This window comes from Perognathus longimembris, chromosome 8 (assembly GCF_023159225.1).
Source record: "Perognathus longimembris pacificus isolate PPM17 chromosome 8, ASM2315922v1, whole genome shotgun sequence".
NCBI classification, from domain to species: domain Eukaryota; kingdom Metazoa; phylum Chordata; class Mammalia; order Rodentia; family Heteromyidae; genus Perognathus; species Perognathus longimembris.
In genome coordinates, this window is record NC_063168.1 from 63,113,959 (window position 1) to 63,342,779 (window position 228,821).

The 228,821-nt window shown below is 42.5% G+C and overlaps 8 protein-coding genes and 1 long non-coding RNA gene across 21 annotated transcripts; 5 read left to right on the plus strand and 4 right to left on the minus strand.

Moving 5' to 3' along the window:
* Positions 1 to 1,994: 1,994 nt before the first annotated feature.
* On the plus strand, positions 1,995 to 122,842 carry Itsn2 (intersectin 2). Of its 5 annotated transcripts, XM_048353326.1 has the most exons (41): positions 1,995 to 2,135; positions 4,771 to 4,850; positions 21,764 to 21,828; positions 27,333 to 27,425; positions 29,649 to 29,712; positions 32,228 to 32,391; positions 33,835 to 34,038; positions 34,142 to 34,238; positions 35,047 to 35,186; positions 43,368 to 43,431; positions 44,716 to 44,853; positions 45,930 to 46,015; positions 46,986 to 47,248; positions 48,839 to 48,988; positions 50,069 to 50,209; positions 52,212 to 52,299; positions 57,421 to 57,560; positions 58,607 to 58,687; positions 70,842 to 70,978; positions 74,199 to 74,335; positions 75,825 to 75,922; positions 81,113 to 81,288; positions 81,553 to 81,697; positions 84,243 to 84,448; positions 87,854 to 87,918; positions 89,751 to 89,917; positions 91,922 to 91,967; positions 92,050 to 92,171; positions 94,172 to 94,268; positions 95,428 to 95,619; positions 107,819 to 107,940; positions 110,180 to 110,286; positions 111,110 to 111,293; positions 115,126 to 115,224; positions 116,996 to 117,163; positions 117,445 to 117,660; positions 118,153 to 118,274; positions 119,191 to 119,273; positions 120,232 to 120,315; positions 121,061 to 121,234; positions 121,949 to 122,842. In XM_048353326.1, exons 3-41 carry the CDS (start codon positions 21,798 to 21,800, stop codon positions 122,104 to 122,106), a joined length of 5,049 nt encoding a protein of 1,682 aa, XP_048209283.1. In that variant the 5' UTR covers positions 1,995 to 2,135; positions 4,771 to 4,850; positions 21,764 to 21,797; the 3' UTR covers positions 122,107 to 122,842. The 5 variants fall into 5 exon arrangements, with proteins under 5 accessions (XP_048209283.1, XP_048209279.1, XP_048209281.1 ...); XM_048353322.1 differs by lacking the exon at positions 58,607 to 58,687; XM_048353323.1 differs by lacking the exons at positions 1,995 to 2,135; positions 58,607 to 58,687 and adding an exon at positions 2,595 to 2,611.
* On the minus strand, positions 24,715 to 25,141 carry LOC125356684. Its single transcript, XR_007211948.1, has 2 exons — positions 25,010 to 25,141; positions 24,715 to 24,791 (listed from the first exon to the last, which is right to left on the minus strand). It is a non-coding gene; the product is annotated as an uncharacterized LOC125356684 (long non-coding RNA).
* Positions 122,843 to 126,787: 3,945 nt separating the features above from the next.
* Fam228a (family with sequence similarity 228 member A) lies at positions 126,788 to 138,176 on the minus strand. Its single transcript, XM_048352229.1, has 7 exons — positions 138,150 to 138,176; positions 137,498 to 137,601; positions 134,682 to 134,750; positions 133,031 to 133,219; positions 130,440 to 130,528; positions 130,180 to 130,323; positions 126,788 to 127,201 (listed from the first exon to the last, which is right to left on the minus strand). Exons 2-7 carry the CDS (start codon positions 137,588 to 137,590, stop codon positions 127,003 to 127,005), a joined length of 783 nt encoding a protein of 260 aa, XP_048208186.1. The 5' UTR covers positions 137,591 to 137,601; positions 138,150 to 138,176; the 3' UTR covers positions 126,788 to 127,002.
* Positions 138,177 to 140,603: 2,427 nt separating this feature from the next.
* Positions 140,604 to 156,843, minus strand: Fam228b (family with sequence similarity 228 member B). 2 transcript variants are annotated; one of them, XM_048353329.1, is made up of 8 exons: positions 156,634 to 156,843; positions 148,824 to 149,015; positions 148,221 to 148,301; positions 146,915 to 147,002; positions 146,664 to 146,820; positions 144,192 to 144,299; positions 143,150 to 143,270; positions 140,604 to 140,859 (listed from the first exon to the last, which is right to left on the minus strand). In XM_048353329.1, exons 1-8 carry the CDS (start codon positions 156,730 to 156,732, stop codon positions 140,830 to 140,832), a joined length of 876 nt encoding a protein of 291 aa, XP_048209286.1. In that variant the 5' UTR covers positions 156,733 to 156,843; the 3' UTR covers positions 140,604 to 140,829. The 2 variants fall into 2 exon arrangements, with proteins under 2 accessions (XP_048209286.1, XP_048209285.1); XM_048353328.1 differs by having other exon boundaries at positions 143,113 to 143,270.
* A 761-nt stretch (positions 156,844 to 157,604) lies between these two features.
* Positions 157,605 to 168,976, plus strand: Pfn4 (profilin family member 4). 3 transcript variants are annotated; one of them, XR_007211950.1, is made up of 6 exons: positions 159,398 to 159,561; positions 161,039 to 161,176; positions 163,172 to 163,277; positions 166,551 to 166,631; positions 167,468 to 168,520; positions 168,733 to 168,976. XR_007211950.1 is itself a non-coding variant. In XM_048353335.1 (5 exons), exons 2-5 carry the CDS (start codon positions 159,445 to 159,447, stop codon positions 166,577 to 166,579), a joined length of 390 nt encoding a protein of 129 aa, XP_048209292.1. In that variant the 5' UTR covers positions 157,605 to 157,855; positions 159,433 to 159,444; the 3' UTR covers positions 166,580 to 166,939. The 3 variants fall into 3 exon arrangements, 2 of the variants coding, with proteins under 2 accessions (XP_048209292.1, XP_048209293.1); XM_048353335.1 differs by lacking the exons at positions 167,468 to 168,520; positions 168,733 to 168,976 and adding an exon at positions 157,605 to 157,855 and having other exon boundaries at positions 159,433 to 159,561; positions 166,551 to 166,939; XM_048353336.1 differs by lacking the exons at positions 167,468 to 168,520; positions 168,733 to 168,976 and adding an exon at positions 158,028 to 158,244 and having other exon boundaries at positions 159,435 to 159,561; positions 166,551 to 166,939.
* Fkbp1b (FKBP prolyl isomerase 1B) lies at positions 162,541 to 215,684 on the minus strand. 4 transcript variants are annotated; one of them, XM_048353334.1, is made up of 4 exons: positions 215,551 to 215,684; positions 211,617 to 211,664; positions 208,026 to 208,138; positions 162,541 to 162,831 (listed from the first exon to the last, which is right to left on the minus strand). In XM_048353334.1, exons 1-4 carry the CDS (start codon positions 215,585 to 215,587, stop codon positions 162,763 to 162,765), a joined length of 267 nt encoding a protein of 88 aa, XP_048209291.1. In that variant the 5' UTR covers positions 215,588 to 215,684; the 3' UTR covers positions 162,541 to 162,762. The 4 variants fall into 4 exon arrangements, with proteins under 4 accessions (XP_048209291.1, XP_048209287.1, XP_048209289.1 ...); XM_048353330.1 differs by lacking the exon at positions 162,541 to 162,831 and adding an exon at positions 194,315 to 194,648; XM_048353332.1 differs by lacking the exons at positions 162,541 to 162,831; positions 215,551 to 215,684 and adding exons at positions 194,315 to 194,648; positions 211,882 to 212,027.
* Positions 183,110 to 193,056, plus strand: Tp53i3 (tumor protein p53 inducible protein 3). 2 transcript variants are annotated; one of them, XR_007211949.1, is made up of 5 exons: positions 183,110 to 183,308; positions 184,321 to 184,588; positions 190,421 to 190,633; positions 191,066 to 191,357; positions 191,574 to 191,893. XR_007211949.1 is itself a non-coding variant. In XM_048353327.1 (5 exons), the coding sequence occupies exons 1-5, from the start codon at positions 183,171 to 183,173 to the stop codon at positions 192,925 to 192,927; spliced, it is 999 nt and encodes a 332-aa protein (XP_048209284.1). In that variant the 5' UTR covers positions 183,115 to 183,170; the 3' UTR covers positions 192,928 to 193,056. The 2 variants fall into 2 exon arrangements, 1 of the variants encoding a protein (XP_048209284.1); XM_048353327.1 differs by lacking the exon at positions 191,574 to 191,893 and adding an exon at positions 192,745 to 193,056 and having other exon boundaries at positions 183,115 to 183,308; positions 191,066 to 191,262.
* Sf3b6 (splicing factor 3b subunit 6) lies at positions 193,743 to 201,383 on the plus strand. The gene is made up of 4 exons (XM_048353337.1): positions 193,743 to 193,916; positions 197,846 to 197,964; positions 200,841 to 200,979; positions 201,115 to 201,383. Exons 1-4 carry the CDS (start codon positions 193,887 to 193,889, stop codon positions 201,202 to 201,204), a joined length of 378 nt encoding a protein of 125 aa, XP_048209294.1. The 5' UTR covers positions 193,743 to 193,886; the 3' UTR covers positions 201,205 to 201,383.
* A 1,657-nt stretch (positions 215,685 to 217,341) lies between the features above and the next one.
* On the plus strand, positions 217,342 to 225,623 carry LOC125356691 (WD repeat and coiled coil containing). 2 transcript variants are annotated; one of them, XM_048353338.1, is made up of 4 exons: positions 217,343 to 217,434; positions 218,904 to 220,869; positions 222,014 to 222,128; positions 223,526 to 225,623. In XM_048353338.1, the coding sequence occupies exons 2-4, from the start codon at positions 218,998 to 219,000 to the stop codon at positions 223,714 to 223,716; spliced, it is 2,178 nt and encodes a 725-aa protein (XP_048209295.1). In that variant the 5' UTR covers positions 217,343 to 217,434; positions 218,904 to 218,997; the 3' UTR covers positions 223,717 to 225,623. The 2 variants fall into 2 exon arrangements, with proteins under 2 accessions (XP_048209296.1, XP_048209295.1); XM_048353339.1 differs by lacking the exon at positions 222,014 to 222,128 and having other exon boundaries at positions 217,342 to 217,434; positions 223,526 to 223,714.
* Positions 225,624 to 228,821: the final 3,198 nt, after the last annotated feature.

The window sequence follows — 228,821 nt, forward strand, 5'->3', positions numbered from 1 at the left end:
AGCCCTGGGTTCGATTCCCCAGCACCACATATATAGAAAATGGCCAGAAGTGGCACTGTGGCTCAAGTGGCAGAGTGCTAGCCTTGAGCAACAGGAAGCTAGGGACAGTGCTCAGGCCCTGAGTTCAAGGCCCAAGACTGGCAAAAAAAAAAGAATTGCCTACTGACTAGTGCCTAGCTAGTCAGAGACCTAGACTGATACCAAGAAGTCAGGAGCCTCTGTATCACTGAAGCTTGTCTGTCAGGTCTTGGTCAAGTCCTAATCAAAGAGTTAGGAAAAACATCTGAGTGTGAGAGCTGGTAAAGCCTGTTTATCACCAATGATGTTTACAAAATTCCTCAAAGAGTTAGATGGAGACATGGCAGTCATCCTTTTCAAATCAGCCTTCAAGTCTGTCCCAGCAAGTAAGAAAAGTAAGGAAGACACAGGATCGTTTGATCTACACAGAGTTCTGTTCCAATGGAAGTCAAATGGATGAGTTCTGCATTTCAGATCAGCCCCCACGATGCTTCAAAAATCCAACAGAAATAGGGCTTAGATTCCCATTTGGGGGAACCATTGATTCCTTAATGACTCTAATTAAAAGAAAATCTTTTCAGGTGACTGGGAATGTGGCTTAGTGGCAGACTGCTTACCTAGCATGTATGAAGCCCTGGGTTTGACTCCTCAGTACCACGGAAACAGAAAAGCTGGAAATGGCGCTGTGTCTCAAGTGGTAGAGCCTTGAGCAAAAAGAACCTCAGGGGCAGTGCCCAGACACTGAGTTCAAGCCCTAGGACTGACAAAAAGAAAGGAAGGAAGGAAGGGAGGGAGGGAGGGAGGGAGAGAAGGAAAGAAAGGAGAGAGGGAGAGGGAGGGAAGGAAGGAAGGAGGGGGGAAGAAGGAAGGAGGGGGGAAGAAGGAAGGAAGGAGAGAGGGGAAGGGGGAAGGAAGGAAGGAAGACCTTTTCATTAAGGAATACTGTGTACACAGCAAACCCTGGATATGTAGCATTGACTTGAATGAATTTCAGTGTGCTCCCCCCCCCACGATACTGGGGGCTGGAAGTGGGGTGGGAGAAATTTTGAGTTTGCGTTTCACCTGCCGGGTGTGGAAGGTAGAAGAGTTTGGGAGAGTCTTTCTTGTTCAATGGCAGTATATGGGAGGGGGGTGCTCTTCTGTACGAAAAGGAGGTGAAGGCTACTCCTCCCGGGCCCTATTTGTGTGAAGGATGAGGACCGAAGGACTCTTGGGTGTGGTTCAAGTTCTTGGGGGGGGGGGGGGCGGTGTTCCTGAGAAGTGTTCACAAGCAAAGCTGGGTGCAACTTCACTTCCCACTCCCGGATTCCCAGGGAGTTCCTGTTCCCCACTTCAGTGAAGACAATCTTCAGTGAGTCAGAAGGGGAGAGGGGAGCAAGAGGAAGCGGGGGGGGGGGGGGGGGGAGAGGGAGAAGGGAGGGAAGGGAGAGAGGACAGCGAGGGAAGGGAGAGAAGGGGAGACAGGGGAGAGGGGAGAGGGGAGAGGAGCCCGCGCGCAGCCCCGCCGGGGTGTGCGGGGAGCCCCGGGCCCCTTCCGACGCCCTGGGGTCCGCAGTGGCGGGAGACGTACCCCCAGCCTCGGCATGTCACCTCGGGGAGGAGGAGCCAGGTGGGCCGTCGCCGCTCGGGGAAGGGCTGCCGTCAGGTCCGGAGCTGCGGGTCTCGGGGAGGCGGAACTCTTGGGCCCAGCCCCGCGGTCCCGGGGCGCCGGGGTGGGGGGGCTCCGGGGGGCGAGGCGACAGCGCCGGGCCGTTCCGGGCTCTCGCGGGGTGGTGGGTGGAGAGTCGGTGCCCCGGCTGCCAGGCGAGCGGGTAGGCGGGCGGGCCGTCCCCGGCCCGGCCCGCCGCCGCCGCCGCCGCCGCCTCCCCGCCCCCCGGCTTCCTGCGGAGGCCGCGGCCGCCATGTTGTTGTGGGGCTGAGGCGGCGCTGGCAGAGCCGGGCGGCCGTGACAGGCTGCGCAACAGGTTCGCTGCGGGCGGCCTGACGACCACACGGGGCGGCGGCGCGGCGGCGGCCGAGGAGGTCATCCGGGTTCCCGCCCGGGCAAGCCCGCGCCGCCCGTGCTGAGGAGCGCCGAGCGGCGCCGTGACGTGCGGGAGGCGCGGCGGGGCCGCCAGGTGGGTGAAGCCGCCCGGCAGGGCTGCGGCGGGGGGCGCGGGGCAGGTGCCGGCGGCGCCCCCGGGCTTTGCGGGCCCGGGGTGGCGGGGACGGGTTCTGGTGGGGTGGGGGGGGGGGGAAAGAAGCCCCGGGCGGCCCCCCGCGCTAGGCCTGCGCCGGACGGAAACCTGCGGCCCCCGGGTTCCTGTCCCCGCGGCGGGGCCGGGGCGGACGCCGGGCCGGGGCGGCGGCGGCTGTGGGGTGGGGTGGGGTGGGAAGCCGGCCGCTTCCTCCCTGCGGCCTCCTGGGGGCCGGGGCCGGCGAGCGGGGTGGGGTACCCCGCGGCTTTGGCGGGGGTGGGGGTGGAGTGACGGCCCGGAGGGAGAGCCCTCGGGGACACCCTCACGCTTCCGCGGGGACCCATTTTATTTCGGTGGAGTTGGTTTTCCCGTAGTGGATCGCGGTTGGTGCAGAAGGTCGGGCGAGCCGCATCCCGGTGCGTCAAAAGTAGCCCGGGAGTCACGGGAGGGCAGTGGGCGGATGCCGGGCGGCCGCCGCTCGCCAGCTGCCCAACTTGGGGGAACGAAAAAAAAAAAAAGGTGAAAATACGCCTTGCAACGCGGTTGACTCCGCGGACGCCGGAGTCAAGTGGATTGGTTTATATGGGTTTATTTAAACAAATAACCTGCGAGTACAGTGGGTAAACTGAGGCCGGAACTGCAGCTGGACCTCATTCTGTAGAGAGGGGCCCCGCAGAGAGGTCTGTTGGTCGTGTGTCGTGTTGCCCAGTGATTACTGACGACTGCGCCTCATTTATAAGAAACTTGTGCTCCATAAGGAATTGTGGATAGCTTTTGAGAGAGCCAACCGCTTTTATGATAGGAATTAAGGTTAGCCCCAAATTATTGCTTGACTACATGCTGGTGTTTTCTTGCTTACTCAGAGATAGGCAAGGTGTGACTTGAAATGTTGTATTGTTAGTCAGCTTAATTTGGGTAGCCTAGACTGTAGGTTAAGCTTCTTAAGCCTTCCAGAGAAATTAATTGCCTCTCTGCCCCCCTCTATCCCCCCCCCCCCGTTTACTGTGTTGTGAATCTGATGAAACCCTAAAAGCATTATTTATTTATTTATTTACTTACTTACTTTTAAAGATAGGGTTCCAGGAAGGTCTAGAACTTGGCATTTTAAGCTTCCTAGGTGCTGGAATTATAGGGTGCCGGGATTACAAGTGTATACCACCACACCCAGTGCAAAAGCTTGCATTTTTTTTTTTTTGCCTTTTAATGCATTCGTAAGTATTCCCTTTTTTCACCTTTCTAATAAAAGCTAAATTGGTTTAACTTTACTGAAATATTGAGTAAAGAGATTCAGTAGTTAGGTTAATACATCCCAGGGTTCAAATCTGATTTCTCCGGAATGCAAGTAAATATGTTTGGCACATCTTGGGGATGGGCTTTATTTTATTTTTAATAGTACTTTCACAAAAAGGGAATAGTGTACACTCAAACTCAGCAGCTTTCAATTTTTAAAATTTTCTTCATTTTCCTTTTTCTAGTAATATATAGATTAGTTATTTTACAGTAATAATTAGTAATAATCCCTTTTTAAAAAGTGGGAAATTTAGCCTGGTGTCAGTGGCTCATGCCTGTAGTCCTGTCTGCTCAGGGGGCTGAGATCTGAGGATTGCTGTTTAAAGCCAGACCTGGCAGGAAAGCCTGTGAGACTCTTATCTCCAGTTAATCACCAGAAGGCCAGAAGGGGAAATGTGGCTCAAGCTCAAGTGGTAGATTCGTAGCCTTGGTCATCTTTTAGTAAGACAAAAAGAATTTTTGTCCATTTCATTAACTTAAACTTTCTTTAGTATTACTACATTGATAGCATAGCTGTCTTTATTATAGAGTTTTTGCTAGTATTAGGACCTATACTAAGTGGTTTTTTGGTTGGTTGTTTTTTGCCAATCCTCGTACTTGAACTCGGCCTGGGCACTGTCTCTGAGCTTCTTTTGCTTAAATCTAGCACTTTACCACTTGAGCCACAGCGCCACTTCTGTTTTTTTCTGTTTATGTGGTACTGAGGAATCAAATCTAGGTCTTTATGCATCCCAGGCAAGCACTATACCACTAATCCACATTCCCAGCCCTACTAGGTGTTTTATAATAATTACTTAAAGCCTGCTCAAAGCAAACCCTAGGAGTAATTATTTTCTTTACATCAAACAAGTGAAATGTGAACTTGGCCTAAACTGACTAATCTAGGTTTCTGAGCTAGTAAGCATGAGACCTAGGTTTCGGCACTTCCCCTGATTTTGCATATGCCATCTTGGTTCAAAGAGGGAAAAGTTATATGGGCATTATTTTTTTTTTTTTTGTGGCCAGTCCTGGGCCTTGAACTCAGGGCCTGAGCACTGTCCCTGGCTTCCTTTTGCTCAAGGCTAGCACTCTGCCACTTGAGCCACAGCGCCACTTCTGGCCGTTTTCTATATACGTGGTGCTGGGGAATCGAACCCAGGGCTTCATGTATAAGAGGCAAGCGCTCTTGCCACTAGGCCATATTCCCAGCCCCATATGGGCATTACTTTTGAACTGTGTGAATGAAAGTACATATTTACATACTGATAAGTAACTACTTTTTTGTTTGTTTGCTTTAAGTCCCTAGTGTTAGGGATTGAACCTGGGGCATTGTGTACACCAGGGTTGGACAAACCAGATCTATCAATTGCAGCTCTATGAAGGACTGCTAAGTCTGAAGTTTACAGGTCTTTCCCAGAGGACAAAGGAAAGCTCTACCACTGAGCTGAATGAACCACTAGCCCTTGGTGTTTTGAGACAGGATTTTGCCATGTAGCCTGGGCTGGCCTTGAACTTATGATCATCCTGTTTGTTCTCATCAAGTGCTGAGATTTAAAGTGTGTATCACCACATCCTATACAGCATTTTTAAAAAGGTAACTTTTTCTTGGTAGTAGTAGGGTCTGAACTCGGGGTTTTACAGTTGCTAGGAAGGCACTGTGCTACTTGAGCCATACCCCCAGCTCTGCAGCATTTTTATATACTATATTTATTTAGCTGTAAATCCTGTAAAGTTCTAGAAATTACTCAAAATAACTACATCACAAAATGTATAACATAGTTGTTACCATTGAAAAGTCTAGTTTTTTTTTGGTTTTCACATTCTTAAAAAAAATAGACTTTCCCTGTAGAAAAATCTGTGGAAAAAAACATCTCTGAAGAAAGACTGATAAAGGGAAGACCTGGGTAGTCATAGAGGAGGTGAGATTGATTGGAATAGGTCATACACACAGAGACATGTAACAGTCAAATTTCTCCTCTGTATAACTAACGTAAGCTATTTTTTTTAAAGGAAGGCTTTTTTGCATGTGCTAATATTTAAAGACAAGGTGAAGTGGGATTACTTCTGCACTTACATAAGTCTAAAGCTGAAGATACATCAGAAATACTGTATTTCTATTTGATTCAACTTTTGTGTTTGTACTCCAGGCTAAGAAGCACAAAGACCAATGCTACAATTCTCTTGAGTAAAGTGTGTACCTAGTGTTTTTGAGAAAGAGGAACTGAACTGCTCTTAAGGATATAAATGCAAAGAGGAAGTAGAAGAGAAAGGGAGGAACTGAGCAGAAAAAGGACAGTGAGTAGATCATGAAATAATCTGTCTTCAGGACTAAAGCAACATACTTTGTTGCCAAATTTGAGATATACAGAATTGAGATATACAGATACTAAAGAGATCCAGAGTCTGGACAGTAAATAACTTATTTACTGTGGACCTGCTTAGCAATGATTATGGTAGACATTTAGAGGTCTTGTACCAGATGGCAGACCCTTTAACCAACTGTGTTACATTTCCTAGATCCATTTCTTTGTGAATTCCTATTCATCTGACAAAAAGTCTATGTAGCTTGATAACTATTACATGTATTTTTATAACTATACTGAATAAGCATACAGGTATTCAGGCCTCCTACCCCCAGCTCCAGCACTGTATAGCTGCATGACTTTGTGCAAGTTTTATTCTCTGTGTTTTTTAAATCTGGGAATAATAATAACAATATCCATCTCATAGTGCTCTATGTAACATAAAGTGCTTAACAGAGTTTTGCTTAGTGTATGTGTCCAATAAATGTTACCTGTTATTACATCTTGTTTCAATGAGATCAAATTTAGCTTTCCTTTCAGTCTGCATTTTATGTAGTCACTGGGAAAGAAGTTTGCCTTTTTTTCTTTTATTTTTGTCTTTAATTTTGAATTTTACCATCAAAATAGTCCACGTAAGAAGTCTGGAAGATGCCATAGAAGAACTGATCTACAGTCCTATCTTCCAAAAGAGGATTTGTCCTTTTAGTCTCTATAGTTTCTACTGCTTGGGATGATCTCTTCAAGTCTTTGAATACAGATGCTTAAGTTACTAGTAGTTTTCACTGTGAAGAGCACTTGACTAGGGAGAGGTGGATGTTGGGAAAGAATAGTGTCAACTGCAGAAGTCCAAATAGAGAAGGCCCTAACCAGGTTGGCACTGGCTAGTAGGAGGACATTGGTAATCTCTGCTTTACCATTTTGTTTTAACTAAAGCTAACTGGCATATTGGACAACCAATTCAACACCCTACCATGCTTCTCAATCTTCTATCTAATGTGCCTTTGTGGCACTTGTCCAATGACTGCTTAAACATAAAGCTTGACTAGAGTAATTTAATAAATCTCAGTTTATGTAACATCTGGCAGCATTACTTTTTGGTAAGCATGAAATACTTTTAGGGATTATAGCCACTACAGAAGTTAATGAAATTTACTGAGAATGACATGGATGGACTGGAAATGCAAATGCATTCCTCCTGTAAACCAGTCTTAATAAGTCTTTAAAACCTAAGTGGCAGAAGAGAAGCAAACTATCACTAGAATAATTTTAGGGTTTTCTCTGTAAAAGTTTCTCTCCCTTCTTGTGCTGGGACTTGAACTCTGGGCCTGGGCACTGTCCTTGAGCTCTTGCACAAAGCTAGTACCCTGCCACTTTGAGCCACAGCTCCACTTCACTTCCGGTTTTCTCATAGTTAATTGGAGATAAGAGCCTCCTGGAGTGGGCGCTGGTGGCTCATGCTTGTAATCCTAGCTACTCAGAAGGCTGAGATCTGAGGATTGAGGTTCAAAGCCTGCTCAGGCAGGAAAGTCCATGAGACTTTTTTTTTTTAATTATATTTTTTATTTTTTGGTTTATTTTTTCCCAGTCCTGGGGCTTAGACTCAGGGCCTGAGCACTGTCCCTGGCTTCTTTTTGCTCAAGGTTAACACTTTGCCACTTGAGCCACAGCACTACTTCTGGCTGTTTTCTATGTATGTGGTGCTGGGGAATCGAACCCAGGGCTTCATGTATACGAGGTGAGCACTTTACCACTAGGCCATATCCCCAGCCCCTCCATGAGACTCTTATCTCCAATTAACCACCAGAAAAAATAGAAGTGGAACTAGAGTGATAGAGTATTAGCCTTGAGTTAAAGAGCTCAGGGATAGTTCCAGGCCTCAAGTTCAAGTCCCACAATTGACCGAAAAAATAAAAAGTCTCATGGACTTTTCCTGTCTAGGCTGGCAGGAAACTCAGCCTACTGGGTAACTAGGATTACAGGCAGGAGCCACCATTAGCCCAGCTACTTCTGGCTCTTGATGGCTAATTGGAGATAAAAGTCTCAGATTTTCCTGCTGAGGCTGTCTTCAAACCATGATTTTCAGGTCTCAACCTCCAGAGTATCTAGGATTACAAACAAGCCCGAGCCACTGGATAGCTTGAGATTTGTCTTTCTGTGTTGGAATGTTTCTAACCTGTATTATGTTTTCTTTGCTCTCTGTTTGGCCTCTCTTATCTGATCTTTACTCCAGTATTTCTGACTTGGAAGTTTTGTCTCTTTCTTTGTCAAGCATCCTGGTTCCTACATTCAGGATTCCAGAGAGCTTAATAATTTGGATGATTGAGAGGAAAAGAGTGACTTGGATTAGATATGGCTAGTCCCAACCCTTTTCTTAATACTGCTGTCTGGTTCCTAGCTTTGTAGTCCTTATATTAGAGCATAGTGAAATTCCCAACTTTCAATACTAACATTGTATGTTAATGGTTTTACTCTCCGATCAAAAGACATACTAGCTCAGTGCCAGTGGCTCATACCTATAATCCTGGCTACTCAGGAGGCTGAAATCTAAGGATCATAGTTTGAAGCCAGCTTAGTCAGGAAAGTCCTTGAGACTCTCATCTACTAAATACAAAAATGGGGGCGTGGCTTAGTGGTAGAGTGCTTGCGTAGCATGCATGAAGCTCTGGGTTCAATTCCTCCATACTACATAAACAGAAAAAGCCGGAAGTGGCGCTATGGCTCAAGTGGTAGAGTGCTAGCTTTGAGCAAAAGCTCAGAAACAAGGCCCACGCCCTGAGTTCAAGCCCCAGGACTGACAAAAATTTTAAAAAAAAATTTTATAAAAAGATATGAACATAGTCTAACTTTTATCCTGTGTTTATAACCATTACCTTACTTTGCTACTCTAACACTAAAATAATTTATAAGTTTTGTTCAAATTTTGCTATAGTTAACGTCTTTGTAGCTGTATTTGTGTTTACCTCAGTCTAAAGTTTCTGTACTTAAAATTGAAAAAATAACATTGAAAATGATCTTTGAAAGTCAGTGAAGGAAGAAATGTAGAAGTCTAGAGACAGAGGTGGTCATTTCCCATTCTGGTAAGAGTGAGTTGTTTACAATGATTTTGAGGATTATTAACCTTGCCTCTGGGAAAGCCTGAGTAATAAATCCTCGTGTGTGTGTGTGTGTGTGTGTGTATGTGTGTGTGTGTGTATCTTAAATTCCTGGGATCAAGTGATCCTCCTGCTTTAGCCTCCTAAATAGCTGGCATTACAAGTATACCACCTTGCCTGGGTGACCCCAGTATATATATATATATATATTTTTTTTTTTTTTATTGTATCCAGAATGTTTGAATCTAGAATGTTTCTTCTGGATTCTGTGTTGCTGTAACTCAAAATGGTAGTGTGCTAGCCGTAAGCAAAAGAGCTCAGGGATAACACCCATGCCGCAAGTTCAAGCCACAAACTGACAAAAAAAAAAAGTGTGGCTATTTATCACATGTGATGTGATTTTTTTTTTGCCCCCTCCATTTATTTACCTTTTAATTATGTTTTCAAAGAAATTTAAAATATTTATATAGAGGAATATATTTATTCTTTCCCTTTCCTTTGTGTTTTCTTGTAGAGCTTCATAATTAAAAAAAAAGCCTTGTTTCAAGGAAGCAGTATTTTACTTGAAAGTGAAGTAGTTATCTGAATTCTTTTCCCAGTGTACTTTTTATTTGAGCCAGGGAATAGTTTTGCTTTACTATTTGCTCCTGAGACAAGTAATGTAGTTGGCTCTCCTTCCAGTGGTTGAGGCTGAGTCACATACTATTCTTAGGTGTGCTTTTTCTCTGTGTGGGTGAATTGTCTTGTTCAGAATTATTGACTGACTCTTCTATCATTGGTTTAATTTAAAGCCTGACTTAAATGTTATTTATTTATTTATTTATTTTGCCAGTCCTGATGCTTGAACTCACGGCCTGAGCACTGTCCCTGGCTTCTTTTTGCTCAAGACTAGCACTCTGCCACTTGAGCCATAGCACCACTTCTGGCTGTTTTCTATATATGTGGTGCTGGGGAATCGAACCACGGGCTTCATTCATGTACAGGAGGCAAGTGCTCTTGCCATTAGGCCATATTCCCAGCCCTGGGATAAACTTTGGTAGAAGTCCAAGCTTATCATTTGTGAACATTTGTAGAAGTCCAAGCTTATTATTTATTAAATACTTACACTAAAAAAAACCAACTAAGTTTTAGATAAAGAATTAGGAACTAAATTTGTATAGAGAAATTACCTTCTTTGACGCTTTCAGGTCCCAGTGTGCTTTGTATATTTAGGACTATTATTCCTAGACAGTATTTTTTTCAAATGTTGGTTTAAATGGGGAAAACATCATCATCATCATCATCGTCATCATCATCATTAATATTGTTGGTACTGGGCCTTAAACTTGAGGCCTGGGAACTTTTTTGCTCAAGGCTGGCATTCTACCATTTGAGCCACACTGCACTTCTGGCATTTTGGTGGTTAATTGGAAATAAGAGTCTCATAGACTTTGCTGTCTGGGCTGGGTTTGTACTGTTATCCTCAGATCTTAGTCTCCTGAGTAGCTAGGATTGCAGGGGTGAGCCATGGGTGCTTAATGTCAAACATTCTTATTATTAATTGATACAACTGTAATTTAGCTCAGCAAAATAAAGTTAAATAACTAGTTGAAAATAATTTTATTAGTTGTAATGACCATCATTTATGTGAATCTTTCACAGTGCCCCATGTGTTGCAGACATGACATACAAACCTTAAAATGACCTAGCATTTAGGTATGGTTATTCACAATAATAGATTAGGAAGTTGAAGCTATGTAATGTGTAAGTACATTGATCTGAGAAGCAATTACACCAGGATTCAAAGACAGGTTGAGTGATCTGTTTTCAAGGTAAATGTATCAGCCCTTTTGTCCTCCATGCAATTGAAAGCATGCTAAGCTCTCTTACAGGGTTTATGCTTAAAAAGTATTTTAGTAAGCCAGGCGCTGGAGGCTTATACCTATAATCCTAGCTATTTAGGAGCCTGAGATCTGAAGATTGAGGTTCAAAGCCAGCACAGGGAAGGAAATCCAGTGGACTCTTTTTTTTTTTTTTTTGCCAGTCCTGGGGCTCCACAGCGCCACTTCTGTCCGTTTTTTGTATATGTGGTGCTGGGGAATTGAATCCAGGGCTTCATGTATACGAGGTAAGCACTCTTTGCCACTAGGTCATATCCCCAACCCCATCCAGTGGACTCTTAACTCCAGTAAACGACCTGAAAACCAAAAACAGAGCTGTGGCTCAAAATGGTATAGTACTAGCCTTGAACAGAAAAGCTCAGGGAGAGTGCCCAAGCCCTGAGTTCAAGCCCCATGGCAATATATACATACATAATACATAAATAGTGTCTAACATAAGGCTGAGTACTGAGCACTAGGAGACCTTCACAGGAGCTTATAGTGTGAATAGAAGTGGGCTGGCATGAAAACAAAATTTACACTACTGGGTGGTATGTAGTGTGTGTGTGTGTGAGAGAGAGAGAGAGAGTGTGTGTGTGTGTGTGTGTGATGGGTCTTGAACTCACAGTACTGTCCCTGTGTTGTTTTTTTGCTGAAGGCTAGCACTCTACCACTTTGAGTCACAGCATCACTTCCAGTTTTCTGGTGATTAATTGGAGATAAGAGTCTGGCTTTGAATGGAAATCCTCAGATCTCAGCCTTCTGAGTAGCTAGGATTACAGGCGTGAGCCACCAGCGCCCAGCAGTATATGGTTTAATGAGGTAAGTATTAGGTGAAATAGAAAGTGGTAAAGGAAGCTTTCATAAATGGAAATATCCTATAGGTACAGAGGAGAGGAACCATGGGAATAAGATGGAGCTGATGTAGAGGGGAACTATTTCAGCTCTTTAAAGATAGGTAGAAAATAGACTCTTAAAGTACGTTGTATGAAATGTAATGGATATTAGATAGTTTGGAATAAATCAACAGCTTTGTTGAGATTAATTCACTTACCAATTCACTTACCATAAAATTGACCTTTCTAAAGTTTTTAATTCAGTGTTTGGTTAGCCTACATATTCACAGAGTTGTGCAGCCATTACAACTACCTAATTTTAGAACATTTTCTTCATACTAAAAAGAACACCATGTAGCTGTTATTCTGGACTTTCCCTAACATCTGTAGCTGTACACAGCCACTAATCTACTTTGTCTCCATGTATCTGCCATCTAAGACATTTCATATAGATAGAGTTATAGGATATGTGGTCTTCTTTCTTAGCATTCAGATTTTAAGATTTATCCATGTTGTAAATGTGCTCCGTTTTAATGGTGATTACTTTTTGTTTGCTTTGGTGGTACTGGGATTTGAAAGCTAGGCTGGTGCTGTGCTACTGAGCCATGCCTCTCTTCCTGTTTTTCACTTATTATTACAGTAGGGGCTTGCTTCCCACCTGGGCATAGGTGACCCCACCTACTTCAGGCACACATCACATCACATCACATCACATCACATCACATCACATCACATCACGTCACATCACATCTAACTTCTATTCATGTAGCTATAATCTCCTGAGTTTTCTTTCCCAAGTTGGCCTGGAACCATGATCCTTCCAGTCTCAGCCTCCTATAAAGTTTAGGATGACAGGCATGTGCCCAGCAGTGGCTTGAGAAGTCGTCTTGTGAACTTTACTGCTTGGGCTAGCCTTGAACTGCAGTCTTAACAATCTCAGTCTCTCAAGTAGCTAGAAGTAGCTAGAATTACAGGCATGAGCCACCCTCTCTCTGTTGCAAGTAGTATTCTCTTGGATCGATACACTACATTTTATTTATCCATCCATTGGTTGGCATATGTATGTTTTTCCCCTACTCTTTAAAAAGCTATTGTGGGGATGGGGATATGGCCTAGTGGCAAGAGCACTTGCCTCGTATACATGAAGCCCTGGGTTTGATTCCCCAGCACCACATATACAGAAAATGGCTAGAAGTGGCACTGTGACTCAAGTGGCAGAGTGCTAGCCTTGAGCAAAAAGAAGCCAGGGACAGTGCTCAGGCCCTGAGTCCAAGGCCCAGGACTGGCAAAAAAAAAAAAAAAAAAAAAGCTATTGTGAGTAATCTTGCCATGAACCCATGTACAGGCTTTTTGTTGGATGTGTTTGTTTCCATTTCTCTTGGGGTCATTCTTAGAGGTGGAATTGCTAATTTACATTTAAGCTATGTTTAACATTTTGAGGACCTTCCAAATTCTTTTCCAAAGCAGTTGATGCATTTTATATTCCCACTAGCAAAATGTGAAGGTTCTACTTTAGAAGATTATACTGTTGCTGAGGCACTGCACAGATTCACAGGGGAAAATTATTGGATTAGATTGCTGGTTCTCCAGTATGGTCCAAGACATATATAATAGGTCAGGAAGCTTTTCCTGATGAATGATAAATAAAAAATTTAATTAATGTTCTCTGTTCTCAGGGGTCACATTCTTTTCTGTTGCCCTCTAGTAAATAGCTCACTGTGAGCTAGTAATACTTACTTATTTGTTTGTTTTGTTTTGTTTTTGTTGCTAATCCTGGGACTTGGACTCAGGGCCTGAGCACTGTCCCTGGCTTCTTTTTGCTCAAGGCTAGCACTCTACCTCTTGAGCCATAGCGCCACTTCCGGCTTTTTTCTATATATGTGGTGATGAGGAATGGAACCCAGGGCTTCATGTATACGAGGCGAGCACTTTACCACTAGGCCAAATTCCCACGGCCAAGTTATACTTTTTAAGTTATAAAGAATTATTGAAATTCAATGTTCATGAGCTTAAATTAGACCTTATTGAGGTCTCTAGTTGTTGTTTTTTTAAAGTCATCATCTATATAATGCTTGGACAGCGGAAAAACTTCTATTATGTTTACTCATAGTCATGTGTGCATGCAATATGAGCCAGTTCTAATGTGTGAGCTCAGGGCCTGGGCACAATCTCTAAGCTTTTTTACTCAAGGCTGGCACTCTGCCCCGCCCCCCCCCCCCCCCCCCGCCATAGCTCTACTTCTAGCTTTTTGATAGTAACTGGAGATAAGTCTTACAGACTGCCCTGCCCAAGCTGGTGCTATTCTCAGATCTCAGTCTTCTAGGTATTTAGGATTATAGGCATGAGCTACTAGTGCCTAGCTAAGTCAGAAGTCTTTTTAGTTGCTTCTATTCTTGGATTAATATAATTGTAGAATTGATATTACACTTAAATTTTTTTGTTGGCTGTTTTGCTCTTGTGTGATTGTTGCATTGCTGTAATTCAGATGATGCTTTTCTGTTAGAAAATGGGAGCAGGTGAGATAGGTTCTTGTGAATGTTGTATCCAGGCTGGCTTCAAACCATAGTCCTCCTAATCTCTGCCTTCTGAATAGCCAGAATTACAGGCATGAACCACCAGTGTCCAGCTGTTGTTGTTGTTGCCATTTTAAAAATTGATAAATAGGGCTGGGGATATAGCCTAGTGGCAAGAGTGCCTGCCTCGGATACACGAGGCCCTAGGTTCAATTCCCCAGCACCACATATACAGAAAACGGCCAGAAGCGGCGCTGTGGCTCAAGTGGCAGAGTGCTAGCCTTGAGCGGGAAGAAGCCAGGGACAGTGCTCAGGCCCTGAGTCCAAGGCCCAGGACTGGCCAAAAAAAAAAAAAAAAAAATTGATAAATAAATTTTGAACAGTTTTAAGTTTACAGAAAAACTGGATAGAACAGAGTTCCCATATGTTTTTCTCCTACCCCTCTAATAAGTTTTGCTATTATAAGCATATTACATTAGTAGGTTACACTCACAAATTATGAACCAACATTAATATGTTATTATTGACCAATGTCTGTGTTTTATTCTGTTTTCTTTCTTTCTTTTTTTTTTTTTTTTTTTTTACCAAATGTCCCTTTTCTGTCTTGGCTTACTGTCCCGAGACTTCCTTTGTATGTATTGACTTTAACAGTTTTGTATTATAGATGTGTCCTGTTGGAATTTGGTGTTTTGTCATGATTGGATTGAGTTAATGGAATTGGGGAGGAAAAATCACAGTGGTAAAGTGCCATTTTCATTTGGTCACATAAGGGTATATACCAGCTATGCTTTATGACTTTGGTCACCTGGCTGAAATGGCATTTGTTGAAGTTTCCTCTTTAAAGGTGTTCCCCTTCTCTCCTGCCCATTCTGCCTTTCCTTCTTTATGGACTTTGATAGCGTCTTAGTGGCCAGAACAATGAGAAGGGTAGACATTACTAGACACTGCAGGTGCTGGTGGTGATGAAGACTGGAGAAAAAAGTTTGGCTCCCATAATTGTTTTTCTACTTCAAACGAATGAGCCAGGTGCCGGTGGCTCATGCTAGCTCATTCCTAGTTACTCAGGAGGCTGAGATATGAGGATCACAATTAGAAGCCAGCCCTGTTAGGAAAGTCTGTGAGACCTTTATCTCTAGTTAACCATCTGAAAGCAAGAAGTAGATCTGTGATTCATGGCAGGGTGCCAGCCTTGAGCTAAAAAGCTAAGGGACAGTGCCCAGGCCCTGAGTTAAAGCCCTGATATTGGAAACACACACACACACACACACACACACACACACACACACACACACACACACACACAAACACACAATCCGGGTAGGTCAAATACCTACATTTAACGAACTCTAAATGATATAGATATTAGAACAATAAATAGGCCTAGCTGTGATTTGAGACTTAGTATGAGACAGTTTTGGTTTCTTTTTGTTTTTAGTATGACAGGAGACTGGGCTATAATTGTGGCTCAGTGGTAGATTACCTAGTAGTTAGTGGTAGATTATCTAATTAATAGTCATGCAGCCTTGAGTTCAAACTCAAGTAAGCACCAAAAAATAGTACAATTCAATATTTAGTAATCATTAAGATGGACATATTTTGGCATAAAAATAAGGACATTTGTATAATAAAATGTACCCTAGAAAGGAAATGCAATGAAGTGGATAAAAAGCATTGATAAGCTGTGCATAATTGTATGCCCTGGTAGTCCACGCTACTTTGGAGGAGACTAAAGTAGGAAGCTCATTGACACCAGAAGTTCAAGGTTTACTCAGGCAACACAGTGATATACAACCTACCCTACCCCAAAACATTTATAATGTATATTATAATATCCACAGATAGAAGATGATTGTTTACCAGTACATTATTTATTATTGTAATTGATAGGATATAATCTATGGAAAGGCTCTAGTCATGTTTTTGACAACATTGGGTGTTGTTTTTTTTCAGAGCTGAGACCAAACTCAGGGTCTTGTACTTGCCAGGCAAATGCTCTTCTAAATCCCTAATCCTGACACTGGATTTTTTTATTTATTTTAATTTTTTTTGGTGGTGTTACTGGAATTTGAACTCAAGGTCTCATGCTTGCTCACCAGGTGTTTTACTGCTGAGCTATAACTCTCTTTATTTTGAGATAAGCTATTTTATTCTTCTTGCCATAGCTTGTATGATCTGCATGTACCGTTACACTCAGCTTCTTTCATTGAGAAGGAATCTTAGGAACTTTCTGCACAGGCTGGCCTAGATCTCCTGATTTTAGCTTCCCTCGTAGCTGGGATTATTGGGGCATGCCACTTTGCCTAGCTATTTGTTGAGAGAGGCCTTGTGAACATTTTTCTGGGCTGATTTAGAACTGCTATTCTTCTCATCACAGGCTCCTGAGTAGCTAGGATTGTAGCCATGTGCCACTGTGCCCAGCTAACATTGAACATTTTAAGGAACTGTGATTGGAAATAGTAGTTAAAGGAAACACTTAATTGCTCTGCTTTTGTATGTATTATTTACTGTATCCTACAATACTTTTCTTCACACTCATTTAATGAGTGTTTCTATGCATAGGGCATAAGCTAATTTGAATGTACAGGTCTGATTGATTCATGGGTACTGATTTACATGTGGCTTTCTTTTTAGCTTGAAAAGAAGAGACATTTGTGCACAGGTACTTGAGAGCCCAGGTGATCAAATATTGTCTTGGCCCTGCCTTTGGATTTTTATCTAAGTCTAATGAAGAGAAGGAAATAAAAGGTTGTAAAAACAAAACCTGTGTTTTCTCAGCTCCTTTTTGTTCCTGGTTCTAAATTTATGATTCTCTTCATTCATCCCTGCTACCATGTGTGAACTTTATTTCTTGAGCTAGAAACATCTGTCCCATAGCCTAACTATTCCCGAGGGTGTCTAATCCTCCTTAAATTAGGTAATCTCCCTTCCCACTCCACTTTTGGAAATTAACTTTTTCAGTTTTCCTTTAAAAATAGTTTTGTTCTCCCATCTAAAAAGTAAGGCTTTATGATAAGCCTTCCTTTTCTTAAGAACTCTCCCCCTTCCAACCTTCCCTGCTCTTCCTCAAACTACATAAATCACGAGTCACCTATACTTTACTTCTCCCTTACTGCCTAATCCACTTCAGTTTGACTTTTGCAGTCACCACTCAATGACAAATTGCCAAAACTAATAGCTTAGTTTGTGTGACATTTGGCCATGATAACTTCTTGAAACTTTTAACTCTTTGTCCTGATTTTTCTGTTTCTATTCTTCTCTTGTTTTTAATATAATAAACCTACTTTATTACACATGGTTTTGACCTAGGAAGGTAAAAAATAAGTAGATAACTAAATAGAAAACAAATAATTTTTTAATTCCTATGCAAAGCTTAGTTGATGCAAAGAAGTCCTCAAATCAGTCCTGTATTTCTATTAGTTGTGTTGAAATAGTTGCATGACCTGTTTTATTTTCCTGATCTTAATTTTGTGAAAATCTGCCTCTTCCAAAGCAAATGGTAGGCAAAGAATAATATGATAGTTAATGAATGTGTTTTTAAATGCAGGGATGATGTGAAAAATCTAGATTTGTTGATAGATAGGCGGCATGGGCATTGGGTGGTATTATGAGAAGAATGAATCCAGCAGCTGCAGTGCAGTGCTGAATTCTGTGCAGCCTCAGCGTGTGTGGTTTGCCTCAGCAGTGGTTCTCCTTAGAACCATAGACATGTGAACACCAAGGGTCTACTGTACATTCTTTCCCAGGATAATGCCATTCACTGGCATAGTTACAACTCTTCCCAATCTCTGATGACTACCAAATCTGGGTCTCTAATGCAAAGGCAGTTCTTACTGTTTCTTGGCCATCTCTGCCTGGATGTCTTTGTAAGGCTGTCAGGATAGATATGTTCATAATTGAGCATTCTCTTGTTTACCTTCCCTAAAATCTACATCCATATTTTCTTAGAGCTTCTGTTTTAGTTAATGTTACTTCTCTAGTGGTGACAGTCCTTTATGTTGTTGCCTAACTCATTCAAAAAGTACTATCAGATAAAATTATAAAAAGAAGATGAGGGCTGGGAATATGGCCTAGTGGCAAGAGTACTTGCCTCGTATACCTGAAGCCCTGGGTTCGATTCCCCAGCACCATGTATATAGAAAATGGCCAGAAGTGGCGCTGTGGCTCAAGTGGCAGAGTGCTAGCCTTGAGCAAAAAGAAGCCAGGGACAGTGCTCAGGCCCTGAGTTCAAGGCCCAGGACTGGCAAAAAAAAAAAGAAGAAGAAGAAGAAGAAACAGCAGCAGCAGCAGCTTAGGGGCAGTGCCCAGGACTCAATGACTAGTTTAAAAAAAAAAAAAAAGGGATGAGTGACTCATATCTGTAATCCTAGCTACTCAGGAGGTTGAGATTGAGGATTGCATTTCAAAGCCAGCCTGGGCAGGAAAGTCCATGATTCTTTTATCTCCAGTTAACCACCAGAAAACTGGAAGTGGTACTGTGGCTCAAAGTTGTAGAGCAGTAGCCTTCAGTGAAAGAGCTCAGGGACAGCACCCAGGCCCAGAGTTCAAGCCCCATGACCAGCAAAAAGAAAGAAAAAAAGAGAAATTGTAAGAAGAAACCTCAGTATGTGAAATAGAAAAGCCGAGTTGTCTTCGTTATAATTGGTATATCTTCCTAACCTGTATCCATCCTCTGCATCACCCATTTTATCTCCTTGGAAATTCGAGAACTCCAGGGTGCACCGTTGGAAGATTGATGAGCTGCTTTTTCTTTCTTTCTTTTTTTTTTTTTGTGGTACTGGGGTTTGTATTCAGTGCTTCGTGCTTGCTTATCTGGCTCATGCTCTACCACTTGGGCCCTATCTCCAGCATTGTTTTTTTTTTTTTTTGGCCAGTCCTGGGCCTTGGACTCAGGGCCTGAGCACTGTCCCTGGCTTCTTCCCGCTCAAGGCTAGCACTCTGCCACTTGAGCCACAGCACCGCTTCTGGCCGTTTTCTGTATATGTGGTGCTGAGGAATCGAACCTAGGACCTCGTGTATCCGAGGCAGGCACTCTTGCCACTAGGCTATATCCCCAGCCCTCCAGCATTGTTTTTTGCTGGCATTTTGGAGGTAGAGTTTAGAGAGCTCAGGCTAGGGTCAAACCAAAATCCATCATATCTCAGGAGCCTCCTAAGTAACTGGGATTGTAGCTGTGAGCCACCATTCCTGACTAAAGATTGATGGGCTTCTTAAAAACTTACGGTTAAGTGAATAATTTTGAAATCACTTTGATAATCAGTGTCTTTATAGACTAAGTATTTTCAACCAGTTCTTCTCTAAGGCTCAAAAACTTCCTTTATAACAATGCCTTATCTATATACCTTTACAGTGTTGTAAAGGCTAGAAGGCAGGAGAATAAAATTGGTAGTGTCACTATTCAAAGCCTTAGTGAAGATTTACTATCCATGTTGCTAATTCCTAGCTATCCTTATGTAGATGGGTGTGTCAGACATTTGATGTCTGATGCCATTAAACATTCTTATCACAATTAGCTTCTTTTGCTTACCCACACAGTTATGTGGTAAAATATAATAGATAAAGCCTATGATGTCTCACCCTTGCAAATTAGCCTACTTGGTTGGGAAGCTAAGAATGGAAGGATTGTGGCTCCAGGCCAGTCTGGGCAAAAAAGTTCACAAAACACCTTCTCAACTCAAAACAGTGAGGCTGCCTGTAATCCTAAACTATGTGGGAGGCTGAGACTGGGAGGAGGATGGTTTCAGGCCAGCCAAGACAGAAAAGTCTGAGAGACTCCATTTCAACAGAGGGAAGCTGATCATGGTGGGGTGTACCTATCATCTCAGCAACTATTAAATTCTAAAATAAGTAGGTCAAAACACACATGTGCTTGGGCAACAAATTACTCATTAAAAATGTCTGGAGAAGTCACTCAGCAATAGCACAAAGTCCTGAGCTCAAACCCTAGTACTACCAAAAGAAGATGTAATAGATGAAGAATGATGTAATGTGAACAAAATGTGATATAATATGAAGAAATAATGATGTAATTTGAAATAAATAATATGTAACAACAAATGATATAATGAGGAAGGAGCTGTCCTTATAAATGTGTTTACCAATTTTCTGTTGCTAAATAAATATGAGATACAGTCATATTTCTAAGCCATTAAAACTGAGGTTTAGATCCTTGAGCACACTGAATTCACTGTGATAATAGCACTAAGATAATAACCTCCATGGGAGCTAGTCAAGTAGTTATTCTAGTGACAACCTCTACAACAATGTTGTTATCATATCCCTTCTTGTCTGTGTTTTGTCAACTGGTCTGTACAAATGCTTTTTTTTTGTTTGTTTGTTGTTGTTACTGGGGATCGAACTTTGCCACTGAGCTACATCCCAGCCCCAGTACAAATACTTTTGTTCTTAAAAATACTATTATTTAAATGATTTGGATAAATAGATGAGCTATTGAATGGTCTTTAAATATAATACTGTCTTTCTGCAATATTATGATCCATGGTTTTGGTTAGTAAGTATGTTAGTACAAATTTGTGAGGCTTCTATTCTTTTTTTTTTTTTTGCCAGTCGTGGGCCTTGGACTCAGGGCCTGAGCACTGTCCCTGGCTTCTTCTTGCTCAAGGCTAGCACTCTGCCACTTGAGCCACAGCGCCACTTCTGGCCGTTTTCTGTATATGTGGTGCTGGGGAATCGAACCCAGGGCCTCTTATATACAAGGCAAGCACTCTTGCCACTAGGCCATATCCCCAGCCCAAGGCTTCTATTCTTCCTGACTGAACCTAACCTCAAGATTTTTAGAAAAATATTAAATTTTGAAAAAAATTCTTTTGCTCATCCTGAGCCTTGAACTCAGGGTACTGTCTCTGGGCTTTTTTACTCAAGGCTAGCACTCTACCACTTGAGCCACAGCTTCACTTCTGGCTATTTTGGGTGCTTAATTGGAGATAAGAGTCTCATGGACTTTACTGTTTTGGCTGGCTTTGGAACCCAACCCTCAGATGTCAGCCTCCTGATTAGCTAGAATTACAAGTGTGAGCCACCAGTGCCTGGCTGAATTTTGGGTCTATTCACAATCAAATAATAAATTCAGGTTTCAAAAAATTGCTGCTCTTGCTATTCCTAGATTATGCAAGCTGTTGAATACACACTATGTCGGGTCATACACTGGATTATGATTAGTACTTTAAAAAATACTTGAAAAAGCATTTTATGAGTGAGGAATCTGAGACTTGCAAAGGTTTAGATAACTCTTCCATTTTTATAGCTATGAAAGTACGTGAGTGGATATGAATGAACCTCAATCCTTCAGATATAGCCCCCTGAGGTGCTAGAATTGCAGACATGAAACACAAGCATCTAGTTTTCAGATAAATTTTTACCTAGGTATAACAACATTTCCTTTGATTTCTATAAGAATGAGTTTGGGCCATGAGTTTCTTTGCTCAGTTATTTGCTGTGAAATGTGTGATTGTTTCTTTTAATTAGTTGGGCGGTTAAGGCAAACACTATTACAGAACAACGTCTCCTCCCTTTCCCCAAAAGTAAATTTTGCCTGTGCAGCAGAAGCTCTGCATTGTTTTCTGTTTGAAGTGTGAGTTGTTGAAAGGGACAGACATTCCTACTCCTGAGCTAAGGGCACTAAGATAAGCTGTCATATGTACTTGTTATATTATTAATGACACCATATTTTTATGTTACAGATGGCTGAGAGCTAGCAAGGAAAATACAGGACCATGATGGCTCAGTTTCCCACAGCTATGAATGGTAAGCAGCAGGATAAGAAAGATAAGATTAGATAAGAAAGATTTTTTTTTTTCCTATAATGGAGGTTCATCCTGTTTTTGTAGATACTTTTCCTTAACCTTATAAATGCAAAACTTACATATTTTTGTTGAAAATACTGAGAATGTATTTCAGAATACTGCATGTATATCTCTTGTTAAAATATTATGCAGTGAATCCCTCATCTTGATGTAAGTAGGCTATGCAATATCATCTGAAATATGTCTTTGGCATTAGAAGGTAAGAATAACATACAGGTATGTTATGTTGTATGAATATGACCTAAAAGGCATAGTGCTATTAGGTGAATATTAAAGATGCTGGTAGCATAGGACAATTGCAAACAGGTAAGCCAATGCAGTTCACTTAATAGTACACAAAGAAAGATGAACTTTTCTCTTTAAAGAGAACTAAACATGTCTACTTATATGCTTGTATAAACTGAAATATTTTAAAAGAGAATATTTAGGTAATTTATATAATGAAAAGTTTTCAAAGCCTTTTTTCTAATCCTACTTATAATTCTTTCCTCAAATACAAATTAACTACCCTTTTATGTCTGAAGTCACTCTGCATATCACATAGAGTTGAGAAAATTTTTAAATCACTGAAGAAATATAGAGTTTTAAATTTTGTGGTACATTTCATTAGCTAATTTTCAGTAAATATAGGATATAGGGAATAAAGTCAGCAATTCTTTAACATTTTAGTTGAAATGGTAACATCAAAGAACAGTTTTCTTGGGCTGGGAATATGGCCTAGTGGCAAAGAGTGCTCACCTCATATACATAAAGCCCTGGGTTCAATTCCCTAGCACTACATATATAGAAAATAATGTGGCTCAAATGGCAGAGTGCTAGCTTTGAGCAAAAAGAAGCCAGGGACAGTGCTCAGGCCCTGGGTCCAAGGCCCAGGACTGCCACAAAACAAAACAAAAAACAGTTTTCTTTTGTGCCAGTACTAGAGCTTGAACTCAGGGCTTCACATTCTCCCTCAATTTTTTTACTGATTAAAAAAAAGCTTAAAATAGGCATATTGTGGCCCAAACATGTACTTAAGCAGGAAGCTACACCCTCTCTCAAAAAAGAACTAGAGGAAGTAGAGCTATGGCTCAAGTGGGAGAGGAAGGGGAAGAATGACAAAAGGAGTGATATTGATCAAGATTCACTGTACTTATAGACTGACCTGTTCACCTGTTTATTTGTTTTGTTTTTGTTGCCAGTCTTGGGGTGTGGACTCAGGGCCTGAGCACTGTCCCTGGCTTCTTTTTGCTCAAGGCTAGCACTCTACCACTTGAGCCACAGCGCCACTTCCGGTTTTTTCTATATATGTGGTGCTGAGGAATCGAACCCAAGGCTTCATATATAAGAGGCGAACACTTTACCACTAGGCCATATTCCCAGCCCTGACCTGTTCAATTGTAACCTCTTTATACAACTAAAAATAATAAAGAAAAAATTTTAAAGAATTGGGTCAAGGTTATGATATGACTACTGTGTCATACTCTATCACTACAGTTTGAATTTTACAAAAAACTAGCACTTAGTCAATAACTTATTTTTGATTATTTTTTATTGTTATTAAGGAGTTATTACAAGGTCAGGTAATGAGTATAGTGCTTCTTAGCCAATGTCATCTCTTCCTTTGCAGTATTTTTTTTTAAATTCCTGAAGACAAGCAATATACTGGAAATATAAGCAGCTACCAACAAATGACATAAGTAGTTTTCAGTTGATCATAAGATTGTTTTAGATATGAATCCATATGATTTTTTTTTTTCTGATCATGGGGTTGGAACTCAGGGCCTGGCACTGTCCCTGAGCTCTTTTGCTCAAGATTCACACTGTACGGCTTTGAGCCATAGTACCACTTCTCTGGTTCTCTGGTGGTTAATTGGAGATAAGAATCTCACAGACTTTCTTTCCCAGGCTTGCTTTGAACTGCTGTCCACAAGTCTCAGCCTCCTGAGTAGCTAGGATTACAGCAATGAGCCGCCAGTGCCCAGCTAGATATGAATGCATATTATTGAAAAAACAAGTATTAAAAAGAAGAAAAGAAAGCACTGGAGGCATGGCTCACTTTCAAAGTGTCTGACTAGCAAGCTTGAGGCTCTGACATTAAGCCCCAGTATTGCAAACCTGCAGGAAAAAGAAAAAATAAAAGTTCTTTCATAGTTTAGCTAAATGGACCAAAAAACTTTTTGGTCCATTTAGAGCTAATTTTTGTATATGGTACATCAGGTTCTTTTTCTTTTTTATATGGCATCTAATTCTTTTAGCACTGTTGGTTGAAAAGGCTTTCCTTTTCCTCATTGAATTTTTTGGCATTATTGAAAACCAACAACGTATTTGTTGGTCTATTTCTTTTTAATTATCATCAAAGCAGATAATTTAAGATTTACTTAAGCCTAAGTAGATTTTAACAATACTTACCACCTTAGGCAATTACTTCATATCTCTGCCTTTCCTTTCTCCTCTGAACAATAATGATGATAGTTGTTTCATAAAGTTCTTGCATGACTTAGTTGAAGCAGTACATATAAAGTTCCTGGAAATCGTAAAATTGATTAAATGTTATCTATTGTTATTTTGCCAGTCTAATAGATAAGTGATAATATTTGGTGTTATTTTAATTTTTGTATACTACATATTACATGCTATCTTTACAAGGACCCTTTGGAGTTAGATTACAGAATTTATAACTAAAGTACAGAAAACAGGATATTTTATCCATATATATTGGGAGATTTGTATAGCACACAGAGTTAATGTGGAGTCAGGTGACCCAGGTTTTAATCTCAACCCTTCCACTTATTACTTGTGTGAACTTGGATGAGTAACTTTACCCCCATTGGTTTTAGTTTTTTTAATCCATAAATCTGGGACAATAATAGTGCCTTTATAGAGTGGTGGTAAGAGGTTAATGTTTTAGGTCATATAAAGTACCTGGGGGCTGGGGATATGGCCTAGTGGCAAGAGCGCTTGCCTCGTATACGTGAGGCCCTGGGTTCAATTCCCCAGCACCACATATACAGAAAACGGCCAGAAGTGGCGCTGTGGCTCAAGCGGCAGAGTGCTAGCCTTGAGCAAAAGAAGCCAGGGACAGTGCTCAGACCCTGAGTCCAAGCCCCAGGACTGGCCAAAAAAAAAAGCATATAAAGTACCTGCCAGATTCAGACCTCAGTAAAAGTGAACTATTTTCATCTTATTTTTGGCTGGCCATGGGGGCTTGAACTCAGTGTCTGGGTCGTGTCCCTGAGCCCTTTTGCTCAAGGCTAGCACTCTATCACTTTGAGCTACACCACTTCTGGTTTTCTGGTTCTTAATTGGAGATAAGAGTCTTCAGGGACTTTCCTGCCTGGGCTGGCTTTGAACTGGGATCCTTAGATCTCAGCCTCCTGAGTAGCTAAGATTACAGTCGCGAGCCACCAGCACCTAGCTACTCTTATCCTTGTTATCCTTTGTCATTTTTCCAAAGCTATAAAGTTCTAACTCAATTATATAACTATACTACTTGGTTAGTCACAAGAATCCTGACAAGTTTATTTTTTAATAATGTGATAAATCAAGTAGAGTTTTACTACATCTGTGGTATATACTTAGAAAGTGTGTAGGTTTAGCTATTTTGGGTCCTTAGATCTTCAGTACATCTGTTTCTTTATTTGTAACTCTACTTTTAAAGCTTCTCTTTATCTGGGTGCCAGTGTCTCATGTCTGTAATCCTAGTTACTCAGGAGGCTGAGATTTGAAGCCAGACTGGGCAGAAAAGTCTGTGAGACTCTTATTTCCAATTAACCATCAAGAAATCAGCTGTGAAGGGGTGGCTCAAGTGGTAAAGAACCAGTCTTGAGCAAAAAAGCTAAAGGACAACTTCTAGGCCCTGAATTCAAGCCTCACTTAGCACATTAAAAATAAAAAACAATTTCAAAAAGACCTCAGAGATAGTATAACTGTATGTGAACAATAGACAATTTAAAAATTGCGAAGGATCATCATCATCGTATTTCCTCAAGTCCTCATCCTGTCTTTCTTCTTCTTTTTTTTTTCTTTCTTGTTTCTTCTTTTTTAATCCAGACATCTGGTCAGCCATCTTTGGCCAATCCTGGGGCTTGGACTCAGGGCCTGAGCACTGTCCCTGGCTTCTTTTTGCTTAAGGCTAGCACTCTACCATTTGAGCCACAGCGCCACTTGTGGCCGTTTTTTACATATGTGGTGCTGGGGAATTGAACCTAGGGCTTCATGTATACAAGGCAAGCACTCTTGTCACTAGGCCATATTCCCAGCCCCAGCCATCACTTTTAAGTGTTTGCCCTGTGCTGATACTCAACTTGTTCTAAGTATAGAAAGGCAAACACACAAAGCCCTTGTCCTGCAGGGCTGATAATCTGGTAGAGCAAATGTTCAGAAAACAATTACAGCATCTTCTTAAGTGCTCTCTGAACAAGCATGAAGAAGTCTCTTGAGAGTCTGGCAAGGGAAGCAATTACTACGATCCAGAGGTATGAGGACCTCCTGGGAAAGGTGACATATATCTACCTGAGACCTTGAAGAATAAAGTTTTGAAATGGAATGCTGGGTAAAGAAGCTCTGTGGTTGATAATTTTCCTAGCACGTACAAGACCAAAGATTTGATCCCTAGCACTAGAAAATAAAATTACCTTTTCTGGTTAATTCCAGCCTACCCTTAACTTTTCATTTTCTCACGTTCATATGGATATGGTAGCTAGCTAACAGTTCATAAGTGCACCTAGAACATCTATTCCTTCCTTGACTTTTCATACCATGATGTTTCTGTGTGAGTGGAGTGCTTTTACACTGCCTTTTTTTTTTTTTTTTTTGCCATTTTTGGGGCTTGAACTCAAGGCCTGGGCACTGTCTCTGAGCTTCTTTTGTTCAAGGCTAGCCACAGCACCACTTCTGGCTTTCTCTGTTTATGCGGTACTGAGGAATCAAACCCAGGGCTTCATGCATGCAAGGCAAGCACTCTACCACTGAGCCAAATTACCAGCCTTACATTGCCTTTGTATGTGACAAAACTTAAGCTACAGTTCAAGGCTCACCACAGTTTTAATCTTTCCTGTAGTCATTCCCAATGCTTCTAACAGGATTAGTATAGCTTACATGTATATTTCTGTTTAGGATTCTTTCATAGATGTACTCTGTAAGTGGTGGTAGTTGTTTTCTAAGTGTGAATTATATGAAGGTGGAAATAATATTTTACTCGTCTTTTTATTGCCAGTATTTATATAACTTGTTCCAGTGAGTGGTATATAGTTTTTATACAGTAGATGTTAATTGAGTGAATGAATGAAAAGCTGTAGTGCTATGCTATATATACTTGATAGAGCTCTACTTTTTGTGTCACTCAGACATTAAATACTATCACTACATGCACATTTATGATTCATATTTGCATTTGAGAATTGATCCTATCATACACACACTATTTTGAGCAGGTTATAATTTCTTTTCTTTTTATGTTTTAAGGAGGGCCAAACATGTGGGCCATTACTTCTGAAGAACGCACTAAGCATGACAAACAGTTTGATAATCTCAAGCCTTCAGGAGGTTTCATAACAGGTTTGTGTTTATAATTAGCTATATATTCTGTTGTAATCAGATTTGTATTATTGCACAATAAAATTGGTTATCAGACAGTTCTAGAATTTAAAAACTTTTTTCTAGAATAAATTTGTTGTTTTAGAGTTTGGATCTTTTCTTGAATCCTAAATCATAGTCAGGAGTTTATGGTTATTAGCTAGTTTTATACTGAATACTATGATTATAAGTTTCTTATTTATTTCTTACAGCAGATCCATTTCCTAGAAAATGATCTCAATTTTTCTCCTGGAATCTCTTTTTTTTTTTCTTTTCAAATTTTTATTATCAAACTGATGTACAGAGAGGTTACAGTTTCATACGTTAGGCATTGGATACATTTCTTGTACTGTTTGTTACCTTGTCCCTCATACCCCCCTCCCTCCTCCCCCTTTCCCCTTTCCCCCCTCTCCTGGAATCTCTTTTCTATCTTTTGAGGTTAATGTTAGCCTTTGTCTTGCAGAAAGACCACTAGAACCAAAATTTGGGTGTCTTCCAATTTTTTTTTTTCTAGAAATGAAACTTTTATTTTGGTGCAAAGCATCTGATGCTTTATCTATAGTAAGTCACAATAATAGTAACTATATTTTTGTTTGAATATGTACTGTATTTCAGATGCTATGATAGCATTCTTTTTTATTATTTATTTATTTATTTTAATGTTTTGTTTTGTTTTGTTTTGGTTTGGTTTTTTTTGCCAGTCATGGGCCTTGGACTCAGGGCCTGAGCACTGTCCCTGGCTTCCTTTTGCTCGAGGCTAGCACTCTGCCACTTGAGTCACAGCGCCACTTCTGGCCATTTTCTGTATATGTGGTGCTGGGGAATCGAACTCAGGGCTTCAAGTATACAAGGCAAGCGCTCTTGCCACTAGGCCATATCCCCAGCCCCAAGCATTGTCTTATTTGGCTTCACAATAAGCCCTGTAAGGTAGCTGCTATTGCTGTCTGTATTTACAGATAGTAAAATTGAGGCTTACAGATGTTATGGAACTTGTTCAAGGTTATAAAGATGGTTAATATTGATAACTTTCATCATGAATTTTAAATCTATCCTCTTAACCACTGTAGTTTAATGTTATTTGTACTCCTACTTTAAGAACTACCTTACTAACAGTACATCTAGCCGCACAAGCATAGACATGTTCCTATTAATGTCTTTTGTTGTCTCAGTATTCCAAGGATGATGCAGAGTGCCAAGAAAGATAATTGCATGCTCTAGTTGTGTTATAGGAGAGAAACACTGATCTTAAGGAGCCTACTATTTTGTAGCAAACAATAAAGCAAAATTATTCTTTGTTCTACTGGAAAATATTATCGTATTTTTTACACTTATTCACTTAAAAAGTCTATTCTGAAAAGGAACACAGGAATAGAGGAATTAGGGTTTTACATTCTTGGTAGACACAGCAGGACACATATAGCAGCCTGAAAAAAACCAGAGGAGGACTCTATCCTAACATTTGATAGGTTGGTTGGTTGGTTGGTTTGGTTTATTTTGTGTTGGTTTTTGTTTTTGTTTTTTTGGCCAGTCCTGGGCCTTGGACTCAGGGCCTGAGCACTGTCCCTGGCTTCTTTTTGCTCAAGGCTAGCACTCTGCCACTTGAGCCACAGCGCCCCTTGAACCCAGGGCTTTATGTACACGAGGCAAGCACTTTTGCCACTAGGCCATATTCCCAGACCCGGTTTGTTTATTTTGTGCGAGTACTCTGACTGGAACTTACTCTCTACCAGTTAAGCCATGCCTCTAATCTGGCATTTGTAATGGAGTCTTAAAGACTTTTCTGCCCTTGCTGGTTTCAAACTGTGATCCTCTGGTCTTGCGCTCTTGAGTAGCCAGGATTACAAGTCTGAGTCACTGGCACCTGGCCATTTGGAACTTACTACATGGAGTCTGTCTAGGAAATAGTGTTTTTAACTATGAGTTTTATTAATGGAATATTATCAAGTAAGACTCCTAGTTATGAAAGATCTAAGATGAACAGTCTAATTTTTTATCACTGATTAATACATAGCATCAGTTATAACTTACATTGTCCTAAGACATATACATCTTATTGAAGTACCATAAATAATTTTATATGTATAGTTATACTTTAATTAGAATTAAAATTATAAGCCAAAAACATATGCCTATTATTATTCAGAGGCATTGGGGTAATTTTATTTACTAATGTACAGCTTGTGTTTTTGTTTTTGTTATCTTCAGGTGATCAAGCACGTACTTTTTTCTTACAATCAGGTCTACCGGCTCCTGTTTTAGCAGAAATATGGTAAAATGTTTTTGTTTTTTTAAATAGACCTATTTAGATATCTAATGGCCTATTGGTGTTGTCATTCATAATAGTGTTAACATGAAACAATTTTTATTTGTACTCTATTGTTAAAGTTAAGAATATTTCTGCAACTTTTTGGAAAACAAAATGAGCAAATGATTAACAATTATTAGGGTTTTGTTCTGTAGAACAATTAGTTTCATTAGAATTTCTTTTTATTTTTTTCTCCATATTTTTATTAGCACTAATTCATTGTACCAAGGGAGTTTCATTTTGATGTATCCATATGTGTATATAATGCATCTTTTCAAGCTAGTCTCAATAAGCTTAATTATTCCGTTTTCACACATGTACCTAAAGTATTTGTACCATTTCTATGCTCCTTCACCTTCTCTGTTCACCTTTCCTAGTAGGAGCCACACTCCAGCAGAACCTGTTTTATATTTTACATTCCTGTCATTCTTTTGTGTGTGTGTGTTTTGTGCCAGTCTTGGAGTTTGAACTTGGCCTGGGTGCTGTCCCTGAACTTTTGTGTTTATGGCTAATGCTCTACCACCTGAGCCACAGCTCCACTTCTGACTTTTTAGTGGTTAATCGGAGATAAGAGTTTTATGGCTACCCAGGCTGGCTTCGAAATGCTATCCTTAGATCTCAGCCTTCCAAGTAGCTAGGATTAACAGCATGAGCCACTGGTGCCTGGCTGTGTCATTCATTTAAAAATTATGTTAATTGTTCAAAGAGATTTCACCATGATTTCATACATGCATATACAGTATTTTAATCAGAGAGACCCCTCACCTGCCCTCACTCCTCCTCCTCACTATTATTGAGCAGCTTTCAGTGAGTTTCATTTTGCTATTTTCAATTACAAATGCAATGTATTTTGGTATTTAGTTTCTAAGATTTCAAAGGAAAGAACATTTTTTCCTTTCCTGCATTATCATTAAGAAGTAACTCTATAACTTGTCAGAATGTCAAAATCTAATTTCTGTTATATTGTAGTAGCTTTGTTTATTTCATCATATATAAACTCCCAGCTAGCCCTCCTACTAAAAAAAGAAAAAGATTCTCTATAATACATGTAATGTGTCTATTGCAGAGCATGGGGATGTATGGGGTTTGAATTCAGGGCCTAGGCACTGCCCTTGACCTTTTTTACTTAAGGCCAGTGCTCTACCACTTTACCCACAGATCCTTTGGTGGTTAATTGGAACTAAGACGATCACAGTTCAATGCCAGCCTAAGCAGGAGAGTCTGTAAGACTCTTTTTTTTTTTTTTTTTGGCCAGTCCTGGGGCTTGGACTCAGGGCCTGAGCACTGTCCCTGGCTTCTTTTTGCTCAAGGCTAGCACTCTGCCACTTGAGCCACAGCGCCACTTCTGGCCGTTTTCTGTATATGTGGTGCTGGGGAATTGAACCCAGGGCCTCATGTATACGAGGCAAGCACTCTTGCCACTAGGCCATATCCCCAGCCCCTCTTTCTTTCTTTCTTTTTTTTTTTTTTTGCCAGTCCTGGGCCTTGGACTCGGGGCCTGAGCACTGTCCCTGGTTTTTGCTCAAGGCTACCATTCTGCCACTTGAGCCACAGTACCACTTCTGGCCATTTTCTACATATGAACCCAGGGCTTCATGTGTATGAGGCAAGCACGCTTGCGACTAGGCCATATTCCCAGCCCTGTAAGACTCTTATCTTCAACAAACTACACACACACACACACACACACACACACACACACACACACACACACGCGCGCGCGCATGCGCGCACGCAAGAAGTAGAGCTGTGGCTCAAGCCCCAAGAGCAAAAAGAAGCTCAGAGACAGCACCTAGGCCCTGAGTTCAAGTCCCAGGACTGGGGAAAAAAAATCTCATGCCTGGTTACAGTTTTCTTTTTTGAAATATGTAACAACCCTTATCCCATATTTTTTCTCTGTAGAATATTCTTCTTCAAAGCATACACTCAATATCAGACACATAGCATATATTCAATAAATAGCTGAACAAAAATTATTGGACTAAATTTAGAATTAAAATTCTTGAATGATTTCTTTTTAGCTATACTAAGAGAATTCCATCCATTGGTCTCCAGATTCTATATAGATAGTTTTTGCTTAGAGGCTATTTCTGGTCAATCATCTCTCATTCTTTTTTTTTTTTTTTTTTTGCCAGCCCTGAGGGTTGGTTTCAGGGCCTGAGCACTGTCCCTGGTTTCTCTTTGCTCAAGGCAAACACTCTACTACTTGAGCCACAACGCCACTTCCAGATTTTTCTGTTTATGTAGTACTGAGAAATCAAACCCAGGTCTTTATCCATGCAAGGCAAGCACTCTACCGCTAAGCCACATTCCCAGCCAATATTCTGGTCAATATCTCTTAATGTGCTGGTTTTAAGCTTTTTGTTATTCATATTTATATATATTTAGTTTAGTGATGAGATCTACATGTAGAATGCTATGTTCTTATTGAATAATACTGGTTCTCTTCACCACCTGGCATACCTCATGCTTCTTTTAGGGCCTTATCAGATCTGAACAAAGATGGGAAAATGGACCAGCAAGAGTTCTCCATAGCTATGAAGCTCATCAAACTAAAACTTCAAGGCCAACAGTTGCCTGTGGTTCTCCCTCCCATTATGAAACAACCCCCTATGTTCTCTCCATTAATTTCTGCTCGGTTTGGTATGTACTTAATAATTTAATAACCTGTATAGGATAGTTGAGCTTGCGTAGTAGACATAATACTTGGGGATCAGAAAAGGATTTGCTAACACAAAGTGATAATCTTCAAACACAAGTTAATTTTAATGTCTAAGACAAGAAATATTAAATTCAGAATCCTAGCCAAGATGTATATTTGTCCCAATTTTCTAGCAACATTTTGGTTTATATCTTTTGTTCTGGCACTTGATCTAATCAGTATCCCCTTTTACGTATTTCCCAGGTGGGTAGTAAATTATATGTCCTCCCTCCCATTTTAGGGTACAGCTAATCCTAAATACTATTCTTTTTTTTTTTTTTTTTGACCAGTCCTGGGGCTTGGACTCAGGGCCTGAGAACTGTCCCTGGCTTCTTTTTGCTCAAGGCTAACACTCTGCCACCTGAGCCACAGCGCCCCTTCTGGCCGTTTTCCATATATGTGGTGCTGGGGAATTGAACTGAGAGCTTCATGAGTAGGAGGCAAGCACTCTTGCCACTAGGCCATATTCCCAGCCCCCTAAATACTATTCTTAATTTTTTTTCTCTGATCTCATGGAAATAGAAAGGAGAATTGTGGTTACCAGAAGCTAGATTACAAGTGTGAGCTACTGGCACCTGGCTAAAGCATTCTACTTTTGAAGAAAGTAATATTTAATTGGAGATAGTAACTTAGTTTTAGACACTATGGAAAAAGGGACTCTTTAACTGATTAGTAGCTATTTTCTTAGTTTATACAGGGCAGAGTAGTAATGTTAAAAGCAGTAGTGCCCAACACTTCTGGGCACCAGTGGCTGATGCCTGTAATCCTAACTACTTAGGAGACTGAGATCTGAAGATCAAGGTCTGAGGCCAACCTGGGCAGGAAAGTCCATCAGACTCTAATCTCCAGTTAACCACCAAAAAAATCAAAAGTGGCTCTGTGGCTCAAAGTGGTAGAGCACTAGGAAAAAAGCTCAGTGACAGTGCCCAGGCCAGGCCCTGAGTTCAAGCCCCATGACTGACCCCCCCCCCCCAAAAAAAAGCAGCAGTTTATTGTGTCCACTTCTGCTTCAAGCTACTTTAGTACATATTTTAGAGTAATTTTTCTTTCTTTTTTTTTTTGGCCAGTCCTGGGCCTTGGACTCAGGGCCTGAGCACTGTCCCTGGCTTCTTCCCGCTCAAGGCTAGCACTCTGCCACTTGAGCCACAGCGCCGCTTCTGGCCGTTTTCTGTATATGTGGTGCTGGGGAATCGAACCTAGGGCCTCGTGTATCCGAGGCAGGCACTCTTGCCACTAGGCTATATCCCCAGCCCTATTTTAGAATAATTTTCTTACGGTTATTTCTGTAAATATAATGACTGCTTACTATATTGTAACATGCTTTTTATCATGTGTTTTATAGTTTATTTTCTCACACTGAAAAATGTGTTTTCTTTTATCTTCAGGGATGGGAAGCATGCCCAATCTGTCCATTCCACAGTCACTGCCTCCAGTTGCCCCTATAACACCCCTGTCTTCTGCAACTTCAGGGACCAGTCTTCCTCCCTTAATGATGCCTGCTCCCCTAGTGCCTTCTGTTAGTACTTCATCACTACCAAATGGAACCGCCAGTCTTATTCAGCCTTTATCCATTCCCTATTCTTCTTCAAGTAAGTGTTGAATCATGTGAAGAAACTGTTGTATTTGTGTTCAAGTAGATATAGATTTTCTTCTTTGGGTTTAATGTGACTTTTTCCTTTTTTTTTTTTTTAGCATTGCCTCATGCATCATCCTATAGTCTGATGATGGGCGGATTTGGTGGTGCTAGTATACAGAAGGCCCAGTCTCTGATTGACTTAGGATCTAGTAGGTATGACTCCTTAACACTTGTAACTTTTTATGCTTTAAATAACAAATATTTATTTAATAAGTTCTCAACTTATCTAAATTTTATATTGCAGTGGCCAAATGTAAGTACTTAACTCACATAATCTATTTTTTTATTTTTAGAAGTATTAAATGCCATTTTTACTTTTGAAAAAATATTTTATATAAACTAAAAAATATTCTCCTACATTTTAGTCAACTTTTTGCCCCAAATTATGTAGTTTTCTTTTAAAACCAGAAACAAAGTATATGTGTACACAGGTATTTATTTCTCAAAATATCTGAATCATTGTGCATTATTCATTTCTTTCTTAAGTAAATACTGATGATTTAGGGTATCTTTTCTTTAATAAGTTTCAGAAAGCATATAATCATTATTCATCATCTCATAGAAATCATCATGTTCTTCATTTGCAGTGTTAACCTTGACTCAGCACAGCATTTGTATCAGAGCTTAAACACTCACTAATTTGGGTGTTTATATTTTCTTTAACCTTTCTGAGTCATAGTTTACCCATCTAAAATATGAGGATAGTAATATCTTTTAAGTTTGTTTGGAAGATTCAAAGAGATATTTGTAAGCCTTGCCATATTATGTCTTCTTGATATATTGTGTTCTATCCTTTATATGGTATTTGCGTTACTAAGAATGATTGCTAGAATTTAAATTTTTGAAAAGTGTCAAATGAAAAATCATTTACTGTCATTTTATATAAGACGGTTCTTAGTGTCTTTTATAAGGTTTAAGTACATTCACTTAGTAAAAAATTCTTAAATATGTTTTGTTATAGCTCAACTTCTTCAACTGCTTCACTCACAGGGAACTCGCCCAAGACTGGAACCTCAGAATGGGCAGTTCCTCAGCCTTCAAGATTGAAATATCGGCAAAAATTTAATAGTCTTGACAAAAGCATGAGTGGGTACCTCTCAGGTAAGCAGCAAACAGTGTTCAACAGTGTGGAGAGTTAGTCTTTTATATGTTGACTTTCTTTGAAGAACTGTTATTTGAACTTGTCCTTTGCAGCCTATCTAAGTTTTTAACGTTCAAGGAATTTAGAAGGCATTTGATAGGTTGTATAAGAATTCAAAGATGGATTCAATTTGCTTGCTTTCTTTAAAGGTTATCTGTGTGTGTGTGTGTGTGTGTGTGTGTGTGTGTGTGTGTGTGTGTGTGTGTGTCAGTATTTGGGTTTGAACTTCAAGCCTCACATTTTCATTCAGCTTTTTTTGCTCGCAGCTGAGATGAACTTCTCTGAACTCATGTTTTTATTTTCTTTTTTCATCTTAACAAAAGTAGATTGAAAAGACATGTTGAAAATGTTTCTATCCTAAATGCCTATCAACAGGAGAATAGATAAGTGAACTGTGACCTATTTGTATAACAGAATGCTTTACAGCAGTAAAAAACAATGAACTGTATATACAACAAATTCTCATAGGTAGTTTAAAAGTGATCAGTATAGAAGAGAAAGTGATAACTCCGAGAATATAGAAGAAACGATTTCACAGATGATATGATGTTTGAGCTTGATTTTAGAGGAGAAATAGACTAGTTAAAAATAGAGGGATAGCATTAAAGCAAAGGAAATAGGATATCCTAAGAATTGGTAAGAATCTATGTGTTCAAGTGAACTTTTCTTAGTAGAGTACTCTCCTGGCTCTTGGAGGCCTTTTGTATTATTCAGACTTTGCCTGCACTCAGTCCTCCAGCATCTGTTTTTTTTTTTGTTTGTTTGTTTGTTTGCCAGTCTTGGGCCTTGAACTCAAGCCCTGAGCACTGTCCCTGGCTTCTCTTTGATCAAGGCTAGCACTCTGCCACTTGAGCCACAGCGCCACTTCTGGCCATTTTCTATATATGTGGTGCTGGGGAATTGAACCCTGGGCTTCAAATATACAAGGCAAGCACTTTTGCCACTAGGCCATATTCCCAGCCTCCAGCATCTGTTTTTAACCACTTATATTTCCCTCCCTCCTGTCTGTCCTAGTGTCTAATGCTAAGTGTTATTCTTAAATTATTTTTGTCCAAGAGCTAAAACATTTTGAATTTTTTTTCCAGTTCTGAAATAGCCTTCTATTTTTCATGATTAGAAGAATCTTCCTTTTAATGCAGGGACCTCCTCAAATCTCACTTTGTATGTGAAATCTAAAGAGTAATCAGTTGAGTGAAGCAATAAGCTATTTGTAGTGTTTTTCTTTATATAATTTCTATTAAGTGGTCAGATTAAAAAAATAGAATGATGTCAGGCACCAGTGACTCACATCTATAATCTTAGCTACTTAGTAGGCTGAGATCTGAGAATCATGGTTCAAAGCCAGTCCGGGCAGGAAAGTCCATAGACTCTTATCTACAGTCAACTACCAAAAAGCTGGAAGTGGAGCCAGTGCTAAATGGTAGAGCACTAGCCTTGAGCAGAAAAAGCTGAAGGACAGCACACAGTTAAGTGCCAGCCCCAATGTGCATGTGCACATGCCCATGCCTGTGTGAACACACACACACACACACACACACACACACACACACACACACACACACACACACACACACACACACACACACACACACACACACACACACACACACACACAGAACCAGGCACCAGTAGTTCACAGCTATAATCCTAGCTACTCAGGAGGCTGAGATCTGAGGATTGCATTTTAAACCAGTCCAGTCAGACAAATCCAAGAGACTCTTATCTCCAAATAACCAGGAAACAAACAAAACTGGAGGCTGTAGCTCAAATGGTAGAGCACAGTCACAAATGAAAAAGGCAAGCAAGAGCTTAATACCCCACATTCAAGCCTCAGTACCAGCACAAAGAAAGAAAAAAAAATAATGTGAGAAAGCTTTGAAAGTTGTAAAATACAAACATCATTGGAGCTTTGCTTAGCAAGTCTTCTAACTTGTTAGCTGTGTTTTTTTCTGGCTTAGTGGCAAGCAGCTGTTGCAGGGGAAGGCAGTACGTACTCTTTTGTGTGCAGAGTTGTGAGATAGGCCCGAACCAAGGCTAAACCCAGAGTAGAGGCTGGCTCTTCAGATTCTCATGGCCAGTCACCTAGAGGTGAAGATTGGGTACCCACTTAGCCAACAAGAAGAGCATCCTTAGAGAAGCTGCATGACTTTTATCCATGGCCCAGTAATCCCGAGGAGTGAGTGCGCCTCTGAAGCTCACAGGGATTTTCTGACCTGGAGTATATATGCTTGGGTAATCTATGGGTCTGTTTCCTGGTATGACATTCCAGTTCAGGAAATGTATTTCAAAAACATCTTTTATTCCTAAAGGAGAGAAAAATTGAGCAACTTACTATGCATAGTAAGCACTCAATATAAGTTATTATTGCCAAATGCTATCACATAAATGCCCCCTGAACTTTAAATAGTGGAGAACTAGATTCTAACTTGATTCATTCTTTTAGCACATACTTATTTTTTTTATATATATATATTTTTTATTATTCATTGAACATAAATTTTTTTTACAAGGTGTTGTGCAAAAAGGGTACAGTTACATAGTAGGGCAGTGTGTACATTTCTTGTGATATCTTACAATCTGTTTTTCCATCCCTTGTCTAGGTCAGGTAGACCCATATGCAATATACAATGTATCAAGCACATATACAGTGTTCACAGACTTGGTCTCTACTGTCTCTCCGTCTCCCTTTGTTAACAGTCATATATCAGGGAGATCATGCCCCTTTGTTTTCTGTGTTCTAGGCTTGTCTCACTCAACATTATTTGTTTGAGTTCTGACCATTTCCCTGCGAATAACAATATTTCACCATTCCTAATCGCTATGTAGTATTCCATTGTGTATAAGTACCATATTTTTTGGATCCATTCATCTGTGGAGGGGCATCTGGGTTGTTTCCATATTTTGGCTATTGTGAATTGTGCCGCGATAAACATGGAAGTACAAATGTCTTTTTGATATCTTGGGTTTTGCTGTTTAGGATAGATGCCTAGGAGTGGTATGGCTGGGTCATAGGGTAGGTCTATATTGAGCTTTTTGAGAAACCTCCATACTGTTCTCCAAAGTGGTTGTACTAATTTGCACTCCCACCAACAATGGAGAAGGGTTCCTCTTTCCCCACAGCCCCTCCAGCATTTGTTGTTTCCTGAGTTCAGAGTATAGGCCATTCTAACTGGGGTGAGGTGGTATCTCAGGGTTGTTTTTATTTGCATTTCCTTTACTAGCAGGGATGTTGAGCATTTCCTCATGTGTTTCTTTGCCATTTTTATATCTTCTCTTGTGAAGTCTCTCTTTAGCTCTTTTGCCCATTTCCTAATAGGTTTATTGGGCTTGGAGGGGCTTAGTTTTTTGAGTTCTCTGTAGATGACAGATATCAGGCCTTTGTCTGTTGCTGTGCTGGTAAATATCCTTTCCCATATCGTTGGCTGTCTTTCTATTTTGGTGGCTATGACCTTAGCTGTGAGAAACTTTTTAATTTGTAGTAGTCCCATTTGTTGAGTCTTTCCCCTATTTGTTGTGCCCCTGGGACTCTATTCAGGAAGTTCCTTCCTGTGCCTATAAGTTCTAGTGTCTTTCTTACTCTGTCCTTCAGTAGATTCAAGGATTCAGGTCTGATATTGAGGTCCTTGATCCATTTTGAGTTGATCTTGGTGCATGGTGATAGGCTTGGGTCTACTTTGAGTTTTCTGCATATGGCTGCCCAGTTCTCCCAGCACCAGTAGTTGAAGAGGCTATGTTTATTCCATTGTATGTCTTTAGCTCCTTTGTCGAATATCAGTTGGCTGTAAGAGTGCGGTTTTATTTCTGAGTCTTCAATTCTAATCCACTGGTCTTCCGATCTGTTTTTATACCAATACCATGCTGTTTTTGTTATGATGGCCATGTAGTAGAGCTTGAAGTCTGGTATGGTGATACCTCCTGCACTATTTTTTTTGCCTAGAATTGCTTTGGCTATTCTAGGTTTTTTGCTGTTCCATATGAATTTATGGATTGGTTTCTCTATTTCAGTGAAGAATGTGGCTGGGATTTTGATAGGTATTGCATTGAATTTGTATAACAATTTGGGCAATATGGCCATTTTCACTATATTGATTCTGCCTACCCATGAGCATGGGAGGTCTTTCCATCTCCTTGTGTCTTTGATTTCCCTTATTAGATTTTTGTAGTTTTCATTGAATAGGTCCATCACGTCCTTGGTTAAGTTGATCCCTAGGTACTTTATTCTTTTTTTGGCTACTGTAAATGGAATTGTTTCCATAATTTCCTTTTCTGTTTGTCTATTGCTGGTGTACAGAAAAGCTGCTGACTTTTGTGGATTGGTTTTGTATCCTGCTACTTTGCCAAATTGGTTTATTAGGTGTAGGAGTTTGGGTACTGAGTTTTTTGGGTCCTTCAGATATAAGATCATGTCGTCTGCGAATAGGGATAACTTGATTTCTTCCTTGCCGATGTGGATCCCTTTGATGTCCTCCTCTTGCCTTATTGCTATGGCTAGGGATTCCAGGACTATGTTGAACAGAAGTGGGGAGAGTGGGCATCCTTGTCTTGTTCCTGAGTTTAGGGGGAATGATTTAAGTTTCTCTCCATTTAATATGATATTAGCAGTTGGTCTGTTGTATATGGCTTTTATTGTTTTGAGGAATGTTCCATCTATTCCTGTTCTCTCCAAAGCTTTTAATAGGTATGGATGTTGTATTTTGTCAAAGGCTTTTTGGGCATCGACTGAGATAACAATGTAATTCTTAATTTTAGATCTGTTTATGTGGTGAATTACGTTGATTGATTAACGGATGTTGAACCATCCTTGTGACTGAGGGATGAAGCCTACTTGGTCATGATGTATGATTTTCTTGATCAGTTTCTGGATCCTGTTAGCTAATATTTTATTGAGGAGCTTTGCATCTGTGTTCATTAGTGATATTGGTCTGTAGTTCTCTTTTTTTGTTGGGTCTTTGCCTGGTTTGGGAATGAGTATGATATTAGCTTCGTAGAATGAGTTTGGGATTTCTCCCTCTGTTTGTATTTCACGGAAGAGTTTGAGGAGTATTGGTATTAGCTCCTCACTAAAGGTTTTGTAGAATTCGTTGGTGAATCCATCTGGGCCTGGGCTTTTCTTAGTAGGGAGGTTCTTGATTACCTCCTGTATCTCAACGTAAGTTATTGGTTTATTTAGTTGATTTATTTCTTCTTGGTTCAGTTTGGGCAGTTTGTACTTCTGTAAGAATTGATCCATTTCTGTAAAATTATTGCTTTTTGCTGAGTAGAGGTTTTGGAAATAGCTCCTTATGATTGTTTGAATATAGTGTGTACTTGTTGTAATTTTTCCAGTGGAGTCCCTGATTTTACGTTTATGAGTCTCTTCTCTTCTTTTTTTTGTGAGTCTTGCAAGGGGTCTGTCAATTTTGTTTATTTTCTCAAAGAACCAGCTTTTAGTCTTATTTATTTGTTGAATGTTCTTTCTATTTTCAATCAGATTTATCTCTTTAATCTTTGTGATCTCTCCCCTCCTAGTCGTTTTAGATTCTGTCATTTCTTGTTTCTCCAGTTGTTTTCATCATGAGGGTATTCACCTGCGCTGCTTCCATTCTTTTAATGTGGGTGCTGAGTGCAATGATCTTGCCCCTCAGTACTGCCTTAGCTGTGTCCCATAGGTTTCTTTGTGATGTGTTTTCTATGTCATTGTGGCTTATGAATTCGTTGATTTCATCATTAATTTGGTCTGTGGCCCAAGTGTTGGATAGCAGCATGGGGTTTAGCCTCCAAGAGTGTGTATAGTGTCTGTGGTTTGCTTTGTTGTTGAGGGTTACCTTTAATCCACTGTGATCAGATATAATACATGGGATGACGTCAATACTTTTGTATTTGCTGAGGTTCTTTGTGTGGGCTATGACGTGGTCTATTTTGGAATATGATCCATGGGCTGCTGAAAAGAAGGTGTATTGGGTCTCTGTAGGGTGAAAGGTTCTATATAGGTCTGTTAGATCCATTTGGGAAATGGTGTTATTTAGGTCCTCAGCTCCCTTACTAATCCTCTGAGTGTTGGATCTGCCTCTTGGAGAGAGAGGAGTATTAAAGTCACCCACTATGATTGTGTTTGTGTCTATCTTGCTCTGTAATTCTGTGAGAATTTGCTTGACATATGTCGGGCCTCTTGTTCGGTGAGTATACATTTATCACCGTGATGTCTTGATTCTGGATTTTTCCTTGTATTAATATGTAGTGTCCTTCTTTGTCTTTTTGAGTGGACTTTAAAGAGAGGTCCAGCTTGTCTGAGATCAGAATGGCTACACCTGCCGTTTTGGTGGGTGCATTTGCTTGGTAGATCTTGCTCCATCCTTTCATTCGAAGCCTGTTTTTGTCCCTTGCTGTAAGGTGGGTCTCTTGTAGACAGCAGATGTCAACTTTTTGTTTGCGAATCCATTCTGCCAGTCTGCTCCTCTTTTTTTTTTTTTTGGCCAGTCCTGGGCCTTGGACTCAGGGCCTGAGCACTGTCCCTGGCTTCTTCCCGCTCAAGGCTAGCATTCTGCCACTTGAGCCACAGCGCCGCTTCTGGCCGTTTTCTGTATATGTGGTGCTGGGGAATCGAACCTAGGGCCTCGTGTATCCGAGGCAGGCACTCTTGCCACTAGGCTATATCCCCAGCCCCCAGTCTGCTCCTCTTAATCGGGGAGTTTAAGCCATTTATATTTAAAGAGACCAAGGATAAGGGTGTTTTTTCTCCTTCCATTTTCTTGGTGGGCTGTTTTTTCCTCTTTTTTTTTCTTCTTGTCTTTAGTGAGCTGGTCTTTCTGCTGGACTTTGGCTATTGAAGTTTCTTTCTGATTCTGTCTGTGTGTCTTTTACGATCTCTGTTGGATGGGGTTCCCCTCTTAATATTCGCTGTAGGGCTGGTTTTTTAGCACATATTTATTTTAAGTATGCATTTGTTAGGTATCAGGTATCCGTTTGTGAATTAAGCAAATTTTTTTATCTCGTTAGAACTTAGTGTAATTGTGGAAACAGACAATAAAAACAAGCATACAAAAAGATAGTAGAAGTTATAGTACATGATATAAAAGAAACCAGAAGTATATTAGATAATACAGTGGACACAGAAAACCTTTCTGAGAAAGTCACATTAATTTGAGACTTATAGGATAAGGAAGACCAGCCAGGTAGTGGCATAGAATTAAGGCTTGCTGTTGGATGTGAGTGTACAGAAAGAGGAGAATCAAAAAAGACATTTAGATTTCTAGCTTGAACCATTAGGTGGACAGCAATGCCATTTGTTCAGAAGGAAAAACTGTGGGGAAATAATTTGAGGTAAACATTAGAAAAAGAGATATGAATGGAAACAGAAGTATTTGGTTTGAGATGTCTCTGAAATACATAAATAGGGTTGGTTTTTTTTTCAGCCAGTCCTGGGCCTTGGACTCAGGGCCTGAGCACTGTCCCTGGCTTCCTTTTGCTCAAGGCTAGCACTCTGCCACTTGAGCCACAGCGCCACTTCTGGCCGTTTTCTGTATATGTGGTGCTGGGGAATCGAACCCAGGGCCTCATGTATACGAGGCAAGCTCTCTTGCCACTAGGCCATATCCCAGCCCCCATAATAGGTTTTTGATTAAAGGTAGAAGTATAAAATTAGAGGAGAGGTTTGTTCTACAGAAGTACATTTGAGGATAACCAAGCAATAGGTGCTATGGAAAGCTACAAATGGATAGGAATCCAGGGAACACATGGTGTCCAGGATAGTCCTTGGAGGAATGGCAGGATTTGCACATTCTTTAGAGAAAAGTAGAATGGAGACAGAGGAATAGTCAGGAAAGAAAATCTGAGAATGAGCTAAGGAAGTCCTGTTAGAGTACAAGAAGGCTGAGAGCTTCTCATACTCTGCTTGGTGATCTCTTTCTTCACCTCAGCCACTTGTATGTATTGATACCTTGATGAAGGAAACTACAGGGGACACTTACTAATTCTAGATTTTAAGCTTCTTGCAAGAAAAACTGGTTTGATTACTATTGAATACTCAGTGCCTCTGGGCATATGGTAAATATTAATGTCAAAAGTTCCCAAGAAGCAGCAATATTATTTATAAGTATAGTTGTTTGGGTTTGAATGACTTTAAAGAGGCTAAATAATTTTTTCTTCATGATTTTTCCATTCAGGTTTTCAAGCTAGAAATGCCCTTCTTCAGTCAAATCTTTCTCAAACTCAGCTAGCTACTATTTGGTGAGTTTGTCCATTAATAGCATTTTTAACTATACTTACTCTATTATAACAATTTTATCTAGGAGATTATTTCTACAAAAAAAGAGAAATATAATTGCTTCCATAAAATTTTGTTGAAAGTTATCCATAAAAGTGACCGACCATTTGAGGGCTGAGCATATGGCTTAGTGGTAGAGTGCTTGCCTAGCTTACATGAAGCCCCGGGTTCAATTCCTCAGTACCACATAAACAGAGAAAAGCTGGAAGTGGTGCTGTGGCTCAAGTACTATCCTTGAGCAAAGGAAGCTCAGAGACAGTGCTCAGGCCCTGAGTTCAAGCCCCAGGACTGGCAAAAAAAAAAAAAAAGTTGCCATTCGAAATTTAGTATTCGCTTTGAAACCAAATATAATTATGCAAAATATCCTTCTTGAGAACTTATCATTTAATTATTCTATATGTAAAACTCTCCTTCTTTTTGTTCTATGTACTAGTACCAGGGCTTGAACTCCTGGTTTCCTGCTGTCAGTTGGCTTTTAGGCTCATAGCTGATGCTCTACCATATGGAATCTCAGCTCCAGTCCAACATTTTGTTAGGAATTGGAGATGGGGTCTTACAAACTTTTCTGCCTGGGCAGTCTTCAAACCTCCATCTTCTAGGTCTCAACCTCTGGAGTAGCTAGGATTACAGGAGTGAACCACCAGTCTAGCTAAAACTATAGTTTATAAAATGATTTCTGTGGGAAATCAGGGAATATCATTTCTAGTATGTATGTAAATGTGTTTTGAGTGATGCCTTGAACACGAAATAAGACAAGCCACCTTCGCACATAATGGCTATTTCCTATTCTTTTTCATAATTTCTGTCCTCTTTTTTGGATTATGAAAATGAAGGGTAAAAATGAAGTCACTTTATTGTATGTATTCACATTTCACTAAGTTTTATTTTCGTGATTATTCCTTGGAAAATAAAAAAATTATACTCTTCAGCCAGGTGCTGATAGCTACTCAGGAGGCTGAAATCTGAGGCTCAAAGTTTGAAGCCAGCTTAGGCAGGAAAGTCTGTGGGACTCTTATCTACAGTTAATCAGCAAAAAGCCAGAAGTGATGTGGCTCAAGTAGTACAGTGATAGACTTGAGCAAAAGAGCTCAGGGACAATGCCTAGGCCCTGAGTACAAGTCCTAGGACCAGCACCAAAAAAAATAAAAAAATTTAAAAAAATGTACACACATACTCTTCAAACCTCATGAAGTATTTCATTACAAATAGACTTTCTGAGTTGTAAATTTTTTTTACATTTTCTTTAGGACCCTAGCTGACATTGATGGTGATGGACAACTAAAAGCTGAAGAGTTTATCTTAGCTATGCATCTCACTGATATGGCCAAAGCTGGGCAGCCATTACCACTGACGTTACCTCCTGAGCTTGTCCCTCCATCTTTCAGGTGAGTGTCTTTGGAGGCAAAGAGATGTTGTTTAATCACTTACCAGGTATGATTTTACTTTGGATTTACTGGGCCTCTGCTCCAGTCTTAAAGGAGAGCAAAATATTTGCACTGATATTTGATGTTAATAGTCAACGAATTACAGATGTATACATGGGGAGTAGATGTATTTTCACACTATGTTACATAGATAAGGAACTGAAAATTAAAGAGATTAAGAGAAGGGCTGGAGACATGCCTCAAGTGGTAGAGCACCTACCTGATGACTCACTTCCTCCCCTCAAAAAAGAGTTTAAGAAAAACTTGCTCAAGAATAGCAATTAGTTGAAATGTAATTTGATCCACAGTTACTGTTTTCAATATCTTTAATACGTTATAAATAATCATTTAATCATTCATAGTTTTATTTTCTTTGTAGTACTAGGGTTTTAACTCAGGACCTGAAATTTGCTAGGCAAGCACTTTACCATTTGAGTCCTACCCTCAGCCCTTTTTTTTATTTATCAGCTAAGATTTTATTTACCAACTAGATATTTATCAGCTAGGGTCTTGTGGTTTTGCCCAGGGTTTGCCTTGGATCTTGATGTGTACCTACTATGTAGCTGAGATTATAGATGTGTACCACTATATCTAATTTATTTGTTGAGATAGGATCTACCTAACTTTTTGTTCCTGCTGGCTGCAAACTATAGTCCTCTCAAGCTTGCCTTTAAAAGTAGGTAGAATTATAAGCAGGTGCCACTATGCCCTGTCTATTGATCTGTATTTTTGTTGTTGTTGTTTCGGTCAGGAGACTTGAACTCTGAGCTTAGGCACTGTCCCTGAGCTCTTCAGCTCAAGGCTAGTGCTCTACCACTTGAGCCACAGCACCACTTCTGGTTTTCTAGTGGTTAATTGGAGATAAGAGTCTCACAGACTTTCTTGCCCAGGCTGGTTTTGAACTGTGATCTTCAGACCTCAGCCTCATGTGTAGCTAGGATATAGGCGTGAGTCATGGCTCCTGGCTTTGGTCTGTATTTTTAAGTCTGACAATCCTTAGACTGTATGGCACTAAATTTGTATGTTGCTTTTCTTAGAGGAGGGAAGCAAGTTGATTCCATTAATGGAACTCTGCCTTCATATCAGAAAATGCAAGAAGAAGAACCTCAGAAGAAATTACCAGGTATTATTCAGTATCTAAGTTGTATACATATAGGCAGTTCTTTTAAATTATTCATTTGAGACAAATGAATATTTAAAATGTTTATATCCTTAAAATTTTCATAGGGTATATGAAAAAACTATTTTATGGAATTTTTTAAACTTGTTTTAGTACTGGGCCTTTTTACATACTAAGCAAGGATTCTACCACTGAGCTACATCCCCAGCCTAATGGGATGAATTTTTAATGTTGATAAAATTAAGATAGTAAAAATGAAAAGAGTATGAAGGAAGAAGAGATAATTTATGAACTTGGAAAGAAGCACCCAAGTTAGAATGTTTCTCCCACTTTAGGGAGATATATTAGAACAAGTTTGTGATGAAATCTTTAGATTTTTTAAAAATAAAACTTTGAAATATTGAAAGAGTACAGGCACATACATTTTATTTTTTGCCAGTCCTGGGGTTTAAACTCAGGGCCTAGGTGCTATACCTGATCATCTTTATGCTCAAAGCTAGTGCTCTACCACTTGAGCCACAGAACCACTTCTGGCTTCTTTCTGTGATTAACTGGAGGTAAGAGCCTCATAGACTTTCCTGCCCAATCTGGCTTTGAACCATGATCCACTGATCTCAGACTGCGGTATAACTCGATTACATATGTGAGCCACTGGTACCTAGAACATGTAACTTTTAAATTATTGAAAAGTTAATGACGTACGTCAAGTAAACCAAATATATACCCATATAGCTATGGTTATCCTTGCAGAAAACATTGAATAGCATTCAATTGTACATAGAATGGTATTTACATAGAAATTTGTTTTCTTACATATTTTTAGAAAAAAGTACATATTTTTCTATTTACATTTATCTATATTATTCCTATTTACATTTGAGTGAAAGCACTCATAATGACCAGGCATGTGTTGATCTAGATTCAGTTAGTTGGCTTTTACTATGTGAGAGAACTTACAGTGTACTTTATATAGTTACTTTTGAGGACAAGAGGAAAGCCAACTATGAGCGAGGGAATATGGAACTGGAAAAACGACGCCAAGTCTTGATGGAGCAACAGCAGAGGGAGGCAGAACGTAAAGCCCAGAAAGAAAAGGAAGAATGGGAGCGAAAACAGAGAGAATTACAAGAACAAGAATGGAAGAAACAACTTGAATTAGAAAAACGCTTGGAGAAACAGAGGGAACTGGAGAGACAACGAGAGGAAGAAAGGAGAAAAGAGATAGAAAGACGAGAGGTATTTTTAACTTAGCTCTTGAGAAAATCATTAATTTCATAAGTGAATAAATTTCAATTAGTAAAACCAGGCTGATGGGCTGGAAATACAGCTTAGTGGTAGAGTGCTTGCCTAGCATGCATGAAGTCCTGGGTTCAAGTCATCAGTACCACAAGAACAGAAAAAACTGGAAGTGGTGCTGTCTCAAGTGGTAGAGCACTAGCTTTGAACAAAAGAAGCTCAGGGACCAGTACCCAAGCCCTGAATTCAGCCCCAAGACTAAAAAAAAAAAGAAAACTTATTTTAAAAATTTTAGTTTGCTTTTTTCTCTGCATCAGCTTATTTATCCTGTACAACTCTGAATCTCTTCCTGTGAGGAGGGAAAGAGAATCCTTGCATATAAGAGATTTTTCTGGGCTGGTAAGTTGGGAGAGAGAGCAGATGATACCTCAGTCAAAGGAGGGTTGCCTGCCCAGCTGAGTTGAGTAAGGAGTCAGGCTGAGCAGGTTATTACATGAACACATGATTAGAATTCAGATTAAGAATATCAAAAATTGGAGGGAGATAGATGGGAGTGAAGATCTAGAGAAAAAAATCAAGATGGTGGCCTGTATAAGTCCTCAGGAGAGTGTTCAATGGGGTCCCTAGGAGCTCTATATGTGTCTTAAAGGGCCAAGGGTAGAGCACAGTAAGTTATTATGCACTGAAAAACTATAATTATATTTTTTCTTCTGTAATACCAGAATAGATGTTTAATTATTTCTCTTAACATTTGTATTTATCCTTTAGTTTCTTAAAAGAAAAAATGCAATCCTGATATTTGGTATATACTATCTGGAAAATGAACTGTGCAACTTGCAGACAGGGATGGGAGGGGGAACCCAGGGAAAGTGAAGGAAGGGGTGACGTCCAAAAGAAGCTGTACACCTTACCTGAATTGTCAAATGGTAGCCTTTAATAGTAAGGTACAATACCTTAACAGTAAAATTATATTTAAAAAAACAAAAATTTTAAATCAAGGAAAAGAAAAGAGAAAAAATGAATATAACACAAGAATGATTCTTGGAAACAGAGTGTTGGTGCTGGGCATTGGTGGCTCAGGCCTGTAATCCTAGCTATTCAGGAGGCTGAGATCTGAGGATCGCGGTTCAAAGCCAGCCCAGACAGAAAAGTTTGTGAGACTCTTTCTCTCCAATTAACCACCAGAAAACCAGAAGTGGTGCTGTGGCTCAGGTGGTAGAGGCTCAAGGCCTTGAGCTGAAGAGCTCAGGGACAGTGGCCAGGCCCAGAGTTCAAACCCCACAAGACCCACAAAAATAAAATAAATAGAAAACTGGTAGTGGAGCTGTGGCTCAAAGTGGTAGAATGTTAGATTTAAGCAAAAGAGCTCAGGGACAGCACCTAGGCCCTGAGTTCAAGCCCCACAACCAACAACAACAAAACAAAATGTATTGGATAAAGTCACTTTTATGAAGTCTTTAGGTCATAAAGCTAGATTTTCCCACTTGATGCACTGTGGCTTACTAAATACTAGAAGCTATCAACCTATCAGTTTTTATTTTTAATAATTCAAGAGTTTGAACTAAAAACGAGCTAATGCATTATTTTCAGGCAGCAAAACAAGAACTTGAGCGACAACGTCGGTTAGAATGGGAAAGAATTCGTCGGCAGGAGCTTCTCAATCAAAAGAATAGAGAACAAGAAGAAATTGTCAGGTTAAACTCTAAGAAGAAGAGTCTTCATCTTGAGTTGGAAGCATTGGTATGGCTAAAATTTAAGTGGGATTTATCCAGTGATGTTGAAAAATGTAATTGTTTTTTAAATGTATCTCATGAATGAATTATATTTTTAAAAAGAGTACAGAAGGGGGCTGGGGATATGGCCTAGTGGCAAGAGTGCTTGCCTCGTATACATGAGGCCCTGGGTTCAATTCCCCAGCACCACATATACAGAAAATGGCCAGATGGGACGCTGTGGCTCAAGTGTTAGCCTTGAGCAAAAAGAAGCCAGGGACAGTGCTCAGGCCCTGAGTCCAGGTCCCAGGACTGGCCAAAAAAAAAAGAGTACAGAAGGCAAAATTTATAATAAATACCTTCTCATTTTTTTAAAGTTTGTTGTTTTATTGTGATTTATCCAAGATTTGATTGGATAAAAAGATTCTACTGCTAAAAACAAAAATGATTTTAAATTGTTCACTGGCATAATGTCTTAAAATTTCTTCTAGTTCTGCAGAACTATAGTTCTTAAGTTCTTAGCAAATACTATTCATTTCACTGGTAGATTTTATATATTCGATTTCAGGAATTCAGGATCTTAAAAGACTTTGAAATGCAAAGTAAGAAAATAAAGTCTAGAAGTCTAGACTTTTACAGTCCTTGGATCCTATAAGCATGACCTTGATAGTATAGTAGGATTTTATAGAAATGCATGTTTACCTGTGTGGTAGTAATACTATAAATATATGGCCAAGTGCTGAAGTCAGAAAGAAAACTTCAGTGTGTTATATTTGTGTTGTCTCATCTTAACATATCACTTCCTACACTGTGAAGATGTTTACTGCTGATAGTTTTCTTGAATTTATAGACAATTCTTAAATATTTTCTACTTTAGCTTTAGACAATTTATTTGAAATTGAGGGAAATTGAGTCTGAATGATAAATGAAATTAAAATTTTAACAAACTAAAATGTGTGTGGCTCAAGTGATAGAGTACCTTCCTATCAAGTGTGGAGTCATAAATTCAGTTTCTAGTACTACAAAAATTTATAAATATTTTTCTCCTGATAGGAATATTTCCTGTTAGCACTTTATGTTACTATATCTTTATATAATTGTTCTATAGAATGGCAAACACCATCAGATCTCAGGCAGACTTCAAGATGTCCGAATCAGAAAGCAAACACAAAAGACAGAGCTGGACGTTCTAGATAAGCAGTGTGACCTGGAAATTATGGAAATCAAGCAACTTCAACAGGAGCTTCAGGTAAGTCCTCTGCTCCCAAATTGTCCTTAAACACACATCATAACCAGCACTTCTTTCTGGTAGATTACTTGTGCTTTGGGGATCATATACCTTTGAGATTCTGACAGACATAACTATCCATAGCCTGTATGTAATACTGGAAAGTCCTAGGCCTCCTAAAATTGCTAGGCATGTAGTTAAGTTCTGCTTAACGTTCATACATAAATTGATTTTGATCACTTGGAGTTTGAACTCTTGAATAAAAATATGTATTTGTTTTAGTCCATTCCTGCTTCTGTCACACAGTATCTTAGGCCATGTAATTTATAAGCAACAGAAAATTTTTGCTTACAGTTCTGGAGGCATAGGGATTTGAAGGTCAAGGCACTAACAAATTCATTGTCTGATGAGGATTTGCTCTCTGCTATGGAAGTGGCATCTTCTTCCTGTACCCCTACATGGTAGAAAGGGCAAAACAGTTGATTTCATTCTCTGTCTCTGTCTCGCTCTTTCTCTTTTGAACTTGAACTCAAGGCCTGGGCACTGTCTGTGAACCTCTTTGTACTCAAGACTAGCACTCTACCACTTGAAGCACAGCATTACTTCCTGCTTTTTCTGAGTCTCTTTCCTGCTCAGGGTGTCTTTGAACTATGATCCTCAGATCTCAGCCTCCTGAGTAGTTAGCATTTACAGGTGTGAGCCACCAGTGCCTGATTTCATTCTCTTTCATAAATATTTTTTTGTGTGTGTGGTATTAGGTTTGAACTCAGGGCTTTATGATTGCTAAATAGGAACTCTACCACTTGACCCATGTGTCCAACTTTTAGAAGAACACTAATCTCATTCTTTAGTGAATAATCCTCATGATTTAATTGCCACCTGAAGTCTTACTTCTTAATACTATAGGATATATAACCTAGCCCATAGGAATTCTTGAGAGACTCTCAACAAAATTCCATAGCATGCATTACCAATATCGCTATTGGAGCAAAATGAAAAACCATTTAAAAAAGCAATATGACTATTGATACTCATTTTAGGAAGTTTCCAGAATTGTGATGAGAGAATGTTGAATATGTCCCTTAAAAATATGGTGAATCTGTTTTTTCCTTTAGGAATAGAGTCTGGTCAATTATTCTTGTTTGTAGAATCATCATTCTAGAAGTGTTCTGTATATTTGGAGTCCTCTTACCCAATTCCTGTTACTGTATGGACTGGTAATCAATCTTTTCCTTTTGTCCTAGCAGATATAAACGAAAGCCAAAAACGTTTTCTTCATGATTTAAACCTGATTGCCTATTTCTCCCTAAATTCTTTGTGTGTGTGTGTGTGTGTGAGAGAGAGAGAGAGAGAGAGAGAGAGAGAGAGAGAGAGAGAGAGAGAGAGAGACAGACAGACAGGCAGACACACACACACACACACACACACACACACACAGAAAGAGAGAGAGCTAGTCCTGGGGTTTGAACTCAGGGCCTGGGCACTGTCCCTGAGCTTTTTTGCCCAAGACTAGTGCTCTGTCACTTGAGCCTCAGCTCACCTTCCAGTGTTTTGGTTAATTCTCATGGACTTTCCTGCTGGGGCTAACTTCAAACCACAATCTTCAGATCTCAGCATCCAGAGTAGCTAGGATTATAGGCATAAGCCACCACTACTTGTTTTTTTGTCACTTTTTCATACATGTTTGCCTTCTGAATTGTCATTATCTGCTTAGACTCCCCTTCCCCTTTGTCCACTATCATCCATTGGAATGTGAAAAATTATGGGCATGTAGACATTCCTCATTGATGAAGATTTTCCTTTGTGCCTTTAATTTTCATCTAGTTACTCATAAATTGATAATAAATATTTTCTTTTAAAATCTACATAATTCCATTCTACTTTATTCATAACTTAAAAGCATTTACAACTACATGTTATTTGTATATTAAGTTTCAAAGGTGATTAAATCATATTTTAAAGTTTTCAAAACATTCTTGGATATTACAGAGTTTTAATCAGGTTCTGCTTTTGCTTTTATAAGGAATATCAAAATAAGCTTATCTGTCTGGTACCTGAGAAGCAACTACTAAATGAAAGAATTAAAAATATGCAGCTTAACAATACACCAGGTAAGATCCTTACATTTATGTTTTCTCCTTTTATTATTTTCTCTATGACTATGTCAAGTCATATTCTACTAGGTTTTAAAAGGAGCATTCTATTCAAAATAATATTTTTGCATATAAATTAAAAATTTCAGAAAACCTTGAAAGATACAGTTAAAGCACTTTAGTAGTAAAAAGCAAATGAAAGAATTGTGTTCTGAATATCTAGAACTACGTTGATAATATTTTGATTTCTATTCAAATATCAATGGAATAAAATGTTAGACCATAATTAATATGTACATTTAGCTCTGACATAAAATTACTTGTGTATTTTGTGAAAATTCTGACTTACTATAAAGAACCATTTGGAGAAGACTTTTCTATGAGACTGAGCCTGGGATTCTAAGGTAAATAGCATATAGCAATGATTATGTCTAAGCAGATTGTGTTTCTTGCCTAATTTTTTTTTTTTTGTCAATCATGGGGCTTGAACTCAGCACCTGGTCCTTTTCTCCTAAGTTCTTTTGCTCTTTTCTAGTTTGTTCTTTTGTTCTACCATTTTGAGTCATAGATCCATTTCCAGTTTTCTGGTGGTTAACTGAAGAATCTCACAGACTTTTCTGCCCAGGCTGGCTTTGAGCCATGATCTTCAGATCTCAGCCTCTCGAGTAGCTAGGATTATGGGTGTGAGCCACCAGTGCCCGGCTAAACCTTTTATCTAACTCTTGATTCATGCAAAGAATTTTACCACTTTGGCCTGCTGACACCTGTGAGACAAATATTATAAGACTGTTTATGGGAATGTAGTATTTTTATTGGCTCAGGTCTCTATTGTTTAAGTAAACGATAAAGCAAAGAAACCAGACAGATGAGAAGCTCACATACCACACCACTTTATTGATAAAGCTGATAATGAGCAGTGGTGTATCTGTGAGTAGTATAGCTATACCTATAAAATTATAAATTTATGTTTTCTGTGGGCAGGTAAACTTCTAAAAAGCAGAGGCTGATCAAAGTCGGATGAACAAATGCAATCATAATATTCAGTATGTGCTATGTGGAAAAGGAAGTGTACAACTTGGGGGAAGGGACAAGAGGGGGAAGGGACAAGAGGGGAAAACTGGGGGAAAGTAAAGAAAGAGATGACACTGTCCAAAAAAGAAACGTACTCATTACCTGACTTAGGAAATTGTAACTCCTCTGTACAACACCTTAATAATAACAATAAAATTATATTTTAAAAATTAAAAATAAAATTTGGCAAGAACCCAGATCTGTAGCAAGTGACTGAACAGAACAACAGTTTGGCTCTTTCTTTCAGACGCTTTTACTTATCTCACTGCCGTTGCTTTTTCTTTTTCTTTTTTGGATCAGTTGTGGGGCTTGAACTCTGGACCTAGGCGCTGTCCCTGAGCTCTTCAGCTCAAGGCTAGTGCTCTACCACTTGAGCCACAGCATTACTTCTGGTTTTCTAGTGGTTAATTGGAGATAAGAGTCTCACAGACTTTCCTGCCCGGACTAGCTTTGAACTGTAATCCTCAGATCTTCCTCCTGAGTAGCTAGGATTACAAGTGTGAGCCACTGGCACCTGGCCTAATTTTTTTTTTTTTTTTGCCCGTCCTGGGCCTTGAACTCAGGGCCTGAGCACTGTCCCTGGCTTCTTTTTGCTCAAGGCTAGCACTGCCATTTGAGCCACAGCTCCACTTCTGGCTGTTTTCTGTATATGTGGTGCTGGGGAATCGAACCCAGGGCTTCATGTATATGAGGCAAGCGCTCTTGCCACTAGGCCATATTCCCAGCTCTGCCTGGCCTAATTTTACTTTTGCTTGCTTTTTGAAATCACAAAATGTGTTTGGAAAAGAAGACAAAAGTTTGTCTTGAACTCCTTCATGCTCTTGATCAAAGAGGATGGTTTTTGAGGGCACTGGAGGTCAGCTTAGATTTGACCAAGGGCTGAAGAAGTGTCCTATAAAATGATAGGATACATACAGCAGCTGCTTGTCTAGCACCATGATTTTACTTGAGACACTGTCATGTAGAATGTAAGGGTGGGAGGGTATCCCATTTCAGTTTTAAGTATATCTATTTTGAGGGGGAAAAAAATCTCAGCAAGATAATTCACCTGGAGGAGCCAGGTATGGCAGCATATACTTATATTACTGACACTCAGTGGATAGAAGCAGAAGGATCTTCAGTTCAAAGCTATCCTGGGTTACAAAGCAACACCCTGTCTCAAAATAACAAACAGAAACCCCTGGAAGTAATGACTTCTCTTATCATGAAAAACATGAACAGTAAGAAAATTGGAAAAACATACAAGAAATTGGGTCCTACATTTGGTTCTATGAATCAAAAATTAAAATAGCCTAATTAAAAAATATGAGCAAAGGATGAAATCTTTTTTTTTTTTTTTTTGGCCAGTCCTGGGGCTTGAATTCAGGGCCGGAGCACTGTCCCTGGCTTCTTTTTGCTTAACGCTAGCACTCTACCACTTGAGCCACAGCGCCACCTCTGGCTTTTTTTATATATGTGGTGCTGAGGAATCGAACCCAGGGCTTCATGTATAGGAGGCAAGCACTCTACTACTAGGTCATATTCCCAGCCCCAGGATGAAATCTTTTAATTTAAAACTATGGCTGATAAACATCAGTAGATATTTATTCAACCTCACTTAGTTAGCAAGAAAATATAAATTAAAATAATTTAATTTCTTTTTTGCCAGCTAAAAAAAATTAAAAAGATTGACAATACCCATTGTAATGTCAGCATACAGTACTTACATATTAAGTTCTACTGGTATCTTAAACTGATACAACTTTTTGGAAGGTTAGTTTCTGTGAAAACATCATACTCACATGCACAACATTAACAGAATGAAAGCTAAAATATACAATCATTGCAGTAGACACAGAATAAGCATTTGACAGAACTCAGTATTCCTCTCATAATAGAACTCTCTTAACAAAATAGGTATAGAAAGAAAAGCACATAGCTAACATCATAATCAATATGGATAACAGAAAGCTTTTCATCTAAGATCCAATACAAGGCAAGAATACCCATTCTTGCCATGCCTATTGAATATAACTCTTAAAAGCACCAGCACAAGCAATCAGACAAGAAAAAGTTAAGGGGCTGGGGATATGGCCTAGTGGCAAGAGTGCTTACCTGGTATATACATGAAGCCCTGGTTTCAATTCCCCAGCACCACATATACAGAAAACGGCCAGAAGTGGCGCTGTGGCTCAAGTGGCAGAGTGCTAGCCTTGAGCAAAAAGAAGCCAGGGACAGTGAGTCCAAGCTCCAGGACTGGCAAAAAATAAAAAAGTTAAGGCATCCAAACCCTGTGTATGCAGAGGCATGATTCTATAGATATGAAACACTGAAGACTCCACACAAAAAAAAACTGCTAGAACTAATAAATGAGTTGAATAAAGTCACAGGATACAAAATGAACATCCAAAAATCAGTAGCATGAATGAAACAATCCTGTTTATGGTAGAATAAAAATATACTTAGAAATAAATTTAACCAGAGATGAAAGATCGGTACACTGAAAATAATATAGCATTCATAAAAGCAATTGAAAAAGGTAAATAGATGGAAAATATTCTGTGTTCATGAATAGAATTAATACTGTTAAATAATAATACTGAGCTTGGGCTATAAGCTCAGTTAGAAAGCTCTTGCCTGGTATGCATTAAGCCCTGAGTCAGTTCCACCCCTAGTTCAGCAACAAAATTTAAAAAAAGCTATACTGCTCCTCAAATAAAAACAAATACTGTGTGATCTTACATGTGGAATCTAAAATAATTGAACTTGGAAAACAGTAGTTTGGTGATTACCAGGGATCAGAGAGTAAGGGAATATGTAGTCAAAAGGTACACACTTAGAGTTAAAGATAAATAAGCTCAGGAGCCTTAATGGGCAGCCTAGTAACTTTATAGTGATGTATACTTGAAATTTTCTAATCAAGATTTTGGATACTCTTTCCACAAAAAGAAAGGGTAAGTATATGAGGTGATAAATAATTTGCTTCACTGGAACAGTCATTTCACTATCAAAGAATCATGTCATACATCTTACATATAGAGAATAATTTGTTATGCTTGTAGCAAGGTTTGAATTCAGTTACTCTACCACTTGAGCCATACCTCCAGTCCAACTTTTAGCTAGTTATTTTGGAGGTGGAATCTGGTGAGCTCATCTGCCTAAGCTTGTTCCAGCATATGTCCTCTAGAGTTTCCTGAATAGCTAGCATTACAGGTGTGTGCCACCAGTTCCCAGCAACAATAACTTCTTTAAAATTAAATGTTTTTATCCTTTTGTTATAGAACTTTTTTTTTCCGGCTGTGGGGTTTGAACTTGGGGCCTGGGCACTGTCCCTGAGCCTCCTTGTGCTCAAGGTTAGCTCTCTACCACTTGAGCAACAGCGCCACTTCTGGCTTTTGAGTGTTAATTGAAGATGAGTCTCACAGGGACTTTTCTGCCCATTTACTGTGGGCTGGACTTTATACTAAGGCTTTATATTTATCACTGTATTTAATAAGATAGTATAATATTCGTTGTATGAAGACTAAATTGGTAAAGTGCTTTATCTAACATGCAGTTTTGTTTCAGATTCTGACTCTTTTTTTGGGGGGGGGCATTCCTGGGGCTTAGGACTGAGCATTGTCCCTGGTTTCTTCTTCTTCCTCTTCTTTTTTTTTTTGAGGTTCTTAATTTTTTTTCCTTTATTGTCAAAGTGCCTGGCTTCTTTTTGCTCAAGGCTAGCACTCCACCTCTTGAGTCACAGCACCACTTTGGCTTTTTCTGTTTATGTGGTGTTGAGGAATTGAACCCAGGGCTTCATGCATGCTAGGCAAGCACTCTACTACTAAGCCACATTCCCAGCCCCAGATTCTGGCTCTTTAGAGCACAGAATTGGTACTTATAAGCATTACCTCTGAGGACCTTCCCAAGATATGAACTAGAAAGAAGAAATGACCATTACATTTTTCTCCTCTATTCCTCTACATATGTGTGTATGGTCTGTTGTTTTCTCTAGTTATCCCAATTTGACCAGACAAGAAATGACATATGGTAATGAATGATAGAGGAACTTCTAGTAAATGTAAACAGTCTGATATTTTTGCATTTCAGATTTAGGTATCAGTTTACTTCATAAAAAATCATCAGAAAAGGAAGAATTATGCCAAAGACTTAAAGAACAACTAGATGCTCTTGAAAAAGAAACTTCATCTAAGCTCTCAGAAATGGATTCATTTAACAGTCAGCTGAAGGTATGTATTTATCTTCTATTATATTCATTTCTAAATAGCTACCTTCTTGCCTCTCTTATTTTAATTAAATAGAATGAAGAAAGCTGTTTTATGTTTGACTTTTTAACTTTTTTTGGCTTGTAACTTATTTTTAAGTTTTAACTATACTAGAATTTCAATATTATTTTTTAATTTTTTATAAAACACTGTCAACCTTGTGTCATGTAACTAAACATACCATTGCTCACAGGCTTTTTTTTTTGAAGATTAGTCTTATTTTAATTGACATTTATATGATTTAAGAACAATGTCCTTTATCAGTATTATCAAACTAATGTCAGCCAACATGATCTCAGCCAACATACTAAAATATGGAAAATTTTAAATACTTCTGGTGATAGAAGTTCTTTTAATATTCTAAATAACTTTTTGTTTCTGTTACAATGTAATGCTAATTAACCTTTATGAAAGGATACAATAATCATTGAAATCCAAAGCAGGATGTGACACTACACTTTACATGAAAAGTGAAGTTCAAACTTCATTGTTTGCTGCACTGGCAGAGCAAATGCCTGAAGCATGCCACATACTTATCATTGTGTGCAATCTGAGTTGTATACTGAAGCAGAATCTATGAATACACATAATAAGACCAGATTAATGACAAGTAATTCAAATTTGAAAATAGTCTTTTATACTTCTGCTCACTGTACATAAATTTTCATAGCATAAGCTGTTACGTAGCATTTCTGAAAGAAAAGTATTTCTTCAAGTGGTTCTAATCTTACTATCTTATTTAGAATAACATTGATGCTAGCTATGGAACAGATAACATAATAAAGGACTAGGATGACTTCTGTTAAGGACAAGACATTGAAGGGAATAATGTTAATATACCTTATACCCTAATATGCCTTATACAAGCATATTTCCTGTAGAGAATTTAAAGTAAGCAAAATCATTTGTTATCAATGATCAAACAAGCCAGCCAAGTTATCATCCTTAACATTATTTTTTTAAAAATCTGTACATAGTTTAACTGGCTTTTTATCTGCCTTATCTTGCAGTGTGGGAATATGGATGACTCTGTTCTCCAGTGCCTTTTGTCTCTGCTAAGCTGTCTCAACCACCTCTTCCTCTTACTTAAGGTTATTTTCTAATGTCTAGCTTCTTTTTTGAGTTACTTTATGGTTTTCTTTTTTAAACTAGACTATTCTTTGCCTTTATCTGATATTTTTGTTTGAAATAACAAATATAATAAAGATCTTTTTTTCTTTCTGCTTGTTCTAATATTCTTCTGCTGTCTAATTGCCTGTTTGAGTCTAATGCTAGAAATAGGAAGGTTGCCTTTCTCAGGAGTAGCCCAGTTGGTTCCCTTACATCATCCCTCTGAATTGGGTTAACTAATGGGATGATTACAAATGTATTTCAAGGGAAAACTGAAGCAATGTGAAATTAAATCATTTATCCCTAACTCTGAAAACCATTGCTTAAAGTTACATTTTCTAAAATCTAAGACAAAGTTATATCATATAAGTACCAGGCTGCATCCTAATTCTACCATAAGGAAAAGTTGAACCAGTAATACAGCAGTAGTTTTAATTAGATCTGTTTGCCAGGTCTCACCTTTAGACATATGTGCACTTCAGGTAAAAACATTTAAATTATTTGGGTAAACCATTTTGCACTGTCATGTATAACACCATATTTAAAGTACTCACATATAAGGAAGGTACTATGTATTAACCACTTGCTCACCCTAGTAGATTTTGACTATGCATTCTACTCATTACTAAAATGGATGACAATGGGCAGCTGCATACATATTCCATAGTAAAGATAGGAATATTATGATTTGTTATTTAAGCAAAAGTAGGCAGATTAAAAAGATGGAAGTAACATAGTTCCCATAGATAAGCCTTTATGATTATAGTATATCTGACCAGATTATGTAGTCTTAGAGCTTCTGATACAAAATACACAGAAACTTACCCAAATTTTTGCATCTGTGAAATGAATTTCAGTGATGAGTTGTAGACTCTACTCATCATTTAGGTTGATTATTACAGTTAGCATTTGGTTTTCTACAGGCCAGCAGACTATTCTTTTATTTTACTTTCTTCCCTCTGCTTTCTGCCTTCTAGTCTTTTATGCTTATTGATTCTTGCATCAAAAACAGTGTAGGAAAGTAAAAGGGTATGAATTATGACTATCAGTAATTAGGAGACTTGACCTTGCCACAAAAAGCAAGAAAAGAGGACTTCTGTAGTAGAGTGAACAGTTATCATAGTATCGAAAAATATTAACTTTTGTCAACAAGAAGTCTTTTGAAGACCTTTGTGCCATTCAATTGAGTAGTAAGAAGTTTATCAAGAATGAATGTGGGGGGCTGGGGATATAGCCTAGTGGCAAGAGTGCCTGCCTCGGATACACGAGGCCCTAGGTTCGATTCCCCAGCACCACATATACAGAAAACGGCCAGAAGCAGCGCTGTGGCTCAAGTGGCAGAGTGCTAGCCTTGAGCGGAAAGAAGCCAGGGACAGTGCTCAGGCCCTGAGTCCAAGGCCCAGGACTGGCCAAAAAAAAAAAAAAAAGAATGAATGTGGGTGGGCTGGGGATATAGCCTAGTGGCAAGAGTGCCTGCCTCGGATACACGAGGCCCTAGGTTCGATTCCCCAGCACCACATATACAGAAAACGGCCAGAAGCGGCGCTGTGGCTCAAGTGGCAGAGTGCTAGCCTTGAGCGGGAAGAAGCCAGGGACAGTGCTCAGGCCCTGAGTCCAAGGCCCAGGACTGGCAAAAAAAAAAAAAAAAAAGAATGAATGTGGATCTGGGAAGGGTTAAATGAGTATGAATGGGAAGAAAGAATGAGCTCAAAGGAAAAATTTTTTTGAGTGAGTATTAAGATAATCTTGAAGGAGACAGTAAAGAGGAAAGGAGAAAAGGGAGAAGACAAGGAGATTGGATATAAAAATGGTGTTCATTGACCACACAGTTCTTGGGGAAGCAGAACCCAGAGCTTAGGTTAAAGGATTAAATGGAAAAAATAAAAGAATACTTGTAACATGGGGGAAATGGATGCATTTAAATCTGTTAGTAGAAAGTAAGAAGTAAACTGCTATAGGACTTAAAATTGTAAATATACTGTTGGAAAGGACCTTCCTGAACAGGTTACAACAGAGAAGAACTTACCCCGAGACAGAGGAGGGGTGCAGAAACAAGAAGTCTTACTGATTTTTAAATGTAAACATTAGGGAGTTCTAGGAGTTAATGAATTAATGGAGCAAAATTTTTAGCTAGTAATGAGAAGAATGGGTGAAATATTAGGTGGTTTCAAGAGAGAGAAGTAGGTGTTACGTGGACATCTTGGTGGAGGTTGTGGGGATGCATGCATGGTAAAGGAAATCAGTAACTGTTGAGCAGTGTTGGATGCTTATTTGAAGTTAGAGGTCATGAGTTTAAATTGAAGACTGTGTGCCTAATTATATGATTTTGTTTCCCCAGTAATGGTTAGCTGTTTAGATATAAGCACACAAAAGGCTGATGAATTAGGTTGATGAGTTCATTCAGATTCAGAGCCAAGTGGGAAGAATAAAGAAATTACAGATTTAACATAAAAACTATGATAAAAATGAAGTTAATATTTACTAGACATGAAAGAATGTGAGGAGAAGAAGTGATGACAAAGAAAGAGAAGGGCCAACAGAATGGAAATCTCAGTGAGAAAGAAAACTTAAAATGGCTGTGCCAGCTATAAGAAAAGCTTCAGGGCTGTTTTAGGGTTTTGTTGTTGTTGTCGTCGTCAATTATCTATAAAGATGTCACAGGAAATAGTGAATATGAAGAGAATTAGAGAATAATGAAGATGAAGAAATAAGGATCAATACCCTGGTAGTTAATAAATGTCAATGAAAAGGGAAAAAGAATGGTATTGCTGGGCAGTATAAGCCACAGAAAAATAGAGACTGTAATAGTGAGGGGAAATTATACTCTGGAAATGCCAATGAAGACCAGGGAAAATACTGTAATTGTATTTGTATTTGTAATTGTAATTGATATAAATATAGTGTAGAATGATAAACTGAGAGAAAACTAGAAAAGCAGAGCCCTTAAGGATATGGCCTAGTGGCAAGAGTGCTTGCCTCGTATACATGAAGCCCTGGGTTCGATTCCCCAGCACCACATATATAGAAAACGGCCAGAAGTGGCACTGTGGCTCAAGTGGTAGAGTGCTAGCCTTGAGCAAAAAGAAGCCAGGGACAGTGCTCAAGCCCCGAGTCCAAGCCCAGGACTGGCAAAAAAGAAAGGATGAGGAGATAAGACAATTTCCATTTAGAGAAGATATGTGGATATGTAGTTCCTGATGAGTAACAGGAGGTTCCAGGAGTGTGGAGGAATTTAAGGAGATGAGTGAAGGATCGGGTCAGATCAAGGAATAAACAGAAGGGATAAACAGAGATAAGAATTTAGGTGATAGATGTGGGCAGTTGAATCTCAGTATGGGTCTTTGCTGTAGTTACTGAGCCTCCCTTCTAATTGTCAGTTATGTTTCTACCCTTCTTTCAAGTAGCTGCACTGTTTTCTAATGTGCTATAGAGTTTTGAGGATAATTTATGCAAGTGTTTGGTTTCCATGTTTACAATTTTTACAGCTTTCTTATTAATATTTTAAATGGAAATGTCAATAAAATGTCAAAAAAAAAAGAATTTAGGTGATAGAGAATGATGAGAAAAGCTAGAATGAAGAGCTAGGTGAGACAGAACTGGTCCTGATGTTTTGAATTAGATCAGGAGTTTCCTTTTAATGCTGTTGTTCAGAGGCACAATAGTACATCTGATATGATTACTCCGTTAGACTAATTATGGTGGTGATAATAGTAAAATATTTTAAATTAGTTCTTAAGAAATTATCTTTTTTTTTTTTTTTTTTTTTTTTGGCCAGTCCTGGGGCTTGGACTCAGGGCCTGAGCACTGTCCCTGGCTTCTTTTTTTTTTTTTTTTTTTTTGGCCAGTCCTGGGCCTTGGACTCAGGGCCTGAGCACTGTCCCTGGCTTCTTCCCGCTCAAGGCTAGCACTCTGCCACTTGAGCCACAGCGCCGCTTCTGGCCGTTTTTCTGTATATGTGGTGCTGGGGAATCGAACCTAGGGCCTCGTGTATCCGAGGCAGGCACTCTTGCCACTAGGCTATATCCCCAGCCGAGGCAGGCACTCTTGCCACTAGGCTATATCCCCAGCCCTCTGGCTTCTTTTTGCTCAAGGCTAGCACTCTGCCGCTTGAGCCACAGCGCCACTTCTGGCCGTTTTCTGTATATGTGGTGCTGGGGAATCGAACCCAGGGCCTCATGTATATGAGGCAGGCACTCTTGCCACTAGGCCATATCCCCAGCCCCAAGAAATTATCTTTTATTAGACCCTATATTACACATATACAGAATTGGTGATCATTTTTACTCTTTTTTAGTTAAGTCATCTCAGGATAAATAGCAAAGCCAATAAGTTCAAAGTTAAGACATTGAACAGGCTATAATTCACTAAGAATATTTATATATTATTCAGTCATTTGCAGTGAAGTGCAATGAAAAGTATTGCCACTTGCCAGTTGTGTAACTACTTGTCATTTACCTCTCTAGTGCAACTATTTGTCACTGCTTTTTTCATTTAATAAGATGAAGCTGACAGTATATGCTTTCTTCTTTGCACAGTGTTATGATTAAATCAAAGTGTGTATATACATATATGCACACACAAAACTGTTTTGTGAACTCCTATGTACTTTTGAAATTTTTTCTGTCATTAGCAAAGGAGTTGTCTAGAGTCTTTGAAATACCTTTGGTGAATTAGAAAGAAAATCACTATGAACATGAGCAAAAACTGAGGGAGTGCTTTTCTGGAAAGGTAAAGCAGAGTCTGTCCATAGCTGTGGCTTCCTCCAGGGCATTAGGTCTTATCTTGTGCTTCCAAGGATTAGAGATAAGCTATTTGCAGATTCACCTCCTGGTGACTAGGTGAGATTTTTTTTTCTTTTATAATCCTTTTAATACTTATTTATTTTTATTTGCATACATTAGTTGCACAAGGAAGTTGGACACGTTCCACTCATATCCCAATCAACCTCATTCCTCTCTCCTCTACTTCAACCCCCATATTAAAACAATATCAGCAGGTTTTATTTTTTTTCCTTTTTTATTTTCTTTTTTATTGTCAAAGTGATGTACACAGAGGTTACAGTTTCATGCGTTAGGCATTGGATACATTTCTTGTACTGTTTGTTACCTCCTCCCTCATTCCCCCCTCTCCCTTCCCCTTTCCCTCTCCACCCATGAGTTGTTCAGTTGGTTTACACCAAACAGTTTTCAGCAGGTTTTAATTGTTTTGTTTTCATACATGCAAATTACCTACATTGACCACATTCATCCTCATTCACCTTCTTAGTTAGCACTCTTCCAGCTGTGCCCCCCATTTTCCTTTACTTACAGGTCATTCATTTTTTTCTTTCAATATATATTAATTTTGTACCAAGGGGTTTCACTGTGGAATATAGTAAAAATATAATAGATTTACTCGGAAAGACCCTTCACACAAAATGAGACTAGTGTATGCAGATAATAATTTGACTAACTCATTTGGAGATGAAGATAATTAGTCCTTTGGATTGTAAGTAAAAATCTTACATGACTATATTCTAGGACCTAGAGAAATGTTTCACAAACTCATAAGGAATTAAGGAAGTATTCTTTTCCTTTAGGAGATTCATTTTAGGTCTACCTTTGGAACTTCTTTTCTCCAGAGTGAGGCGCAGTAGTAGGAAGTATGGAAGGCATGGGATAGAAATACTGATTTTAAAAGCAAAACTTTTTTTTTTTTTTTTTTTTTTTGCCAGTCCTGGGGCTTGGACTCAGGGCCTGAGAACTGTCCCTGGCTTCTTTTTGCTCAAGGCTAATACTCTGCCACTTGAGCCACAGTGCCACTTTTGTCCATTTTCTGTATATGTGGTGCTGGGGAATTGAACCCAGGGCTTCACGTATACGAGACAAGAACGCTTGCCACTAGGCCATATCCCCAGCCCTAAAGCAAAACTTCTTAACCACATTTATATTATAGACTCTTCAGCAAATTGGTGAAGTCTATAGACTCCTCCTTAAACGAAAATGTATGTTAAATGTGCAAAATGAAACCAGGCACCTGTAATCCTAGCTACTCAAGAGGGTGAGATCTGAGGATCTTGGTTTGAAGCCCACCTGGACAGAAAAGTATATCTCCAATATACTACTCTGAAAAATCCAAAGTGGTGCTATAGCTCAAGTGGTAGAGTGCTAGCCTTGAGCACAAAAAGGCTCAGGGACAGTGCTTAGGCTGAGTTCAAGCACCAGGACTCACCGCGCGCCCCCCCCCCCCCCAATGAAATATATTGGGTATTTTTGTAATTATGAGTTATAAAATATTTTTAAACAATTTGGAGTATATTTGCTTATGTGCTTCTGCTAATTAAAATGATTAATTAAATAACAAGATCTAGTGGCATATCATTTTAAGTCTTGATGTATGTCATATATATGATATATATCAAGTTACATGATATACACGAAAACATCCGTGATTTCTATTGGTGAAAAAAGTCACAAGTACAGGTATTAAATATATTGTGACTTACTGTTTATATTTGACATTGAAGGAAATGGTGTAATTCAGATAAAAGTTAGTGAAATAAAGGTTAATTTTGTCCCTATCCAAGTACCTGAACCTCTGAATTGTACAAAAAAGATTAAGAATCTTGGAAGGTCTTGTGGGCCTCAGGATAAGAACTGCTGCTCTGTAATAAAACCAAGATAATTAGACTTGCTGATTTTTGTCTGCTTTCTCTATCAGTTATAGAGAGAGGTGTGATAAAATCTTCCATTTTAGTTATGGATTTGTCTGTTTTAATTGTGTTAGCTTTTCTTACTTAGAGATTTTGAGGATCTGTTACAGTATACTTATAATGTGGCCTCCTAGTAGACAAACCCCTTTATCATTACACTGTGCTCCTCTAGAAGTACTTCTTGTCTTAAAGATTAATTTTTCTGCCTGGCACAATTACTCAAGACTATAATCCTAGCACTTAGGAAGGCTAAGGCTTGAGGTCCTAGAAGGACTTCAAGTTCAAGGCCATCCTGAGTTAGTGAGTTTGAATTGGACTATATAAGACCCTGTCTCAAAAAGAGAAAGGCGCGCACACACACACACACACACACACACACACACACTCACTCACTCACAGGGACACACAACTTTTTCTGACATTCTGACATTAGTTTACACTAGCTTTTTATTGATTAGATTTAGCATTGGTATATGTTTTTCTGCCTAACATAACTTGTTTGCATCTTGATACTTAAATTGTGTCTTTAATACTCAGTCTGTATTTTAATTGGAGTAATTGGTCTGTTTAATATAATTTGGACTTTATCATCTTTCTCTTTGTCATCTGTTTACCTATGTTGTATTCTTTTTTTTTCTCCTTATACTCTTTTTGATCAAGAGTTTTTCTTCCTCTTATTATATGTCTTATTTTACATTTTTTGTGAATATATATATATTTTTATTTATTTATTTTTATTTATTTTTATTTTTGGCCATTCCTGGGGCTTGGACTCAAGGCCTGAGCACTGTCCCTGGCTTCCTTTTGCTCAAGGCTAGCACTCTACCACTTGAGCCACAGTGTCACTTCTGGCCATTTTCTATATATGTGGTGCTGGGGAATTGAACCCAGGGCTTCATGTATACGAGGCAAGCACTCTTGCCACTAGGCCATATCCCCAGCCCCTTTTGTGGATATTTTAATTTGCATGTTTAATTTATTTACATATACTGTACGTTACAAATTTGTCTACATCTCAGGATTCTTTAACTCCATTATCATCACGTGTGTTCCACATTTGTGTTAGCTGTGTTACTTCTTTGCTTCTGTGCCGGTCATAGAGCTTGAACTCTGAGGCTGGATGCTATCCCTGAACTTCTGTGCTTAAGGCTAGCATTCTGCTATGTAAGCCACAGCTCCACTTCCAGCTTTTCTGGGTGGAGCGGGAGTGGTTGGGGGGGAGGGGGTTAGTTAATTGGCCATAAGAGTCTTATAGGCTTTTCGGCCCAGCCTGGTTTTGAACCACAATCCTCAGATCTCAGCCTCCTGAGTTGCTAGGATCTGTGCGTACACTACCAGGACCCAGCTGTGTTATATATTTTAAACTGCCATTTTTGTCACTGCTTTATACTGCCCATGTTCATTGAGATGTACTTACGTAGCTTTCTGTTCATTCTTGTTCCTTCTTCTGTCTGTGCTTCATCTGGGTGTATTTATCTTCTGCCAGAAGAATATGCTTTAGTGTTTAGTGTGCTTCAAATTTTAATCTGAATAGACCATTCTTTATTTATTTTACTCCTCCCATAAACACTTACTAAATATTTACAAAAGTCCAGAAGACTTTATTTCCTATTAACCGAAAAAAACTTACTCTGATGGACAGGCAATCATATAGTCAGGAAAGGTTGCCTATGATAGAAGGGATGCACAGATCTTGGGAGCCTGGGGCAATGGGCATCTCACTAATTCTGGCAGTTGAGGAATGAGACTAGTTAAGGAATACTTAGAATGCTATCTTCATGGGTCATTTAGAAGGCTAAGCTTACAACCATATTAAGATTGGACATTTATTTGGTTGCTCTCCATTACCAGCTAATACCTATTGCATGAACATATATATATATATATATATCACATATATATCTTAATTTTATCCTCACTGCAACTATGTAAGATATGTGCATATTAAGAAACTGTAAAGAAAACTTTCCTAAGATAATTATAGCTAGTCAGAGCCTGATTTGAACTGCCATGGTTTTATTCCAGACCCATGCTCCTTAACACCAAAGCAACCTGTTGCATAGATCATAGTCAATACATTCTTTTGCTTTTCCATAGAAAAATGCAACAATATAAAACTGTAGAAGCTGATGCTAGCCTTGAGCGGGAAGAAGCCAGGGACAGTGCTCAGGCCCTGAGTCCAAGGCCCACGACTGGCCAAAAAAAAAACTGTAGAAGCTGAGAGCTGAGTAAAATTTTCTATGAACATAGCATCGTATTAATATTGATTCAGGTTGCAAGTATTTTGTTCAGATATGTTTAGACAGACACCAAACAATGCTTAGCTCAGATCTGCCATCTTAACTAAACTTAGAAGAGTTAAACTTCAAATTGTTTGTTTGCATTGATTTTGGTTTGGAAGTGTTCTGTTGTGTGGGAATGGATACCAAACCCTTTTTTTCCCTCCTTTTTTACTACAACATTCTGCTCAAATACTTATATCTCACTTTTTGCCTCAGTTTCTTTTGCTTAAACTTGTTTTTTTTTCTTTCTGCATTTTTCCTTCAAGATTCTGTAAGATTTGTAGTGAAAGAAATCCAGTACAAAATAGTTAAACTTATGAGTAGTTATTGGAGGAATACTAGAACAATCTGCTGAATGGGCAGAAGAATTGTCAACACCGAGCTGTGAAGTTTCCGTGTGTGCTCCCTCTCCACCTCTGTGATCTTTACTTCTCTGTTTTTTTACTTTATTTACTGTTTATCTCTGTTTAATGAGTCCTGAGAAAGGTTTGTTTCTCCAGAGGTTATTCCATGTATCTTAATCCCAAGAAAATTCTGACCCAGTTTGGATTACATTCATGTCTTTTAGACCAATCACACTGAACAAGGAGGTGGGGTGCTATGAATTGTCCAAGAGTAAATAAATACCTCCCCTGGGTAAGAATGGGAGGACCACTAAATTTTAACAAACCTCAGACCACATAGAATGGTAGAGGATCAGTTAAAAGTGAACTACAAACAGATAATCACAAGTTTTCTGCTAAAGCACTTAGCTTTAACCTATGTTTGGGTACCTAGTTGTACTTTTGAGATTGTGAACTATCTGATGACAAATATAATAGATGGGAATCAGGCAGCTCTTTGTATTGAATCCCCTTTGGTTAGGCACTTGGCACACAATTTTATGTTCAGTAAGTAATTGCTTGCTTCAATTCCTTTTTAGAGTGCTTTTCAAACTTTAAGTCATTATAGGCAGCTATTTATCTTTTCCATTTTTAGTTTTGGACAAAATGGTTTAATAAATGCTTCTATTTTTAGTTAGGATTTTTTTTTCTCAAATTTTTATTATCAAACTGATGTACAGAGAGGTTACAGTATCATACGTTGGGCATTGGATACATTTCTTGTACTGTTTGTTGCCTTGTCCCTCATGCATGCCCCCCTCCCTCCCCCCCTTTCCCTCCCCCCCAGGTGTTCAGTTCACTTACACCAAACAGTTTTGCAAGTATTGCTTTTGTAGTTATTTCTCTTTTTTTTACCCTGTGTCTCTCAAATTTGGTATTCCCTTTGAATTTCCTACTTCCAATACCAGTAAACACGGTTTCCAATATACTCAGATAAGATTACAGAGATAGTGTAGGTACAACCATAGGAAGGTGATACAAGAACATCATCAATAATAGAAGCTACAGATACACATAGGACGTTGAAAGTAGTTACAACTGTGATATATCACTTGTTTCCATAACATGGGGTTCATTTCACTTAGCATCATCTTAGGTGTTCCTAAGGGTATAGCTATTGGGCCTTGTGATGCTCTGCTATGGCTTGCCTAAACCTGTACTAATTATTCCCAATAAGGGAGGCCATAGAGTCCATGTTTCTTTGGGTCTGGCTCACTTCACTTAGTATAACTTTTTCCAAGTCCTTCCATTTCCTTACAAATGGAACAATGTCATTCTTTCTGATAGAGGCATAAAATTCCATTGTGTATATGTACCACATTTTCCTGATCCATTCATCTATGGAGGGGCATCTGGGTTGGTTCCAGATTCTCGCTATGACAGATTGTGCTGCGATGATTAGTTAGGATTTTATTGAATAAAAATTACTGACAACTTGGTTAAACTATACAGGCTTATGCTGGTAATCCTAACTACTTGGGAAACTGAGATTGGGAGAATCAAAGTTTGAGGCCACCTGGGCAGAAAAGTTTGTGAACAAAAAGCTGGGCACAGGGGCCATACTTGTTTCCTAGGTGAATCTCAGCCCAGGCCCACAAAGAAGACCTGGGAAGGAAATAAGACCTCATCTCAAGAATAACTGGTGCAAAAAGGGGCTGGAAGTATGGCGCAGCAGTAGACCAGCTTCCTAATAATCTCAAGACCCTGAAGTCAAATCCCAGTACTACCAAGAAAATTCCTTTTTATATGTTATTAAATGAATTGCTTCCTTTTTTTTTTAACTGAAAACTATACTTCAGAAAAAAAGTTTGTTAGAAGATTTTGTGTTCCTTAGAAATGAACTGTTGTAAGTCATTTTAATATTTGCCCAGTAAATACATGGCTCAGGTACTTCCTGTGTTCAAGATTGTTTTATCATCTAGGTATTTTGTAAATTTTATCTTATTTTATTTTTTGTTGGTCATGAGGCTTGAGACTTAGGGCCTGGGCACTGTCCCTGAGGTTTTTCACTCAAGGCTAGCACTCTACCACTTTGAGTTATAGCACCACTTCCAGTTTTCTGGTGGTTAATTAGATAAGAGTCTCATGTCTTTCCTGCCATGGCTGGCATTGACCCATGATGTTCAGATCTCAGCATCCTAAGTAACTATGATTACAGTCATGAGCCACTTGTGCCAGACTCATCTAGACTTTTTTTTATTTTTCAGTTGTAAGGCTTGAACTCTGGGCCTGGGCACTGTCCCTGAGCTCTTCAGCTCAAGGCTAGCACCCTACCACTTTGAGCCACAGTGCCACTTCTGGTTTTCTGGTGGCTAATTGGAGATAAGAGTTTCGTAGACTTTCCTACATGGGCTGGCTTTGAGCCATAATCCTCAGATCTCAGCCTCCTCAATAGCTAGGATTATAGACAGGAACCACTGACACCCAGCTTTCATCAAGATTTTTTTTTTTTTTTTCCAGTCCTGGGGCTTGGACTCAGGGCCTGAGCACTGTCCCTGGCTTCTTTTTGCTCAAAGCTAGCACTCTGCCACTTGAGCCACAGCACCACTTCTGGCCATTTTCTGTATATGTGGTGCTGGGGAATCGAACCCAGGGCCTCATGTATATGAGGCAGGCACTCTTGCCACTAGGCCATATCCCCAGCCCCTCATCAAGATATTTTTTAAACTTTAATATTTAATTTAACTTTAGGATTTTGTCTCTTAATGTAAGTGACATATTAAATAAATTAAAATATTTAAATCATTTGAGTATTGACGTATTTCTGTTTTGTCCTTAGGAACTAAGGGAAAGCTATAATACACAACAGTTAGCTCTTGAACAACTTCATAAAATCAAACAGGACAAGTTGAAGGAAGTTGAAAAGAAAAGAGTAGAACTACTACAGAAAAAGAAAGTAGAAGATGAAGCTACAAGGTAATATAATTCATAATTTTTTATCCTTTATTGCTATTAGAATTCTGAAATTTTGCACATTGCTTTGGTTTTACTATGAAAACTTAAGGGGAATAAAAGGATTATTTGAAGATGTTAATCATATTCCAAACTTTACTAATTAAAGCTTCTTCTTAGGGACCAAATTTTCAGTGACCAGTTTTATGGCTCTTAGCTGAAAAGTATGGACTTTCAGACCTGGATTAGAATTCTTGGTCTGTCACTTACTACTTGGATAACTTTGATGTAAGGCACTCTATTTCGCCTTTCTGAGGCTCAATTTTTTCATCTGAAAAAGGAAACTGATTGTATTCCTTATAGGGAATTGTATAATAATAAACAAATATAATTGAAGTGTCAAGTATAATGTTTTACACGTAATCACTTGTTAGTTTTATATAGGTTTTCCTAGAAAATGTGTTAACATTTCTTCAAAGCTTCTTCAAAGATAAAAGCCTAATGCTTAACTTTATAGAAAAAAATCCAGTTTCAAATTCCATATTGATGTTCTTCTCTTTATGCCACTAAAATAGATCAATTCTTCTATTTATAGCAAGGAGAGGTAAGATAGTTATGATATTAGAAGCCTAAAACCAAAGTTTGAGACTTTGCATGATTTTTTTTCCTAATGCATTGTTTCTGCCAAGTTCTCTAGTATCTAAAATTATTATCATTAGCACTGGAGGCATAGCGCAAGTGGTAGAGTGCCAGCTATGAGCAAAAAAGTTGAGAGCTGAAGGCCCCAGTACTGGCATACACACACACACACACACAACTATTAGTACAGTTAGTTAACAACAATAAGCCAACATTCCTTTGCCTTGCTTAATAATTATGTGACATCTGTGAAAGAGTTAATAATAACTGAGGAGACATGAAAGACATCAGTTAGCCTCTTTTTTTTTTATTTTAAACTTTTTGAAGTTCTAAGGGTTTGAGCTTAAGACCTTATGCCTTCTAGACTAACTCAGTACTGCTGATTCACACCTCCAGCCCTGTTTTCCAGGGCTATTTTTCAGGAGTCTTGCAGACTTTTTTTTAGCCAGGCTGGGCGGCAACCAAGATCTTCCTGCTCTTAGCTTTTCACGTAATTTAGGATGGCAGACATGCAATACTGTGCCCAGCTATGAGTTGAGAAGGTGGTCTTATGGATTTTTCTATCTGGGTAGCTCACAAGTAGAATTACAGGAATGAGCCACTAGCTCCTGACTTGGTCTCTGTTTGTAACAACTTCAAAATAGCCAGTTCTTTTGTTAGTGGATTTATTTATTTAGGCCAGTCCTGGGGCTTGGACTCAGGGCCTGAGCATTGTGCCTGGCTTCTTTTTGCTCAAGGCAGCACTCTGCCACTTGAGCCATAGCACTACTTCGGGCTTTTTTTCTGTGTATGTGGTGCTGAGGAATCAAACTCAGGGCTTCATGCATGCTAGGCAAGCACTCTTGCCAGTAGGCCATATTAGTGGATTTAAACTCAAGTCCTTGCTCTTGCTAGGGAAGTTCTCTGCCACTTGAGTTATATCCTCAGCCCTTCTTGCTTTAGTTATTTTTGGAATAGAGGCTCAAGTTTTTACGTGGTCTGGCCTGGATTTTGTTCCTATTATCTCTGTTTCCTGCATATCTTAGAGTATAGACACCGTGCCCAACCTATTGGCTGAGTTTGAAGAGGGTAGAATCTCACTTTGTGCACATATGGCCTTGAACTATGATCCTCCTCATCTCTGCTTCCCAAGTAGCGGGGAGTACAGACACAACCACCATGTTCAGCCCCCACCATACCTTTACTGACTGACTGCTATGGACTGCGACTCAAGTTGACTTTGGATTATTTCTTGCTCTTGTATTTTTCATAATTCTAGTAGAGGATCCAGGCAATTTACAAATTACTTTAGTACTATTACTCTAAGATCTACTTTTATGGTCTCCTAAGTAGAAATAATAGACTAGTGTAGATGTAAGACAGTAGAATTCTTCATTTGCTCTTAATTTGAGGCATTTAACGTTTCACCAAGGAACTACAGTGATTATATAGACACCATTCAAACTTTCTATTGACATAAAGCTTTTCATTTTGCTCACAATTCCTCTCAAGCCAACAGATCACATTAGTAATACACATTTTCTTTTTTTTTTTTGGCCAGTCCTGGGCCTTGGACTCAGGGCCTGAGCACTGTCCCTGGCTTTCTTTTTTTTTTGCTCAAGGCTAGCACTCTGCCACTTGAGCCACAGCGCCACTTCTGGCCGTTTTCTGTATACGTGGTGCTGGGGAATCGAACCTAGAGCTTCATGTATGGGAGGCAAGCTCTCTTGCCACTAGGCCATATCCCCAGCCCCACATTTTCATTTTATCCTTTGTCTTTACATACAATCTTACTCTGGTGGAGGGAAGAAATCTGAGAACAGACATACATGTAGGATCTTAACAGATCAGAGTTGAATGTTAGTACTATACCTTGATTTGCTTGGCCATTTTCCCAGGCACCTTCCCTTTAAAGGAGGAAAGATTTCTTTTGGTTCATGGTATTAGGAGGTTCAATCCATCGTTGCTGGGCCCTGGGTGAGTGGGCCAAATTTCATGGCTATAGCAGTGTGTTTCTGGAGGAGGCCCTCAGCAACCTACTTTCTCCAACTTGATCCTGCTTCACAAAGTTTTCCATCATTTTTCAAACTAGTGCCACCAGCTGGGGACCAAGCATTCAACTTCAAACCTTAACAATGACCTACAAAGTAGAAATGCTTTATTATCAAAGCGAATGCAAAGGCTTTTTAAGATGATAATATAAAAGTTAACTAGCTTTTCCCAAAGCATTTCCTATTTCATAGCTATGAATTAATTGCCTAAATAGGAATGAGGTTGGATAAGGGGACTAAAAACTGGAAGGGAGAGTCTTTTATAAAGAGTGTAGAAGGGAAAGAGTTTTAGATTTGCTTGCTGAACTTTATATCCACTTGCCTCTCTTCTCTTCTCCTTGGATTTGGAGATGGCTGACTGGAGGTATCATGCTTTCTAGATCACTTATTAGTCCAGGGCTCCTCTTGATTGACTGACTTCCCTTTCATTCATGAACAGTGCAGTTTCTCTCCCCACCCCGAACTCTCTTTGCTAGTTTTCCAGCTAATAAAAGCCAAGATCTTCTATTATGTTTTCATCCTGTATATAAACAATTTTTAGAACACTATAAAAAGTCTTTTTCTTTTATTTAAAGAAAAGCTAAGCAAGGAAAAGAAAACTTATGGCGAGAAAATCTTAGAAAAGAGGAAGAAGAAAAGCAAAAGCGACTTCAGGAAGAAAAAACACAAGAAAAACTTCAAGAAGAGGAACGAAAAGCTGAGGAGAAACCAAGTAAGGATAGATTTGTTCCCCCCCCCCCCCCAAGGCAGCATTACAAAGCCGATAAGTAAACAGATCTGATAGGAAGAAAAAAAAAAAAAGCAGAAAATAAGAAATATAAAGATCTTAGAATTTGAGAAAAGCATTTCAAGGTGGAAAAGAAGTTTATAGACAAATTAAAACAGACTGAGGGTAGAAATCTTAACACAGAGAGAGTTATCACTGACTTAACAAAAAAATCCTGACATAATTTTCAAGTCTTTGCACATTGAAATATTCTCATCAGATGTACCTTTAGATAGACCTGAGTCCATTTCTAAATTTTTTTTTTTTTTTTTTTTTGCCAGTCCTGGGGACTGGACTCTGGGCCTGAGCACTGTCCCTGGCTTCTTTTTGCTCAAGGCCAGCACTCTGCCACAGTGCCACTTCTGGCCATTTTTCTGTATATGTGGTGCTGGGGAATCGAACCCAGGGCCTCACGTATATGAGGCAGGCACTCTTGCCACTAGGCCATATCCCCAGCCCCTCTAAAATATTTTAATAATACAATCTGTTGATAATGGGCTGGGGATATGGCCTAGTGGCAAGAGTGCTTGCCTCGTATACGTGAGGCCCTGGGTTCGGTTCCCCAGCACCACATATACAGAAAAATGGCCAGAAGTGGCGCTGTGGCTCAAGTGGCAGAGTGCTAGCCTTGAGCAAAAAGAAGCCAGGGACAGTGCTCAGGCCCTGAGTCCAAGGCCCAGGACTGGCAAAAAAAAAAAAAAAAAAACCCAATCTGCTGATAATGATACAGTATATTCACTATAGTGATACAATATGTTCAATTTTTTACAAGTAAAAGCATTTATCCAAAAATAAAGTAAAATATTTTAAATTTTATCATCTAATAAGTTTGTGAACTCTTTTTTCTTTAGAACAATAATGATAAACCTATAGCTCTTTCAGCTAATCACTGATCTTTTCATTTGAGCTCTACATGATGGTGCTATTTTTTTCTATTATATTCTGACATCCACAAATCAAACTACATTTCTCTTTGCATTTAATCTTCTTCTACTCTGTACCACTCCTTCCCTTAGATCCTTATGCTTGCCTCAGCCTATGAGTTATTTCTCAGTGTACAACCTCCTACTGTACTTAAGATGTTCACCTTAAGTTCATCTTTCTTTTCTTTATATTATATGACTAGCCAAAGTATTTAAATCTTAACAAGTCTGTATCAGATGGGTTTCATTCTATTTGACACTCTATTTCTGTCTTTTAGATTGTTTGTGTGTGTGTGTGTGTGTGTGTGTGTGTGTGTGCGCACGCGTGCGCGCGCTCCTGCTCATGCTCGTTCATGCTCATGCTGGTACTGGTACTTGAACTCAGAGCCTCACACTTTTATTTGTTTTTTTTCACCCAAGGCAAGCACTCTTACTTTTTACTTTAATAGCTTTTATTAAGCCAAAGCACATAAAAGAGAAGTAGAAAGTTATGATAATTTTGTTCTCTTTAGGTGAGACGGCTAAGGTTTTGGTGAATTATAGAGCATTATACCCCTTTGAAGCAAGAAGCCATGATGAGATGAGTTTTAATTCTGGGGATATAATTCAGGTAAGAACTTATGTATTATTTTTTCCTATGAGTAAGCTGAATATAACACATTGTATTTTATAATATTGATTATAATTTTACACTGTTATTTTTAAAAATATTTTTAAATATCTCCTTTGACCCTTGCAACATATCCCAGAGCTGCCTAAGTTGTTATTATCCCTCCCACATTCTAAGGAATGATATAGAAAACTACACCAATTATGATAGCCAGTCTCTCACTGGTAGATGGGGATGCAGATGTTTGTTGATTTCCAAGTCCAGTGTTCTTTCCTCTCTGCATATTGTTTTGAATTGTTTTTTTAAAAAAGTATTAATTTTCATGTCATGGAAAGAGCATAATAAAAGTAGGACTGGCCAGAGAAGATGCACTAGACTTAAGAGAAAAAACTGGCAACATAGAGCAAAGACGAGTGGCCCATGATCTGAAAACCCTGGCTAAGTGAACATAGCCTTCTAGATAGAGTCACGTTTGCGAACTTTAGGACAAATAAACAAAAAGACACTAATGAGATTTAATTATTTGTATTATTTATTTTAAACTAATTATTATAAGCATCCTTGTTCAAGAAAGATATGTGAATGATGAATGATAGACACATGCAGTTACTACAAAAACTACACATTTCAAGTCTTTGAGACAGATATCAAATCACAGGATCCCTTCCTCTTGCTTGATCCTGGATATCTTTGTTAGTAATAAAACATTAGAATAGATACAATTCTAAGGACTTAGATTAAACTATAGCAAATGGCAATGAATAGGAGAGAAACTTACTAATCCTCCCTTAGAAAAAGTTGAAATAAGCAAATAAAAACACACACTTAATTTGAAGTTTTTTGTGTTTCTTTTTTTGGTCAGCCGTGGAGCTTGAACTCTGGGCCTAGGCACTGTCCCTGAGCTTTTCAGCTCAAGTCTAGTGTTCTACCACTTGAGCCACAGCACCATTTCCTGAATTTTGAAAAGGTACTATGAAACAGAAAGATCTGACCTGATTTTCTTTCTTTCTGTTTTTTTTTTTTTGTGCTTTTTTGTGGGTTTTTTGTTGTTGTTGTTGTTGTTGTGTTTTTTTTTTGCCAGTCCTGGGACCTGAACTCAGGGCCTGGGCACTGTCCCTGAACTTCTTTTTGCTCAAGGCTAGCACTCTACCACCTGAGCCACAGTGCCACCACTGGCTTTTTCTGTATATGTGGTACTGAGGAATCAAACCCAGGGCTTCCTGCATGCTAGGCAAGCACTCTACCACTAAGCTGCATTCCCAGCCCCTGGCCTGTTTTTCTAAACAAAGGCCCAGACAGGTAAATAGGGGCTGGGAATATGGCCTAGTGGCAAGAGCACTTGCCTCTTATACATGAAGCCCTAGGTTCGATTCCTCAGTACTACCTATATAGAAAAGGCCAGAAGTGTCGCTGTGGCTCAAGCGGCAGAGTGCTAGCCTTGAGCAAAAAGAAGCCAGGGACCGTGCTCAGGCCCTGAATCCAAGCTCCAGAACTGGCAGAAAACAAACAAACAAAAAAAAACACAAGTAAATAAAAGCTAAGCACCAGTGGCTCATGCCTGTAATCCTAGCTACTCAGGAAGCTAAGGTCTGAGGATTGTAGTTCGAAACCAATGTCAGCAACAAAGTCTGTGAGACTCCCATCTCCAGTTAACCACAAAAATGCTGGAAGTGGAACTGTGACTCAGGTGGTGTAGAGTGCTCACTTTGAGCACAAAAATTCAAAGACAGTATCTGGACCCTGAGTTCAAGTCCCAGGATGGGCATACACATGTACAAAAATCAAACTAGTAAATAAATAATAACATTTCATGGGGTTGGTTATTTTCAGGCAACTGTTTAAAAAGTTGAAGGGATTAGTTTCTGCAGCCCTAACCAGATATGCTCCTGATACAAAAGGTTTTTTTATATGCTCACAATCCATATAAAATGGATAAATAAGAGCAAATACAGGAAATGACGTTGGTCAAGTTAGTGTAATACAACAGACTGAGAGCAAGCTTGAGAGTCTGCAGATTGGGATTTTAGTCTCTATGATATGTGAATTATAGCTCAATAAGTCATTATGTTAAATGAAAAAATTGCTTGACACCATTGGCTCTTGCTTGGAATCCTAGCTATTTAGGAAACTGAAATCTGAGGATCACAGCTCAAAGCCATCCCAGGTCCAGAAAGTCCATGAGACTCTTTTTGTTTTGTTTTGTTTTTGTTGCCAGTCCTGGGGCGTGGCCTCAGGGCCTTAGCACTGTCCCTGGCTTCTTTTTGCTCAAGGTTAGCACTCTGCCACTTGAGCCACAGCGCCACTTAGGGCTTTTTCTATATATGTGGTGCTGAGGAATTGAACCCAGGGCTTCATGTATACGAGGCAAGCACTATATCACTAGGCCATATTCCCAGTCCTCCATGAGACTCCAGTTAACCACCAGAAAACCAGAAGTAGTGCTGCAGCTTAAAGTAGTTTGAACAGAAGAGCTCAGGGACAATGCCCAGGCCCTGAGTTCAAGCCCCATGACTGACCAAAAAAATTTAAAAATAATTAATTAAACATGCACCAACCATGTAATCTAGCCATTCCACTTTTAGAGATACTTAGCCAACAAAGCATATGTCTGTGAAGACAGATGTTTGTAGCAGCTTTTATTTAGTCATTGTTGCTGTTTTTTTAATAGAAGTTTTATTTGTAATAAATAGCTAAAATCTGGAGACAATTTAAATGTCCATCAACAGGTGACATGATGAGCAAATTATAGAATACACCTACAAAATAAATACTCCAGGGCTGGGATGTAGCTCAGTGGCAAATACTTCCCTCACAAGCTCAACATCCTGGGTTTAGTCCCCAGGACCAAAAAAGAAAAGACAGACAGACAGACAGATAGTTTTAAAAAACAAATAATTACTCAGCAGTGAAAACGAATAATTTATCCTTACTACACATGTGTATATCTCAAAATAACTATGTTGAGTAAAAAAAAAGACAAAAATGATACATATTGCATGATTTTATTCACATGAAATTCTAGAAAATGCAAACTAGTCTTTAGTGACATTAAGTAGGCGGGAAATGTGGTGAGGGACTGGCGGAGTGTTTAATGGAGCAAGAGGAAACTGGTGGAGATGAGGAGTGATGGCTGTGTCCATTATTGTGGTTATAGTGATTTTTCACAAGTTTATAAATGTGTCAAAACATCAGACTTAGCATCTTCAACATAAAAATTGAGGTGGTTTATACCTCAAAGGCTGTTCTTAAAAGTCTTGATTACCTGATACACCATTGTTGGATCTGTGTTTTAGGCAGGTAAAGTGAATGTAGCAAAGAGACATAATTGATTTATTTATTCATTGAAATAAGCAGATATATACTGTGGTAGATAGAATCAATAAAAAGACTGACAGGTGGAACAGATGTAAGTACAACAATAATACCATAGGGTAATACTGACTGTGCCAGTATAACTCTGGCCTGGCTGTGAGTGTTAATAGAATCTTGAAAGTGAGCAAATATTACAGTAATCTTAGATATGAATTGAAGAAACATGAAGTAGATAATGAGAGTGAGAAAAATTCAAAGCGGTTTTTAGTGACAAAGTCAGCTGTTTGACTATAGAGGCATAATAATTAAGTCATTGATGGTACGAATAGTAGAAAGTATTTAGAAGGATTGGATGGAAGAAGATCTGTCTTGGACTTGAGTTAGAGGTTCCCATAGAAAATTCAGTTGAAGATATATTGGAAGGAGTTGCAGGTTTAATAGTGGATTTCTTCCCAAAGAGCTTTAAGATTCATTATTGCATACAGGACTGATCAAACTGTAGGAGTTAGCTGGCTTATTCAGGAAGTGTGTATAGCGTAAGGCAAGAAAGCCAGCAGTAAATGAAACCTGAGGCCATCATTGTTTAAGGAACAAAAACTAGGAAGAAGAGCAAGAGACACTGAGGTTAGAGGCTTACACACTGCAAGAAGGAAATATTTGGAAAAAGAAATGAAACTAGTAAATCATGTGATGTTTTACAAGTTGAAAGTTGTATTTAGAGGTTTTCTAGCTCTGTTCAAGAAAATTCTGTAATAAAAGCACAAAAACTAATAAAAAGAAAACAAACAAGTAATGATTAACTATAGGAAAATAAAAATGGAAACAAATGTGATGAGCAGAATATTATATAACGCAGGTGGAAAATATTTATATATTCCTAATAGCCTAAACATGAAATATAATTAACAAAAAATTTTGATATAGAAACATTGGTAAAACGTAATGTAGCAATAAATAAATCTTTTCCACAATCCAAAGCCAATAGTGTCAAAAACTGAATAAAAAAAAGCCAAGAAATAACACTATAACATTTATGTCATTTAGAGATATAGGTGATAGTATAGAAGAAGACACTAACAGGGCTGGGAATGTGGCTTGTGGTAGAGTAGCATGCATGAAGCCCTGGGTTTGATTACTCAGTACCACATAAACAGAAAAAGCCAGAAGTGGTGCTGTGGTTCAAGTGGTAGAGTGCTAGCCTTGAGCAAAAAGAAGCCAGAGACAGTGCTCAGTCCTTGAGTCCAAGCCCCAGGACTGGCAAAACAAACAAACAAAAAAAACAAAACAAAAAAAAAGAGGGGCTAGGGATATGGCCTAGTGGCAAGAGTGCTTGCCTTATATACATGAAGCCCTGGGTTCGATTTCCCAGCACCACATATATAGAAAATGGCCGGAAGTGGCACTGTGGCTCAAGAGGTAGAGTGCTAGCCTTGAGCAAAAAGAAGCCAGTGGGGCTGGGGATATAGCCTAGTGGCAAGAGTGCCTGCCTCGGATACACGAGGCCCTAGGTTCGATTCCCCAGCACCACATATACAGAAAACGGCCAGAAGCGGCGCTGTGGCTCAAGAGGCAGAGTGCTAGCCTTGAGCGGGAAGAAGCCAGGGACAGTGCTCAGGCCCTGAGTCCAAGGCCCAGGACTGGCCAAAAAAAAAAAGAAGCCAGGGACAGTGCTTAGTCCCTGAGTTCAAGGCCCAGGAATGGCAAAAAAAAAAAAAAAGAAAAAAAGAAATAGCATCCTAGTAATCTGTGGGAAATGCCTTATTTAGTTAAATTGACTGAATTCCAAAACCAAAAATATAATACATTGGTCTTCATCTCTTTCCATTGTAAATGTATCGATTTTGAAGCACAGTTATTTAACCTTTCTTTTTTCCATAGGTTGATGAAAAAACTGTAGGGGAACCTGGTTGGTTTTATGGTAGTTTTCAAGGAAATTTTGGTTGGTTTCCATGCAACTATGTGGAAAAAATGCCATCAAGTGAAAAAGCTCTGTCTCCTAAGAAGGCCTTACTTCCTCCTACAGTATCTTTATCTACTACCTCAACTTCTTCTGAGTAAGTACTGAGCTAGCAGCAGACTTTGTATATCTCTGCCAGTGTATAAATGCTAGTGCATACTTAGGTCAAGCTGGAATATTATTAATATGGGCCGGACTCTCCCAAGAGCATCCTTGATTCTAAATTTAATACTGAAACTTAGTAAATGAAAACATAGGCCACTTATATGTTTATGAATTTATTCCCACTTCAGAATATATATTAGTACTTTATTAGGTTCTAATTATTAAGTATACTTACATTACAATGTTATATTTGCAGACCGCTTTCTTCAAATCAACCAGTATCTGTGGCTGATTATCAAAATGTATCTATTGCAAACCTAACTGTTAATACATCATGGCAGAAAAAGTCAGCTTTTACTCGTACTGTGTCCCCTGGGTCTGTATCACCTATTCATGGACAGGTAGGTTGCCTCTAATTTTTGTGTGCTTTATTCTTTGAGTTTGCTCCTGATTCATATGGCTTGAATGAAGATTTCATATAAAGGCCTCATTCACTTATTTAACCAGAGCTTGTAGAATCCAATTTCTGGGGTTTTTTTTCCTACATAGGATGTGAAGTTGAATGATTAATATTAGATTCTCAATTCAGTATCAAGTGAAAGAGATTTGAACTTGAAGGTTTTTAATTTTTTTCCCTTAAATAAGTCACTTGAAGACTTATGGTACTTTGTTATGTATGTGAACCTCTAATTCAGGGTACCCATTGTAAATATTGTTACATTCATATTATTAAAAAGAAATCGCAAAAGTCAGGTACCAGTAGCTCGTGCCTGTAATGGTCGCTCCTCGGGAGGTTGAGGTCTGAGGATTGTGGCTTGAAGCTAGACTGGAAGGAAAGCCTTTGAGACTTTTAGCTCCAATTAACCACTAAAAAGCCAGAAGGCGAACTATGGCTCAGTGGCAGAATGCATGCCTTAAGCAAAAGAGCTCAGGGACAGCACTCACACCCTGAGGTCAAATATATATATATATATATATATATATATATATATATATATATATATATATATATATTCATACACACACGCACGCACACGCATAAAGCCAAGCACCATTAACTCACACCTGTAATCCTAGCTACTTAGGAGGCTTAGATCAGTTCAGAGGCAACCCAGGCAGAAAAGTCCAGTTAACCACCAAAAAGCTGGAAGTGGCTCCAGTGGTAGAATGATAGCCTTGAGTGAAAAACTAAGGACAGCACCTAGACCCCGAGTTCAAGCCTTGATACTGGCACACGCGCGCGCACACACACACACACACACACACACACACGCATAAAGTAGATAGCCAGTTGATTATAGAGAGTGAAGAGATTGGAGTAAAGATAATTCTTCAGGGCGGGGCATGTGGCTTAGCAGTAGAGTGTTTGCCTAGCATGCATGAAGCCCTGGGTTCAATTCCTTAGCACCACATAAACAGAAAAAGCCAGAAGTGGCACTGTGGCTTAATTGGTAGTGTGCTAGCCTTGAGCAGAAAGAAGTCAGGGACAGTGTTCAGGCCCTGGGTTCAAGCCCCAGGCCCAACAAAAACAAATAATAATAATTCTTCAGAATCATTAGCTATGTAACAAAGAATTATGATTGTCTTTAGTAGGCAGTTCAGGTGGGGTGGGTTTTGGTGGGTTCAAACATGATTAATTACATTTAAGACAGGCTAATAAAAACAACCTGGGGGAAACATCCGTACGAGTATGTCTGGAATTCAGGAGAGAAAGTTACATTGAAGATAGGGATTTGAAGTCAGGCACTGGTGACTCACACCCGTAATCCTGACTACTCAAGAGGCTGAGATTTGAGGATTGCAGTTTGAAGCCAGCTAGCCAGGTCAGAAAAGTCCCCTGAGACTCTTATCTCCAAAAAACCAGAAGTGGCACTATGGCTCAAGTAGTAGAGCACTATCCCAAGCCCTGAGTTCAAGCCCCAGAGCCAGAAAAAAAAAAAAATGGGGATGTGAGAACTCTTGAGGCATAAGTACGATTATCTAGGCATGAGCTGTGCTTCAGGACTATAGGGGTTTTAATTTTGTGATATCATCATTGTTCAGACATCAACATTATACAGGAGAACCTTTTTGCTTGATCAGTAGTGTGACAGCATAGGACCTAAATTAGAAGGGTGCCACTGGAAAGCAAGTTTAGATGATTCTTCTTTTGAAGAAATTTAGGCAGGGCTGGGAATATGGCCTAGTGGTAAAGTGCTCGCCTTGTATACATGAAGCCCTGGGTTCGATTCCTCAGCATCACATATATAGAAAAGGCCAGAAGTGGTGCTGTGGCTCAAGTGGTAGAGTACTAACCTTGAGCAAAAAGAAGCCAGGGACAGTGCTCAGGCCTTGAGTTCAAGCCCCAGGACTGGTGGGAAAAAAAAAAAAAGGAAATTTAGGCAGAACAAAGTTGAGAAGTGATGAGAAAGAAGACATTCAAGCAGGACTTAATGTTACAAGACATTTTTAGAAAATGAGAGTGTATAATAGTACTACTTAAGGTTTAAGCAAAGAGTTTAACTTCATTAAAAGAACAAAAATAAGAGACTAAAAGCCAAGTGAGACTTGCATGACCACATCTGTTGCAGGTCAGGTAACTGAATCAAGTACAGTTGGATAGATAGCATTAGAAGCTGGAGGAGAGAAAAGATTGGCAGTAACTCTTTCCCATTTCATTTCTTGTATGGTATATATTTGGTGGATCTATGAATACTTCACGAAGTGTTCACTGACTACCTTCTGTACCAGTGATGATGTATGCCCTTAGAATGACGGTGTTCAAGAAGGCTACTTTCATGGTTGTGAGTCACATAGACTTTTAAGTCAATTAGTAGATTAAAGTTACCTCACGACCACACAAACTGGTCTACTGTTTGCACAGTAAGTATGTTTGTTATGTGTTAGGAAACAGGAATCGTGAGTATTATTGTCTGTTTTTAAATTTTGGTGGCCTCTTATTCACAGGGACAGGCTGTAGAAAACCTGAAAGCACAGGCCCTTTGTTCCTGGACTGCAAAGAAAGATAACCATTTGAACTTCTCCAAACATGACATTATTACTGTCTTGGAGCAGCAAGAAAATTGGTGGTTTGGAGAGGTAAACGGAGGAAGAGGATGGTTTCCAAAATCTTATGTCAAGATCATTCCTGGAAGTGAAGTAAAGCGGGAAGAGTAAGTATCTCTGTGTATTTACATGATGTTTCCATCAGTAACCCAGCCCACAGGATGAGTAGCTGGAGTCTGAATACAGACATAGGACTAGAAATGTGATTTCTAGCCGAGAAAAAAGCTTATGACAGATGTATGTTTTTAGCTTTAGAATCTCTTTGATTAGTTATTTCAGATTCATAGTCTTCAAAGTACTATACTTAAATTTTTATGTACTATAGTACTATATTTTCTATTTAAGTATTTTTAATTTTTAAAATTTCAATTTAAATATTTTCAATATTTAATTTTTTTGTGGTACTAGGGGTTGAATTTAGGGCCTCATACATGCTAGACAAATTCTCTACCACTTGAGCCTTGCTCCCAGTTCCTTTGTTTTTTGTATTTTGTTTTGGAGATAGGGGCTCACTAACTTTGCCCAAGCTACCGTAGAGCTCATGATCCTCCTACCTGTCTCCTAAGTACTACTGTGGTTTGAACTCAGAGCCTCATGCTTGCTTAGCAGATGATTTACCACTTGAGCAATGACCCCCAACCTTTTTGTCTCCTTAGTTTCAGCTGGTGCTCCTGTTTTTTTTGTCCAGGATGAGCCAGGGACCATAATTCTCTTATATGTGGTCTCCCGTATTAATGTGACCACAAAGTCTACCCACAATCCTTCTGATCTCTGCCTCCCAAGTAGCTGTGATGATAGGTGTGAACCATCGTGCCTAGACTGTAATGCTTTACTGAAGTTCTCCTCATTGCAAATTGGACCATTCCCGTATCTGAGCCTCTACGTTTCCTTGGACATAACTTCTCTGTTGCTCATAGCATATGACAGTATAGTTATCGACTTGTGTTACCCATATTCCTTACTAGGTCATAAGCTCCATGGAAATGAGACCCATGTCTTTGTTGTTACATGTTTTTCATCTCTCTGATGATATGTGCATGTGTATATGTATGTACTGGAACTTGAACTCGAACTCATCAATTTTTGCCCACAACTGGTGTTCTACCACTTGAGCCCCACTTCCAGTTCCTGAAACTTAGTTTAATCTTTTTTGTGTCTGAGGGAATAATGAGCCTTGAATTCAGGGCCTGGAAACTGTCCCTGAGCTTTTTTTGTTCAAGGCTCTCACTCTGCTGCTTAAGCCAGAGCTACACTCTGGCTTTTTGGTGGTTAATTAGAGAGAAAAGTCTCATGGACTTACCTGCCTGGACTGGTGTCAAACCCCAATCCCCAGATCTCAGCCTTCCGAGTAGCGAGGATTATAGTCATGAGCCACCAGTGCCCAGCCCCAGTATATTAATGCATCTTAATATCAAATCATATTAGGTTAATGAATGAGGAGAGAACAAATGAATAAACAGATGAAAAAAGCCAAAAATTTAACAGGTTGAGATATCTGGCCTTATTTTCCAGTTTGCAGGGAAGTCAAGTTGTCAAATGTATTTACTACAAGGAGATAAGTACTCTAAAGTAGCTATGGGTAACTGTCTTTTGTGTTTAACATGAAAGTTGATCTAAATAGAAAAGCAGTCCAGGACTGGGAATATGGCCTAGTGGCAAGAGTGTTTGCCTCGTATACGTGAAACCCTGGGTTCAATTCCCCAGCACCACATATATAGGAAACAGCCAGAAGTGGCGCTGTGGCTCAAGTGGCAGAGTGCTAGCCTTGAGCAAAAAGAAGCCAGGGACAGTGCTCAGGCCCTGAGTCCAAGGCCCAGGACTGGCCAAAAAGAGAAAAGCAGTCTTAACACAATGCAAAGTGCTGCTCTTGGAAATCAGAAAGCTCTAGTTTTAGTTCTATTTTTGTCATTCTGTATGGAGCAACCTGTTTTGGTCTTGAGAGTTTCTAATTGATTGAATGAAAATGTTAAACTTAAGAATCTTTGCAGTACTGAGTTTCTATTTATCAATGTTTAGTACAAATGCAGAAACTTACTTTTCAGACTGACATGGAAATTAGAAAAGAATAAAAATTAAAGCCGAGCATCGGTGTGTAACCCTAGCTACTCAGGAGGCTGAGATCTGAGGATCGTGGTTCGAAGCCAGCAGGAAGAAAAGTCTGTGAGACTCTTATCTCCAGGAAACTTCTAAAATGCTGGAAGTAGCACTGTGGCTCAAGTGGTATTCACCTTGAACAAAAGAAGCTCAAGGACAGTGCCTAGGCCCTGAGTTCAAGCTCCAGGACCAGCCAAAAAAAAAAAAAGAAAAAGAATAAAAGTTACAATGATATGTAGCTGACATCTGTGTGTGCTAGGCCCTTTCAAGATACTATCTTATTTATTATTCATAAATGTTATAGAGAAGAAAACTGTAGCAAGAAGAGATCAAATTTAAGTGTTTTAGAGGATATTTATCCTAACTTTCCATTCTGTTACCAGTGCTGAGATAAGTTAATGTTATTGGAAAGCCTGCAGTACAACCAGGCATAGTGGCACATGCTTGTGGTCTCAGCTGCTCAGGGGCTCAGGCAGAAAGATCCCTTGAGCTCACAAGTTTAAGAATAGCCTGGACAACATAATGAGACTTATCTCAAAACAAAACAACAAAAATGTAAAGCAAAGCCAAGTAATAAAGAATTCAGCACTAAACAAGACAATTCCATTCACTCTGGCCATGAAGTTTCTAAGTTCTACCTCATATAGACTTGCAAACTGCCTCATTCTATGATTTCCTCATGGGTCCTTGAAAACCCTGGTACATCCCACAGGTGACTAGTTCTATTTTTTTTTTTTTTTTTTTTTGCCAGTCCTGGGGCTTGAACTCAGGGTATGGGCACTGTCCCTGAACTTCTTTTGCTCAAGGCTAGGAAAAGAACCACCGCACCACTTCCGGCCTTTTCTGTTTATGTGGTACTGAGGAATCAAACCCAGGGCTTCATGCATGCTAGGCAAGAACTCTACCACGAAGCCACATCCCCAGCTAACTCTTCCAGAGTTTTGAAGACAGCTTCCTGGATTAACAAAGCTAATGTTACGCCTGTTCTGAGATAAATTTTAAAATATGATGTGCTCTAAACAAATAATAAAATTTGCCAATGCTGTCCTTATTTTCCCCTAAACCAAGCCAAGGCCTGAAGGTACTTTAGCAAGACTTCCATTTACTCATGTTCAGATGTCTTTTAAATTTCTTCATAAAGGCAAAATATCTCACATTTGATGATCTATTAAGTTATATTGACACTAATTTACTTTAAAATATAGCAACTTATAATTAGACCTTCAGAAGGATTTTGTGTATGTGAAAGCATTCATAGTAAGTAAACTGATTCAGCATTTAAATTTTAAGAAAATCCTAAAAGAATGCACAACTAAAATCTTTTGTATTTCTCAAATACCTTCTTTTGTTGTTGTTTTGCTTGTTTTTGCCCTTTTTTTCTATCATTGTTATCTTTCATTTGTGTGTTTATTTGGCAGATCAGAAGCATTATATGCAGCTGTAAATAAGAAGCCTACCTCTGCAGCCTACCCAGCTGGAGAAGGTAAGCTTTAGCAATTGGTAAATTAGATAAGATTTAGTTTATTGACTTCACATGTAGTCATTCTCCCTGCTTCTGAGTCACAGAGTTTGTGAGGTTAGGAAATCCTGTCCCTGTCTATTTCATATGACTATGAAAGATACAGAAAAAATATGGCTGGAGTACTGGCATTTTTAGAAATGAAAATTCAGCATACATGGCTAAGTAAGATTATAATTTAAACATTTTTAAATTTACACATATTCAGGAAGAAAGGAAATTTCAGTATACTTAGTTATTTGTAAATGTATTTAATTGTAATGTGGCACATGAAGGTACTCTTTATCACAAATATTTCAAAGAATTGTGAGGTTCTGCTTTTGGTTTTGTTCTGGTATTGGGTCTTTAACTCAGGGCCTTTTAGTCTTGCTAAGCATTTTGCTCATGCTAGCGTACCACTCAAGCCACGCCTCCAGTTGAGCTTTTTTTTTTTTTGGCTGATTAGTTGGGCTTTTCTGCTGTAGCTGGCTTTGAGCTGCAGTCCTCAGATCTCAGTCCCCTGAGTAGGTAGGATAACAGGTGTGAGCCTGAATTGTGTTTTTGTTCTACAGCCTGTTGGGCTGTGTGGTTGATGAATGGTTTTGATTTTGTTACTGTGATTTTTTTCTTTTTGGTCAGTCCTGGGCCTTGCACTCAGGGACTGAGCACTGTCCCTGGCTTCTTCCCGCTCAAGGCTTAGCACTCTGCCACTTGAGCCACAGTGCCCCTTCTGGCCATTTTCCATATACGTGGTGCTGGGGAATCGAACCTAGGGCTTCATGTATGGGAGGCAAGCTCTCTTGCCACTAGGCCATATCCCCAGCCCCTTTAAAACAATGAGCTTTTTTTTTTTTTTTTTTTTTTTTTTTTGCTAGTCCTGGGGCTTGGACTCAGGGCTTGAGCACTGTCCCTGGCTTCTTTTTGCTCAAGGCTAGCACTCTGCCACTTGAGCCACAGCGCCCCTTCTGACCATTTTCTGTATATGTGGTGCTGGGGAATTGAACCCAGAGCCTCATGTATTTGAGGCAAGCACTCTTGCCACTAGGCTATATCCCCAGCCCCTATGATTTTTTTTTTAAAGGCTTATACAAATATATATATATATATTTTTTTTTTCCACACACACACATTGAAGCCATTCATCAACAACCTGCAGCTGGTTATTGTGGTGGAACTTGGCTCCTGTTGCTGTGTGCTAGAGACTGGACATTTCCATGATTGTGTATTTAAAAGATTTGAAAAAGTAATTTAGCTGATTAAAGTGTATTTTACATAACAGATTTTTTTAGTGTATATATTTTTACTGTCTACTAGATGACAATGTCATTGAGCCTCAATTTTGTTATTTGTAAAGATACTGATATCTCTGTAGTTGGGGGGTCATATTTTGTGGTTTAAAAATGGTAACCAAAAAGGTAGAAAAACAATTTTTAAAAAAACTTCAAAAGCTTTGTTAAATAACCTTTTTTTTTTTTGGCAGTCCTGGGGCTTGGACTCAGGGCCTGAGCACTGTCCCTGGCTTCTTTTTGCTCAAGGCTAGCACTCTGCCACTTGAGCCACAGTGCCACTTCTGGCCGTTTTCTATATATGTGGTGCTGGGGAATCGAACCCAGGGCTTCATGTATAGGAGGCAAGCACTCTAGCCACTAGGCCATATCCCCAGCCCCCTAAATAACCATTTTCTAAGCAATTTAATAGTTTGCTTCTATTTTGTTTTCCTAGGTACTAGGTCATATACTGTAAACATATCTTAGTGATTAATGTAATTTCTGTTTTATACCTGGTGTTTTTTTTTTTTTTTGCTTTATTCTCTACAGAATATATTGCACTTTATGCATATTCAAGTGCAGAGCCAGGAGATTTGACTTTCACTGAAGGTGAAGAAATATTGGTGACCCAGAAAGATGGAGAGTGGTGGACAGGAAGTATTGGAAATAGAACTGGAATTTTTCCATCAAACTATGTCAAACTAAAAGATCAAGAGGTAGAGTTATTTTCTACTAAAATCACCCCATTGTTGTGACAAGGATTCATACTTAAAACAGATTGCTTTTATTATTTTAATCAGGCTGTTTCCATTACAAGGAAACCTCTCAAAATAGCTCCATTAGTACAGGTTTTATTATAGGGTTCCCGTGAGACTGGTATGGTGTAGAAGTTCCCAAGCATTTTACTTTTTTTTGGCCAGTCAGGCCCTGGGCACTGTCCCTGAGTATTTTTGCTCAAGGCTAGAACTTTACCACTATGAGCCACAGCTCCACTTCCGGTGTTAATTGGAGATCAGAGTCTCATGTGCTTGCCTGCCTATGCTGGCTTCAAACCACAATCAGGTCTCAGCCATCTAGGATAACAGATGTGAGTCACCAGTGCCCCACTGCATTTTAAATATTTGAAGTTACTGTTCTCCCCCCCCCCCCCCGCCGCCCAAAAGAATGGTTTTGTTTTTGTAAGTATAAGGGTTATATCTAGTGTTATTTATCATATTAGAAACTAAAATAAATTACTTAAGTGTATTACTTCAGCAAAAAATAACAATCTATTATGTGGTATATAACTTGATAAGTTCAGGGGGGGAGGGGAGGGTTGCACTAGGGCTTGAAATCAGGGCCTCAAACTCTTGCTTGGCGTTTGGACTCAATGGTCATTCTCTACCACTTGACCCACAGCTCCACTTCAGCTTTATTGCTGGTTAATTGGAGATAAGAGTCTCACAAACTTTTCTGTCAAGGCTCAGGGAGCACATCCAGGTGCTGAGTTCAAGCCCAAGGACTGGGATGCGTTTGTGCACACGTGTGTGTGCATGCACACACACACATAGACACACAATGTTGTTTCATGAATATAGTTTAGCTAACAATTTAATGACCGAAATACTTTTTATCTTGAGACAGTCATCACACTTTTGTATAAAGCAGAAATGTTAGAGGCTCATATCTATTGAGTAAAACATAATTTTTAAAAGATGTTTACTCAGGGGGCTGGGGATATAGCCTAGTGGCAAGAGTGCCTGCCTCAGATACACGAGGCCCTAGGTTCGATTCCCCAGCACCACATATACAGAAAACGGCCAGAAGCAGCGCTGTGGCTCAAGTGGCAGAGTGCTAGCCTTGAGCGGGAAGAAGCCAGGGACAGTGCTCAGGCCCTGAGTCCAAGGCCCAGGACTGGCCAAAAAAAAAAAAGATGTTTACTCAGGAATGAAAATCAGATTACGCTTTTTTTTTTTTTTTTTTTTTTTTTTTTTTTGCCAGTCCTGGCCCTTGGACTCAGGGACTGAGCACTGTCCCTGGCTTCTTTTTGCTCAAGGCTAGCACTCTACCACTTGAGCCACAGCACCACTTCTGGCCATTTTCTATATATGTGGTGCTAGGGAATGGAACCCAGGGCTTTATGTATATGAAGCAAGCACTCTTGCCACTAGGCCATAATCCCAGCCCAAATTTCTACTCTTTGATCAAGAACATTCTTAAGTGAAACCAGCTTTGTTTTACTGTGAGCACCTGGCAACGACAAATACTGTCACTATTGATAATAACAGAAGCCATAGTTGGCTACGCATGGTATGAATTTTTTGTTCTTAAATTACGATCAATCAACTTTGGAAGAAATAAAGCAAGAATCCCCCGCCCCCCCCAGCCAGGAGCTATAGTGAGTCAGGATCTCTTAAGGTAACAGGATCAAAACTCTCATATGCCTTCACACATCAGGACCTGTGTAATGGATGTAGTGGGCATCAGTGTTAACTCCATTAAGGAATAGGTATATTTGGCCCGGAAAGATTCAGAAAATGAGCTCTCTTTGTGGAGTGAGTAGATAGCAGCATCAACTTCTTGTTGACTAGATCTCCTTGAGAGTGCTAGCTTCTTCACTCATTTGGTCTTTGTTTAAAGAAAGAATTTTGAAGAATAGAATTATTTCATTTCTAGTAAGCTTTGTACATTTACATCTGGAATTTTGGAGATGATAAAAGCAATTTATCTTTTCCTTGTAGAATGTTGGGAATGCTAGCAAATCTGGAACATCAAACAAAAAACCTGGTATGTATAATAGTGACCTTGAAAAATTGCTAAAATGTTTGACATAGACTTGAATTCATTGTTCTGCTTCTCTTCTTTTCAGAGATTGCTCAAGTAACTTCAGCATATGTTGCTTCGGGTGCTGAACAACTTAGTCTTGCACCAGGGCAATTAATATTAATCCTAAAGAAAAATGCAAGTGGTTGGTGGCAAGGAGAGTTACAGGTAATGTTCTTTTACACATAGTAATGCATGCTCATGGAAACATCACGTGGAGCACCAGTGATTCAGGCCTATAATCCTAGCTACTCAGAAAGCTGAGATTTAGAGGATCATGGTTGAAAGCCAACCTGGGCAGAAATCTGAGACTATATCTCTAAAATAATAAGCAAAAAGCCAGCCTAGTAGCCTGGCTAATGTAGTAGAGCACTAGCTAAGTAAGCAAGCTGAGCAAGCCACCAGCAGTAATAATAATGATAATAATACCAATCAAAAATTGATCATGCATAGTTAATACCACTCAGAGGTAATCAATATATTATGTTCCCCTTTAATAATTTGTCTGTACACTTTAGCACAGTGTGTCAACACTGAAGATAATAACTTAAAAAGTAATTTTCTCTAAAAGCCTAATTGTTTTTCAGTAATGCATCCCTTATTAAACCATAGATCACCTTCAGAAAGGAAAACATAGCAGCACCGTGCCAGGGACTGCCTTAGGTGATGGTGTACTGGCTAGGAGAAAAACTTCACCCAAGCCATGTATTGAGAAAATACTTGGGTTTTTGTTCAACAAACAGTGCAAACATAGAGGGCCCTAGTTTTTTACCTTTAATGTTAAAAAAGTTGTTGAATATATTTTGATAGAAAAATATGCATTCTTTCACTTGTAAAGTTCCTCACTAGTTGAAACTGAAAAGCATTTCAGGATTTAAAGATGATAAGAAAAATTGTAATTCTTTTTATTGATACATAATATAAAAGACAAATGTAGCTTTATTCTGAGAAATTGGAGTCAGGATTCCTAAAGAACAGATGGAGTTTAAATTCTTTTTTTTTTTTTTTTTTTTTTTTTGGCCAGTCCTGGGCTTTGGACTCAGGGCCTGAGCACTGTCCCTGGCTTCTTCCTGCTCAAGGCTAGCACTCTGCCACTTGAGCCACAGCGCCGCTTCTGGCCGTTTTCTGTATATGTGGTGCTGGGGAATCGAACCTAGGGCCTCGTGTATCCGAGGCAGGCACTCTTGCCACTAGGCTATATCCCCAGCCCGGAGTTTAAATTCTTTATGTTCCCAAATAACCCCCTAAATTTACATCTTCTGATTTACTTTGGAACCAACTAAATGGGACTTACAACTCCTTACACATTCTATTTCTATTATCCTGATTAATTATTAACAAAACTTGGAGGGATATTTGCGGTGAACTAAACCACTTAAGGCTTAACTTGGAGGTGTTAGGAGAAATCCAGAAAGATCTTTCTGTAGTATAAATATTTGTGTGGAATACTGAGGGAACTCTGAACCTGAAAGATGAAAGACTTCTAGATTAGACTTCCGCAGATGGCATTTTCTGCAGCGCATTGAGATGCAGATTGAAGCAGGTCCTTCAGTAGTTTACTGTTGACCTGGAAAGCCAATTTTAACTAATTTTAACCATCCCATAGCTGTCCCCACTTCTAAAACCAGTTGCAGGTTTGGTGGTCCTCAAACCAGTCTCAAATTTGATAATTCACTAGAAGGACACATGGAGCTCCCCAAAAGCTGTTACACTCACAGTTTACTTCTACAAGGGACACAGCCAAGGGAAGAACTACAAGGGACTGAGTACAAGAGGCTCCGCAAAGGGAATTCCTGGCTGTCTGCTCCCAGTAGAGTCATGGACTGTCTTGGCAATCATTTGTGATAATACACAGAGCACATTGCTAGGAAGCTTTGCTGGAGCTTTGTTATCTGGAGGTTTTATTGGGATTCCATGGTTGATTCGTGGTTGATGGTTCATATCACTGTACTCAGTTTCAGGCCCTATGCAATCTAAGACACTATGAATCAGGTCAGTGAAAGGATTTAGAGATTATATCCCAGTAACTAGGTATAAAGGTGAGACCTATGTTTGGGCAAGATTAATTTTTCTTATATAATTAAGAGTTTTATACTTTTAAGTTATATCTCAATGATTCTTTCCACTCTCATCTTTTGAATTGTGTATTCTTTTTGCTCATTTTATAGGCCAGAGGAAAAAAGCGGCAGAAGGGATGGTTTCCTGCCAGCCATGTTAAACTTTTGGGTCCGAGTAGTGAAAGAACCACACCTGCCTTCCATGCTGGTATGAAAATGATTGACTTTTATTTTACTTTTGAAAGAACTTTGTTAAAATGTAGTAACTTCTTAGATTAGCTAACTCTTGAAGGTATGAAATATTTCTTACCTAACTACTCTTGAAAGGTATGAAATATTCGTTCTTTCCTTCTGCTTAAAAATAACATACCAGCAAGGCGTGGGGGCACAGCCTATTATCCTCACTACTTGGGATATGGAGATACAGGGATCATTGTTTGAGACCATTCTGGACAAAAAAGAAGTTTGAGAGACTTCATCTCTACCAATAACAGCTCAGTGGTGCAAACCTATCATCCTACTATATGCATGCATCCCAGACCAGCCTGTGTTTTATAGCAATACCTCACCTCAAAACTAACAAGTGTCAAAGGAATTGGAGGCATGACTCAAGTGATAGAGTACCTCCCCAGTAAATGCAAAGCCCTCAGTTTAGTTGCCAGCCCTGCTAAAAGAAAACATGTAGTTTGCCTGTCAGTACTAGAGCTTGAACTCAGGGCTTGAGCACTGTCCTTTTGCTTTTTCATTAAAGGCTGGCACTCTGCCACTTGAGTCACATTTCCAGTCATGGCTTTTTGGTGGTTAACTGGAGATAAGAGTCTCACAGACTTTCCTACCCAGGCTGGGCTTTGACGTAGGGTCCCCAGATCTTAGTTACCTACATATAGGATTATAGACATGAGCCACCTGACTTGTGCCTAGTTTTAACTTGAATTTTTTTTTGTGTGTACTGGTCCAGGGGCTTGAACTCAGGGCCTGAGTTCTGTCCCTGAGCCTCTTTTATGCTTGAGGCTAGCACTCTAGCACTTGAGCCACTGTACCCCTTCTGGCTTTTTTCTGGGTAATTTATTGGCAGTAAGAGTTGCAAGGACTCTTCTGCCCAGGCTGACTTTGAACCACTATCCTCAGATCTCAGCCTCTTGCATAGCTAAGATTACCTACCTGAGCCACTGGCACCCAACTGACTTGGATTTTTAACTGGAGTTCATTAATTCTTATTTTTATAAGACAGAATGGGGGAAGGAGGATTTGAGAGAGCAGCTCAAGGAAAAACTTTGCCTAATTTTAGTATTTAATAGCAATTTAAATCCTTGGGATATCACTAATCCTTATATGAATAATTAATTTGCTTGTTATTCTTTTTCTAGTATGTCAGGTGATCGCTATGTATGACTATGTAGCAAATAATGAGGATGAGCTCAATTTCTCCAAGGGACAACTTATTAATGTTATGAGCAAAGATGATCCTGACTGGTGGCAAGGAGAAATCAATGGGGTGACTGGTCTCTTCCCTTCAAACTATGTTAAGATGACAACAGACTCAGATCCAAGTCAACAGTGTGAGTAATACTTAATTATCTCTCCTCTGGTGTGAAAACTTTAATATGCAATACAGTATCACTGTGCTGAATCAGATCTTGAACTCAGCACTCATAATAAATATAGATTAATGATTCAAGTAAGGAAATGTTCTCAAAGTCAAAGTTGGGCTGCAGAAGCATACTTTTTTTGTACTTCAGATTTTAGCATTTATCTGGGGGGGAAACGGTGAAATTTCTGAGTTCTTTGGTTTGCTACAACTTCCCTTTACCACTATTCTCTTTCAGCAGCCATTGTTCCTTTACAGCCCAATGAAGACTAGCTAGTCCTATAATTGCCCTATTGATCTAGTCACAATTATCCTTTCAGTTTGTAAATACTATCAATTCTGCAGCCTTTTATTTATTTCCCATGTGTACATGTCATCCAGGTTGGAAAAAATTAAGTAACTTAAACTGTGAAACTTTCAGTATGTGATTTCCCCCCACCCCCAATACTGGGGCTTGAACTCAGGGCCTGGGCGCTGTCCCTGAGCCTCTTTGCACTCAAGGCTAGTTGGGCTACAGCACCACTTTGAGCTTTTTCTGGGTAGTTTATTGGAAATAAGAATCACATGGACTTTTCTGCCCAGGCTGGCTTTGAACTGCAGTCCTCAGATCTCAGCCTCCTGAGTGGCTAGGATTGCAATCATGAACCACTAGTGGCTGATTAAGTGATTCTTTAGATAGCTCCTTTATGCCACAGTTTCCAAGAACATGGTCCAAATCTCAAAGTATGAAATTTGGTATTATATTAGGGGGTTGTCTCATGGTAGTTACCTAGCATTTTTTATAGTTTACAAGAAATACAGCATTGATAATAAATGAATAAATTAAAACTGCCAAAACATAAATACAGTAATGATAGCAATAATAATAATTAGGGAATGGACAGGATTCAAAAATAATTCTTTAGCTTCTTGGAGTAGATATTACTTTTTCCTCTCTTTTGATTTTTAGATTTATTAACAAAAAATTTTAGGATTTGTGGGTTTGGGTTTTTTTTTTTTTTTGGTCAGTCCTGGGGCTTGGACTCAGGGCCTAAACACTGTCCCTGGCTTCTTTGTGCTTAAGGCTAGCACTCTACCACTTGAGCTATAGCACCACTTCCGGCTTTTTCTGTTTATGTGGTGCTGAGAAATCAAACCCAGTGCTTAGTGCACGCTAGGCAAACACGCTACCGCTAAGCCACATTCCCAGCCCAGGATTTGTATTTTTATCACTGGTGAAATTATTGAAAACATTTATCTTTTCCTTTTTTGGGGGGTGGGGTGGGAATTGTCAGTCCTGGGGCCTGAACTCAAGGCCCGGGCACTGTCCCTGAGCTTTTTTATTCAAGGCTAACACTCTTTCACTTGAGCCACAACATCACTTTCAGCTTTTGGGGAGGTAGTTAATTCGAGATAAGAGTCTCAGGAACTTTCCTGCCTGGGCTGGCTTTGAACCACAGTCCCCAGATCTCGGCCTCATAAGTAGCTAGGATTATAGGTGTGTGCAAGTGCAGGGTTTTTTTTATGGTATGAACATTCTCAAATGTGTCTGAGAGTTTCAGGAGAAGTGGCAAAGAAAATTATAACAGCTTGATTCTCTAGTGAATGGCCATTTTTAAGCTCTACTGATGTTTTTGCAGTTTGACTAATTAGGAGTCAGTTTAATCTGATTAATAAAAATTACCCGTGACACCTTTCTGGGAGCTGTAAGATGAAGGTATTTCTGATTCAGAGCTACTGTGTCTGAGGATTTTTAGCTAGTGGTCCCTGGCATCATTCCAGTCCTCAGAACATTTGGCAGTGATCACCATCTAGGAAAGGAACCCTCCAGGAAGTCGGTGGAGAATTTTTTATTCTTTAACTGAATAGTAGGTGGCAAATAAGTGCTAAATTATTCAGAAAGTAGATTGATATGAATTAATTATCCCAGCACATTCACTATGCAGATTACTTTTGACAAGCCAATTTGGGCAGTGTGCATTGTGCATGTGTATTCCAGAACTCAGGAGGTTGAGGCAAGAAGCCAGCCTAAGCTAGAGAACAATTTTGTCCCTCCCCCATATGCATTTTTTTTTTTTTTACCAGAGAATACTTGGTCTACTATTCTTACATAGATAGGACTGGCATCTACCTGTAGATGAGAGCTACCAAACTCAAATGTTAATTTAATTAATTGGTTGAAAATGAAATAATCATTTGTGGCTGATAGCTACTGTATCAGATAGCCCATCTCTAAAAGACAACCAGTTTTGAGTTGTCCCTGAAATAAGTCAATTACAGTATTCAAACATAGAACTAACAAGAAAAGGAAAAGTTGTTCTTCAGCATTGATGACTTACATAGTAATTTATTTTTATTAATTTTTGTGCCATTCTTGGGTCTTGAACTCAGTGCCTGGGCACTGTCCCTGAGCTTCTTTTGCTCAAGGCTTGAGCCTTGAGCCACAGTTCCACTTCCAGCTTTTTCTGTTTATGTGGTGCTGAGGAATTGAACCCATGGCTTCATGCATGCTAGGCAAGCACTCTACCACTAAGCCACATTCCCAGTCCTACATAGTAATTTTAAAGAAACAAAATCCATGTGTTTCACATTTGATTTTCTAGATTTTGGACTTATAAAAATGTTTTTTAAATTTTCATTTTCTAATTATTCTTTGAGTATCCACCATATATTTACAGGCATTGATTGGGAAGACAAACATGAAAACTTGCCTTCTCTAAAATAGTTTCAGAGTTTAGTGATGAGGAGACAAAGAAATACAATTGCTCTAATGAGTATTCACACAAGTGTATTAGGAAAAGATCTCCTAAATCTTCTATAGGGAAGGAAGGCCTGTTGACATGGAGGGTTTTGTATTTGAGCTGAGACCTAAATGACAAGTAGGTGTAGTTTGTTGGAAAGTTTGTAGTTCGTTGGGGGTAGGAGAAGTTAAGATTTCTTTTCCTGGTTATTTCCATATTGAGAGCTAGAAAAATAGAATGGTCAAGAAGCTGTCTCAAATAGGAATACTTTCAAAGTTTTCAGCAACTTACCTAGTACCTTTTTTTGGCTAATGTTGGGATTTTTAGTCTGATTGTATCTGAAAACTGAGTACTTTCTTATTTTGCCTAAATGAATGAACAAAGGGTCATCATCCGTCTTGTAAGAAAAGAGCTCTCAAAGCTGTAATTCTCTGAGCAATTCTCAAGTAGATTCCTTTGAAAAAGTGTATTATTCCTAGAAAACTGAAGAATACTGTTTGTGTTAGCTTGAAATAGCTGTTTATTAGAAACTGAGGAGCCCTAATCACATTTTCAAAAATAAGGAATTTAGTTAAATTATATTGGCAGCTTTGAAATTCATTCACCTTAAGTTTATATAAGCCTATGCTTTTCATGGGCTATGATTTTGAAAATGCTTAATCCTTATACTTGAGATCTTTAACCTCCCTAGGAACATAGAAAGAAATCATCTGCTATAGTCAGTATGAGGCACTGAGAGCAGGTTAAATTATAGATTACTGTTTGAGTCTTTGCCTTTATAAATATTCTTTTCATTTTATTATATATAACTAAACATTTTAAGGCTGATAATCTTAGTAGGTCAAGTTTATTTAGTTGATGTTGCATGTTATTATTAGTCAAATTTTTTCTCACCACCTAATTTCCTTATGTTCATTTTATTCCTCATTTTTCTTTTTTTAGGACCCAATGTTGTCTTCCAGTTGTGAAAGCACCCCAGAGACCCACTATCCAAGTTTGACTCTAGCGTGGAGGCAGGGCAGGCAGCCCTGATCAAATATCTCCTGCACAATTCATTACTTCCTTCGAATGTTAGAGCCACTTGTGATTATTTCTTTGTGTTTCTAATTTATCGTTAAAATTTATTTGTAACAAGTTCAAGGATAGTGGGTCTTTGTGTGGCTTTCCCTGCTGTTCACTCTGGCATCTTTTAGCAGTTTTCTTCTTTTTTTAATTTGGTAATTTTAGGTTATTAGCATGCATATTCAGTTTGCCCTTACATGGTGGGAGTTCAAACACACAAAGACCCACTATTTACACAAACTGTTCTCTTCTGGTTTGGAATGGGCTGCCATGCTTTTCTAATGTTACTGCAACATGTATATTCAGATACGTTTGCTTATGTTCTGCTATTACATTTGATTGAATTCTAACCACAGCAAGCTCTTAATTGATTCAACCTGATTTGTCCTCAAGTGTACACTATGCTGTTACTTTCTAATATGCCACTATAAGTACCAAAATTTAGATTTGTTTAAAGGCCAAGGATTGGAAATAGCCTCTTCTGTGTAATCTGAGTGGGAGCAGTAACTCAGGGGTGCTTTTCTTCTCCCACAGAAGAAAGCACCTGGAGGGAGCATGTACCTGGAGCATATGTGGGATACATTTAGTTTGTTTCAGCTGCCCAGCAACAAGCACTTCTTTGCTGCTTCCTCTAGGGTCTTCAAATGCCTTGGGCTACAGATAACAGCATCATGTGCTCCAGCATATATCTCTTACTTCTTTACTGATTACCTTAAAGTGAACTATTTTTTTTAGGGATGAAAAGTTCCCATCATATACTGTGAGATATAAAACCTTTCCTGGTTTAAACAAAACATTTGTATCTATGATATATGTTAAAGTCAGAATTCATTTTACTGATTGTAGTCAGAGGACTACATGTCCCAGGACATAAAAGGCCACTGTTGGCATTTTTACTGGATTTAGTAAAAATCATAAAGAATCGTTGAAGAGTTTGAAGACCCTGAAGCCACCCACAGGCTCTAGTGAAAGGCTCATAGTGAGGAGTGAGGTGTGAGAGTGGGCATTCCTCTGCATCCACAATGGTTCTTCGCGACTAAAGGCTGATCTTCCACTCACACTTGTCTAATGTATATCCATATTGGCTATGCTAGCACAGTGTTTCACTTATTTTCCTTTAAAGGAAAACATTTTTTAAATAACACATTATTATAAACTTACTGTTTGTGAGAGCACTTAGTTGAAACAAAAAGGAATTTTAGTAGACAATATTAAACTATATTTGCAATCAATGAGAAGTTTATGCAATTTTAAATGTTTACAAACTGCAGTGCAATCTACTGTTTGTGAATGTCTTTAAGTATTATCAGGGTAAGTGTACATAAATTCACAGTTTCATTTCTTCACAGAGTTCTTTAGGAAAAATGAAATATGTTCTTATACCTCTCAGTTTAAGTTAGAGGCAAATTTTGTGCAATATTTATGTTGATGTGCCTATCTATTCTGAATGATTTCAGTCATTTATTGCCTAAATCTTAACTTTACAACATTTGAGAAAGAACCATCAGTTTAGTTACAGCTTTACAAAGTTCAGATGTCTTTGTCCCAAAATACTTGACATTCTTGAGTATAGGGAGATATGTATGTTTGCTCCCTGGGGAGGGATCTCTGGTTATTACACCACCTCCGTTCTTAGCATTGGCCATCATGGTGATATTTTACAAATATGACATGAACAGGAAAGCAAGAATACCATTTTAGGGGTAGAATGACATCTTTGCCTGCAGTCACTAAAAGAGACAGTACAAAGACTAAGTCCTTTCCCCCAAACTGATTTTTCCATATTATATGGATCACTTGGTTTTGCCTTTCTTCCTTTTAGCTTTATGCTTGTTCACCTTTAGTTGAATTCAATATAAGGATAGTCACTTCAAATACTGAGATTAGAAATCATACCACCTTTAATTAGCCACATTGTTTTTTGCATAGCATTTTTCCTTAGGGCTTATCTATATATAAGGATAAGTTATTTCAAAAGTTTTTGTAGCTCAAATCACTTCACTTTTATAATGATGATAATAATTATTAAGAATGACATTCAGGTTGAACATAATATGTTCATCAAGTACCTATAGATTAAGTCACATACTGGCCCAATATTTAAGCTGAATGTCAATCTGAAAAATAAACTTTACTGTGTTATCTGAAATACCACTCTTTGCATAGGAATTTTGTCATATATCTTGAGAGAAAGGAAACTATAACATACAATAATTTAATCCTTTGAAGTGCATGAATCCTCATTCAGCCATGAATTTGTTCTCTTCCTGGTTCATTGTAGGGCAGCTTTCAACTTGCTTAGATGAAAAGAATTTATTAGAAGTATGGAATTTTAAGTGGGAGTACAGGAGAGGATGAAAAGACTGTAGTATATGATACAATTCTTCAAGCATGTGATTGAATTTGTTGGGTTTTCCAGCAATGAAAAACAATCAGTTGTAAAACCAAAGCTGCTTTTTAGAAAATTTGAAAATTGAAGTCAATTCTATCCCATAGTTTCTCTACAATTCTGAGTCCTTTCAAAATCTTACACATATTTTAAAAATATGGCATCATTTTAGTGTTAAATACAACATGAATACTGGTAGTTCAAAAGAAAGAAACTAAGGAAAGGAAAAGTAAAGAGAGAAATGCCAACCCTAGTTGCCAAGAATCCTTGTAAATAGAATCTATAATGGAAATACTGAGAGACCTTTGCCTAAAGTGGCATTACTGGATGCTGCTGTAATGCTACTGTAATGTAATAAATTATTAAATTGTCGCAAAGTGCTGTTTTTGCCTTAAGTTTTTATTTTGTGTGTCTTGAAAAGTATAGTATTAAAGGTATTGAGATTGTGCAAATGCTGAGCACGCTTGGCATGAGATAATCTGTTCTTATTTTTACAAAATTGTAATATAACTATGCAAGTGTGTTTATTAAAAGGACACAAACTACCTTACTTGTATTGTGTATTTCTTTGAAGCATCCTTTAAAACTTATTTTTGCTGTTTCATATTTAGGTGCGATCCACTGTCTTTGGAACTTCTCTTTTTTCTTTATGTGGTCTCTGGGTACAGGCGAGCTAATAAGAAATGTTAAGTGGCAAAATCTGAGATCATTTGATACAACATAATCATGTACTTTGAAAGCAGAAGAACTCTTAATTTCAATATGCTGTTGCTCACAAAGGTAAAGGGAAATATAATCTAAGATAATAACATTACTTATAGCTTTATTTACAACTTATTTCTAAAAGGATTAGAAGGAATTTACAAGTAAATAATTTACTGCAGATGTACAGTAAGGTTTTTAGTACAAAATAAGCATTTATTTGTAACATTTGGCATCAAAGTTGGTGACAAGAAAAATCTGGTCAAAACCTAACCTATTTATGCCTAGCATAAAAGTTACCTAGCAAACATGTATTGAGGATGTACATGAGGCCACTGAATACTAAGTCCTGGGCATACCAAAACAAGTATAAGGGCTTCTGGCATTGGGTAGTATGAATCTTGGTGCAGGCATCAGGACATAAGCAGACAGGTGTATTTTTTAATAGCATTTAAACACAGCAATGCATACTTAACTAGACACCAAGGGAAAGCACAGGAGGTACCTAGATGGAGAACCAGCTATAGACAGAGGAAGGAACAGAGACAAAACAGCATGGGAAGTGTACGGACAAATTAGGAGGATTAAGCCTAGGGCCAATGTGAATAAGTGGGCAGAGAAAAGCAGAGGCTGGGAAGTTAGACTGAGGCTGGACCTTGGAGAGCCTGGAGCCCCTGGTCCCCTGTGCTGCTGTTAGGACTTCATTCTGCTATCCCTGGGAACCATTGAACATCTTATTGGCTAGCACAAACTGCTCAATACAAATACCTGAGTCACAAATACAGACTCATGTGTAATTTAAAATTTTCTAGCAGTTACATCTTTAAAAAGTAAAAAGAAACAGGTAGAATTAATCTCAATTAATTGTATTTTTGCTTAACTCAGTATATCAAATATTCCAGCCAGACATTGATAGCTCACACCTATAATCCTAGTACTCAGGTGGTTTAAGATCTGAGAATCACAGTTTGAAGCTTGCCTGGGCAGGAAAGCCCTTGAGACTCTTATCTCTAACAGCAAAGCCAGAATTGGAGCTGTGAGCTCAAGTAGAGTGCTAGCCTTGAGTGAAAAAGCTTAGGGCCAGCTCCCAGGCCCCGAATTCAAATACTTCCCCCACGAAAATGATAGATACATAGATTCCTTCACTTGCTCTTCCAGCCCTTTTTCTATTGGTTATTTTGTATGTGTGTGCTGATACTAGAATTTGAATTCAGGGCATTCTCAGTCACATTTCTGGTCATGGCTGGTGCTGAACACTTGAGCCCTCCATTTGTGTGGTCTAGACTTTTTTTTTTTTTTTTTGCCAGTCCTAGGCCGTGAACTCAGGGCCTGAGCACTGTCCCTGGCTTCTTTTTTGCTCAAGGTTAGCACTCTGCCACTTGAGCCACAGCGCCACTTCTGGCCATTTTCTGTATATGTGGTGCTGAGGAATCGAACCCAGGGCCTCATGTATACGAGGCAAGCACTCTTGCCACTAGGCCATATCTCCAGCCCTGGTCTAGACTTTTTTGCCTGGCTGGCCTCACTATGCTTCTTAGATCTTTGTAGCTAGGATTATAGGTATGAGCGACTGGTGCCCTGCTGTATCCATTATTTTTGCCAGTTCTGGGGCTTGAACTCAGCCTAGATGCTGTCCCTGAGCTTCTTTTGCTCAAGATTAGCATTCTACCACTTCAGTCACAGTGCCACTTCCAGCTTTTTTGGTAATGTTGGAAATAAAAGAGTCTCACAGGGCTGGGAATATGGCCTAGTGGCAAGAGTGCTTGCCTCCTACACATGAAGCTCTCGGTTCAATTCCCCAGCACCACATATATGGAAAATGGCCAGAAGGGGCGCTGTGGCTCAAGTGGCAGAGTGCTAGCCTTGAGCAAAAAGAAGCAAGGGACAGTTCTCAGGCCCTGAGTCCAAGGCCCAGGACTGGCAAAAAAAAAAAAAAAACCACCATAAAAGAGTCTCACAGACTTTATTGCCTGGGTTGGCTTTGAACCGTGATCCTCAGATCTCAGCTCTCTGAGTACCTAACATCACAGGCTTGAGCCCCCACCCATAGCTTCATGTACTAGTAATGCAATATTACACACTGTATTTTTGAAATAGGTCTTCCAGACCCAGTGTGATTTATGCCTGCAGCACACCAGTATTTGGACCAAGGTGCCTAGTAGCTACAGACATGCTTTCTAGGGACAGAATGGGCAGAAGGGGTTCTAATCAGGAAGCTCCGAGTCTTCCGTTTATCATATTTTACCTCTCCCTTTCCTGAAAAAGGATTCAATAGTCATGTCAGTGTTCGCAAGTCTGGGTTCAGCAGCTTGAGTGTACCTTTAGAGCAGAGCTGCTCAGCGCCTGATGGGCTCTGTGTGCATTGTGGTACTATACATTGTGCGGCAGTTTCTAATTCATGGGGCCTGACTCCGCAGGAAGTCCATGTCCCATTTGGTATTTGCTGGTTTGGAGGGAGCAGGGAGCCCCACCACAAGCAGACAGGGAGACTCAGGAGACACCAAGAAGAGAGGAGTTGGAGGCTGAGGAGGAGAGGCTCCTGGCTCCACAGAGGCAGCATGCCTGCTGCTTGCATTGTGGGAGAGGGGAGGCATCCTTGAAGTCAGCAGTGCTGAGAGCCTTGTTTCTTTCCTGAACCGCTGTTCCGACAGAGCTGTGGAACTGAAGGCAGGTGCCCAGAGTTAATGTTTAGTGACGGGTGGGTCATGGGTGGAGACTTCTTAGAAGGATGGACTGAGATAAAAGAGATGCTGAGGAAGGGGTGGGTTGGAAGAAGGGTGCTTTTACTCAGTGGCATAGGAGGGGCACTTAATCTGTGGCCTAAGAAAGAAGCTGGGAAAACTGAAGGTAGCAGTATGAAGGAAGAAGAGCCTGGGAGAGAGAACCAGGCCAGGATGCTGGCTGCAGAAGAAAAGGGATTCCATGCCTTAGAGGAAGGAAGTGTGGGACAAACCGGCAGGAAGCACAGGGTGCTGTCCCTTGATATCTCCCCTGACATTGTAGCTAAGAACACCTGATGTGAGGGCAAGAGTGGAGGAAAGTGAACAGAAAATAGATGCTTAAGGGCTACTGTAAAGAAATGCAAAGGAGTCATTGAGGCATGGTGATCAAGTATGTGGCATGTACGTTCCAGCAAAGTCCTAGGGCTTTTCTTACTGTTCCAAGTGCTTATTCCAGTTATAGTCCAGTGTTTGTGTCTTCTGAGATAAACCATTGTTTCCAGTGTTGATATATCTGTCCTCATGGTCTACAGTGTATTGGACACTAATGTTATCCAAACAGACTCAGTCATTATGCATACTTTAATGACTTTTAGAACAGGTGTAACAAGCACATTTAACTTCAAACGTAAGAGAATTTATAGAAAAATATGACATGGATAATAGTGATGGAATGTGGATGTGTGAAAAATTCCTGAATGCAGAGTTCACCATCCATGGCTCACACTCTAATCCTAGCTTCTTAGGAGGCTGAGATCTGAGGATTGCAGTTCAGTGCCAGCCCAGGCAGAAATATTCATAAGACTCTTATCTCCAATTAATCAGCAAAAGCTGGAAGTGGTGGTGTGGCTCAAGTGGTAGAACACAAGACCAGGAATTTAAGCCCCAGTATTAGCACATGCGTGTGTGCGCGCGTGTGCACACACACACACACTTCTAAATACAGAGCCGAATGGCTGAAGTTTGTAAGACATTCAGTAAAAGGTGGGCTAACCCTAGAATGGGTTCTCATTGCTTCTGTCAGTCACCCAGCCATAGCCAGGGCCACCAATGACATCACAGGCAGCACCTAGCCCTCCATCTGTCCTCTGTGAGTGCCCCGGTAGCCTTCCCAATCCATCACATTTGCCATTTTGAACTTCTCTCTAGCACCACACATTACCTACTGAAATCAGTTTTTTAACCTAATGTCCATATGTTTAGAAAGTAGAAAAGCTGTCTTTAGTAAAACTAACAATATATTATCAAAATTCAAAGAAAACCAGGAAAAGAAATTGACTTTAAAAATCAATCTAGGGCTGGAGGTGTTGCTTAGTTTGTAGAGCACTTACCTAGCATATGTGAGGTCCTGGGTCACAGTACCACACCACACGTGTACATGTGGGCACACACATGCACACACACAGTGTGATCCTTGTGTTCTTCATCTGTCACAAAATTCCCAAGGCTCTGCTCTAAGTAGATCTCCTGCTCCCCTTGCAGAACACAGCCGCAAGGGACTATCTACACTTCCTAAGCATCTAACTAGTTAACCAGTGGTCCCTTTATTAGTTAGTTGGCCATTGGAACTCCTACAACCAATTGAAACTCAGTGTGATACAAAATTCTGTGTTGGTTTGACCTGTCAGATGCCAGCCCAACCCCTTGGCTTTCCACAGATTTCATTTGGCAGTAGCTGCTGTGTTTGCGTTTTGTCTGAGGAACTTCCTGAGGTGGTGCCTTGTGTCCATCCCTACACACAGGCAGGCCCTCGGGACTTGAGCGATTCTGCAGTATGTCATATCACAGCCTGGCTTCTAGTTCAGCTCTCATGTGCCTGTAAGTTGGTTCAAAGTGAATGCAGTGTGTCTTCATGACTTCCCTTCAGGTCGTTTGTGACCTGGGCTTTTTTGTTCCAGCAGGTTAACACTGTGGTCTTGCTAGAAATCTGCAAGTCCTGGAAACTTCTGTGGGGTTTTTTGCGGGGGGAAGTGGGGAGTGGGTTTGGGTGGGGTTTTTTTCTTTCTTTCTTTTTTCTTTCCTTTGAGAAGTCTGAAAGCATGTTTCTCTACATCTTTTCAAAACATAACTGAAATTAAGAAATACATTTGGCATCCCCAAATACAGGTAATACTAAAACAACAACCAAGTCCTTACCAGAGCTGTGCGCATGTCAGAGTCCACTTAGTTACTTCTTTTTTGAATGGGCCTGATTGATGATGAACCAGGGTGACTCAAGATCTGCAGTTGGAAAATGCTCGTCTCAAGCATTTGATTCATTTAATCATTTCAATAATCTCAAAAATGCCTTGGAGGGTGAAATTCTAACCTGCTCAAGGCCATTTTTTTTTTAATCCTTCATTCTCTCACTGTTACTCAGAAATCAGGAGCACGCCGAAATGTCACAGACCTTGCTAACTTGCTGCCTGGCCCACTGAGTGGCATCACAATGCCAGCTCTCCGCATTTGTGTGGCGCTCTTTTAAAGCAAGGATGTTCTTTCAAAGCAGCATTTGTCAACCCAGCCCATCTGCTGAGAAACGTCTTTCCACAAAGACAAGTGCAGAAGTATTTTATGCTCTCTGCTGTCTTTCCGCAGGGTGTGCTGATCTCCAAGCCCTGGACACAATGCAGCCAGCAGAGAGGAAGAGACAGGGCTACATTCATGAGCTGATCCAGACCGAAGAGCGGTACATGGACGATCTGCAGCTCGTGATCGAGGTGAGGGGCTGTCACTGACCGGCTCTGCAGCTGTTTTCTTCAGGTGCCAGCGCCACACTGCTCCCCCTTGGCAGCAAAGGGAGGCAACACTCTGGCTTGGGGGATTGAACCCTGGGCTTCCAGCACAATAGGCATGCATTTTACCACTGAGCAAGACACCCAGCTGAACATGGAGTTCGAGCCAACCATGACAGGGGCTCTCACAGGCTCAGAATGCTGCTCTGCCCACTGGGTGGAAAAGCACGGAGGAAGGTGTCTTCCTCAGCTGAGCCCATTCAGAGTAAAGAGACAAACAAAGCTTAGGAATGCCTTATCTGGATGCAGTAGAGTTCCTCAAGGAAAGACAAAGGCACAGAGTGGACATACAAGCCCCAAAGCCCACTTCGCTTCAGATTTTTGTTTTACCCCTACTGAGATTCAGAGCCTCATGCTCTTGTTTAACTTTTTCCACTCAAAGCTGATGCTTTTACCCCTTGAGCCATACCTCCATTTCCAACATTTTACTAGTTACTTGTAGATGAGAGTCTCACAGACTTTCCTGTCCAGGTTGGCTTCAAATCATGATCTTCAGATCTCAGCCTCCCTTGTAGCTGGAATTAAAGACATGTGCCACTCGTGCCTGACCTTGACTTCAGACTTTTACCGAACTGTATTTACATGGCAGTTTGAAACCTGCTCAACTTTGCAAGGTAATGGTGAAGCCAGGGAAGTGCTCGCCTACTATTTCCATCCCTTTGGAAAAACAAACCTGAACAAGTATAGAATTGTGCTCAAGTACAGAAAATAGATGAAAGAAGAGATTTCTGTTCTCAGGAAGTTCCCAGTCCTTCTGGAGACAGAGTAAGGTTCAATAGGAGCTGGAGCCCAAAGGAGGGACCAGCCTCTAGCAGGAAGGGCTCTCCCAGCTCTGCAGACAAGAAAGAGTCCACTCTGCCAGGAGGAGGAAGCAGAAGTGGAAGACATGTACAGAGCATCGGGAGTGTAGATCTCCGGTGGGGATGGAGTGTCAGGGGCCTGAGGGCCCTTGGTGAGGTTGGCTGGGTTCACATCTCACCCGCTATGAGCCTTGTAAGAACTTTGTTTTGTGTCTTATCAGACAAGGCAGTGAGGAGCCTTTGAGAAGTTTTGGTTTAGTTGCTGTTTTTTTGTTCTTTATGTGATATTGGAATGGAGCTCTGGACCTCACAGTTATGAATTGCTCCACAACTTGAGCCACATCTCCCACCCCACAGAAAGTCTTAGTATGAAGCAAATATCACTGGTATTTTTTAATGATCACATATAAGCAGAGTTGTTACACATGGTAACTACTTTCTTAATGTTTTTTAAGCCAGTTCCTGGTGATAGATCATTTGTGGAAACTTGGACTTAAAAAAAGAGCCAAATCTCTTAGCTACTCAGCAGGCTGAGATCTGAGGATTTCAAACCCAGCCCATGAGGGCCTTATATCCAATTAATCTATCAAAAAAGCTGGGAAGCAGAACTGTGGCTCAAGTGGTAGCATGCCAATCTTGCATGAGAAAGCTAAGGGATAGTGAGTGCCCAGGCCCTGAGTTCAAGCCCTGGTACCGGCACCAAAAAAAGGAATAAATAGAGTTGGGTTTTAGTTTTAGCTTTTTAAATTCTAGCTTTATGACCTTAAGCAAACTATTCTATGAGTCTTTATTTCTTCATGGGTCAATTGGAACTAATACCTGAGTCTCTGCCACTCTGTTGTATTTGAAGTCAAGCCTGCATGTGTGCACGTGCAACCCCACACAGAGACACAGTGTTGTTCTGCCTCAGCCAGCCACCCTCTGCAGTGCACATCTGCCTGGGCTGGTGTGGAGGCAGCCAGAGCCGTCACTGTTTCCTCACTGAACTTCTCCCATCGGAGAACACTGAAGCACTCAGCCTGACGACAACCCAGCTCAGCTCTGCAAGCTCTTGTGTGCAGGTGCTTTGTGCGCTACGTCTGGCTGGCCTTCATAACAAGTCTGGGAGGTAGCTAGGAGATCTTTGCTCATTGAGAAAATGATGGTCTCAGTCTTTAGAACCAGCCTTAACAGGAAATAGCAAATAGCCATTTGCCCAAATAGCAAACAGCAGGGAAATGATGCAGTTGAAAATGTGAATGTGATAAGTATGCTTATTAGAAATATCACAGTCTTGCTAGTTATATGAAGATGTTGTCGGCATTAGAGCACACACAGGCTGTATATCTATGCTTGAGCTAATTTCTTCCATGTTTTGAACTTAGGTTTTTCAGAAACGAATGGTGGAGTCGGGCTTTCTCACTGAGGGAGAGATGGCCTTGATTTTTGTGAACTGGAAGGAGCTCATCATGTCCAACACGAAGCTGCTAAAGTGAGTTGTGGCCGACACCGATGGCTGTAGCTACTCCGATGTCCTGTGCAGTCCCCGCAGGGGCTCCACAGCAAAGGAACTTCCCACTATTTTCTGCTCTCTTTAATTCCGTCAAAGCCTATATTTATGGGCTTTATATTCTGTAATCTTATAAAATGTCTGGTAATTGTAAAATACATAATTATTGAGGAAAAGTAAAGAAATGGGACACAGAAAATGCGTGAAAGGGAGAAATCACTGAACAGAGCATGGATTCGTGTGTGATTCCGAGGCATGCGCCTTGCTGGCTCTGATAGGAGGGGAGCAGGAAACACAGGAGGCGCTACAGCTCACAGGCAGATGTCACTGCCCAGTTTGTAGCCTGCTAAGTCCTCATGTGCACTTCCAGTCCTGGGGGGCCTTTTTGTCCTTTATACCCCTGAGGACCAAGTCCCAGAGCCAGATGTGCAGTCCCAGCCCTGCCTGGAGTGCAGCCCTCCACACCCTCCCCTCAGGACTCTATTGCCCCCACCCGTTAACCATAGAGAATTGCATTCTGGGTTCAACTGAGAACAAGTTAATCTTTCAGAAGAAATTTGCTAAGAAACGAAGGTGAAACCAAAACCATTCTGAAGAACCCAGAAGCACCCAAGTCTATAGACGTCATTTTCTTCTTATTGGCCAGCAGAGCTTTAGGCCCACCTTGCTTCCTCTTCCTTTTCCTCGCATTGTCAATTTCTTCAGTAATGTATTGGGTGTCATTGCCTTTGGCAGGCTCGGGCATTCATCCATTCCTTATCAGGGGCATTCCCTGAGAAACAGAGCAAGAGTATATTGTTTGCAGGGCTTTGCGGGTACGGAAGAAGACTGGGGGTGAAAAGATGCCTGTGCAGATGATTGGGGACATCCTGGCGGCCGAGCTGTCCCACATGCAGGCCTACATCCGGTTCTGCAGCTGCCAGCTTAATGGGGCATCTCTGTTACAGCAGAAGACCGATGAAGACACAGACTTCAAGGACTTTTTAAAGGTAACTTCATTCTGAGCCCCACAGGCATCTCTGCCAGGTTTGCAGGCATGCTGGCCCCTTCTGAGGCCGAGGACAGCATCATACACTTTCCACAAGAAACTTAAGCAGAGAAGGGGTTGCTATTGGCTTCCAAAGGAAGCACAAACATGGCTGACAGTTCTCTGCTAGCTGTGGATTTCTTTTCAGGTATACATGACTTTTCTTGATACGGAATCATGATTTTACCCATTGAATAACAGAGTGGTGCTTGAGTTGTTGTTTTTTTTTAAGTAAACTTACTTATCAGCTACTTTATTTTTCCAGAGATATATTCAGAATGTCACTGTCTTAACTCTCACTTTATTTAGTAGCTATCTTATTCAAGACAAAACATGAAGTAGCTTACTTAAAATGTATAAAATACACCAACGTAAAATTAAATTTAAAAATGAACAAACTGAAACAAAAGGAATAAAAGCTGATAGCTAGAAATAGGATAATGTATAAAAGGCTAAACTGTGATTCCGCATGTATAGGAAACATGTGCAGAGATGTCATTGAAGATCCCAGAAGCCAATGGGAAGAGGAAATTGAACACCTTTGTGCAACTATTTTAAGATAATTTTTTAAAAAGGAAGAGAAAATAATCAGTTCCATGATGCCAGACAAAAATTAAACACAAAAAGTAAAGCCGGAACTATAAAATGCAATCACAAATCCCCAACTTCCTTAAGGTGACAGAGCACTGATCTTCAAACAGCTGGCTTTTATAATAGAACGTCTCATTTTGAAGCCACATGTGGCGGCCCACATCTGTAATTCAAAGAAGCAGAGAAAGAATGGTCCTGAATTTAAGGCTGGCCTGGTCAACATAAAGAGGCCCTGCCAAAAAATAAATAAAGCTGGGGTATAGCTCAGTGGTAGGATACTTGCCTAGCAAGCACAAGATCCTAGGTCTACCCTCCCCACCACTGCAGGGGAGGAAAAGGCAAGGTCTAACAGTAAACGGTATCCCAAAGTGTTTCTTTTTAAATCTGAGAAAATATAAAAGTAAAAGCATGAAAATGCCTGCTTTAACAACAAATGCCAGAGGGGGTGCGGGGAAAGAGGAACCCTTCTCCATTGTTGGTGGGAGTGCAAATTAGTACAACCACTTTGGAGAATAGTATGGAGGTTTCTCAAAAAGCTCAATATAGACCTACCCTATGACCCAGCCATACCACTCCTAGGCATCTATCCTAAACAGCAGGCCCCAAGATATCAAAAAGACATTTGCACTTCCATGTTTATCGCTGCACAATTCACAGTAGCCAAAATATGGAATCAGCCCAGATGCCCCTCCACAGATGAATGGATCAAAAAATATGGTACCTATACACAATGGAATACTACATAGCGACTAGGAATGGTGAAATATTGTTATTTGCAGGGAAATGGTCAGAACTTGAACAAATAATGTTGAGCGAGACAAGCCTAGAACACAGAAGACAAAGGGGCATGATCTCCCTGATATATGACTGTTAAGATGGGGTGACAGAGAGACAGTAGAGACCAGGTCTGTGAAACCAAAAACTGCTTGTCAAATGGTATTTCCCACAGGATTGGGTCAGCAACCCAACATTATGTAACTAAAACCAAACAACTACTCAACATATAAAGGTCAAAAATAGACCTCTCAGTGAATCACAATAGCTCAAAAGCTATGTATGTACGTTCATATAAGACTACTGTCGACATATTGTCTAATGTCAACATTGCATTTAAAGACCTAGGCGAATTTTCTTGGGCGTGGCCACGTGGCTACTGTATATGTTCTTGATACATTGTATATTGTATATATGTCTACCTGACCTAGGGAAGGGAAAGAAAAACAGGGTGTAAGATATCACAAGAGGGGCTGGGGATATAGCCTAGTGGCAAGAGTGCCTGCCTCGGATACACGAGGCCCTAGGTTCGATTCCCCAGCACCACATATACAGAAAATGGCCAGAAGCGGCGCTGTGGCTCAAGTGGCAGAGTGCTAGCCTTGAGCGGGAAGAAGCCAGGGACAGTGCTCAGGCCCTGAGTCCAAGGCCCAGGACTGGCCAAAAAAAAAAAAAAAAAAAAAAAGAAGAAAAAAAGATATCACAAGAAATGTACACACTCCCCTACTATGTAACTGTACCCTTTTTGCACAACACATTGTCAAAAAAATTTTGTTTAATTAATAAATAAATTACAAAAAAAGAAAAAAATTTTAAAAAAAGAAAGAAAATGCCTGCAAAATATGTAATGTAGATCTATCCAGAAACAAGAGGAGAAGCAATTTCCATATGCGATAAAGGGGAAGATGAGAGGGTAAGTGATAGCAAAAGTAGTTTCTGTGACTGAAAATGACAGGCCAGCCCCTGGGGGGCAGAGCCCTGTGAATTTCAGCTTAAGGCAGTGGCTGGGCGTTCCGGCCCGCACCTGCCATCCACAGGAGTGTGAGGCAGCACCAGCAGGAAGATCACAGCCCACGCTGGCCAGTAATGAAGTGAGACCCTACCTCAGAAATAACCAAAGCAAGCCAGGCACTGGTGGCTCACCTGTAATCCCAGCTACTCAGGAGGCTGAGATCTGAGGGTTGCAGTTCAAAGCAGGCCTGGGCAGGAAAGTCTGTGAGACTTCCATCTCCATTTACAAAAGGGAGGGGAGGAGAAAGGGAGGAAGGAAGGAAGGGAGGGAGGGAGGGAGGGAGGGAGGGAGGGAGGGAGGGAGGGAGGGAGGGAGGGAGGGAGGGAGGGAGGGAGGGAGGGAGGGAGGGAGGGAGGGAGGGAGGGAGGGAGGGAGGGAGGGAGGGAGGGAGGGAGGGAGGGAGGGAGGGAGGGAGGGAGGGAGGGAGGGAGGGAGGGAGGGAGGGAGGGAGGGAGGGAGGGAGGGAGGGAGGGAGGGAGGGAGGGAGGGAGGGAGGGAGGGAGGGAGGGAGGGAGGGAGGGAGGGAGGGAGGGAGGGAGGGAGGGAGGGAGGGAGGGAGGGAGGGAGGGAGGGAGGGAGGGAGGGGAGATGTGTGGGGCCAGGAATATGGCTTAGTGGTAGAGTGTTTGCCTTCATGCATGAAGCCCTGGCTTCTATTCCTCAGCTCCACATAAACAAGAAAAGCCAGAAGTGGCGCTGTGGCTCAAGTGGCAGAGTGCTAACCTTGAGCAAAAAGAAGCCAGGGACAGTGCTCAGGCCCCGAGTCCAAGCTCCAGGACTGGCAAAAAAAAAAAAAAAAAATGGAGGTGTGGCTTAAATGGTAGAGCACTAGCCTTAAGCAAAAAATAATAATAAAGCAGCTCAGGGACAGTGCCCAGTTCCTGAGTTCAAGCCCCAGGACCAGCACACAAAAAAAATATTGGAATAGCCAAAACAGTAGGGGCTGACACCTTTAATCCTAGATACTCAGGAAGCTGATATCTGGAAGTTTGAAGCCAGCCTGGGCAGAGAAGTCTCAGAGACTCTATGTCCAATTAACCAGCAAAAAGCTAGGCTGGTAGTATGGCTTAAGTGGTGGAACACTAGTTGTGAGTAAGCAAGCAGAGCAAACAAAGACCTGAGTTCAAATCTTGATACTGGCAAGGAACAAAACAAAACAACAGTACAAAAAGAGGACTAAGTGGTAAGTGGGCTGGAAGGGCAGCCAGGAGAAAGATTCTAGAAGCAAGATGGGAAAAAGCTGAGAAGCATCACAAGGCTTGGCTGAGAGATTCTTGCTGTTACCCCGATACATTTCAGATTGTGAGTTATTGAAGTCGAGATGGATAAGGCTGTCACTGGCCGGACTCGGGGCCAGTGGTTCCTCTGTGCTCACCAATGCTGCCATTCCCTCACAAGGCTCGCGATTGTCTTGCAGAAGCTGGCATGCGACCCACGGTGCAAAGGAATGCCCCTTTCCAGCTTCCTGCTGAAGCCCATGCAGAGGATCACCCGCTACCCTCTGCTCATCAGGAGTGTGAGTACCCGCTGCAATGACTTCTCCCTCCCTCTGGGGGAGCCACCCTGTTCCCCGGTCCTCACTGGAGGAAGGCTCTGCAGGGGGGCGGCCGGGCTCACAAGAGCTGCGCCCTTTCTGCTCAAGGCTAGTGCTCTACCACTTTGAGCCACTCTCTTTGTTTCTTTCAGTGATAATGGACCTTAAACTCAAGGCTTTTGTACCTGTTAGACAGGTGTATTTTTTTTTGGCTGGTCGTGGGACTTGAACTCAGGGCCTAAGCACTGTCCCTGAGCTTTTTCCACTCACAGGCTGTACTATGCACCCCAGCTCCACTTCCAGTTTTCTGGTGGTTAATTGGAGATAAGAGTCTTCTGGTCTTTCCTGCCTATGGTGGCTTCAAACTGCAATCCTCAGGTCTCGGCCTCCTGAGTAGCTAGGATTACAGGTGTGAGCCTTGGGTGCCTGCTAAGTGTGTTCTTGAGCTGTGCCCCCAGCCCTTTTTTGCTTTAGTTAAGATGACTGTCCTCCTAGCTACACTTGCTCATTTTTTATCTGGATGACCTCAAACCAAGATTCTCCTAGTCTCTCCCTCCTAAATAAGGGATTACAGACATGAGCCACCGTGTCCAGCCTACCTTTCTTTTTGACATAGACAGAGTAGATATTTTGAGGCATTGTACCTTCTAAGGAGAAGGCAGGTTTTTTCCCCACAAATAATTGTTGACCTGATTTACAGAGGAAAATAGGTATAATATAAGATTATTGCGTTAGGCTGGGTGTGGTGGCATACACCTCTCATCCCATCTACTGGGGAGGGAGAGGTGGGAGGATTGTGGTCTGAGGTCTAGGCAAAAGCTTAAGATCTTATCTGAAAAACAAACTAAAAGCAAAAGGACTGAGGCATGGATCAAGAGGTAAAGCTTTTGCCTAACAAACATAAAACCTAGAGTTCTAGTGCTGTCTTTTATTGACTGCTCTTTGACTTTTGGTCTATTGGCTGAGAGAACTCAGCACAGAGCAAGTCGTGGGTGTGGACATCACATTAACCCATCAATACAGATTTCCAGCTCCTTGCCTGAAAGATTGTCTACCAGGATTCTGAGACACACACGACACTCCACAAAGCCTGGTCAGCGCTCGTAAATGAACACTGATATTCCTACAATGAAATACACCAATGATTACTGAACGTACAGCACATAAATACATCTAGCTCTTCATTCGGGTCAGGTTTGGCGGGCTCTCAGGCTTTCTTGCATGTTGTACTTGTAAACAAACAACTGTGGACCTGACCAACTGGCGTCCAGACAGCCATCGCCTGGAGATGGGCTGCTCGTTCCTGGAGGACCGCACACACCACTGTGCATGGGCCCATTTGTGGCATGAGTATCCTTCAGGACCCTCAAGCTGGTGACATGATCTTACTGTTATGTTTCTGTGCAGGGAGTCACTGATTTTGTCAGATTTCTCAAAAGGACCAGTGACCCCAAAGTGTTCTAAATAATTGCTGTTCCAGAAGTTAACACGTTTGTCAAAATGGCCGCCAGTCTGTAAGAGTGAATGTCAGGCAGTAACAGAGTCATCCTTACCCAGTTCCCTAGGTACCACCTAGTTACTTGTTCCTGCCTTCCACTTCCTCCACCAAGGACTGTGGGAGTTGAGGCTCTTGAGGGCACGCCTCTCTGTGGCGTGCATCCCACCTGTGTGGGCCCCCGCGGGGAGGCTGCGTGGTGAGGGACTGGGTGGTGGGAGGGGCAGGACACGCTGCGTGATGCTGCCTACTTTGCAGATCCTGGAGAATACCTCACCCAGCCACGTGGACTTCCCCTCCCTCAAGCTGGCCCTGGAGCGGGCTGAGGAGCTGTGCTCACAAGTGAACGAGGGAGTTCGGGAGAAGGAGAATTCAGACCGGCTGGAGTGGATCCAGGCCCACGTCCAGTGCGAAGGTCTCGCAGAGGTGAGGCGGCGTGCCCAGCCCGGGTGGGGGTGGTCCGCAGCTCACCGGAGCCCGCACACTCTGCATCCGCCCCTACCTCTCCTAACTGTCATTTAAACGGTTCTCAGTGCTTTGGTTTCAAGTGGCAGAATCAATATTCTGTGGGTAGAGGTATAGATCTGAATATTGCAGCCACCTTCCTACCTAGAAAGTTCCCCACAGTACCCTCAGGCCCGGGGAACTGCAACTGTTGGGATGGCTTGTGCTGAGACTCATAAGATGGCATTTGCTTCCTCTCCAAGCAACTTATTTTCAACTCCCTCACCAACTGCCTGGGGCCCCGGAAGCTTCTGCACAGTGGCAAGTTGTACAAAACCAAGAGCAATAAGGAGCTGCACGGGTTCCTCTTCAACGACTTCCTGCTCCTCACCTACATGGTCAAGCAGTTCGCGGTTTCCTCTGGCTCAGACAAACTCTTCAGTGCCAAGTCCAATGCTCAGTTCAAAATGTATAAAACGGTGAGTGCCGCACGGCCAGCCCCGCACACGGCCTCCCGGGGGCCCGTCCCTGAGCCCCTGCCTCCCCCGGAGCCTGCCCGGCCCGGGCCTCCACCTGCTCAGGCGACTCACTCGCCACTTCCCAAGGAGGAGGCCCGGTGCCCAGGCCCCTCCGCCCACGGCCGGGGATCAGCAGGACGCAGCTTTGGCAAGCGCACACTCAGCCTGAGCCTGACGTGGGCCAGGCGTCACTGTGCACACAACACCCCGCCTTGCCAGCTGAGGACACCGAGCTCCTGCCCCCAGTCATTAGCACCTAATGCACCCTGATATTTACCTTGACTGGGGAAAATGGAGGTCATTTCTATCTTTCTGGGTAAAAGACCTAGACAGACACTAGACCCTTTCCTAGTTCTGCACAGGGCTCTTCAGAGCAAACCGTACCGTCTCAGACATAGGTGAGCGGCGTTGCTGCCCCGCTCACAGTCTGTGTTTTGGCCCTGTTTCTTTCAGCCCATTTTCCTGAATGAAGTATTGGTGAAACTGCCCACAGACCCTTCCAGCGATGAGCCCATCTTCCACATCTCCCACATTGACCGGGTCTACACCCTCCGGACAGACAACATTAATGAGAGGTCAGTCCTGGCCCCGTGTGGCCTCTCCCTCTGCTGTGAACCCCTCTGCCTGCGCCTCCCAGCTGCACCCCTGGCTCCCATCCTCAGTGGGACCTGGTGTCCCTGTGCTTCATCGCACAACCGCCTCTTAGCCCGTTTCCTGCTCGCAGCCCCTCCTCAGTCTGCTCCTTCCCACCTTCCACATGGGCAGTGCAGCACCTCAGTTCCACTGAAATCCCGTCGGCAGCCGCCCTCGGGCAGAGGTCCAGGGCCTTCCTGGGCTGCCCAGCTTTAATCCCTCCCTAAAGCCCTTAGGCCTGCTCCCTTCCACACTGCTGCCTGCCACCTGCCACCAGCCGCGCTTCCCTCTAGGAGAGCTCCCTTTGGGGATTCGCTTGGTGACAGGTGCCTCCAATGGCAAGGCCAGGGGACACTGCTGCTCCCATGCACATGGTTCTCTGGGTACCAGCCCGTGGTGCTGACTTGTCACTGAGGTGCCTAAAGCAGTCAGGAACTGTCTGGAAATTCTCAGCGCGGTGTTCTCATCTTGCGCTTGAATTAAGAAACTCGCTAAAGCCAAGGTTAGCCAGAGAAGGCAGCAGGCCTGGAGCAGTGGCTGTGCACTGTGGGTGTGGGGGAAGGCCCGTGGCAGGCTCGTGTGCCGCGGGTGTGGGGGAAGGCCCGTGGCAGGCTCGTGTGCCGCGGGTGTGGGGGAAGGCCCGTGGCAGGCTCGTGCGCCGTGGGTGTGGGGGGAAGGCCCGTGGCAGGCTTGTGTGCCGTGGGTGTGGGGGAAGGCCCGTGGCAGGCTCGTGCGCCGCGGGTGTGGGGGAAGGCCCGTGGCAGGCTCGTGCGCCGCGGGTGTGGGGGAAGGCCCGTGGCAGGCTCGTGCGCCGCGGGTGTGGGGGAAGGCCCATGGCACGCTTGGCTTCTCCCGCAGGACAGCCTGGGTCCAGAAGATCAAGGCGGCCTCAGAGCAGTACATCGACACTGAGAAGAAGAAGCGAGAGAAGGCTTACCAAGGTACCCCGTGCGGCCCTGCGCTCCTGCAGGTTGGAGCGGGCGGCTGGGGGGCTGTGAGCAGGGTAGGGTGTGGCCCCAGCCAGGGACACAAGATGCTACTACCCCTGCAGTAAGACCTGTGACAGCCTGCCGTGAGCCCGGCGCCGGCCCCTCTGTGGCGGCCCGCCACACAGCGGGCACCCGGGGCCAGCACAAGGCCTGCTCCACGCTGCACTGCTGCCTGTTCACCCCCGAGCTCACCCCTGCTCAGGAGGCTGAGATCTGAAAACCACAGTTCAAAGTCAGCCTGGACAGAAAAGTTCATGAAACTCTTATCTCCAATTAACTAACAGGAAACCCGAAGTGGTGCTGTGGCTCAAAGTGGTAGAGAGCTAGCCTTGAGCTGAAGCGCTCAGGGACCGTGCCCAGGCCCCCAGTTCAAGCCCCACTCATTTTATACAGTTATGCCATTTATGAAGCATTTTAAGGTTAAAACAAGGATGAATTAAATAGTCCATGTGCTACACTGGCTCCTGTCAGGTGGGGGAGACAGCCATTACATAGAATTTCATACCCAGCAGGCTATAGGGTGCTCCTGAGTCGAGGCTATGGATACACCATGGAGGGAAGGACTCTGGGAAATGGCTGAGGTTGACCTGGATCTTGAAGGATGAGTAGGATGCCAATGGGAAGAGATAGCTGGCAGGTGACACGGCCTGGGAAGAGGCACAGAGGAGCCCGGTGCTGCGTTATTGGATCCAGGGCAGAGGCAGCTGAGGCTCAGTTAGTATTCTGTGAGCACAGGAGTGTAGCCAGTGATAGAGCGTGTTCTTACCAGCCCAAGGCCTTGGGTTCTATTTCTAGCATCCAAAAAAGAAAAAGTATCAAGAAAGCTAGAGTGAGAGGGTCTTACAGCTAGCATCTTCACTGTGCTGTCTGCATTCTCAGAGGAGAAATTAATGCGACTCATCTTTTGTAGCCCGCTCTCAGAAGACTTCAGGTATTGGGCGTCTTATGGTGCATGTTGTTGAAGCGACAGAATTAAAGGCCTGTAAACCAAATGGTAAGTGCTTCTTTCCTTCAGTGATGTGGCATTGCCCTGCTCTTTACTGGGTAACCTGTAGAACACTGACTGATAGGATGCTATTGGTTTAGGTGTTTAAATATTTGCTTGCTATGCATTCATTTGTTTATGGCAGTACTGGCCTCCAGCCCTAGAAGGTTTTTGTTAAAAAGCAGTGTTTCCAGTGCCGTTAAGATGGTCATATGTACAACAGAGGCTTATGCCTGTAATCCTAGCTACTCGGGAGGCTGAAATCTGAGGATCTTAGTTTGAAGCCAGCCCAAGCAGACAAACCCAAGAGATGCGTATTTCTAATTATCCAGTAAAAAGCCAGAAGAGGAGGTATGGCTCAAGTGGTAAAGCACCAGCCTTGATTGAAAAAGCCAAGCAAGTTTAAGCCCTAGTACCCAGCACAAAACCAAACAAAAACGGCGATAGATTATTTCTTGGACCTGCCATCTTGAGTGCTTCTGTATGGGAAAACACAAGTGCACTGCAAGGCACTTGTCGCTCGTGCCAGCAGCTCCCGTGTTAGAGCTTGCAGTCACTCCCAGGCGTGTGATGCCATCAGTATTGGGAATACAAGTCACATGGCCAGACCATGAGCCAGGTGTGGTTCTCCAGGCTGTGGCTCCTGCTGCTGTGGTGAAGAGAAGCAGCTTCACTGTTCCTGCTTCAGCTCCAAGATGGCCCGGTAGCCACTCCCCTGGCCATGTACCTATGTGTATGGCTTGTTTCTGTGTAGGAAAGAGCAATCCATACTGTGAGATCAGCATGGGCTCCCAGAGCTACACCACCAGAACCCTCCAGGACACGCTGAATCCCAAGTGGAACTTTAACTGCCAGTTCTTCATTAAGGATCTTTACCAAGATGTGCTGTGTCTCACTATGTTTGACAGAGACCAGTTTTCTCCAGATGGTAAGTGTCACTTAGCGAGGAGGGCTCGGGTATTTCCAGTTTTCTGGAATCTAGAGTGTGGCTCCAAAGTGCTCAGCTGTGTATAAATGCCTCACCTACGGGAAATGACCCAGACCTGTGTCAGCTCACTTTGCCAGCCAGGGAGTGTCCTTCCTCGGGATGCTGGAGACCTTCGACTCCAGTGAATATCTACACACATGAGTGAACACTGGTTACACTTGATGCCTACAACATTCTCTGACCAGAGAGACTCGAATTCCGAGAGGCAGCTGCTCTCAGGCATTCTTGTCATTATATCTGTATCTACTGACAGCATCAGACATCTATATGACAAAAGTTATTTGTTTTGTGTTTGAAAGTTTTATGAGTCCTGTTTGGGGTACTTTTTAAATAGTTTTATAAAGCATACAGAGTTTTCAGCACTGGTGACTCATACCTATAATCCTAACTACACAGGAGGCTGAGATCTGAGGATTTCAGTTTGAAGCTAGCCCAGGCTGGAAAGTCTGTGAAACTCTTATCTCCAGTTATTATCAAAACGGCCAGAAGTGGTGCTGTGGCTTCAGTGGTAGAGTACTGGCCTTGAGCAAAAAAAGCTCAGTGTGCACAAACCCTAAGTTCAAGCCTCAGGACTGGCATGCGCGGGCGCACGCACACGCACACATACACACACAAAGAATAAAGACGTTCAACCCTCACATGATCTATTCACAGATTTCCTGGGTCGGACTGAAGTTCCAGTGGCCAAAATTCGAACAGAACAGGAAAGCAAAGGCCCTACGACCCGCCGGCTGCTGCTGCATGAGGTCCCCACGGGAGAGGTGTGGGTCCGCTTTGACCTGCAGCTATTTGAACAGAAAACTCTCCTGTAGTGAACTGGTGAGGACAGCACCAGGCAGTCTGCCCGCCAGACCGGGGCTGGACAGTTAATTTCCTGGGGCTGAGGAGCATCACGCGGCGTCCTCCATCACAAAGCCACATGCCAGGGCCCGGATTTCACTGCATACTAAATCGCTAGCAATCTATGCAAACATGATCTTTCCTATGAATGAACCCACAGCGCAGTGCCTTGTACTAGTGTTAACATGCTCAGCTGTGTTAGATGCCAGCGTTTCCATTGTCAGGGCTCTAAAAGTATTATGTGGAAATGAGGCATCACACCTCCAGATGTTACCACTTGGTGAATGTGTCCCCTGTGGAATGGTTTGGTGCCACCAAACTGTTCCATACCACGTGACCTCTGCTAGGTCATAGTACTCAGGAGGTAAAGGGTTGGGATGAAATGCTGCGGCCTCAGCTTGCGAAGCCTGATACTGAAATAACGTCTACTTGTGCACTGAATAAGACAGAAACTTGATCATTTTATTTCTGATTAGATTTTATTATTCTCTGCTATGACAATAGAGTTTGAAATAGAGGGGGGAAAGCTTGATGTACTTTCAATACTGTGAACTCTAATAATGTGGAAAATATTTTTCAACTTTAATTTTCTGAAGTATAAATTATTTATGTAAATCTCATTTCTTGTTTCATAGGACATGCATCTTTAAGCTTTATCATTGCCAATATGTACAGAAAGAGAATAAAAATATAAGTTTATGAATGTAACTTTTTAGTTTAAGTCTTATTTCTTCTTTTTGGGGGGGCGGGGGGGTTGCAAGTCCTGGGGCTTGGACTCAGGGCCTGAGCACTGTCCTTGGCTTCTTTTTGCTCAAGGCTAGCACTCTGCCACTTGAGCCACAGCGCCACTTCTGGTCTTTTCTATATATGTGGTGCTGGGGAATTGAACCCAGGGCTTCATGTATAGGAGGCAAGCACTCTTGCCACTAGGCCATATTCCCAGCCCCAACTTTTTAGTTTTTAAAGCTTTGACTGATTCACTTTCTGTAGAGAAGCTCTTTTTTTTTTTTTGTCATTTGTGGGGCTTGAACTCAGAGCCTAGTTGCTGTCCCTGAGCTTCTTTGTGCTCAAGGCTAGCACTCTACCACTTACGCCACAGCACCATTTCCAGTTTTTGAGTGGTTAGTTGGAGATAAGAATCTTATGAGGAGTTTTCTGCCCGAATTGGCTTTGAACCGCAATCCTCAGATCTGTCTCCTGAATAGCTAGTATTACAGGCATGAGACACTGGCACTTGGCAAGAAAAGTTCTTGAAAGGCAATTTCAGGAGTAACTTCAGAGGTGCATAGTACTCATAAATTGCCATGTTGAGTCAAAACCCTTTTGTACAATTACTTAAAGATAATTTAGCCAGGCATTAGTAGGTAACACCTGTAATCCTAGATGCTCAGAGGCTACGATCTGAAGATTGAGGCTTGAAGCCCCACCGGGAAAACAAATCCTCAAGACTTACCTCCAAATAAACAACAAACACTTGAAGAGGAGGTATGACTCAACTGGTGGAGTACTAGCCTTAAACAAAAAGAAACAAGCAAGATCACAAGGCCTTGAGTTCAAGCCTCAGCCCCGGGGCTGGGAATATGGCTTAGTGGTAAAGTGCGCACCTCGTATACATGTAGCCCTGGGTTCGATTCCTCAGCACCACACGACAATACTGAAAAGCCAAAAAAAAAAAAAATCAAAAGTTTCTTATGATGGAATCAAATTTCCTTTCTTAATACAGTGGGAGACATTTTTTTTAAAGATGAAGTAGTGCCAGGAGAACAGGCCGCAGCCTGATTCCCCGGTGCTTACTCTGAGCCTTCGATGTGTGAAGTATCTACGTTCTGGGACTCTATCACTGGAGCTAAAGTGGGTGTTACCTGTGGGAGCTACGCCTGCCCCTTTTGAGTCTTGCTGTCCTGGGGAGCGTTCCTCAGGGTAACACACAGACATGGGTGAGGACTGTCCCTCTAACCCCGCCAGCTCCATCTTTCCTGTGGTCACCTCCGCGGCAGAGCCACATCCACATCTGCCCAAGCCAAAGTGGCTCCTCAAGTTTGAAACATGCAGTTCATTCTGATTGTTGATAGGAGTATACTGTGTATGTTCAATCTCTAGATGGATGAGTCAAACTGGAAAAGATCTGTCCTTTGGAGGGGTCACCTGAGCTCCAGGAGCCCTGATTTCTAAGGGGACAGCTCTTCTTTCTCCAGGCAGCTGGAGGAACCAGAAGGATTGTACATCGCAAGCACCGGAGGCTCCACCATAACCCCCCTTTCTGTTTAAACAATCACTGGGCAAAGAAAGGCTGGAAAATATAATTCATGACATTCAATTTCTTTTAAGTCCATCATTCTAGAAATTGGTCCTTGCCACTGATTGGTCAAAACAGAGGTTAAATAATTAAGAAACATCAGGGGGCTGGGAATGTGGCTTAGCAGTAGAGCACTTGCCTAGCATGCATGAAGCCCTGGGTTCAATTCCTCAGCACCACGTAGACAGAAAGAGGCAGAAGTGGCGCTGTGACTCAAGAGGTAGAGTGCTTGCCTTGAGCAAAAAGAAGCCAGGGACAGTGCTCAGGCCCTGAGTTCAAGCCCCAGGACTGGCAAAAAAAAATATTAAGAAACATTCATTAGTGTAGGAGAAACCAAAACAAATGGACATTTCAATGGCTCTCAGGAAAGTTTGGTGAGCCAGGCACAGCCTTGCTGTGCGACGCAAACTCTCAGCCATCCCTCTGGTATTGGGACGCATGCTTTGTTGTTTCTAGAGATAGGTGGGAGCTGATATCAGAGTGAGTATCCTCCTCCTCCTCCTCCTCCTCCTCCTCCTCCTCCTCCTCCTCCTCCCCCCTCCCCCCTCCTCCTCCTTCTCCTCCTCCTCCCTCCCCCCTCCTCCTCCTCCTCCTCCCCCCTCCTCCTCCCCCCTCCCCCCTCCTCCTCCTCCTCCTTCTCCTCCTCCCTCCCCCCTCCTCCTCCTCCTCCTCCTCCCTCCCCCCCCCCTCCTCCTCCTCCTCCTCCTCCCTCCCCCCCCTCCTCCTCCTCCTCCTCCTCCTTTCATTCTCACTAGGATGAATGTAGTGCTGTGTCTCCATCTTTGGACAAAGCGATGATTCTTTAGTCCAAATTAGAATCCAAGAGCCTACAGGATCTGAGTCAGATAACTTTAATGGCTACAGAAGATACATGATGTCTGCAACACAGCAGAAATGAATGCAAGCCTCACCCTCAGAGGGTGTAGCGGGGAAGAGGTAACCTAAGATGCCATACATCCTACACCCATTGGGAAGGCAGCCCTCACACAGCTCCTCCTGGAGCTCACGGGGGCGGGGCTGCTGTGGCAGAGGACAGGGCGCCACCTGTACATGGGACCCACAGTCGGAGCATGCCTGAGTGTCTGCCCTGGGAGCAGGGCCCTGGCTGGACTGGGAATAGAAGGACACCGGCACTTTGGGGCTAGGCACTGGGCTGGTGGATTGGCCTCAGGCCAGCCACTGAGACCCTCTGAGCATCACATACTGGGAGGTAACAATGCTACCTTGCTATTAAATATCTCAGTGAATACCTAGTTCATGACCAGAAGCAGTAAGTGCTATCGTTTGACTATTTCTTGCAATGTCTTTCTACTTATGGAAAGAAAAGCCAAGTTCTCAGTCTTTTAATACGTACACTGCACTGTGAAGACAAGGAAACTCTTATCACTGGTTGCCTGGCCTGACCATCTTCTGCAGAGAATCCAGATGCTTCCCCAGGACCTCTGCGGTCATCACTCTTCTTTCCACGAGCGGTGTGTCCCACCTGTGCTGACCATCTCCTGGCGCCCAGGAGCGAGGCCTCTGCTGTCTGTTCATGGAAACCTGTCACATGACAGAAGGGTGGCCTGAGGAAGCGCACAGGGACCCCTCTGGCCCTGGCCCACACCCAGCCCACAGACCCAGGCTGGTGCACCCTCTCCAACAGGTTGCCACTCCCCTTGCCTTGCTTCTCACACTCTGCCTTGGGTCTGAAGCTCTCACAGGGGGTTCTCAGGGGAGTCCAGATCTTTTTCCTTTCATTCATTCATTCACTTATTTATCTACGGGTCCTGGGCTTGAACTCAGGACCTGGGCTCCATCCCTGAGCCTCTCTGTACTCAACGCTTGCACTCTACCACTTGAGCCACAGCACCACTTCTCACTTTTTCTGTTTATGTGGTACAGAGCCCTGGAATCAAACCCAGGGCTTCATGCATATTAGGCAAGTGCTCTACCACTAAGCCACATTCCCAGCCCCTGGAGTCCAGATCTTGGACTCCATCTACCTTTTTATGATACGGCAGAGATGACTAGCTGTCTACAAGGTGCTTCCCTGCACTAAGTATATATCAGCCAGCTTCTTTTCCCAGCAACTTTGGACCCAGCCATGGACCGGGACCTAGCCACTCAGCACCAGAGGGGGAAACACAGGCTACCACCAGTACTGGCCACCTATGCCATCAGCAACCGAAAGTAAGGTCCAGGACCTCCCATGCGTTACATTTCTGTATCTTTTCCGATGAGGCCTTCCTGCCCAAAGAGCATCCACTCCCGGGCTTTGAGCACTGTCCCTGAGCTTTGTTTGCTCAAAGCTAGCAGTCTCCCACTTGAGCTACAGCACCACTTCCAGCTTTTTCTGTTTGTGTGGTGCTGAGGAATCGAACCCAGGGCTTCATGCATGCTAGGCAAGCACTCTACCGCTAAGCCACCTTCTGAGCCCCAGCCAGCCCCTTCTGCACCTCCTTTACTCTCCCATGCCCAGACGCTGCTTCCTCTGCCCAGGGAGCCCCTCTGTGAGGGGGGCTTTGTCAGAGCCTCTGCTTCGTCATCAGTACTTGCCCACTGGGTGTGGAAAACTTGGGCTTCCCAGCTCTCAGCTCACCAGATACTTCTTTTCAGCCTCTCCGTACTGCCTGAGCGTGGAGGAATAGTACTGCCTTTCAAAAGCATTCTGACTCAAGTCAGTCTTGTCTTCAACCTCTCCGTACTGCCTGAGCGTGGAGGAATAGTACTGCCTTTCAAAAGCATTCTGACTCAAGTCAGTCGTCTTGTCTTCAGACACGTTTTCAGCACTGTGAAATAAAACTATCTCAGGTCAACACAAAAATCGGAAAATTATCTTACTGAACTCAACACTGTATAAACAGGAAAGGACTGATTAGATATCACTGGTAGTTCTGCTATAGTTTATCTCCTCAATGTCCATAAGTAAAAGCTGGGTCCCTCAGGTGGTGGTCTTGGGAAGCGATGAGACCCAGAGTGGGTGGTCCTCGGGTCACAGCATGCCCTTGAAGGGACTCTTGAGACCCTGATCTCTTCATTTCTCTGTTTCTTTTTTAAGTTTAAAAAAAAAACACTATTGAAGCAAAATGAAGATTTTCTTTTTCAGCAGTCCTGGGGCTTGAACTCAGGGTCTGAGCACTGTCCCTGGCTTCTTTTTGCTCAAAGTTAGCACTCTGCCACTTGAGCCACAGCGCCACTTCCCGCTTTTTCAGTTGATGTGGTACTGAGGAATTGGACCCAGGGCTTCGTGCATGCTAGGCAAGCACTCTAACACTAAGCCACAGTCCCAGCCCCAAAATAAAGATATTTTAAAGCAAAAACTGAGATTCTCCATGAATGGGCACATATGGAAATTAAAAACAGTACTTATTTGTTTACTGTTTGCTACATGCTGACACACTTATGAATGAAACAAATAGGCCTACAAGTTGTTCCAGAAGAGAACAAAAAAAGGAGAATGAGGGGGTTCAAGGAGGAGAAGACAAATGTGATAAAATGTTGGTGGTTGATAAATGCCAATTCTTCTAACATAGATCTACATATTCCATGTAATCCCAATAAATCTCCATGTACTTGGGAATTTTTTTGTGTGTGCATATATATATATATACATATATACATACACTCATATATATATATGTGGAACTTGAATTAATTCTATAGTTTATAAAAGGATTTGTTCTATAAGGTATCAAAGCTGATTTTAAAAGTATACTAAATATAATAGACCAGAATAGAGAATTCAGAAATTAAATAAATATGTGTGTATACTTCTGTTACACCAAATTAAGGCTACAGTATAGAAAATGATGTTATTTTTAATAAATGATACTGAAGAAATGAGTATCATGAAGAATTACATTGGATTACATAAACAATAGATATATAAAAATAATTTCAATTAGATTGAAGCCTAAAAGTGAAAAGCAAAATTGTCAAGTTTTTAGGGGAATTGATTTGAAATAATGTATGAAAAGTATTCATTATAACAAGGAAAAGAAGTAAACCTAATTATATCAATGTTTAAAACATCTATTCATGTGGTGGGCATAATGGTGCATGCCTATAGTCTCATCAGGAGACCGAGACAAGAGCAGAAGACCAGCCTGGATGATAAATAATACAGAAAGATCTTGTTTCAAAATAGTAAAAACAATAAATACATTTTTAAAGGCACCATTAGGAAGGGTAAAAATATAAATCCACAAAATATGAAATGATACAAGAATTAGAACTAAAAAGGAGTCTATATGGAAAATATAAAAAGAATGCTTTATAACAGAAAAAATGGCAAAGGTCTCGAACAGGTAGTGTTCAAGTGAGAAAAACCAATAGGCAATAAAGGCATGAAAGGCACTCAGAGGCTGGAGGCATGGTTCAAATGATAGAACTTGGCCCAGCAAACACAAGACCCTTAGTTCAAATGCCAGTGCCATCAGAAGAAGAAAGGAGCTGGGCACCAGTGGCTCACGCCTGTAATCTGAACTACTCAGTACTCAGGAGGCTGAGATCTGAGGGTCACAGTTCAAAGCCAGACAGGGCAGGAAAAGTCCATGAGACCCTTACCTCCAATAAACTACTTTTTTTGAAGAAAAAAAAAAGACAAAAGTAGAGGTGTGGTTCAAGTGGTAGAGCACTAGCTTTGAGCAAAAGGAGCTCAGGGACTGTGCCCAACCCTGAGTTCATGCCTCAGGGAAGGGAGGGAGGGAAGGAGGGAGGGAGGGAGGAGGGAGGGAGAAAATAACTCCCTATTGGTAATCAGGACAATAATTTTAGCCATGAGCTTTACTCAAATCAGAAAATGCAACCATGTCCAGAGTCAGGGAGAATGTGAAAAATGTGAACGGTATTTCCCATCCATGCTACGGGGCATAAGTTGAAATAGCTTCTTAACAGTTTTAACAATATCTTATGACTCAGAAAAGTTCACTCTTAAATATACACCCTAAGAAATGTGGATTGTGGGAATCAAAATACTTGCATTGGACTGTTTATAATAACCCAAACACGGCAACAACTCAAACAGCCACCAATAGTGGAATATTAAATAGTAGTATCATCAAACCACACAAAGTACTATCCTACACAGGCTAGCAATGAGCAAGGTGCTGGTGGCTTACATCTGTAATCCTAGCTACTCAAGAGGCTGAGCTCTGAGGATCACAGTTCAAAGACAGCCTGGGCAGAAATGTCCATGAGACTGTTATCTCCAATTAACCAGGAAAATGCTGAAAGTAGAGATATGGCTCAAAGTGGTAGAGTGCCAGTCTTGAGTGAAAAAACCTAGCAGGCATAGGAAGCCCTAAATTCAAGCCCTGGTACAGACAAATTTCACAGTATGTAAATATCTTGTCCAAAAATCAGTCACAAAAGAGCAAATGCTTAAACACTTCATTTACATGAAAGTCAAAACTAGGTAAGATTTATGTAGCTGTAACTCCTCTGTATATCACCTTTATAACAACAATTTTAAAAAGAAAAACAACTAGGTGAGATGAATGATACTGTTTAAGGCAATAATCGCAAGGAAGTGAAGGGAAAGCAAGGAGGTGAAGGCGACTTTGGAGCAGGAGAAGGTCATGAATAGTCATGTCACAGGACTGGCTTGACAGTTGTTAAGGTGCCTATGTTTATACTGCTCCCTACATATACTGCGCAAGTCTCTAAACCACTAAAAGGAAGTGTGACTGGTTACAAGTTCTACCTTAGGAAAACACTAACCCATGAGTGAAACAAGTATTGGTATAGCAATTTAGCTACTCTATACCTGTACATTTCACCACTTCTGTTCTTCATGGGTCTTCCAGAAGCTTTTGCCCACGCTACTGGGACCACGCTGCGTGGAGTGAAAAGGATCTGAGACAATTCCTTCTCTGTTTCTTTACGTTGTTTGAGGGCGGAGCATCTTTTTCCTATCGGAAAATGAACATTTTAAATCAGCACTCATAAAGACAAGTCCAGTTGCTCTGGGGCAAGTCATTTGACACTTAGCAGAGTCTAAAAACGGAGCCCATGGGTGGTGAAGCACCTGTCCCTTGTTGGACATGAAGTCTCTCCTTGTCATCCAGCTCTTGCTGCCTTTGAACCTGAGCATCCTCCAATGAAGGGGTTGTAATCTACAAGAAAACAAAGACTATTTCAGGCTTCAAGTGCAGTTTGTATTAAACTGTTTAAATCTGCCAGGCACTCGTGACTCATGCCTGTAATCCTAGCTACTCAGGAAGCTGAGACCTGAGGATCCAAGTTCAGAGCCATCCTGGACAGAAAAGTCCACCAGTCTCTTATCTCCAATTAACTAGCACAAAGCCAGAAGTGGAGGTATGGCTCAGCCTTGAGCAAAAAAGTCCAAGGCCCTAAGTTCAATCCAAGTATAGGCACAATAAATGAATGAATGAATCAATCAATCAATCAATAGCTTAAATCTGTCCTAAACATTCAAATGTGGCCTTTCTGTATACCAAAGCTCGTAAAGGAGTAAGCTTCAGGAATCCCATCAGCCACAGAGCAGTGGAAAAGCAGCCACGCCTGCCTCCGTGCACACACCACTGAGTATAAACAGCAGGGCAGAGGAGACCCACCCATACAGGAAAGACAGGCTTCTGGTTCGAGTTCCACAGAATCATTCTATGCATCAGTATTTGCTGGGCCACGAAGTGCTACACTCAGGCTCATCCTGTCCTCATTCTAGAACAGGCAAGTTACTCACAATGACAGCTCAACTGTGAGTGGAGCCAGTTCAGTATTTTAGAGACAGAGGCAATGCTTCTAGCCTAACCTCAGAGGAAGGAGCGCGCTGGGGCCACACACTGCTCCTTTAGGGCTAGGAGACAAGCCGGGCAGGGGAACATGAGTTTGTCAAGGAGCAGGACTATAGAGAGGCCATTTTACAGATTTGGTGTCTATACCAGGGTTTGAACTCAGGGCCTTAAACCTACCTTGCTTTTTCACTTACAGCTAAGCTCTTGAATCATGCTTCCAACTCCGGCCTTTTAGCTGGTTAATTGAAGAGTCTCCCACCTTTGTCTGTTCAGGCTGGCTTTAAACCATGATTCTCAGGCATCAGCCTTCTGAGTAGCTAGGATTACAGGTATGAGCCTATTTGCTTAGTGAAATACCTTTATTTTATTTTATTTTATTGCCAGTCCTGGGGCTTGAACTCTGGGCACTGTCCCTGGCTTCCTTTTTGCTCAAAGCTCTACCACTTGAGCCACAGCACCACTTCTGGCTTTTTCTGTATGTGGTGCTGAGGAATCGAACCCACGGCTTCATACATGCAAGGCGAGTGCTCTATTGCTAAGCCACATTCCCAGCCCAAAAGGCCATTTTTTTAAGTGTGTTTTGTTTTTTTCCTCTCCTTCCACACAGGGACTATCTTCTGCTCCTTTACTTTTCCACAGCATTTAAATATTATATACTTAGATTCAAAAACATTTACCAGGGGCTGGGAATATGGCCTAGTGGCAAGAGTGCTTGCCTTGTATACATGAAGCCCTGGGTTTGATTCCTCAGCACCACATATATAGAAAACGGCCAGAAGTGGCGCTGTGGCTCAGGTGGCAGAGTGCTAGCCTTGAGCGGAAAGAAGCCATGGACAGTGCTCAGGTCCTGAGTCCAAACCCCAGAACTGGCAAAAAAACAAAACAAAACAAAAAAAAAAACCATTTACCAGCTTGAGCTCTGCCCCTTAGGGTGCTTAGGAATTAGTATTTAATAGTACCTATTCAGAAATTTTGCTCAAAAATATGCCTAAATGTTCCAGCCAAACTGCTCTAGAAAATAGGAGAGCGAGGGTAGGGTACCAAAATACAAAACATCAAAGATCCTGAGTCTGTAGTATACATCTTTGAATTTGGTACTACAATTGTGGGCTTAAATTACCTAACATCAAAGGTTAAAATAAAAACATTTGCAAAATAAGACTGCAAAATATTGTTGTTTGATGAAGCCAAACTGAAGGACAAAACTGTTGGCCCTGCTGAGCACCAGTGACCCACACCTAAAATTCTAGCTCCTCAGGAGAGGTATACAGTCTGAGGATTGTACTTTGAAGCCAGCCTGGGCAGTAAAGTCTGTGAAATTCTTATCACCAATTAACCATCAAAAAGCTGGAAGTAGAGCTATATCTCAAATAGTAATGCATTAACCTTTGACACAAAAGCTCAGGGACAGTGCTCAGACCCTGAGTTCAAGCCCTGGGACTGGCATACACACACACACACACACACACACACACACACACACACACACACACACACTTGATCCCTGTACCTATAGATTGGCTGACATGACAACCATGTCTCCCATTCTTCCTTGACCAATTCCTACCACAGAAATTAGAAAGCCACACAGCTTCTTTTCCTGCTCCTGCTTAGAGCAAGGACTCACCATATGACCTAGTCCTGGCCAATGAGACCTATGGGAAAGGAAGTTCCCTAAAGAAGAGAGAGCCTTAGCACTATTCCAACCCTTTCTTCCTGCCTTGAGTTCAGACCTAATACCTAGAGCTGTAAACACCTTCAGGTAAAAGTGAGAATCATAAGTAGAACTGAAAATATTAGAAATAGTAAGAGAACAGAAAAACAAACTGACATACTTTATTGAAAAATACAACTCAGTACCGTTTTGTTGGCGTGCTTTAAGAAATATCCATATTTCTCTTGTTTTTTCTCTGATTTTTTGCATGAAAGTACTTTTTTCACTACTGTCTGCTGAAGAGGCTCTGCAACTTGTTTGACCCATTTCTTATGTGATAACTCCTTTTTTCTTTCCTTAATAAAATCCACATGCTGAAAATATATATCCATTTTCTAATGAAGTGATAGGAAAAGAAAAAAATGATTAAGAAAACTTTCTACCTATTGTTACTTGCATAATAAGGGGTAAAAACTTGTTCCCACTTCTAAGCTCTCAGCCATATTCAAGTTGTGAAGTCCTAGAACAAGATACTGGAGTACAGAATACACCTTAGGAAAAGAACCTAAAAGCACCAAACAAGAAGTCATGAAAGTTTATGTATACTGTACCTTCCTATTAAACTCATAAGTCAGGTTAAGCCTTTCCTAATTCACCAAACTCTTGCTTCTTCTTAGGGATTTCAAAGCATTGAAATCTAGCCTTCATCAGCAAAGATGGCAACTTGATTTGACACCTCTCTCTGACTTAAAAGGTTAATCTCACCTAGGACTTTGATGTTCAAGTGAGAATATACGTGCACTTACTTCAGACATTGCAAATCACAATGCAAATGTCAAAGCATTCATATAACACCAAATTCTGATCACTCTCATTGAAATTAACTACCACTAAGTATCTTAATTTCACAGGTCATATTAGTCCAATTGTCCTTAAATGCTAACTCACTTCTAGTGGTTACACATAGCCCCACTACAGGGTGGAGACATAGGAGGAAGGGGCAAGTTTTAATAGAAAAGAATTTTCTCTTTAGTATCAAGACAAAGAGGATGAGCAGTTATAACAACCTCTCAGATCCCTTAAGGACAGATCCAAGCAAGACTTAGGATCTCCTACTGATCTTGTAAGGAGGTGACACAATCTCAGATCTGGTATAGCATGAGCAACTGAGAGGAGTGTCATGTTCCTGCAAAATCGGCCTCTGTAACATAGTGTTTTGATTTGACTATCCAATGTCCCCTCAATGCCTATGTGTTTGTGTCCCCAGGTGATGGAGTTATTGGGAGATGGAAATTTTAGGAAGTTTGGTTGTTGAAAGCATGCCTGCCCTTTAAAGACATGTTGGAAGCCAAGCCCCTCCCTCTCCCTCTCCTTTTGCTTCCTGGCTGCCAGGAGGTAAGCAGCTTTACTCCACCACACATTTCCTGCTATACTGTCCTCCCTCACTACAGGCCCAAAGCAACCAGACCAGTGACCATGGACTAAAACCAAAGACAACGGGGCTGGGGATATAGCCTAGTGGCAAGAGTGCCTGCCTCAGATACACGAGGCCCTAGGTTCGATTCCCCAGCACCACATATACAGAAAACGGCCAGAAGCGGCGCTGTGGCTCAAGTGGCGGAGTGCTAGCCTTGAGCGGGAAGAAGCCAGGGACAGTGCTCAGGCCCTGAGTCCAAGGCCCAGGACTGGCAAAAAAAAAACACAAAGACAAACCTTCCTGCTCTGAAGCTGTTTATCTTACAAGTCCGTCCCAGCCACACAATGCTGACCAGCACACCTGGTCAATATCAACCCTCTACATGCTTCTCTACATGCTTCCTGCTCCCCCAGAACACAAGTATCACACACAGCTCTTACCTTCACAACATAATCTTCTCGAAATAGTATTGCATGCACAGCTCCATCAATGTCTTCCCTAGCTAATACCTATTACAGAAATGAGTATTAGTATATTCATTCTGCAGAAACAAACCAAAATGACCAAATCCCAGTGTAATATACCAATAGCATTGGTGCAAATCTAGTTAATGCCTGTATGTCAAAGCATAGATTATGACTTTTGTTTTGTGCCAGGACTGAGGCTTGAAATCAGGGCTTCATGCTCTTGCTTGAACTTTTTCACTCAAGGCTGCATCCCTACAACTTGAGTCATATCTCCACTTCTGAATTTTTGTTGATTGGTTGGAGATAGCTTTTTCAGATTTGGCTGTTAAGGCTGGCTTTGAACCTGGTTTCTCAGATCTCAGCCTCCTGAGTAGCTAGGATTACAGAAACTTGAGACTTGTATGGAAAAATTCAAAACCCATCCTCCAGGAACCAATCACCCAGGTTCAACAATTAGCAACTCATTCTCATTTCATCTAACTCCCTACTTTTCTGTCCTCCACCAAGACTAGTTTGAAACAAATCCTTGACATTATATCATTAAACCATATTTTGTTAAGTTTACAACTAATGGGATCCCATATGAATTAAATATTTGGTAGGTATATTTTAAAGGGCCCTTTTGAAGTTTTCTGCCCTCTGTAGGTTTCTTCCTAAATCAAAACCAACTAAAGTTCAATTTAACACAAAGTGATCAATCTCAGACCTAGCTAATGACATCTCTTAGCCATTTAGAGGAACTGTCTCATACCTAAAGGCTTGTTGTCTTCCATTATGAATCTGAGGGAAATTGATTCACTAAATCCTCCCTGTAGCATTTTTTCAGTTGGATCACTATCAACTGATTTCTAGATTTTATTCTTTTTATTTTTTTTGGCCAGTCCTGGGCCTTGGACTCAGGGCCTGAGCACCTTCCCTGGCTTCTTCCCGCTCAAGGCTAGCACTCTGCCACCTGAGCCACAGCGCCCCTTCTGGCCGTTTTCCATATATGTGGTGCTGGGGAGCTTCATGTGTAGGAGGCAAGCACTCTTGCCACTAGGCCATATTCCCAGCCCCTAGATTTTATTCTTAAATGACTAAAGAAGAAGAAATACAAAATTAATGAAAAATTATTCTCTGGAATCATGTATGACAGCATATGTCTGTAATCTCAGCTTCTCAGAAAGCAGAGGTAGAAGATCCCTAGTTAAAGCCAAACAGGGCAAAGTTAGTGGCAAACTCTATCCCTAAAACAAACTAAAAGCAAAAGATTAGAAGTTGGTTCAAGTGGTAAAGCACAAACTTCCAAGTGCAATCCCTAGGACTACCCACCCCCCAACCAAAGGAAAAACAGTATCTGGGAGGAATATGCTATTCCTAAAACAATTATCTCTAGTGAAAAATTCAGGTTCTTAGAATTTTATTATTTACTCTGACCCTTTTTTTTCTATTCTAGCACAATGAATGTATCAAAACTAACCAAACTCCAAACTCAAATACTAGATCTGTTAGTAAATCTCAAAACTGAGTTGCATTTTTACCCATAACTTAAGAGCTTCACACAAAAATCTAAAATGATATTCAAATAGCTACTTGAGTCTTTAAAATATAAACTGAATTTCATGCTTATTTTAAGATGACAACTGCAAAAGTAACCACCAAACATGTTTCCTTGATATTATGCTATAAATGTAGACCCAATCACTATTTATTTGAAGGAGTAAAAATTTACATGCTGACAGTTTACTTGGAAGGTCACTTTTTTTTCAATCATCCTATTAGATAGATAGATAGATATAATGTGTGTAATATGTATATGTACATATACATATATAGTATTGGCCATGTTTCAAGTTTTCTAACAAGCTTTTGTTGTTTTATATACATATATGGGATATGTTAATGATTTTTAGTGATACTTCTGAAATGTACAACTATCTGTTCATACAACAAATATAAAAGTTGTCTCACTATCCTTACTCCCACTCACAGCAAAAAAAGTAAAGTAAGCCCTGTGTCATAGCATAGAGGCCAGGCTGAGCTACATAGTGAGACCCTGTCTCAAAAATAAAAGGGGGTGGAAGGAGACACTTCTATTAACTTCAAAACAATAAAACTTTTTTTTTTTTTTTTTTTGCCAGTCCTGGGGCTTGGACTCAGGGCCTGAGCACTGTTCCTGGCTTCTTGCTCAAGGCTAACACTCTACCACTTGAGCCACAGCGCCACTTCTGGCCATTTTCTGTATATGTGTTGCTGGGGAATTGAACCCAGGGCCTCATGTACACGAGGCAAGCACTCTTGCCACTAGGCCATATCCCCAGCCCACAATAGAACTTTTTATTTCTGTGCTGGTCCTGGGGCTTGAACAGGGGGCTTGTGGGCTATCCCTGACTTGTGTTGTAACACTTGAGCCACTGCTCTGCTTCGGGGTCTTTTGGTAGTTAATTAGAGATAGGAGTCTCACTGACTATCTTCCCCAGGCTGGTTTTGAAGCCTGGTCCTCCAATCTCAGCCTCCTGAGCAGCTAGGATTACAAGCATGAGCCACCAGTCCCAGCCAAATAACACTTTTTTGTGCGCCCATCAACACCAGCCCCTGAAGTTTGAGGAACTGCCCCTCGCTTACAGATTGTCCTGCGCATCCATGCCCTATCCCTCGGGTTAGCCACAGATAACACCCGCCAAGTTTGATGGGGACCATTCCCATCCAACACGAGGTCAGACAGGCGTGTTTCAGCTCTGGGAATACACGCGTGATGGAGGCTAGGCAGATCCCACAGCAGAACGGTGTCCCCAGGAGTCCCTCGTTACCTCCATTGAAGAAAGCAACTCAGGCTCTGGCCAGTCTTTTAACTTTTCCGGACTGAAATGTTCCATACAGTTGGAAGCTCTGCTGGCGGCCATAGATAGAAGCCCTGAGGAGGAGAAGGGGACTTTAGGGGGCCCTGGAGAAGCCAGGCCTGGCGCTCGCAGCTCACTTTGGGTCCTCAACTCCTTTCTGGACTCGGAGGTCCCCACGGCCCCCACTCACCTACCCAACCGTAGGGTCGGGGTGTCACCCCCTGCCGCCTCCCCTCAAGGGGTGGAGGGTGGGGGAAAGAGGCCCAGCTGGTTAGCTGGGCCCGCTCAGGTGGGGGTTGAGGTGTACGAAATGCTGCCTCGAGCCCTCACCCCCCACCCCCACCCCGCAGGCTGTGACCCCAAGGGCTGAGAGGTGAGCTCATCACCAAATGGAAACCCTGCCCAGTCGAGGTGGAACGAATGGTACACCCCTACACCCCCACACAACTAACACAAGCCAACAATAACAAGCCATCCAAGGCCAGCCCTCCCCACGCCGCCCCTCCCCCCTGAGTGGGGAGGCCAGGGACCCTCGGACTCCCCCACTCCTCTGCCAACACCACCCCTCCACGGAGCCTCTGGGCCTGTTGGTCTTACTTTTGTATTTGAAGGCACACTTGACCGTGCGTTGGCAACGCTGAGGGCTGCGGCGGAAGCCATGTGTTTTAGGGATGGCTGGACTCCCTCTGACGGTGCCTGGCTCCTGGAGGTCTCCCCCCTCTCTCTTTTCTGATGGAAAGAAACTCGGCAGATGATAAAAGCACCGGAGGACAACGAGGGAGAGGTAAAACAGTGACTGAGTGCGATGTCGAAGAGTTATTAAACATGTAAGGTGTAGTAACGGTGTGTGTTGGTTTTGCAGAGGAGGTGTATTCTGAAATATTCTTGGATAAAATCATTTATCGGAGAGTTCATTCAGAGAAGTGGGGGCTGGGTGGGATTCTGGATTAAACAGGACTGCCATCTGAGACAGAATAGGTGGTGGAAAGCAAGCCTGGGACACAGGAGCCGGGATTCAGAGAGAAAGATTGCATCCATGAGAACAGCTTGATTAAAAACACACAGGCACTACCTTCCACTCCTCACTCAGTTGCCACATGTAGTAAAAATAAATAAACAGTACAAGTAATGTACCCATGGCCTAACACAGGAAACTGTAACCCCTCTGTACATCACTTTGACAATAAATAATTATTATTTTAAAAAATTGAGGGCTGGGGATATAGCCTAGTGGCAAGAGTGCCTGCCTCGGATACACGAGGCCCTAGGTTCGATTCCCCAGCACCACATATACAGAAAACGGCCAGAAGCGGCACCGCTGTGGCTCAAGTGGCGGAGTGCTAGCCTTGAGCAAAAAGAAGCCAGGGACAGTGCTCAGGCCCTGAGTCCAAGGCCCAGGACTGGCCAAAAAAAAAAAAAAAAAAAAAAAGATAAAAAATTGAGATTCCACCTTACACCACTTAGAAAGTTAGAATGGCCACTTTCAAGAAAACTAAGAATAACAGATGTGGGCGGGGATGTGGCCAAAGGAGAATGCTACTATACTGTTGGTGGGAATGCAAGCTTGCAGTCTGGAGGTTCCTCAAAAGACTAAACACAGAGCTCCCTTATAATTCAGCAATCCCACTTCTGGGTATTCACCCAAGTGACCACAAAAAAGTCCATATTAAAGTTATCAGCACAACCATGTTCATTGCAGTATTATTTACCAGAGCTGAAATATGGAACCAACCTAGATGCCTCTCAGTAGATGAATGGATCAAGATATGGTAAATATGCACAATGGTGTTCTATGTGTCATTAGACATTGCCCCATTCATTGTTTTTTGTTGTTGTTGTTGTTGTTTTTTGGCCAGTCCTGGGGCTTGGACTCAGGGCCTGAGCACTGTCCCTGGCTTCTTTTTGCTCAAGGCTAGCACTCTGCCACTTGAGCCACAGCACCACTTCTGGCCATTTTCTATATATGTGGTGCTGGGGAATTGAACCCAGGGCCTCATGTATACAAGACAAGCACGCTTGCCACTAGGCCATATCCCCAGCCTATGCCCCATTCATAAGTAAATGGAAAGACCTGGAAAAATATATTAAGTGAAGTAAACCAAACCCAAAGAAAAGTAACTGTAGCACCCCCACACACACCCCGCTCATCACTTTTTCAATAAAGATAAAATTAATTTTAAAGAAAAAATAAATAAATGAATAAATGGTCACTCCCTCCAACCTTAAATGTGTATTGTCCAAATGGTGACTATGCTTTGGAAACTGAGAGTATCCCAAAGAAAAACACCCATCCTGGCAACAAAATGGTAAACATGAGTCCTTTGATCACCAAAGTGTTTGCAAAGGGGAAAAAATTATAAGGAAGGATGCTTATCTTGAAAGGAACATCTGGAGAAAAACATCATTTGTTAAAGAGATGCTCAAGGAGAACAAACATCTACCACTAGCACAGTGACCCAAACTTCGTAAACTGACCAGACTTAGTATCTCTGGCTTCAGCTGATAATGTCAACACAGTGTAACAGCAAGAATAATGAACACATACCAAGTGTCCAGAATAAAGAACGTTTATCCTAAAATAAATACTTTAAAGGCAGGCACTGGTAGCTCATGCCTGTAATCCTAGCTAGTCAGGAGGTTGAGATATGAGTATTGCAGTTCAAAGCCAGTCTGGGCAGGAGAGTACATGAAACTTTTATCTCCAATTAAGTACTAAAAAGCTAGAAATGGATCTGTGTTTCATGTAGTAGAGCACTAGCCTTGAACAAAAAAACTTAAGGACAGACCCCTGACACTGAGTTCAAGTCCCAGAACTGGCACCAAAACATATACATTTTTAATTTTTTTTCTAAAGACTCTTAAAAGCAGAGTATAGAAATACATGCCAGAAGGTTGAGGTAAAAGGATCAAAATTTGGGACTAGCCTTGACTAAGAAGAGGTAGGGAAAGTTGGAGAGGATGAGAATGATGAGGAGATGGAGCCAAAAATCCCTGAGAATATGTGAATGTGGATTTTAAGGGTGCCTAAAAAGGAACATTTTAAACTTAGGGACAAAGTAAATTGAGTCAAGCACTCAACAAAGATTGCTATTATTTTTTATTGAGCCTTTTAGCAACATTTTTTTAATTTGGGAGGAAAATATATTTACAACAACTGTCGATTCATGGCTGGCATTTCTCAATTGTTTCAGGCACTGAATTAAAATTTTTCATTGCAGATAAGGACAGAACCTTTTTCTGGGTCCTGGCAGGTAACTTTGTTATGAAGAAACCTTCACTGAACCCCCTTCACAGATGAAGAATCAGGATGAGTGTTCCTTGATTGCTACTGCCTTTTGAAGGTAACAAAAGAGAAACGTTGACAGTGAGATGAGAATGGACAGTTTGCAAAAACAGACTTAGTGCCCCAGCTAAGCTGAGCTGATCCTTCTGATTTCTGGTCCTGTCAGACCTGAGTGATTCACCTCACAGGGTCATATCTGAATCTTCTACCTCAGCCTTTCCTCCCTCTGGATTCAGAAACATCTTGTTTCAGGGTCATAACCTTGTTATGTCTAGAGATCAATAATGTGTGGTATGATCTGTCGGACCACCTATGATCTTGCTTTCTTGTGTCCATAATCTTGGAGTATTAATTTATGTCAAGGTTGATTATGACTTAGGAAATTTTTACTTTCAAATCTCTTAAGTCTCTATTTTCCACCTCTGTACCAGCTAATGTCTTTCTCACTTTGCTGAGGAAGTGAATGATCCTCCTTCAAAAAACTGACAAACTAGCTTCCCATATCCATACACTCTGCCTTCCCTCCTACAAGGGGTAGGTTGTTCTGCCCTCCATTTGAGCCATGAACCCCATGGACCTGTTCTTCATCTACTGAAAGACTGCACTTGCCACTATTTCCTTTCTCCAGTACTATCGCATTTCTCTCTGTTCATGCATTTCCATGAGGAAACATCCAAGTGCTATCTAGCATCTAATAAAAATGCTCTAGTGTCCCTACTGTCCCCAGATACCACTCCTTTATAACAAAATTCCACAAAAAGGATATTTATTCCCATTGTCTTCACATCCTCATCCTTCAACCCCTCCTCTTTTATTTATTTATTTTTGTTTTTGTTTTTTTGTTTTGCCAGTCCTGGGGCTTGGACTCAGGACCTGAGCACTGTCCCTGGCTTCTTTTCGCTCAGGCTAGCACTCTGCCACTTGAGCCACAGCGCCACTTCTGGCCATTTTCTATATATGTGGTGCTGAGAAATCGAACCCAGGGCTTCATGTATATGAGGCAAGCACTCTTGCCACTAGGCCATATTCCCAGTCCCTATTTATTTATTTTTTTGGCCAGTCCTGGGCCTTGAACTCAGGGCCTGAGCACTGTCCCTGGCTTCTTTTTGCTCAAGGCTAGCACCCTGCCACTTGAGCCACAGTGCCACTTCTGGCCGTTTTCTACATATGTAGTGCTGAGGAACTGAACCCAGGGCTTCATGTATACGAGGTGAGCACTCTTGCCACTAGGCCATATTCCCAGCCCCACTCATCCTCTTTTGAATCCACCCTAATCAGGCTTTCTTTCCAATGATTCTACAGTAGCCTCTCTGATTAAAAAAAATCATATATTATTTGTAAATCTTCCTAAATACAGAGAGTAATTCCCAGTCCCTATTTGACTTGCCCTCTCAGCAGCACGGTGACTTGGTTGATTGTGCCCTCTTCTTTGAAACCTTCTTCACTGGTCTTCTGCAATGCTATATGCTCCTACTTCCCTACCAGCCACTCATTCCTTTCATACACCTTTGCTCAATCTGACTCCTTATGCCAGCTTCTAAAGCTTGGGAGTTCCTCAGAAATAGTCCTCAGTTCTCTTCTCCTTTGACTTTCTTTTTTTTGGCCAGTCCTGGGCCTTGGACTCAGGGCCTGAGCCACCATCCCTGGCTTCTTCCCGCTCAAGGCTAGCACTCTGCCACCTGAGCCACAGCGCCCCTTCTGGCCGTTTTCCATATATGTGGTGCTGGGGAATCGAACCGAGAGCTTCATGTGTAGGAGGCAAGCGCTCTTGCCACTAGGCCATATTCCCAGCCCTCCTTTGACTTTCACTCCCAGGTGGTCTCATGATTTCAAACAGCATCTGAGATCGACTCATATACACCTGTCTACCTCATTTTCTCCCCTATCTTCTAGGCTGAATCTACTTGCCTACTTCACAGCTCCTCTGGGAAGTTGAATGAAACGTAAATGTAACTACATGTAGCTGCACGTTACTTATCTTAGTGTCTTAACTTAGATAACAGAAGCTATGTTACAAGGGGGGTTGAAGACCACTATTAAGAACTTTCAAAAGGGGAATCAAACCATTTTTATTCTAAAAAAAACATTCATCAAGGGGCTGGGAGTGTGGTTTAGTGGTAGAGTGCTTGCCTAGCATACATGAAGCCCTGGGTTTGATTCCTTAGCACCACATAAACAGAAAAAGCCAGAAGTGGCAGTGTGTCTCAAGTGGTAGAGTGTTAGCCTTGAACAAGAAGAAGCCAGGGACAGTGCTCAGGCCCTGAGTTCAAGCCCCAGAACTGGAAAAAAAAGATCTAGCGGCCTTGCATATTACAAAGTGGGACTTCCCCAGCTCTCACCCACTCCTGGCGGGGGCTCAAGGAAGGAAAGTGCCTTTCACAGTTAGTCTCTTCGCAACTTGCATTCTTTCCTTCATGATAACAGAGAGGTTCTTTTTCCAGAGAGGTTGGCTCTTCCTTTCTATAGGGAAGAATCAGAAAAGAATGAATTCTCATAACTTTTCAACTGTAGCACTTAATTTTTTTCAATTAAATTTGAAGTTAATAAGTTCTATATGGATTTATATATTTTATGAGGGGAAAAACCAAATAGAATTACTCACTCTGGTATTAATCAAAGAGCTGAATGAATGAGGCCCTCAGAGTTTCCAGTTTACCATCCCTGGGACAGTCTAGAGAGTAGGGTGGTCAAACACAAGACAAACTTGTATTTTCTACTCCTGCTGCCACCACTGGGGTAGTTCCATCATTGATGGCAGGGAATCCAATCTTCCTCCTTTTTCCAGAGAAAGCTTATAGATGTGAGCTTCTAGTGGCCCTAGGGACTTGAACAAAGCCCTATCCTCCTTCCTATCACACTCTGCTACAGAGGTATTTAAAAACAAAATCCTTTCTTCAATACTAGGATTAATTAGACATTAGGATTAAGATGTTAATCATTCCAAAAATCTTACCCAAACTTCTCCAATCAACCAGCAAAAAGCTGGAAGTGGAGTTATAGGTCAATTAATAGAATTCCAGCCTTGAAACAAACAAACAAACAAAAAGCTAATGGCAGTACCCAAACTGTGTTCAGGCTGAGTTCAACCCCCAGTACCGATACTCTCCCCCCCCACACACAATCTAATCTTTTAACTTTAGTACAAGTGTCAGTCACCCTCAGTCATTTTTGTGCTTGTTATTCCTAAGCAATTTGTTTCTTAAAATCAGAAAAGCCTGAATAAAGTTGTCACCTCACTGAGACACAGTGGCAGGAACTGCCAGTCAGTCAAGCCACCATGGAGAGGTCTTAGCATTGACCCCAACAATTTGGACAGCAGGGGCAGCAACAGAGCCAATCATCTTAAATGAAAGTTGAGCAGTTTGGGGTTAACAGGCTTACATGTAAATAATTTCCTGTTCTTCCTCCTGAGGTTCCAGAAGATAAGAAGCTCTTGCCACAGGCTTCACATCAAAACTGCTCTCATTAAAATTCCTTTTCACTTTTAGCCTTTAACCAGAAAACATATGTGAGAATATATGAAAATACTACTACTTTGAATTTATGCAAAACTTATTGTTATACACTGACAATCAGCAAAATGCTGCACTATAGGTGTACAGTGTGACACTGTAGGTAGAGTACCAGCCTTGAGCAAGAAACCCAAATGAGTGTGAGGCCCTGAGTTCAAGGCCTAATACTGGCACAAAAAAGAAAAGAAAAAACTAAAGTTTTAATATTTAACACAGCAAAGGTTCTTAAGTTATCTTTGTGATAGGACTAATCAAAATAAAGTTTCTATAGAGATAAAACAAGTTAGTACATGCTAAAAAGCTTATAACAGTGTCTAGTAAATAGTAACTAAATGAATAATTATTGTTATTCTAGATTAGTAATTAGAATAGGAATTTAGTCTTTTCTTAAGAAAGGGACAGATGAGAATATTTAAAAGTAACAAAAGAAAAGGTGTGTCTATTTCTGGAGAAAAATAGCCTATACTACTCTTCTACCTAAAATGTCTGGCATGCAATAAAAAAGTATAAGACATTAAAAAAAAAAAACCTCACATGAAATAACTCATGGTCAAGTAATATGCTCTACCACTTAAGCCACAGCGCCACTTAGTTCCATAACTTGGAGTTATGTGTTCATATGTACTAGCTATTGAACTATTGTGATCTTCTGCTAGGACTATCCTAGACATGTACTAATTATTACCAATGAGGGAAACCATAGAGTCTATGTTTCTTTTTGGGGGCGGGGGGGGGCATAATTTATTTTTTTTCCTTAGCACTCATACAAGGGGGAAATGGTTTAATATGTGGATTAGCAGTCAACTATTGTTATTTTGAAGCAGCTGGTTTTCAGGATGTTTATGCTGATGCTGCCGTGTCGAATCTATGTTTCTTTGAGCCTGGCTCACTTCACTTAGTATGCTTTTTTCCAAGTCTTTCCATTTCCTTATGAGTGAGGCAATGTCATTCTTCCTGATGGAAGCATAGAATTCCATTGTGTATATATGTACCACATTTTCTTGGTCCATTCATCTACTGAGGGGCATCTGAGTTGGTTCCATATTTTAATGATGGTAAATGGAGAGACAAAGTGTAAAAGATGAACCAATGCAACAGCAATACTTATAAGATAATATGCTGTAAACCAACTGTACTATAACTCAGGGGGGAGGGGAGGGAATTAATGAGGGGGGGAAGGTGGGAGAAAAATGGAGGAGGAGGTAACAAGTTTGATAAGAAATGTACTCACTGGGCTGAGAATATGGCCTAGTGGTAAAGTGCTTGCCTCGTATACATGAAGCCCTGGGTTCGATTCCTCAGCACCACATATATAGAAAAAAGCCAGAAGTGGTGCTGTGGCTCAAAAGGTAGAGTGCTACCCTTGAGCAAAAAGAAGCCAGGGACAGTGCTCAGGCCCTGAGTCCACGCCCCAGGACTGGCAACAAAAACAAAACAAATAAACAAAGAAATGTACTCACTGCCTTACATACGAAACTTTAACCCTTCTGTACATCACTTTGACAATAAATAAATTAATTTTTTAAATATTTAAAGTGAAAATGTTATAGACTTTCCCAAGGTAATGAATATTATTTATAATATACATTTTAGAAAATCTTCAAAATAAGGAAAGACATAAAATCACAGAGACAGAAATCTCAGCCATGCCAGGAGGCACCAATGGCTCATTCCTGTAATCCTAGCTATTCAGGATGCTGAGTCCTGGAGGATCGAGGCTCAAAGCCAGCCAGGGCAGAAAAACCTAAGAGCTGGGCATTGGTGGCTCATACCTGTAATCCTAGCTATTGAGGAGACCGAGATCTGAGGATCACAGTTCGAAGCCAGCCCCAGCAGGGCTTAAGTGGTAGAACATCATTGGGGTACAAGGAAGCTGAGCAAGAGCATGAGCAAAAATCCTTAGTTCAGGGTGGGGATATGGCCTAGTGGCAAGAGTGCTTGACTTGTATACATGAAGCCCTGGGTTCGATTCCCCAGCACCACATATATAGAAAATGGCCAGAAGTGGCGCTGTGGCTCAAGTGGCAGAGTGCTAGCCTTGAGCAAAAAGAAGCCAGGGACAGTGCTCAGGCCCTGAGTCCAAAGCCTAGTACTGGAAAAAAAAAAAAATCCTTAGTTCACACCCTGGTATATACACATGTATACACACAAACTCAAGGAACCCTAAGATGGAAAGAAAATTAATAAACATAGGCACATCAGAGTCTAGCTAATGGAAAGACAGAAAAAAAATCTTGACAGTAGCTAAGAAAAAAAGAAAATTCAGAGAATCAAAAGTAATGGGTATGGTAGAATTTTCAAAGTCCAAAAGGTTCATCATTCCTATTTTGCTCATCATTACCTGCTCCTTTTACAAAATTCACTTTCTATGTATATGGTAGGCACTTTAAGCCATTTGTTTGGAGTCATAAACTCTCTTGAATTAGAAATACTTGGCAATCTGGAATACAGTTGAGTCTTTTCAATCTCTTTAAATTCTTTCATTGTATATATTTTGCCTGCAGAAAAATTAGTAATCTAAATTAGCACACTTAAATGAAACTGCCATTCCTCTTGGGCTATGAAATCACGTAATAATTGGAAACTAAATACCAGTTTCACACTGAAAAAGAGTCCTTTTTTCATCATCATTATTATACTGTGCTTTTTTCAAAGGGTCACGGAATGGTCGCATGATAACCTGCAAGAGAAGTACTTATATGAGGACTGGGTTGCAGATTTGAGAATTAAACATTCTGAATCTTTCCTAAGCAGCTCTTATGTGCTCTTGAAGAACCAAGATCATCTACACAGTATGTATCTATTATATGTGTGTGTGCGTGTGTGTGTATATTTGACATATATATCACATTAAAAAGAGATGAAAGCACTCTAACCAAAAAGGTAGAGTTAGCTCTTGTTTCAGTGTGGGATTCTTCTTCACAATTTCTCTTGCTCACCTTTTCTATCATGTAAGGATATACAGGAGGTACTATGTATTTGAGGACCCTCATCAGACAGCAAATCTACTGACATCTTGAGCTTATACTTCCCAGTCTCCAGAACAATAAGCAATATTGTGTGTGTGTGTGTGTGTGTGTGCATGCACGCATGCACACGCATGCACATGTATATGCTGCCTAGGTTGTGTTAAAAAATTATGGGATGGTAAGGTATAGTAGAAGATCATAGACACATTAATGATGTGCTATTTAGAGCTGGTGACTGACAACCATTCTGTGTTTCACTGGCCTCGCCTGTGAAGAACTACCTTATACAGCAGCAATGGAGATAAAATACATGAAAAAGAAAACATGCTTATCTTATCATGTGCAAAGAAAAGTCCTAATGTTTGCTCAAGCACTCTGCTATTATTAATAGAAAATCATGTAAAGTTTTAGGTTTAATATTTACACTTATTAACAGAGAAGTAACCTGTTGAAGTATAGAGGAAGCACATTAGAAAATAAACTGATATAATCTCATTCTTTTAAAATAAAAATGTGTGTAAATATATACATTTATACACACACATACATATGTGCCTAGGAAGATATATAATATATAGGATATAGAAAATGTTACTGAGGCAGTTCTGGGGAACAGAATTATATGTGGCTTTTAATTTGGAAAATCAATCTTTAATCATTTATATATAATAAAATATATTAATTTGTAACAAATTTAAAAGCCTATGAAAACTTTAAACATTTCCTATCATTGAACAATATTTTCAAATTTTACAAAGATTTAATTTGCTTTGGGAATTTTGCTCCTTCCTAAGATATAAAGATTGAGAAGTAGTCTTAAAACATTTTTGCATTTATATTACTCAGTCAGTAAGGGGTAATTCTATACTAAGGATGTTCAAAACAATGAGAAACACATTATCAAAGCTAAAATATATAGCCTAGCCTACCTTAAAAAAATTGGGATCCTTTTTACTCATATAAAAAGGATCATACTCTTTAGGATCATAATGTTCTATAAATGCACTTCCCTGAAAGAAAGAAATAAGATCACATGTAAGAAAGAAATGTACAATTAATTTTAAGCATGATCAGATTCAAAGTCACACAATTCCATTCATGTAGAACACCTGCATAACAAACATGAAGCCCTGAGTTCAAACTCCAGTACTGCCCAAAGAGAGAGACAGAGTCTCTCTGAAGAATATAGATTGTACATACACAAAGGAGGAGTGGCTGGGAATATGGCCTTGTGGTTAAGTGCTTGCCTCTTATACATGAAACCCTGGGTTCAATTCCTTAGCACCACATATATAGAAAAAGGGCGGAAGTGGTGCTGTGGCTCAAGAGGGAGAGTACCAGCTTTGAGCAAAAAGAAGCCAGGGACAGTGCTCAGGCCCTGAGTCCACGCCCCAGGACTGGCAACAAAAACGGAACAAATAAACAAAACCCAAAGGAGGAGAGAGGAGGCTGTTTGGATGATTAAACAGCAAGTGAACAAACAACTATAATTTTTAAACCAACTGGAAAAAGTATCAAAGAGCTTTTCCTACCTTTTTATTTACATATTTCAAAAAACTATCTATTTCCTGTTGTCTCCTTTTTTTACTCTTCTTATATGAACAAACTTTTTCTATAATTTTCTTCTGTAGAGGATCTGCCACTTGCTCAACCCATTTTTTATATAACATCTCTTTTTTTCTTCTATTTAAGAAGTCATAATGATGTAAACACTTATCTAAGTCCTAGAAAAGTTTAAAAAGACAAATGAAACATCTTGAAATTATCTTGTTCTAAAATTTCCTAAAACTTAAGCTTCGTAAGTTTACATTGTAACTCATAAAAAAAAACCCACAAAACAATTTGTTAACTAGATCATTTATTTAGCTTCCACTATTTGACAAAGAATATGTTAGAAACAGGTAATTTATAGATAACATGCCGATTTTTCCTGGGGAGATAGGCTTAAAAACAAACTTACAATACAATATAGCAATATTGTATATATTGTAACTGAAGACAAAGGAGAGGGGAAAAAAAGCCATTGTCTAGTAACTTAAAAGATTCTGATGGGGTGGGAATGTGGCTTAGTGGTAGAGTGCTTGCCTAGCATGCAAGAAGCCCTGGGTTCCATTCCTTAGTACCACAAAAACAGAAAAAGGCGGAAGTGGAGCTCTGGCTCAAGTGGTAGAGTGCTAGCCTTGAGCAAAAAAAGAAGCTTGGGGACAGAGCCCAGCCCCTGAGTGAGAGAGAGAGAGAGAGAGAGAGAGAGAGAGAGAGGAGAAGAGAGGAGAGAGAGAAAGATTCTGAGATTGGTAGTTCTCAAAAAATTAAAGAGAATTACTATGTAATTAAACTGTTTAGATATATACCTAAAAGAATTAAAAACAGGGACAGAAATTGCTATTTGTGCATTAGGGTGTTCATTGGCACACTTACAATAACCATAAGGTAGTAACAATCCATGTGTCCAAAAATAAATAAATTAACAAAATGCATGTGCAATGGAATATTACTCAGTCATAAAAAAGAATAAAGTAGCTGGGCAACATTGGTTCACACTTGTAATCTTAGTTATACACAAGACTGAGATCTGAAGACCAAAGCTCAAGGCCAGACTGGGCAGGACAATCCAGAAGGCTCTTATCTACAATAAACCAACAAAAAGCCAAAAGTGGATCTGTGGCTTAGTAATAGAGCAGCAGCCTTAAGTAATAAAAACCCAAAGGACAGAAACTTGGTTCAGAGTTCAAGCCTCGTACCAGCACAAAGAAAAAAAGAGAAGAGGAGAAGAGAAAAATAAAAGAAATGAATAGAGAAGGGAGGGAGGAAGGAAGGCAGGAAAGAAGGAAAGAAAAAGGAAGGAAGGAAGGAAGGAAGGAAGGAAGAAAGGAAGGAAGGAAAGAGTTCTTATATATGCTGGAACATGGACAAGTTTTGAAAATACTATGGCAAAGTGAAATAAGCCAGGCAAAAAGATAAATATTGTAGGGTTCTGCATGTTCAGAATATGATCTATCTAAACCCATCAAAATTCATAGAAAATAGATCACAGGTTACTAGGGGCTTCCAAGAGAGAAAGAAAAGGAAATACTGCTTAATGAATCCAAAGTTTCAGTTTGGGGTGACACAAACATTTTGGAAATAGTGGGGCTGGCTGCACAACACTGCAAATGTAATGAGTAACATTGAATGTGACTCTTAAAATGGCTAATTTTATATTGTACAGCTTTTTCCCATAATGGACAAAAAGTTGTGTGTTTTGTCAGTCACGGGGCTTGAACTATGGGCCTGGGCAACTGTCCCTGAGCTTTTTAGCTCAAAGATAGCACTCTACCACTTTGAGCCACAGTGCCACTTCCATTCTTCTGGTGGTTAACTTACAGACTTTCCTGCCCAGGCTGCCTTTGGACCGAAATTCTCAGATCTCAGCCTTCTGAATAGCTAGGATTACAGATGTGAGCCACAGGTACCTGGCTCAAAATGGTTTTTTTTAATGACTTTTAAAAAAATTTGTGGGCTGTGTATCAGAAAGAATGGCATTGCCCCATTCGCAAGAAAATGGAAGGACTTGGAAAAAATTATACTAAGTGAAGTGAGCCAGACCCAAAGAAACATGGACTCTATGGTCTCCCTCACAGGTAATAATTAGCACAGGTTTAGGCTAGTCACAGCAGAGGATCACAAGAGCTTAATAGCTATGCCCCTATGAATGCATAAGATAATGCTAAGTGAAATGAACTCCATGCAATGGAAACAAGTGTTATATCACTGTTGTAATTACTTTCAATATGCCATGTGAAACCGTAGCTTCTATTGTTGATGATCCTCTTGGATCCCCTTCCTGTAGTTGTACCCGCACTATCACTGTATCTTATCTGAGTACACTGGAAACCGTATATACTGGTATTAGAACTAAGAAAGTGAAAGGGAATAGCAGAATCAAGAGACAAAGGATAAAAAGACAAATGACTCCAAAAGCAATACTTGCAAAACCATTTGGTGTAAACCAACTGAACAACTCATGGAGGGAGAGGGAAGGGGGGAATGAGGGAGGAGGTAACAAACAGTACAAGAAATGTACCCAAGGCCTAACGTATGAAACTGTAACCTCTCTGTACATCACTTTGACAATAAATAAGAAAAAAAGTTTATGGACTTGGAATGTGGCTTAGCGGTAGAGTTGTATGCGTAGCATGCATAAAGCTTGGGGTTCGATTCCTCAGCCCACATAAACAGAAAAACACAGAAGTGGCGCTGTGGCTCAAGTGGCAGAGTGCTAGCCTTGAGCAAAAATGAGGCCAGGGACAGTGCTCAGGCCCTGAGTTCAAGCCCCAGGATTGGCAAAAGGAAAAAAATACATAAAGTGAGAAATTCGTAGGCTGAAAAAGGACTCGTGGGAAGAAAAAGGACAACAGAAAATTGGGGGACAATAACATTCTTGTGAGAGAGAGAAGAAAAAGAGAGATCTCTTTGTGCTAATAAGCATTTTTTTATTTGTGTCTATAATTTTTCTAGGGTGCACTACACTGAAAATGAAAAAAATGAAAAAAAATTAATGAAGATGCACTCTGTAGCCATTCTATATAATAATTATAATATACTATATAATATATAATATTGATCAAGTAGCTACATTAGTATCTTCTTTAGCTAAGATCTAAAAGAACATAATTAAATTCTGAAAGTAAAAATCCTGAAAACATTCAATTATTAGTATTATCTGGACTTATTATGTTTTATGTGACAGATATAACCCTGTTAAATTCTCTATACATTTGATTTTTCTACTTCAAAACATATCACCAAGTACTTTTTTTAAGAGTATTTTCATCTTTGTGCTTTTGGTTACAGCTCATTCTAAGGCAAATATTGCTTAGTTCACAGACATTTTGAGTTCCAGAACAAGCTTACCCAGAGTCATGTGGCCATTACAATCCATTGTGAAGATCCATTTTTCACATCTGATAAAACATTTTGGGGGCTGGGGATATAGCCTAGTGGCAAGAGTGCCTGCCTCGGATACATGAGGCCCTAGGTTCGATTCCCCAGCACCACATATACAGAAAACGGCCAGAAGCGGCGCTGTGGCTCAAGTGGCAGAGTGCTAGCCTTGAGCGGGAAGAAGCCAGGGACAGTGCTCAGGCCCTGAGTCCAAGGCCCAGGACTGGCCAAAAAAAAAAAAAAAAAACATTTTGCCTTTATGAGTTAAAATAGACAAAAGCAGGTCTCTATCTGAAGCTTTTCAACTAGGTAGATCAAACTGGTTTTCCAATATTAATGTGTGTGTGTGTGTGTGTGTGTGTGTGTGTGTGTGTGTGTGTGTACACTAAGGCTTTAACTTAGTGTTATCCCTTAAGTTTTTTGCTCAAAGCTGATGCTCTACTACTTGAGCAACAACTCTACTCCCAGCTCTTTAATGGTTAATTAAAAGTAAGAGTCTCAGCCCGGTGCCTGTAATCCTACTTTCTAAGAAGGCTGACACCTGAGGATCTATCTTCAAAGCCAGTATGAGCAGGAAAGTCCTTGAGACTCTTATCTCCAATTAGCTACAAAAATAGCTAGAAGTGGAGCTGTAGCTCCACTTGATCAAAGAATCTCAGGACAGCCCAGGCCCTGAGTTCAAGGCCCAAGACTGGCACCCTCCCACCAAAAAAAAAATTGAAACAACCTTTTTTTAGACAATAGGGACATAAATATAATAGACACAATTTCATTTATCATTAGTGCAAAGTGTAGAACTATCACCTTTTTATTAATTAATTAATTATTTACTTATATTCCTTAAAACTTTTTGTGATTCTGGGAATCAAACCCAACCACCACTGAGCTATATCCCCATCCCTCAAATAAATATTAGATATGAAAATTTTTATCTACAAGCCATATTTTCAGATGTTTAACCAATACAATCTTTAGGAAACAGTTCATACCAATTTGTCTCGTTTTCATAACAAATACTGCACAATTAAATATTTGCCATAAAAATATGCTTTCTAGTATAAAATTACCTTTGAAATCTTCTCATAAGGGCTGGGAATATGGCCTAGTGGCAAGAGTGCTTGCCTCGTATACATGAAGCCCAGGGTTCGATTCCCCAGCACCACATATACAGAAAATGGCCAGAAGTGGCGCTGTGGCTCAAGTGGCAGAGTGCTAGCCTTGAGCAAAAAGAAGCCAGGGGCTGTGCTCAGGCCCTGAGTCCAAGGCCCAGGACTGGCAAAAAAAAAAAAAAAGTAAGAAAGAAATCTTCTCATAATTACATAAAAATGAAGCATTCTCAAGGATATGAACAGAGCTCAGTCGTATAGCACATGATTAGCACATCCAAGTCTATGGGTTCAATCCCAGAACCATAAAAATTAAAACTTAAGAAAAATATTCTCAAATTAACTGTCTTGGTTTTGTTTGTTTGGTTGTTGTTTGTTTTTGTTTCTGCCAGTCCTGGGGCTTGAATCAGGGCCTGAGCACTGTGTCTTGAGCTTCTGTTTTGCCCTAGACTAGCACTCTACCACTTGAGCCACAGCACCACTTCTGGCTTTTTCTGTGTATGTGGTGCTGAGGAATCGAACCCAGGGCTTCATGCATGCTAGGCAAGCACTCTACCACTAAGCCACATTCCCAGCCCCTCAAATTAACTGTCAATGGAAGTAGCTGTCCACTTCTACTATCCTTATTTCAGAACAGATGAGTAAAATCTCATAATCTATGAACTATCCTTCCACCATTAACACCCATGGAAGTTAAAGCTCATGAAAGTTAAACATCAGTTAGAAGCCTGAACTTCCGAGCTGAATTACCACTTACACTCAAATGTATCTCAACTCAAAATCCATTTCCTTTTTATGCGTATAGCAGGGTCTCACTACATAGTTCAGGCTTCCCTTAAACTCGTGATCCTCTTGTGGCCACTTGTCCTCAAAATTCATGTTCTCTCCTCTTTATAATCAGAGTTCCTTTTCCTAAGAAAGCCTGTTGTCCTCAACTAAAGTGAATGCAAGACTAAAGTGGGGAGATCAGGTCTAGCAGGCGCCATCTCGGCCACATGGTAGATGGTAAAATGTGATAGGGTATCCCTGAATCTTTAGAATAGGACTGCACCCCCAAACGTGGGAATGAGTTCCTTGTGGTTTCCGATTTAAAATTACACTACCCCTGCTCAAGGCTATGTTTTGGCTTTTATTCCCAAGTAAAGGTCATGCTGCCCTTGCTCAACGTTATGTTTTGCTTCTGTACTTTTTGCTTGGCTTGCACTAGCAGGAAAGAACCCTTAGGGATTTTCCACCCCTGAGAAAAATAATGAGGTGAGTTTTTGGTATATAAGGAGCTCTAAAAATAACTCAGGACTGCATTTGGGGACTCGCTGACCCAGTGTAGCTGCCATCTGGCTAATAAAGACTTTCTATTGGCTGTACTCTGTGTCCATATGATCTCTCCTGATGCCTTACCCCATAGGCAACTAAAATGTGAAAAACCATAATCTGAAGGACATTGGAAAATGACCAAAGACTGAGAGGAACTAGAGGGCAGTAATCATTGTAAAAAGAGAAAAGAACTGGTTGAACTTGCCTACCTGCCTTCCCTCTCTCCCTTCCTTCCTCCTCCTTCTTCCTCACTCTTTTATTCTCTCTCTCCCTCTTTCTCTCTCTCTCTTTCACCTTTCAACTTTTGCTCAACAATAGGTCGGGCTCAAAGAGGCAATTAAAACAAACTCAAATAGAAACATGCTGTCTTTCTTGCTCAGGACCTAGAAGACAGAGTTCAAAGCAACCATTGTAGACAAGAAGTGAAGGGGAAAAATATAATGAAAAAAGAAAATCAGAACAAATGCCAATACTGCAAATGAACTCTAGCCAAATCTTTGGCACACACTTGAACTGTCTATGCATAAGAGAGACTTCATGAATCCTACTTAAAGCTAAAAAGGACTAAACAGTAACTTTATGTGCTGTCATCTAAAGGAAAGCCAAACCTCAATGTTGTTGTTGTTGTTATTTTTTTGGTTTTTTTTTTGGCCAGTCCTGGGCCTTGGACTCAGGGCCTGAGCACTGTCCCTGGCTTCCTTTTGCTCAAGGCTAGCACTCTGCCACTTGAGCCACAGCGCCACTTCTGGCCGTTTTCTGTATATGTGGTGCTGGAGAATTGAAGCCAGGGCCTCAAGTATACGAGGCAAGCTCTCTTGCCACTAGGCCATATCCCCAGCCCAAACCTCAATGTTCTTGAGAATATAACAGAACCCAAGTTCTAAAATGAGGAAAGGAGGAAGGGAGAAAAGGAGAGAGAGGAAGGAAGGAAGGAAGGAAGGAAGGAAGGAAGGAAGGAAGGAAGGAAGGAAGGAAGGAAGGAAGGAAGGAAGGAAGGAAGGAAGGAAAAGAAAGGCAGGAAGAAAGGGAGGGAGGGAGGGAGGGAGGAAGGAAGGAACAGGAAAGGAGGGAGGGAGGCAAGGGAAACCATAATGACAGTAAAGTGGCTCCACTAAGTGAGGGTAGTTAATTCCCAGGAGCATGAGGAGGAATCTTTGGAAGTGTCATGTATATTCATTATCTTAATTTGTGGAGATTTCAAAACTCATAAAATTGTACCCTTTATATACATTGATGCTGGGCACCAGTGTGGCTCATGCCTGTAATCCTAGCTACTTAGGAGGCTGAGATGATCTGAAGGTCACAGTTCCAAGCCAGCCCAGGCAGGAAAGGCCGTGAGATTCTCATCTCTAATAAACTACTCAGAAAAGGCGGTAATTGGCACTGAGGTGAAAGTGGTAGGTAGAGTGCTAGCCCTGAGCATAAGAAGCTCAGGGACAGTGCCTAGCCCTGAGTTCAAGTCCCACAGCTGGCAAAGTGTGTGTGTGCGCGCGCGCGCACATTTGTTGTATATCAACTATACCTTAATAAAGCAAGTTAGAAAAAAGAGGGCTGGGGATATAGCCTAGTGGCAAGAGTGCCTGCCTCGGATACACGAGGCCCTAGGTTCGATTCCCCAGCACCACATATACAGAAAACGGCCAGAAGCGGCGCTGTGGCTCAAGTGGCGGAGTGCTAGCCTTGAGCGGGAAGAAGCCAGGGACAGTGCTCAGGCCCTGAGTCCAAGGCCCAGGACTGGCCAAAAAAAAAAGAAATGCAGCTTATCAAAATTTGAGTAATAGAGCTTCAAGGGAATCTTAGTTTTGTTACTTCCAAAAAAAATACACATAAGTGATGTATAATTCCATCTTAAGAAGCCAGAAAATGTAAAAAGCAAATACAAAATAGTAAAGTAAAAGGATATTAGAGACTGAAACAGATTTAAATAGACCACAAGCCACTTTTCATTGCAAATAGCCAAGTAAGAAACTCAAAATGTCATACAACTAATCAATTATACCTTCATTAAGTCAAGTGGCTCAGGTTCCAGCCATCCTTTTGAGCTCCTGAGCTTGGGAAGAGTACCACATGCATGATCACTATTGTCTGTATTTTTCATTGTGATCACAAGCAACAGAGCCCCTAGAAAAACTAAAAAGTAGTCTATTTAGTAATGAAAATTCATGGCCATCTTATCTTGCCTTCCATTTACTAATAAATACTCATAACCACGGGTCGAAATGTGAGCGCTAGCAGTAAACTCGATTTCCTAACAGGAGGTATCTCAGGGCGTGTGTGGGGGGGGGGGAGATCCCCTGTTGTCTTCAGAGCCTGCTCCTCCAGGCAGGCCTGCTTCTCTCTCTAAAGGAACCCCCAAAACCCCTGCCCACAAGGCAGTGCGGTCATCAGCCCAGCCATTTGCAGCACGTTCCTCACTAGTCGCCAAGAACCGGGAGCTGCAACTTCCAGGCCACTGAGGCACAGCCTGAGCTCTTAAGGAAGGAAGGGCATAGCTTTGGGCAAGAATTCTAAGACTTCACGCTCTGAGAGATCCAAATCCGGCATGGGAAGGAGAGGCTGCCGGGAGGCTCTGCGCTCCGCTCCGGGTACGCGGACCAGCAGCACCCACTCCCTCACCGCGGACCAGGCCTCCCGCGAGCGGCCTCGGCCACCACCCGTGGGCCTCTGGCGCCAACCCACACGTGCGCCCTGGGCCGGTCGGGGGCGGCCGGCCACGACTGGTCACGTGAGGTCCCCTCCGCGGCCCCACGCGAGGTCAGCAGCCTGAGACCACAGCGGTCGCGCTGCTATGGCGAGGGAGCACGCGCAAGCCCGAGGCCTCTCCCTCCCGCGCGCGTCACTACAGACGCGAACGTTCCCGCCCAGCGTCTCCGGAACGCCGCCTCGCTCGCCTCTGGCTGCACACGGCGACGTGCGCGTGCGCAGTTCCTTGTATCTCCGTGGACAGGTGGCTGTCATAGCCAATCCGGTGGCTGCGCCGCGTGCGTCGGGGGCGGGGCCTCGAGGACCTGACGTTGGGTCTCAGGTTCGTGTCCCCGGCTCACAGGACTTTAGGGTGACGCCGTTGCCCGGATCGCGCTTCCGCTACGGGGACCTGAGTGTGAGCCCAACCACTGGACGCGAGGAGGGGGAACGGGGCGGCCGCCCTCTGTATCCCTGCGGTGGGCGAGCTTCTGTGGCGGTCGTCCTGAAAAGGACGAGCGACCAGTGTGGCGGGGCTCGTGCAGGAAACGTTGGCGGAGTTCCCTGAGAGGGTGGTTATGACTGCTGGGGTGTTGGACCGTGTCTGTCCGTGCGTTTTTAGCTGGGTGGTTCAATTTCCAAGCTGGTTTGGGTGTTGCTGGGTTTTTTTTTTTCTTGTGGGTGGTGGTGGTTGGTTGTGTGTTTTTGTTTTCCATGTGGAGTCTTGGGAACTTTTCTCCCCAGGCTGGCTTCGAACTGTCATCTTCCACATCTCAGCCTCCTGAGTAGCTATGATGACATACCTGAAACACTGGTGACTGGCTTTGTCACCGGATGGAGGTGAGGTCTAGTGAAGCTTCCCTTTAAATAAAGGCACTTCTCACTTAGGGGCCTTGACTTGTATCGCAGAATAAGAATTTCTGGACAAGTCACATCGGTAAGAAAACTTGGCAGAGCTTTATTGAGTAAATAAACAAGCAGGCAAGCAGACAGAGAAAGAACAGACACAGAAGGGCAGGAGGTGCTCTCATGGACAGATAAACATGCAGAGAGAGAGGTAGACCAAGAGATACAAGGAGACACAGAGAGAGACACCCAGCTCCTTGTGTTGTTGGGAGTATTTTTAGGGTAAAGGCAAGGGGTCTGGCTGGTGTTATTCTCTGAGTTTCCAGGTAAGATTGTATCCTGTGAGATAGTTGTTAATCCTTCAGGAAGGAAGACATCCTGTTTCTCCTGCCTGTACCAGGCCTCAGTTTCCTTAAGTTATCCTCCTTCATTTCCCCTAAAATGACTTTGTTCCCTTAATCTTAAGGGATGTATATGAAGGAATAGCGCCTATATATGCTGTTACCTGATTATACCTCATTCTCCCCTAGTGTATCTGGCTTCAGCGTGGTCTGTTTTTAAATCCCAAATAGTTTTTATACAAACAATTACATAGCCAGAAAATTGTGAGGGCTGTGATTTTGCAAACTCGGCTTCCTAATCCACTGTGAACTGGGATCTTCCAGTGATTCTATTTTCCTCTTTGAGTGTTGGTGGACACTGAGTGATGAGCCACACGCTCTGCAGTATTCAAATTGTCCCAAGTGTCAGGGATGTTTGTGTTCTCAAAGCATTTTCAAAGCTAATGGGAACCTGGCACAGGTGACTCATGACTGCTGGGTAAGGATTGCTGTTTGAAGCCAGCTTGGGCAGGAAAGTCCAATAAACTACCAAGGGGCTGGGAATATGGCCTAGTGGCAAGAGTGCTTGCCTCGTATACATGAGGCCCTGGGTTCGATTCCTCAGCACCACATATACAGAAAATGGCCAGAAGTGGCACTGTGGCTCAAGTGGCAGGGTGCTAGCCTTGAGCAAAAAAGAAGCCAGGGACAGTGCTCAGGCCCTGAGTTCATGGCCCAGGACTGGCCAAAAAATAAAAAATAAAACTACCAAAAAATGCTGGGAGTGGAGCTGTGGCTCAAGTGCTTGAATGCCAGCCTTGAGCAAAAGAAGTTCAGGGGCAGTGCCTAGGTCCTGGGTCAAACTCCTGGTCCAACACACACACACACACACACACACAGAAAAAAAGCTGGGGGGCAGGGGATGGCTTCAGCTGTACTTCCTGTTTCAGAGCTGAGGAAACATGAGCCACTTGCAGAATTTACTGTTAGATACCCTCCTGGGAACCAAGCATGTGGACAGTGCAGCACTCATCAAACTCCAGGAGAGGACCCTATGTGTTGCATCACCAGGATTTACCGTAAGGAAAAAAAAAATAAGATGGGTACTAAGACTTTTTTCAAGTGGTAATGGGTTTCGATTCAGTCATAAGTGACTTTTTTTTTAAAGTTGTACAAAGGAGTTTCAGTTCAGTTCAAGTCATAATTATAATGCATCTTGATCAGTCACCTACCCTTTCCATTCTTCTTCCTTATCTATTGCAAAGGAACCTGTGACTTTTTATGGTGCCAGTCCTGGTGCTTGAACTCAGGGCCCAGGGTGCTGCCCCTGTGCTTTTGTACTCAAGGCTAGTGTTCTACCACTTTGAGTCATAGCACCACTTCTGGTTTTCTGGTGATTAATAAGAGTCTCACAAATTTTCCTGCCTGGGCTGGCTTGGAACAATGATCCTCGGATCTCAGCCTCCTGAGTAGGATTACAGGCATGAGCCACTGGCACCCGGATCAATCCATTTCTTCCCTAACACAAAGTAGGTGGATAAGGACCAGGGTCACTGTTCTGTACATGCCCCTGCACTCTGCCTACGTGACCCTTGCCACCTGGGCATCCCTGGCATGGTGCCTTTGCACAAAGCCAAGTGTATCTTCAACCTTGCTGAGGAAGATCAGTGGTCTCCCAACAACTATGTTCACATAAAATTTTCTTTATGAATACTGAAATTTAAATTTCATATAATAGTCACATGTCACAATATAGTGATCTTTTTATTTTTTCCTCAGTCCTTTAAAAATATGAAAGAAAAAAGTCAAGAGAATTATAAAAGGCAGCTGGGTGCTGTTGGCTCACACCTATAATCTTAGCTGCTCAGGAGACTGAGATCTGAGGATCATTGTTCAAAGCCAGCCTTGGAAGACAAATTCAAAACTCCTGCTAACCAGCAAAAAGCCAAAAGTGGAGGTGGGGCTCAAGTGGTGAAGCAACAACCTTGAGCAAAAAAGCCAAAGGAGGGGGCTGGGAATATGGCCCAGTGGTAAAGTGCTTGTCTCGTATACATGAAGCCCTGGGTTCAATTCCTCAGCACCACATATATAGAAAAAGCCGGAAGTGGCACTGTGGCTCAAGTGGCAGAGTGCTAGCCTTGAGCGGGAAGAAGCCAGGGACAGTGCTCAGGCCCTGAGTCCATGCCCCAGGACTGGCAAAAAAAAAAAAAAAAAGCCAAGGGAGAGTATGGGGCTCTGAGTTCAAGCCCCATTACTAAGCCCCCCCCCAAAAAAAAACAATTGTAAAAAGGAGGCTGGAGGCCTGTTTCAGTACCTGCCTAGCATGTACATAGCCCTGGGTTCAATTCCTCAGTACCACATAAACAGAAAAAGCCAGAAGTGGCGCTGTGGCTCAAGTGGTAGAGCGCTAGCCTTGAGCAAAAAGAAGCCAGGGACAGTGCTCAGGCTCTGAGTCCAAGACCCAGGACTGGCAAAAAAAAAAAAGGCAGTGGACCAAATTTGACTGGCCAAGGGCCATAGTTTTCTGACTTCTGGTCTATTTAATGTCTTCTACAGCTAATGCCAGGTGACATTCGAACACTTGTGAATGGATTTGCCAAAAACCCTTTGCAAACCAGAAGAGAAGGATTATATTTCAAAGAAATCGATTACAAATGTGTTCGGTCAGATGACACTTCTCTTTATGCCAAGAATGTGAGTGTTCAAGATTAGAAGGCAGCTTCCTGTTTTCTTTGCCCCTCCTAATCCTCTCCATAAAACAAAACAAGCTCATTACTGCCTTGAGGCAATAACAACTTGGGCATATCTGAAAGTACTTTCAGAAAGCCTAAGTATAACAAATCTTCATTCTGGAATCTGTGAACCTGGTCTGAACTGTCTTTTCTGACTAGTTCATCCTTGGAAGTAGAGCTATGGCTCAAGTGGTCCTGCACCATCCTTGAGTGAAAGAAACAGGGGAAAACATGAGGTCCTGAGTTCAATCACCATACTTATGGTACAAAAAAAAAAAAGAGAGATTTCAGTAGTCCATTCTTCATACTCTACTTCCTACTCTTAAAAAAAAAGGGAACAACATTTTGATCCTTTTAAAACAAAATCACATTTTTTTGATTGGCTGACTGGAGAAAGCTAAATGTTTGCTTTTACTTTGGCCAGTAAAATGGCAGTAATACATGAAAAGCTCATTTGTTTTTACTAAGAAGCTACTTGTAAATGGAAAGGTTTTATTTTTACTATGTTCACTTAAAGATGATGAACGTTTTTTTATAAAATACTTTTAAAATATGAAAAAATAAAAAGGGAACAGAAGACACTGTACAAAAGGAAATGTACTCATTACCGGAGTCATGTAATTGTACTCCCTCTGTCCATCACCTTTATAATAAAAATAAGAAAATTTTTACAAATATAACAAATTTACTTCTTGACCAGTTGCCCCCTTGACAAGAAATTTTCTGATAATTTCCAAGGATGGAAAACATGTGGCTAAATAAGAATAAAACCCTGTCATTTCCCTCCCACCTCTTCTCCAAAAAAGTAATCTAGGTTGAGTATTTCTTAGCAGAGATGCTTGGGACCAGAATTTCTTCAAATTTTGATTTTTTTAAGCATTTAGATATACATAGATATATCTTGGGGATGGTATCCAAGTCTAATAAAATTCATGTACATTTCATGTACACCCAATAAACAGATAAATTGATTTTATATAATTTTTAATATGATTGCATTTTTTTCTATGACATGTCACATGAAGTCAGGTTTTGACTTCAATTTTTGGTATATTGGTGCTCAAATATTTTTGGATTTTGGCACATTATAGATTTTAAAAATTGGGGGGTTAGGGCTGGGGATATGGCCTAGTGGCAAGAGTGCTTGCCTCGTATACATGAAGCCCTGGGTTCAATTCCCCAGCACCACATACATAGAAAACAGCCACAAGTGGCACTGTGGCTCAAGTGGCAGAGTGCTAGCCTTGAGCAAAAAAGAAGCCAGGGACAGTGCTCAGGCCCTGAGTTCAAGGCCCAGGACTGGCAAAAAAAAATGGGGGGGTTAGTAATGATCAGAGTATCATTTCTGTACTTTAAATGTCTGTTGGTGCGCTACTACCTGTAAGGAATGCAAGAGAGAAGATCCATTCGTTAGATGCCCTTTCTATGAACTAGACACACTTCACAATGTAAATTAGCCTTACTTTATAGATGAGGAAACTGAGCTTAAGAAGGTTAAGTAAAACCACAGTGGCACACACCTGCAATCCTAGCTCTTGGGAAGCTGTGTCAGGAGAGTTTTGAGGCTACTTTGTACTCCATAGAAAGCTCAAGATCAGCCTTGGTTATGTAGTGAGACTATTTCAAAACATAACAAATGGTTTAATAACTGTTTCGTAGTCATACTACAGAAAATGACGGTGCTGGGATTAAGGCCAAGAGCTGTCCATTTCCAAGATCTATGAACTTCCAGGCTGGGTAAATACTGTCATCAAGTGGAAATCTTTTCAAAATACATATGCTGTTTTTATAAAAAGCTGAAGCCTTTTCATAAAAGACAAATTAGGAGGAAGGAGTAGAGAGCTCAAAAAAGACTACGTAGAAGTCAGGAAATGGTTAAAAAGCTATGGCTGGAAGGGACCTACTGGTCCTGCAGGGAGAACCAAAGGCAGGATGTTCTATTTCATTCTTCATCCAGGAAAACACTGGTGTGATTGTTGTGAAGACCCATTTGTATCTTCTGGTGGCCACGTATACTGCGGGCATGTATCCCAGTGTTTGTGTGGAAGCCACAGAGAAGCTGGGTGAGTTTACTTCCTAGTGCCTATGTAAGTTGGGTCTTCTGATTTCCAGTGACAAGACAGCTAACCAGGAAGGAGAGAAAGGGATTTACTACAAGAATCCTCTGGTTACTTATGTGACATTAGAAGGTTGGAGTGTAGCTGAGCCACAAGGATAGCAGATGCCAGACAGGACTCTTACCTTGACTTACCTTATCTGACTCATGTAATAGTGATCCCTCTGCACATCACCTTTATAATAACAATAAAGTAAATTAACTTAAAATTGTTTAAACATAAATTTTCTTTCTGACCAGTTGCCCTCTTCACAATAAATTTTCTGATTTTCAAAGGATGGAAAACGTGGCTAAATAAGAATAAAACCTTGTCAATCCCCTACTCTCCTCGCCCCTCCCCCCCAAAAAAAAGCAATCTATTTTGTCCAATTGCAAACTACTCCTTTCCTGGCTGGCATCATGTCTAAGCCTCCTATCTTGTCCCTTCATTTCTCATAGGACTCCGACTTGACAAGTCCTGAGTCATATAGTTTACCCCAATATCAGTTAACTATGTGGTTGGGAGGAGGGGGGAAGTAGGGAGTAAAGAGTAGAGGAAGCCTCAGGAGCAGCAAAAACAAAAAATAAAGGAAGTGCTACCTGGCACTGGTGGCTCATGCACATAGTCCTAGCTACTCAGGAAGCTCAGATCTGATGAGCCTGGTTCAATCTTTCTCTTTTTTTTTTTTTTTTTTTTTTTTTTGCCAGTCCTGGGCCTTGGACTCAGGGCCTGAGCACTGTCCCTGGCTTCTTCCTGCTCAAGGCTAGCACTCTGCCACTTGAGCCACAGCGCCGCTTCTGGCCGTTTTCTGTATATGTGGTGCTGGGGAATAGAACCTAGGGCCTCGTGTATCCGAGGCAGGCACTCTTGCCACTAGGCCATAACCCCAGCCCCTCTCTTTTTTTTAATCTACCAGAAAAGCTGGAAGTGGAGCTGTGGCTCAAGTGGTGAAGCACTAGCCTTGAGTACAAAAGCTCAAGGAGAGTGCCTAGGCCCTGAATTCAAGTCTCAAGACTGACACCACACAAAAAAAAGTGTTGTTCTAAATCTAGATAATGGAATGCACATAGGCAAGGGGGCAGCAATTTCTGTTTCCTCTCCCACCCTTTTTCCTGCACCAGCCATATCCTTAATTCTCCACATAGAGAACCTATGCATTCTCCTGAACAGCTCAAATACCTCTACAATGGCAGTTACTGTTGTCAAAAATAGACTGGCAAATACCACTCCTAGGCATCTATTCAGAACAGCAGGCCTCAAGATATCAAAAAGACATCTGCACTTCCATGTTTATCGCTGCACAATTCACAATAGCCAAAATATGGAAACAACCCAGATGCCCCTCCACAGATGAATGAATCCAAGAAATATGGTACCTATACACAATGGAATACTACATAGCGATTAGGAATGGTGAAATATTGTTATTCGCAGGGAAATGGTCAGAACTTGAACAAATAATGTTGAGCGAGACAAGCCTAGAACACAGAAAACAAAGGGGCATGATCTCCCTGATATATGACTGACTGTTAAGGTGGGGGGAGGGGGAGACAGTAGAGACCAGGTCTGCGAAACCAAAAACTTCTTGTCAAATGGTATTTCCCTCAGGTTTGGGTCAGCGACCCTACATTATGTAACTAAAACCAAACAACTACTCAACATATAAAGGTCAAAAATAGACCTCTCAGCGGATCACAATAGCTCAAAAGCTATGTATGTATGTTCAGATAAGACAAGGATAAGCAAACTCTATTGTTGATGTTACATTTAAAGTCCTAAGTGAATTTCCTTTGGCGTAGGCCACGTGGATACTGTATATGTTTTTGATATACTTTGTATTGTATATATGTCTAACTGATCTAGGGAAGGGAAAGAAAAACGGTGTAAGATATCACAAGAAATGTACACACTGCCCTATTATGTAACTGTACCCCTTTTGCACAGCACTGTGTCAAAAAAATTTTTTTAATTAATAAAAAAACATAGACTGGCAAGAAACCAGGTGACACTCAGAGATGTAGGAGAATTTGAATTCAGTACGCAGGTGGGCCCAAAGAGTTCCTACTCTGAACCCAGAGCAGCAGGTCACAGGGTTTTTTCATGGCATCACACAGAGGGTCTGGTTACAAGGGCTGTGCCAGCAGCTGATCTGTGAATTTAAACGGGTGGGGGGTTGGGGGTCACTTAGGCAGGAACAGCAGTTAGGTATGCAGGGGTTTTATAACTTGTTTACAAGGTGGAAGAAGGTACTCAGTGCCGGGCCAGTTTGTGCTGCTTTAGTTTTAGCCCACAATGTTTTAGTCCTAGTGATTTTCCATTTCATTACCACTAAGAAATACGTTTGAGACTTGTGCTACATCCATATTATCTACGAGAGATGAATGCTATGCAGGCAAGAACTGTGTTTTGACTATCTAGTAGTCATCCATGTAGCTGCAGTACTTAGCACAGCATCTAGCACACGCCATGTTTTCTGGCCTAGGTGGAAGCTAGATTTAGCTTGTAAACGTATAAGCAAATATGTTGGGTGTTATGCAAGTATATACAAATATATTAACTGAAATATTGTAGCTCCAAAGGAGAACTCAATAGTATAACTCTTTAGAAAGGCAAAGTCAAAGTTCAACAAAATAAACACCAAGAAACAGGTACTTGAAAGGGATGAGGTGTATCAAGGGGAGAGGGCTAGCATACAGTCAAGAATTCAATGTGGGACGGGCTGGGGATGTGGCCTAGTGGCAAGAGTGCTTGCCTCGTATACAGGAGGCCCTGGGTTCGATTCCCCAGCACCCCATATACAGAAAATGGCCAGAAGTGGCACTGTGGCTCAAGTGGCAGAGTGCTAGCCTTGAGCAAGAAGAAGCCAGGGACAGTGCTCAGGCCCTGAGTCCAAGCCCCAGGACTGGCAAAAAAAAAAAGAATTCAATGTGGGGGGAAGGAATTAGGGACCCAGGAAGGTGGGAGAAAAATGAGGGAGGAGGTCACAAGTTTGACAAGAAATGTACTCACTGCCTCATGTATGAAACTGTAACCCCTCTGTATATCACCTTGACCATAAAAATAAAAAGAAGGAAAGGGTGGGTTGGGAGGAATGGGTGAGAATGTTGAAAGGAATGACATTGATCAAGATACATTGTATTCATATGTATTCATAATAAGTGAATACATGAATGATGAAATTAAATTGTACTAATAATTTTACTACTTATAAATTAATAACTAATCTGTGTTTTCTTTCAGGAGAATATCTAAGAAAAAAAGGAAATTAAGTCATCAGAGGACTATGGAAGACAACAGTACTATTTTGGAAGAAAAGCATAGGTCCTAAACAAAAAATAGTATTTTGTGGCTAAAAACACTAGGCAGAGTATCAAAAAAGAAGGATGAGTTAAGGGAGTAATTTTTCTTATTTCAGGAGACTATTGTCTCTAACTAGAATCATCTGATCAGTTTTGTTTGTTCGGTGTTGGTCAGTGGAATGTAAGCCTGCTGATAGTTCTTCAGGGCATGTCTGCTGGGAGTCTCGCCTCCGTGAGGCCCTGGTACTTCTACACAGCATACCATATAGGACAAGAATGCAGGCCCTAACTCAAGGCCACGTTACAATAACTAATCTTTAAAAAATGAAGTATGGGAAGTGGAGCTGTGGCTCAAGGTGATAAAGCACTAGCCTTGAGCAAAAAAGCTCAGGGACAGCACTTGGAACCTGAGTTCAAGCTCCATGAACAAAGGAAGGAAAGAAGGAATGGAGGAAGAGAGAAAGAGAAAAACAGAGAGAGAGAGAGGTAAAAGAGAGAGAGAGAGAGAGAGAGAGAGAGAGAGAGAGAGAGAGAGAGAGAGAGAGAGAGAGAGAGAGAGAAGTCAGTCTCCTTCCAGGGCAAAGAAGAAACTTTTTTACTGCAGTGTCCCTGAGCTCCATGTTCCTCGCCCATCTGGTCCACATCACCCATACAGGACCTAGAAGGAAGAAGAATCCATGCAAACACCGATAATGGACAGCTAGTCAGAGTATTAGATGGATATTCCACATTCCATATGCAACTGAAAGATTTCCAACTGTACCTTCTTTACTGCATCTGAGTCCATATATAAAGCACAATGGTCACTACATGTAACCTTTCCTAGAAAGGGCTCATCTCTTCTTGGTTGTTTCCTAGATGATGACCACAACAATAAAAGAAGAAGCCATAGAACCTACTTTGAAACTTTTGGATTCCACCCTGACCATTCCTGGACACCCTGGGCCACTAGGGTTAATATACCCTTCAGGTATTCTTAGGGAAAGTACAGCTCAGACCTCTGGCTAAGAGAAGGCCTAGGAAATTCAAACTTAATTCTAGTTTGGCAAGATTGGACTAGCATGATCCTGTATTATAAGTATAATAACCACTCTCCAAAACCCTCTACAATGTACTTATACAGACCAAGGGGGAAAGTAGAAAGTCTCTGAGAGCTCCAGACCACACAGACACCAAGTCACATACAGTGAAGTTTATTGTCAGCGTGCTGACAGGCTGACCCTCTCCAGTAGGAACAGTGCCTGTCTTTGTACAAAGGGGTATCTTTATAAGGCCAGGGGCTGGGATGGAGAATTCCACTAGGGTTGGGGGGTACTTTGTGGTCACAGATAGAAACTAAAGATAATGTGCAATTCCAGGAGGGGGTAAGGACTAAAATTTATGGTTGCAGCACACAGGCAGAAAGTTACTTCAAGGGGACCTATTGTTATCACTTACGCTTGTAGCTGTCTAAACAGGACACTGCTTCCAGAAGAAAGCTGCATTATTGGTTGCAGCTGTCTGCTTCAAGAGACCCTGTGTCAGCTAATTTCAGGAAAGGGCCATACTTTATAACAGGGCCTGAGACAGTGTGCCTTTTGAGATGGAGAGCAGGATAACATTTCTTTTTTGTTTAATAGGTATGGTACTAGGCCGGGAGCATGGGCAATGCACTTCTTCTGAAACTACTTCCTGCTCTAAAGGGGCAAAGCATTCAAGATAGGGTTTCCCTGAGTTGTCGTTAGCCTGGTACCCTCTGAGAAGCATCTGGTTGACGGTCTGATTAGGAAAGGTCCTCATCCTCTCCGTGAGAATGTTCTGTAAATGTCTGAATAGGCAAGACATAATCTATAAAAGGCAATAATTGCTGCTAGCACTCCCCCAAAAGGCATAATCCAGGTGGTAATTGGTCCCTAGAAGGGGCTATCAAAAGTCTGGGAGAGGGCTGGGGATATGGCCTAGTAACAAGAGCGCTTGCTCGTATACTTGAAGCCCTGGGTTCAATTCCCCAGCACCACATATACAGAAAATGGCCAGAAGTGGCGCTGTGACTCAAGTGGCAGAGTGCTAGCCTTGAGCAAAAAGAAGCCAGGGACAGTGCTCAGGCCCTGAGTCCAAGGCCCAGGACTGGCAAAAAAAAAAAGTCTGGGAGACCCGGTTGGGCCTTAACTTTGTGGCTTTGAGGTTTTACTCTATCCTGCCGGTCATGTTGACATAGAAGCAAAACTCCCAAACAAAAGGCAAGTAACCCATTTTTGGATGTTAGATCCAGGACCCTTCTGTTTTGGAGGGCCATGTTGGCCAGAGAGTTAGTAGCTAAGTTTGTAGCAGCTGGTTTCCTGGCTGGGGGACAGGAGGGTTTTGTGTACCTGGGTGTTAGAAGTTATAGAGTAATACAGACTCCCCAAAGCTGTTCCTATGGACGTCACTGTGGTTTCCAGGCTTATCCCTACCAAAAGGGGAAACAGAAGGGCTCACCTCTGATGGCTTAGGGTCTTAAGAAGTAACTCATCACTGGGGATATGGCCTAGTGGCAAGAGTGCTTGCCTCGTATACATGAAGCCCTGGATTCGATTCCTCAGCACCACAAATATAGAGAAGGCCAGAACTGGCGCTGTGGCTCAAGTGGCAGAGTTCTAGCCTTGAGCAAAAAGAAGCCAGGGACAGAGCTCAGGCCCTGAGTTCAAGCCTCAGGGCTGGCAACAAAAATAAAACCAAACAAGAAGTAACTCATCAGCCAAAGTCTGAAATTCAGTAGAGGTATACATGTCTTGGGGGACTGAAGTTACTAAAATGCAGGGGGAGGGTTGTGAGGCCCCATACATAATAGCAAGGAGGAATCACAAGAATCCAGTGACCTGTTGGGAGCTGTGATAACTAAGTCAGAGTCAGCTGAAATATTAATATAACTCAAGGAGGAAATGGAGGACTTATTTACCGTTTTGAAGACAAAACATGGTACTAGATTCCCCATATCCTAGAGGGGAAAGTAAGACTTTCCTGGCTTGTTCTTAGGATCACAGAAACCTGAGGAGGGGGTAATAGAAACATTTAAAGGTATCAGAGCTAACAGGTGTCGTTTTAGTTTGACACACAAAAAGCAACTATTGGTGGAAACATTAAGGGCCTGAAACATCAGCACGGACTGATTTAAGTAAACTGGTCCAAGTCAGAGGTTGGTGAATGATATAGACGCTTTAAGTTGGTTTGTTGACATATACATTGTAGGGAAAGACTCTTCTTTGGAATTTTTTTTTCCTGTCCTGCTGGGATTTATTGTCTGAACTGTCCTTTTTGATAGGTTTTATGGCAGGGGTATCCTCCTGGTGCCAGCAGTCATGTACTTTTAGATAAGGCTGTTCCTGCACTTTTAGGTAAGGTCAGGGGTGAAGTTTTTCTGAGAACCAGGAGAGGTTGGGGAGGTGGGGGGGACGAGTCAGTGGGCCATTGGAGCAGCATGGAGTTGTGAGAACAAAGCAAATTCCCATTGTTTGAAACCCTAAAGGAAGTATAAAAAGTTGAGGGGCCTTGTGGTCTTTTCTGCCTACTTCCTGCTAACATGGGGTGTTAAGAAGCCACTGGGGCCAGGGTCTTCAGGGTCCAGGTCTGCACTGGGCAGGGCAGGGCAGTGTAGGTGAAGCCTCGGGTTGCCTGCATGATGGCTTTGACTTGTTCCCAGGTCGTGTACTGAGTGAGGGCTATTATCCTGCTAAAGAGAAACTTTTGAAAAAGGTGAGATCAGGCGAAAGGCTGACAGGGTGGTCAGACCAGTTGACATAAATGACACCCTGGTCACAAGTCAGAAGAATTTCATTTGAAGCACAAACTCAGTTGTGGCCCATTACAGGGAAAGAGGAATGACTATGTAACTAGAGGCAGGAAGGGAGTGGCTAAGGTTTCTGGCATCTGGGTGGGGGACAGCATGGTGGGCTGGTTGAGAATAACCAGCCAGAGACTAGAGCTGGGTTGGAGTGGTTAAGGTCTCCGTGAGAGGCCTTGGTAGATGTCCAGATTATAGAGTATGTCTGGGAGATTCAGGAAGCTGATCTGAATTGAGAGCCCCGACCCTCAGATAGGCAGGGTTTTTATTGTGATTACAACAGGAACAGGGTATTTCCAACTTGGCAGATACTTGATTGGATGGCATTTAGCAAGCAAGTCTTGTCCTATTTCTATTGGCTATCTACCCTTTCAGTTATCTATTTTGGCTTTGATATCAGGAACTGGCCTCGATATCAGGAATTGACAACAGGTGGTCACGTAGCACTGATGCAGGGGGTTAGTGCAGGGGGTAGAGCAAGTCACAAATGGGTTAAGCAAGCCGTTTACAAAAGCATAATATTGCAGTCAGGCTGACCTAGTACCAACTTTATTTTAACAATTGAAACCATGTTTTCCCATTACCACTAAGCAAGCTTGAGCGGGCTAAAACAATCCAGTACTCAATCATAAGTAAACCAACCTGACAGTTACCATGGCATTTCTATTACTATTATGGTTATTTCTATAGTCTATGACTATGATCATTTTTTACTGTCTGTTACCATGGTTGTTACCCAGGTATAGAGGTGAAAAAGTGCTCCCTACATTTTTAAATGTCAAACTATAAGAAACTAGTCTCACAGGTGGGGGTGCAGCCCACTATCATGGAATATCACCAGAGTTTAGAAGCTGTTATAATTTTAACACTAAAGCTTATATTTAGTTACTCCAGTTTTCAGGTCAGCCCTTACATAACACCATTCCCTCATACTCTTCTCCATGGTCCCTCATTGTCAGGACTAGCTTTGTCCTGGAGGTCTGAGTGCTCATCACTGGGATGACTTGTCCCAGTTGACATTCTTGCTCATTGGCCTGGGGGTTGTCTCTGAGCTCTTTTGCTCAAGGCTAGCACTCTACCACTTTGAGCCATAATGTCACTTCCAGCCTTTTTGAGCAATTTATTGGAGATTAGAGTCCCAGAGGGATTTTTTTTCTGCCCAGGCTGGCTTTGAACTGCAATCCTCAGATAAAGTGAGCCTTTGCCACAAAACCCTTTTATTTCCAATTGAAGCAACAAGGAGATAACAGAAATAAGCAGAGCTTACATGTAACTTGTTAAGAATTGACCAACAGATACTTGCCAGAGTTATTTTTTGTGGGTCTAACGAAAAGCTGCAGAGGATAAAATTTTATAATGACAAAACTTAGTAGACAGGATAAGAATGTTTAAATAGCACCTGCTTAACTAAATATAGCAGTTTAGGATACCACTGAAGATTGAAACAAACCATTGTCAGCTCTATATCCAAGGTGGCTAGCATACTTGAAAAAGCACATACTAAAGACTTGACAAACTTAATAATGCACAAACAGTTTTATAGATGGTCATAAAAAATGAGATGCTAATTTTACATCAATGTGTTAATCCTGACCCTACTTAAATCACAGCCAACTTAATTACATACCAACAGTACTAATATTTACTTTATTTTATAAGCTCTATCTTATAAAACTCAAGATGTGCTTATACTATCTGTTAATCAAATGTTTTGTGGTTAGTGTTTATTTCTTTTTCTCTTTTGGAACAAACATTTAAGACAATTCTTACTTCCCAAGGCTTTTTTTTCCCCCCACTAACTTTTCCCTGTACGTTTGTAATCTCTGTACTTTTTTTTTTTAATATATAGCCCTTAGACACATTTGTTTGTACTCAAATCTGATGAGCTTCTCAGTGGTTTGAGTTTAGAACTGCCTCCCTTTTTTCCTTTGTCCTCAAAGCAACTTACTGTGACTCCACCAACAGTCAGGCTGAGAGCAGTTTGCTAGATTTTAAGCTCACATCACAGATTCCATAGTGAAGATTTTTCCTTTTAACCAGCAGCACACTTAATAATTAACTCCTTTAACACAAAGTTCACATTAGTTACCAGTGCACTCAAAAAACAAATAATTTTACACCATGATTACAGTTTTTGTATATTACAGTAAAATTACTTTAAACTTGTTTACACACGTACACATGTGCACAAAAATTTAAGACACTTAGGTTATTGTTTTTAATGAACATTGGCTGTATGTTTTCTGGGATTCCAGTGGAAAAATACATTTTTGCCCCTTGTGTGATAAAAACCACGGGGTCAGCGTAGGAATGTGGCTTAGCAGTAGAGTGCTTGCCTAGTGTGCATGAAGCACTGGGTTCAATTCCTCAGCACCACGTAAACAGAAAAAGCCAGAAGTGGTGCTGTGGGACAAGTGGTAGAGTGCTAGCCTTGAGCAAAAAGAAGCCAGAGACAGCGCTCAGGACTGGCAAAACAAAAATAAACAAAAACCCATGTGGTCAATGCCTAAAAAACACCAAAGTACAGACAAACCTTTAAAACAGTTTTAATAATCAGGCATATTAGCATATTAATTAGCCTTTAAATACTTGCGAGAAAAGGGGGAGGGGGGCTGTATAAAAACCCACCACATGGCCAAGATGACAAAAGACAAGTCGGGATGGTAAGAAAACTTGGTGAAATTTTACTAAGTAAACAAGCAGACAGACAGCAGACAGACAAGCAAAAAGGCAGAAAGGAAGGGTCACATAGTAACAGTGTGGGTGTACTCAGAAGAGACAGAAAGTTTTAGCTAAGAGAATTTAAGCCAGGACAGCTAACCTTGAGAGGGAACCTAGAGTGGGGGCCAGGCCCCTCTCTGCATCTCAACTTCAAGGGTACAAGCAGAGAGGCAGAGAAAGAGAGGGAGGAACATGATCCTGACAATGAGCAGCAGCTCATTTGCAGGGTTGAAGGAGAAAATGTTTCCTGATTTTGTAGCTAGTAGAAGTTGGGTGGGCGAGCAAAATGAGCAAAGAAGGCTTACTGCAGAGGAGAAAAGCCTGTAAGTAGGAGATTTGCTCCCATTTGCCCAAGTGCTCACAGATTATATAGGTCCCATAAAATACTGGAATTGAAAGTGTCATTGAGAGGCCATCTGGACTCATCCAGCAGATACCGAGGTCAGATTTGATTGCATAGGTGCACCAGCCCGTGAGAAGCTTGAGACTGGGCAGAAACTCGAGGGACTCCAGGTTGTGCGGATGCCCTGGTAGCCTAAGACAACCTGGATGGGAAATTTGAGGCTGGCTCCCTCGGGTGATGAGCAAACAACAGAGTCAAATCTGGGAATCCACAAGGATCTCCAGAGGATTCCAGTCAACCTTAGCAAAGGAGATGGCAAGAGGGGTCATCACCCACAATTGCCAGGTCCTGGTGGCCTTACAGCCCAGTGGCCTGGACCCATTTGGTCTTGGAGCTAGAAGGCAAGATTTTCCCCTGAAAAATGAACCCCAAGCCCCCACCATGGAGAAATGGTCACTCACCCAGGAAGAAGGGCAGACCAGTTGCTGGTGGATGTAGAGAGTGTGCTCCATGGGCTGGGGATATGGCCTAGTGGCAAGAGTGCCTGCCTCATATACATGAGGCCCTGGGTTCGATTCCCCAGCACCACATATACAGAAAATGGCCAGAAGTGGCGCTGTGGCTCAAGTGGCAGAGTGCTAGCCTTGAGCAAAAAAAAGAAGCCAGGGACAGTGCTCAGGCCCTGAGTTCAAGCCCCAGGACTGGCAAAAAAAAAAAGAGAGAGTGTGCTCCATCAGGGGCGATCTCCTCAGCGGACCTCAGGAAATGGAGAAATGGCAGAGCTCTTCAGTGTTCTTTTTGACCCTGAGATTCAGCACCTCAACTTGGCAAAACAATCATATGGTCTAATTTACCAGGGTAAATTAGAGTAAAATCTTGACATGATCAGGCAACAAGGTGCAATATTCTGAATCCCAAAAAGTTATCATTCTGAGGCTGTCTAAATTTTCTCATTTACAAGTTTTATGTATCAACTTTTCAAAAAAATTAATACCAGTACTGTTCCTTTTCAGAGTGTGAGTGCCAAGGACCACAGACTTTTTTCTTTTGTTTGGTTTTGGTGTTTTTTTTTGCCAGTCTTGGGGCTTGAACTCAGGGCCTGAGCACTGTCCTTGGCTTCTTTTTTTTTTTGGCCAGTCCTGGGCCTGGGCCTTGGACTCAGGGCCTGAGCACTGTCCCTGGCTTCCTTTTTGCTCAAGGCTAGCACTCTGCCACTTGAGCCACAGCGCCACTTCTGGCCATTTTCTGTATATGTGGTGCTGGGGAATCGAACCCAGGGCCTCATGTATACGAGGCAAGCGCTCTTGCCACTAGGCCATATCCCCAGCCCCTGTCCTTGGCTTCTTTTTGCTCAAGGCTAGCACTCTGCCACTTGAGCCACAGTGCCACCTCTGGCTTTTCTATATATGTGGTGCTGAGGAATCGAACCCAGGGGTTCATGTATACGAAGACGAACACTTTGCCACTAGGCCATATTTCCAGCCCCGACTTTTTTTTTTAATTTAATTTATTAATTGAACACAAATTTTTTTGACAAGGTGTTGTGCAAAAAGGGTACAGTTACATAGTAGGGAAGTGTGTACATTTCTTGTGATATCTTACGCCCTGTTTTTCTGTCCCTTCTCTAGGTCAGGTAGACATATATACAATATACAATGTATCAAGAACATATATAGTAAGTAGCCACGTGGCCACGCCCAAGAAAGTTTGCCTAGGGCTTTAAATGCAATGTCAATGTTAGACAATATGTCGACAGTCCGACTTTTTTCTTGATAGTCAAACTTACCACTAGACCATTTGTCAATTCAGTTGCTCAATTTTTTTCACTTTTGCTTGATGAGAGGTAAATGTAAATTCACTTAGTATTCATTGAGTAGTCTACTATGTGATAGCTAGTAGTGATATGAAGTGCTAGCTTTAAACACAAAAGTGAAGGGACAGTGCCAACGCCCTGAGTTCAAACACATCCACAAGTAACTTAAACTCACATTCAAAACTTGACAAAAACACACTACTCAAAATTTCACATTAAATGAAAACTACTATTGATGTTTTTGTTGTTTCCATTCAGTTTTCTAAAAAAAAAAAATGCTTCAGTCTTTTCTAGAACTTCAATTCAGATAATTGACATCCATTAGTTCATGTAGCATAACATCATATCTTGAAAGTCACTAAAATTGCTTCAGGAATATTTCAAATCATTGCGTATCATATAATTTGAATATATCATTCAAAGTCAAATACTAGTGTCTCAATACTTGTAATTCTAGGTACTCAGTTGAGATCTGAGGATCTAAGTTTGAACCCAGGGCAGGCAGAAAATAGTATAGTACTCTATATTAAGTTAACCAGCAAAAGGCCAGACTAGAGGCATGGGTTAAGTGGTAGAGCACCAGCCATGAGCTGGAAAAAAAAAAACAACACAAATCTTGAGGCTCTTGAGTTCAAGCCCTGGCAATAGATAGATAGACAGATGGAAAATAGAACATTAATTTTTTGTATTTCTGATTTTTGGGTGTTTTTTTTTTTGCCAGTCCTGGGGCTTGAACTCAGGGCCTGAGCACTGTCCCTGGCTTCCTTTTGCTCAAGGCTAGCATTCTACCACTTGAGCCACAGCACCATTCTAGCTTTTTCTATATATGTGGTGCTGAGGAATCAAATCCAGGGCTTCATATATGCAAGGCAAGCACTTTCCCTCTAGGCCATATTCCTAGCCCATATTTCTGGTTCTGAAGGTAGAGGTTCAGGGTCAGTCTCAGCAACTTCACAGCTCTTTGGGGTTTCTAATTTTTTCCTCTTACAGGCAAGGAATTTTACACCGTGGCAGTGGAGTTTTCTTGGAGGGATGGTATTGTTTGTAGTCAAGCTTTATCAGCCTTCTGTGCTTGTGGGCCTGGGGCTGACCAGGGCCAGCTTTCCTGAGTGTCCTTGTGGGTAAGAATAAGAAGATGTATTGTGTAGAGAGACACATTATTAATTCCAGTTAGTAATAAATCATGGTAGCTCTGACCACATAAGGGTGAATATGAAAGAAATACTTGATACACATATATAACAATAGAATAATGAAAATCTGTTTTAAGAGAGTGGAGGGGAATAAGCTAGAGTGATAAAGGGGTTGATGGGATATATTGTATGCCTGTATGAAAATGTCATAATACAACCCTTGTACACCTAATGTATGAATATAAATAACTTTAAATTTTCATTATATGTGAAACAGTCTTAGGGCAGAAAGGCAAAAAAGGTGAAAACCTGTAATATAATTCATCTAGGAAGGCAAGGCTCAGACCTTGCCTATCACTATCTCATAAATTTCAGAAGCAAGATGATCATCCCAAGGCATGTATAAACATGATTAATGGAGCTGGAAAAGGAAAAAAAAATCATTTCTAATAGAAAAGAATTTTATTTGGCAGATTAGTTTAGGAGGAATGGCTGTGCCAAGAATATCACAGATGTTTTTCATAAATAAATTATGTCTGTGGGTCCAAGATGTTAGTAAAAATATAAAATATGTGATAATGTAAACGGATTTGATAAAAAAAAATACCACAGCAAAAGAAGTATTGAAATTTTTTTACTTTATTAGTCCTAAAGTATATAAGCTTAAGCAAGTTTCCTAAGTGGAAAAAGAAGCAGGAGTATTTAATAATCACTTGATAAGTCTTCAAGAAACATTGTTGGCCTAATTCCAGCAACTGAAAAGCTGAACGCTGAATGATGCTGGTTAACTGGGTAACAAATCCTTTACAGATTGGATGGTTTCCAAGTCTTTGCCTTCAGCAAAATTGAAACGAGATCTAATTAAGTTGTCAGCTAATAGATTGTTGAAAATGATTTTTGATGATAGATCATTGTATGGTTTGTGTCATATAACTCAGAAGTATTCTAAGAAGTGGCTGGCATACCCATAATTAGATTTCCTTCTTTCCATCTAATTTATGCAAACTATGTTCTCACAACTTGTCTAAGAAAATGAAAAATAGGAAGAGAATGTTGAACCCAATCTCATTCTAGCAATGAGTAAGTTTCATCCACGGTTTTAGTAAGTATTTGGAAAAATTCAACCCTACTAATTGTCACTTAGAGATTAATGTCTTTCCAATACAATTTTCTTTTTATGTTAGATAATGATTCGCTTAAAAACAGTACATATTTTCATAAGTTGTGCACTAATAGTATTGCAAAGATAATTTTTTTTTTAAAAAAAAAAAACCTCCTATACCCCTGTGGTCACAGGATATGTTTTGTTTTTTCCCAGTCCTGGGCCTTGAACTCAGGGCCTCAGCACTGTCCCTGGCCTCATTTTGCTCAAGGCTAGAACTCTACCACTTGAGCCACAGGGCCACTTCTGGCTTTTTCTGTATATATGGTGCTGAGGAATCGAACCCAGGGCTTCATGTATACAAGGCAAGCACTCTACCATTAGGCCATATTCCCAGCCCAGGATATTTTGTTTGTTTGTTTGTTTTTATGGCCAGTCCTGGGCCTTGAACTTAGGGCCTGCACAATGTCCCTGGCTTCTTTTTGCTCAAGGCTAGCACTCTGCCACTTGAGCCACAGCACCACTTCTGGCCATTTTCTATATATGTGGTGTGAAGAATTGAACCCAGGGCTTGGGACAGTGTGCAGGCCCTGAGTTCAAGACCCGGGACTGGCAAAAAAAAAAACAAAACTTATATTTTTGTTGCAGGTAAGAATTACTAGTAAAAAAAAAAAAAACTCTGTATGTGTGTGAGAGAGAGAGGGGAGGGGGGATTGTCCAAAAAGAAATGTACTGACTTACTATTATAAATCATTACCTGATTTATGTAACTAAACCCCTCTGTATATGGCTTTTATAAAAAATTTTAAAAATTTAGGAATGACTAATAAAGCACAAAATACAGGAGGATACAGTCTTATGAGAAAAGTAAAGATATGGCTACTACAAGAAAAATCAAGTTATAAAATTTCTAACTGGTGGGGCTGGGAATATGGCCTAGTGGCAAGAGTGCTTGCCTCATATACATGAAGCCCTGGGTTTGATTCCTCAGCACCACATATACAGAAAATGGCCAGAAGTGGCGCTGTGGCTCAAGTGGCAGAGTGCTAGCCTTGAGCAAAAAAGAAGCCAGGGACAGTGCTCAGGCCCTGAGTTCACGGCCTAGGACTGGCCAAAAAAAAAATTTCTAACTGGTAAAGATGAAATTGTTTTTGTTAATTTTTAGTGGGTCTTTATAAATATCACATTGTTCTTAAATCTAGATTCCACTTAATACATTTAAAATCCTACTAATGTAAAATATCAGTATTTATGTCCAGAAAGCATTATTTTTTGCAGTTATTTAAATTTAAGCTAAAAAAACTTAGTTACTCACTTTAAAAAATATAAGAACAAGCCTGGTGTTGGTTGCTTATGCTTATAATCCTAGCTACTCAGGAGGCTGAGATCTGAGGACCCCAGTTAGAAGCCAGCCTAGGCAGGAAAGTCCATGAGAATCTTACCTCTAATTAACCACCGGAAAGCCACAAGTGGGGCTGGAGCTCAAGTGGTAAAATGCTAGCCTTGAGCAAAAAGCTCAGTGACAACACTCAGGCCTTAAGTTCAAACCCTAGGACCAGCACACACACACACACACACACACACACACACACACACACACACACACACACACAGTGAGAAGGTGTTGGGATCCATCTTTCCCCTTGATGGAAGGGGCTTGATGCACCTTCCCCAGCCCTGGGGAATGCGGCCCTGCTACCCACTCTGGATTGGAATCCAGAGGAACCGGTTGGGCAAACAGCCCCCCAACCTTCTAGCCAGCCTGGCACCTACCAACCCCGCCCTGGTTGCCCTGGTTCTGTGCGCTGGAGTGACGTTAGCCCTTGGGGGTCAGGTGATACCTTTCAGCCTATTGACATCCTGGCCAAACCCCTCCCTCAGAATCATCTCCCCTTGTCCTTCTCTTAATAAAGTCAGTTCGCTCTAAGAAGCCGGCCCCATTGCATATGTTTGCCAGACTTCTAGCGTAAGGAGGCGATCACATATCTGCGGCAGATCCCGTGCACGTCAGGTTGGAGCTGACCCCCCGTTCCACTCTAACTTACCTGCAGGTCGGGTGATTAGGGGAGAGGGCGAGAAAGGAGGGTGGAAAGAAAGAAGGAAGAGTCTGAGCAGGGAGGGGCAAAAAACCCCAACAAGAAGGGACACCGTTTTTTGAAAATGCCAGTGTCTGAGTGAAAATTTACAAGTGGAGGGCCAACCCACCCGTTATATTAAAAAAATCAGATTTTTTTTTTGCCAGTCCTGGGGCTTGAACTCAGGGCCTAAGCACTGTTCTTGGCTTCCTTTTGCTCAGGGCTAGCACTCTACCACTTGAGCCACAGAGCCACTACCGGCTTTTTCTGTTTATGTGGTGCTGAGAATCGAACCCAGGGCTTCATGCATGCTAGGCAAGCACTCTACCACTAAGCCACATTCCCAGCCCCCCAAAATCAGAATTTTGGAACCTGAGCTTTGAGAACCACAGAAGGACAGTAGAAGCAGGCAGTCAAACAGGCAGCCCCTCAAAGTCCTGGGTCCTAGGATTGGCCCCACTAGCCTCAGGGTGGAGTGTCATGGAGGGAAGGGAAGAGGAGCCTAGATAAAGCCCTATAGACAGGGAGGCTGGCATGTTACCAGGGGCTGAACATTGCCAACTCCTTTATGAGTTAACACTGAGCGGCTAGGCTAGCAGTTCTTGGATTGGAACTGGAAAAGTTGCTGCCTCAAGGCGACTCAGCAGGGGAATAGGAATGTGGCTTAGTGGTAGAGTGCTTGCCTAGCATGCATGAAGCCCTGGGTTCAATTCCTCAGTACCACATAAACAAAAGGCCAGAAGTGGCGCTGTGGCTCAAGTAGTAGAGTGCTAGCCTTCAGTAAAAGAAGCTTGGGGACAGTGTCTAGGCCCTGAGTTCAAGGCCCAGGACTGGGGGGGAAAAGTGACTTGGCAGGACTTTGTAGGTTCTGAACATCTGGGAAAGCTTGTTCCTTCAACTCCACTTAAGTCCCAATTGCCGTAGCTGTACCCCTCCGTGGTTTCTGGATGCCTGCTCTGCACTTTACTCCTAATCCAGGAGATAGTGTTCTAATTTGTGAACTGTGGGGAATTCTCTTTAATGTACAAAGATTTGATAGTCTGTAGAATTAAACCCTGCAATGATCACCCAATCCTAAAACTTGGATCTTGACAAAAAAGGAATGGATGGAAGGATTGTTTCAAGAAAGGGAGTGGGCTGGGAATATGGCCTAGTGGCAAGAGCGCTTGCCTCCTACACATGAAGCTCTCGATTCGATTCCTCAGCACTACATATATGGAAAACGGCACGAAGGGACGCTGTGGCTCAGGTGGCAGAGTGCTAGCCTTGAGCGGGAAGAAGCCAGGGACAGTGCTCAGGCCCTGAATCCAAGGCCCAGGACTGGAGGGAATCTGGGGGCTGGGAATATGGCCTAGTGGTAGAGTACTTGCCTTATATACATGAAGCCCTGGGTTTGATTCCTCAGCACCACATATATAGAAAATGGCCACAAGCCCACAAACAAAATCACAGTAATGCCACCAGCACAACAATGTTCATCGCAGCACAATTTGTCATAGCGAGAATCTGGAACCAACCCAGATGCCCCTCCATAGATGAATGGATCAGGAAAATGTGGTACATATACACAATGGAATTTTATGCCTCTATCAGAAAGAATGACATTGTTCCATTTGTAAGGAAATGGAAGGACTTGGAAAAAGTTATACTAAGTGAAGTGAGCCAGACCCAAAGAAACATGGACTCTATGGTCTCCCTTATTGGGAATAATTAGTACAGGCTTAGGCAAGCCAGAGCAGAGCATCACAAGGCCCAATAGCTATACCCTTAGGAACACCTAAGATGATGCTAAGTGAAATGAACTCCATGTTATGGAAACAAGTGATATATCACAGTTGTAACTACTTTCAACGTCCTATGTGTATGTGTAGTTTCTATTATTGATGATGTTCTTGTATCACCTTCCTATGGTTGTACCTACACTATCTCTGTAATCTTATCTGAGTATATTGGAAACCGTGTTTACTGGTATTGGAAGTAGGAAATTCAAAGGGAATACCAAATTTGAGAGACACAGGGTAAAAAAGGAGAAATAACTACAAAAGCAATACTTGCAAAACTGTTTGGTGTAAGTGAACTGAACACCTGGGGGGGGGGAGGGAGAGGGAGGGAGGGAGGGGGGCATGAGGGACAAGGTAACAAACAGTACAAGAAATGTATCCAATGCCTAACCTATGAAACTGTAACCTCTCTGTACATCAGTTTGATAATAAAAATTTGAAAAAAAAAAAAAAAAGAAGAAAATGGCCAGAAGTGGCACTGTGGCTCAAGTGGCAGAGTGCTAGCCTTGAGCAAAAAGAAGCCAGGGACAGTGCTCAGGCCCTGAGTCCAAGCCCCAGGACTGGCAAAAAAAAAAAAAAAAAAAAAAAGCAAGTCTGTGGCCAAACAACATGAATGCGGTGAAAATACTCCTTCCACTGGTAAGGAAGGAGTCATTTTGCTAGAAAATCTTCCATATCAGGAGGATGAGATCTGGAGTATCAAAGTTCAAAATCAGCCAGAGCAGAAATGTCCACAAGAGTCCATTTTCAAAATAAGAAGGGGCTGAGAATGTGGCTTAGTGGTAGAGTGCTTGCCTAGCATGCATGAAGCCCTGGGTTCGATTCCTCAGCAACACATAGACAGAAAAAAGCCGAAAGTGGCTCTGTGGTTCAAGTGGCAGAGTGCTAGCCTTGAGCAAAAAGAAGCTCAGGGCCTGAGTTCAAGCCCGGGGACTGGCAACAAAAACAGAACAAGAAGAAAATGGGCTAAGGGCACAACTCAAGTGGTGGAAAGCCAGATGAGCAAGTGTGAAGGCCTGGGTTCAAATTCCAATATCACCAAAAAACATCCCTCCGTTTTCTCAAAACGTTAAAGCCTGCTGCCACAAAGTTAAGTGCAATTCCATTTCTTCTTCCCCGGCTCCTTATCTGCAGGTAGACCTCCTTTCTGGTTACTAATCTTGTAGTGTTTGGCGCTCTCTTGATCCCCAGATCTACACTTCATCCATTTTCTTAGATTTTACACAGAACCAGCCTTCGGAGTTGCTTGGCTTGGGAGTGTTTGTTTTGTTTTGGGTTGGTTCCACGGTGTTAACATGCCCGCCTAGAAGAACCCGATGCGCGGCCCACAGCTCCGTAGGTGGGGAGAGAGAAGGGCTGAGGGCCGGGCTGCGGTGGCCGGGCTCAGCCCACCGGGTGGCTGCTCCAGTCCCGCCGTCGTCCCCGGGGCCGCGGGGTCGGTTCCGGGGCTGCTGCCCCCGGAGTGACGCCGGAACCGCGCAGCGCCAGCTGGTGAGGGAAGGGGACCCGGGCCGGGCGCGGGCCACTCCCGACGGCACCGAGGGTGGCCTGCCTGAGGACGTCCCCGCGTTCCCGCATCCCACCCCGCCTGGCGGCCCGGGACGCGCGTGGCGGCGGCGGCAGCGCGGCGGTCTGCCTGCGGGGGGCGCTGCCGCCGAGGGTCCGCCCCGCCCCGCCCCGCCCCGCCCCGCGCCCTCGGCGCTCCGCCCCGTCCCAGCTTCGCGTCCCCCGCGCGCCGCGCCGGGTCCTCCCCGCCCTCCCCCCCGCTCCCCGCGCGCCCCGTCCTCGGACACCATGCTGGCTGTGCACTTTGAGCAGCCCGGCGGCCCCCAAGTCCTCCACCTGAAGGAGGTGGCCAAGCCCAGGCCCGCGGAGGGCGAAGTCCTCCTGAAGGTGGCGGCCAGCGCCCTGAACCGGGCGGACTTACTCCAGGTACGCGGGGCCCCGGCGGCCGGGGCGGGGCGGGATCCCCGCGAGCCCCCCATGAGGTCAGACCTCGCCATCGCCTGTGCCGGGAAGGTTCACACCAGAAACCAGCCCCCCCCCCCCCCACTGCCCTAAAATAAGGGCTTGGCTGGGGAGGGGCACAGAGACCCCAGGACTGTTTTGTCTTCCTTCTCGTCCCATTGGTTTCTCGCTGGTCCCAGGACTTGAACTCAGGGCCTGGGCTCTGTACCTAAGTTGGGGTTTTTTGCTCAAGGCTAGCGCTTTACCACTTGAGCCACAGCTCCACTTCCGGCTTTTGGGTTGGGGAGTAATTTATTGGCTTCCATCCATGATCCTCAGATCTCAGCCTCCAGAGTAGCTAGGATTACAGGCATGAGCCATTGGCGCTCAGTTTAAACTGGATTTTAAACTGACTCATGCAATCCTGACTACTCAGGAGGCAGATATTAGAAGGATGGAGGTTCAAGGCCAGCCAGGGCAAAATAAAAGTCTGGGTGTAGTGTTGTGCAACTGTCAATCCAGGTATGTAGGAAGTGTAAATGGCACCCTATCCAAAAACAAAAAAGGGGGAGACTGGAGGCATGGCTTAAGAGAGCACCTGCCTAAGCAAGTGCAAGGCACTGAGTTCAAATTCCGGTAACACCAAAAAGAGTCCACAGTTTGGTTTTTCCTAGTCTCCCTCCTAATTTACTTTTTAATCTTGGAAGGGCCTTTCTCTTCCTGGTCCTTCCCCCCCCCCCCCCCACCAAATGTCTTTAGATGAAGTAAATAGCTAAGGACCCTACTAGGTATGACTTCCACTGATTATGTGACCTAGTGTTTTATTTGTACCAAATTAACCTCTCCCTTTTCCTGACTCACAAAGCCAGACTACATCCTGAATGGAAAACTGAGAGGTGAAAGACTGAGAAAAAGAGAGAATATAAGGAGAGAGGCTAGCGATGGGGACATGCAGATCTGACCATGGTCAACACTAACTGTGTGCCTTTCTCCGCAGAGACAGGGCCAATACGACCCACCCCCAGGAGCCAGCAGCATTTTGGGACTGGAAGCATCAGGACATGTGGCAGAGTTGGGGCCTGGTTGCCAGGGGCACTGGAAGATTGGAGACTCAGCCATGGCGCTGCTGCCTGGCAGAGGCCAGGCACAGTACGTCACCGTCCCTGAAGAACTGCTCATGCCCATCCCAGAGGGTTTGACAATGCCACAGGCTGCAGCCATCCCAGAGGCCTGGCTCACTGCCTTCCAGCTGTTACATCTCTGTGGTGAGGAGACCCCGTGTTCACTCACCCGGGGCGCCCGGCCTCAGTGCCCTACTCTGCTGTACCACCAGTAACATCAAATCCTCAAACCACACTAAAGTAACTTGATACAGAGGCCAAGAATCACGGTTAGCAAAATGGAAGGCCTATGCACATGTTAACACTGTAGGTCCAGCTGTGGTCCCAGCCCCTCATAATTATGCTGAGCTTCTCTCTGGGGCCCAGCGCAATACAAAAGCCGGGCTGGTGTGTAGCTCAATGATAGAGTGCTTGTCTGGTGCCCTGGCCCACGGGGTTTGTCAGCAGGAGCTCGAGGGGGAATTGACCTGAATGAGAGACAAACCAGACACAAGGAAGGAGACCAAGACAGGATTCTGATCAAGGTCTCAAATTTTATTTTTACACAGCAGCTTATATAGCAATTAGCAAGGGGGTAACTGACGTGAACAGAGCCGTTGGGCTGCTAGGTTTCTAAACCGCAAAATGTACATTACAAGAAGGTCATGGGTGGGTGATTTCCAATGAAGGGTAGAATGTACTGCCAAACAGGATATCAGACATTCTTTTCTGTTAAGCTCTATAGTTTCTTTATGTTACAGTATGACAGCTATTTTGGCTCCCGGCATCTCCTCCCTTTTTATTTTAATTAAAAAGCCAATTATTATTTTGGTACGGGTGAAAGGCCCAGAATACAGCCAGCGCGCTTAGAAGGTAGATTTTGTATAGTTACGTCATGAATGGCGGCATTAACCCATGGAAGGAAGTAGGGACCCATCCCCCTTAGGTATTCTAACGATCCTTTTTGAGGGGAGAGGATTTTGAACGGATCCAACCTCTATGCAGATGGGTATGCTTCCACGAGCCCGAACGGCGATTATTTGCAGCCCTCGTTGGTAGATACCACTAGGTTCCACCCTTCCATAGGTGCCCATGGCATATGTGTCTAGCCGGTCCGGGTTCCGGCCGCCTTGGAGGCGCAAGGCTCTCTGTCCTGGCCACACAGGTAGCAGGAGGCGGTGGCTTTGAAGGACTCACCCCGTTCCTGAGCGGCTGCATCCAGCCTGTGGTAATGAATTTGAAGGGGTTTAGATGCTAGGGAGTCAATCTGCTGTTTTATAAAGTTTATAATTCTGTTAAACACGCATGGTCCTACAGATACAACTAGCAGAATGGCACTAAGGGGCCCAAGTAAGGGAAGTACATAGGGGAGTATGCCTTTAAGCCCCCACCACTCTGTGGGCGAGTCACTCTGTCGTCTTCTTTTTCCAAGGTTCTCCTGTAGCCATTTAACTGGATCCCGCACCACTCCGCTTTGATTCTTCCTGTAAGAAGACACAAAGGCCGCCTTGCCTGGCAGTGAGGAGGTCAAGTCCTCGGCTATTTTGTAGCACAACTTGGGCAAGGGAGTTTAGTTGTTCTTGAACGGTCAAGATAATTTGGGTCACTTCCTGCGTGTTATTGATTAATTGATTTTGTAGGGATAACTCCCTACAAGGGAGACGGATGCGGTGATGCCAGCAATGCCAGTAGCCACACCCGCGGTGACTCCCAAGCCAACAATAAACGGGATAAAGGCAGACACTCGCTTAGCGCGGATAGGCTCAGTCAAGGGAATGGGGAACGAACCTGACAACCCCAGGGTTCTGTTCCATCTGATTTCTGGGGCCCTGGGGTGGGCCTCGCATGGACTTTCCCCGTTTGGGAGGCAGAGGATGGCCCTGTATGTCAGTCTTGGAGCGGCACTCAGAGGCCCAATGTCTACCCCGTTTGCATCTTGGACATAAGGACGAAGGAAGTGGTTTTTTAGCCTTAGGGACTGTACACTCCCTTGCGAAGTGGCCAGGCTGTTTACAGTTAAAACAAGTTTTTGGCTTCTGTCCCTGGGTAAAGTCCTTAAGAGCTGCCCCTATGGCCAATCCAATATTACGAGAGGTTGGATCAATGTCAAAACAAAGCTTTATAAAGTCAGAAGTAATTTTGCCACGGCGATGAGGGCATATAGCTGCTTGGCAAGCAGAATTGGCATTCTCAAAGGCAAGGTGTTGATTAAGTTCATTATCTGTCTCTTCCCTCCCCATAAGGCGTTCGGCAGCCTCGGTGAGACGCCCGATGAAATCGCTATATGGCTCATGGGGCCCTTGGTGAATCTTGGCAAGGGAGGTGACAGCAGATCCCTGAGAGGGAAGGCTTTTCCAGGCCTTAAGGGCTGCATGCTGAATTTGAACAAGCAGACCCGGAGGAAATTTAGCCTGTTTTTCATTAGTATCAAATGGTTTATTGCCCAACAATTTTTCTATGGTCCAAGATTTAGAATGGCCGCCAGCAGACATATTGCGGCGGGCTATGTCCTGACATCTTTCAGCATAATCAGCCTTCCATAGGAGGAAATCGCCCCGTGTTAGGGTGGCTTTGGTCAGCATGGCCCAATCATTAACTGTAAGCCATTCCTCACTCAGTGATTCTAGAAGGGAGATGGTAAAAGGAGCAATAGGGCCATATAAAGAAACTGCATTTTTTAGTTCCTTCACATGTCTGAATTTGAGGCGGCGGTAATTTTGAGCGCTGATGATCAAAGGCTCGCCGTCCTTTTCCTCCTCTGAGCTTTCTGACTCAGCGGGCTCTCCCGAGGTCTCCGATACATCTTTTTCACCCTCCCCTTCACCCTCTGCCCCCGCCTCCTCTGCCCCCCCCACCTCCCCCTCCTCAGGTTCCTGAGTTGGGGTCTCACTGGGGTCATTCTTTGTTGATTTAACTTGGGAACCAGTCACCTGAAAGGCATGAAGGGTCTGTTTAGATTTTGGCTTAGTTTTGTGTAAAGAAGTGGAAAGAGAGGTTAACTCTAAGTCAAGATCTCGCAACTGTTTAAGTAACTGAAACTTTTCCTTTTTGGCTTCAAGAAGGGCTTTTAAAGACTGAGCCTCCCGGGAGAGTTTAACTGTTGCTTGTCTGGCTATTTCCTCAAGATCAGGCGAAGAGGCAAGAGCGGGAGCACAAAAGGGAGGCGCTGTATTGTAAGGTGGCGGCCGTGTACCCGAGGTGGCCTGAGGCGGCCAGTCAGGGTTATATCTGGCTGCCGCTTCTTCTAAAGTGGCCTCATCTTCCGGTGGAAGCACATTATCAATAGAGCCACTGGATTCTATACCAGAAAGGACCGGGTAAATTGACTTCGGGCCCCTAGGCTGGGGATTACTGCTGACTTCAGGCATGGGAATGGAAACAGAAGGACAAGGGGACATAACAGAGGGAGGGCGGGACATTTTAGCTGGCTCCTTGTGGAGAGAAGCCTGGCTCCCTTTGAATTTTTCTTTTAGGAAAGTTTCACTATCCTCAACTACCTTGGAAACATCCGCCTCATAATGAGGGATTTGTAGCACCTCATGTATAAGATTCCAATAGGAGAAGGCCTGCACAGGTACCTTGTCAGGACCGAAAGTGTGGTAAAAGTCTTTAAGGCAATCACCAACACGACACCACCTTTTTTCATCTATCGTCCCTTCCTGTGGGAGCCATGGACAAAGATCTTCCAAGAGTATAAAAAATTCTACTAAATCCTTTTTCTTAACCCGTGTTCCTCGTGCCTTGAGAGAGGCTTTAAGCCCCCGGAGAAACAGTTCATGTTTGCTAAGTGTTTGTCCCATAGTTGCGTCGCCTCTCTTACCTTATGGATCTGTATCGCAGACGGGCGTTTCTGTGGTGATCTCAGTGTGGATCTTCACTCACGGGCTGGGTGGCGATCCAAGGGGGAGGGAGCAGCTGCTCCAACGGGCGACAATCTGACCCTGTTCCTCTAGCCCCACCCCACGTTGGGCGCCACTCCCCAGGGCCCGAAGGGTTTGTCAACAGGAGCCCGAGGGGGAATTGACCTGAATGAGAGACAAACCAGACACAAGGAAGGAGACCAAGACAGGATTCTGATCAAGGTCTCAAATTTTATTTTTACACAGCAGCTTATATAGCGATTAGCAAGGGGGTAACTGACGTGAGCAGAGCCGTTGGGCTGCTAGGTTTCTAAACCGCAAAATGTACATTACAAGAAGGTCACGGGTGGGTGATTTCCAATGAAGGGTAGAATGTACTGCCAAACAGGATATCAGGGCTGACCAGCCTGCATGGGTGAGGCTTCACAGGCACCAGACATTCTTTTCTGTTAAGCTCTATAGTTTCTTTATGTTACAATATGACAGCCATTTGGCTCCCGGCAGTCTGGCATGCTCAAGGAGCTGGGTTTGGTCCCTAACAGGAGACGAACAAAAAACACAGAAGAGGCCAGTGTATTGCTCCCCAAAGCCCACGAGGCCAGCCATGACCTGGCCATGAGGAAAGTAACAAGGTTTAGTCCCTATCATCAGAGCCTTTAGAGAACTCCGTGTAACTGAGAAGTCAACCTGTGCATAACAGTCAGGCAACTCAACAAGTTTGGTCTTGCATACCTGTAATCCCAGCACTAGAGAAGCCAGCACAGGTGGATGGCAAATTTGAGGCCAGCCTGAGTTCCGTAGTGAGACACTATGTCAAAAACAAACCTCAAGGGCTAGGGATTATAGCTGAAGGGTTAACAATTACCTAGCATAGGCAAAGCCATGGTTTTGATCCCTGCACTACAATAAAATAAAATAAATACAAATAAAATAAAGTTTAAAAATTCAGCACTTGGGCTGCTGAGGTAGGAAGAGTTCAAGGCCAGCCTGGACTATATCACAAGACCCTGCCTTCGGGGAGGAAAAAAAAAATCAAATAACTGTAAAATCCACAAAGGTAGCCCTGTCCTTAAACTGCAGTTGATGTTCGTGGTGAGAAAAGCTGATGTGAGCAAGGATAGTCTGAGAAGGCTTTTAGGATGAGAAGGACTTTTTTTTTTAATTTAATTTATTTATTAATTGAACACAAAATTTTTTGACAAGGTGTTGTGCAAAAAAGGGTACAGTTACATAGTAGGGCAGTGTGTACATTTCTTGTGATATCTTACACCCTGTTTTTCTATCCCTTCTCTAGGTCAGGTAGACATATATACAATATACAATGTATCAAGAACATATACAGTAGCCACGTGGCCACGCCCAAGAAAGTTCACCTAGGCTTTCAATGCAATGTCGATATTAGACAATATGTCGACAGTAGTCTTATATGAACGTACATACATAGCTTTTGAGCTATTGTATTCCCCTGAGAGGTCAATTTTTGACCTTTATTTGTTGAGTAATTGTTTGGTTTTAGTTACATACTGTTGGGTCGCTGCCCCAATACTGTGGGAAATACCATTTGACAAGCAGTTTTTGGTTTCACAGACTTGGTCTCTACTGTCAGGATGAGAAGGACTTGAAGGGTGGGTGTTGGGTCAACAGAAGGCACCTCAGGGTGGCCAGAAAATAGCATCAGATAAGGCCAGCTGCTCTACTGAGAGGGGACTGTTGTCATTTGTTAGAGATAAGGGCCAGATTGTTGGTTTGGGATATAATCATACTCCATTGGGTCTTGACCCAATGCAAAGCCGATGAAGAATCACTTTCTATTTTGAGGAAGAAGTGTCCAAATGAAAGCCCCATTCAGGGGAGGAATAGCCTGGTGCTTGTGTGCACCAGTGCCAGTTTCAGACTGAAGGAGTGGCTTTAGGTGGTGACAGTAGCAATGAGGTTTATTCTTGCTGAGAGTCTAGGTGAGAGAAGTGCATTTTGATGTTATTTTCTACAGGTTTTCCTCACTTGACCAGAGGCAATAAGACGAAAAGAAGAGTCATAATGCTTTCTTCAGAAAGCAAGAGATTTGTTATTTGGAATAGGAACATATACTTCTATAGTTGGAAACTAAACGGAACGGCTCCTGTACTTTGTATCGTAGGACATGTTCAGGCTGGAGACTCTGTATTAATCCACGCGGGATCAAGTGGGGTGGGCACAGCTGCCATTCAACTGGCTCGGAAGGCTGGTGCTATTCCTCTGGTCACAGCTGGCTCCCCGCACAAGCTTCACCTGGCAGAAAGACTCGGGGCAGCTGCTGGATTCAATTACAAACAAGAGGATTTCGCTGAAGCAACACTGAAGTTCACCAAAGGTAATCAACTGCTTTTGCAGCGTGGGAGGCATTTAAGGTGCTTAAATACAATCCTCATCCGTGCCAAGGGTGCCCATGCTGTGGGTCAGTCTTCTTGCTGAGTGTTCTATGGTTGCCCTGGCTAACTTCTTGTTTTATGGTGTTTGACCACTGGAGAGAGCCAGTCAGCATTTAAGGTCTAAGATGCATTCTTACATGGGATATAACTCATACACACTTTGGAAACAATAATTACACAGAGTTGCCCTGGAATTATCTAAGATCTCTTCTTTCCAGTCAACTGCTTTGCAATCCCTAGTTCTGAGATTACAGGTGTGCACTAATCATGCCCAGCGTCTGATATCTATTTTCAGCCACATATGCACAAATACATAATGGAATCTTACTATGCACCAAACTTTCTGTGTCTAACTAGCATGTTTCCTTTGGAAGGTGCTGGAGTTAACCTTATCCTAGACTGCATAGGTGGATCTTACTGGGAGAAGAATGTCAACTGTCTGGCCCTTGATGGTTGCTGGGTTCTCTACGGTCTGATGGGAGGAGCTGATATCAGTGGACCCCTATTTTCAAAGTTACTTTTTAAACGAGGAAGTCTGATCACTAGTCTGCTGAGATCTAGGGACAAAAAGGTGAGTAATGAGTGGGAAAAAAAGTGACATAAACCAATCACGAGGGGCTCAACACCTGTAATCTCAGTACTCAGGAGGCCAAGATAAGAGAATAGGGGTACTGGGAATATGGCCTAGTGGCAAGAGAGCTTACCTTGTATACATGAAGCCCTGGGTTTGATTCCCCAGAACTACATATATAGAAAATGGCCAGAAGTGGCGCTGTGGCTCAAGTGGCAGAGTGCTAGCCTTGAACAAAAAGAAGCCAGGGACAGTGCTCAGGCCCTGAGTCCAAGCCTCACGACTGGCAAAAAAAAAAAAAAAGAGAATAGGGGTTTGAAATCAGGCGGACAGATAAATCCAAGAGATTCTTATCTCCAGTCAACTAGTAAAAAGCAGGAACTGGAGATGTGCCTCAGATGGTAGAGAATGAAAAGGCTGAGCAAGCTCAAGAGTTCAAACCCCAGTACCAGCACACACAGAGTGATATAACTATTACCCCTCCCACACCAAAGGCTTCATTTGCATTATGCCCCAAAATAAGCTTTGTCACATCTTAAGTTATCCTTTGAAGAAACCTGCCACTTAATGGATAAATACATAGATTTCAGAGAACTGATTCAAATTGGTCAATAGAAGCTTCAAGCATAGCAGTACATACATACCTTTAGATAGATATTTTATAGATATTTGATTTAGATTATCTACATAGATTTAGATCTATCAAATAGATATTTATATATATTTGACAATATATCAAATATTTGATTATATGATTATATATCTGAATGTATTCTAACAGAATGAACAAAGCACTGACCATAGGAAGTCTTTGCACACTAACAGATGTGCACTAACCACTCCAGCTTCTGATATTTCTTTTTAGCCACATACACACAAATATATTATAGAATCTTACTATGCACTGAAGTTTGTGTCTGACTAGCATATTTCCTTTAGAAGGTGCTGGAGTTAATCTTATCCTAGACTACATAGAACCATGGTTTTTTCAATAGTTTCAAGACTTTGTTTTCAAAGTTAGCATTCTTATAAGTATGCTAAGAAAGCCTATTAAGTAAATATATATATATATATATATATATATCTTTACCTTTAACAGATTATATGGTCCTAAGAATCTCTGTGTGGCAACCTAGCAGGAGCTAGTTTTGGAAATGTCTCTAACAGGGTCTCAACATACTGGAGGAGAAGAAAGCTTAAGCATTCTTGTCCTGTTTGTGGCTACCACTTACGTGACATCTTTATTTTAAACGTATTTATTTAGCTATCAGTGGCACTAATAATTTACTCCAGTCTTTGTTGGTTACTAGGTACAAAAATCATAAATGTCACCTACAAATTATACCTACATGATGGGAAATGAAGGCTTGTGTGCTTCTTTAGAAATCTACAGTGTCAGAGAGCATTAGGCTGAGCCAGATGGGGAAAGTGTGGCAGGCAAGGCCTCTCCTCAGTCTGATGGTTTTCATTTCCTTCTCTTAGTACAAGCAAATGCTGGTGGAAGCTTTCACGGAGCAGATTCTGCCCCACTTCTCCAAGGAAGGACCCCTACGTCTACTGCCGGTTCTGGACAGAGTCTACCCAGTGACTGAAATCCAAGCAGCCCATGAGTACATGGAAGCTAACAAGAACATGGGCAAGATCGTCCTGGAGCTGCCCCAGTGAGAGAGGGCAGTTGCAGGTCAGGCCACCTCAGGCCTTCCCAGAGCAAACGCCGGGCATGGCCTCCTCCCAAGTTGGCCTAGTGAATTGGCTCGTGTAAAGCGGATCCAAGCAAATAAAGAGTGGATTAGAGGGGCTGGGGATATAGCCTATACACGAGGCCCTAGGTTCGATTCCCCAGCATCACATATACAGAAAACGGCCAGAAGCGGCGCTGTGGCTCAAGTGGCAGAGTGCTAGCCTTGAGCAGGAAGAAGCCAGGGACAGTGCTCAGGCCCTGAGTCCAAGGCCCACGACTGGCCAAAAAAAAAAAAAAAAAAAGAGTGGATTAGAAGGGCGGTGTGCTCCACCGTGGGCTGCTGGAACCGCCCAGAAGGGGTGCGGAGGTGCAAGTCTGGACGATCAGCAGATGCGCAAGCGCAACCAGGCCCGCGCAGACACGCGGGTTCCGGGCAGTACTTCACCACCAGCCTGGGCGCGAGGCCTGAACACTGCCTGTGTGCAGTGTGGGAGGGCCAGCTCCACCCTCGCGGCTCCAGTACCTGGCTGACGGTCGGCCGCATTCCGATACACACCTGAGTCCTGCCCCGTCCCGCCCCTCGCCTCAGGCCCCGTCCACCGGGACTCCTCCTCCTACCCTGGCCAGAGCACCTCCCCTTCCGGAGTTCTTGTCCCGCCCTTTCCGGTCTCCAATCCGGAAACGTCTTGGCTTTCGCTTTTCCGCCTTCGGGCTTAATTTCGCGCTCTGGCTCCTTTGGCTCTGGGTCTCGATAGTCGTGACCGGATATTACGTCAGCAGTCCTGGCGTGAGCTGCGATCTTCCGGCCGCGCCGTAAGAGCTTCCGGTGTGCGCTGGGTGTTGATGTTCTGCGTTGGACGCGGGGCCGCATCGGAGTCCAGTGGTGCTTAGAGGTCTCTGCGCGTTTCGGTTCTTGGTGCGGTAACCTCCTCAGCCCGCCAAGATGGCGATGCAAGCGGCCAAGAGGGCGAACGTAAGTGCCGCGCCTTCTGCGGAGGGGAGGAACGACGTCGCAGCTTGAGGCATCCTAGCGTTCCGGGCCTCCCTCCTCAGCGCCGGGAAGCCCAGTTTCCTGGCCCGTCGGAGGAGCTCTGTCCCGATCCCGTTCTTAGCCACAGTGTCGCCCACCCCTTTTGACAGTGCCTCTGGCCCCGGCCTGGGGCCGGGGACCGTGGTGGTCGCGGCTCCAGTTGCTCGCCTTGCACCCACGACCTGGTTGGTGTCAGGATCATCCCCCCCGGCCTAGTCTTCGATAAGTAATCTTGGCCCAGTACCAGCTGAAGGCTATGATTCTCCTCACCCGTGAAAGCTTTGGGCGCTTTCATTAATATATTAATCCCAAAGTAATACTTTGGTACAATTCATCGCTTGTGTATGTTGGATATCTATTATATATCAGTCGGCTTTAGATATTGGGTGTACAGCAATGAATAAAACCAAAGGCGCTGAGTACATTCTAGTGTTGGTATTATTAAGTGTTCAGGAGACTTTCTAAAAATTAAAATCTCGAGCAGAGGCCACAACTGTTAGACTCATAATTAGATGAAAGCAGATTACTGGCCATTGGACTTGTTGAGAATGAGGATCTTTGACCTTGATGATTCTTGTAATCACTTAAGTGGATGAAAACTTGGGTATAGTAGGATGAGAAGATAGTGGAAATTGAGAAAATGAAGACAGTAGCGAGCCCATTTGATAAGCTTTTCTACAGAGAAAAGAGAAAATGGGTGGTGGTTGGCTGGGTTTTTTTTTTAATTTGTTTTTATGTTTTTTCAAGATGTATCTTCTAAGGTGTATTGGTACACCAATGCGGCTGCCTCGTAGTTTGGGAGAAAACATAATATGAAAGAAATAAGCGTTAAATTCCAGGTTTTGATTACATGAACAGGCAGAGTAATATGAGTTAAAACATTCAGATGTTAAAGAGAGTGATGGTGAGGTTTTAGGAGAGAGGAGAGTGATGTGTTTCACAGAATAAGAAAAATTACCAGGGACATGTATTATGATTGTCTGGTAGTGTTGTCTCTTTAACCTTAAGCTTAAATGTAAAACTTCTGTTTATTTAGCATCGTGGCACTTGAACTCTGGACCTGGGCGCTGTTGCTGAGCTCTTCAGCTCAAGGCTAACAGCGCTCTACCACTTGAACCACAGCACCACTTCTGGTTTTCTGAGTGGTTTATTGGAGGCTGGCTTTGAATTGTGATCCTCAGATCTCAGCCTCCTGAGTAGCTAGTATTACAGGCATGAGCCATCAGCACTCTGCAAAATTTTTATTTTAATTCCTCATTTATTATTTGTCACCACTGTTAAGTTTGAGGGAATGGAATGGATATCTTATTCTTGCACTATATAATATTTATGCCAAAAGTCAATGTAATAAATAATTATTAAACGTATGCAATTTAATATGTTAACATAAAGGAGGACAAGAATGAGATCTTGATGGGAGATCTTGCTTTGAGGGTGATCAACTTAGAGCAAGAACAGTGTAAAGAGTCAAGAAGTAATGATGAAGCTCTGTAGAACAATATAATTTAAAGACAGAATTAGCTGGAATTATGAGGAAATAATGCATTGAGAGGAAAATAGTCAACAATGTGAGAAGCCACAGAGAAGTTTGAGTATTGTACGCTGCAATGAAAAGTTCTTAGTAGGGGCTGGGAATATGGCCTAGTGGCAAGAGTGCTTGCCTCGTATACATGAGGCTCTGGGTTTGATTCCTCAGCACCACATATACAGAAAATGGCCAGAAGTGGCGCTGTGGCTCAAGTGGCAGAGTGCTAGCCTTGAGCAAAAAAGCCAGGGACAGTGCTCAGGCCCTGAGTTCACAGCCTAGGACTGGCCAAAAAAAAGTTCTTAGTAAATAACACTTTCAGCAAAATCCTGGAGGGGGGAAGCTTATGCGTGAGTGTCACTGAAGCAAAATATGACTCAATGTAAACTTCCTTTTTACATTCATGGCTGAAAAAGAAAAAAGGAGCAAGACTAGATAGATAAGTAAATGCAGAATGCTGTTAAATTCAGAGAGGCAAAAACCTTGTCTTTTTTTCTTCACTATGTATTCCTAATACTTAGTCAGGTGTATTACATTTTATTGTTTTGTTTTGTTTTTTGCTAGTCCTTGGAACTCTGGGTCTGAGCACTGTCCTTGGCTTCTTTTTGTTCAAGGCTAGCACTCTACCACTTGAGCCATGGTGCCACTTCCGGCGTTTTCTATATATGTGGTGCTGAGGAATCGAGCCCAGGGCTTTATGTATAGGAGGTGAGCACTTTACCACTAGGCCATATTCCCAGCCCTGTGTTACATTTTAGAAAGCATTTAGTAAATACTTGTTGAACGAATAAAAAGATGACCAAGTCAGTATTCTGTTTTGTGTAGGGATTGGCAGGACATGAACTGCTTACATGAGGACTAGAAGTGAGTGGAAAGGGAAAATAGGTCATCAATAGAACAAGTTTCTGAGGACACTAGAAGAGTTATCAATGGAAGTTTTTTTTTCTTCTAGAAAATAGGAACCATTTCCTTTTATGTTACATGTCTGAGGATTGTTATTATTTTGTAGCATTAGGGTTTGAACTTGGGACCTCCTATTTACTAGGCAGGTGCTTAACTGTTGAGCCATGCTGACAGCCTTTTTTGTGCTGACTATAGGGTTTTATTTCCTATTGGGTGTGTGCCTGGTCTGCCTGTTTTAGGTTTCCTGTTGTGGCTAGGGTGACAGGTGTGCACCATTGCTCTCATCTGTTGGTTAAGAAAGGGTCTCCCATGTAGCCCATGGTGACCCTGAATCATGATTCTCCAGATCTCAGACTTCTAGAGTGACTGCAAGCCTACTTTTTTTTGTTTTTGGGTTTTTTTTGGCCAGACCTGGGGCTTGGATTCAGGGCCTGAGCACTGTCCCTGGCTTCTTTTTGCTCAAGGCTAGCACTCTGCCACTTGAGCCACAGCGCCACTTCTGGCCATTTTCTATATATGTGGTGCTGAGGAATCGAACCCAGGGCTTCATGTATAGGAGGCAAGCGCTCTTGCCACTAGGCCATATCCCCAGCCCCTTGTCATAACTTCTTTTAGTTCCTATTGGTGGTCTTACCCAATGATCAGATTGTCCCTCTTGTTTTCTGCTCTTTGTTGTCATGTATCATTGAGAGGCTTATGTGTTTATTTTTGGTGCTAGCTTGGGGGCATGAAGTCAGGACCTGGGAGCTGTCCCTGAGCATTGTCCACTTTGAGTCACAGCTCCATTTCTGCCTTTTTGCTGGTTAATTGGAGATAAGAATCACACGGACTTTTCTGCCTGGTTTGGCTTTGAACCTTGATCCTTAGATTTCAGACTCTTTTTTTTTTTTTTTTTTTTTTTGCCAGTCTTGGGACTTAGACTCAGAGCCTGAGCACTGTCCCTGGCTTCTTTTTGCTCAAAGCTAGCACTCTACCACTTGAGCCACAGCGCCACTTCTGGCCTTTTTGTATATATGTGATGCTGAGGAATCAAACCCAGGGCTTCATGTATACGAAGCAAGCATTCTTGCCAGTAGGCCATATTCCCAGCCCAGATTTCAGACTCTTACATGGTTGGGATTACAGGCGTAAGCCACTAGCTCCTGACTTGGTTGTTTTTTGTTTGTTTGTTTGTTTTTTTTTTGGCCAGTCCTGGGCCTTGGACTCAGGGCCTGAGCACTGTCCCTGGCTTCTTTTTTGCTCAAGGCTAGCACTCTGCCACTTGAGCCACAGCGCCGCTTCTGGCCGTTTTCTGTATATGTGGTGCTGGGGAATCGAACCTAGGGCCTCGTGTATCCGAGGCAGGCACTCTTGCCACTAGGCTATATCCCCAGCCCTGTTTGTTTTTTTTAATGGTACCACTTCTGTCCCTTGGTGTAATGACTGTACATTTTTCTCCTTTTAGATTCGCCTTCCACCTGAAGTAAATCGGATTTTGTATATAAGAAATTTGCCATACAAAATCACAGCTGAAGAGATGTATGATATATTTGGAAAATATGGACCTATTCGTCAAATCAGAGTGTGAGTCTTTCTCAAACTTCTGAAATGCCTTAATGAAAATGATGGCGTATCTCACAACTGTGTCTGTTTTACAGGTGAAAATACCAAGGCACAGAGATTAAAAGTACTAGTTCACAGTGTTTAGTGATCAGTTCTTCTGGCTTTAAATTGAACCTCCATACTACATAGTACCATAGCTATTGCCACTAAGACTCCCTCTGAAAGGATTTCTAAGCTTATATTTTTAGTCACATTGTTTTTGTTTTGTTGTTTTGTCCTGTTTCCCTGTGCTAGTCCTGGGGCTTGAACTCAGGGCCCAGGCGCTGTCTTTGAGCTTTTTTGCTCAAGGCTCTACCAATATAGCTCCACTTCCAGCATGTTTTTTTTTGGGGGGGGGGGGGGGGCAGGGGCGGGGAGGGTTAACTGGTGATAATTCTGCCCAGGGTGACTTCAAACTATTATCCTCAGATCTCAGCCTCCTGAGTAGCTAGGATTACAGGCATGTTTCTTCTTTTATACATTTTTTACATTACAATGATTTTCCTTTTCAAGAGCTGGAAATATATCAGCACTAATACTTGGGAGGGATGAAAAAGAAAGTGTTGTAATCAGTCCTTTATAGGTCGTGTCAGTCCTCAGAGTATCTGATAAGAGCTTTGGACCCTCTACAGAAGAACACACACACATTTTGCTCATATTTCAGGGGATACATGACCTTTAGCTTGAGAAACCCTGTTCTAGGTTGACAGTGTAGTCTTACAAGATTGTATACAGAAGATCCCTGTCTTAGGGACAAGATTTTACTTTAGCTCTGTGATAAGTTGTCTAGCCCTTTTGTTTTTTTCTTCACCTGTGAGGCAATCTGGATAGTATCTTTTTGACTGTTTTTCTTTGGAGGGGGTGGCTTGAGCTCTGGGCCTAGGATCTGTGTGGTCTTCAGCTCAAGGATAGTGCTCTACCACTTGAACCACAGCACCACTTCCGGTTTTCTGGTGGCTAATTGGAGATAAGAGTCTCATGGACTTTCCTGCCCTGGTTAGCTTTAAACCTCAATCCTCAGATCTTAGCTTCCTCAGTAGCTAGGGTTACAGGCAGGAGCCACTGATGCCCAGCTGTCTTTTTGACTCAGTATAGAAGTGGCATGATAAATTTGCCGAATTGGTTGTTAGACCTGTTCAAATAGTGGCTGAGCACTTGTGAATTTCATGAAAGTGGGAAGGATAAATATCCTACCTGAGCTTCAGGTATTCTGAATACACTCATACTGACTTACCTGTCCCGAAAGGCTTTTAGTTTGGATCAAATTGCACAATCTGTGAAAGCACATTATTATTGAGTATTCCCTTCATGTGGTAACTAGCCACCTCTCTTCTGACCCTCTAGTTCTTTCTGTGTACATCTCTTACTAGTTAATGAGTGATTTCGCTGTTGTCTGTGTATTCACCTTTCCCAGAAGTCTGTGAGTTCTCAGGACAGTACTTTGTATCCTTTCTGCTGCATATCAGCAGCACTTGGTGTCATGCCTTATTTGTGGTAAGCACCCAACATATATTAGTAAGTGAACAATGAAGAAAATGGTAATGTGGTTGTGATTAACTTATTAAATTAGTGGTTAAAGAGTCCTGCAGAAGGTCGCCCCCAACGAGTTAGATGTGGTGATTCACACATGTGATCCCAGCCACTTGGGAGGGACTGAAGCAGGAAGGAGAAAATTTGAGGCCAGCTTGAGCTGCATAGCAAGTTCTAGGCCAACTTGGGCAAGTTAGCAAGACCTTGTCTCAAAATAAAATAAAAAGGCCTGAGGAGGTAGTTCAATGGTAGAGTGCTTGCCTAGCATACAGAGGTTATAGGCTCCTTGGGACCACAAAAAGGAAGAAAAAAGACAAGTACTAAAGTAAGGGCAGAGTAGCTTTGCTTCTAAAGTTTCTACCTAAGGTGGCCATCACTGGTTCGTTCCTCTCATACCTTATTCTTCTTCCTCTAGTCTCAGCTTTAGCATTGCTCTTTTAGAGAGGCTTTCCTCAACTACCCTAGCTGTCTTCCTTCAGTCTGTTTCTCATGATCTGCCATTTCATTTACATAATATCTTTCCTCTTATTTGAACATAAGCTCCTTGAAGAAGTGGATGGTGCTTGCCTTTGAAAAGTCTGGGTCACAAGAACTTAGGTCTTACTTATAAATTGGTAGCTGTTTTTCTGTTCATTATGATCAAGCTCTGTTGCCTATTTGGTACCCACATACTTTTCTTGGAATGGATTTGGGGTTGCTAAAACTTGGTCACTGGCAGAATGATGGATCATCTGACATGTAGCAGACACTTTTTTTGCATTTATGTGTGTATATATGTATGTGTGCACCCATAGATCTTGGGGCTTGAATGGCAGAGTCCTGGCCTTGAGCAAAAAGAAGCCAGGGACAGTGCTCAGGCCCTGAGTTCAAGGCCCAGGACTGACAAAAAAAAGTTACACTTCTCACCAGAACAACAAATAATTCTTGATTACATTGTTCACTAAAAAAATTGACAAAATATTTGAATTTATTAAAAAAAAAGATGGGTTTTCTTACCTTCCTCCCTTTCGCCCTGTCTTTCTTAATTTCATCCTTCTTTTCATTTTTCTTTTCTTGTTTTTCTTTTTTTGTACCAGTACTGGGGTTTGAACTTCTGGGTACTCTATCACTTGGGCCACAACTCCAGCATTTTGCTGGTTAATTGAAGTTGGAGTCTCAGGACTTGCTCATGCTCACTTTGAAAGGCGAGCCTCAAATCTCATCCTCCCATGTAGCTAGGATTATAGATAGAAGCAACTAATGCCCAGCTCAAAAGATAGTTTTCTCCATTAAAATGATCAGTGTTTGGATATGTGTGTATTTTAACTATATGTGATTTACCTCTGCAGGGGAAACACACCTGAAACTAGAGGAACAGCCTATGTAGTCTATGAAGACATCTTTGATGCCAAAAACGCATGTGACCACCTGTCAGGATTCAACGTTTGTAACAGATACCTGGTGGTTTTGTACTATAATGCCAACAGGGTAAGTTTGGTGGGCACATTTGAGAATGAGCATAGAACTGTACCATGGTGGGAAATGTGTGTTATGGGTTCCCTTCTTGACTACTGCATTTACTGTAGGTCGATAGCTCAACTCCCATTCTTTCCCCATATCCAGGCATTTCAGAAGATGGACACCAAGAAGAAGGAGGAACAGTTGAAGCTTCTCAAGGAGAAATATGGCATCAACACAGATCCCCCGAAATAAGGGGTTTTTGCATTTTCATTTTGGACTAACACCTATGAAAGACCACCGCTACCATTTTTTCCTTTGTAATTAGTACTGAATATTTTCATTTCTTATTTGGGATTTAAAATGACTTGCTTGGATCTTTGATACATGTTAGAATATATTATGTTAATAAACTTGTAACTTTTTGTAAAACATGTGTTTTGAAATTTCTACTATTTAACGACAAAAAAAAAACAAAACAAAAAACAACGGGCTGGGAGTATGGCCTAGTGGTAGAGGGGAGCTGGTGGAGTGCCTGCCTGCCTCGCAAGCCTGAGGCCCAGAGTCCAATTCTCATTACTTCAAAAAAACCCAAAAACAGAACGGCTGCTCAGGTGATAACACAAATTTGAGAGTTGGGTGCTTCTATAATGGCGTTTGTTATGTGTCCAAAATTGCATTTTTATAGCCTTTTCATTATTAAGCATCTGTATATTTTGGACAGTAACTCTTAGTATAACTTGGCCATAAATAAAACATTTAATGTCCATTCTACAGTCATGAGTTCCTATGACATGGAAATTGTATAGTTATACCACATTCATTACTGCTTAGCAGCTTGGAAGGCGACAGCTATAATTTTCTTTTTATAGTTGAGACTTAAGCCAAATGGAAAAACATGAACTAATTGTTTTCTGAATAGCCCGAACCTAAAATAAGTTTGAAGGAGATATGCACTGAAACATTTAAATGGATGAGGAACATTTATTCTACTTTTAAGTGTGTTTTAGCTTTGAAATCTATCATTACTTTAAGAAAATAAGCTAATTTATACTTTCGTGTGTTATCTTCTCAAAGCTACTGTTGAAAAGGAAATAATTGACTTAATTATGAGTTTTTGAAAGCACTGAAAGAGGAGAAAACCAATTCTAGGGTATGTTTCAGAAGGGCAGATAAAAAGAGCCATAGTGGTAATTTTCTTGTGAGTGCTTTATGAACTCATTAATTCTGTAAGGCATAGTATGACATTTGCTTGCATATGACAAAGGAATTTCTTTTGTTATAGGAAAACTATTTAGAGTATGATTTGTCCAGTTGACGAACTTACTTGCGTCTAGTGATTTTAATGCAAGTGGGAAATTTCTTCTGTTAGCAACTTCCTTCTAATGGGTAATTCTGCAATGCAGTTTCAAGGACTTTTACTCAGTGGGAATATACTGAGCTCCCAAGGAGCTGTGCTGAGAAGCTGAGACTATCCTTAGGGCTGTCTTCTACATTTGGCATCCAAAGCTCAGTTTTCCCAGTGAATGAGAAGTTGAGTTGCCTTCTTCTGTCTAGGTTAAATTTCGAGTTGCTAAAGACATGTAGGAATAGAGAGTCTTTGACAAGCAGTTTGGAAGCGAGTGGGAACCTAGATCTCAGTAATGCTCTCCTCCTCCAAACCTTTTAGTGGCTCTCACAAGACAGTGTTCAAACTCAGCATACTGCATCATAATGTCCATGATCATCTTTTAGTATATGTACTACCAAGTCAACCACTCATTTCTTTTTATGGTACTATGGTTTGAACTCAGGGGCTTCCCCTTGTATGCAAGTAGACTTATTACTTGAGCCACATTCCAGTCTCTGTGTGTGTCTACCAGAATTGGATCACAAGGCCTTGCATTCTCATTTGGCTTTTTCATTCACCAGTGGTGCTCTACCATTTGAGCCACACCTCCAATTGAGCTTTTTGCTGGTTCACTGGAGTGGGAGTATCAAAGACTTGTACTCAGACTGGCTTCAAACTTTGGTTCTCAGGTCTCAGCTCCTGAGTAGCTAGGATTATAGGCAGGAGCCGCCAATGCCTGTTATCATCTTTTGAGAGCTCTGATTGTCTGATGATTTCTCACTTTATCTGCAAAGCCTAGCATATCCTCTCCAGATGCTACCTAGTAGGAATAGCCAGTAGTTTGTATTTCTTAGGGGATTTTTTTTAAGGTTGCTCCTTTTGCCACCCATGCTATAAATACTCTATATCCATGCCTTATGGTTGGCACCTGAATTAGTCCTTGGTGTCACTTTGTTATCTCCTTGGTGTCACAGCAGAAAATGTGGTTATGCCTTTAACACAGGCTACTTCCAAGAAATCATAGGTAGTTGCGGGCACTAAGACATTTTAAAGGAACACCCCAGAAAGGAGTAGGTGCAGTGCCCTCTAGCTGCTCTGTTCCATGGTGGAATAGACTAGGGACTATGAACGATTAAAAGCAGGCCAGGGGGCTGGGGATATAGCCTAGTGGCAAGAGTGCCTGCCTCGGATACACGAGGCCCTAGGTTCGATTCCCCAGCACCACATATACAGAAAACGGCCAGAAGCGGCGCTGTGGCTCAAGTGGCAGAGTGCTAGCCTTGAGCGGGAAGAAGCCAGGGACAGTGCTCAGGCCCTGAGTCCAAGGCCCAGGACTGGCCAAAAAAAAAAAAAAAAAAAAAGCAGGCCAGGGCTGGGAATAGGGCCTAGTGGCAAGAGTGCTTGCCTTATATACATGAAGTCCTGGGTTCGATTCCCCAGCATCACATATATAGAAAACAGCCAGAAGTGGCTCTGTGGCTCAAGTGGCAGAGTGCTAGCCTTGAGCAAAAAGAAGCCAGGGACAGTGCTCAGGCCCTGAGTCCAAGCTCTAGGATTGGCCAAATAAAGAAATAAAAGCAGGCCACTTGCCTTTTCATTTTCTCCATCCTAAAATACTGCCTTTCCATCTCCTCAGCCCTCAGCAGAGAAATCAACCATGATGCTCTTGGAGATGAGAGATGGATGAAATAGACAAGATTACCTGGCCCTATATCCTATATATGACATGTATCAGTAGACTTTTTTTTTTTTTTTTTTTTTTTTGCCAGTCTTGGGTCTTGGACTCAGGGCCTGAGCACTGTCCCTGGCTTCTTTTTGCTCATGGCTAGCACTCTGCCGCTTGAGCCACAGCACCACTTCTGGCCATTTTCTTTATATGTGGTGCTGGGGAATCAAATCCAGGACTTCATGTGTAGGAGGCAAGCACTCTTGCCACTAGGTAGGCCATATTCGCAGCCCCTCAGTAGACCTTTGAAGGAAGCATAACTGTACTGTTATCCTTGCCCCTCCATCAATATTAAAACATCTCCAAGTCATCACTGGCTATTGATTGCTAAAAGTTTCATCCTGGGGTTGGGAATGTGGCTTAATGGTAGAACATGCCTAAAACTCTGGGTCGGATTCCTCAGGACCACAGTAAAAGCTGGAAGTAGCTCTGTGGCTCAAATGGTGGAATGCTAGCCTTAAGCAAAAGGAGCTCAGAGAGCGTACCCAGACCCCGAGTTCAAGCCCCAGGACTGCCAATTAAAAAAGTTCCGACCTATGCCAATTAAAAAAAAAATTATAGCTATGTTGTCTCAGGTTCCTCTGACCTACATACAAACCACACCAATAGGGGCTGAATTTTAAACCTCCCTGGGGATTCCAATGAGTTACAGGAGACATTCTGAAAATAAATAGCCAGGCATGGTGGCATGCCTGTTGTCCCAGTTACTCAGGAGGCTGAAACAGGAGGATCACTTGGAGCTATGAGTTGGGAAAACCAGCTTGAGTAATATAGTGAGACTTTGTCGCTAAAGGAAGTGGATGGCTGGAGGGATAGCTCAGTGTTAGGCCCTCTGCCTGGGTTCAAATCTAGTGCCACCGGACCCCAAAACAAAAAAGAGAAGCAGTACATGTGGAAATACTCAGAATCATATATTCTCAGAAATAATTCTCCAAGGTAAGTGAGAACAAATCCAGATGATGAAAAGCAAGCTCAGCTCAGAACCATACATTTTTTCCAGAAGTGACTTCCCAGGGTGAGTTAGTATATGGTTCCAAGTCAGTTGCTCAGATGCACATGTTGTCTGTGGTCTGGGTTAGAGGAGCTCAAGTCTCTCACTGAGGTCCAGACACATAGGAGACGACAGGACCACATGCGCTCAAATCTCATAGTCACATCTGTAATGCAGAAGAGCCTGTGTGATGACCTTCAGGACTGCTCAGAGGCTTGGTGTGAAAAGTTTCAGCACCAAGGGCTGGGAATGTGGCCTGGGGTAAAGGGCTCCCCTCGCATACCTGAAGCCCTGAGTTCGATTCCTCAGCACCACAGATGTGGCGCTGTGGCTCACGTGGTAGAGTGCTAGCCTTGAGCACAAAGAGTCTCAGGGACAAGTGCCCACGCTCTGAGTTCAAGCCCCAGGACTGGCAAATAAATAAATAAATAAATAAATAAAAGGATAGGGCTGGGTATGATGGTACACGTGGAAGACATAGGTAGGAGGATCGTGCAGTCTGAGGCTGGGACAGTCATAAAAAGTAACTAGAATGCAAAAAGAGCTGGAGACATGGCGCAAGCGGTACAGTACCTGCCTAGCAAGCGCAAGGCCCTGGGTTCAAACCCCATAGCATAATCAATAACAGTATATTAATATAGCCCAACATAAGCAGTGCTCACATCATAGGTATTATATTTATTATTCTTCTAGTCACGTGGAAGTCTCCTTTCCACTCTTTTCCCCAAGGGCTTATGTGGTCCTTAGAGTACTTCCTACCTACAAGAAGGATGGACAGGAAGATGGCAAGCACACAGCCTTTATTTTACATCATTCCAAAGAAGACTTTAAGTGAGCAGCCAACAAAATTCATCAGAGAAGGTGACAGCAAAGGTAACTGGCTCAAGTCCCTCTGTGTACACCACGTACACTGCATGTCTGAGCACCTTGTGTGTCTGGCTTAAGTGAAGGTAAGGCATATTAGATTGTGCAAACAAATCTGTGATCAGAAATGGCTACTACATGCGTCACACTAAATGCACAGCCTGACATGTTTTGATCTGCAGTCGACGTTTTCTCAAGCAAAGAAGCACGTGAACAATGACAAACAATACAGAGCACGCTGGGCAGCGAGGACCGATGTGCAGGGCAGTGAGTGCGCGCACTGATCAAGAGCCCCACGCAGAAGGAGCCGTCCCAGTGGCAGAGCCAGCCGGAAGGGGAGCAGCGGCCATGTCCGGCCACCGCCACCTCCTGCCTGCCGTCACTCTAAGTTGAGCAGCTCCACGTCGAAGATGAGGGTGGCATTAGGAGGGATGACACCCGGGTGGCCCGTGGCTCCATACGCCACATCAGGAGTGCAGGTCAGCTTCGCCCTCTGCCCCAAGCTCATCTAGCAGGGATGGGGGCAGGTGGGAAGAAGAGAAAGAGGACCCAGCTTGACTCAAAAGAAAAAAAGCGAGATAACTGTGGCATTTTTCCAAACCATTTTTTTTATATCTGGCATGGTAAAATTCTGTTTACAGCCCTAACAAATGCAGATTTTGCCTCGAAAGAGAGACTTGTCAGCTGGTAGCTCACGCCTGTAATTTTAGCTACTCAGGAGACTGAGATCTGAGGATCGCAGTTCAAAGCCAGCTGGGATCGGAAAGTCCATGAGACTGTTCTCTCCAATTAATTACAGGAAAAAAAAAAGCTGGAAGTGGAGTTGTGACTCAAGTGGTAGAGCACTAGATAGCCTTGAGCAAAGAAGCTCAGGAACAGCACCTAGGTCCTGAGTTCAAACCCCAAGACTGGCACAAAAATACGGAGTGGGGGGAGAGGGAGGGAGGGAGGAAGAGAGGAAGAGAGGAAGAGAGGAAGAGAGAGAGAGAGAGAGAGAGAGAGAGAGAGGAGACTTGAGAGAGGAGACGAGAGAGAGGAGATGTGTGTGTATGAGAGAGAGAGAGAGAGGAGACTTGATTCTTGACTACTTTACCAAGTAGTCTCAAATTCATTCGTTCAGCAAACATCACTGGTTATCCAATTAGTGTGTAGCTGAACACTTCTATTTACTCATAACTATGCCTCACTCTTCCAAAGAAGCCAGGAGGAGATGTATACATAACACTTTGACATGGTTAAAAGACAGGAGTTCATTAAAGAAGTTTAGGGACTAAAGGGCACAGCAAAATGGTGAGGGCATAAGAAAACAGCCTGGATGGAGTGTCTTATGATACAGACAGACCAAGGAAGGACAGGTGAAGTAGGGCTCATTATAGCAGAAGCCAGATGCCGGTGGCTCACACTTAAAATCCTAGATACTCGCGAGGCTGAGATCTGAGGATTGTAGTTCAAAGCTAGCCTAAGGAGAAAAATCTGAGATTCTTATCTCCAACTGACCAGCAAAAAGCCTAGCCAGAGCTGTGGCTCAAATGGCAGAGTACTAACCTTCAGCAATAAAATCAAAGGGAGAATACTAAGTCCTGAGTTCAAGCCTCAGTACTGACAAAAAGATAAAAATCAACTCCACATTGGTGAGGCAATTGGTGACATTTGAAGGTCAAGTTTTGAATTTCAAATGATGCGAAATTTTGAATTGTTCATTATTGTTTCGATGTTCATATTCTGGATTTGATTAGTGTATGACAGTTAAATTAGATGTTAACACTGTATCATGGTTAAATAAGATGTTAACATTTGGGAAAGCTAGGTTCTTTGTACTGTTTCTGCAATATTTTTTTTAAAGTCTGAAATTATTTCAGAAAAAGTTAAAAGCATCTCTTGGCTTATCCCACTCGAATCCTGCTGTCTTGAGCCAACAGCCAGTTAGCCTTCTCAGCCAGCTCAGAGCAAGCCCAGGGAGATGTGCCCCAGATTAGAAGCCTCAGCACCAGGAAGGAACCTACAAAATTCTGGAAACTAGTAGGGGAGGACAGAACCAATAGTAAACACTAGGTGGCACTGCGCTGGAGGCAGAGTCAACGCAATGGTAGTTTGGGGAGGAAGGCACAGAGCTGAGCCCAAGCCCCCAACTCTTTAAACCTCTTGAGTGAGTATGTTCATCCTACCTGAGCTGCACCCTCTTCAAAACCTTTAATAACTTCCTGCTTGCCAATTCTGAACTTGAAAGGTTTGTTTCTGTCTCTGGAGGAGTCAAATTTCTTCCCATTTTGGAGCATTCCTGTGGAAGCAAGAATAGAGTAGGAGAGAGACACGGCTCTGGGTTAACATGCTGAGATTGAACATGTCTGAAATGGAATTCCTTTACTGCACAAGCCTGCTCTTCCTCCTGACCATCCCCATCCACTCCCCACAACCTGCCACCAACTCTCTATCTATCTCCTTGGAATGCGCCTTGTTTCTCCACTGGCTACCACATTAGAATATCACCCAAACACTTCTAGCTGCTCGTAACTGAACCACTTACAACCACCACTCTCAGTCTTACCAAGTTATCACTGTGAAGCCCTTTAAACATAGATCTGATAGTATTACTACTCCCGCTTTGTTTTGTTTTGTTTTTTTGCCAGTCCTGGGGCTTGGACTCAGGGCCTGAGCACTGTCCCTGGCTTCTTTTTGCTCAAAGCTAGCACTCTGCCACTTGAACCACAGCGCCACTTCCGGCCTTTTCTGTTTATGTGGTGCTGAGGAATCGAACCCAGGGCTTCAGGTATAGGAGGCGAGCACTTTACCACTAGGCCATATTCCCACCCCACTACTCCTGCTCAAAATATTTCAGTAGCACACCAGGGTAGAATACAAATGTTTACATTCCATAAAGGCACTTCCGAATCTGGCCATGCCTGTCGGAAAGCCCTCTCCTCCCGTGTCCTATTTAGATCAAGCCTTTCTCAAGTTCCTCTGCACTTTTCAAGTTTTTTAGCCACTTCCTCCATGTATTTTTTCCCCCTAAGAACTCCAGCCTGAGGTTGAGTCTACTCCTAAGGTTCCCCCAAAATGCAAAGCCCAAAAAACCCTGTGAGGTGGCTGAAAGGATGGTTATGGACCCTACAGGATTCCCTGCTATTGTCTCTCAGCAGTGTGGGGTGCTACTGCTCTCTAGCCTGGTCATATGTATGGTGTCAGTTTAGCACCCCAAGAACCAAGAGCATCGTTCCTACATTTACTTCTTCTTGGTGACTCTCACTCAAAGATCCAATTATTTGTAAATCATTTTCTTCTATGACTTCTTCCTCGGCTACTGACCTACCACATAAGGTAATTTGGGACCACAGGAAGGCTTGGCATCTAAGTTAAGAGACTGGCTTCTGACTTCAGTGTGGTACTAACTCACTGTGTGATACTGGGCCAACCATTTCCTCAATCTGGGCCTGATTTTCCATATTTAACATAGGAGACTCTGCCAGCTTAGTGTCTGAGCATCTATGATTTCACTCCTGAATTCCTACAATTTAAATGTGTACTAGAGAAAGAGTCATATTTACCTACCTTCTGGGTAGAATAAATTGGACTCTTGCCTTGGGTTCTAAACGAGGCAAAGGAGAAAACCCTCTGGCTACACAGAGATGCACACAGATGGATATTACAAAGAAGAATTGCAAACTCATGCATATATACAGGTTGCTATGATATTCAAGTACACTGAGATAGTTACGCATGCTCACACGTACTTACAATACACACTCAAGATTAAACCCATGCTGGTCAAACAGATGCTAAGAAAATATTTAGATACACACATCTACATACATTCATAGACATGTACTTGAACAAATACACACATGTGTACACACACACACACTCCATTTATAGACTTTCTCATTCCCCAATATCTTCAGGTTTCATGTGACTGAGACTACTTGGGGTTGCGTGTATATTTAGCTGTTGCTGCAAGTTCAGCTAAAACCACATAGTCCAGGATTAGGACCATATATACGGTTGCTTCATTTGGCAAAGATCCCACTGCAATGCACAAATAAAGACTTTTTTTTGTTTTTTTGCAGCTGGGAGCTGGTGGCTCACACGTGTAATCCTAGCTACTCAGGAAGCTGAGACCTTGGATCCCAGTTTGGAGCCAGCCTGAGTAGGAAAGTTCATGAGACTCTCATCTCCAGTTCACCACTAGAAAGCCATGAGACTCTTATATCCAATAAACTACTCAGAAAAAGCCAGAAGTGGAGCTGTGGCTCAAAGTGGTAGAGCACTAGCATGAATCAAAAAAAGCTTAGGAGCTGGGAATATGGCTTAGCGGTAGAGTGCTTGTCTTGTATGCATGACACCCTGGGTTCAATTCCTCTATACCACATAAGAAGCCAGAAGTGGTGCTGTGGCACAAGTGGTAGAATACTAGCCTTGAGCAAAAAGAAGTTCAGGGATAGTGCTCAGGACCTGAATTCAAGCCCCAGGACTGGCCAAAACAAAACAACAACAACAACAACTGTCTCTCTAAACCAGAGCCACTGATAGTTGATGGCGTTTACAGCACATGGCTGCTCTATGCATATGTTGTGAAAGGAGTTTTTGAAAGGATGCTGTGGTTTCAGTAACTTGATAAACACTGGTCTGTCCACAACATGTACAACAGATAAATCAATTACCCAGGTCAGAGGCCCAGAGGCCCTGTGGTAATTAGGCCACATCAGCGGGAGATAAAACACAACTCCAGCCCGCTGACATCAGCGACTGGCGACCCAGCCGTTGAGAAACGTCCACAGGGTCTGCAGGAGCCAACCTGGTGCTTCGCACTGGCCCAGAGCACTGCTAAAAATGGCCCCAGCTGAATACACCTCGGGAGCTTCGCTGCCTTCGCTGTATGATAAGTAGCAAGCGGTTGCCGTATTAGGAAGCAAGGTCACAAGGCACAGCCCGCACAGCCCTCACACCTCGGGGCTCATGATCTCCCCCGCAAGCAGTCCCGGAGAACTCATCTGGAAGGGCTCTGGCCCTACCTGCCACAGCACCCGAGAGGGGTCAGAGAGAGGTGGGGCCCTCCTCTGAGCTCCTCCTGCACCCAAGGCACGCACCCCACCCTCTCCCGTCCTCCTGCGGCTGGTCTGTCTTCCCTGGCCCCTGCCACGGCCACAGTGAAGGATCCGCTTCCTCAGCTCCGGGCCCCCGTGCCAGGCGGCGCAGAGGGTGCCCAGTAATAAACAGTAGGCCAATTTGAACTGTATATTTCTTTTCCTTTCTTTGTTTCTTTTTTCACTTTTTCTTTCTTTTTTATGTGTTTTTTTGAGATGGTGTGTAGCTCAGAGGGGCCTCAAACTTGCAGTCTTCCCGCTCAGCCCCTCGAGTGCTGGGATTACAGGTGTGCACCACCATACCCAGCTGGACAGTCTGTTTCTGAAGAGAAAGTAAATCATAAGGAGGCCAACCTCCTTTTCTGGAATGACGCTGGGGGAGAAAAGGAAGTCTGGGGGCTCTCTGAGCTTTCAGCAAGCGTTCCAAACATCAGACAGAAGCAGGAGGCTTCAGACAACACCTCAACTACCACCTTGTCTGCAGTGAGTTGGGGGAGGGGGCTGACATGTTTGTTTCCACGGAGGCTGGCACCACAGACGGCCTTTGCCGGTCGAGTGGAGAGAAGTGGACGGGTCGCAGGGAGGTCTGGCTAGCCTGGGCTTCTGGCCCAGAGAGCTCAGAGGACAGGCCTGCCTTGGGAGGGGCGCGCTGGGCGGGGCTGGGGCACGGAGGCTTACCTGTGTAGTGTACCACGCACGTCTGGCCCTTCTTGGGAAAAGTCCTTCCTATAAAGAGAAACGAGGCAGATGAGGAAGTAGGGTATTAGAAACACTCACCTGAGACATTTGAGTGCGGGCTCGGACCCGCGTCCCCTCCCTGCCATGGAGATGCCCGCGGCTCTGACTCCGCTCTGGGCCTTGGATGAACCAGAACAGGTCACCTCGCTTTCTGGTCTGGATTTGAACTTTATGCCATTCGGTTCCTCAGAAAAAAAGCTTTTACCTTCCTTCATCTACTCCATGTATGCCCACCTACTATGTGTCAAGGCAGAGATACAAAGCAACAGATAACTACACGAACTCAAGAAGAAGTTAGTGCTAGACACTAATAGCTCATACTTATAATCCTAGCTATTCAGCGGGCTGAGATCTGAGGATCATGGTGCAAAGTCATCCCAGGCCTCCACAAGACTCTTATCTCTAACTACCAAAAAGCAAGACGTAGACTGGTGACTGACGGAGTAGAGCCTTGAGCAAGGAAGCTTAGGGACAGTGCCCCAGGAATGGCACAAAAAGAGAAGAAAAAAAAGAAGATGATGACAACACATAAACCCTGATTCTAGCATGAATAAACACAACTACTCACAACTATTTATTGAGTACCTGCTATGTACCAGACCTGCCTGATCCCAGAGAGCACAGCAGTGAGTAAGTTCCTGCTCTTCTGGAGTTTCAAATCTAAGGGAGGGGGCTGGGAATGTGGCTCAGTGTTAGAGTGCTTACCTAGCATGCATGAAGCCCTGGGTTCGATTCCTCAGCACCACATAAACAGAAAAGGCTGGAAGTGGTGCTGTGGCTCAAGTGGCAGAGTGCTAGCCTTGAGCAAAAAGAAGCCAGGGACAGTGCCCAGGCCCTGAGTTCAAGCCCCAGGACTGGCAAAAAAAAAAAAGCCCTCAAAAACTAATGGAGGGAGACAATCCTCAAATAAACAAGACAAATGTGGATTGTCACAAGTCTTCCAAATAAAATAAACATAATGGTAAACATAAGACACAATGAACCAGTAATTTTAGAAAAGGCAGTCTAGACCAGGTGCTGGTGACTCACTCCTGTAATCCTAGCTACTGAGGAGGCTGAGAGCTGAGGATCATGGTTCAAAGCCAGCCTAGGCAGAAAAGTCCATGAGACTCTTATCCCCAATAAGCTACTCAGAAAGCGCTTTGACTTAAGTGGTAGAGTGCTAGACTTTTTTGTTGTTGTTGTTTTGTCAGTCATGGGGCTTAAATTCTGGGCCTGGGCGCTGTCCCTGAGCTCTTCGGCTCAAGTCCAGCACTCTACCACTTTGAGCCACTGGGCAACTTCTGGTTTTCTGGTGGCTACTCGGAGATAAGCGTCTCATAGACTTTCCTGCTAGGGCTGGCGTTGAACCAGGATCCTTAGATCTCAGCCTCCTGAGTAGCTAGGATCCTGGGCATGAGCCACCAGCGCCTGGATGAGTGCTAGCCTTGAGTACAAAGAAGCTGGGGAACAGAGCTCAGGCCCCAAGTTCAGGATCCCCAGCCCCCCAAACACACACAAATTGGTTTTAAAGGCAGTCCAGGAAGAACTCAGAGGAGGTGATATTTGGGCTGGAACTCGAGGGAAGATGGAAGAACCAGTGCCCAGACCTCACAATCAATTAGAAGGCTCAGTGACTGGAAAGGAGGGGAAGAGAAGTGGGGGGAGAAATGACTTGAGTGGGGCTTGCAGAGCCAGATTTAATATGAAGTGCAACAGGAAACCAACCACTAGAGGGTTTTAAGCAGGAGAATGACATAATCTGAATTAAGATTTTATAAGATCATTCCGGCTGCTGTGTGTGGGACGGACGGTGAGGCATCTGTTGCAATAATTCAGACAAGAAATCAATGATGGCATGAATTAAGATGGTGGCAGAAGACAGAGTAGAATAGATTGGAGATGTATTTTGGTTGTGGAGCTAACTAGGCATACAAATGGATTGGAAATGGAATCCAGGATATGGGAAAAGGGAAAAAACAAAACAAGAACAATGCTGAGGTTTTTCAGTCTGAGTGGTCCTCCTGTGATAAGAAAGAATAGGGAAGAACAGATTCGTGCAGGTGGCAATCATGAGGTTCTTACTAGACATCTGTACTTATAGGACACGAAGTCTGCACTGGAGGGACACGTTTGAGTGAGATTTAAAGCTATGGAGCTACGCTGAGCACTAGTGGCTCGTGCCTGTAATCCTAGCTACTGAGGAGGCTGAGGTCTGAGGCACCACGCAGCCTAGGCAGACTCTGGCCTCTACTTAACCATCCAAAAAAGCCAAAAGTGGAGGTGTGGCTCAAGTGGTAGAAAGAGCACTAGCCTTGAAAGGAACCAGCTATGGGATAATGCTTAGGCCCCTGAGTTCATGCCCCAGCACCGGCACAATAAATACATACGGTGAGCTTGGTAAGGCAAACAACATAGCCAGAAGCCTGGAAAAGGGACATCCAAGTGGAAAAGCATCACAGAGCAGTAACGGTACAAACGAACCTCCGACAAAAAAAGGGGTTTGAGAGAGGATGTGAAGGGATGAAATCTGGGGAGAGGAAATGCCACAACACACGTGTAAACGCCTACAATCCAGGGCTAGAGATGGAGCTCAGTGGCAGAACACCTGAATCTGATCCCCAGCATGGCAAAGAGGTAAAGAAGCCTAGAGTCCAGCCAGCGTGGGAGCCCCGTTCCATTCACCCCTGTAACCCTAGGGTCCAGCACACAGTCCATGCTCCATAAGTATTTGCTGAATGGGTAGTGTGTTTAACAGCATTCGGGCAGCTGGGCAGGACTGGAGAAGTTGGTGGTGGGTGTCACTTTGCCAAGAAGAGGAGGAGGAGGAGCGTGAGGTGGAGCGGCCAGGCCACGGATGGGAAGGGGCTGGAAGGTGGGGAGGCAGTTCCCAGGGTGCAGGGGCGGGGAGGGTGGCAGGGCTCTGTTAAGATGCTGTCAATGTGTCAGGAGTGGACAGGGCAGTGTGTACCCCAAGGGCAATCTGGAGAGAGGCCGGTCCTCCCAGATACAGCTGCTTTTCAACAAAGAGGGTGCCTGGAGCCGGGGCACCCGCCAGTGTGTGTGTGTGTGTGTGTGGGGTAATCAGGAATATCCAGCCGGAAGTTTGCCTACCAAGTCCAGGTGAGGTGGGGAATCGGGGTCCGAATCTCCTTCCACGGAAGGAATCGGCAGTCCCCATGCCCGGCACCTCCACACCCATCCCCAAAGGGCTGGGGAAGGCCGGGGGTGCCGGTCCCCGACGCGCAGCCGGGACGCGGAGGAGCACTCGGGGAGGAGCACCGTGGCGGGAGGGCGAGTTCCGTGCAGGACCCGCGGACGACCCCGCTCCCCCCGGAGGTATCCTGGGCCGCGCAGGCAGGTGGGGCCGCGGGGCCGGGAAGGGGCTGGAGGCCGGGCGGCTGCGCGCCGCGGGGAGGATGGAGACGCAGAGGCCGGGACGCGCGCGCGGAGGTCGGGGTCCGGTCCCCCGGGGCGGGGTGGGGGGGTGGGGGCGCCCGGCGGGAGGCCCCGCAGGGTGGGACGGGGTGGAAGCGCCCCGCTTCCTCCCCCAAGCAGGTCCTCCCCCACCCCCGCGGGGCGAGGCAAGCGGCGCGGAAATCCGACGGACCCCGGGAAACCCGCGGATAATCGAGCGCGCTCAGCTCCACGGGCAGCGGCCCGGCCGGGGGTGGGCGGCGAACCCCCGTCCCGGAGCCGCCGCCCGCCTTCCCCTAGGGGAGCGGGTGCGGGAGGAGGGTCTCCAGGGCGCCCGGAGTCTCCCCGGGGGGGTCCCGACCCGCACCCCGCACCCCGTCCCCTCCCCTCGGACGCCCCCCCACCCCCCACCCCAGCCTCCTCGGAACCCGACCCCGGCCCGCGGGCCCCTCCCCCGGCCCCGCCGCCCGCCCGGTACCGTCTCCCGGGGAAATGGTCTCGATCTCCACGCCCATCGTGCTCCCGCAGGCCCCGCCTCCGGGGGGGGGTCCTCGCCGCTGCCCCGACCCCGGCTCGGCTCGGCCCGGCCCGGCCCGACCCCGCCGCAGCTCCGGCTCGCCTCGCCGCCGCCACTGCAGAGCCGGAGGAGGCGCGGCGGGAGCCGGGACCGGCGCGGGGAGGGGCCACGGGCAAGGGGGCGGCGGGGTGGAGCCGCGGGGAAAGGTGGGGTGGGCCGGGGCGGGGACCCTGACGTGGCTGCGCCCGGCCCCCGAGCTCCACCCCCCTGGCGGCGGGGGCGGGGGCCGTGCAGACCCCAGACCCCCCCACCCCCCACCCCACCCCACCCCCGCCCCGCGTGCACGCCCGCCCGCAGCCGGCTCCTCGCAGACTTGACTTCGCATCGCCTCGGTCGGTGCTGACGCCCGGGGCAGCCACGCGGCCCTCCCGCCGCCTTGGTTAGAGGTGCTGGCCTTGGAGTCCGGGGCCCTCCCGCAGCGGGAGCGGGGCACCCAGCCGGACTAGGTGTCTCCAGGAGCAGGGCCGGGGGAGGGAGGAAGCCCCCAGTTATGATGGACTCTCCCCCGTCCCACAGTAGCTCTAGTCCCCGCACTTGGGTTGGGATTGGGGGGTGGGGTGGCGGATGGGGGGTGGTTCCTCACCTTGCAAAGCAAAGAACCGCGCCCCGGCTCCCAGGTGAGGCCAGTTGAATTAAGACCAAATAGCTGTCCTACACCAACTAGCTGGAAGAGGTGCGTGGATTCTTTCACCTCCAAAACAGACCCAGGAATCTTGACTAATGCTTTCTCATTCATTCATTCATTCATTCATTCATTGGGCTGAAAATCGAACCCAAGCCTTCACACATGCTAAGCGAGAACGGAATTTGAAGGAGGCAACGTTGGCTTTGAAGAATGAAGGCGAGTTTAAGAACTTCTGTGTTTTTCTTTTCCTCCCTCCTCATTCTTGGCTGCCTCGTTCCAAGAGTTCCGTCTGACTTCCCTTCTGACCCTTGAAGTGAAGGTGTGGGGAGAGATTTCTGCCTGAAGCAAAGGCACCCCAGATGGATCCTTGAGGGGCTCCTCCTCCGTCTCCCCGCCCTCTGCTCTCGCAGGAGGCTGGCTCCCAGGTAAGGCCGTCGGCGTCCTCGAAGGAGGGCTGACTTGGATCCGGATCTCACAGCCTCCCGTGGGCGCTTCAGGACGTGCCCCAAGTTTTCCGAGTCATGAAGCCTAGAGACACCCTAACAGCCACCACTGGCTCAGACGACGAGCACCATGTTTGGAATGAGTGTAGAACAGAGGTTTGCCATTGAAACAGGCCTATGGAGAGGGTTCTTGTGAATGCACATTAAAATAGGTGCATACGAACATTGCGTTTTGTGTATGATGAGGGGGCGAATCGGAAGAGTTTCCAAGGGGCTTCAGACTTCCCTCCCTCGGGCAAGACCAAAAATATCAAAGATACCCTTTTGACTCGCTGGCTCCGACTTAGAGTAAGAAAAAAAATGATGAGAAGTTGGAGAACGCGTTAAAAAAAAACATTTGGGTGGGAGAAATTGCGGCTGGTTTGCAGTCGGTGGTGGTTTGTAGAACTACAACTCCCAGAAATGCTTGCGACGAACTCCCGAGCCTATTGGAGAACTGGAAGGACACTTTCCTAACGTGTCACATCCACCAGCCAATGGTCAGGAAGCATTACGGAGCCGCCCCGGGCTCCACTAACCAATCAGAGGACTGGAGCGGGGGGCGGGGGGAGACTGCTGCTTCCGTTAGCTGCCCAAGATCTAGTCTCTGGTGCTGGGACCCACGGCTGCGCCCCCGGGACCCCGATGTTTTGTGTGTGGGGGGCATCGAGGCTAAAGGTATTTTGTGCCCCGTGCTTACTGCCGGGCCCGGCTGTGGAGAGGCTGGGGGCGGAGACATGGAAGTTGGGGAGGAGGGGGCGGGCCGCGTGGGAATGGGGGAATCAGTAGGTCTTAACGTGTGTACATGTGTGTGTCTGTGTCTGTGTGTGTCTGTGTGTGTCTTGGTCCTGGAGCTTGAACTCAGTGCCTGGGTGCTGGACCTTAGCCTTTTTTTTTTTTTTTCCTTTCTCAAGGCTAGCACTCAAAAGTCAAGGAACTTCTAACCAGATGTCTTAAAGTGCAACAGGAAAATGGTGAAACCACAATGTAATTAATAAGGGCCACGCTGCCGCCAGGCCAAAGCAGTCATTTTTCAGAAAAACAGTTCTCACAAGATTAACAGAAAGGAGGGGCTGGGAGTATGGCCTAGTGGAAAAGTGCTCGCCTCCTATACACGAAGCCCTGGATTCGATTCCTTACCACCACATATAGAGAAAAAGCTGGAAGTGGTGCTGTGGCCTAAGTGGTAGAGTGCTAGCCTTGAGCAAAAAGAAGCCAGGGACAGTGCTCAGGCCCTGAGTCCAAGCTCTAGGGTTGGCAAAAAATAAAAATAAAATAAATAAAATTAAATTTAAAAAAAAAACAAAAATTAACAGAAAGGAAGCAAACTACTTTAATAAAAAAGAGGCTCAGTGGCTCACACCTGTAAATCCTAGCTACTTAGGAGGCTGATATCTGAGGATCATAGTTCAAAGCCAGCACTGCAGGAAAATCTGGTGAGACTCTCCAATAAACTACTCAGAAAACGCTAGAAGTGGTGCTCTGGTTCAAGTGGTAGAGCGCTAGCCTTGAGCACAGAGGCTCAGGGACAGTGTCCAGGCCCTGAGTTCAAGCCCAAGAACCTGAAAAAAAGGCTCTTCTCACAACATTCAAATATCTAATATTAAATGAAAAATGGATTCGCTTGCATGGGCATTTCTTCAGTACTCCTTAATCCACTCCAAATGGGCTCCCCTTCTCAGTCTTGTCTGAAGAGCCAACCTTATCTGTCATTGGCCCTAAATGGACATGACAGGCTTTGAGAAATGGTCGTCAGAGTCTAAGTCCAAACCACTCTACCACTAAGCCACATTCCCAGCCCCTTAGCTTTTGAACTCAAGGGTGGTTCTCCACCACTTCAGCCCAGAGCTCCATTTTTGGCTTCTTAGTAGTTCACTGGAGATAAGAGACTCACAGACTCTCCTGTAGGGACTGGCTTCAAATCATGATCCTCAGATCTCAGCCTTCTGAGTAGCTTGAATTACAGGCATGAGCCACTAGTACCTGGCCTATCCTTGTTTGGGGGGCAGAAAATTTTATTTCCTCAGTTCAAGCTCTAATGAACGTTTATACATTTGCTCATTATTGCTTTGCAGTCCCTTTTAAAATTTGAATTTATTTAGTTTCTTCATGTATAACATTTCTTCTGTCCTTTTATCCCCCAACAGTATTCCCCTATGAGGGGGTCCATGTTCTGCATTCTGGATTTACCTGATTATTTTGTTCCTTTTTAATCATTTCGGGTAACCTTTGTCAGAAAGGATGGAGTTGGGCAAAGGAAAATTGCTCAGGACTGGATTGAACGTTTTGAATCAAGCCATCCACCCAAGCCACGGCCTTGCCTGGACGGATGGGAGCCAAGTTGTCCTGACTGACTTGCAGCTTCACAGCGGAGAGGCCAAGTTTGGGGAATCCAAAGTTCTTGGTCAATTTGAACATGTCTGCGGGCTTTCCTGGGCCCCGCCGGGCCTGGCCGATGTGCCGGGTCTGCTCGCTATCCAGCACAAGAAGCATGTCACTGTGTGGCAGCTGGGTGTCCGTCCTACAGGCGCAGGCCACAGGCCAATGTCTCAGATTTCCGAGATTAGAGAACCACTCCCCATCCTTCCCCAGGGCTGCGTGTGGCACCCTAAAAACACCGTCTTGGTGGTGCTGACTGCGCAGGATATCTCTGTGTTCACCAACATTCACACCCCTAATGGTTCCCGGATAAAAGTGGACGTGGACACCCAGGGCCGCATTCACTGCGCATGTTGGACCCGGGACGGGCAGAGGCTGGTGGTGGCTGTGGGCAGCAGCCTTCATTCCTACATTTGGGACAGTTATCAGAAGACGCTTGATAAGTGCACCTTCTGCCCGGTGTTCAATGTGGACAGCACTGTGTGCTCCCTCCGAGCCACTGTGGACTCCCAGGTCGCTGTGACCACTGAGCTGCCACTGGATAAGATCTGTGGCCTGAATGCGGCCGAAACCCTTGATGTTCCCTCCCCCAGCGAGGATGCTGGTCTCCATGTTCTTCCAGCCGCTGGTGAAATGCCCTGTGCGGAGAAGGGAGCAACTACTTCTGAAACAAAATTGGAAAGCTCGGTGTCTCCTTCTGACATCTCAGTGTCTCCTACCTTTTCTGATCCCCTGGATCTCACTCATATACGTTTCAACCGGCCTCAGTCTGAAAGGAGTTCCCTTATTTATCTCTCAAAAAAAGACTACCTGACAGGAACAGGCCAGGATTCTTCCCATTTGGTCCTTGTGACCTTTAAGAAGGCAGTGACCATGACCAGAAAAGTCACCATCCCAGGCATTCTGGTTCCTGATCTAATAGCATTTAATCTAAAAGCACATATAGTAGCAGTGGCTTCTAATACGTGTAATATAATTTTGATCTATTCTGTCATTCCATCTTCTATGACAAACATCCAGCAGATTCAGTTAGAGAGCAATGAAAGGCCAAAGGGCATATGTTTCTTGACAGACACATTATTGTTAATTTTGGTAGGAAAACAGAAGGCCACTGATACTGCATTTCTTCCTTCTTCGGAGTCTGATCAGTTTACCATTCGCTTGATTGTTAAAGAAGTGGTGTTGGAGAATATTGGCAGAGAAGAACCCTTAGTGGCATCCAATGAAAGTCAAAGTGCCTACTCTACTCTCAGTCCTCTGTTAAATAAATCCCAGAAAGAAAAGTTAATTAAACATCTTTCCCCAGACGTTTGTCACCAAAACACAGAGCCCTTAACCACAGCTCATGCCAGTTACCAGAAGGCCAAGTGTGGAAGAACCCTTGTTAAAGAAGTCACGAGTCCCCTCTCCGCCGTCTCTGAGGAGTCCAGCGCTCTGGAGACACTCCGGAAGTTCTCCTGGATCTGGGCCACCCTGTCCAGACCCGGCAGATCACCAGACCACACCAGCACCCCAGAACCTCCTCATGTGCCTCCAAAAGAGAACTTACAAAAGGAAAAGGAAACACATCAGCTCTCCAAGGAACTGGAAGTTTTATCGAAGAATCTGACGGAAATGCAGCAGTGTATTTTTGAAGTTGTGGACTTCATACATGAATACATGAGTACCAAGAAGAAATCCTCTCCAGAGTACCCACTTTCTCAGGATCCCCCTTACGTTCACATCATTTACCAGGTAACTGCTCCATTAAAGAGCAGCCACTCCATACATGCCCCTGTGGGTATAGGTAGAGGTACTGCCAAACATCCCATTAAGGAGAAGAGGTGCTTTAATTGAATTTAACTGACCTGAGTGTGTTATATACCTGACAGGCAAGTCGATATACCTTCACAGGTTGGATGTTAGCCTACCAACCAACCAACCAGTTACACATACCAGTATACACCATGATTTTGCTTTGTTCTTGCTATGAGAACAATGAATGACTACAATCTGACACTCTGGTAGTTCATGAATATACATGTGCATATATATATACACATATGTATGTACATATATATGTATAACGTGTATGTGTGCATAGTGTGTTACTATGAAAACCTAAGCCATGCATAGTGATGTATAGCTGTAATTTCAGCCCTTGAGAGGCTATGGTAGGAGGATTGAGTTTGAGGCTAGCCTGGGCTACAGAGGAAATTCAGGCCTAGCCTATGTGATGGTGAGACTCTGCTTCAAACAAACAAACAATTCTTCCTTACTCTGTGGACATATTCAGCTATCCATTACGCTTAACACCATTATTTCGGTTGGATTGTTTTCAGAAATGGAAGTGTTTGTTTTTACTTTTGATTGTTACTAGATTTCCTATCAAAGATTTTATTTTACTTCACAGCGCACTATTTTTTTTTTTTTAATGCCAGTCCTGGGGATAGAACTCAGGGCCTGGGCACTCTACCACTTGAGCCACAGCGCCACTTCTGGTTTTTTCTGTTTCTGTGGTACTGAGGAATCAAACTTAGGGCTTTGTGCACGCTAGGCAAGCACTCCACCACTAAGCCACATTCCCAGCTCCCACATTCCATTCTTTTTTTTTTTTTTTTTTTTTTTTGGCCAGTCCTGGGCCTTGGACTCAGGGCCTGAGCACTGTCCCTGGCTTCTTCCCGCTCAAGGCTAGCACTCTGCCACTTGAGCCACAGCACCGCTTCTGGCCGTTTTCTGTATATGTGGTGCTGGGGAATCGAACCTAGGGCCTCGTGTATCCGAGGCAGGCACTCTTGCCACTAGGCTATATCCCCAGCCCCCACATTCCATTCTTAAGAAATGTTAACTTGGTTGTTGTTGTAACCAGTTTAATCACTTTTTTTTCTTTTTTTTTAAGAAGCCTTGTTTTGTCGGTCCTGCTGAGAAAAGAGCAGTGCTCCTCTGCCATGGCAAACTGAGACTCAGCACGGTGCAACAGCTGTTTGGCCTCTCCCTCGTTGAGATGCTGCATGGTGGGTTGAATTCTGAACCTCCCTCCCTCCCTCCCTCTCACATGTATTTTACACATACCAGTCATCCAGGGGTTTGCTAAATAGTTAACCAGTATTAACTAGGTACTGTATATTTGGGCCTATGAGAGGTGCTAGAACATATAGAAAGTGTGGTATCTTACTTTAGGAAATGTACATCTTTAGTGGAAAATCTAAACGTGTAAGTGGGAAAACTTAGAAAAGAACTAAAAAGCAAGGAAAAGACAGAACAACGTTTCATATGTCTATTGCAATATTTTTGTTGTTGTTGTTTTAAGGCATGCTGGGTGCTACTTAGGAGGCTGAGATCTGCAGATCGTGGTTCGAAGCCAATCAGGGCAGAAAAGTCCCCTGTGAGACTCTTGTCTCCAATTAACCACACAAAAACTGGAAGTGGCGCTGTGGCTCGAAGTGGTAGAGTGCTAGCCTTGGGCAAAAGAGCTCAGGGACAGCACTCGGGCCCTTAGTTTAAACCCCATGACCAACAAAAGAAAACAAGGCACTACAGATTTATTTTTATTAATTTTAATTTATATGATTTATTTTTAATTAAAGATACTTGAGTTTGGTCCAACTTCCTGGGGTCTGAACTTAGGGCTTTGAGCCTGCTAGGCAAGTACCGTACCACTGAACCACACCTCTGCCCTCTGAGTGCTGTTTATTTCTGCAATAAGGTCTCACTTTTTGTTCTGGCCACTGGTGGATCCTAACCCTCCTCTGCACCTTCCTGCCGTAGCCGGGAAGACCACTAACATTAACGCTAAGAGGAACCTCTGCACATGTTATATGTTATTTTAGGGAATCTAGATTTTTTTTTTCAAAAGTAAAATCATTGGATCAAAAGATATTAGACTTGAGGCATCCAGAGAAGATTCTAGCATGTGTTATGCTGGTGACCCCTAAATTCTCCAGGAACAAAGCATTCAGGGTTCTACAGATCTCTGGAGACTAGTTCGAGTCAACTCACCCTCCCTGAATGTCGTAGATTAGTGAAGACCTGCAGAATAGAGTTTCCCTATTCATAAAGTTTCTGGAGAAACTGGTAAACGTCATATAGATAAGCCTCTAATGTGTGCACACCTGCATCCAGACCCAAACTTAATAGCCATAGCCCTGGTGGTAATACAGCTCCCTTACTTCTGCCTAAGTGATTAACTTTGGATGACTGTAAATCCTCAACACCCCTTTCCTGCCGTATAAGCGGACTCTCTTATCTCTCCATTTTCTGTAAAATCTTAGGATAATGAAGTTTGATCTCATCAACCACTATATTCCATTCAAAAAGACCGTATTTGAGGTCCCTTTTTTTTTGGTAGGCATCTCCTTTGTAGATGTGGGTAAGAGATCCTCACTGCCAGTGTGTTTATTTCACTCTGCAGATTCCCACTGGATTCTCCTCTGTGCTGACAGCGAAGGCTTCATCCCGTTGACTTTCTCAGCCACCCAGGCAGTTGTCATCAGAGATGGCAGCCTGTTCAGGCCAGATGACTCCAGAGACTCTCTTTCTCACAGCCAGGATCCTTCACTTCAGATCCTTCAGGTCTTTGGAGACCTGACTACCCCGAGTTGAGCTAGCCCTGGCCGTTCTAATTATTTAGACAGAGGATTTCCTTTGCAACTACAAACCTCACCAGTAAGCTTGGAACCCTGGGCTCTCCCTGGTGGGGTTTGCACAGTCACTCAGGTGAGGCATACTGCTGGCCAGCTCATCTTTGTTTGGTGACTCCATAAAAGTGATTATTTGCTTATATGTTTATGGCTGTGATTTTATATAAGGGCCGAATTCCTAGAACAAAACAATGCTGTGGATCTGTGTGGATTCGTTTTAGTGGTTTCTCTGACGCTCTGTCGCCCCTGCCTGAAGCTGGGTTAAAACCGTCCAGGGGCACTTAGCAGGCAGGTACGTTGGCTTGAGCCTGTGCTGCGGTGTGACCTTTCACCCTCCAGCCAGCAGGCATGCGCGGAGTGCATCAGGCCTCAGCTCTCCCTCCGCTCGCTCCCAGCACCACCGGCATCAGGGGTGAGTGCTGCTGTTGGTCTTTTCCTCCGCGATTTGAGCCCTCTTACTTCCTTATGCAGTTCTGGCCAACAGAGGTCCAGATCCTGTAAAACACTGGCCCTAGGTCAATTCTGCATGCAATTTCAAGTGATTTGACCCCCTTGGGTTCCACCGGGGCCTGTACTAATGCTAGGAGACAATGCCAAGGCCCAAGGCACCGACCCGTGCTGTTGCCCCTCGTGATTTTCATCCTGAAGGTGGTTGTTTCATTTCATAGTTTGGGGATCATAAACATTTACTGTTCTCCCCACACCCCATTCCGCAGTAAGCCTCTTCTGTCTTGTCTGTCTGTCTCTCAGTGTGGAGGGGGAAAATTAGGGCCTTGTACAAGCTAGGGAAATGCTCTACCACTGAGCTATACCCACAGCCCAACTTGCCACTTTAATTTTTGATATTTTTCTCTTAAAACCAGCTTACAGTCTGTGAGGGAATTGTTTCAGAACGTTGAAAATACCACTGAATCCAAGCTAGTTCTGAAACATCAGTTTACGACATTTCTGAGTAAAACACCAGCTTAGCCAGAACAGGGGTAACCCCGAGTCCCCTCAGGTGGGCCTGATACTTCCCATCGCTTCCAGACAGCATCATGGATTTCCGTTACTGCCGCCTAGCCGATCGATCCGGGAGCAGCAAGCTGGAGCACATCTGCAGATACCTTCTCTGAGCCATAGAGACTCCATTAGCAGATAGATTGTCCACCTTCCTTTAACATTATCCAGGAAGGAAATATTTGGTTCCCTTGGGGGCCCCTGTCTGTCTGTTACAGCTTATGAAGATGGAGCCAGGCTAGGAAAGCAGCAAGGAGCCATTTTGTGGTTCAAATGCATTAGACATCTGCTGGGGTAATGGACGGGGAGGCCACTTGTCTGTAATCAGTGGCTTGGGAGTGGCGACGGAAGACAGTCTGAGGTTTGTCTAAGGCTCCATTTGTGAAGGAAGTGTCTGGGGTGTGATGAAATGACAACTATTAAGAAGCCTAGAGAGGGGACTAAGAGACCCTTGAGTGAGATCAATGCGCGTGCCACATGATGTATGTTACAACCACCTTCCTTAGGGCCAAAGCCTGTGAATGTATCTTCACAAAATCATTAATGGAGGCTGAAGTTGCTGTGAATGTTTTGATGCCATTTTCTTTGTGATTAGTACTGGTTTAGAGAAATGCTCTTGCTTTTACGGATGTAGAAGTTGTCTGTAGTTCTTCTTCTGGTAGACACAATCCAGAGTAAATATTGTTACAAAGTAAACTCTAATTCCTTAACAACTTTCATACAAGAAGGTATTTCTTTGGCCTCTACTGTTACTATGACTATTGGAGCCATAGTAACTAATCCAGTATTTGCAATAATTTTTTGGAAAGAAGCACTAACTCTTTAAACTGTCATCTGATGTTACATTAAACATATTTTGCATAAACAGAAGTATTATTTATAAATCTCATTTTACACCCCAGTTTTTCTCAGTTTTGGCTTAGTATTATTTGATACAAGCTACACACACACATATAATTTATACTTTATTATATAGTTATTAGAAGCATATGTTGTACATATAGTATAGAATAGCTTAATAGCAAAATGAACTATATACCACCTAATGAACGCTTCAGGCTCCCTGAGGTAGCTCTTTGATCCTGTCTGCATAGCACCAGAGGTAACTAATATTTTGATGATTATAATTGTTTCTTTATTCTTTTTCTTTCTCTAGAGAAGGGGTTTCTACTTCCACATATTACACATTGCCTCATTATAATGTTTATTTTTCCTCATTTTTGAGCTGCATAAAAATGGGCTGGAAATGTAGCCTAGTGGTAGAGTGCTTGTCTAGCATGCATGAAGCCTTGGGTTTGATTCCCCAGCACCACATAAACAGAAAAGGCCAGAAGTGGCGCTGTGGTTCAAGAGGTAGAGTGCTAGCCTTGAGCAAAAAGAAGCCAGGGACAGTGCCCAGGCCCAGAGTTCAAGCCCCAGGGCCTGGCAAATAAATAAACATAAATAAACAAACAGATAAATAAATGGCATTGTGTTGTCTACAATCTGTGGCTTCCTTCCCCCCCCCCTTTATTGTTAAAGTGATGTACAGAGGTGTTATAGTTTCATATGTAAGGCAATGAGTACATTTCTTGTTCAACTTGTTACCTCCTCCCTTATTTTTCCCCGCCTTCCCCCTCCCCTTTTCCTTCTCTCCCCAATGAGTTGTACAGTTGGTTTACACCAAATGGTTTTGTAAGTATTGCTTTTGGAATAGTTTGTCTTTTTATCCTTTGTCTCTCATTTTTTATATTCTCTTTCCCTTCCCTAGTTCTAATACACATATATACAGTATCCAGGGTACTCAGATGAGCTACGGTGATATTTCAAGGAGTCATCTTTGTTAGGTGTTATTACTTTGCTGTTGTCACATTCATCTACACTGTTATAGACACTTAGATTGTTCCAGGTTTTACTTTTGAAATTATAAACCATATTGCTTTGGATACTCTATAGATGTCTTCTTGTGCATGGGTTTAAAAAGTCTCTCTATATGGGCTGAGAATGTGGTCTAGCGGTAGAGTGCTTGCCTAGCATGCATGAAGCCCTGGGTTCAATTCCTCAGCACCACACAAACAGAAAAAGCCAGAAATGGTGCTGTGGCTCAGGTGGTAGAGTGCTAGCCTTGAGCAAAAAGAAGTCAGGGACAGTGCTCAGGTCCTGAGTCCAAGCTCCAGGCCAATAAAAAAAACAAAAATCCAAAACTGAAGATCATGGTTTGAAGCTAGCCTAGGCAGCAAGGTCTAGGAGACTCCAGCTAACAAGCAAAAAGCTGGAAGTGAAGCTGTGGCTGAAGTTAGCTGAACTGAAGCAGGAAAGGTTGTGTGTTAAGAGAGCCAGACTTGGGGCTGGGAATACGGCCTAGTGGCAAGAGTGCTTGCCTCGTATACGTGAAGCCCTGGGTTCGATTCCCCAGCACCACATATATAGAAAACGGCCAGAAGTAGTGCTGTGGCTCAAGTGGCAGAGTGCTAGCCTTGAGCAAAAAGAAGCCAGGGACAGTGCTCAGACCCTGAGTCCAAGGCCCAGGACTGGCAAAAAAAAGAGAGAGAGAGAGCCAGACTTAAGAGAAAGCACCCAGGCCTTGAGTTCAAGCACCAGTACTGGCGCATGAATGCACATGCACAAAGAATGATATTCACAAGCCAGTTACTAGTGGATCAGGTACAATCCTAGTTATAGAGAAGACTGAAATCTGAGGCTAGGGAACCAGGCTCAGGGCCAGCCCAGGAAAATCTGAGACTCTTCAGTTTACAGTTAGAGATGTGGCTCAAGTAGTAGAGCACCAGCTATGCGTGAAAAGGTGATCAAGAGCATGAGGTTCTGAGTTCTGGTCCTGGTACCAGCAAGTACACACATACACAAACTTGCTATAGCTTGGGTCATTATAGGTGTCATATACCTATAATGCTAAGGAGGCTAAAGCAGTATAATATTCTTGCTTCACAGAGACTCTGTATCCAAAAACTAACAAGGTATCTTTTCTCAGTCCTATTTCTTTTTCTTCCTGGTTTGCTAAATACTTGTATCCTGAAAGAGGCTTTGTATGTTTCTCTCTTTGGGGATTTTAGATTGTTTTGTTTCCCTTAGCAGGGAAGGCAGGATTTTTGAATGGAGTGGAGCTAATGGAGGTTACCATTACTTGACTAGCATCAAGGATTTCCTTGGTCTGGTACTTGTTCAGGTACCATTCTTTTTTTTTTTTTTTTGCCAGTCCTGGGCCTTGGACTCAGGGCCTGAGCACTGTCCCTGGCTTCTCTTTGCTCAAGGCTAGCACTCTACCACTTGAGCCATAGCACTACTTCTGGCCTTTTCTATACATGTGGTGCTGAGGAATCGAACACAGGGCTTCATGTATACGAGGTGAGCACTTTACCACTAGGCCATATTCCCAGCCCCTTGGTTTTGTTTTTGTTGCCAGTCCTGGGCCTTGGACTCAGGGCCTGAGCACTGTCCCTGGCTTCTCTTTGCTCAAGGCTAGCACTCTACCACTTGAGCCACAGCACTGCTTCTGGCCTTTTCTATATGTGGTGCTGAGGAATCAAACCCAGGGCTTCATGTATACGAGGGGAGCACTTTACCACTAGGCCATATTCCCAGCCCCAACCAACGTCTTATAAAAGATGAAAGCAATGTACAGATTCCAGTCTCCCTTTCTGCCATGCTGGTATTTACTCTGTCAGCTGCACTTGGTGGTGGAGGCCAAAGGCCTGTTCAATGGGTTAAGGAGTGCCAGCTGGGGAAGAGCGGCAGAAATGGCAAGGGTTGGGGAGACTAGAGACGAAGCAGGTTTTGGAGAAGGAAAAGCCTTGGCTGTCTTTTGGGATGACAGTCACCTACACATATACTAGTTGATTGGGCAAAGCTTTATTCTGCAGGCTCTGCGGATCCGGCAGCTTCTCTGCTGCCCCTGTAAGCCTCTCCACCCTCCCCAGACCGCAGTGCACACACTTGGGGGGGGGGGGCAAGACCCCTCCACCTGTGCCGGGGTCTCCACTTGGGATCTCCGAAAGGCCAGGAGGCATCCGCTCCCACAGGGCGTCCCTGCTTGGAGGAAGTGTCTGGGACACAGCCGGGTCTGTGGGACTG

Bases quoted from the DNA above. Each gene is read 5' to 3' on its own strand.
- Fam228a (XM_048352229.1), bottom strand. From the start codon at position 137,590: ATGGCCGCCAGCAGAGCTTCCAACTGTATGGAACATTTCAGTCCGGAA. The intron at 130,529-133,030 runs GTACTGAGTTGT...GTTTTCTTGTAG, and splicing joins TAAAGCACGCCAACAAAACG to ATTACAACCCCTTCATTGGA. The intron at 130,324-130,439 runs TGCTTCACCACC...TTTTCCGATAGG, and splicing joins CATGTCCAACAAGGGACAGG to AAAAAGATGCTCCGCCCTCA.
- Itsn2 (XM_048353326.1), top strand. From the start codon at position 21,798: ATGATGGCTCAGTTTCCCACAGCTATGAATG. The intron at 47,249-48,838 runs GTATTTTTAACT...CATTATTTTCAG, and splicing joins AAGAGATAGAAAGACGAGAG to GCAGCAAAACAAGAACTTGA. The intron at 58,688-70,841 runs GTTATTTTCTAA...TTTTGTCCTTAG, and splicing joins ACCTCTTCCTCTTACTTAAG to GAACTAAGGGAAAGCTATAA.
- LOC125356691 (XM_048353338.1), top strand. From the start codon at position 218,998: ATGGAGTTGGGCAAAGGAAAATTGCTCAGGACTGGATTGAACGTTTTG. The intron at 220,870-222,013 runs GTAACTGCTCCA...TTTTTTTTTAAG, and splicing joins ACGTTCACATCATTTACCAG to AAGCCTTGTTTTGTCGGTCC. The intron at 222,129-223,525 runs GTGGGTTGAATT...TTCACTCTGCAG, and splicing joins CCTCGTTGAGATGCTGCATG to ATTCCCACTGGATTCTCCTC.
- Tp53i3 (XM_048353327.1), top strand. From the start codon at position 183,171: ATGCTGGCTGTGCACTTTGAGCAGCCCGGCGGCCCCCAAGTCCTCCAC. The intron at 184,589-190,420 runs GTGAGGAGACCC...TTTGTATCGTAG, and splicing joins CCAGCTGTTACATCTCTGTG to GACATGTTCAGGCTGGAGAC. The intron at 191,263-192,744 runs GTGAGTAATGAG...TCCTTCTCTTAG, and splicing joins TGAGATCTAGGGACAAAAAG to TACAAGCAAATGCTGGTGGA.
- Sf3b6 (XM_048353337.1), top strand. From the start codon at position 193,887: ATGGCGATGCAAGCGGCCAAGAGGGCGAAC. The intron at 193,917-197,845 runs GTAAGTGCCGCG...TTCTCCTTTTAG, and splicing joins AAGCGGCCAAGAGGGCGAAC to ATTCGCCTTCCACCTGAAGT. The intron at 200,980-201,114 runs GTAAGTTTGGTG...CCCCATATCCAG, and splicing joins TGTACTATAATGCCAACAGG to GCATTTCAGAAGATGGACAC.
- Fkbp1b (XM_048353330.1), bottom strand. From the start codon at position 215,587: ATGGGCGTGGAGATCGAGACCATTTCCCCGGGAGACG. The intron at 208,139-211,616 runs GTAAGCCTCCGT...TTGCTTCCACAG, and splicing joins GTGCGTGGTACACTACACAG to GAATGCTCCAAAATGGGAAG. The intron at 194,649-208,025 runs GTAGGATGAACA...TTTTCTCTGTAG, and splicing joins TTGAAGAGGGTGCAGCTCAG to AAAAGCTTATCAAATGGGCT.
- Pfn4 (XM_048353335.1), top strand. From the start codon at position 159,445: ATGAGCCACTTGCAGAATTTACTGTTAGATACCCTCCTGGGAACCAAG. The intron at 159,562-161,038 runs GTAAGGAAAAAA...TGTCTTCTACAG, and splicing joins TTGCATCACCAGGATTTACC to CTAATGCCAGGTGACATTCG. The intron at 161,177-163,171 runs GTGAGTGTTCAA...TTCTTCATCCAG, and splicing joins CTTCTCTTTATGCCAAGAAT to GAAAACACTGGTGTGATTGT.
- Fam228b (XM_048353328.1), bottom strand. From the start codon at position 156,732: ATGAAAAATACAGACAATAGTGATCATGCATGTGGTACTCTTCCCAAG. The intron at 149,016-156,633 runs GTATAATTGATT...AAACTTTTCTAG, and splicing joins AGCCACTTGACTTAATGAAG to GACTTAGATAAGTGTTTACA. The intron at 144,300-146,663 runs GTAATGATGAGC...TTCTGGTTAAAG, and splicing joins GAATTTTGTAAAAGGAGCAG to GCTAAAAGTGAAAAGGAATT.